This window comes from Leucopleurus acutus, assembly GCF_964270905.1.
Source record: "Leucopleurus acutus genome assembly, chromosome: 7".
Taxonomy (NCBI): Eukaryota; Metazoa; Chordata; class Mammalia; order Artiodactyla; family Delphinidae; genus Leucopleurus; species Leucopleurus acutus.
The window spans coordinates 30,732-279,888 of NC_139150.1; the positions used below are offsets into that span (position 1 = coordinate 30,732).

At 51.9% G+C, this 249,157-nt stretch overlaps 1 protein-coding gene and 1 pseudogene across 4 annotated transcripts; both read right to left on the minus strand.

The window, feature by feature from the left end:
* Nucleotides 1–25,718: 25,718 nt before the first annotated feature.
* On the minus strand, nt 25,719–27,389 carry LOC309964603 (phosphoethanolamine/phosphocholine phosphatase-like; annotated as a pseudogene). The gene is made up of 2 exons: nt 26,657–27,389; nt 25,719–25,775 (listed from the first exon to the last, which is right to left on the minus strand). The product of its transcript is annotated as a phosphoethanolamine/phosphocholine phosphatase-like (transcript).
* A 5,330-nt stretch (nt 27,390–32,719) lies between these two features.
* CACNA1B (calcium voltage-gated channel subunit alpha1 B) lies at nt 32,720–226,445 on the minus strand (the record flags this gene model as incomplete). 3 transcript variants are annotated; one of them, XM_082842375.1, is made up of 47 exons in its annotated part: nt 32,720–33,256; nt 33,658–33,899; nt 34,141–34,348; nt 35,583–35,699; nt 35,852–35,987; nt 38,416–38,543; nt 39,321–39,433; nt 39,928–40,035; nt 44,466–44,574; nt 47,420–47,516; nt 53,142–53,269; nt 58,590–58,734; nt 60,772–60,863; nt 69,349–69,414; nt 69,930–70,046; nt 80,294–80,377; nt 80,736–80,846; nt 81,162–81,326; nt 81,531–81,732; nt 82,466–82,603; nt 84,112–84,272; nt 85,461–85,557; nt 89,309–89,320; nt 89,930–90,036; nt 92,009–92,068; nt 92,288–92,417; nt 95,159–95,285; nt 118,778–118,995; nt 119,943–120,761; nt 127,530–127,636; nt 130,537–130,604; nt 132,595–132,712; nt 142,545–142,617; nt 142,782–142,913; nt 144,971–145,083; nt 150,971–151,083; nt 155,276–155,485; nt 164,050–164,139; nt 165,234–165,290; nt 165,631–165,746; nt 168,651–168,754; nt 181,881–182,071; nt 184,673–184,825; nt 186,471–186,562; nt 221,919–222,058; nt 225,081–225,202; nt 226,160–226,445. In XM_082842375.1, the coding sequence occupies 47 exons, from the start codon at nt 226,443–226,445 to the stop codon at nt 32,720–32,722; spliced, it is 7,059 nt and encodes a 2,352-aa protein (XP_082698501.1). The 3 variants fall into 3 exon arrangements, with proteins under 3 accessions (XP_082698501.1, XP_082698502.1, XP_082698503.1); XM_082842376.1 differs by lacking the exon at nt 89,309–89,320; XM_082842377.1 differs by lacking the exon at nt 89,309–89,320 and having other exon boundaries at nt 32,845–33,089; nt 33,654–33,899.
* Nucleotides 226,446–249,157: the final 22,712 nt, after the last annotated feature.

Here is a 249,157-nt window from a genome sequence, read left to right on the forward strand (position 1 = left end):
CACCCTTCCCCTAATCCTAACACGTACGCTCACACTAACCCGCGCCCTCACACGTACGCTCCCCCTAAACCGTTGTCGTACCCTCACCTGGACCCTAAACCGTCCCCGTCCCCTAACCTAACCCTAGCCCGAACCCTAACCCTAAAACTTCCCCGAAGCCTTCCCCTCACCCGAGCCCTAATCCAAACGTGTACGCTCACACTAAACGGCGCCCTCACTCGTAGGCTCCCCCTAAACCATTGTCGTACCCTCACCTGGACCCTAAACCTTCCCCATCCCCTAACCCTATCCGTAGCCCGAACCCTAACCCTAACCCTTCCCCGAAGCCTTACCCTCAACCGTCCCCTAATCCTAACCCGTACGCTCACACTATCCTGCGCCCTCACAAGTACACTCCCCCTAAACCGTTGTCGTACCCTCACCTGGACCCTAAATCGTCCCCGTCCCCTAACCCTAACCCTAGACCGAACACTAACCCTAACCCTTCCCCGAAGCCTCCCCTCACCCGTCCCCTAATCCTAAACTGTACGCTCACACTAACCCACGGCCTCACATGTACGCTCCCCCTAAACCGTTGTCGTACCCTCACCTTGACCCTAAACCGTCCTCGTCCCGTAATCCTAACCCTAGCCCGAACCGTAATCCTAACCCTTCCCCGAAGCCTTACCCTCACCCGTCCCCTAATCCTAACCCGTACGCTCACACTAACCCGCGCCCTCACACGTACACTCCCCCTAAACCGTTGTCGTACCCTCACCTGGACCCTAAATCGTCCCCATCCGCTAACCCTAACCCTAGCCCGAACACTAACACTAACCCTTCCCCGAAGCCTTCCCCTCACCCGTCCCTTAATCCTAACACGTAGGCTCACACTAACCCGCGCCCTCACACGTACACTCCCCCTAAACCGTTGTCGTACCCTCACCTGGACCCTAAATCGTCCCCATCCGCTAACCCTAACCCTAGCCCGAACACTAACACTAACCCTTCCCCGAAGCCTTCCCCTCACCCGTCCCTTAATCCTAACACGTAGGCTCACACTAACCCGCGCCCTCACACGTACACTCCCCCTAAACCGTTGTCGTACCCTCACCTGGACCCTAAACCGTCCCCTTCCCCTATCCCTAACCCTAGCCCGAACCCTAACCCTAACACTTCCCCGAAACCTTCCCCTCACCCGTCCCCTAATCCTAACCCATACGCTCACACTAACCCACGCCCTCACACGTACGCTCCCCCTACACCGTTGTCGTACCCTCACCTGGACCCTAAACCGTCCCCGTCCCCTAACCCTAACCCTAGCCCGAACCCTAACCCTAACCCTTCCCAGAAGCCTTCCACTCACCCGTCCCCTAATCCTCACCCGTACGCTCACACTAACCCGCGCCCTCACACGTACGCTCCCCCTAAACCGTTGTCGGACCCTCACCTGGACCCTAAACCTTCCGCGTCCCCTAACCCTAACCCTAGCCCCAACCCTAACCCTAACCCTTCCCCGAAGCCTTCCCCTCACCCGTCCCCTAATCCAGCCCGTACGCTCACACTAACCCGCGCCCTCACACGTACGCTCCCCCTAAAGCATTGTCGTACCCTCACCTGGACCCTAAACCGTCCCCGTCCCCTAACCCTAACCATAGCCCGAACCCTAACCCTAACACTTCCCAGAAGCCTTCCCCTCACTCGTCCCCTAATCCTAACCTGTACGCTCACACTAACCCGCTCTCACGTACGCTCCCCCTAAACCGTTGTCGTACCCTCACCTGGACCCTAAACCTTCCCCGTCCCCTACGCTACACCTAGCCCGAACCCTAACCCTAACCCTTCCCCGAAGCCTTCCCCTCACCCGTCCCCTAATCCTAACCCGTACATTCACAATAAGCCGCGCCCTCACACGTATGATCCCCCTAAACCGTTGTCGTACCCTCAACTGGACCCTAAACCGTCCCTGTCCCCTAACCCTAACCCTAGTCCGAACCCTAACCCTAACCCTTCCCCGAAGCCTTCCCCTCACCCGTCCCGTAATCCTAACCCGAACGCTCACACTAAGCCGCGCCCTCACACGTACGCTCCCCCTAAAACGTTGTCGTACCCTTACCTGGACCCTATACCGTCCCCGTCCCCTAACCCTACACCTAGCCCGAACCCTAACCCTAACCCTTCCCCGAAGCCTTCCCCTCACCCATCCCCTAATCCTAACCCGTACTCTCACACTAACCCGTGCACTCACACGTACGCTCCCCTAAACCTTTGTCGTACCCTCACCTGGACCCTAAACCGTCCCCGTCCCCTAACCCTAACTCTAGTCCGAACCCTAACCCTAACCCTTCCCCGAAGCCTTCCCCTCACGCGTCCCCTAATCCTAACCCGTACGCTCACACTAACCCGCGCCCTCACACGTACGCTCCCCCTAAACCGTTGTCGTACCCTCACCTGGACCCTAAACCGTCCCCGTCCCCTAACCCTAACCCTAGTCCGAATCCTAACCCTAACACTTCCCCGAAGCCTTCCCCTCACCCGTCCCGTAATCCTAACCCGTACGCTCACACTAAGCCGCGCCCTCACACGTACGCTCCCCCTAAACCGTTGTCGTACCCTTACCTGAACCGTATACCTCCCCCGTCCCCTAACCCTACACCTAGCCCGAACCGTAACCCTAACCCTTCCCCGAAGCCTTCCCCTCACCCCTCCCCTAATCCTAACCCGTACGCTCACACTAACCCGCGCCCTCACACGTACGCTCCCCCTAAACCGTTGTCGTACCCTCACCTGGACCCTAAACTGTCCCCGTGTCCTAACCCTAACCCTAGCACGAACCCTAACCCTAACCCTTCCCCGAAGCCTTCCCCTCACCCGTCCCCTAATCCTAACGCGTACGCTCACACTAACCCGCTCTCACGTATACTCCCCTTAAACCGTTGTCGTACCCTCACCTGGACCCTAAACCGTCCCCGTCCCCTAACCCTAACCCTAGCCCGAACCCTAACCCTAAACCTTCCCCGAAGCCTTCCCCTCACCCGTCCCCTAATTCTAACCCGTACGCTCACACTAACCCACGCTCTCACACTTAGGCTCCCCCTAAACCGTTGTCGTACCCTTACCTGGACCCTATACCGTCCCCGTCCCCTAACCCTACACCTAGCCCGAACCCTAACCCTAACCCTTCCACGAAGCCTTCCCCTCACCCGTCCCATAATCCTAACCCATACGCTCATACTAACCCGCGCCCTCACACGTACGCTCCCCCTAAACCGTTGTCGTACCCTCACCTGGACCCTAAACCGTCCCCGTCCCCTAAACCTAACCCTAGCCCGAACCCTAACCCTAAGCCTTCCCCGAAGCCTTCCCCTCACCCGTCCCCTAATCCTAACCCGTACACTCACACAAACCCGCGCCCTCACACGTACGCTCCCCCTAAACCGTTGTCGTACCCTCACCTGGACCCTAAACCGTCCCCGTCCCCTAACCATAACCCTAGCCCGAACCTTAACCCGAACCCTTCCCCGAAGCCTTCCCCTCACCCGTCCCCTAATCCTAACCCGTACGCTCACACTAACCCGTGCACTCACACGTACGCTCCCCTAAATCTTTGTCGTACCCTCACCTGGACCCTAAACCGTCCCCGTCCCCTAACCCTAACTCTAGTCCGAACCCTAACCCTAACCCTTCCCCGAAGCCTTCCCCTCACCCGTCCCCTAATCCTAACCCGTACGCTCACACTAACCCGCGCCCTCACACGTACGCTCCCCCTAAAGCGTTGTCGTACCCTCACCTGGACTCTAAACCGTCCCCGTCCCATAACACTAACCCTAGCCCGAACCTTAACCCTAACCCTTCCCCGTAACCTTCCCCTCACCCGTCCCCTAATCCTAACCCGTACGCTCACAGTAACCCGCGCCCTCACACGTACGCTACCCCTAAACCGTTGTCGAACCCTCACCTGGACCTTAAACCGTCCCCGTCCCCTAACCCTAACCCTAGCCCGAACCCTAACCCTAACCCTTCCCCGAAGCCTTCCCCTCACCCGTCTCCTAATCCTAACCCGTACTCTCACACTAACCCGCGCCCTCACACGTACGCTCCCCCTAAACCATTGTTGTACCCTCACTTGGACCCTAAACCGTCCCCGTCCCCTAACCCTAACCCTATGCCGAACCCTAACCCGAACCCTACCCCGAAGCCTTCTCCTCACCCGTCCCCTAATTCTAACCCGTACGCTCACACTAACACGCGCCCTCACACGTACGCTCCCCCTAAACCGTTGTCGTACCCTCAGCTGGACCCTAAACCGTCCCCGTCCCCTAACCCTAACCCTAGCCCGAACCCTAACCCTAACCCTTCCCCGTAACCTTCCCCTCACCCGTCCCCTAATCCTAACCCATACACTCACACTAACGCGCGCCCTCACACGTACGCTCCCCCTAAACCGTTGTCGTACCCTCACCTGGACCCTAAACCGTCCCCGTCCCCTAACCCTAACCCTAGTCCGAACCCTAAACCTAACCCTTCGCCAAAGCCTTCCCCTCACCCGTCCCGTAATCCTAACCCGAACGCTCACACTAAGCCGCGCCCTCACACGTACGCTCCCCCTAAACCATTGTCGTACACTTACCTGGACCCTATACCGTCCCCGTACCCTAATCCTACACCTAGCCCGAACCCTAACCCTAACCCTTCCCCGAAGCCTTCCCCTCACCCGTCCCCTAATCCTAATCCGTACGCTCACACTAACCTGCGCCCTCACATGTACGCTCCCCCTAAACCATTGTCGTACCCTCACCTGGACCCTAAAGCCTCCCCATCCCCTAACCAAAACCCTAACCCGCACCCTAATCTAACACTTCCCCGAAGCCTTCCCCTCACCCTTCCCCTAATCCTAACCCGTACGCTCACACTAACCCGCGCCCTCACACGTACGCTCCCCTTAAACCGTTGTCGTACCCTCACCTGGACCCTAAAGCGTCCCTGTCCCCTAAGCCTAACACTAGCCCGAACACTAACCCTAACACTTCCCCGAAGCCTTCCCCTCACCCGTCCACTAATCCAACCCGTACGCTCACACTAACCCGCGCCCTCACACGTACGCTCCCCCTAAAGCATTGTCGTACCCTCACCTGGACCCTAAACCGTCCCCGTCCCCTAACCCTAACCATAGCCCGAACCCTAACCCTAACCCTTCCCCGAAGCCTTCCCCTCACTCGTCCCCTAATCCTAACCTGTACGCTCACACTAACCCGCTCTCACGTACGCTCCCCCTAAACCGTTGTCGTACCCTCACCTGGAACCTAAACCTTCCCCGTCCCCTACGCTACACCTAGCCCGAACCCTAACCCTAACCCTTCCCCGAAGCCTTCCCCTCACCCGTCCCCTAATCCTAACCCGTACATTTACAATAAGCCGCGCCCTCACACGTATGATCCCCCTAAACCGTTGTCGTACCCTCACCTGGACCCTAAACCGTCCCTGTCCCCTAACCCTAACCCTAGTCCGAACCCTAACCCTAACCCTTCCCCGAAGCCTTCCCCTCATCCGTCCCGTAATCCTAACCCGAACGCTCACACTAAGCCGCGCCCTCACACGTACGCTCCCCCTAAACCGTTGTCGTACACTTACCTGGACCCTATACCGTCCCCGTCCCCTAACCCTACACCTAGCCCGAACCCTAACCCTAACCCTTCCCCGAAGCCTTCCCCTCACCCCTCCCCTAATCCTAACCCGTACGCTCACACTAACCCGCGCCCTCACACGTACGCTCCCCCTACACCGTTGTCGTACCCTCACCTGGACCCTAAACCGTCCCCGTCCCCTAACCCTAACCCTAGCCCGAACCCTAACCCTAACCCTTCCAGGAAGCCTTCCCCTCACCCGTCCCCTAATCCTAACCCGTACGCTCACACAAACCCGCGCCCTCACACGTACGCTCCCCCTAAACCGTTGTCGTACCCTCACCTGGACCCTAAACCGTACCCGTCCCCTAACCATAACCCTAGCCCGAACCCTAACCCTAACCCCTCCCCGAAGCCTTCCCCTCACCCGTCCCCTAATCCTAACCCGTACGCTCACACTAACCCGTGCACTCACACGTACGCTCCCCTAAACCTTTGTCGTACCCTCACCTGGACCCTAAACCGTCCCCGTCCCCTAACCCTAACTCTAGTCCGAACCCTAACCCTAACCCTTCCCCGAAGCCTTCCCCTCACGCGTCCCCTAATCCTAACCCGTACGCTCACACTAACCCGCGCCCTCACACGTACGCTCCCCCTAAACCGTTGTCGTACCCTCACCTGGACCCTAAACCGTCCCCGTCCCCTAACCCTAACCCTAGTACGAATCCTAACCCTAACACTTCCCCGAAGCCTTCCCCTCACCCGTCCCGTAATCCTAACCCGTACGCTCACACTAAGCCGCGCCCTCACACGTACGCTCCCCCTAAACCGTTGTCATACCCTTACCTGGACCGTATACCTTCCCCGTCCCCTAACCCTACACCTAGCCCAAACCGTAACCCTAACCCTTCCCCGAAGCCTTCCCCTCACCCCTCCCCTAATCCTAACCCGTACGCTCACACTAACCCGCGCCCTCACACGTACGCTCCCCCTAAACCGTTGTCCTACCCTCACCTGGACCCTAAACCGTCCCCGTGTCCTAACCCTAACCCTAGCACGAACCCTAACCCTAACCCTTCCCCGAAGCCTTCCCCTCACCCGTCCCCTAATCCTAACGCGTACGCTCACACTAACCCGCTCTCACGTATACTCCCCTTAAACCATTGTCGTACCCTCACCTGGACCCTAAACCGTCCCCGTCCCCTAACCCTAACCCTAGCCCGAACCCTAACCCTAAACCTTCCCCGAAGCCTTCCCCTCACCCGTCCCCTAATTCTAACCCGTACGCTCACACTAACCCACGCTCTCACACTTAGGCTCCCCCTAAACCGTTGTTGTACCCTCACCTGGACCCTAAACCGTCCCCATCCCCTAACCCTAACCCTAACCGTCCCCATCCCCTAACCCTAACCCTAGCCCGAACCCTAACCCTAACCCTTCCCCGAAGCCTTCCCCTCACACTTCTCCTAATCCTAACCCGTACGCTCACAGTAACCCACGCCCTCACAGGTACGCTCCCCCTAAACCGTTGTCGTACCCTCACCTGGACCCTAAACCGTCCCCGTCCCCTAACCCTAACCCTAGCCCGAACCCTAACCCTAACCATTCCCCGAAGCCTTCCCCTCACCCGTCCCCTAATCCTAACAGGTACGCTCACACTAACCCGCGCCCTCACACGTACGCTCCCCCTAAACCGTTGTACCCTCACCTGGACCCTAAACCGTCCCCGTCCCCTAACCCTAACCCTAGCCCGAACACTAACCCTAACCCTTCCCCGAAGCCTTCCCCTCACCCGTCCCCTAATCCGAACCCGTACGCTCACACTAATCCGCTCCCTCACACGTACGCTCCCCCTAAACCGTTGTCGTACCCTCACCTGGACCCTAAACAGTCCCCGTCCCCTAACCCTAGCCCGGACCCTAACCCTAACCCTTCCCCGAAGCCTTCCCCTCACCCGTCCCCTAATCCTAACCCGTACGATCACACTAACCCGCACCCTCACACGTACGTTCCCCCTAAACCGTTGTGGTACCCTCACCTGGACCCTAAACCGTCCGCGTCCCCTAACCCTAACCCTAGCCCAAACCCTAACCCTAACCCTTCCCCGAAGCCTTCCCCTCACCCGTCCCCTAATCCTAACACGTACGCTCACACTAACCCGCGCCCTCACACGTACGCTCCCCGTAAACCATTGTCATACCCTCACCTGGACCCTAAAAGTCCCCATCCCCTAACCCTAACCCTAGCCCGAACCCTAACCCTAACACTTCCCCGAAACCTTCCCCTCACCCGTCCCCTAATCATAACCCGTACGCTCACACTAACCCACGCCCTCACACGTACGCTCCCGCTAAACCGTTGTCGTACCCTCACCTGGACCCTAAACCGTCCCCGTCCCCTAACCCTAACCCTATCCCGAACCCTAACCCGAACCCTACCCCGAAACCTTCTCCTCACCCGTCCCCTAATCCTAACCCGTACGCTCACACTAACACGCGCCCTCACACGTACGCTCCCCCTAAACCGTTGTCGTACCCTCACCTGGACCCTAAACCGTCCCCGTCCCCTAACCCTAACCCTAGCCCGAACCCTAACCCTAACCCTTCCCCGTAACCTTCCCCTCACCCGTCCCCTAATCCTAACCCGTACGCTCACACTAACCCGCGCCCTCACACGTATGATCCCCCTAAACCGTTGTCGTACCCTCACCTGGACCCTAAACCGTCCCCGTCCCCTAACCCTAACCCTAGTCCGAACCCTAAACCTAACCCTTCGCCGAAGCCTTCCCCTCACCCGTCCCGTAATCCTAACCTGAACGCTCACACTAAGCCGCGCCCTCACACGTACGCTCCCCCTAAACCGTTGTCGTACACTTACCTGGACCCTATACCGTCCCCGTACCCTAATCCTACACCTAGCCCGAACCCTAACCCTAACCCTTCCCCGAAGCCTTCCCCTCACCCGTCCCCTAATCCTAATCCGTACGCTCACACTAACCCGCGCCCTCACACGTACGCTCCCCCTAAACCGTTGTCGTACCCTCACCTGGACCCTAAACCGTCCCCGTCCCCTAACCCTAACCCTAGCCCGAACCCTAACCCTAACCCTTCCCCGAATCCTTCCCCTCACACGTCACCTAATGCTAACCAGTACACTCACACTAACCCGTGCCCTCACACGTACGCTCCCCCTAAACCTTTGTCGTACCCTCACCTGGACCCTAAACCGTCCCGATCCCCTAACCCTAACCCTAGCCCGAACGGTAACCCTAACCCTTCCCCGAAGCCTTCCCCTCACCCGTCCCCTAATCCTAACCCGTACGCTCTCACTAAGCCGCGCCCTCACACGTACGCTCCCCCTAAACCGTTGTCGTACCCTCACCTGGACCCTATACCGTCCCCGTCCCCTACTCTATACCTAGCCCGAACCCTAACCCTAACCCTTCCCCGAAGCCTTCCCCTCACCCGTCCCCTAATTCTAACCCGTACGCTCACACTAACCCACGCGCTCACACTTAGGCTCCCCCTAAACCGTTGTGGTACCCTCACCTGGACCCTAAGCCGTCCCCAACCCCTAACCCTAAACGTAGCCCGTACCCTAACCCTAACCCTTCCCCGAAGCCTTCCCCTCACCCGTCCCCTAATCCTAACCCGTACGCTCACACTAACCCACGCCCTCACACGTACGCTCCCCCTAAACCGTTGTCGTACCCTCACCTGGACCCTAAACCGTCCCCGTCCCCTAACCCTAACCCTAGACCGAACCCTAACCCTAACCCTTCTCCGAAGCCTTCCCCTCAACCGTCCCCTAATCCTAACCCGTACGCTCACACTATCCTGCGCCCTCACAAGTACACTCCCCCTAAACCGTTGTCGTACCCTCACCTGGACCCTAAATCGTCCCCGTCCCCTAACCCTAACCCTAGACCGAACACTAACCCTAACCCTTCCCCGAAGCCTCCCCTCACCCGTCCCCTAATCCTAAACTGTACGCTCACACTAACCCACGCCTTCACATGTACGCTCCCCCTAAACCGTTGTCGTACCCTCACCTTGACCCTAAACCGTCCCCGTCCCCTAACCCTATCCCTAGCCCGAACCCTAACCCTAACCCTTCCACGAAGCCTTCCCCTCACCCGTCCCCTAATCCTAACCCGTACGCTCACACTAACCCGCGCCCTCACACGTACACTCCCCCTAAACCGTTGTCGTACCCTCACCTGGACCCTAAATCGTCCCCATCCGCTAACCTTAACCCTAGCCCGAACACTAACACTAACCCTTCCCCGAAGCCTTACCCTCACACGTCCCTTAATCCTAACCCGTACGCTAACATTACCCTGTGCCCTCACACGTACGCTCACCCTTAACCATTGACGTACCCTCACCTGGACCCTAAACCGTCCCCGTCCCCTAACCCTAACCCTATCCCGAACCCTAACCCTAACCCTTCCCCGAACCCTTACCCTCACCCGTCCCCTAATCCTAACCCGTATGCTAACACTAACCCTTCCTCTCACACGTACGCTCACCCTAAATCTTTGTCGTACCCTCACCTGGACCCTAAACCGTCCCCGTCCCCTAACGCTAATCCTAGCGAGAACCCTAACCCCAACTCTTCCCCGAAGCCTTACCTCACACGTCCCCTAATCCTAACCCGTATGGTAACACTAACCAGTGCTCTCACACGGACGCTCACCCTAAAGCGTTGTCGTACCCTCACCTGGACCCTAATCCGTCCCCGTCCCCAACCCTAACCCTAGCCCAAACCGTAAACCTAACCGTTCCCCGAATCCTTACCGTCACCCATCCCCTAATCCTAACCCGGTCACTAACACTAGTCGGTGCCCTCACTCGTACGCTCACCCTAAAGCGTTGTCGTACACTCACCTGGACCTTAAACCGTCCCCGTCCCCTATCCCTAACCCTAGCCCAAACCCTAACCCTAACCCTTCCCCGAAGCCTTACCCTCACCTGTCCCCTAATCCTAAACGGTACGCTAACACTAAGCCATGCCCTCACACGTACGCTCACCCTAAAGCATTGTCGTACCCTCACCTGGACCCTAAACCGTCCCCGTCGCCTAACCCTAACCCTAGGCCGAACCCTAACCCTAACCCTTCCCCGAAGCCTTACCCTCATCCGTTCCCTAATCCTAAACCGTACGCTATCATTAATCTGTGCCCTCACACGTACACTCACCCTAAACCATTGTCGTACCCTCACCTGGACCCTAAACCGTCCCCGTCCCCTAACACTAACCCTAGCCTGAACCCTAACCCTAACCCTTCCCCGAAGCCTTCCCCTCACCCGTCCCCTAATCCTAACCCGTACGCTCACACTAACCCTCGCCCTCACACGTACGCTCCCCCTAAACCGTTGTCGTACCCTCACCTGGACCCTAAACCGTCCCCGTCCCCTAACCCTAACCCTAGCCCGAACCCTAACCCTAACCCTTCCCCAAAGCCTTCCCCTCACCCGTCCCCTAATCCTAACCCGTACGCTCACACTAACCCGCGCCCTCACACATACGCTCTCCCTAAACCGTTGTCGTACCCACACCTGGACCCTAAACCGTCCCCGTCCCCTAACCCTAACCCTAGCCCGAACCGTAACCCTAACACTTCCCCGAAGCCTTCCCCTCACCCGTCCCCTAATCCTAACAAGTACGCTCAAACTAACCCGCGCCCTCACACGTACGCTTCCCCTAAACCGTTGTCGTACCCTCACTTGGACCCTAAACCGTCCCCGTCCCCTAACCCTAACACGAGCCCGAACCCTAACCCTAACCGTTCCCCGAAGCCTTCCCCTCACACCTCCCCTAATCCTAACCCGTACGCTCACACTAACCGACGCCCTCACACGTACGCTCCCCCTAAACCGTTGTCGTACCCTCACCTGGACCCTAAACCGTCCCCGTCCCCTAACCCTAACCCTAGCCCGAACTCTAACCCTAACCCTTCCCCGAAGCCTTCCCCTCAACCGTCCCCTAATCCTAACCCGTACGCTCACACTAACCCGCGCCCTCACACGTACGCTCCCCCTAAACCGTTGTCGTACCCTCACCTGGAACCTAAACCGTCCCCGTCCCCTAACCCTAACCCTAGCCCGAACCCTAACCCTAACCCTTCCCCGAAGCCTTTCCCTCACCCGTCCCCTAATCCTAACCCGTATGCTCACACTAACCAGCGCCCTCACATGTACGCTCCCCCTAAACAGTTGTCGTACCCTCACCTGGACCCTAAACCGTCCCCGTCCCCTAACCCTAACCATAGCCCGAACCCTAACCCTAACCCTTCCCCGAAGCCTTCCCCTCACCCGTCCCCTAATCCTAACCCGAACGCTCACACTAACCCACGCCCTCACATGTACGCTCCCCTTAAACCGTTGTCGTACCCTCACATGGACCCTAAACCGTCCCCGTCCCCTAACCCTAACCCTAGCCCGAACCCTAACCCTAACCCTTCCCCGAAGCCTTCCCCTCACCCGTCCCCTAATCCTAACCCGTACGCTCACACTAACCCGCGCCCTCACACGTACGCTCCCCCTAAACCGTTGTCGTACCCTCACCTGGACCCTAAACCGTCCCCGTCCCCTAACCCTAACCCTACCCCGAACCCTAACACTAACCTTTCCCAGAAGCCTTCCCCTCACCCGTCCCCTAATGCTAACCCGTACGCTCACACTAACCCGCGCCCTCATACGTACGCTCCCCCTAAAGTGTTGTCGTACCCTCACCTGGACCCTTAACCGTCCCCGTCCCCTAACCCTAACCCTAGCCCGAACCCTAACCCTAAACCTAACCCTAACCCTAACCCTAACCCTAACCCTAACCCTAACCCTAAACCGTCCCCGTCCTCTAACCTTAACCCTAACCCGAACCCTAACCCTAACACTTCCCCGAAACCGAACCCTCAACTGTTCCCTACTCCTACCCCATACGCTAACACTAACCCGTGCCCTCACACGTATGCTCACCCTAAAGCGTTGTTCGTACCCTCACCAGGATTCCAAACCGTCCTCTTCCCCTAAACCTAACCCTAGCCCGAACCCTAACCCTAACCCTTCCCCGAAGCCTTACCTTCACCCGTCCCCAATCCTAAAGCGTACGCTAACACTAACCCGTGCCCTCACACGTATGCTCACCCTAAACCGTTGTCGTACCCTCACCTGGACCCTAAACCGCCCCCGTCCCCTAACCCTAACCCTAGCCCGAAGCCTAACCCTAACCCTTCCCTGAAGCCTTACCCTCACACGTCCCCTAATACTAATCCGTATGCTAACACTAAACCATGCCCTCACATGTACGCTCACCCTAAAGCGTTGTCGTACCCTCACCTGGACCCTAAACCGTCCCCGTCCCCTAACCATAACCCTAGCCTGAACCCTAACCCTAACTCTTCCCCGAAGCCTTACCCTCACCCGTCCCCTAATCCTAACCCGTAGGCTAACACTCACCCGTGCCCTCACACGTACCATCACCCTAAAGCGTTGCTGTACCCTCACCTGGACTCCAAACCATCCCCGTCCCCTAACCCTAACCCTAGCCCGAACCCTAACCGTAATCCTTCCCCGAAGCCTGACCCTCACCCGTCACCTAATCCTAACCCATACGCTAACACTAACCCGTGCCCTCACACGTACGCTCACCCTAAACCATTGTGCAACCGTCACCTGGACCCTCAACCGTCCCCGTTCCCTAACCCTAACCCTAGCCCGAACCCTAACCCTAAACCTTCCCCGAAGCCTTACCCTCACCCGTCCCCTAATCCTAACCCGTACGCTAACACTAACCCATGCCCTCACACGTACGCTCACCCTAAAGCGTTGTCATACCGTCACCTGGACCCTAAACCGTCCCCGTTCCCAACCCTAACCCTAGCCCGAACCCCAACCCTAACCCTTCCCTGAAGCCTTACCCTCACCCGTCCCCTAATCCTAACCCGTACACTAACACTAACCCGTGCCCTCACACGTACGCTCACCCTAAAACGTTGTCATATACTAACCTGGACACTAAACCGTCCCCGTCCCCTAAACCTAACCCTAGCCCGAACCCTAACCCTAAACCTTCCCCGAAGCCTTATCCTCACCTGTCCCCTAATCCTAAGCGGTACGCTAACACTAACCCGTGCCCTCACACGTAAGCTCACACTAAAGCGTTGCTGTACACTCACCTGGACTCCAAACCTTCCCATTCCCCTAACCCTAACCCTAGCCCGAACCCTAAACCTAACCCTTCCCCGAAGCCTTACCCTCACACGTCCCCTAATCCTAACCCGTACGCTAAAACTAAACCGTGCCTTCACACGTACGCTCACCCTAAATCGTTGTCGTACCCTCACCTGGACCCTAAACCGTCTCCGTCCCCTAACCCTAACCCTAGCCCGAACCCTAACCCTTACCATTCTGCGAAGCCTTACCCTCACCCGTCCCCTAATCCTAACCCGTACGCTAACACTAACCCGTGCTCTCACACATACGCTCACCCTAAAGCGTTGTCGTACCCTCACCTGGACTCCAAACCGTTCCCGTCCCCTAACCCTAACCCTAGCCCGAACTCTAACCCTAAACCTAACCCTAAACCTTCCCCAAAGCCTTACCCTCACCCGTCCCCTAATCCTAACCTGTACGCTAACATTAACCCGTGCCCTCACACGTACGCTCACCCTGTACCTTTGTCGTACCGTCACCTGTACCCTAAACCGTCCCCGTTCCCGAACCCTAACCCTAGCCCGAACCCTCAACCTAACCCTTCCCCGAAGCCTTACCCTCACACGTCCCCTAATCCTAACCCGTACGCTAACACTAACCCGTGCGCTCACACGTACCCTCACCCTAAACCGTTGTCATACCCTCACCTGGATCCTAAACCGTCCCTGTCCCCTAACCCTAACCCTAGCCCGAACCCTAACCCTAACCCTTCCCCGAAGCCTTACCCTCACCCATCCCCTAATCCTAACCCGTATTCTAACACTAACCCGTGCCCTCACACGTACGCACACCCTAAACCGTTGTCGTAACCTAACCTGGACCCTAAACCATCCCCGTCCCTAACGCTAACCCTAGCCTGAACCCTAACCCTAACCCTTCCCCGAAGCCTTACCCTCACCCGTCCCCTAATCCTAACCCGTACACGAACACTAACCCGTGCCCGCACACGTACACTCACCCTAAACCGTTGTCGTACCCTCACCTGGACGCTAAACTGTCCCCATCCCCTAGCCCTAAACCTAGCCCGAACCCTAAAACTAACCCTTCCCCGAAGCCTTACCCTCAACCGTAACCTAATCCTAACCCGTACGCTAACACTAACCCGTGCCCTCACACGTACACTCACCCTAAACCGTTTTCGTACCCTCACCTGGACCCTAAATCGTCCCCGTCCCCTAACCCTAACCCTAGCCCGAACCCTAACCCTAACCCTTCCCCGAAGCCTTACCCTTACCCGTCCACTAATCCTAACCCGTACGCTAACACTAACCCGTGCCCTCACACGTACTCTCACCCTAAACCGTTCTCGTACACTCACCTGGACCTGAAACCGTCCCCGTCCCCTAACCCTAACCCTAACCCCTAATCCTAAGCGGTACGCTAACACCAACCCGTGCCCTCACACGTACGCTCACCCTAAAGCGTTGTCGTACCCTCACCTGGAACTTAAACCGTCCCCGTCCCCTATCCCTAACCCTAGCCCGAACCCTAACCCTAACTCTCCCCGAAGCATTACCCTCACCCGTCCCCTAATCCTAACCCGTACGCTAACACTAACCTGTGACCTCTCACGTACGCTCACCCTAAAGCGTTGTCGTACCCTCACCTGGACCCTAAACCGTCCCCGTCCCCTAACCCTAACCCTAGCCCGAACCCTAACCCTAAACCTTCCCCGAAACCTTACCCTCACCCGTCCCCTAATCCTAACCCGTACACTAACAATAACCCGTGCCTTCACAGGTACGCTCACCCTGACGCATTGTCATACCCTCACCTGGACCCTAAACCGTCCCCGTCCCCTAACACTAACCATAGCCCGAAACCTAAACCTAACCCTTCCCCGAAGCCTAACCCTCACCCGTCCCCTAATCCTAACCGGTACGCTAACAGTAACCCGTGCCCTCACGCATACGCTCACCCTAAAGCATTGTCATACCCTCACCTGGACCCTAAACCGTCCCCGTCCCCTAACCCTAACCCTAGCCCGAACCCTAAACCTAACCCTTCCCCGAAGCCTTACCCTCACACGTCCCTTAATCCTAACCCGTACGCTAACATTACCCCGTGCCCTCACACGTACGCTCACACTTAACCATTGACGTACCCTCACCTGGACCCTAAACCGTCCCCGTCCCCTAACCCTAACCCTATCCCGAACCCTAACCCTAACCCTTCCCCGAAGCCTTACCCTCACCCGTCCCCTAATCCTAACCCGTATGCTAACACTAACCCTTCCTCTCACACGTACGCTCACCCTAAATCTTTGTCGTACCCTCACCTGGACCCTAAACCGTCCCCGTCCCCTAACGCTAATCCTAGCGAGAACCCTAACCCCAACTCTTCCCCGAAGCCTTACCTCACACGTCCCCTAATCCTAACCCGTATGCTAACACTAACCAGTGCCCTCACACGTACGCTCACCCGAAAGCGTTGTCGTACCCTCACCTGGACCCTAATCTGTCCCCGTCCCCAACCCTAACCCTAGCCCAAACCGTAAACCTAACCGTTCCCCGAATCCTTACCGTCACCCGTCCCCTAATCCTAACCCGGTCACTAACACTAGTCCGTGCCCTCACTCGTACGCTCACCCTAAAGCGTTGTCGTACACTCACCTGGACCTTAAACCGTCCCCGTCCCCTAACCCTAACCCTAGGCAGAACCCTAACCCTAACCCTTCCCCGAAGCCTTACCCTCATCCGTTCCCTAATCCTAAACCGTACGCTATCACTAATCTGTGCCCTCACACGTACACTCACGCTAAACCATTGTCGTACCCTCACCTGGACCCTAAACCGTCCCCGTCCCCTAACACTAACCCTAGCCTGAACCCTAACCCTAACCCTTCCCCGAAGCCTTACCCTCACACGTCCCCTAATCCTAACCCGTACGCTAACACTAACCCGTGTTCTCACACGTACGCTCACATTAAACCGTTGTCGTACCCTCACCTGGACCCTAAACCGTCCCCATCCCCTAACCCTAACCCTAGCCCGAACCCTAACCCTAACCCTTCCCCGAAGCCTTACCCTCACCCATCCCCTAATCCTAACCCGTACGCTAACACTAAATCTTGCCCTCACACTTACGCTAACCCTAAACCGTTGTCATACCCTCACATGGACCCTAAACCGTCCCCGTCGCCTAACCCTAACCCTAGGCAGAACCCTAACCCTAACCCTTCCCCGAAGTCTTACCCTTACCCGTCCCCTAATCCTAACCCGTACGCTTACACTAACCCGTGCCCTCACACGTACGCTCACCCTAAATCGTTTTCGTTCCCTCACCTGGACCCTAACCCGTCCCTGTCCCCTAACCCTAACACTAGCCTGAACCCTAACCCTAACCCTTCCCCGAAGCCTTACCCTCACTCGTGCCCTAATCCTAACCCGTACGCTAACACTAACCTGTGCCCTCACACGTACGCTCACCCTAAAGCTTTGTTGTACCCTCACCTGGACCATAAACCGTCCCAGACCCCTAACCCTAACCTAGCCCGAACCCTAACCCTAACCCTTCACGGAAGCCTTACACTCACCTGTCCCCTAATCCTAACCGGTATGCTAACATGAACCCGTCCCCTCACAAGTACGCTCAACCTAAACCATTGTCGAACCCTCACCTGGACCCGAAACCGTCCCCGTCCCCTAACCCTAAACCTAGCCCGAACCCTAACCCTAACCCTTCCTGAATCCTTACCCTCACCCGTCCCCTAATCCTAACCGGTACGGTAACACTAACCCATGCCTTCACACGTACGCTCACCCGAAAGCGTTGTCGTACCCTCACCTGGACCCTAAACCGTCCCCGTCCCCTAACCCTAACCATAGCCCGAAGCCTAACCCTAACCCTTCCCCGAAGCCTTACCCTCACCCGTCCCCTAATCTTAACCCTTATGCTAACACTAACCCATGCCCTCACACGTACGCTCACCATAAACCGTTGTCGTACCGTCACCTGGACCCTAAACCGTCCCCGTCCCCTAACCCTAACCCTAGCCCGAACCCTAACCCTAACCCTTCCCCGAAGCCTTATCCTCACCCGTCCCCTAATCCTAACCCGTACGCTAACACTAACCCGTGCCCTCACACGTACGATCTCCCTAAAGCGTTGTCGTACACTCACCTGGACCCTAAACAGTCCCCGTCCCCTAACCCTAACCCTAGCCCAAACCCTAAACCTAACCCTTCCCCGAAGCCTTACCCTCACCCGTCCCCTAATCCTAACCCGTACGCTCACACTAACCCGCGCCTTCACACGTACGCTACCCCTAAACCGTTGTCGTATGCTCACCTGGACCCTAAACCGTCCCCGTCCCCAACCCTAACCCTAGACCAAACCGTAAACCTAACCCTTCCCCGAATCCTTACCGTCACCTGTCCCCTAATCCTAACCCGTACGCTAACACTAGTCCGTGCCCTCACTCGTACGCTCACCCTAAAGCGTTGTCGTACACTCACCTGGACCTTAAACCATCCCCGTCCCCTAACCCTAACCCTACCCCAAACCCTAACCCTAACCCTTCCCCGAAGCCTTACCCTCACCCGTCCCCTACTCCTAAACGGTACGCTAACACTAACCCATGCCCTCACACGTACGCTCTCCCTAAAGCGTTGTCGTACTCTCACCTGGACCCTAAACCGTCCCCGTCGCCTAACCCTAACCCTAGCCCGAACCCTAACCCTAACCCTTTCCCGAAGCCTTACCGTCATCCGTTCCCTAATCCTAAACCGTACGCTATCACTAATCTGTGCCCTCACACGTACACTCACCCTAGACCGTTGTCGTACCCTCACCTGGACCCTAAACCGTCCCGGTCCCCTAACACTAACCCTAGCCTGAACCCTAACCCTAACCCTTCCCCGAAGCCTTACCCTCACCCGTCCCCTAATCCTAACCCGTACGCTAACACTAACCCGTGTTCTCACACGTACACTCACACTAAACCGTTGTCGTACCCTCACCTGGACCCTAAACTGTCCCCATCCCCTAACCCTAACCCTAGCCCGAACCCTAACCCTAACCCTTCCCCGAAGCCTTACCCTCACCCGTCCCCTAATCCTAACCCGTACGCTAACACTAACCCGTGTTCTCACACGTACGCTCACACTAAACCGTTGTCGTACCCTCACCTGGACCCTAAAGTGTCCCCGTCCCCTAACCCTAACCCTATCCCGAACCCTAAAACTAACCCTTCCCCGAAGTCTTACCCTTACCCGTCCCCTAATCCTAAGCCGTACGCTAACACTAAACCTTGCCCTCACACTTACGCTTACCCTAAACCGTTGTCGTACCCTCACCTGGACCCTAAACCGTCCCCGTCCCCTAACCCTAACCCTAGCCCAAACCCTAAAACTAACCCTTCCCCGAAGTCTTACCCTTAACCGTCCCCTAATCCTAACCCGTACGCTAACACTAACCCGTGCCCTCACACGTTCGCTCACCCTAAACCGTTTTCGTTCCCTCACCTGGACCCTAAACCGTCCCCGTCCCCTAACCCTAACCCTAGCCTGAACCCTAACCCTAACCCTTCCCCGAAGCCTTACCCTCACTCTTGCCCTAATCCTAACCCGTACGCTAACACTAACCTGTGCCCTCACACGTACGCTCACCCAAAAGCTTTCTCGTACCCTCACCTGGACCATAAACCGTCCCCGACCCCTAACCCTAACCTAGCCCGAACCCTAACCCTAACCCTTCACGGAAGCCTTACACTCACCTGTCCCCTAATCCTAACCGGTACGCTAACATGAACCCGTCCCCTCACAAGTACGCTCAACCTAAACCGTTGTTGTACCCTCACCTGGAGCCTAAACCGTCCCCTTCCCCTAACCCTAACCCTAGCCTGAACCCTAACCCTAACCCTTCCCCGAAGCCTTCCCCTCACCCGTCCCCTAATCCTAACCTGTACACTAACACTAACCTGTGCCCACACACGTACGCTCACCCTAAACCGTTGTCGTACCCTCACCTGGACCCTAAACCGTCCCCGTCCCCTAACCATAACCCTAGCCCGAACCCTAACCCTAACCCTTACCCGAAGCCTTACCCTAACCTTTCCCCTAATCCTAACCCGTACTCTAACACTAACCCGTGCCCTCACACGTACGCTCACCTTAAGCCGTTGTCGTACCCTAACCTGTAACCTAAACCGTCCCCATCCCCTAACCCTAACGCTAACTCTAACCCCAATAGCGTACCCTAACCCTAACCCGTACCCTAACCCTAACCCGTACCCTAATACTAGCCCGTACCCTAACCCGTACCCTAACTCTATCCTGTGGCCATACCCTGAACTGTACCCGAAACCTAACCCTAACCCATACCCTAATCCGTACGCTAATCCTCCACCGGACCCTAACACTAACCCGTACCCTAACCCTAACCCTTTGCCATACCCTAGCCTGTACCCTAAACCGTGCCCTTTCCCTAACCCTAACCCTAATCCTCACGCTAACCTGTATCCTAATCCTAACCTGTACACTAACACTAACGTGTACCCTAAAACGTACCCTAACCCTAACCCATACCCTTACCCTAAACTGTACCATAACCCTAACCCGTACCCTAACCCTAACCCTAAAGCGTACCCTAACCCGTACCCTAACCCTTACCCTAACCCTAAACCGTAGTCATACCCTAAACTGTACCCTAACCTGTACCCTATCCCTAACCCCTACCCTTATCCATACCCTAACCCTAACACATAGCCATACCCTAACCTGTACCCTAACCCGTACCCTAACCCTAACCCGTACCATAAACCTAAACATAACCTGTACCCTAATCCTAACCGGTACCCTCGCACTAACCTATACCCTAATCCGTATCCTAAGCCTAACCTGTAGCCATACCCGAACCAGTACCCTAAACTCTACCCTAACCCTAACCCTAACCCTATCATTAACCCATACCCTAATCCTAACCCGTGCCTAACACTAACACGTACCCTAACCTTAAACCATAACCATACCCTAAACTATACCCTAACCCTAAACCATACCCTAACCCGTACCCTAACCCTAACCCATCCCCTAACCCTAACCCGTAGCCTTATCCTAACCTGTACCCTAACCCGTACCCTAACCCTAACCCATACCCTAAACCTAACCTGTACCCTAATTCTAACCTGTACCCTAACCCTAACCTGTACCCTAACCCATACCCTAAACCCTTATCCTCACCCCTAACTTAATTTTGATTTTTATATTTTAAAATATATTTTTCTGTTGTTAAAACAACTTATCAGAACAACAAAATAAATCAGAAAGTAATCTGAGTGTCCCTCAAAAAGTTAAGTCTGAAATACTTGGTACTTCTGTTCTACGGACTGTTATGTAGCCTATAAAATGTGTGAGAGCTAAATCTGTTTTTCTACAGTGAGAAACATGATGTTCCACATGTAAGGAGCACCTGGATAAAATGAGAAAGCTACACATTACGTTGGTCGTTTCAGGGAGTGGGAAAGGATGGCAAGTGGTAAAATATTATCTTTCCCTTTAATCTTTTTAAATTTCACTTGTTACAAAGCATTGAATTATAATTGTACTTTTAAAAGTAACAATGGAAATTTAAAAGAAAAAATATATATTGTTTTTAATTGCATTTCATAGAATTATTATCCCTGAATCATAATTCTGTTAGTACACCAGTATAGAGATTATTTCTTAATATTTAGGTGAGAACCATTTCCTTCCGTTTTTGAGAATAATTCTGTAAACTCATTTCCAGGAATGGCACTCTTCCCCAAATCAAAGGTTTAACAAGGGAGATGCAAGCAGAATAATCATGAACACACAAAGCAATACAACAGGAACAAACAATTTCTAACTTCCAATAACAGTTCAATTTAGAAGAGGGTTTATATCTTCAGAACAAAAGCATTCCTCCTTGACTTTCTAACCAGTCAAAATCTGTGTATTCCACAGAAAACTGTGATGTTATTCCCATAAAACTACCCTTTACTGCTTCTGCCTCCATTAAATTTCCTAGGCACTAGTGTTTTAATGTACAGGTTAAAAACAAAATCCTAATGTGATTTATTTATAATGCGTGTGTTCTTTGTCTTATCCTAGTGTCTAAAGTCTTCTCCATGGCTGGACCCCAAATAATATTCCTTTACGTGCTAAGTGACATCTGGAGAGTGGGAGAGGTTTAATAAATACCTTAACCCTAAAGCATACCCTAACCCGTACCCTAACCCTAATCCTAACCCGTACCCCAACCCATACCCTATCCGGTACCCTAACCCGTACCCTAAACCCTAACCCTAACCCTAACCCCTAACCCCTAACCCCCAACCCTAACCCTAACGCTAAACTCTAACCCTAACCCTTACCCCCTAACCCCAGCCCCGACCCCCGACCCCTGACCCCTGACCCTGACCCTGACCCTGACCCTCACCCTCACCCTCGCCTGTAAAAACAAGGTCATATGACTATAATTCATTCCAGGAACACAACTATATTGAGGGAGAAAGGAAATAGCTACTCTAAGCTCTGGATGATAGACCAAAAACCATATTTAAAGAAAACTACGTCATTGCTGTTTTCTACTCCAACAGACGGGTATAATGAAGCAAGGAATCCCCCTGGCCCTCCAGGATCTGCCTGGGGACCTAATCTGGGAAATTCTTATACATCAAGAGATGGCTCTGAGCTGAATTTCTGCAAAACAAGACTATCCCGTGCAAAGAACAACCCAGTAGAGCTTTGTATCCCATCAGCTACAGGAAGAGAATGGCTGCAGGCTACTGAAAGCCAGCAGCATTTACAACTTAACTCCCATGGCCTCTGCAGTGGTACGTCTGAGTTTTCTGTTTGCTTCCCTTTTCTGACTCTCTTCTCAATAAATGCACATTTCTTAATATAATGTCATAGTGGAAGCAAAACAGACCTTCAATTTTTAGATCTCAATTTATAAAACACTTAGAGTTTCTAGGGGTTTTGCTTTTAAATTCAAGTACCACATAATTTGAAAATTGTACAAGTTCTAATTATTCAGTTCCAATACACCAAACACTGGAGAGGTCCCTCTCAGCGGGAGCACCACCGATTCCACAATGAAAGGGTAACAAGGCGCCCTCCTCCCTTCTCTTCTGCCAGAGTGACCACTATGTGTTTAAATCCACGCCCCCTGGCAAGTTTCTAAGGTGAAATTCTGACACCCTTCCCTTTCCCATCCCAGCAGGTGGCCAAGGGCCGGCTGGGGCTGGAGAAGTGCAGTAACCAAGGCTGGGCCAGCTGGCCAGAGTGGGGGTTGGCGGGGCGGGGGGGCGGGGGGTCCCAGCACGTGAAATCACCATGCAGGATAAATCCCTTGGGCTTCCCATGGGCCAAGGGTGAGTCTCTCAAGGCACCGGCCCCTCTCAGGTTCTGCTTGCAGAGACATCGCGGGGGAGGGGCACTTGGCTGCTTAGGAAAACCGCGCACGAGTGAGCTTTACACCTGCAGATGTTCTGTAAAACGGGAGTGAGTAGGCTCGGGCTCGTCCTCAAAGCCTTTACTCCAAAGGCGAGCCCTTCCTGCTGCCGCCAGGTTAGGTAGCTCCGCGACTGTACCAAACAGCTCTGGTGTAATTCGTCGTTCCTTCCTCCACCCACCCCACCGAGCCCCTGTCCCCTTACCTGCGGTCCGCGGCCCTCCGCTCCGCGCTCGGATGCCGCTGGGGTGCCAGGGACCCACGGGACGGGTCGTTCCCAGCCGCCGCGCGCTGGCTCCTTAGACCCCCGCCGGCTCGCGCGGCGCCGACGGCAAGGAGCCCCGAGGACGCCCCGCGCCAGGTGCGCTCTGGCCGGGACGCCCGCTTCCGGGAGAGGCGCGCAGACCGCCGCAGCCAATGCCGAACAAAACCCGCCCCGGCAGCGCCGCGTCCGCGCGGCACAGCACGATCTCGGCGCTCTGGGCACGGGCGCCGCGGGCCGAGCGTCTCCTCTCCTGAGAGGCCGCTACGGAGGCCCCGGCGCGTGGGCCCCTGCGGCGCGGAGACCGCTCCAGGCCGGACTCACCGACACCAAAACCGCCAGGAGGAGCGCTTGGCGGGACTCGGCAAACAACCCAATGTTTTAAATGGAAAAAGGACTTGAAAAGACCCTTCTCCAAATAAGACATACAAATGGTCAACAAGCACATGAAGAGACGTTAATCATCATGAGCCGTGATGAAATGCAAGTTAACGCCACAGCGCCATACACCCCTCCACACACTAGAAGGCCTACAATCAAGAAAGCTAAAAATAACGGGTGCTGGCAAAAATTCAGAGACACTGACACAGAATTTCCCACAGGGAGAATGAATGAGTTCTGGAGGGGATGCTGAGAATATTTGTACAACAACGCGAATGTAGTTAATGCCATGGACTGTATGCTCAAAACGATTTAAATGGCAAATGTTATGTTATGTGGGGGGTGGGTAACATAATTTAGCCCCTGCTTTATACCAGACCCCAGAGTCAAAGCTTCTCATCCATTTCCTCGCTTTTACGCAACCTCCTAGGACCTTCACACTCGCATTTAGCAGACGGAGCTGAGCCTGAGAGGTTAAGCTAAGTGACTTGCCCAAGGCTCACTCGGCCAAGTCTACACCGTTCAATGTCACTGTATTTACTGAGCACCTACTAGAGCACCTACTGAGCAATACCTCCAGCACCTGCTAGAGACATTGCGGGAGGACCAGGGTGAACGGGGGCTGAAAGCAGGTTACAAAACGTGGGCAGATCCTGGGGCCCTGCTCTCAGACCCTGAAGTTTCTTGGAGTGGAGGGTGGCCTGTGTCACACTTGTGGAGCCCTTTATTCCACCCCACCGCACCCCCACAGAGGAGGGAAGCAGCTGGCCTGATACTGAATATTAGCTCAGCTGGGGAGGAGCCCTGGGGCTCTGGAGAAGGCATCTCCTGCCCCACTCCCCACATTGCCCCCTAGAGGCCAGTACATGGGCACAAGCATCCCTGTGGCGGGGCAGGAGGCACATCTCACGGCACCCCTCTCCTCCCGCCCTGCAGTGGTGACACTGAACCCATACACGCGCCAGAAGGACGACGAACTCTCCTTCTCTGAGGGCACCATTATCTGCATCACCCGCCGCTACTCCGATGGCTGGTGTGAGGGCATCGGCTCAGAGGGGTCTGGATTCCTCCCCGGGAACTATGTGCAGGCCAGCTGCTGACGCCTGGGATCTCTGGGATGCTGACCCAGGCACCGCCTTCAGTGAGCCTCTTGAGTCCCACTCCAAAGCCTGCTCCAGTCAAGACTGGACCAGTCCTGCACGCCTCCTGGGCTGTGAGCTGTGTCTGTTCCTTCCCCCCAGTGCAGTGGGAAGGGGTCCTGGTAAAGACAGAGGAGGCACCCAGAGGCCTGCTGGAGACAGGAAAGAACTGGAAGCCAGGGAGTTTGGTGCCCTTATCCACAGGGGACCCTTACGCCATGAAGACAGGGTCTGCAGCTGCAAGTGCCGACTTTGAATACAATCCTGACGACCTCCTGATGGTTGCCCTGCAGGGCTAGCGGCCGAGGGACTGAAAGGCAGCCCACTTGCACGGCTCCTGCTAATTGAGCCTCCTCTGCCTGCCCTAAGCAGCAGAATCTCCCATGTCCTCGGTGCTCACGGAGCCCTCCACACTAGACCCCTGTGCCCCTCCGCTCTCCCATCTCCTCGGTGCTCACGGAGCCCTCCACACTAGACCCCTGTGCCCCTCCGATCTCCCATCTCCTCGGTGCTCACGGAGCCCTCCACACTAGACCCCTGTGCCCCTCTGCGGAGGTGGGCTGCACCCTGCTCTTCTGCCTGCTGCCTGCTTTGTTGTGTATTCAGGCTTGGTTCCCCAAGCTGGGCACTACTCCAGAGTGGGGACAAACTCCCTCACTTAAGTGGGGCTCTCTGAGAGCAGAGATCACCTCGCCCTCATCCCTCAGACTGCAGCGTGAGAGATCTCGCTCACCTCTGCCCCCTCACCTCCTTTACAGCTCTGAAACACCAAAAGACGGAGGTGGGCCTTGGGTTTCCACTGGCTCTGCTTTAGAGCATCATGGCTTTCTGTTCCATACGGGAGGAGGGGGACTCAGAGGGCCCCGTCAGTGGGGCGACTTTGCTTAAGTCCCTGGTTTCTTGCTGCATAGACGAGGCTGGGGTGCGAGGAGACATCTTCGGGCTCTGTGAGGTCCCTGGCTGGCCAGACCCGAGCCCCGGGACAGTGTGCTACCTCTTTCCACCAACAGGAGGGGACTATTCCCTCTAGCTTTTTTTCCTGTGGGGATGCTGACAGGGTGGGGGCGGGGAGGGAGGCAAGGAGTGTAGTGTAGGGTCACAGTAGGTAAAGCGAGATCTAGGCCTGGGACCGTCGGCAGGGAGCGCCACCTCTCTCCGCAGGGAGTCCGGTGCAGGGGAGGTCGGGGTGGGGGGAACATTTCGGGGCCTGGGTCCCCTGGACAGAAGACTGGAGGACGGAGGCCATGCAGCCCAAGGCAACAGTTAACCGTGACGCGGCGGGACATGTTCCTTCTCTACCCTGACAGGGAACCCCGTCCTCCCAGCTGGGAGGACAAGGTTTTTGGAAACACTGCTGCCTGCTCAGATATGCGCGCCACCCTGGTGCGGCCAGACTCCGGAATTCGCTTGCAGTGGAACTGGGGGAGGCAGCCGAGCTGGGTTAACTGCACAGATGGGGACAGCTCCCAGCTCCCTCTTCCAGTCCCCAAATGGACCACCCTGGGATTCCAGGAAATCCCGGAGGGATATACCAAAACGAAAGGGAGAGGGAGTAATAAAACTAGCTTTCTCTTTCCCGACCCCCCCCGCTCCCCCCCCCCCCCCCGCCCGGGTGCCCTCTGCAGGCCACGTCCTCAGCACCTGTTGCAGGTGTAGGCACACTTCGGTGGAGGTTTCCCAGGGCACCACCCTGGCGCGGAAGGAGCTGGACTCGGCCTTCTGCGCCTCCTGCGTAAGGCGGTGCATGCGTAGCGGTGGCGCAGGAAGGCCACGTCGCCGCCTGCCAGCAGCCCCATGGGGCAGAAGTCGTTGGCGCCGCCGCTCACGTAGAAAAGGCGCTCGAAGTGCACGCCGTCGTGGGCCCGCTCGCGCAGGTAGTCGCTGAGCACCTTGTGCTTGCACATGTTGGCGGGGTAGCGAGCGCAGCTGTGCGCGTGGAAGGGCCGCAGCGCCAGCAGCCCCCAAGGGTCGCGCCCCGACGGGTTGCTGAAGATGCGCCGGAACAGGCCGTGGTGGCCGGCGGCGCGCAGCGCACTCTCCACGCCAAAGGTGTTGGCGTCTGAGATGAGAATAACCTCAAAGCAGGCGCCCTGCTTGGCCACAAACTGCAGCAGCTCGCCCATGCCGGGCGACAGGGGGATGGCCTCGTAGATGGCGCGCAGGTCCCGCGGCCGCACGCCCTACTCGCCCAGGTACTGGAAGACGCGCTGCATGTACTCGTTGTAGAAGCCCTCGCGCTAGGTGGCACGCAGGCTCTCAGGCAGCCGCTGGCCCGCCGCGGCCCGCGCACGACAGACTCGTCGCTGTTTTCGTCCACGATAGTCTCGTCAAAGTCGAAGGTCAGGAGGAAGCACGGCGCGCCCGGCGCAGCCATCCCGCTGTCCTCTACCAGCTTTGTCCTGAGCGATCGAATCCTTTTGTGGTCACCAAAAAGAGTCCCTCCGAGGAAAGGGGGACAGGACCTCTGAGCTTCACCTTCAGGGTGGGGAGCGGCGGCTGCAGAGGTCTGTCCTGGCTGAGTTTGGAGTGTAAAGAGTGGGGAGAGCGCCTAGCTGAGGTATTTGGGCGCAGGATGGAGCAAGGGGTGCTTACGGGGATTGGAGGGGACGCTGTGTCTTATCCATCCCCGGATTTCTGGGCTCCGGCTCTCACGAGTCCCTTCAGTCCAGAGGGTCCGTGAATGATGTGCATGTGGGCCGTTCCCTCCACTTGCCCCCCATCCCCATGTTATGTATTTTTAACCACAATAAAAAAAATGAATGAAGCACTGATAATACATGTTACAACATGGATAAACATTGAAAACATTCTAAGTCAAAGAAGTCATACTGAAAAGGCCACTCATATCACAATCATCTTGTGTGCTTTAAATCCATAGCAGTTTTGAAAATGAGGGGATGGGACTTCCCTGGTGGTCCAGTGGTTAAGACTCTGCACTCCCAATGTAGGGGGCACAGGTTCGATCCTTGGTCGGGGAACTAAAATCCCGTGTGCACAGCATGGCCAAAAAATAAAATAAAATAAACGTCATTGGCCTGGTTTTGGGTCATAGCATCGTCCTTGAACCGTCAGAGCACCCATAAGGTGTACCATGGGATTGGCTAGATGTGGATCATACGCCCATCTTCAAGGTGGGTGGAACGTAGCATCAGCCCTCTGGAACTGTTTGGACTGGAAACAGGTAAGAAGTGCCCAGAGGAAAGCTGAGGTTCTGGACTTTGGCATGAGAACAGATGCTGGCTTGGGGAAAGCGGCAGATTCAATTGCCCAGCAGCATGGTCAGCTCAGTAATTGGCCACAGAGGCTTGACGGGGACCAGACTGGCCTGAGCTGGAGGACCACAGATGCCTGCCTGTGTGGTCAGAGGTCAAGGGCTGTCCTGAGACTTGATGTCTGTTGATGCCCACTCAGATGGGACAAAGGATGCCTGCAGTCCCAGGAGGGCCCCACCAGCCCTCAGGAGGCAGCATCTGGGGGCTGGTAGGTCGCTGCACCAAGTTCTGTATAAATTCATAGCATGACCATGGAGTGACCTCAGCCAGGCCTGTGCTGGACCGGGGCTGCCCAGGCCAAGTGGGGCCAGCACTACTCTTTCCAGTTCAGGTGGGAGGAGGAAACCCTGTGGACTTCTGAGGCCCTAAGAACCGCTGACTGAGGTTGAGTTGGATTTGAAACAGTCAGTGACCGGAGCAGACATTTCATTCTTCTGCTATCAGGTTCCAGGACGGGGGGTGATAACCAGCGGTCCAGGTGAACCTCACTCATGAGTGACCCAGGGCAAGTCCTGTCCATCCTAGAGGACTCAGAGGTGTGGGGTTAGGGGGGTCGTGGGCCAGTTATGCTTAACACTAACCCACTAACCCTAATGCCCAAATCTCTACTGTTAACTCCCTAACCCTAACCTCCTAATCTCTAAACCTAAACCCTAATACTCCTAACCCCTAGCCCCTATATACTCGACCTTGCCCTGTAAACTCCTAACCCTTACCCTGACCCTGACTCAGACAATCTAACCTAACCCTCTAACCCTGACCCTCTAGCCTGCATCCTTTAACTCTAATCCCTCCAAACCTCATCCTCTTTTTTGGTTGTTTTTTTGTTGCACCTGGTCTTTAGTTGCAGCAGGCAGGCTCCTTAGTCGTGGCTCGTGGGCTCCTTAGTTACAGCTTGCCAACTCCTTAGTTGTGGCATGCGGTCTCCCTAGTTGTGGCATGCAAACTCTTAGTTGTGGCATGAATGTGGGATCTAGGGCCCTGACCAGGGATTTGACCCAGGCCCCCTGCACTGGAAGCACGGATTCCTATCCACTGCGCCACCAGGGAAGCCCCTCATCCTCTTAATGTACCCTCTAATTCTGCCCCTGAGCCTCTAACCCTGACCCTGACCCTACATTCTAACCCTGAGCCCTGAGCCTGAATTTCTATCCTTACTCCTGACCCTCTAACTCTGAACCTTACTCTACTCCTAACCCTAACCTCTGAGCCTGACCATGACCCTACACCACCCTTAACCCTAATCCGAATATAGGTCCATATTAGAACAGATTGAAAATTTGAACCCTACTCCAATCCCTTTTCCCTGTGTAATCAGAACCATAATTTTCATTTTGGTCTGAAACCTAAGCCTGTTCAATTACGCCTTTTCTAAATGAACTCTAATATACAGTAAACTGAACAAAACCTTAGTTCTTGTACCCACATAACCCTACACTGTTAGTGGTTATATAGACAAACCCTTTGCCTGTAACCTAACCCTAACCTCTAATTCCTAACCCCAACTCTAACTTACATCCCAACCTCAACCCCAAACCTAACTCTAACCTCTAACCGTTAACCCACCCAACACAGCCACCCCAAACCTCAGCCAATGCCTGCTCAACTCCCAAACTGTATTCCTAACCCTAAAACAACCACATCCCCCGTGAGTCCTTATCCTGGCTCCTCCAGCCACAAGCCTACCCTGATCCTCACCATGACGCTGGGCCTAATCCACCCTTGCATCCTATCAGCCCCAGAGCAAGTTGAAGAGGTTCTCACCTTCTTCTGAGCCCTGTGCCCTCCGCCCCCGTGCCCCGTACCCACGGAGATGGCTCATCCGCCTGGCTCCGCACCCCTTGCATATATCACCCAGCAGCATGGTGGTGTTTTGTTTTTGATTTTTTGCTAAGTTTTATTTTAATCCAAGGACTTTGCTTCATACAAAATGTCATTGTAGAAACAATAGCAGAATCCAAAGTTTGGCTGATAAATATTACTCAGGCAGCAAACTAGTCAATCACAGAATTTTTTTTAAAGCAAGTCCCAGTTGTGTTGCATGGTTGGGACTTCTCTTTTTGTTTTTGTTTTTTTTAAACACTGTTCTTAAATATAAAGTTTTGCAACAAACCCTTGATTTATATCAAATATAATTAAAAATTAACAAATGAATACATTTTATCAAAAAGTACGAAGATATACATGTCATGCACATACTTGAATATATGTATATATGTATATATTTTACATGCACACAGAACTTATTCAAACTACAGCCACTGCTTGACTGGTTCCAGATGCAGACAACTGGTTGATGCTCTTCAAATTTGGCAACTCACTATGAGATTTGGGGGGAAACGTGACAGCTGAGAAGAGACAGTACAGAAACAAAACGCAGAGTCGGGAAAACAAGACAATATATCCCCCGCGCTCTGTAATTTTCACCAATTCCAGTGTCGAGAAGAATCCAGACAAGCCAGCATGGCTGGGTGGGTCCGGAAAAGTGGATTCTCTGCCCAGCATGGCCTGGGGAAGCAGCTGTGGTTCTGCACAGAATGAATACACTCAAAATAATGTGGGCGGGGGGACCAGAGACAAAACATCTACCAAAATACACAAGCTTCTGCTCTGCAGCAGGAGCCAGGGATGACATGCACAGCCCGAGATTCCGATTTTAATTGTATCCTACTTGAGTAAAATACTCTGTTCTTTTAAAGTTTCAGAGTGTTGTGCCTTCAAGTAAGGAAATTCTATAAAATGGTTTGGTCACAATCATGCTCAAACCCTAGAACAGGTGGCGGTCTTGTGTGTTTTATTTCTAATATTAAACGTGTGTCTTTCGTTGCATAGCCCTATGGGTTAACGGCATCCACTCACGGGGACACACAGACGCGCACACACACACATCGCACTCCAAGTCTCTTTAGGGGAATCACAGGGTGAAAGCCAATGGGAACACTCAAATGGTCCAGCAAAGAGATCGCCTCACATTTCAAACTGCGGAGGACGCACCCGAATCTACTCATCTAAATGCTCCTTTTGTTCACAAAACAGAGGCTCTCCAGTGCTTTATGCACCACGTCCTAACAGTGGCCTTTTCTGAATGTGGCCCTGAAGCGGGGCTTCGTCTGGCTGCCTGCTTTCCCACCTCTTGTGCCAGAAAGAGTGTGGGCTCAGACGCCCAGCTCAGCAGCTGCAGCTGAGCTGCTCCTTCCTCCGAGCTCCGGCCTCATTTCCGTTTGGCTCCCGGCTGCCCTCATCTGCTCAGACGCGGGCACTCCTCCTGCCCCCACCCCATCCAATCTCCCCCGCTTCCCACCAGCCTCTCCCCGATGAGACTTCTGTGAAAAGAAATTTGCACAACTACAGAGATTGCGCCCTGCCTGTCAGGCACCCCGTCCCTGAGAATCGGGTGTAGAAAGACTGACCGGCCCGCGCGGGCCATGCTACACATGCCCTGCAGCCTCTACTGGTTCGAGGAAAAAGGGCAAACGGCCGCTGCATTCCAACTACGACGGACCTACTGGATGTTTTCTGCACGTTCTCCATTACATCCGCTTTCTACTCAGTTGCTGTTTGCAACAGTTTCCACAAAGCCCACTCGCAGTCCACACAGGCCTCCCGTCCCGCCCCCGGGAGCCTGCGCGAGGGGCTAGGAGGTCAGGCACTTGGTCGAGAGCCGCGGGAGCCGGGGTGGTCTGGTCGGCCGCCTGGACTGGACACAGAGCATGTCCTCCAGCAAGCCGAGAACACACATCCTGAGAGGCTGAGGTCCTCCTATAGGTTTCATGTTTTACAGTCATGTTAACATTCCCTTCCCCATTATTCTGGTTTTTTATTTTTATTTTCTGATCAAGTATATAGAGTCAACAAACGAGTGAAGGGTGTCGTGACTAAAAATCAAAACCGACAGCAAGAACGTTGTCCAGATTTGGTCCCTGTCAGGGCTGACTGTGTCTGGGAGAGGACAGAGCATCTGCGTGTGTTTCTAGTGCCTATTTGCCATTTTAGGTACGAAGGGCGCCACCGGACTGTTGGTGTGCGGGGGCTGACGAGACCTGCTCGGTTTACCACCGACTCTGTCCTGAGGTCTCGCCCGCCCCTCTGCACCACACGTTTGGATGAAGGATGATCCGCACAAGATTCAGACCTCCTGCAAAACGTTCCCAGCACACACCTCGGATGCTGGGTCCTCCACCCAGTGCCGCTCAGCACACACAGCCGCGTCCTGTGTAGGCTCTGAGCTGTGAGACCCAGGGAGGCAGCGTGGGAGGGGTAGGGGGGAGCCACATCCCTCTACAAACCGCTCCACCCAGCGCGAGGGAGGAGACGCAGGGGCGAGGCGGTCCTCCCGGGGCTGCGGCCCCCGCCTCAGCGCCCGAGCACCCCCGGAGCCCAGCGCGGATGATAAAACTCATCACCTGGGACGCGCCCGCCGGTCGCGGTGCGGCTAGCACCAGTGGTCTTGGTCGGGGTGGTGGTAGCTGCGCCGCCCCCGGCCGCCCCCGCCAGAGCTGAGCCCCAGAGTGCAGTGGTAGCCGTTGGGCACCCGGCGGAGGGGGTGCGACTGGGAGGTCAGGGAGGACACGTAGGAAGTCCGGGACGAGCGGCCCGAGTTGGTGGCCACGGCCTCCTCGAAGGTGAGCGTGTCCTCAGGTTGGGTGCGGGCAGCAGCCTCGCTGTCCAGACGCCGCCCCAGGTACGGGTCGGAGCCGATCCGAGAGCTGGCGGCCAGGGGCTGGCTGAGGGGGTCTCTCTGGAGCAGGGCGTTGTGTTCTGAAAGGCCACGGCTAAGCCGGCCGGGGGAGAAGGCAGGGAGGCTGGTCTGAGCCCCAGCAAAGTGGACGGGCGAGGAGTTGGCCGTCTTATAGGCGATGCTGGGACGGGGGGTCAGCGGGGTCTGGGGCAGCTGCCTCCGCCCGCCGCGGCCAGGGGTGCTAGCACCAGATGTTGGCAGCAGGGGGCTCCCGTTCGCTGAAGCACTGCCCTGCAGGAAACGGGAACACAGCAACCCCCAGTCAAAGGACAGGGCGAACAGAGCACAGCGCAGCGGAGAGCCATGGCGGGGGGGGCGGGGGGGGGGGCGGGGTCGGGCAGCTGGGATGGACCCGGGGCGGCCCCAGGAGGGTCGGATGGCAGTCTGGGGATGGTGGTGACAGCAAGGGATAGGCACAGGGCCAGGGACCAGGAGACCACAGCCCAGCCCACCTCAGTCAGAAGGAAAGCAAAGAAGGGACTGGACAGCGGGAGGGCCAGGGCTCCGCCCGGCAGGATGGACGGGCCTGGGAAGCAAGGAGCGCAGGCTTGGGCCTAGGAACCAGGACGGGAAGGGGCTCCCTCCCGGACCCCAGGGAGCGCGGGCGAGGTGGGGTCCTGAGGCCCACGTACCTGTCTCGGGGGTCCTGGCTCCTGCCCAGCGGTTGGCGACGCGGGGTGACTGCTGAGGGAGGGCTGGGGCTGTGGCGGCTCACGACCCCCAAAGCGGTCGCAGGAGTAGAAGCGCTGCTTCTCGGAGGAGGCGGAGGGCTGCCTTCGCTCCTGGGACCGGCCCCGCTCCTGCCTGCGCTCCCGCCGGCAGCCTGCTGGCCCGTCCCCCGGGGGCGGCCCTGGCCCCGCGGCGCTGTTGGGTGCTGGCGGGGGGAGAGGAGAAGTCAGCAGAGCCAAGCCGGCGGCGAGACAGACCCCCACCCCGGCCTGGCCCCCCAGGGCCAGCAGAGGGTCCCAGGGCAGAGCAGGGGTGGGGGCGCTTCTGCCTGGTCTCAGGCTCAGGGCTGGCTGTGGGGTTGTGAGGTGCAGAAAGGAAGACGGTTCCCATGTGCTCTTGAACCCCCAACTCGAGCCACCGCCCCTAGAGAGACCCCTCGCACGCACCGCCATCTGTGTCTGCGGACGGGCTGGGCCCCTTCTCCAGGGACCTCGGCTTCCTCTCCCGGCGGCGATGGCAGCGGTGGTGATGGTGGGGGGCGGCCTGGCTGGCCGGAGCGCGGTCCAGGGCGGCGTTGCAGAGACGAGCCACGGGGGGGCGCTGGGGCGCCAGAGTGGAGATGGAGCGCTTCATGGGGCTGGCGTCTGGGGCCGGCTGCGGGCGGGGACACGGGTGGGCGCACGGCCTGAGAGTGGGGTCCAGGGAGGCCCAGGGCGGCGGGGAAGCCGCCATGACACGGGGGCTGGGCAGACCACAGGACACGTCCCATCGGGAGGAATGGGCCTGGGACTCTATCCCTGAAGTTGGGGCGTCTCCCCAGACAAGGGAGGCTGTGCCCCAGAGTGCTGGGGGGGGGGGAGGAGGGGGGAGCATGGCGCCACGGAGGGCCAGGCCTGCGGTCTGGCAGGGTCCCTGGGGAGGCCCACTGCGGGGCTGGGGGTCAGGGACCGCCAAGCCCCGCCCTCTCCCTGGACTGGTCTTGCCCACCCGAGACCCACCGCTTCTTCAGAAGCGCTCTTTGCACAAAATGCTGTTTGTGTGCCTGTCTGTCTCTCCCAGGCCGGGCGGGGCCCAGGAGCCCTCTTGGCCTCAGCGTCCCTACAGGACAGGGAGGTGCAAGGAAGAGGGAGCCTATTGGCCTGGCTGGAAGGATCCCGGGGGCGGGGCGGGCAGAGCTGCCTCAGCGGCCACGGTGAGACCACTGTGCCAGCCCTTCCGTCCATCCAGCACCGTGAGGCTGCTCCCCCAGGGCTGAAAGCACATGGAAACCCACGGAAACGGGCTCACCCAGAGCCACTGCTCGGGCTCAAGCAGCAAGGAGGGAGAAGAGGCGCCAGCTTGGCACCGAAGGGACGTGGCCAGGCCAGGAGGGCACCAGGCGCAGTGGGCAGAGACGGCGGAGTGAGGGCTTGGAAGAGGAATGCTCAACCCAGGGGCTGAGCCCGGGAAACAGTGCTGCAGCCCCCTGGCCAGGGGCTTCCTGCCAGGTGGTCAAGCGAGTCCCAGAGAAAGAACGTCCAGTGTCCAGAGAGGGAGCAGGCTCACCCCCAGGGCTCCGAGAGGACATGAGGGAAAAGGGTGGCTTGAGGAGGCCCTGTGTGTGATTTCTGGGGGAGTGAAGAGCTGGAGTGGGAGAGGCGTGTCCCAGAGACAGGGAAGGGCTGGGTCAGTGACACGTGGCAGTGGGGACTCTTGCTGGCCTGGCCACACCTCTCGAGGCCAGCATCGTGTTCTGAGGGTTCCAAACAGGGCCGGTGGTGTCCAGGCTACAGTGCATTCGGGGAGGCTCCACCCCAGCAAAGCCCGCATGTGGGACACAAGCTCCTCCACGCCAAGTCTCCTCACCCCCAACCCCCTCCCATGACCCCAACCCTCCCAGGCCACCCACCTGAGTCTCTGCTGCCAGGCGGGGCATGGAGGCCGCTCGGCCCTGGCTCTCCAGCCCGGGTTGGGGCTCCCCGTCAGGGCCTCTCAGGGGCATGCTCTGCATCTGGACATCCACAGCCTGGGGGGACAGCAGCCCCCCAGTCACACCCACCCCCATCACACTCTCACCTTCTCCCCCATGCCAGCCTCCCCCATCCTGCTCTCGCCCTCACCCTCCCACTCACACCCCACCCCACCCCCAACTCGGCCCCCAGCCCTGGGAGCCCTCACCGGTTTTCCTGTCTGCACTACCGGGATCTCCGCGGAGTGGCCACGCTCCAGGGGCGTCGTCACCTCGCAGGGCACCTCCTGGGTCCTCTGAGTGGCCCAGGAGACAGACTCCTTTATGCCACCCTCTTGGGTATGTCTGTGGAGGAGAGAGGATTGTCCTGTGGGCCTGGAGGTCCATGGGCCACAGAACCTGGCTCCCACCCGCCAGAAACCTCCACCCCGACCCTGTTCTGGGCTAGAAGGAGCCCAGAGGAAGGAGGCCCCTTGAGTGTGGCCACTCTCCAGTGGAGGTACAGCAATGGTCGTGCCCGCTCAGAGTTGATGGGCAGAGAGGGGACCCTAGTCTGGGGACATCTGGCCTAGACAGGGGCTCACATGTGCGGTGGGACAAGGCCACAAACGTGCACACAGGTGAGGCATCCAGCCTGTGCGGCTGCTCCGTCAGCCCTGATGGCCCACGGCTACTCACAACTCCCCTGACCCCAGCCACGGAGGCCTTCCTGCCCTGGGTCTAGGCACAAGTGTCACCTTTGGTGAGACCACTTTTGGAGGCCTTCCCCACCACACACAACCTAACCGCCTGCCCTCTCCTTGTCAGCGTCTGTCTTTCTTATCGTGTCTCCCAAGTGGCACCACAACAGCCCAGCATTTGCCTGGGTTTCTGCTCGTTCTTGTGTACAGTGAGGCATCACATACATTCTCCGTCACCCAGGTTGAGGGGCAACAGTCACACTCTGAGCTCAGAGGTGAAGCCGGATGGCCTAAGCTGGCCACGCTGATGACCAGACGCACCATCACTGGGGTTTCTGAGAACATCCTTCATCTTCTCAAGTTGCAAGCATCTCCCCTGCACGGTGCTGTCTGGAGCTGCTCTAGCCTCAGGCAAGGCTGACCTTGAGAGGAACCACGGCCAGGAGGACGGACGCTGGCCCCAGGGTCTGGTCACCTCTGAGGTCACACCATGCTGAGGCCGGGTGGGCACTTACACCAGCCATCAGAAGGCTCAGTAAATGCCCCCACTGCCTGGCCTTGGTAGACTGGGCCCTCTCTCACGTGCAACAAAAAGGGGTGGTAACTGATTTGTGTAGAAATTATAACCATGGAAATCAGCGACGTTCATTTTCCTGAACCGAAAGCCCAGCTCAGATCAGTCCACAAAGACACCTCCCCACCCCATCCCCTCCGACACACACACGGACACTCAGAATCCACTGTTTAACTTTAAATGCACAAATGGGATCGTAATCAGCATGGAGAAAGGAGAGTGCGGGAACACGGGGGCTCCCAGGGGCCGGGAGGCCAGCCCTCAGGGCCTGCATGCACTCAAGAGTGCGGTTTTCGCACGGGAGCTTTACCAGTTGTGCTTAGGTTCTCCCAGTGTCCCGTGGCCTCTCCACCTCTGGACTTGTGCCGCCGCAGTGTCAACCCCTGTCCCATGAGCTCGGGCTAGGGAGGTGACTTGCTGTGGCCAATGGGGCACAAGGAGAGGCCTGAACGCCTGCACCCTAACCCTTCCCCTCGGGCTGTTCTCCGGCCTCCCCACACCGATAAGCCCAGACACAGGAGGTGAGAATATGCTGTCCTGGGCCCGCTGGCCCCACAGGAGCGGGCCCGGGCCCAGAGCACTTAGGCCTGGCTTCCTAAGTACAGCAGTTTGTTACTCAGCAAAAGCCACCTGACCCACAGTCCATGACCCAAAATCAGGCTTCAAAAAGAGTGTCCGGAACAGGCACAGGAGAGGAAGAAACCGGGAGCCCTAGCCATGCTTGCTGCCCGGCCTTGTGGTTCTCCAGAACGGCAAGTGGGTGTGAGGCCTGCCCTCAGCCCCTGCCGGTGAGACAGAGCGCACGTTCCTGCTTTGGGTTCAACCAATGAGCTGCTCTGGTCAACGGGACGTTAGCAGATGTGGGACACCCGCTCTGACTGGGGGCGGTGGCTGAGAGGGTCCTGCCCTCCAGTGCGGCTCAGCCTGGCACCAGCTACCACCCCTCACAGTGCCGCAGGGATGCCTATTCTGGACCACTTGGTTTTTGGGTCGTTACCAAGAGTTACGTGATAGGGAAAGACCTTGCCAACTTGTCTACAAAACAGACATCAATATCAAAATGGAGATCTGAGACGGAAAGTGTCTTAAAGGAAGATGAGAACATGAACAGGCCATTAACAAAAAGCGGTGAGAAGCTGAGGTGGAAACAGGTACCTTCTTAATGGTCTGCAGGCACCGAAGGCCAGCGAGGAAGCAGAGGGGAGCCCTCACCTGAGAAAGAGGTTCCCGCAGTGGGAGGTGTGGGCTGGAATAGCAGACTGTCTAAATCAGGTGACCCCGGTGCCGTCAGAGCACCTGTCTACTGTTACAGGAATTAGCCTCAGACGCACCACAGAACCGGCTCCGGCGGCAGACTGGACCAGCTGGACCCACCGCGAAGCATCTGGGTGGAGGTGGGTGTGGCTGGGTGGAGGTGAGACCCAAGGGCTCCCTGTCCTGGGGCACTGCCCACGGGAGCCCCGGGGGGACCCCTGCCCTCCTCCCGCCAAGGCCCCACGCTCTGCCCGGTGGTACTCACACTGCCCCGCCATTGCTGAGGGAGGCCGAGCTCTTCTGCCGAAGGAAAACCCGGGCTCCGCGGAGCACGGCCGGCTGCGTCTGCTCCAGCGTGGCCTTCAGAGGGTGGAACAGGGACACGGGGCCCATCTGCAGAAGGGGTGCCAGGAGGAGGGTCTCTGAGGCCGGGGACGCCCCATGGACCCCAGGCACCAAGGTGCTCGGCCACCTGTCCGGAACCCCCAGGGCAGGATGGGGATCCCTGGGTCTGCCCTTCGCCCATCAGAAGCCCATTCCCAATCTGGCCTGTAAGTGACTTCAGGACAGTCATTTCATTTCTTGGAGCCTCAGTTTCCCTTCCTACACAATTTGGGGACTGGATCTGATTACAAATGGCAAAAAGATTTCATCTCATCATCAACTTGGATTGACTGGTAGAGGCTGCCAGAGTCCCAGGTTGAGCAGAATTCGGAGGAGATTTCAGGGCTGGGGTGTGGGCACCAGACACTTCGCACCCTGGGGGTGAATGTCCTGAGTGCTGGACACAGGACAACTTTATCGATGAGAGTCTACACACAGTCACCAAAGGTTTTGGCTGTGTGGTGAAGTCGTCATCTTTGAAGGATGACCTCTGGAAGGAAGTCCTCCAAACTATCCCAGCCAGAGGCATGAGTGGGACACATCATGACCCTGGGCAGTAGGTTTGAACCTCTTTGGGCCCCGCCTGTGTGCACCTCCCACTAACGGAAGCACAGGATATATGGGGTTTCTGACTCTGTGGGCCAGAGAGGCGGCCGCAAGAACCTCTCATCTTCCTTTTTTTCCCGCTGCACTTTCTTCAAGAAGGGGCTGGGTCCCCTCTGCTGCCAAACAGTGGAAGGTGGCAGAGTCTCGGGGTTACTTCCTGGAACTCCTGGAACCTGGTACCTGGGACAGGCCTCCGGGAGCTTGGTGAATCTGGTCTCTGGTGGTTTTGTTCTGTTTGTAGAAGTCGAATATCATCAGAGCTGCGTACACTTTCCCCACTGTCATCTCATCGGCTGCAGAGCACGGCAGGCAAGGGAGGGAATACGAGAGAAGCGGGACATGCGGGGTGGGCTGGGGTGAGGAGCCAGCAGCCACCACGAGGACTCCTGGACCCGCGGGCGGGACCGTGGGGCTTGGCCCACCTGGAGCTGCACTGACTCTTCCCCAGGCCCCACTGGGCTCCACCCAACACAGCACAGCTCAGCTTAACCCCAGACACCTCATCCTTCCGCCAGCTCCAACTGTGGGCGTCTCCCTACCTTTTCTCTGCATTTTCTGAAGGGAATCCCCCACACTAGGAGTGTGGGTGACTCTGCCCAATGGAATATGGCCCAGACATCTCCTCCCACAGCCCCTGGCACCCACCTTGGAGACGAGTGCTCTGGGCTACCAAGGACGTGAGCCCTCCTCTCCAAGGTGACTCAATTGCCCTCACCCAGGACTCCCTGCTCTGCCTCTGGGTGCGACAGAAGAGGGGTGGGCAGGGGGAGTTTCTCACCCTACTTACGTTTATGGGGTGGCACCAGTAAATCCAGGGTCTTCTGGGGCAGATTGGCCCACACAGAGGAAATCTCCTTCCTCAACTCTGCGTCACACTGATGCTGCTTTGTGCCAGCTGGGGCAGGATAAGGGTGGGAAGGGAGGAGAGATGTTAGGAGCCATCCCACAGCCCCCTTGGGGGAACAGGCAGAGCTGGGGTGGGCGGGGAGAGACCCCATGCTGGAGGAAAGGTGCAGGGGGGAGAAACACTGCCTTGGAGGCTGGTCAAAGCGCTCCCCGCCAGAACCTGTCTAAAGAGGTGTGGGAGCTGAGCCGCCCAGTGGCGAGGGTGAGAGGGCGTGTAGGCGTGGGTGGCGATGGGATTGGGAAGGGACACCGCAGTGTTCCAGCCATTCATCAATCATTCCATAAAAGTTACTGAGCGCCCACCGAACACCAGGTGTTGTTCTAGGTGAGGGAACAAATCCAAAGGAAGCTGCCCTTGTGGAGGCACATGATTTTAGTCTACGATAAAGTAGCAGTAAGTTAAAAATCCAGTCTGTTGGATACAGGAAAAACCAAGAGGGGAGGGACAGGAACTATCAGGAGGGCTGCAGTTTGGACAGAACGGTCAGGAAAGGGCTCACGGGACCCTGAAGGGGGCCAGGGAGCCAGGAGGGCGAGGCTGGAGCAGAGGGAGAGGACGTGCAGGTGGGGGCCGCTGAGACAGGAAGCAGCAGAGGGTCCAAGCAGAGGAATAAAGTACTCTGATCCATCTTTTTGTAAACATCGTGTTTATTAAAGTGTGATTTACGTACATAAACATTCACCCTGTTAGTTCTCCCACTCTGTGAACTTTGGTAAATGCATATGACCGTGGACCCACCATCACAATCCAGGCAGGAGCTCGGCACCCCTCCCCAGCTCCCTCCGTACCCTTTGTGGCCCACCCCTTCGCCCTCTCCCAGGGCCCTGGCATCAGCGATGTGTTTTCTGTCTCAACTGTTTCATCTTCTCAGAATGTCATACAAATGGCTTCACACAACATGCTGTCGAGTCTGACTTTTCACCCAGCACGATGCATCTGAGCCCCACCCACGCACATCGGTAGCCTGTTTCTCTGTTGCTGAGTGAGAACCGTCTCGTCGCACAGACACACCACAGTTTGATTATCCGTCACCATTTGGCTGATGGTTGAGTTGTTTACAGTTTGGCGCGATTATGAATAAAGCCACAAACTTTAGCGTATAGGTTTTTGTGTGCGTGTATACTTTCATGTCATCTCCCTTAGGAGTGGGATGCCTGGGCCACACGATCAAGAACGGTGAAGCTGTTTTCCAAAGCGGCGGCACCACTGTATCCACACTAGGAACACGAGAACTCGAGTTTTCTGCGTTCTCATCAGTACTTACCGTTGTCATTCTTTAAACGGCTGAAACACTTTATTCTTTTTGCAAAATTGTTTTTGTTCCTCAAGTTTGTGTGCTTTTCTACGTATATTTTAGAATCAGTTTATAAATTCCAACCCAGAAAGCCTGTTGGGGTTTTGCCTGGCGTAACACTGAGCCTACCGATCCATATGAGAACTGTCAATACTGAGTCTCCCAATGAACACGATGCCGTGCTTGGCTTATTTATTAAAGAAGATTCCTTTGGTCAATATTCTGAAATTTGCAGCATACACTCTAGCATATATATTTTTAGAGTTAGCCAGTTATTTGATGTTTTTGGTGCAATTTTAATGGAACTTTTTCAATTTCAGTTGTTAATTGCTAATCTATAGAAATACATTTGCTTTTCATATACTGACCTTGCTATACTCAGGTATTAGTTTTAGTAACTTCTTCTCACAGCTTTAAACAACAGAAATATATTGGCTCAGTTCTGGAGGCCAGAAGCTCAAAATCAAGGTATCGACAAGGCTGTGATCCCTTGGAAGGCTCTAATGAAGAACGCTTCTTGTCTCTTCCTAGCTTCTGGTGGTTCCCAGCAATCCTTGGTATTCCTAGGCTCGTAGATGCTTTGGTTTTATTAACTTTTTATTTGACTCTTTAAGATTCTCTGTATAGATAATCATGTCAGTCATGAATAGAGACAATTTTATTTAGTTATTTCCAAATGGTACACCTCTTATTTCTTTTTCTTGACTTGTTACAATGGCTAGAGCCTCAAGTATGATATTGAACAAAAATGGTGACAGGAGACATCCTTGCCTTGTTACTGATCTTAGGGGGAAAGGAGCCAGGCTTTCTCTGTTAAGCATGTCATTAGCTGTAGGTTTATCATAGATATCCTTGATCAGATTGAGGAAGTTTGCTTTAATTTCTAGTTTATGTAGAATTTATGTATCATAAATGGATGTTGAATTTTGTCAAAGCTTTTTCTGCATCTATTGAGATGATCATATAGTTTTTCCTCCTTGATATATTAAGTTATACTGATTGATTTTTAAACTTGAACCCACCTTGCATTTTTCATTCCTGGGATAAACCCTACTTTAATCAACATGTTCAATTTGCTAAAGTTGTGTTGAAAATTTTATTGTTCATATTCATGAGGAATGTTGGTCTGTAATTTTTTTGCTTGTAATGTCTCTGTCAGTTTTGGTATCAGAGTAATGCTGGCCTCGTAAAATAAATTGGGAAATACCTTCTCTTTTTCTACTGTCTAGAGGACTTTGTATAGAATTATTTCCTCCTTAAACGTCTGGTTGACTTCATCAATGAAACAAATTGGGCCCGTGATTTTCTTTGTTGGAAGATTTTTAACTATGAATTTAATTTATTTAATATATACAGCATTACTAAGGTTACCTATTTCCTTTTATTTTTCCAGGTTATCTATTTTTGAGTGAGCCTCATAGTTTGTGTCAAGGAATTTTTCCATTTCATTTAAGTTACTGAAGTTATTGACATAAAGTTGTTTACAAAATTTCCCTGTTATCCATTTAATGTCAGCAGGATCTACAGTGATATTCCCTCTTTCGTTCCTTATATTGGTTATTTTTATCTATTTTTCGTGATCAGGCTAGCTAGAGGTTTGATAATTTTACTGGTTTGATTTTTAACATGATCATTCTGGCTGTTGTGTTGAAGGTAGACTGAAAGAGGCAAGGGCAGAAGCAGACCAGTTAGAAGGTTACTGCAACAACCCAGTCAAGAAGAACAAGAGTGACTTGGACCAGGAGGTGGCAGTAGGAAAGGCTGGACAAGTGATCATATTCTAAGTGTATTTTGAAGGTGGAGTCAGAAGATACTATACGGGTTCAGATATGGATCAGAAGTAGGGTAAGAAAAGAAAGTAGGACATAAAAACGACTGCAAAAGTTTTGGCTTGAGCAACTCTAACAGCAGTTTCCACTGATGGAGACAGGGAGGAATCTGGGGAGTATCTGGAACTCGAGGGTCAGCACGTGAACTCTGGATGCTCACTGGGCCTCCAAGTACAGACGGTGAATAATTTGTCGGGTATATAAGCCTGGGGTGTAGGAGCAGACCTGGACTAAAAATACAAAATTGGAATTCACAACGTTGGAAGCCATGGGAAAAGGTGAGAATGTATGCCTGAGGCACACAGTGACCTTCAGAGGTTGGGAGAAGACAGAAAAAGAGACACAAAGGGGTTTCACACAGAAGGGAGTCACAACTGCGGAAAGGCTGTGGACAGGTCCGTAAGGCAAGGGCTGAGAAGGGGAGGTCCCTGCGGAGCTTGACAAGAGCAGTTCCAACAAAGCTTTGCACTGAAAGATGGACTGCAGACTAGGAAAGGAGAAATCAGAGACAATGCAGACCTGTGTCTCCTGTGGCTAAGAAGGAGAGAAGAAAAAGAGAGAAGTCGATGGAAGGGGAAGAGAAAAACTTCAAAAATAGGAAAAATAACAGCACATTTACATATTGATAGAAATAATCCAGCAGAGAGAGAAAGCTGACCGGGCAAGAAATAGAATACAGAATTTCTGTCATGACATCCTTGGGTAGATGATGAAAACAGGGCAGAGTGTGCGAGCGGGAGGACTGGCCTCTGCTCATCTGCTACACGAGAGAGGGCGGAGCTCAAGGGCACGGGTGCAGGGAGGAAGGCCATGCGGGGGGAGGGCCCCTCTGGTGACTCATGTTCTCTGCGAAGGGGAAGCTGTCATCACATGCGGTGGGGCGGGGAGGTTCATTTCCTCCTTGGTGTGGCTCAGGCTGTGTCGTTCTACCAGTAACTCCGGAGAGGGCCTGATGGGGGAATTGGGCTCACTATGGGGAAGGGGCAGACTATTCACCCCATGAGGGGTACTGGCTCATGTGACGCTGGCTCCAACACTGCAGAACTCTGGGAAATCTGGAGTCATTCCATTTCACTCCACCTCAGCTTCCTCACGTGAAAATGGGATCACTGCAGCACTAACGTGCAGGATGGTTTCGGGGGACAAGATCGGTCTGACAGAGGTACCAGGGGCAGTCGTCCTCCATCCAGTCCAGACAGGCCCCTCCTCCCGCCCCTGCACAGCTGCCTGGGGCGGCTCCCAGGGGCGCTCGCGCAGCCCTGGCTTTGTGCCTCCCTCAAGGCTGGCTTGCTCACCTGGAGCCAGCTTGATCTCCAGTGCGGTCCGGATGAGGGCCATCAGCGTGGACGTGAAGTGGACGGTCATGTCCTCGTTGGAGATGGGCATGTTCATACGAACGAGGCGCTGGGGACAAGGGGGCAGGTCAGGGCCAGGCCTCCCAGGGTGCCCCCGCCACAGGGCTACACGGTGCTCAAGGGCCCTGGAGGCTGGGCTTGGCCTCCCAGAGGTGGTCCCTGCAGGTGCCCAGGACCAAGAGAGGTTGGATGCATGGGAGTTTTGCCAGCATTTACACTACCCCTGGACCCCCACCCTCATCTGAGCTGAGGGTTCCCTTGGCTGCACAAAAGTAGAAGTCCAGGTACATCTTGTACAACGGGGCCAGGCCATAAGTCTGGAGCCCTCTGAAAGAACAGGCATGTCTCAGCCAGAGGGGCCCTTGCCCACTGCCCATGACAGAACAAGTGTGTGGCCTAGGCTGAAGAGGGGTGTGGGCCGGCTGCAGGACCCCTGAGGCAGCCCACAGACAGGAGCACTGGACGACGGGTGGGGCAGCCAAGACCACAGGCTCAGAGGTCAGCTCCCAGTGAGGAGACCCACAGCCCCGGGAAGCCTCTGCCTCTCACCACCCAGCTACGGGGCCAGGAAGAGATGCTTGATGCCGCCAGCCCAAGGCAGCAAGGGAAGCCTTAGAGAGCAGCTCCTTCCAGGGGGAAGGACCCAAACAGATGTGACTGAACAGGGCCTCAGGCTCAGCAGGCTGCCTGGGGACCCAGGGCCATCCCACAGGAACACAAGTGCTCGGACCAGACTGGGAGCCCTGCAAGCTTGCTTCCTGTTTCCCCATCAGGTGAACAGCCCCCTTTCCTCTCTTCCATTTTCCAGGACAGAACAGCTGGAGACAGGTGTGTCTCTGAGGCTCTGAGAACTTATGCGATCTCCAGGAGGAAAAGGGTCTCAGGTGTGTCTGGAACGTCCTGAGCATTGGGGGGGCAACCTCGCCTGCCAAGTAGAGCCCTCAGGGCACCGTGAGCCCCCTGACCTCTCCCATCCAGGATGGGAGCTAGAGGTGGGGGCACAGGGCCCCTCCCTGGGGTCTGCCTGCCCTCTGCCAAGCCTGCACCCTATGACAGGGCAGCCTCTCTGTCCCTTCTCTGGTTAGGGCCACTCTGCCCCCAGGCCTGCCCCCAGCATCCTGGCACCAAATCCAGTCTTCAGCCTGATGGAGGGCAGGTGGCTAGAGACACAAGCCCAGACTCCTTCCCCTAATGCTGGCAAAGCCCCACTTGGCACCTCCAATCATGGTCCTAGGACCTTGCTGGCCACCTGTGTGACACACACGGCTTCCCAGAGCACGGTGTCCCTGGAGAACAGCACCGATGGCAGTGGGAGAGGCAGAGGGGTTCCACGCCAGGGGAGAGTCAGGGAGTCAGGGGCCAGCGGGAAGGAGGGGCAAGCAGGTGTTTTCCAAGAGAGGAGAGCTCCGTCCGGGGCACCTTTACCAGAGTCCCTTCTGCCTGCCCAGGCCCGGGAGAGCCAGGAATCTCAGGGAGCAGCAAAGGGGCGAGACCAGGGCAAACAGACAGGAGCCTCTGCCTGGGCCTAGACCCTCTTGGACATGGCGCTCTGTGCATCTCCTGACCCTCCCCAGCTCACCAAGCCCATCCACTTCCACCCACCACGAGGCCTCACCTGGTCTCTTCACTGCCAGAACCTGGAGTTGGCCAGCACACCCGGGGAGGAACTCCAAAGGCTATCCTGTCACGGCCCTGGCTGCCCACCCTGGCCCCAGGTGTCAGTGTGGACACAGCTCTCCTTCTTGGGGACAAAGCTACAGCCTTTCATGCACGGCCTCCAGGCAGGCTCGACTCACATGCCGGGCAGGGGAGGACCAAGGAAGACACTAGAGGCGTCTGCATATGGCCTGGAGGAGCCACTTAGCTCCCAGAGGCTGTGCTGAGCCAGGGGAGAGATGCAAGCCCAGAATCGAGCACAGAGACAGACAGTGTGGACAGAATCAGAAAGATGAAAGCTCTGGTGGGAAGCCTGCTCAGAGAGGGAGACAGCAGTCAGGCCCCAGACACTTGCTGGCTGAGTCTCGGGAGCACTGAGGGCTCTTGAGGGGGCGGAGCGCTGGAGGGATGGGAGGTGCTTACTCACCAAGGGGGTGACGGAGGATGCAGGGGCAGGTGGGAGCAGGCTTGGGGATGGGGCCATGTGGCCTGCTCGCCCACCCGGGAGGGAGGCCTGGCGGTGTCCTCAGTTTACCTCCCTCCTTGCAGCTCAGCCGCTGGGCCCTCAGCAGCAGGGTGGGAGGGACAGGGGACCACCCAGGCCCCAGAGGCTGTTCTCACTCCACAGGGCCCTCTGGAGCACCAGGAATGAAGGCAGGATGCCTCTCTCCAGCACCCTTCCTTCTTAAGGCTCCGTGAACCCACGAAGCCCTAGAGACAACGCTCCCTCCCCAGCCCGGGAAGTTCTGCACATGCGGGGCTGGGGGCGGGCTCCTCAGGTGCACCCTGCAGAGACCTTGCAGGCCGCTGCTCCCCCAGGGTCGGACCCTCAGGGCTAGACAACTCCACCCACATCAGGGGCTTAGGGGACAGAGGAGCAGAGTGTGGTCCTGAGCTCGGAACAAAAACAGGCTCTGTCAAAAAAGCTGGTCTGTCCCCGCCTTTCTAGGGAAGAGAAGGGAAGGAGAAGAGGCAGCTGGTGGGCTCCAGCTCCATGTTCCCGAGCCTCCCCGGGGGCTCTCAGAGGGGCAGCCCTGGGGGACAAGGGGCCAGTGCAGGGACACCTCGTGGTGTCTGCTTCCCTCTGTTTGGGAAGGAAGCAGAGATGTTCGGGGCAGAGAAGAGAAAGAAACAGTGAGACAGCACAGCAGCAGACAAACAGATGGACAAGCCCCAGAAGAGACACGGGAGCCCGGCCACAGCACAGACAGCCTGCGGGGTGTGGGCGTGGGGTCTACCTTGTATGCAACTCGAGCAGGGCATTTCTTCCCCAGCCCCAGGGGCGGGGACATGTGTTTCAGCATCTCAAACATATCATTGTAACTGATGCGCCCACTGGAGGCCCGGCCCACAGGACAGAGGCAGAGTGGGGTCCACGATGGGGGGCGCAGCAGGAGGGAAGGGGGAGGAAGCAGACAAGAAAACAGAGCCAGTTAACCAGCGTCGGATTAAACGAAAAAACAGGTCAAATGAGGGATTTCTCTGCTGGGCTCGATCCCCTCCTTGCCCCAGCCTCACCTCCGCACTCTGGTCCCACGCAGGGAGCGGGCAGGGGGGCATCTGAGCTAATGAACATGGAGGGCATGACAGGCTGCATCGGGGCGGCTTTGGGTTGTCAACTCTGATTTTACACTTTCAGAAGCCATGGGCAATGCCAAATTGGAAAAGAGCTGTTTCACCATGCCAGGGCAGCTGGTAGAGTTAACTGACCAGCAAGGCCGGCTGGAGATCCACAGCAGAAACATCAGCTTGCCTGATGAGCAAATTCACGCTCAATTTGCTTCCAAGTTAGCCGAGAGGCTTAAGAAGTGGAGAAAAGTCTAAAGCAGGCCAGAAAACGAGAGCGAGAGCCACGCTGTTCTGCAGGGAGCCCCGAGGCTCTAGAGACGAAGTCCACGGGGCCAAGGCCAGCTCCAGGCCCAGAGACACCCGAGGCCGGCCCGGGGCAGGGCTGCTGCTGTGTCACGGCTGGGTGGGAAATGGGAGACTGCAGAGGGGGCGCGGGGGGCAGCTGGGGTGAGATGTGGCTTGGTGCCACTCTTGTATCCTCCTGACAGCACGCCAGGAAGGGCTGGGACCAACATAAGGGATAAGGCTCCAGACTCAGGGAGGTGTCCAGGGGTTGTTGACTGTGTCTCCTCCGAGGCAGACGGGCCACCAGTCCTGAAGCCTCACCTCCACCCCTGGGATGGCTGCCTACGGGACCTGCTTGGGCTCCCAGAGACACAGGCGGGTTCAGGCCACTGAAGAGAGAAGGCGGACAGCCTTCTCCTGGCAGGTGGATCCACCCCAGGGTCTGGCCCTCCTCCCAGGGCTCCTGGGCTCAGCTGAGTGGCCCCATCCAGAGGTGAAGCAGGACCTGTCTTTGGGCCCCACGGCCTCCGCCCTCTCCTCCCCCCAGCAACCAGAAAGCCCTGGGCTGTTGGACTCTCCTGGCAGACGGGCAGCTGCTCCTGGTCCACCTGCGCCCACACCCCCTCCTCGGGGGCCCTTGGCCTCTGGACTGTCTGACCTTCAGTCCACCTTCAAGAGCCCGGAGGCAAATCCGGGTGAGACGCCTGCTTCCTTGGCACAGGTGGGACCCGGTCCCCATCCTCACGGCCCGGCCAGAAAGCTCTGTGCGCACCGTCTCGTGAGGCTGCCTGTCCCCAGCCAGCTGGAGGGGTCGGGAGTCAGATGGGGAACCGAAGTGTCCAGGAGGTTGGAGTGCAGGCAGGACAGGGCAGGAGGGGCGAGAGGTGAGGTGTCATCATTCCCAAACCAGGCAGGGAGTGTGTGCTGTGTCTGCATTTCGGGCAGGGAAGGGTATGTCGGTTGGAGTAGCACACCTGGCTGGCCAACCTACGAGGGCAGTTCTTCCCTAAGCCAACAGGTGGCGCAAGACAACGCAACAAACTGTACATATCCTTATAATGAATCCGGCGACTGGAAAGGAAACGTCACAGGTCATGGCAACCGAGGCACGAGGAGCCCGTCCCGCCCGTCCAGCCTTGCGCAGTCCGGAGGTGGAGCCGGGGCAGGCTGGACAGGCGGCTCCCGGCTGGGGCCTGGGCCAGAGAGCCCCAGGAGGCACGGCGGCCCTCAGACAGTTTCCAGAGCCCACTGCAGCCGGGAGACGTTCCTTACAGAACAGCCTCGGGCCCTGTGTGTCCACCTGCACACAGCACCCCTGGGCCTCGTTCACGGCTGTCTGGCCGCCCCTCCCCTCACTCCCTGAGTGCCTGAGCCCCCAGGGCCTTCTCGGCACACCTGGCTCTCCTGACTATCCCTGCCTCTCTGAGCACACCGTGTCCTTCCCTGGGGTCTGCGGGTCTGGCTAAGGGTCCCTCTTGTCCCCGGGTGGGCACCCCAGCCCACGCTGACGCTTGCCTTTCCTGCAAGATGGCCCCCTCAGTCTCACCAACTCCAAACTGTGTTGCGCTCACTTCTGGGAAAGAGGGAGTGAAGAGGAAGCCCCATTCCGGCCTCACGCAAGGTGCTTGCTAACCTTGTGGACCCAAGGGACCAGCACAAAGAAGTCTGGCGGAAGTCTGGCGGAGGCACAGCCCCTACTGTCACCCCTGTTCCTCGGCCCATCTTCTCTCTTCTGCCATCAAACCCCTCAGCCGCCACCAGAGGAAAAGTGGGGGCCTGATCCTGTCACGCTGGTTCCAAAGCTGTTCTCTCTGTCTATAAAACGAAGTCAAAGCTAGCTGTCTGGCCACCTTGCAGCCCCTCTGCGATGCACCCTCCCCGCGAGCCAGGCACCCAGCCCCTTCCCGTGCCCCCGCCCCCACCCTACTCTAGAGCGAGCTCCGTCCACCCCACTCCTTCAGTTCAGCTCAGCTGCCACCTCCGCTGACCCACCAGCCAGAGGTAAGCTCTCCCTCCGCAGACACGCCTGGCCTGCAGCTCCTCTGCCCCACGCCCAGCTGGGCCGAGCAGAGCTGAGAGCACACACCTGCTCCCCTGTGGGCCCCAGGCCCCAGCACATGGCACAGGCTCAGAGACATTTACTGGACAGATGGGTGACCATGAGGGTGAGCAGACAGATCGCTCACAGTAGCGGGTAGTGACCCTCCTGCTGAGTCTCCACACTTCACCACGAAGCGCTGAGGCAACAACAAAAGGGAGGGTGGGGGAAGGCGGCGCCGGAAAGCAACAACTCCACGCCTTCCTCATCCCCCCACAGCATGCATGTGTACACACACATGTGCACGTACACGCCCAAGCACACCTGCATTCACACACACGTACACACACACACGCAAAGATGCACTGCAGTCACATGCACACAATCACACGTGCTGCTGCACATGCAAAAACACGTGCATACACACATATGTGCCTGCCTGCACGTAAACACACTCACATGCACTCGGGTGTACACAGACCTGTGCACAGACAGCACACACATGCACATGCTTGTGCACACTCACGTAATACACACACATACACACAAAAGCTCAGGAAATTTCATAAAGTTCGTTTTTGTTTCAGCCTCCCCAAGAATGAGGAGACGGCAGATGGTCCCTGGGAAATAAAGATGGTCACGGCCCTGCAGCTGTCACAGAGGCTAGTTGAAGGCTCAAGCACGCTCTGCCCTGCCAGTCGTGGGGTACAGACCCAGCCTGCTCAGCTGCCTCAGCCGAGCCTTCCGCCGCCCCAGCCTCTCGTGGGAGAAGCACATCTGAGTGTCAGTTGCAGGTCATGCCTGTGCTACTTCCGGACTGGGGGTCTTGTGTTATCCTGCTGGTATCTTGCTCTGGGCTGAGGCTTACATTTTGCTATCTACTCTTCCATAAGCACTTCACCATATTCCTGAATGCCTATGCCTTCCAGAGGCCCCAGTTCTAGAACCCTGGATTTGGGAAACAGTCAGCCGTCTCTGTGCACAATCACAAAGCTGCCGTCTGACCCAAGTCCACTTCTTGTATGTCTTAATTCTGCTCCACCTGGGGCTGATTGGGGAGGTGCTGGGTCTACAGTCCATAGAGATCTGGGAGATATGATCCCCCTCTCGCAGGCCTGCACTGACTTGCCTTTGCCTGTTAGTCCAAGTCATGCTCTATACAACATCTGTGTTTTTCTCCTCTAGAAAAACATAAGCCCAGAAGCAGCAGCATCTCTTCAGACCACAGTCAGGATGGCCCTCCTGGAATGAGCCTCAATCCTGCCTCACTGGACTCTCTCCCGCCCTCTGCCTGACAAGGACCAGGCCTTGGGTGTGGTCAGTCTCCCCTCCGGTCTGACTGGGCCTTCCTGACCAGAGAACCCAGGAATACCCCTGAGCCTGTGGACTCAAGCATGTGCTGTGGGCAAATGTGCTGATGCATCAGAAAAATGCTGGGACTCTCCAAGACCATGAAAAATCACATACAACACGAACCATAAATAACAGCCAGGCTTGTTCTACGCTGTGTGAAAACTGTCAATTTTTCACTACACTGGAACACACTCAGAGATGCTCTGGGCCTGGAAGAGCCCCAGGGCCCTGGTGCTGCCCAGACCGGAAAGGGCCTCACATAACGCCTTCTGGATCTTCACTGTGATGGGATGGGGGCTCCAGGGAGACTGCATAAGAAGTGGGTACGGGAGCCCAGCCAAGCTCCCAGGATTTTGGGGCCTGGAGGGTCAGAAAGCTCCAGAGTATTCCCCTTGCTGAACGTGGATTCAGAGTCCCAGGTGCTCTGTGGGTAGCAGGATCCTCCCATGAGGACGCTGACCCTCTCCTAAAGGCCTCTGCCACACAAAGGGTGACCAAACACAGAGCTGCGCCACAGGGACGCGGGCAGGCCAGGGAGCCTGAGGGAGAGGAGGCGGGAAGCGGTGGCACCCCAGTTCCAGGGTCTTCTCGTCCCCCTGGAGCCCCCGCCCTGGGGCACAGTTCACTCCCAGGCTCACCGTGAGTGACGCGCTGAGCAGGCCTGAGTCTTACCGACGGCCAGATCTCTCGGGCCCTCAGCGTCCTGTGTTTTGCTGCAGAGAGTACACCCTTAGTAACTCCTCAAGCCATGGATCGAGAGGGTGAATGAATGAATGAGCAAGGGAATGAGTGAGCGATGAAGGAACAGACAAATCGGCAGATGGTGGATCCGTGCTGCCGTGCTGACCCCCAGGACGAAATGTCAGAGGTGTGCAAGCATCTCCCATGAAACACAGTCTCCACCGCCTCCTGACCCCAAGCCACTCCCTTCAGGACACCCCTGCTCCGTCTGGAAGCGAATCGCCCCTCACTTACGCAACAGCAGCGCAGTAACCCTTTTTTACCAAGACCAAAGGGCCTCAATCACACTAGACCCTTCCTGGCAGCTCATCTGATTTCAATAAAACTTTACTGAGAACCCTCTATTCGCGGCCTGGGCTGGTGACACAGAGGTGCACTTGGCTCCTGACGTCAAGGAGATGGCAGGGAGGGAGAGCCCCGAGTCCACAGAGGAGAATGTCCTGAGGCCCCACATTATTTCTGCCCACAGAGGTCTCAGAGCTTCACAAGAACGGTGAGGCCCTGAGAGAAGGTCCTTCTCTGTTTCCACACGCTCTCCACGACCCCAGATGTGAGAAGACGGTGAGCTCCCGTTCAATAGGAACCCTGAGTCTCACAACCCCCTGAAAACCTTCCATGACCCCCAGGTAACATCCGAAGGGCTGGACGGAGGGTCTGAGAAGAGGATTTCTCAGCCCAGGGAGCTGTATACAAGAACACCGAGAGTGGGAATGAGCACACCCCCTGGGAGGCGGGCTCAGCAGTACCCCACGGGGAGCAGGATGGACCCTAACTTACCCCAGCCAAAATCCACAGGGGGAACACTCACTTGAAACATGTCTGCAGCCACCAGCCCTGTGCTGAGATCCGTGGGTGGCAGGGACCACCCCTGAGGACCACGCAGCATGGGGCTCACTCACCACGCAGCCCTGTGCTGAGATCCGTGGGTGGCAGGGACCACCCCTGAGGACCACGCAGCATGGGGGCTCACTCACCACGCAGCCGGGTCGTACTCAGCCCAGACCCGGATGAACTCGTCCAGGTGGTGAGGCCCTAGGATGGAAGAGTCCCGCGTAAGGTACTCAAAATTGTCCATGATCACCGCCACAAAGAGGTTCAACATCTGCAGGACAGGAAGGAAAAGAGGTGATATCCAGAGACCTCAGCCTGCCCCCTCCCCCACCTCTCCACCTGCAGCCAAAGTCTCCGTGTGAGGCGGACAGGGCAGCAGACGTCACTGACTCAGGCAGAGCCTGCCCAACCTGCTCCCTCCACAGCCTTGCAGAGGGCTTCCCAGGCCCCCTTTACACTGCCACCACCACCAGCAGCATCCTTCCCCGGGTTCTAGGTCCCACAGGCTAACCCCAGCCCAGTGTTTGTCCTCTGAAGGCTTCTGTTCTCTACTTCTCCCACCCCGTCCTCATTCAGGCCCAGCTTCTCCTGTCCATGATCTGTCCTGCCGTCTAGGTTAATCTTCTCCACTGTGTGGTCCCCACCCTCTCCCCTTCTCAGGTAAACCTTCAAGGAAAGTAGCAACTTTGGACTTAATAGTTTGGGCTCTAGAGAACTACAGCTCAGGTATTTTGTTTTGTTTGTTTTTTTTAACTGAGTTGAAATTCACTTAACATACAGTTAAGTCTACAATTCAGTGGCATTTAGTGTACGCACAGTACTGTGCAACCACCACTTCCCTAGTTTCAAAATTTTTTCATCACTCCTAAAGAATACCTTGCACCCCTAAGTAATCACTCCCTATTCCTCCATCCTCCCATTCCCTAGAAACCACCAATCTCCTTTCTGTACCTGTAGATTTGTCTATTTTGGATATTTCGAATAAAAAATTCCATACAGGGCTTCCCTGGTGGCACAGTGGTTGAGAGTCCGCCTGCCAATGCAGGGGACGCAGGTTCGTGCCCCGGTCCGGGAGGATCCCACATGCCACGGAGCGGTTGGGCCCATGAGCCATGGCTGCTGGGCCTGCGCGTCCGGAGCCTGTGCTCCGCGGTGGGAGAGGCCACAGTGGTGAGAGGCCCGCATACCGCAAAAAAAAAAAAACTCCATACAATGTATGACCTTTTGTGTCTGGCTTCTTTCACTTAGTGTGATGTTTTCAAAGTTCATCCATGTTGCAGCATTTGGCAGAACTTCCTTCCTGTTTATGGCTGAATAATATTCCTTTGTAGGTATGTACTACAATTTGTTTATCCATTCATCCACTGATGGACATTTGGGTTGTTTCCACCTTTGGCTGTTAATGGTTAATGCTGCTATAAATATTCACGGACAAATTTCTGTGTAGACATAAAATTTCATTTCTCTCGTGTACATACCTAGGAAGGGGATTTCTGGGTCATATGGTAATATTACGATTAAGTTTTTGAGGAACTTCCAAACTGCTTTCCACAGAAGCTACTGGTTTTTACATTTCCATCAGCAATGCACAAAAGTCCCTATTTCTCCATGTCCTCACCAACACCTGGTATCTTCTGTTTAAAAAAAAAAAAATTATTCTAGCCATCCTCGTGATGCAAAATGGTATCTCATTGTGGTTTTTATTTGCATTTCCTTAACGACCAAGGATGTTGAATGTCTTTATGTGCTTGTTGGCTGGCCAGTTGAATATCTTCTTTGGAAAAATGACTATTCTGATTCTTTGTCCCTTTTTATATGGTTGTTTCTCTTTTTGTTGTTGAGTTGTAGGAGTTCTTTATATATTTTGCATATTAACCCCTTATAAAATATTTTCTCCCATTCCTTCTATTGTATTTTCATATTTTTATAATATCCTTTAATGCACAAAGTATTGCATTTTGATAGTTCAATTTATCTATTTTTTTTCTTTTCTTGCTTGTGATTATGATGTCAAATCTAAGAATTCTTTGCCAAATCTGAGGTCATGAAGATTGGTTCCCTATGTTTTCTTCTAAAAGTTTTACAGTTTTAGTTCTCACACTTAGGTCTCTGATCAATTTTGAGTTAATATTTTTACATGGAGTGAGGTAAGGGTCCAACTTCATTTTTTTGCATGTGGATAACCAGTTAGCTCCTCCCCATTTGTTAGAGAAACTGTTCTTTCCATATTGAATGGTCTTGGCATCCTTGTCAAAAATCAATTGGCCATAGACGTTTGGGTTTACTTCTAGACTCTCAATCCTATTCCATTGCTCTCTATATTTATCCTTATGCCAGCACCACATTGTCCCCCACCCCCAGGCTTTATTAAGGTGGAATTAACAAAATTGTAAGATTCTTAAGGTGTACATTGTGGTGATTTGATATACATATACGTTGTGAAAGGGTTCCCGCCATCTATTAACTAACACATCTATCACCTCACATGTTTATCTTTTAGTGATAGAACATTTAAGTTCTACTCTCTTAGCAAATTTCACTTATATAATACAGTCTTAAAAACTATACTCACCATGTTTTACATCAGATACTCAGACTTTGTTTATATAGCTGAAAGTTTGTACCCTTTTATCAACCTCTCCTTATTTCCCCAATCCCCAGGCCCTGGCAACAACTTTTCTACTCTGTTTCTATGATTCTGACTTCTTTAAAAAAAGATTCCACACATAAGTGATACTATGCACTATTTGTCTTTCTCTATCTGGCTTATTTCATTTAGCATAATGCCCTCAAGGTCCATCCATGTTGTCACAAATTGCAGGATCTCCTTCTCATGGCTGAATACTATTCAATTGTGTGTGTGCGTGTGCGTGTGTGTCACATCCTCTATATTCATTCATCTGTTGATGGACACTTAGGCTGTTTCCTATCTTTGCTACTGTGAATAATGGCTGCAATGAATATGGGAGTGTGGATATTGCTTCAATATCCTGTTTTCATTTCTTTTGAATATATACTCAGAAGTGGAGTTGCTGGATGAATGGAACCAACAGAATAATGTCATGCCTCGGCTCACCCTTGACATGTCCAGGGAGTGTTGGTCCTGTGGATGGTGTGGCATCATGAATGTGGCTTTCTATGGAACCGTATGTCTGCAGCCAGAGCACAGTGAAGCCAACCTGGTGGGCTCAACCTTGCGCCCATGGATTGGCTGGCTCTTGCAGCACCAGATAGATGTCTTTGAACTTCATAGAGACCACTGTCCCCCCTACCTACAAGACGGGTGACTCTCCAGAAATCTTTCCTTCCCCACTGCCCACAGTGGGTCTTCTGATGTATCAGGGAATGACCCCAACATGCAAATCCTCTCCTTGGTTCCTGGCAACTAGTGAAAGACTAGTTTCATAGATTTTTCTGTATTTTTCTATCAATATGCAAGCTCATCGGTCTCAAATGCACACCTTTCCCAACTACCCCAACCTTCTACTGTACCTTCCAAAATTCTCAGTTCACCATCAATAGAAATTCTTTTATCTTCATCTTACCCGAACGTTCTTCATTTCCCATTGCTCTAGGTGAAACAGTGGTGCCCCCTCCATCCTCTTAAGAAAAAAGCCTGCCGTTTAAGGTTTCTGGTCTACCAACCTCCCCCTGCTTCCTGGGAAATGTGCACCTGACTTGCTGTATTTGTCCCCACACCTACTCTTAATTCTTGTTGCTGTTAATATCCACAGAGATGGGTCAACTATTGCCTGGCCTCTCTGATCCCTGACCTCCCCCCAGCCTCCCGCCATCATCTCAGCCCCTTACTCGTATGACTGCAAAACAACTCATTACCAGTGACTACCAATGAACATTACCATTACCACCTCCAAAGTCTTAACCACAGATGTCTCACTCTCTGCCCACAGTTCCTATCCTTCTGGCTCACTTCATCTAATACTTGTGTCCCATGGGGACCTCTGATCCAGTGGTCCTGCCCCTCCCCTCCCTCCTGTCCCCAGGCCTGATCCCACATCCAGTACTAAGATGATGCTTTTCCACACATCGTTTTCTCCCTCCTTACACTTGTCTGGTAAATCCCAAATCTGAATAATGCACTTTGCTACCCATGGTGCCAAGTAGAGAATATGGCCCGAGAAAAGCACAAACTGTGCTGGCTGGTCCTGCATGAAAGTTATGACTGTAAATCTGAAGTGTCTGCTCAGCACTGCTCACTGTGGAAAGCAGCTGTCCACTCTTGCTATGCTCTTTGCTTCTTATTATCTCTTGAACCTGCTGCAGTAAGGCTTTGATCCTAACACTCCAAAGAAACTGTTCCTGTGAAGGGCACCCATGGTCTCTACCTTTCCACACCCCATGAGCAATTCTCAGTCATCATTTTACTTTACCTCCCAACAATATTTCACATGGTTGATGATTCCCTCCCACTAGGGACACCTTCTTCCCTTGGTTTTTAGGGGACTGCCTTCTCCTGGCTCTCTCCTGCCTCACTGCTCCGAATCAACTTCTGGATCCCATGCTCCCTTCTGTCTCCTAAATGCCCCCAGGGCTGAGTCTTCAGCCCTCTTCTCCATAGGTCAGTGCTCCTCGAACTTAGCACACAAGGAATCACCCAGGAAGTTCACTAAAACTGATTCCTGGGTCCCTCTCCCAGAGATCCTGATACAGCAAGTCTTGGAAGGGACCCAGGAATCTGCATTTCTAACCAGTGCTCAGGCAATGTTTAAGCCGTGGGTCTCTGGACCACACAGGGACCTAGAGGGTATCACCAAGCCTGATGGATACACCAAATACTAACGACGACGAATCCACATCTCCAGCCCAGAGGCCCCCACGTGTCTCTAACCACCCCCTCCTTATCCCCACGCCCATGGCTCCCCAACCTTTCCATCTCGGGGCAAGAACCACTCACTCCATCACCCCAGCAAACCCCAGAAGGCAGCGTTTTTCCCTCCTTTACTCTCATGCTCGTGTTCAATCAATTGTGTCAGCTCTACCTTTACAATGCAGCCCAAGTCCACACAACTTCTTTCACACCCACCCTCTCCAACTGTCACCTCTAATTATCTCCTGCTCACTTACAGCCTCTCCTGACCAGAAGCCAGAAGCCAGAGTGAGGTTTAAAGATGTCAAGCAGAGGATGCCACTGCTCACAGTGTCCCAGAGCCTTCTGCTGACTTGTAATAAAATCCACACCCTGCGACCTGGCCCGCTGACACCTCCAACCTGACCCCATGAGTTTCCATAGCTCATGGGTCACAGGCAGGCTGCCTGGAATTCTGTTGCTTCGTATCTTATCACCACGGTGCAAGTCCTTCTAGAAGCTGAGAACTGAGGGACAATTGCCCTACAGAAACTTAAAACCCCTTCCACAGAAGTAAAGGCAGGCCCACAGGAGCTCATTACCCAGTGGGTCCTTTCAGGATTAACGAGGTCCTCATCTCTGGGGAAACGAGGACCATCGATGTGGAATCAGCTTTCATGTGACATGGATCAGAATCAGGGACCAGCAAGAGACTAGGGGGGCCCAAGGCGGTCTGAGACCAGCAGACACAGGCGACGGGATGGGCACAGCGTCCGGGACTCACCAGAAAGGAGCAGAGGAAGATGAAGGAGACAAAGTAGAAGTAGGCGAAGTCGCTCCCACACTCAGCAGCATTGGCGAGCGCGTCGCAGGCCCGGCTGCCGAGGCAGGACAGCATGATCTCGTGCCAGGCCTCCCCAGTGGCGCTCCTGAGAAAAGGGCAGAGCATGAGGCCCAGGAAGGAAGGCCCAGGACCGGCCCTGGGAGGGAGCCTGGGAATTCAGGAGAGCTGGGTTCCTTCCCACAGGGATCCTGCACATGTGTGAGGTCTGGTTATCAGACGTTGCTTCTTAAAAAGAAGCCTCTGGCATTAGCTTTTCAAGCTGATCATGACTGGGAAAGCACTAGCTACGGGAAAGAATCCACCGCACCAGAAGTCAGCACCATGGCGAGCTCCCCTCTGTGGGCTCCGATCTCCTCCCCGGCAGCCGCCCAGTCTTCCTGGATTCAGGACACAGGGACTCCACCCTTCCCTCTGCTCAGGCCAAACACGCGGGCGTCACCCTCGCCTCCTCTCTCACCGTGTCCTGATCATCAGCTCATCGGCCTCCAAACCAGCCAGACACGTGCTACCGCCCCCCGGGCTGCTGCAGCAGCTTCTTAACTGGATGCTCACTCCCCACCAGCAGCCCAGGCATAAGATCAATGACCCCTCAGTGACCCCTCACTCCCTGCAAAAGGTGAAATCCACATGACTACCCACAGCCTGCCCTTTCCCTGACCTCACCCCTCACCAGCCACCCCAGCTTCTACTGCTTCTCGGACACATCAAGAATACCCCCACCCCGAGCAGCTACCACAGAGGCCCCTCCTGCGTGGACGTTTGCTTCTGTGTGTGAGGCCCGCACCAGGGGCCAGATGTGCACCAGACCTGCAGGTGGGCCAGAGGCCTGGGTCCCCCCTGTGCCCCTATGTGGTCAGCCCTGGGCAGAAGCTGGGCCCACTCCCTATGGACAACAGCTGGTTCAGCCCGTGCCAGGCCTGAATGACGAGGGTGCCCACATGTGACACCAAGATGAGGAAGGAAGAGAGATCTTTGAGATCAAAGGCTTAAAACCAAGGCTCACTTCATATCTTTTGTGGCACAAGGCAGGCTATTAATAAACAAAGAAATAAAGTTAATGTAATAGCTAAAGTCCAGAGAAACGACACTATTTGGGGAAAGTGTAAAAAGCCTAAGGATGCTTGTTCATCTGCTGCAAAGAACAAGTCGAAAACTCTGTCCAGGCAGCGCAGTGAAGCAGGCCTGATCTGAGCTCACCCTCCATATAAAGAAGAACTCCCACGGTGCCCAAAACGCATCTGCATAGGGCCAGATGTGCTGGGGGTCCCCAAGGGTGGGCCTGGCAGCAGCCCGCCCGATGCATTTACATAAGTGAACACAGATGGTGAAACCTCAGGAAAGGGCCCAAGGCAGGGTGTGCTGTCAGGACTCCTCTACCATAAGTCACTACAAAGAGCTCTTTTCTCCCCTCCTAGGGTCATGGGGAATGAGGGAGACACGTTCCACTCTCTGGCCTCCGCCCACAAGTGCATTCTCAAGCCAGGCGGGTGGACAGCCCCAGCCCACGGGTGTCCACGCCTGACAGCCATGGCGGGGGAGCCGTCCCACACACATCCGCGCAGGGAGGCCTCTGAGCGGACACCAGCCTGTGCTCCTCCAGGCCCCGCCCTGGTGCTGCCCTTGGCCACGCCCCCGAGCCTCAGGAACTGCAGCTCCCATCAGAACGGCACTGCTGGCCGGCTGGGTGCCCTGGGCCACTGAGCGGGTGCAAGCTGCTGGCAGCAGCGCCCCACTGCCCTGCCTCTCCTGATAGCGCAGCCCCCCGATCACTAAGGTGAGCACGCGGGAAGCCCGGGCCTGGCACACCAAGAAAAGCCCTTTGGACACCTTCTGTCCTCCCAGCCCTCTAGGGCTGCAGCCCCACTGGAGGCCTTGCAGCTGCCGCCGGGGAGCAGAGACAAGGTGGAGGAGGCGGGCCCGGCCTGGCGCTCTCAGGCTGACCTCCTCAGGGCCTCCTCTTCGGGCTGTCTTGAAGCCCAGGAGCCCTTAGGGAAGAACAAGCAGGGAAAGAAGAGAAACTGGAAAGGTCCGCTGCGGAGAAGCCAGTGTGACCAGGGCTGGGGGGTGGTCCCATCCTGAGTGAAGAAGCCAGTGAGCCTGGACCCACCTCCCCACAACGCACCTGAACAGCAGCATCAAGGCTTGTAGAAACGTCCGAAAGTTGTTGTGCCGGTTGATGCTGGTGTCGTCATCCAGGGCGATGTTTCCAAACACCTGAAGTGGAGAAGAAGGCTGCAGACCACTGCTGCTGGGTCTTCAGGAGCTGCAGCCGGGCAGGAGACGGTGTGTGTGCACGTGTGCACCCACATGGGACAGGACGCTGCCCTGAGCCAGATAAGCCCGACAGAAGCCGCCACCACTGCTGCCAGGGCTGGTGGCTTCCAGCTCCAGCAGCGTCTGTGCATTTCCAGGGTAGAGAAAACCTCTGGAGAGGCAAACGTATCCCTGTCCCACGGCCCAGCGTGCGCTGGCTCTGGCTCTGAGCCTGTCCAGGGATCTCCCAGAGTGACTAGTAAAAGGGGGGGACCCAGAGCTAAGTCTTGGTGGGCTCTGCCAGACAGAAGAAGGGAAGCGTTTTAAAATTCACTCTCTCATCAATGACTCCAAACCAGTAATTATACTGATATTACGATACGTCACTTGAACCTTTCTCTTTACACTTCTGTGCAAACATCACAATGGGTTTTCTATCCATTTTAATTTCTTTCTTTCAAGGTTAGAAATGCAAATGAGTCCCTAACTCTAAGCAGCTTAAACTCGAATCCAGATGAAAATGTACGAATCATCATCTATCCGTCAAAAATACAGACCAGGCTTTGGGACGAGGGGAAGATGGCAGAAGAGTAAGACGCGGAGATCACCTTCCTCCCCACAGATACACCAGAAATACATCTACACGTGGACCAACTCCTACAGAACACCTACTGAACGCTGGCAGAAGACCTCAGCCCTCCCAAAAGGCAAGAAACCCCCCACGTACCTGGGTAGGGCAAAAGAAAAAAGAATAAACCGAGACAAAAGAATAGGGACGGGACCTGCACCAGTGGGAGGGAGCTGTGAAGGAGGAAAGGTTTCCACACACTAGAAGCCCCATCGTGGGTGGAGACTGTGGGTGGCGGAGGGGGAAGCTTCGGCGCCGCGGAGGAGAGCGCAGCAACAGGGGTGCAGAGAGCAAAGCGGAGAGATTCCCGTACAGAGGATCGGTGCCGACCGGCACTCACCAGCCCGAGAGGCTTGTCTGCTCCCCCGCCAGGGCGGGCGGGGCTGGGAGCTGAGGCTCGGGCTTCGGTTGGAGCGCAGGGAGAGGACTGGGGTTGGCGGCGTGAACTCAGCCTGAAGGGGTTAGTGCACCACGGCTGGCCGGGAGGGAGTCCGGGGAAAAGTCTGGACCTGCCGAAGAGGCAAGAGACTTTTTCTTCCCTCTTTGTTTCCTGGTGCGCGAGGAGAGGGGATTAAGAGCGCTGCTTAAAGGAGCTCCAGAGACGGACGTGAGCCACGGCTAACAGCGCGGACCCCAGAGACGGGCGGGAGACGCTAAGGCCGCTGCTGCCGCCACCAAGAAGCCTGTGTGCGAGCACAGGTCACTTTCCACACCCCCCTTCCGGGGAGCCTGTGCAGCCCGCCACTGCCAGGGTCCCGGGATCCAGGGACAACTTCCCCAGAAGAACGCACCGCGCGCCTCAGGCTGGTGCAACGTCACGCCGGCCTCTGCCGCCGCAGGCCCGCCCCACACTCCGTGACCCTCCCTCCCCCGGCCTGAGTGCGCCAGAGCCCCCGAATCAGCGGCTCCTTTAACCCCGTCCTGTCTGAGCGAAGAACAGACGCCCTCCGGCGACCTACACGCAGAGGCGGGGCCAAATCCAAAGCTGAGCCCCGGGAGCTGTGAGAACAAAGAAGAGAAAGGGAAATCTCTCCCAGCAGCCTCAGGAGCAGCGGATTAAAGCTCCACAGTCAACTTGATGTACCTGCATCTGTGGAATACATGAATAGACAACGAGTCATCCCAAATTGAGGAGGTGGACTTGGAGAGCAAGATTTATGATTTTTTCCCCTTTTCCGCTTTTTGTGAGTGTGTATGTGTGTGCTTCTGTGTGCGATTTTGTCTGTATAGCTTTGCTTCCACCATTTGTCCTAGGGTTCTATCCGTTTCTTTTCTTAAAAAAATTTTTTTTCTTAATATTTTTTATTTTAATAACTTTATTTTATTTTATGTTACTTTATTTTATTTTATCTTCTTTCTTTCTTTCTTTCTTTTTCTTTCTTTCTTTCTTCTTTCTTTCTACTTTTTCTCCCTTTTATCCTGAGCCGTGTGGATGAAAGGCTCTTGGTGCAGGAGTCAGTGCTGTGCCTCTGAGGTGGGAGAGCCAACTTCAGGACACTGGTCCACAAGAGACCTCCCAGCTCCACATAATATCAAATGGCGAAAATCTCCCAGAGATCGCCATCTCAACACCAGCACCCAGCTTCACTCAACGACCAGCAAGCTACACTGCTGGACAGTCTATGCCAAACAACTAGCAAGACAGGAACACAACCCCACCCATTAGCAGAGAGGCTGCCTAAAATCATAATAAGTCCACAAACACCCCCAAAACACACCACCAGACGTGGACCTGCCCACCAGAAAGACAAGATCCAGCCTCATCTACCAAAACACAGGCACTAGTCCCCTCCACCAGGAAGCCTACACAACCCACTGAACCAACCTTAGCCACTGGGGACAGACACCAAAAACAACGGGAACTATGAACCTGCAGGCTGCAAAAAGGAGACCCCAAACACAGTAAGATAAGCAAAATGAGAAGACAGAAAAACACACAGCAGATGAAGGAGCAAGATAAAAACCCACCAGACCTAACAAATGAAGAGGAAATAGGCAGTCTACCTGAAAAAGAATTCAGAATAATGATAGTAAAGATGATCCAAAATCTTGGAAATAGAATAGAGAAAATGCAAGAAACATTTAACAAGGACCTAGAAGAACTAAAGATGAAACAAACAACAATGAACAACACAATAAATGAAATTAAAAATACTCTAGATGGGATCAATAGCAGAATAACTGAGGCAGAAGAACGGATAAGTGACCTGGAAGATAAAATAGTGGAAATAACTACTGCAGAGCAGAATAAAGAAAACAGAATGAAAAGAACTGAGGACAGTCTCAGAGACCTCTGGGACAACATTAAACGCACAAACATTCGAATTATAGGGGGTCCAGAAGAAGAAGAGAAAAAGAAAGGGACTGAGAAAATATTTGAAGAGATTATAGTTGAAAAGTCCCCTAATATGGGAAAGGAAATAGTTAATCAAGTCCAGGAAGCACAGAGAGTCCCATACAGGATAAATCCAAGGAGAAATACGCCAAGACACATATTAATCAAACTGTCAAAAGTTAAATACAAAGAAAGCATATTAAAAGCAGCAAGGGAAAAACAACAAGTAACACACAAGGGAATCCCCATAAGGTTAACAGCTGATCTCTCAGCAGAAACTCTGCAAGCCAGAAGGGAGTGGCAGGACATATTTAAAGTGATGAAGGAGAAAAACCTGCAACCAAGATTACTCTACCCAGCAAGGATCTCATTCAAATTTGATTAAAACCTTTACAGACAAGCAAAAGCTGAGAGAGTTCAGCACCACCAAACCAGCTTTACAACAAATGCTAAAGGAACTTCTCTAGGCAAGAAACACAAGAGAAGGAAAAGACCTACAATAATGAACCCCAAACAACTAAGAAAATGTGAATAGGAACATACATATCAATAATTACCTTAAATGTAAATGGACTAAATGCTCCCACCAAAAGACACAGATTGGCTGAATGGATACAAAAACAAAATCCATATATATGCTGTCTACAAGAGACCCATTTCAGACCTAGAGACACATACAGATTGAAAGTAAGGGGATGGAAAAAGATATTCCATGCAAATGGAAACCAAAAGAAAGCTGGCGTAGCAATTCTCATATCAGACAAAATAGACTTTAAAATAAAGACTATTACTAGAGACAAACAAGGACACTACATAATGATCAAAGGATCGATCCAAGAAGAAGATATAACAATTGTAAATATTTATGCACCCAACACAGGAGCACCTCAATACATAAGGGAAATACTAACAGCCATAAAAGGGGATATCGACAGTAACACATTCATAGTAGGGGACTTTAACACCCCACTTTCACCAATGGACAGATCATCTAAAATGAAAATAAATAAGGAAACACAAACTTTAAATGATACATTAAACAAGATGGACTTAATTGATATTTATAGGACATTCCATCCAAAAACAACAGAATACACATTTTTCTCAAGTGCTCATGGAACATTCTCCAGGATAGATCATATCTTGGGTCACAAATCAAGCCTTGGTAAATTTAAGAAAATTGAAATTGTATCAAGTATCTTTTCTGACCACAATGCTATGAGACTAGATATCAATTACAGGAAAAGATCTGTAAAAAATACAAACACATGGAGGCTAAACAATACACTACTTAATAACGAAGTGATCACTGAAGAAATCAAAAAGGAAATCAAAAAATACCTAGAAACAAATGACAATGGAGACACGACGACCCAAAACCTATGGGATGCAGCAAAAACAGTTCTAAGAGGGAAGTTTATAGCAATACAATCCTACCTTAAGAAACAGGAAACATCTCGAACAAACAACCTAACCTTGCACCTAAAGCAATTAGAGAAAGAAGAACAGAAAAACCCCAAAGTTAGCAGAAGGAAAGAAATCATAAAAATCAGGTCAGAAATAAATGAAAAAGAAATGAAGGAAATGAGAGCAAAGATCCATAAAACTAAAAGCTGGTTTTTGAGAAGATAAACAAAATTGATAAACCATTAGCCAGACTCACCAAGAAAAAAAGGGAGAAGACTCAAATCAATAGAATTAGAAATGAAAAAGGAGAAGTAGCAACTGACACTGCAGAAATACAAAAGATCATGAGAGATTACTACAAGCAACTCTAGGCCAATAAAATGGACAACCTGGAAGAAATGGACAAATTCTTAGAAATGCACAACCTGCCAAGACTGAATCAGGAAGAAATAGAAAATATGAACAGACCAATCACAAGCACTGAAATTGAAACTGTGATTAAATATCTTCCAACAAAGAAAAGCCCAGGACCAGATGGCTTTACAGGCAAATTCTACCAAACATTTAGAGAAGAGCTAACACCTATCCTTCTCAAACTCTTCCAAAATATAGCAGAGGGAGGAACACTCCCAAATTCATTCTATGAGGCCACACTTAATTCTAAAACCAGACAAGGATGTCACAAAGAAAGAAAACTATAGGCCAATATCACTGATGAACATAGATGCAAAAATCCTCAACAAAATACTAGCAAACAGCATCCAACAGCACATTAAAAGGATCATACACCATGATTAAGTTGGGTTGATTCCAGGAATGCAAGGATTCTTCAATATACGCAAATCAATCAACGTGATACACCATATTAACAAATTGAAGGAGAAAAACCATATGATCATCTCAATAGATGCAGAGAAAGCTTTCGACAAAATTCAACGCCCATTTATAATAAAAACCCTGTAGAAAGTAGCCATAGAGGGAACTCTCCTCAACATAATAAAGGCCATATATGACAGACCCACAGCCAACATCGTCCTCAATGGTGAAAAACTGAAAGCATTTCCACTAAGATCAGGAACAAGACAAGGTTGCCCACTCTCGCCACTCTTATTCAACATACTTTTGGAAGTTTTAGCCATAGCAATCACAGAAGAAAAGGAAATAAAAGGAATCCAAATCAGAAAAGAAGAAGTAAAGCTGTCACTGTTTGCAGATGACATGATACTACACATAGAGAATCCTAAAGATGCTACCAGAAAACTACTAGAGCTAATCAATGAATTTGGTAAAGTAGCAGGATACAAAATTAATGCACAGAAATCTCTGGCATTCCTATACACTAATGATGAAAAATCTGAAAGTGAAATCAAGAAAACACTCCCATTTACCACTGCAACAAAAAGAATAAAATATCTAGGAATAAACCTACCAAAGGAGACAAAAGACCTGTATGTAGAAAATTATAAGACACTGATGAAAGAAATTAAAGATGATACAAATAGATGGAGAGATATACCATGTTCTTGGATTGGAAGAATCAACATTGTGAAAATGACTCTACTACCCAAAGCAATCTACAGATTCAATGCAATCCCTATCAAACTACCACTGGCATTTTTCACAGAACTAGAACAAAAAATTTCACAATTTGTATGGAAACACAAAAGACCCCGAATTGCCAAAGCAATCTTGAGAACGAAAAACGGAGCTGGAGGAATCAGGCTCCCTGACTTCAGACTATACTACAAAAATACAGTAATCAAGACAGTATGGTACTGGCACAAAAACAGAAAGATAGATCAATGGAACAGGATAGAAAGCCCAGAGATAAACTCATGCACATATGGTCACCTTATCTTTGATAAAGGAGTCAGGAATGTACAGTGGAGAAAGGACAGCCTCTTCAATAAGTGGTGCTGGGAAAACTGGACAGGTACATGTAAAAGTATGAGATTAGATCACTCCCTAACACCATACACAAAAATAAGCTCAAAATGGGTTAAAGACCTAAATGTAAGGCCAGAAACTCTCAAACTCTTAGAGGAAAACATAGGCAGAACACTCTATGACATAAATCCCAGCAAAATCCTTTTTGACCCACCTCCTAGAGAAATGGAAATAAAAACAAAAATAAACAAATGGGACCTAATGAAACTTCAAAGCTTTTGCACAGCAAAGGAAACCATAAACAAGACCAAAAGACAACCCTCAGAATGGGAGAAAATATTTGCAAATGAAGCAACCGACAAAGGATTAATCTCCAAAATTTATAAGCAGCTCATGCAGCTCAATAACAAAAAACCAAACAACCCAATCCAAAAATGGGCAGAAGACCTAAATAGACATTTCTCCGAAGAAGATATACAGACTGCCAACAAACACATGAAAGAATGCTCAACATCATTAATCATTAGAGAAATGCAAATCAAAACTACAATGAGATATCATCTCACACCGGTCAGAATGGCCATCATCAAAAAAATCTAGAAACAATAAATGCTGGAGATGGTGTGGAGAAAAGGGAATACTCTTGCACTGCTGGTGGGAATGTGAATTGGTACAGCCACTATGGAGAACAGTATGGAGGTTCCTTAAAAAACTACCAATAGAACTACCATATGACCCAGCAATCCCAATACTGGGCATATACCCTGAGAAAACCATAATTCAAAAAGAGTCATGTACCAAAATGTTCATTGCAGCTCTATTTACAATAGCCCGGAGATGGAAACAACCTAAGTGTCCATCACTGGATGAATGGATAAAGAAGATGTGGCACATATATACAATGGAATATTACTCAACCATAAAAAGAAACGAAATTGAGCTATTTGTAATGAGGTAGATAGACCTAGAGTCTGTCATACAGAGTGAAGTAAGTCAGAAAGAGAAAGATAAATACCGTATCCTAACACATATATATGGAATGTAAGAAAAAAAAATGTCATGAAGAACCTAGGGGTAAGACAGGAATAAAGACACAAACCTACTAGAGAATGGACTTGAGGGCACGGGGAGGGGAAAGGGTAAGCTGTGACTAAGCGAGAGAGAGGCATGGACATATATACACTACCAAATGTAAGGTAGATAGCTACTGGGAAGCAGCCGCATAGCACAGGGAGATCAGCTTGGTGCTTTGTGACCGCCTGGAGGGGTGGAATAGGGAGGGTGGGAGGGAGGGAGACGCAAGAGGGAAGAGATATGGGAACATATGTATATGTATAACTGATTCACTTTGTTATAAAGCAGAAACTAACACACCATTGTAAAGCAATTATACTCTAATAAAGATGTAAAAAATAAATAAAAAATAAAATAAAATAAAGATCAGTGACATATGTCTTTGTATGCCCACATACCAAAGCAAGAAAAAATATATGTTTGTTTTAAACAGCATCAGATCTCAGCAAATTTTAAGCAAGACAACTTTTCAACCCCTGGAAATTGAGTTTAAAAATCAGTTTTCAGCTAACCTTTAGACACTGTCTCCTTCCACTACAAATTAACATTTGAGTCCGTCTCCCATCCTTACTACTGGAAAGTGGCCAGATGCCAAAAGTATCAACTGGGACACTGCTTTGTGTATTTTAAACATTTTCCCAAATAGCTGACAAAGCGTTCTTTGACAAAATAAAGGTAAGTTACGCAAAAGCTAATTTTGACCAGGACAGTGACCTGGTATGATCCTGTTGACTTTTTCCTTCAACAGCATATAATCTCCGGTACAGGATCAGGACGCTTGTCCTTCAGAAGTGCTGCTGGGCCAAAAGAATGACCAGCTGCTGCGCCGCAGGCCACTCGGCATCCTGCAGATGTGCTCAAACACTCCACCGCCGTGGGTGCCCAGCACCCAAGCAATCGTGCCCACCAGCGCCCTAGCACACCCCAGCAGGATTCCACTAGACAGCAGGGCCGGGCATCTGCCCACAAAGGGTGGCACTGCCTGGCCTCAGCCACAGAAGAGTCTTTCTGAGGATTAAGTTCATAAAGCGCTTAGAACGGCACCTGGCTCATAGAAACGTTGCCGAAGTGCGAACGTGCCATCGTTATCGTGCGATGGCCCCGCGCACACCCACCTGCATGCCGACGATGGCGTAGATGAAGAACAGCATGGCGATGAGCAGGCACACGTAGGGCAGCGCCTGTAGAGACACGGGAGGGCAGGTCAGCTCCAGGAGGGAGGACAGGTCAGCTCCAGGAGAGAGGCCTGCCCCCTGGCCTGAGCCTCATCGGCAGAGCGGATGGTGGCTGGGTCTCTGGGGCCACACTGGCCTCAGTTGACTGCAGACCCACCCCCCTGACCACCAAGCTACTGTCAACTCCTTCATCTACAAATCAAGCCATAAGAGCCACCTCAGCCCTTGGTGAGCATAAACAAGATACTCTCCATAAACCTGAAAGCGTCCTTACAAACCATCACGGGACAACGGGGGCCACGGGAGGTGTGAAAGCGTCCTTTCAAACCATCACGGGACAACGGGCGCCACGGGGGGTGTGAAAGCGTCCTTTCAAACCATCACGGGACAACGGGGGCCACGGGAGGTGTGGGCCCCGCCCCGGCCTTCCCGAGGAGGGCGCTCGGGCGGTGGCGGCAGAAGCCCCCCAGCCTGCGCGACAAGGGAGGGGTCAGGCCGCGCCTGGCCACGCCCAGCCTCACCTTGAAGGACTGGACGAAGGTCCAGAGCAGGATGCGGATGGTGTAGCCTTGGCGGAGCAGCTTGATGAGTCGGGCGGCGCGGAAGAGGCGGAGGAAGCTGAGGTTGATGAAGTTGTTCTGCAGGGAAGAGAGGTTATGCTCTGACCTTCGGGGACCAGCCTCCCACAGGCGCAGGGCGGCCACGCCCCACCCCACCTCCCCAAGTCACTGTGCCCCAAAGAAAAGCGGGTGAAGAGAGAGAACGGAACAAAAAGTCACCGCTTCACAGTCTAAGCAGCAATCAGCCACCAGGAAACCTTCCAAGAGTGAAGCTTGTCTTTGCAAACCGCTTCCCATGCAGCAAATCAGAGAAACGCCCTCCACAGGGAGGGGCAGAGGAAAGTCCCATGAAGCAGCCCCCCCGCTGCCACGTGGAAGGGGAGGATGCCTGAAGCCAGGCCTCCAACACTGACGGCCTCTCACAGGGCACGGCCCAGCCGCCCAGGGGCAGGGCTACCACACGGCCAGCAAAGCCCCGGCCTGCCTGGGGCCCAGCCGAGAGGCAGGCCCTTCCTCCGGGCCTGGGCAGTTGCCCGCACGCAGGTCACCGCAGGAGGCGTAGGTGGTGTCGGTCCTGCTGCCCACGCCAGGGAAGACACCTCTGCAGCCCACTACCCGGTGTCTGCCCCAGAGAGCCCAAGCCATCTCGCACGGCCCCCTCATCCAAAGGGTCGAAGTCAGGCACAAACGAACCCAACCGTCTCTGGACTGCACGGATGACCCGGGAGCGAGGCTTCCACCTTGGCCCAGGGGCGCCTGAATTCCTGGCCATCCCTTCCGGGGGCACGGCCCTGCTCGGCGTCCGTGAGTAGGCAGGGGTGCTCGCGGGCCCGGGCGGCTTCCTGCCCTGTCTGCTTGGAGACCAGGTGCCCACGCGCAGCCTGAGGTCAGCTTCCCCACACTTGGCTGCTTTGAAATATGCAAGCAGCTCAGGCTAGACACATTGTGCTGCCAGATGCAGTGGTCAAATACAGAGAAAAGAGAGCACAGGTGCAGCGGCAGAGCTCACGCAGGAGGCGGCGGGGCCTGGGCAGAGCCGCGTCCTCCCTCCAGGGCTGCCCATCTGGCCTTGGCTGGGACGAGGCATTGGTGGAGAGACGGGCCTCACTCCGCCCCTCCACTGCCTGTCTCAGGGGCTGGCTTCTTTGCTTCCCACCAGGGACTCTGGACTGTCTCTGCTGGCGAGGGGCTTACAGCTACCCTGGGGGATGGCTCCCGGGTTTTGGACAGTGCCACAGGGAGAGGGGGCAGTTGGCAGGCACGAGGAGGGCCAGCTGTGGCCCAGATCAGCACGCAGGCAGAGGTGGACCTCGGGGTGTGACCCTGGAGGGTGTACTCGTTTCCCTGCAGCTCCCTCACCGGCTCGCGCTGGGGCAAGAGGACCTCAGGGTGGATGAGACATATCCACACTCTCTGAGCCCCGTGGGCCTGAGGACTCTCAGGTGAGCCAGTCGCCTCGGGAGGACAGGCACAGGGATGCAAGGGGGGACTGCCTACGGTGCCAGGGTACCCTTTGTACAAGACAGTAAAGCACAGAAAGGGGGAGCTGCCACCTCAGGGGTGTCTGCTTTCAAACCACCTGCGCAGGTGGGTCTGGAGGGGCCGAGACCAAAGCAATTTGCTCAGACGGTTGGGACAGACAAGATTTCCTGAAAATACTGGGGGGAAATATAAGCTTCTGGGTAAGAAGGAAGAGACGGAGGCCACAGCGGGCAGCGGAAGGCACTGTTCGTTCCAGTTACTGGATGCGTGAACGCAGCCCCTTCCTACTTTCTGTTGAGACCCAGGTCCCAACCCTCCTCCCCAGCTTCTCTCTCGGGGCTCCACGGGCACGTAGGAGAAGGTGCACGTGCCAACAGACAGACAGCCCTAGAGAGCCGTGAGGGCGGAGGTGACAGCGCCCCCAGATGCCGCAACCACAGTGTGACAGGCTGAGTGCACCATGGCTGCACCCGCGCGCGAGCCGCCAGACACCACCATGCAGACTGCATGCGGGACAGCGGGGCAGCAAGCACACAGCGGCCTCCCCCTGGCTGCGCACCGCCACCCCTGGCCTCCGCCAACCCCCTGGAGGTGGACGCAACATGCCCCGCCCCCCAAGTCCATGGCTTCTGCTGTGCCCACGAGCAACCCCACCTACTTCCAAGCCAGGCCCCTCCTTATGGCCCCTGCCTCTGAGCCAGGAAAGGCCAGCTTTACAGCCCTCAACACGGAGCTGATTTACGCTGAGGGGACACTGGTCCCCAGCTCCACTGAGCGCCAGCTTCCACCTCTACACGATGGAGGTGTTAGGACATCATGCCCGGGGGCGAGGAATCCCTGAGAAAAGGAACTTACGGTGCATTGAGCACTGAAACGCCGCCACAGAGGCAAACGGAGCCCAGGCCGAGGCCCACGTCTCCTACATCCAAGCGCATCACTGCCTCTGGTCAGAGTCACAGCACAATGAGGTGCCCCCCCCACACCGTGCACGTGTCGGGGACCACACACGTGCCAGGGATGAGGTGCAGCAGAGCGTGGGACAAGCTGCTCTCCTACTCAGCTTCATTCTCAAGGGGACCGATGATGGGAGAGAGAGAGAAAGGAGAGAAAGCCTGTGGAGAAAGCCCACACACGCACAGTACCCTGGACATTGACATGAAGGCAGAGGAGGGCACAGAGCGGGTGCACAGGAAGGGCTGAGCAGAGGCCTGGTGCCACGAGCAGAGCCTGTGCGAAAGATGTGGCCTGGTATTTCGGCAGCATCAAACAGCCTTTTCTCAAAACTCCAGCTTTTCTGCTCCGATTGTGAAACCCTTTATCACAAGCGTTCACTTTCTGTAGCAGGAATCTCAGAATCTGCTCCTTTGCACGAACTTGCAGGCATGGCCTCAGCTCACTCTGCTCCCAGCATCTTCTCTCTCCCCTCACCCGGAAGGAGGCTCCGTCCACACCTCCTGCACGGGCTCCACACAAGCTCGCTGACCAGGGCACACAAGAATCAGCGACGCTGGATGAGGGCCCAGCCCTCTGCTCCCTCCTGGGGCAGTGCCCCTCTTTCTACTCAGGCCAACCCCCCAGCCTGGTGCCCCCAGCCAGGCCCCCACGGAAGATACGTCCAGGAAGGACCCTACAGGAGACCTTGTCAGAGGCCACTGGGCAGAGCCGAGTCCGCTCGGTCTGCCAGTGGAGACAGAGCAGAAGGGACATGACTGTGCAGCAGAAACCATGGACTTTTCGGGGATCAGGTCCAAACTCACATCCTGCAAAACCTCCCCAATTCTGAGCCAGTCTCGTCACTTACCTGCCTCTCACTCAGAAGCCCCTACCTCCTCGCTCAGCCCAAGGCCAGTTCCTGTGATCAGGTGGTCCCTGGGGGGCCCTCATAAGCCCCGGCTGGACCCCAGGAGCCAGGACAGTGCGTGAGAGGCCAGAGGGGCGGGTGCAGCTGGGCTCTGAGCACAGGAGGGCAGCGGCGAGGGGTGACAGGAAGCAGAAGGGAGGAGGACCGGAGCAAGCAAAGCGAGGAGTTTTAAGAACTATTTAAAGTCATGAAACCAACCGTTTCCTATATGTGATGTTTTCATGGATGGACATTTGCGTATTATTTACAAATTGGGATGTTTGAGCGGCAGGAGCACAACATACAGACGGAGACATGGTTTTCGCATTGTATGTTGGTTGGGTGACGTGAGTCAGCAGGTAGGTGAGGGTAAATCAAGAACAGAAACAAAACAAAAGAGAAAATGAGTCACCAACACAAGCAAAACTCAAACTCTGAACACTTCACTGGAAATTTTTAGGATTTGGGTAAACTTGGCATATTTTGCTTAAAATGTACCGAATCAAAACACATTTTTGAAATCTGTAGGTTATGCAGACAGGGGCATCATTTGCATTTCTGTTTGTAATGCAAATCCAAAGATGACTCACAGACACTTATTTTTTTATTTCCAGGCAAAGAAATCAATGTCAGTTTTATACTTGCTTAGAGTGCGTTCTCTACGTGACCCTGGTTAAGACTGTTGCTCTATGGTGATTTTTAAGTCCGGGGTGGGAACTGACACTCATATTTTTGCCTAAGGAAAAAAAAGTGCATCCACAAAGTAACACATGAAGTGACTACAATGGAGAAAGAAAAAAAGACACCGAAATCCACAAGACGGCTTCCTTTCACCTTTCCTCCTCCAGGCAGGAGAGGGTGAAGACCGCCCTCTGAAACCACTAGTGGCCGGGGCAGCTGAGCTTTCAGACCAAGCAGCTTCTCAGCCCTCCTGCCAGCCCTGCTGGGCGTCCAGGATTGGTGGTGGCTACCCTGGAGGTCTTGCTGGGATTAAGTTCTCGAACATCTGCAAGCCGCCCTCCCTTGAGTTTCCAGCAGCTGAGGGGCCTCTCTGTGGGGAGGTGCCCCTGGGAGACAGCGCCTCTGCGACATCAGCCGGGCACCCCTGCCTGCCCCACCTGTGGGTGCCCTCCCAGCCGTCACCCCTCTGCCGAGGGGGCACACACACGCCCAAACCCCCAGGGCTGTGTCCTTGCAGTTGGGAGCCCAGTGTCAGGATGCCTTTGTCTGGGGCATAAGGACTCCTGTGCCCAAGGAGGCGGAGCGCCTAGGCAGAAACCACGCTGGGGAACTACTTCTGGGTGAGAAGAGGTGCACAGCGAAGGGGCAGCGCCCGGGCAATGCTGCAAGGCCAGCAGCCAGGGGAACAAATCACCATGTTTTGTTGTTAAGATGGCAGCTTTCAGCTTTTTGCCTGGATTATTCAGATCACTGACTTTTCAAAACCATGAAACAACTCACATAAACAAAGGAATACGTGCAAGTCTATGTACACACATGTATTTTAAATAAAGGTAATACAAGATCCATATATTCGTCATCCAGCCTAAAACACGGAACGTCACCGTTACTTTGGAAGCCCTGCGTGTCTCTCTCTTCCCCAGATGTAGTGACTATCCTTAATTCTTGTTAATAATTGCTTTTCTTCACTGTTTTACCTCTAACTCTTAAAACACGTTTATACTTGCCTGTTCTTAACTCTGTGACGGGATTAGACTACACGTGGCCCTCTTGGGCTCAGGCAAACCTGTGCTCTCACTCTGAGCAAACACCGCTTTGGGGAAGCATCCTCTCGATAAGGGTGCCATTCACTGTGTCAATAAACCACTTCTGCCGCTGCTGCTGCGAACAACGCTGCCATGAACATCCGTGTGAAAACATCTCCAGGTTCCTCCGCCAGGCACCCTGGGCAGGCACACACGCCCGCCCCTCCAGCGAGGCCGAGCTGACCGACACCCAGCAGCAGTGTCCACATCCTCGCCTACAGCCGGCAGCCTCAGGGTTTCTGTTTGACAAACGCTGGGTGTGGAATGGCATCTCAGTGCCGTTTCACTTTGTACTTCTTTGATTACAAGTAAGGTTGAGTATCTTTCTGTGGCCACTTGTGTTTTCTATTTTGGAAGATGCCCCACCGTACCTTCTGCTCCCAGAAGAGCCTTGCACGTTCTGGACGCTAACCTCCACCGCGAGCCTGGAAGGCCTCCGCCCTCCAGCCTTTTGCTCACTACATGCTGGCCTCACGCTCTTTTCCCCCATGGATCTCATCCCATCTCATCTTACAGGCTCACGATTCCTAGCCGTACGTCACTGGCCTGCGTCTCCTCCGGCTGCCCGCTGGACGACTCCTGGGAGGACAGCAGGACTGAACTCTAACATGGACAAAGTGCAGCCGGACCGTCCTCGGCAAACCTGTTCCTCACAATTCCCTCCCTTTTCAGTGAATGACAACCCACTTCTCCAAGCGCACAGACGACAAAGTATGATGCCATCCTTGCCTCATCTTTCACCCCCACGTCCGACCCATCTGCAGCTCTACCTGGAAATTACACCCAGAACTTGACGATGTCTGACCACATCCCAGCTCCCAGCTCCTCTCCTGGCTCACAGCAGTAACGCTCGGCCGCACACACATCCTCCAAGGCCCACTACCCAGTTGTCAGCACTTACATCTTTGTTTCTGAGAGCTTTCCCAGGCCAGGACACAATACCCAGGCCCTAACATTAATGAAGGGTGAACTGCTGAAAAAATAATTCTCTGGCCCCCTCCCCCCAGCAGCCTTCAACCCGCGGCAGACAGCGGCTGCTGGGAGAGCCCTGGGGTAGTAACGGTAGCTGACTTGATAGCGCCTTTCCTGGGCTGCCTGCCTCTCTGCTGGCTTCCAGGTGAACGACATGCACCACATTCTTGTCTCAGGGTCTGTTTCTGGGGGAACCCAGCTAAGACAGCCCTGACTGGTCTCACTGCCTCTGCCTGTGCCCTGCACAATATTCTCAACAAAGCTGCCAGGGCTGTGCTCTTAAATGCCAGGTCGTGTCACTCCTCTCCAAAAAACCCTCCAAATCCTCCCATCTCACTCAAAAGAAAAGCCAAGGTTTACCGACTGCAAGGTCTTCACTGTGCAGCCACAGCGCCCACTCTTTCTTCACCCCTGGTGGGGTCTCTGCACTCCCTGCCCCCCAGCTGGCACCTGCTCAGGTTCCTTGCGAGTCCAGACTTCCTGACCTGGGGTCGCCGTCTCAGTGGCACACAATCACGGCTCCCCAGTGTCTCACACCCCCTCTGCTTTGCCTTCTCCCTGGTCACTGTCTGACACCATGTGTCTTTCCCATTAGAATAAGCGGGGATTTTCATCTTTTGTCCCAGCACTTAGAATAGTGCTTAGCACATGACAGGCACTGCATAAACATTTTAACGCGTATACATGAAGGAATGTGATGCAAATATCCTTCCCCTTTCGTGGATTGGCCTTTCTCCTTTTGATACACAGAAATTTTATATTATACAATTTTTTTTCCAGTTATGGTTGGTGCTTTATATATATTTTTTGCTTAACAAATCAGTCCTTATCTCAAGGTCTTAAAAATAATCTCTTGTATTTTCTTCTAAGAGCTTTAAAGTTTCTGTCTCTTATATTTAAGTCTTTTCCTCCATTTGCAGTACTTTTGTGAATGGTGCAAGCCAAGACCCAATTCCTCTTTCTCCTGTACTGATCATTAGCTACGCCCACAGACGGTCACACGCAAGTGGGCCTGATTCCAGGCTCCTGGGCTACCCCACGCGGTCTAAACTGCTACCGCTCTGCAGGAAGCCGCCGCCCTGGCGCGGCCCCAGGGGCACCTTCTTACTATTAGGCATCTTGGCTACTTGGGAGGCTTTGCTCTTCCTTATAAATTTTAGAAGCAGCTTTTGTCAAATTCCAAAACAAAGAGACAAACAAACAAAAAGAAAAACAAAATCATTGGTGTTTTTATTGAAATTGCATTGAATCTACAGATCAGTTGGGAGGAACTGTCATCTCTATGGCACTGGCACTACTTACTAATTAACATCATGTATAACTCCATCTATTCAAGTCTCGTTTAGCATCTTCCAATAAAGCTTAGTAATTTTCCACAAAGAGGTCCTGCACGCGTACCTTGTCAGGTCTATTGTCAGGACTGCTGGCGCCGTAATGAAACGCAGCAAACTTACTTGAGCAATCTCACATTTAATCCATTTTAGATTACTCTGGATTTCATCCACAGACGGCTCGTCTTCATGGGCCATGTGCCACCAGCCCAGCAACAGCCCAGTGCACTGTGGAAGTGCTACATCCGGGGCCACACCTGGGCAAGCCTAGAGGGCACCGTCACACAACGGCTGGCCTGGCCCCCACACCGCTCACCTCTGCGGCACCACTGTCTCCTCCTCAGCTCACCCTCCCCAGCACATCATGGGATGATCACTAAATGTCGAGGAAAGCTCCAACCTGGTTATGGAGGACTGGCTTAATGCACTGGTGCAGGCCTCACCAGAGCCCCAGGCGGCGTCGGCCTGAAAGACAGTGGTGAGGCAGAGCTCTGGCGATGTGCCCAATCCGCCACAGTACGTGTGTGTGCGTGTGTGTGTGTGTGTGCGTGAAGTTGCTGGTGGTAAGGACCACAGGGTCCTAGGCAAAGGCTACAGCTTGGTCAGGCCTCTGGAGGGAACAAAGTTTGTGGCAGAGGCCACCTCTGGATGTGGGAATGGGCACCATGTGCAGGTCTAGGCATCACATGTTAACGTCCACCCCAGACACCTACAGCCGTAGGGACACGAAAACCCCATGCGCCTTAGGCTGTGTGGACAACAGATGTCAGCAAGCCTCTGTCTTCCCAGCCCCCACTCACACGGCAGACCCACAAAGGCAGTGACTGTGACGGCTGGGATAAAGGCTGCGCCTGGCAAGGCTGATCCAGCCACGGCCACGACTGAACACCAGCTCGTAGTGAGCAGAGACCACCTTTAGGCCTCTACAGGGAACCACGTCTGAGCTGTCACTCAGCCACTTGGTGGTAAGTTGCCTACCTGAGAACCCTTCACCCAGAAGCAACAGTGATTTGTCTCAACGAGGATCACTCATATCTTGGGTGCGGGCCTGCCTCTGCTGATGCCCTAGCGTCAGAGATTTACCAACAGGGGACGCCACATGCCATCAACTCAGAGCAAGCGGAGGGCGGGCAAAGGAACAGGAGACCCAGGACCCACCGGCGTGTCACACTCCACATGACTCAGGAGGTGTCGCTCTGATAAAATGCTGACATGGCCTCTTACAGGCACAGAAAAGAGCTGGCCTGATGGGGCACCTCAGGGGGTTCAGGGTGCTGCACTTCAAGATGAACTGACGGCCAACAGACATACTGGGTGCCTGACCTGTAAACCGCATGGATCCAGGAAGCAGGGGCCAAAGCGGAGGTGGCCCCTGTCACCATGACTCCAGCAGCCCGCTGGGACTTTGTGTCACCATCCCCACAAATTCAGGCTAGGCGCATCTCGGGGTCCTGACTCAAAGGGGCTGGAGACCACTTCCACTGTGGGACACAGGAAGGCCGTGGTGGCTCCTGTCGCTCTGGGTTCCCCAGAGTTTCCACGCTGGCCAGGGTGTGAAGGGCAGAGCTGCCCCTGCACAGGGGCAGGGAGAAGTCTGTCTGGAAATCAGGGGCTCCCGGGGCCTTTCTAGAGGTTCCTGGGTCCAGTCTGAACTGTGCCTGGACCATCACAGCAGCCAGAGCCACACAGGGAATGGCAAGCAGGGCCCGGGCCGCACAGCACAGAGGGCTGGGTCACCTGGAGAGACCAGCAACCAGAGCAGCAGAGGGCTGGCCAGAGGTGAGGGGACCCTGGCGATGACGTGAATCCCCAGCACAGCAGCAGGTGCCCTGCTCCTCCTATCAACCCTCTCCTCCCAGAAGTCGTGAGCAGCACCACCCTGAAGACAGCAACGGGACCCGACATGAGGCGTGGGCAGAGCCAGGTTGAGCCAGGGCTGCGAGCAGATGCCCCCACCCTGCACGTGGCCCTTCACCTGCAGCAGCGCAGGCGGCCAGAGCTTGCTTCGCCTGCCCTCGGGGCGCTCGGGTGTCTGGGAATCGACACCCCGGGCACGGCCTTTAGCCGAGGACTGGTGGGCACAGAGGTAAGAACTCTGCAGCTCTGAGGTGTGACCCACCCTGTCTCCAGAGCCCCTGGGGGATGACGCAATTCACCGGCACCTCTGGTCCTTCTCTCCCCATCCACCTCCCCAAACCTCTCTCCACGGGTTCTGCCTCAGAACACGTCCTAAGACATAACTTCTATAAGAACCTTCGCCTTGGTGTCTGTTCCTAGAGAATTCAACCTAAGAAAAATAAATGTGGTTTTTGCCATTTAGTTCTAACTTAACATGTGCTGAAAGAATACCGCTTTATGACTCAGACTCTTTCAAATTTGTTGAGACAAGTTCATGTTCTAGCCCTCAGTCAGTTTTTAGATATAATCCATGTATTTTAGTAAGAATAAGAATCTCCAGCATGTGTACACACACACACACACACACACACACACACACACACACACACACCACGTATATGTAAAACAAACTTAATACTTTAAAATATTCTAAATTCTTACTGGTTTTAGTTTGTATCTTTTTGGCACCAGTTGTTAGATGTGCATGTATTAGATAAACACAAATTTAGGAGATCCTTATCTTCCTGGTCACTTGTTACCATGGAGCTCCCTGGTGATTCTCAGGCCACCAGCCTGGAAGACCTCCTGGGAACCAATTTCTTATCCAAGAAAAAGCATTTGCCGAGAGGACACCCACCCTCCCCCCTCCAAACTCATCCCCACACTCGCCTCTGGAGAGGAGCTTCCATCTCCAGAGCTCGTGGGGAATTCTGCTCCGAGGAGGCGCTAACGCCACCAGGGCCTGGAGGCTCAGTGAGGGAACACCTCTGGAAGGAAACCACTTGGGGCCCTGCAGGGGCAGGAGATGCTACTTACCGCAATCTCTGTTACTAAAACATCAGTAATACTTCCCAACACGGTGACGAAGTCAAAGACGTTCCAGGCGTCTCTGAAATAGTTCTGGAGAGAAGGAAGGGCAGTTAGTGTGGGGCCGGTGAGGGCTCTGCCACACAAGGAGCTGCAGGAGGTGGCCTCTCGTCAAGAAGGCGGCGAGTGGACAGACGCACCGCCTCGGGTGGGAGTGCACGAGGCCACGCATCAGAGGGAAGGAGCCCGGCCCCACCCGCTCCCAGGAGCAGGGCGGGGGCAGAGGTGCGGGCAGCCCCCGGCAGCCCCCTCCCTGGGGCCCCTCCAGGGTCACTTGTCTTGTGGGGGTTCAGGGAATCCCCAGCTCCAAACGGTGGGCCCCCGAAGGTCCCCTGAAGAGGGGGAGCCAGCATGCAGACACCTAAAGGCCAGGAGGGGCCAAGGCACGTACCAGCACCCCGAAGGCGATGATCTTGAGCGCGCACTCCATGGAGAACATGGACGTGAACACGATGTTCAGACACTTCAACATCAGCTCGTACTCGTAGGGCGCGTCATAGAACTGCCCGGGGAAGGGGCACCGTTGGCCCCAGGCCTGGCTGCCCTGAGACACCCCACGGGGCTCACGATGACCTCCTGTCACACATGCCTGCTGCACGAGGACCCCCTCCCGGTTCCCCTCGTCTCCCAGAACCTTCTCACGATCTCAGCCCACGGACGACTGGGGGCCCAGGGTTGCGCAGGCACCCTGAGCTGACCAGCACTCGGGGCGACGCCCACTCCTGCACATACCCCAGAAGGAAGCCAACCCTCCGCCAGGCTGGAGTCGGGTTCCCGCCCCACAGGCACCGGGATCCACCACGCAGGCCCCACGCACCTTCATCATCAGCACCACAGTGTTCAGGGCTATCATGGCCATGATGAAATACTCGAAGGGTGGCGAGACCACGAACGTCCACGTCTTGTACTGGAACGACTGCTTGTTCTGGGGCATGTACCGCGTCAGGGGTCTGGCGCTGATGGCGAAGTCGATGCAAGCCCTCTGCACAGGAAGGAAGGGGCAGGGGGAGCTGGGACCCTGCGGAGCCCCTGCACACCCCCCGCCCTCATCCAGAAGGCCTCCTCTGGGCAGCCCTCCCTGCCCTGTGCTGGCCAGTGGCTCCCACGCAGAGGGGAGCCCAGGGGCCCTGCCTACACTGCCCAAGGAGAGCCCGCGAGGAGATGAAGTGGGAGGGGAGTCGCCTACCTCATTCTTCTCCAGGCTGCATTCAGACATGACCTTGTCCCCCTGCTCCTGGAAGGTGATGATGATCAAGGCCACAAAGATGTTGACGAAAAAGAAGGGGAAGACCACGAAGTAGACCACGTAGAAGATGGACAGCTCCATGCGGTACCCAGGGCTCGGGCCCTGCTCCTCATAGGTGGCGTCCACCGAGTGTTTCAGCACCCTGGGCCAAGAACCAGTGCCAAGCATCAGGGGAGCCCAGGAGGATACAACCCCGGGAAAGACGAGACCCGTGTCACAGGTGAGGCTTCTGTGGCTGAGCCCAGAGACGGTGCCATGTGCGGGCCAGGCCTGCTCCTCAGGAGGGCCATGGCTCCCGGCGGGGGCCTGTCTCGCCAGTAGGGCTTATACTCAGGGCTACTGGGGGAACCTCCTAGAGGATGCCTCAGTGTGCCTGAGGTCCTATCCCCTGGAGGAGAGGTGGGAGAGGTCCAGCAGTCCTGTGCTGCCTGGCTCTCTCCCACCTCACACCAGGTAATCTGCTCACACCCAGCTTTACCTGTCGCCAGAAAGCCTTGGGCTGAGCAGGGTCACCTGGAAGAACATCGATCCTGCCTTCTGAAGGGTGGTCTTCTCAGCCCCAAAGGAAGCCCCTGGAACCCACGCATCCCTTGGACTCCCCTTAACTGCGGCCAGAGGCTAGCACAGGGAGACGCCAAGGGGCCCATCTTCCCTCCGGCCCCCAGCCACTAAACAAGGGTTTTCAGGAGGTCACGGTGCTGTGCTCTTGGCTAATCTCCTGCTTCCCAGGCTGCCCACCCTCGAAGGGCAGGGCCATGTCTCACCCGGTAAGTACAAGAGCCCGGGGGGTGTTTGCTTAGTGACGGACGCAGAGTCTACGCTCCCCACTCTGGCTGCCCCTCTGCTCTAGCCTGACCAGCCAGGGGGGCACTCACATGGGCCACCCTTCCCCCGTGGACACTGTGAACAGGGTCAGCAGGGCCCAGAGCACGTTGTCGTAGTGGAAGTCGTATTTCTTCCACTGCCGCGGCTGAGCCTCCACCTCCTCCTTCTCATAATCCAAGTACTGGCCCCTGGGAGCGGGAACACAGAGGAAGTCAGAGGTTAGAGACGAAGGGTCCAAATAAACCCCTGTGTCTGCGGTCTACTGAACTTTGAAAAGGGTCATCCATTCAGTGGAGAAAGAACCGTCTTTTCAACAGGTGGTGCTGAAAGCACTGGGTATCTACAGGTAAGAAAATGAATGTGGACCCCGCCTCACTCCATGTATACAAATTAGCTCAAAATGGATCAAAGACCTAAATGTAAGAGCTAATACTATAAGACTCTTAGAAGAAAGCACAGGGGGGCTCAGAACAGATAAATTGGACTTCATCAAAACTGAAAGCTCTTTTTGTGCTTCAAAGGACATCATCCACACACAGAATGGGACAAAATATTGAAAATCATCTATCTGACAAGGGACTCGTATCAGGGCTATATTAAGAACAATTACAATCGGTTATAAAAAGGACGGGGCTTCCCTGCTGGCGCAGTGGTTGAGAGCCCGCCTGCCGATGCAGGGGACATGGGTTCGTGCCCCGGTCCGGGAGGATCCCACATGCCGCGGAGCAGCTGGGCCCGTGAGCCGTGGCCGCTGAGCCTGCGCGTCCGGAGCCTGTGCTCCGCAACGGGAGAGGCCACAGCAGTGAGAGGCCCGCGTACCGCAAAAAAAAAAAAAAAAAAAAAAAAAAATGGGTAAAAGATCTGAATAGACATTTTTGTAAAGAAGACCCACAAATGGTCAATATGCACATGAAAAGAGGCTCCATGTCGTGAATCATCAGGGAAACGCAAATCAAACCACAATGAGATACCACTTTATACCCACTAGCACGGCTATAATTACATTTTTAAAAAGGAAAATAACAAGTATTGGCAAGGACGTGGAGAAATCGCAACTCCCAGACACTGCTGGTGGGAACACAAAATCGTTCAGCCACTTTGGAAAACAGTCTGGCAGTTCCTGAAACTGATAAAGAGAATCATCATGTGACCCAGCAACCTCACTTCTGCGTTCATACTCGAGAGAAATGAAAACACGTATCCACAGAAAAAGCTGTACACATGTTCAAAGCAGCAGTAATCACAACGGCCAAAATGTCCACCAACAGATAACTGGCTCAGTACAATGAGGTGTAACTTAAGAAGGAATAAACATCTGGCCATTAAAGGGGACGAAGTACTGCACAGGCCACAGCACTAGTGGTAGAAGCTGGACACACAAGACCCCAGATCACAGGACTCCGTTATGTGACGTGTCCAGGACGGCATCCACACGGCACCACCCTCCCCCTCGCTCCTCCCGGAGGGCGCCTCTCCTGTCTGCTGCTCTGCTGGGGCCCAAGGCCTCAGGGGGGACGGGGAGGTGGCTCCAACCCCGGGGCGGCCCTCTGACCTCAGGGCCCAGCCTGGATCGCGAGGGCCGACGGGACGCCCGGCAGTGGCCACGCGGAGCTCCCTGAGGTGTGCGGGCAGCAAGGGCCCATCCTGCCGGGGAGGCGCGGCGCTGGGGACAGAGGAGCCGCCCTGCCCGGTTTACCTGCAGTCCCGCTCCAGCTCCTTGGACTCGTCGGTGCAGTAGAAAAACTTCCCCTTGAAGAGCTGCACCGCGATGACGGCAAATATGAACATGAAGAGCATGTAGACAATCAAGATGTTGAGGACGTTCTTCAGGGAGTTCACCACACAGTCAAACACAGCCTGCGGGAGGGCGGAGCCGTGAGGGGCGGGGCCCAGGGGCGGGGCCACCGCAAGGGTCTGGACCGGGACCGGAGGCCTTGTGTGAGAAGCTGCCTGTGCCGTCCTGCTCCAGAAGGATGATCCTGGACTGGACGGGGTGCGCAGGAGGGGCTAAAAAAGGTGCTGCGGGCAGGGGGGCCAGATGCCGAGGGGAACCTGGGGCTGGGGTCAGGCCTCTCTGCCAGGCCACGGGCTGGCGCGGAGGGGAGGAGCAGGGCCGGGCTGAGGACCATGCCTGGCCCCTGCCTATTGGTGGGAAGTGGGATGGGGGAGTGGTGATGCGGAGGCCAGCTCAGGACAGGGACTTGGGGCATGTCCATGAACCAGAGGAGACTCCCGTCTGTTAGCACTGCCCGGGCCGCCTGTCAGGGGCTCTCACTGTTCTCCAGTGAGCCTTTCCCTGCTGCCCTGGCCCCGGTTCCGGCTGGCTGTGCACAAAGGCAGATCCACGACCATCTCCCGAGACCCCATCTGGCACACTCCAGACACAAGCAGCTGCCTTGGCAGCGCAGACCCTGCCCACCCCCCCCGGAGCCTCCATCACCCCCAGAGCCACTCCTTCACACGCGGCTCTAAGCAAACTGCCTGCCGTAGCCCCCATCGCTTAGGGTCTCCACGGCCCGCCTGTCCAAGCTGCTCCGAACGCTACTGCACACAGTCTTGGAGGATTAAGTGAGTTTAAATACAAGCTCAGCAACTATTAGATTGTAGCACAATTCTAAAGCCACACCCACGCTTCCGGGAACCCCCGCCCTCCCCGCATCTCCCTGTGAGCCCACCTCCCTCTCTCCGCAGCCCCTCCCCCTGCACTACAGCTGCTGATGAAACCCGCTGTCCCATCGGGCACCCCTGGGTTGAGGAAGAGGAGCCTTACAGGACACTGCGGAGAATGAGCCCCTCGGGGAGGGTCACAGAGCCGAGAGCCCGCCCCACGCACGCGACACAGGGCCTCCCCTCAGCCCTGCTCATCTTCACCCCACGCGGGAAGCTGCAGGGGACCAGGCCAGTTACACATGTGCACCCCACAACGCACACCTACATGTACACGTGTGCACATGCATGCACACACGCACAATCTACACGTGCATGTGTGCCCACACGCACACATGAGCGCACACACACACCCACGGCCCCGCTCCAGACTCGCACCTTGAGCTTGGGCAGCCGCTTGATGGTCTTGAGCGGCCGCAGCACACGCAGGACCCTCAGGGACTTGATGGTGTTGATGTCTTTCCCTTTGGAGCCTCTAGAAGGAGAAGCCACCCATGTAGACAGGCAGGCTGCACACCTGTGCCCAGAGGACCTGGGGACAGGGCAGCCTCGGCCCTGCAGGCACCACAAGCCAGTGCATCTCCCCCTACGGGCTGCCTGCCAAGGTGTCCTCAGAGTGGACAAGGGCCGGGGCCAGGTCAGCAGCACCTGGTGTCCAGGGAGAGCTGAGCTTCTGGATGGGAAGAGCCCCTCCCCGCCGGGCCATGTCGTTCAGCACTCCCACCCACAGTGGGAACACCAGCTTCCTCCAGACACCATGCTGAGACCCCCAGTGGGAATAAAGTGGAGAGGCCACGCCAGGACTGCAGCCCCAGCCGGGGCTGGGCTTTGATGGAAAAGGCGTCACAGGTCAGATCTGATGGCCGTGTCCTTGGTGTGGTTTCCTGGCTTTGAAGGCTTTTGAGAGTTCAGTCTGAGACTCCCTATGGAAATTTGTAACAGAGCAGCCTTAAGAAGAACTCAAATGATCAGTCACTCTTCTTGCTGCACTTATACAAATAATCAGGCCAAGCTGGGTACAAACGAATTAGTTTACTGTGATTATCTTTGGTAAAAGAGTGGGGGTATTGTAGAGAGAAAAAAATATGCTTGTCCCTTTAGAGATATTAGATTCTAATCCTAATAATTATCTTTAAGGTTTTGCTATGTACCTGTAAACTGGGCTGGATCCTGAATTCTTCCAGTTTCCTCAAATATCTGGCTATGACTTACCAAACTAACGTTTCCAATCTTCTCCCACCTCTCTGATTTGAAATCAGTCAGAACAAAGATTGCCCTGAGATCTCCTTGGAAGGGATGGCACCAGGTCCTTCTCACTACCCAGACGGCAGTAAACTTCAGGGACTTGCACCTTGGATAAACATTTCACAGCTGAGGAAGCCCCAGCATTCCCTTCTCTGGTCGGATCCCCTACACTGGTCTCTCAAGTCCTGGAGCAGAGAGGGGCAGCGGGCCACAGAGGGCCCCTGGCAGAGCCTCCTGCAGGCCAAGCCCCCACTGGTTTCAGCAGGCTCCGTGCTGGACAGCTCCCAGGTCCCCAGCACCGGGAAGCTGGGGCGGCCTCAGTTCTGCTGCCCTGCCCCGGGCTCCGCACGGCCAGCTGGCTGAGGCGAGGACCAGCTCCCTCCGTGCTGCCCCCCACTCACCTCACCTCACCTGCCACCCACGTGTCACAGAGAAAATCCATTTCCGAGCCTCCCTCAGGGATGAGGCCACCTCCCCCCTGCCTTTCCCCTCCCCCTCCCTCTGTGGGAACCCAGAGCCTCAGCCATCCTTCACAACAAAACCAGAACACCGCATCTCATCCTGTACAAACGCTGGAGAGCTCCGAATCAAACTGAGAGGAAGAAAAGTAGCCGACATGGACACAGACTGCTTCGGCCCAAGACGACAGATCATGATTTACACTTCAATCGTGAAACTCTCCTTTTCCAATGGGGTTGGCCTTTCAGACTGCTGGATTCGCCACCAAGGATTCCGACCTAGCCCGACTATCTACCTCAGATTTGTCTCCACTCACTAGGAGGCCCCACCAGCAGCACCCATCTCTGCAAGGCATTTAGGAAGGCTCTTTATTTCAGGGGAGGGGATTCTAGTCCCACACACACTAAAAACCTGACTGACCCCTGGCTTAAATGGGTAAACGCAGCAAACGCTGTGAATAAATCCATCACTCGGTTTCAAGTAAATATGCACAAGGAGTTAGGTTAGGAGTAAATATGCACAAGATATGATCAGAAAGCTCTCCATGACTCTTGAAGACACTGCAGATTCCCCTGCAAAAATCCTTAGACTCTCTGGCCAAAGTTGGTCCTAATAATAGGATAGCCCTTGGCTATCTAACTAAGCAAGTTGTCTATGCTGTGGCTAACACCACCTACAGTACCGGGACTGGCACTTCCGGGGAGGCTGAAAATCAGTTACGTAAGATCACTGAGCCAGCTACTAGGCTCAAATGTGTGACTGCTTCATGGGGTTTTTCTTTGATTGGTTTGGGTCTTGGGGACCATGGCTCCAAAGTACACTTCAAACATTAGGAATTATCCTGCTTATAATGCCCTTGATGTGTTTGTGTTTGTCATATTCTTTCAAAAACTTTAAATACACGTTTGTAGCTGATAACCACTAAGTAAACGGTCTCCATTCTGACTGGAATGTCAGAAAAGCAGCAAAGGAAATGACCACCATAAGGGTTATGAACCTGGAACTACGATCTGTGAATGTCACAGGGGTTAAGCAAACACATCATGATCTATGGATCCCACATCAAAGGTCAAAGCTGCAAAACATTACACAGCAGGAGCTAAGAGTGGTGCCAATGCCTGTGAATAAAAAATATTGCTGCCACATCAGTAAACAAAGGATGTTGCAGCCATCAAGCCACCACATTACAGCCACAGATGGTGAGCCGTGTGGGAGCTCAGGATGGAGGCAGGATGCCCCCCCACCTAGCTGTCAGCCACCCCCCTCCCCACGGGGCACCTCAGGAGACTCAGGATGAGAAGCCCAGGATACTGGCCCAGGTAGCTGAGGTACATATCAAAGGAATGATTCAATGAGCCCAGACTCTTGCATTTCCCATATAAAGAAAAGCACTAAATCCCTTAACTTGAGATGCCTGGTTTTCTATAGTTAACAGTAATCTTTTGATATTACGACTACCTGGGCTCTGTTGCAAAAACTCCTGTATATCCTGGCTCCCCCCTGCCTCTTGGGAGCCGTCCCTCAGAGTTGTCTGAGATGCTGTGTCCCGGGCTTAAGTCCTCAGTTTTGTCCGCCAAATAAAATGTAACTCTCAATTTCTAGGTTGTGAATGTTTTTTTAGTCAACACACCTAAAATTTTGATCACATCTCTCAGTTGGGCTGACACTTTGACAAGAAGGGGAGAATTGTTAAAAAAAAAAAAAAAAAAAAGAGGAGGGGGAGAGGGAGGGAGAGGAGAAAGAGGAAAAGGAAGAAAAAGGAGAAGAAGGAAAAATGAAAAGAAACAACAGGCCCAAAGTGGAGCCACTTGTCCCCAGGACAGCGAACCAGGACTGAATTGCAGTTTCAGCCTCTCCCAGGAATGGAATTTCTGGACTTTCCTGGTCAGCACCAGTGAGGTAACCTTGCCTGAAACAATCCTTTCTTTTCTTCTGTTAATAACCTTGTCTGGCTCCCTTTCTATAAAGGCCTTCAATTTTGTACAGGCTCCATCGCGTACAGCCTTTCTACTTACGGGATGGGATACTGCCTGTTTCATGAATCACTGAATAAACCCAATTAGACCTTCAGATTTACTCAGCTGAATTTTGTTTTATAACAATAGAGGGTCGGAGATGCTGGGCATTTCAGGGAGGCGTTGTGGAAAGGAAAGAGCAAGAAAGCCCTGTTTCCAGGGGAGACACGTGGGAAAGTGTCTCAGGATAGCCAACATCCTGGCCGCCAAGGTCACACAGCTCCCACCCCGAGCGGGCACTGCCCTCAGGCCCAGGCGCCCCGCCCCCAGCCCTCAGTCAGGGTTCCCTGCTCACCAAAGGGGGGGCCACGCCCAGCTCCAGCCCCCAACCCGGCCCCCAGAGGCGAGGCGGGGACGTGTGGCCCTGGGGACATGGCTCCGGGCAGCATGCAGCCCAGACGGTGGCGGGAAATGAGCGGAGGTGAGGCATGGTGATGAAGCGGCCCACGAGGGGCCGCAGCGTGCTGTGATGTGCGGCAGTGTGAGGGGACAGAGGGAAGGCATTACCCCATGAAGCTCCTAGCGAGAGTCCAGCAACAGGAGACAAAGAGAAGAGAGTCAGTGAGGAGGCCTCCCTGTGGGCTCAGGGATGAGCCCATCCCTCCGTATCTGTGTCCATCGAGGGTCTTACTTATCTCTGGATCTCCCCCCACCACCTCCGCCAGGTCTCCCCCCTGCTCCACCCGAGCACCCAACGCCTGCCTCACGCCCGCCACTGCGTAGGGTCTGCGGGAGCCAATCCAGGCCCGGCCACAACAGGGCTGAGTGTCGCTCACTAGGGAGCCACAGAAAATGGCGGAGCACCCCGACGGCGGAGACCCCCAGCTGCACCCACCCACTGGCTGACCAAGCAGGGCAGCCGCGTCCGGGCACGGAAAGGTTCCTGAAGGACCCAAGAGGCAGACACCATAAGCAGAGGCCTGCCTATCCAACTTCAGAGCCATGGGGTGCGTCAGGCACAGACGAGCCTTGAGGTCCTCCCAGCCCCACAGCCCAGCCCCAGGCACAGAGGGACTGACTAGAGACGGCCATGGAGGCCAATGGACCCCTTCCTCCTTCACCCCCCACACTCATCACGGCTCTGGGGACTGCAGCCCAGCAAGAGTCAGAGCAGACCTGGGTACTTACGAGAAGGCAAATGCCACCAGGGCCCCACTGACCACAACGAAGTCCAGAATATTCCAGAGGTCCCGGAAGTACGCACCAGGGTGCAGCAGCAGTCCCAAATCGATCATCTTTAGGGGAACAACACACTTTAATGAACAGAATATTTCAGAAAAGAAAGGCAGAGCCAGAGCCCAGAGACGTGGTTAGGGGAAGGGTGCCACTTCATGTCACGTACCATCGGGGGAGGGGACACAGCCCTGATTATGCCTATCATGAAAGGGGACCCGGCTATGGTGACATCCTGTCAGGGGAAGGGGTCACGGCTCAGGTCATGCCGGTCAGGGAAGGGGTCACATCTCAGGTCAATTCCTGTCAGGGGAGGGGACACGGCTCAGGTCACATCTTGTCAGGGAAGGGGTCACGGGTCAGGTCAGTTCCTGTCAGGGAAGGGGTCAGAGCTCAGGTCAATTCCTGTCAGGGGAGGGGACACGGCTCAGGTCACACCTGTCAGGGGAGGGGTCACAGCTCAGGTCAATTCCTGTCAGGGAAGGGGTCACGGCTCAGGTCAATTCCTGTCAGGGGAGGGGACACGGCTCAGGTCACACCTGTCAGGGGAAGGGGACACAGCTCAGGTCACGTCCTGTCAGGGGAAGGGGTCACGGCTCAGGTCACGTCCTGTCAGGGGAAGGGGTCACGGCTCAGGTCAGTTCCTGTCAGGGAAGTGGTCAGAGCTCAGGTCAATTCCTGTCAGGGGAGGGGACACGGCTCAGGTCACGCCTGTCAGGAAAAGGGGTCACGGCTCAGGTCACATCCTGTCAGGGGAAGGGGTCATGGCTCAGGTCACGCCTGTCAGGGAAGGGGTCACATCTCAGGTCAATTCCTGTCAGGGAAGGGGTCACGGCTCAGGTCAATTCCTGTCAGGGGAGGGGTCACGGCTCAGGTCAATTCCTGTCAGGGAAGGGGTCACGGCTCAGGTCAATTCCTGTCAGGGAAAGGGTCACGGCTCAGGTCAATTCCTGTCAGGGGAAGGGGTCACGGCTCAGGTCAATTCCTGTCAGGGGAAGGGGTCACGGCTCAGGTCAATTCCTGTCAGGGAAGGGGTCACGGTTCAGGTCACGTCTGTCAGGGGAGGGGTCACAGCTCAGGTAATGGCCTCTTAGAGCCTCAACGGTTGTTTGGATCTCCATGCCTTTTACCCAACGGCCCTGCATGGTCATGACTGGCTGAGATCCTCCCTGGCCACCACCACCACCACCCCCCCCCCGCTCCTGTGGAGCCTGAGTGAGTCTCTCCTCTGTCGCTGGGCTGCAGGCACATGCCGCCCGGAGCACGCCGCCTGCCAGACCCTCGGAGTGTCAGCCCCAGGCGGCAAGAGGAGGAGCTGTGGGATTCTGCCCCTCCTGCAGCGGCACCTTAACGTCTCTGGGCCTCCGTGTCCTCGTTCGTAAAATGAAACGACAACGCCTCCCCCAGGAATTTGGGAGAGAATTGAAGCGAGGGCTCGCGTACACAGAAGCCACCCTGAGTCAGCACGTGGCACCCCCCCCCCCCCCCCCCGGCCCCAGCAGCGGCGCCGCCCGCGCACCTGTGTGGAAAGCACAGGCCACTTGGCAACCCCTAGAGGAGGAACGAGGGTCACAACAACAACACGGCCGTTCTCCACCTAGGATCAAACACTAGGGAGTCCTCTACACCCACCTGCCGCGACCTTTGGGCCTTGAGGCCACCGCCCTGTCCCTGCTCTCCTTCCTCCAGCCGAGGCCCCAGCCTCCCACTCTGCTGAGACGCCCTGCACAGGCTGGGCTCACACTGCACAGTAAGGGAAGCCTGTCCCCCTCAGCGAGAAGGGTCTCCGTTAGCAGGCAGTGGAGACCACGGCCAGCGCCTGCGGGCTCTCCTAAGGCTGACGTGATGCTGTGGCGAGTCCTTAACAAACGTGGCCCTGTGTCTCCACGAGACACAACCTCTACCTGCGGGCTCATGTGCCCTCATGTCACCACACGTGTGTGCACGCCCAGGGCACACTGCCACGTGCCTCCATCTCAGTCACGAGGGGGACGAGCAGAGCCCCGCGGTCACCAGGGCAACCACACATCTCACCTTTATCACCATCTCAAAGGTGAAGACGCCTGTGAAGATGTAGTCCATGTACTTCAGCACCTGGAACCAAAAGGAAAGGCTTTTCTCAAAGGCGAGGCCGGAAGCTCGAGCGGGGGCAGGAGCCTGAACGACAACGCATCAGCCTGGGGCCTGTGGGCAAGGGTCTGGGGAGGAGAGGGCAGGCCAGCGACCCCTGAAGCGGCAGCCCTCCCTCCCATGCCGGGTACGCCCCGCTCCTCTGTGTCCCCAGCCCCCCCGCGGCCCGACGGCAGCACTCACGTTGTTCCTGGGCGAGTCTGTCTGCACAGGGTCTTCAGCGGCCAGGGCGATGCTGCTCAGGGCAATGACCACGAGGATGCTCATCTCGAAGTACCGCATGGTCACGATGTAATGGCAGAAGCGGCGGAGCCTGAAAGGCAAAGCACGGGTCACCTAAGGCCCACGGAGGGCTGGGCTGGGCCCTCCCCGTAGGAAGAGCTGAGCTCTGGGAAGTGTCCCTGTGGTCAGGAGATAGCAGCCAGGTGACTGATGGGGACCAGATTCCTGGGAAGGTAGGTGGCGGGAAGGCTGCAGAAACCCTGGGCAGGGCCAGCCCACCACGGCTTGCAGGCCAAGTTGGTCCGTTCGCTACATGAAGTTCCACTGGGGCCCAGCCAGGCCTGCTCGTCTACCTGCTGTGGGGCTGCCGTGCCCTGGACGGGCTTCCAGCTCTGCTGTGGGTGGGGGAAGAGGCCGAGTACCAACAGTCCCGTGGAGAGCAGGTGCCTCTCGAGCCCCAGTGCTGGGTGCGGTGCCCCCGTCGGAGCCGCCAGAGCTGCGTGTGTGCACCTGCCCGCCTCCACTCACCACTATTCTACTCCGTTCAGGCACATTCTGGGCTGGGACACAGTGGCGAACAAGACACCAGTAAACATAAAGCAACAGGAGATGCTCAGGTGTTGACACACACCACGACTCAGCAGGAGACGGTGACCAGGAGGCCAGCAAAGGCCCAGCAGGGGGAGAGTGAAGCCGATCCTGGGGGACGAGTGCACGAGGCAGACGTCGCTCCTGCCACCCCGAGGCACGTGCTCACGGGGGCCCCCCTCCTGCCTCTGCTGGCTCAACCGCTGCCCACCAGCCCGTCCAACCTGCTCCTCTCGCCAACGCGGAGTGTTCCCAAGGGCACCCACGTCTCTCTGTCCCTGGAAGGGACTGGACTTTATGCCTGTCTCCTCCTCACCCCGACCACCGGTGTCCAGCTCCAGCCCACACACTCCCCGGAGCTGCCCTTCCCAGGCCCCCGAGGGACCTGCTGGCACTCCTCCCTCCTAATTGAGACGCTTTTCCTTCCACTTCCCCGACGCTCCCTCTCGGGCCCTCTTCCATCCCAGCCCCCTTCCTTCTAATCAGCAGCTGCCGCTCCATCTTGTGGCTGAGTTTCCACCCTCGCTCAGACCCCCAAGTCCCCCGGCCATGTGCCACCTGCCAGATGCCCCGGGCTCCACAGGGTCTGTGCTCACCACCCCCAGCTTGGCCGGGCCCCCAGCCATCAAGCAGAAACCCTGGCTGCCATCCTTCACATCTCCATCCCCTTCCACATCGAATTTGCCATCAAATCCTGCAGATCCTGCCTCCAAAAGTTCTCCCCAAGCATTTCGCTCCCAAACCTCTCCGCTCCGGCTGCCCTCAGCAAATCACCAGCAACTCTTCCTGAAAACCGCGGCCACCTACTAACCGGTCTCCCTGTCTCGTCTCCAGTCCTCCAACCAAAGCGCTCTGCTGAAGTGCAGTCTAACCAAGTCACCACTCACCCCCAACTGTTTACAACCTCTCAAGCTTCTCAGGGCTCTCGGTGTCACCTCTGCTTCTCCACAGAACACACAACAGCGCTGTCTGCCTCTGTGCTTTTCCATGCAACTGTCGTTTGCTGTTCCGAGCCTGATGTCTTTCACTTCTGGACCACTCTAAGTTCTCTCCGCCCTCCAAGAATACTGGTTCCTCCCTCTTCATCTTAACTCTTCACCCTTCAGGTTTCACCTGAGATCTCTCACCTCCTCCAGGAAGGCTCCCCTGACTCTCCCCACCTGCTCCAAGACACCAGACCTCCCTGCTTTACCGTCCACATTGTACTCATTTGACGGACACCACCCGGTCGGTGCTGGAGGCTGAGGCCTCAACTGCCTCTACCGCCATCTTACTCCAAGCCCCTAGCAGGGCAAGCTCCCCACAGACGTATGCTGAAAGGAGGAACGTGGGGAGGACGGACGACGGGGGCTGGTGGAAAGACTGCTGGATGCCCAGGGCAGAAGGGCTGGCTGGACACGTGGGTAAAGGACGGAGCACGAGCTCCTCAGACCCTGCTGTGCTGCCCCTCTGGGCGGTGTGGTTCCGCCTTTGCTCTGCCTGCATCTCTGCCTGGTGGGCTCTCACGACCCCCCGCCACGTCTCTGTTCCAATCCCACTTCATGTCAGCAGCCCCCACCGTCTGCATCTCCAGTCCCCACTTTGTGCTTCCTCTTAGCCCTTCCGTCCATGAACCATCTCATGTCCCCTCCCTAACGTCCTGTCTGCTGTCTGCCTCTCCACTCGCTTGTAAGCTTAAGAACAGACGGGGCCCTTGTCCGTTCTGCTCATGACCGTGTATTCCCAGCACCTAGCACGCTGTCTGGCACGTGAACATTGGCTGAGCTAATGAAGGCAGGTGGACTGATGCGTGGATGAGACTCACGGTGTAAACAGAGGGGAGAAACTGTGCACAGACACGAGTGACTGTGACGCACACCTGCGGGCTCTGCTGGAAGGCGGGCGGAGGGCAGCACATATGCACGATGGATGTAAACTGGGTGCGTGTGTGCAGAGGTAAACTAAGGCTGCAGTGGGGGTTAAGAACAAGGCCCTGGGACCAACTGCCTGGGTTCAAATCCCAGCTCCGCCACCGAGACGGACGGGCTGTGTGTCTGGACACCGGCCTTCCCTGTGGCTTCGTGTCCTCATCTGCAAAGTGAGCTGACAGTAGTGTGTGCTTTGTGGGATGCTGTGGTGATCAATCAGGATATTAATACATGTAAGGGTGCAGCTCACGTCTAGCACACACTGGTAGGGTGTACACGTGCATCATGGGCCATGGACAAGAGGACGGCACAGGACACAGCTGGTGACGAGACTCACAGGTTGGTGGGGCTTAAGCAGAACATGGAGCTGTAAGGGACGATGGGTCGGGGGCCGTTCCTCATCACATCATCAGCTTCCACCTCCTTCTTCCCTTCTGCTTGGCTTTCCAGGTCCACGTTACCACCTGCAAGGACACGAGGCCACCAAGTTAGGGGTGTGGCTCATAAACCCACATCACGCAGGTCTCGCCCTGGGGCGACGGACACTCTCCCAGCTCCAACCTCACAGGTCTTCGTGGACCCACCCCAGGGAAGGGCGTGCAGCTAAGAACACAGCTTCACATGAGACCCCTCCGATCACAGTCAGGCCACCACTGAGGTGAACAAAGGCAGGGCCGTGCCAGCGCTGAGGATCTGGGCCGTCCGCCGCAGAGATCCAGAGACCCTTCCTCACCTCTCCCTTCCCCAGGGTCACTGGGGAAGCAGTACCAAGCCTAGCGGGCGTCCCTGGCTGCGGACTTCTCTGCTTCCCTAGGGGCCATAAATCTAGATGTTCTAAGAACACCAAAGCCGCCTTCAGCCCCAGAGACCAGGGCCAGTAGGTTCCCCCATCCCAGTGCAGGGCTCACCGCTCGAGAGAAGGCATCCCGGGCTGCATGGTGAGAGCTCCCACTGTCGCTGCAGGGGGTTGGGGCAGGGCCAACAGGGCAGCAAGGAGAGGGGCTGGCCTGGCCTGAGCCGCTCTCCTGAACCTGCTGGTCAGGCCTGACCCGCCGCACAGGGCCCGCAGAGGACTCTGACCCAGGGAGGACGCGGGCACTGCCGTCGCCCACACAGCCACTTGGCCCTTCCTCCTCGCTCTTCATCGCCCCCCTTCCCTAAGGCCCATCCTCTGCGCTATCAGCACCCCCTCCTCCACTTGGCACCCACAAATCAAAGCCTCCAGGGTTATTTTGGCTGTGGCCACTGTTTTTACGTAGATTTTGCTGTTCTGCATAGTATGTTTCTCACAACAGTGTTTCATTTTTAACTATCCTAATGTATGTTTCCATTCTTGCGGGTAATAGTTCCTGAGACCCAGGGATGCCAGGGAGGACAGTGCAGTGACTTGGAGCCAATGCCCACCTGTCCACCTCACTTTTACTTCTTGGAAGAAGCATAAAGGCAGAAATGAGGGAGGTTCCCTCCAGCATGTGTGAAGACGAAGGCTCTAAGCTTCTTCCCTGGCTGCTGGCCACTCTGAAGTCCTGCAGAGAACCGCCGGGCCAGAGAAAACAGCCTTGACCCGAACGTGAAACCACGTGCTGTGGCTTAAGCCACAGCAGCTACGATGCTTCCTAGACTTTCAGCTGCCACCACCTGGCACCATTTAACTCCCGGCTGAAGGCATAAATTATAGCATCTTCTAAGAAAGCAACTAGGCAATACTTATTTAAAGTAAAAAATTCTGTCTATTGATTTAATTTGTACAAAATTATCTCCTAAGGACATCAAGCATGCACACAAACATCTGTACTCACAAAGGTGTTTGCTGTATGCTCTGTTACAGTAACAACAACTATGAAAAGTATAACCATAGGAGATAGACGAAGTGTGCAGCACTTACAGGAAGCATCATACTATGAATATTAAAAATGCATACAAATAGTTTAAATGACTTATCATTAGCTTTAAAGAAGAAGCTTATGATAAGGTAAGTTAAAAAAAAAAAAGACTACACACTTGTATATCCCAGATGGGCTCAACTATGAAAAATAACATATACAGGGAGAGAAATAACACCAAAGTAACAGTAACTGTGGTGATCTCCGAAAGGCTTTCTGATAATAATCTTAATTCTCTTCACTATACTTTTAACACTAACATTTTTTTTTCTGTGATGAGCATGTGTAACTTTTAAATGAAGAAACATTTATTATTTTAAAACCACAGCTTTTCAGACTCTTCCACAATAACAATTAAGCAAACCCAAGGACAAGTAAACTGGGAAAAAGGAACCAATATACACTGAATGAAGTATTTTTCTGCTCAAAAGAAGTGGAACAAAGATGCCAGAGCCTGGATGAAAATGTTTCTCCTGAAATAGATTTACTACTACAACAACAGCAGAAATCATCGATTAAGTCAAAACAGACCAGGAATAAAAGGAGAGGATCAAAACGAGAACTACAACAGACTGAGGAAATATCCTGTTGGAAGCTGTTTAAAAAAAACACTAGACAGTAACAAAAATTAATTCATTGAAACAAGACAATCAAGCCAGATGGCCAGATATGGGGGAGGGGGGCGGATAAAGAAAGGAACAGAACGTTCACTGAAAACAACATGTGCCGGGCTGGTCCAGGTGCTTTATTCTCACAATGGCACTTACTGGCACGTATTATTACCTCCAGTTTGCAGATTAAGAAACTGAGGCTGAACGGAGGAATTACACGGTGGGGCCATGATCGACCAAAGCTGGGGTGAGGCGGGAAAGCTGAGTGAGGCACCACGCTAAACTGCTCCCTCCAGAGGACCGAAGGGAGACCAGGCGGGTGGTGCGCTGGGCTTCCAGGAAAGCACAGGTAAGTCCTCTCTGACGAGAACATCCCTCATCTGGCCCACAGAATCCCCACCGACCAAGGCAATCATTTCCAACTTGAAGAGAACTTAAGCCTAACGTCCCAAGGCATCCAGCATGTACAAAGAATTTCTCTCCTACAGCTATGTTCCATCCGTGGGAGAACTGAAAAAGCAACCAAACAATTCTTTTTCTGTAGGGCTTGATTATCAAACAAAGCCCACTTCAGAAAGGGTGGATTACGGCCAGTCATATATGAACCCCAGCAAAAATCATCAGCAAACATACAAGGACCAGAAAACAAACATCACCCCCATATGAGGTGCGCGAAAGACAACAGGAACAGGTAATATACATATAACCCCCAATGGACTTCAGCTGTAAGTGCCTTTAGATGAGGACTATGAAAGAACTAAACATAAATATGTAAAGAAATAAAAAAAATGAACAAGCAATAGAAGTCTATAAAATTGACCTATGAGAGAGGCTTAAAAAGGACGCATCCTCCTACTAAAAACAACTATAAAAGCTGGAAAAAATACATAACTGTTTAAAGGCACAGGGAACCAGCTGACACGGACAGAACCTGAGAAGCCACAATCCTTGGGAGAAAGGAGGCACGAGGCGACCCCTGTGCACATGGGGCCATTTTCCCATCTTTAGAAGCAGAAAGCAACCTGCCTACTGGGAGGAGGAGGAAAGACTGGAGTTTGAGGATGACAAAGTATCTGGGAATGAGGGGCGAAATCCCAGAGAGGAGAGAAGGGCAGAGAAGTGAGCCCGTCTGTCGGTCCCAATTAATTCCCCTCCAGTCACTGCTGCACAAGAGCAAGACAAGGCTGGTCTCTGCCAGAAGCAAAGGGCCCCGAGGAGGATGCAGGGCTGAAGACGTGATGGTGCAAATGCAAACGGAGATTTAACTTCGCTATCATTTGGCACTCAGAGCGTTCTTGTTTTTGTTAGTGTTCTGGTTAAAGAGTTGCATATCTTGAATAATTTGCTCTTAACCTAACTTTTTCTACAAGGCCTATTATTTTCAATGCATGGCATTTTCAGAAATGCACACATAATGTTATAGCAGGAAGGTCTGTACTTCAGGAAGACAGAAAATGATATTAAAGGAAGGTCTACAATGTAAGAAATTGGTAAATCTATCAATAAATAAACACAGTCTCTATAAAGTTGTTGGGAAGGAAGAAATTTTCCTCTACGTTCCTACGTTCTTCTGACTGGTCTAAGAATTAAACTGGCGTGAGGTTAACAGGAGAAAATCAAATTTAACTTCGTACATACGGGAACCACACATACGTGAGAGGTTCAGACAGAAGGGTAAAATGAGGTATATACACCACCTTAAGCTAAGGAATGGGATAGGAGCCTGGGGCTTCCAAGGACAGGAGGGTCATTCATTGGACAATATAAAAAAGGGCAGGTTTTTGGTAATTAGACGCTTGCCCTGCCATACAGATGGGGCCACTTAGATAACATTTATCTCTGGTAATAACTCTTCCCTGGGAAAAGTCCCCAATTTAAATTCTTCTAGGTAGTTAAGGGAGGGGCAGTTGCTTCTCTTGAACCCACAGGGACTCGACTGCCCTTAGCTCAAAATAATCCTCATGCAAAAGTGACACATTCTGGGGAGGGTTCATCCTGAATGCCTACAAAGGCAGAACAATATCTGTTTTGTGGGGAGAAAAGGACTGAAACGCTGGATGCTACCAAGGAAGCTGGGGGAAATGTGATCGCAGCTGCTGTTCTAAGGTCTTACTTAATAAAATAACTATAGATTTTGTTATGCATGCATGATAGAATTATAGGATAACCACTTTAAAAAAACAGAAAAATAATTAATAGTTTATAAACTAATATAGAGGGGAAAATGTGACACGAAAGCAAATAAACAACCAATTATTCAATACTAAAAAGCAAGGAAAGGAGGAAAAAACATAGGAAAAATGGAACAAATGTCACAAGTCCAAGTAAACTAATAATCACAATACATAAAAGCCGACGGAACCTGGTTACTGACTGACACAGATCACCCAGATGGCATTTTTAAAAATACAGTTATATGTAGTTTCCAAGAGACAAGCCTAAAATCAAGGCCACATAAAGGCTGGAAGTCAAAAGACGGGAAAAGATACACTTGGCAAACGTTCATTAAAAAAACAAAATAAAACAAAACTCAGGTATATATTCACATCAGAAAAATACAATATACGAAAAAATCATTATTAGAGTTAAAGTGGGTCAGCAGAAGATGACAAAAAGTTCAGCTCCAGTAAGACACAGCAATTTTAAATATACATAAAGTGGCTTAAAATATAGAAAGCAAACATATATTTTAACATAAGCTTTTTTTTTGAAAAAAGGAATAAATAAAAGAAAAAGCCTAACAAAAGAGATTCAGAAACACATAGTTCTATTTTAGAAACACACACAATAGTACTTGGTCATCTGTTAGCATGTTTCCTATACTGAACTGCATGTTTCAAACTATTCAAAATAACTGCATTAAATATAGAAACTTAAACACACACACACACACACACATACACACACACAGACACAGCAAGAGCTGACAGATCTACAGAAAGAGATTTCAATGCACAATGTCTTAATTATCGATGGGTCCATGTGGCAAATATTAGTGAATATATAGAATATTTAGCAACACAACTAACACACTCGATTTAGCAGACAAATATAACAAGCCAAGTGTTCCCCAAATTAGAGGAAACATATTCCTCTTAAGCATACATAAAACATTTACAAAAAAAAAAACATTTACAAAAGTCGACCATATGCTAAGCCATAAAGCAGTCGTAAATCTCTCGTCTCAAAGAAGACCCTCATGCAGGTCATGTCCTCTAATTACAGTACAATTAAGCTGTAATTTAAGGCAATAATCAGAAACCAAAAGATTAATTAAGATTTAAATTTTACAATTGGAAATTGAAAAACAGATGTTAAATAGTTCATGGGTCAAAACATTTTATATCACAGGCAGTATAAATGTGTCTACATAGAAAACAGCAGAAAAATTATTTAGAATAAGAGAGTCTGTTTGGCAACTCTGGCTGGACACAAAACTGAAGGACAAAAATTGCTTGCATTTCTACATGGTAGGGGCAAAACATTTTAAAATACAATTTTTTTAAACAATACTTTTAAAAAAACAGAATAAGTAAAAAGACAAAAGAAGGAATTTGGGGCAGTGAAACTACTCTGTATGATACTATAATGACACAGGTCATTATACATTTGCCCAAACCTTTAGAAGGTACAGCACCAAGAGTGAGCCCTACTGTAAACCTTGGACTTTGGGTGAGAACGGTGGTTCACGGAGGCTCACTGACCGTAACAAATGTACCACTGGGTGGGGGAGGCCGACGGTGCAGGCGCAGGGAGTGTACAGCAAGTCTCTGTGCTTTCCATTTAATTTTACTTTGCAACTAAAACTGCTCTAAAAAAAAAAAAAAAGACAAAAATACAAATGTTTCAGGATAACAGAAAAGAGATATAAATATAAAACTTAAGTAGTTAGGTAAAAATCCTATAATCTTACATTTGAATTACAAATGCCAAAAGAATACATGGTATATTCTTCTTTTTTAAAAAGAAAAAAAAAGTCCTAAAAAGCCTGAAAGCAGTAAAAATCTAGTAGCAATGACCACATCGGTAAATAATACCGTTTCTCACCAAAGGAACCAGAGCCTCTCAGATCAGGCTCTACAGAAGCAGACCATGAGATGAGGGTCCAAGTGACTGATTAAGGACGGACTCCCAGAAGGAACTGGAAGGGAGAAAGAAGGCAGACCAGGGCAGCGAAGGAGGCCCAAGCAGGGCGCAGCTTCAGATAAAGTCCTGCAACAGCGTCAGCTGCTCCTTCGGGGGACCCTGGGGTCTGAACTAAGCCTCAAAGTTGTCAGACCTGAAGCCAGAGGGTCGGGTTTTCACCTCCCGCACTCCTTTGCCTGGTGAGGGTCACCTGGGGGCGTCAACCCTCAGGGACTTCCACCTTCCATCCCCCACGTGTTGGGAAGCACCTCTAGTGGTCAAGGGCAGCTCTCCAAGGAGGAGCTGAGGTGAGGCCACTGGAGGCAAAAGGACCCTGAAGGAAGCAAAGGGAGATCTGGAAAAACAGCAGGTGTCCAGGACACAGGTCTCCTTGGAGAAATGGCCGATTCTAGGTCTGGGCAGGAAAGGTACACAATGATCCTGGAATGTTTTGTCACAGATGAAAGCAGACAGCTGTCGAGACAACAGGCTGTGAGAAGGTAAAAAGGCCAACTGTAAGGGGCTCCCACTATCCAGAGACAGGACAATTTGAGCATCAGAGCTAACAGTGAGTCCAAAGGACTGAAACACACCAAACACGTTAAAATCCGAAGATTCATGACAATAATTTTGTTAAAGCTCTCGATGACTGGATTTGGAGTTCCTAGTGTACCAACTCACTCTTTTGAAAGCTCATATGTAAAGGGACGGAATTAAGCATGTATCTTGCTAATACAAATACAAACTGTATTTCAGGGTAACCAAAGAGTTGATGAGGGAAGTTCTTCCGTATAGAAAATGTCAGAATAACTAATGCAGAGAACATGATAGAATTATAAATTCACAACTGTGCAATGCCAAATAAAATCACAGATCTGGGCGACCATCATCGGTGCCCACTAGATCATTAGGGGAAAGGCTGGTGGAGAACCTTCCAGTGGGTGGATCGGGCTCTACCCACCGATCCATCTTAACACTGCCCAAAGGAAAACACTAGATGGTATGTGGCTCCGGATGGAACGTGAGACGAAGCACACAGCCAGCCACCTATGAAGCTTCCCCAAAGAGTTTAACCTGATCACAGTCAAGCTCTGCAGTTCACAGACAAGGGCGATTTTGCCTCCTAGGGATACCTGGCAATGCCTGGAGACTTTTTCTTTTTTTTTTTGGCTGTCACAACTACAGGGTACTGCTGGCATCTAGAGGGGAAAGGTCAGGGATGCTGCTAAACATCTTAAAACGCACAAGACAGCCACCACCAACGAAATGTCAATAGTGCCAAGGTTCAGACGGCCTGTTTTAGGATCTAAATATCGGTTAGCAGGAGATACTGAGGACAGAGAAATGTGTTAAATGACACCACGATGCAATCAACCCAATCCAGAATGGTTTACAGTTTCTTCAACAAATAAATGGCAGGCAGAAAACAGTCACAGAGTAAAACAGACATAAACAGATGAGCTAAGTCAAATGAGCAAACCTTGTTTGGATCCTGATTCAAACAGATCAATCGTAAAGTTATTTTTGAGATAACTGGTAAAACTTGAACTTGGGATAGGTATTAGATAACACTAAGAAATTATTATAAACTTTGCTAGGTGTAATAATGCTATTGTAGTTGTTAAATCCTTAATTGTTAGAGATGCTTACAGACACAGTTATACCTAAAGTGATTAAAAGGAAAAAAAAGTGAAACATGATTGGCAAAATGTGGATAATTCCTTTGAGGGTGAGTGGCAGCAAATAGGGGTTCATTATACTTGTGTCTCTATTTAACACTGTTTCGATTTTCCATAATAAAAAGGTTTTTATGTAAGCAGCCATAGAGAGAAGAGAGAGCCACACAATGGAAGCATTTGGACTAATGATTAGCTTCTCTACAGAAACAACAGGAGGGAGAAGACAGTGGAATAGTCTCAAAACACAGAGAGGAAATAACTAACCAACTAGAATTCCATACAAATTGAAACTACTTTCACAAACAATGGCAAAAAGATTTTTCAGGCAAATTGAGAGAATTTACCACCATCAAACCTCAGTAAAAGAAATTAGAAAAGATGTTCTTCATGCAGAAGGGAAAAAAAGCCAAATGGATGATCTGAAATACAAGGGGTGATAAAATACAAGAAAAAAAAGTGGAATGAACAGGAAAAAAATTTTTAAACCAATAAAGAAACCTTTGCCATTTGGAAATTCAAAATTGTACTTACGAATAACTAATGGATCAAATAAGAAATCATAATGAAACCTGGAAAAGATTTAGAACTAAAAAATATGACATTTCATAACTTGCAACATAAAACTAAAATAATTCTTAGAGTCAAAGTTAAAGCCTTCAACACCCTAGCAAAGTAGAAAGGCTTGTGTCAGAGCTGAGTATTCAACTAATAAATGGGGAAAGAGATTACAATAAGAAAGCAGAAGAAAAGAAACAATAAATAAGAACATGAGGACTTCCCTGGTGTCACAGTGGTTAAGACTCTGCCTGCTAACGCAGGGGACATGGGTTTGATCCCTGGTCTGGGAAGACCCCATATGCCGTGGAGCAACTAAGCCTGTGCGCCACATCTACTGAGCCTGTACTCTAGAGCCCTTGAGCCACAACTACTGTGCCTGCGTGCCACAACTACTGAAGCCCACCTGCCCTAGAGCCCGCACGCCACAACTACTGAACCCACGTGCTGCAACTACTGAGCCAGTGTGCTGCAACTACTGAAGCCCGCGCACCCAGGGCCCGTGCTCCGCAACAAGAGAAGCCACTGCAATGGGAAGCCCACGCACCGCAACAAAGAGTAGCCCGCACTTGCCGCAACTAGAGAAAGCCCGTCTGCAGCATCGAAGACCCAATGCAGCCAAAGAAGAAAAGAACTAATGAAACAGAAAACGATATGATAGAGAAGCTCAAGAAGGCCAAAGTTGAGACTTTAGTAGCCTATTAAAATGGACAGAACTTTAGGGGGAAAAAAGGGGTTTATCAAGGGAAGGAAGAAGGGAGGGAGGGAGGAAGGGAAGGACGGAAAGAAGAAAAAGAGGAAAGAAGGAAATTAAAAATGTAATGTGGCCATAACTACAAATCCAGCAGAAACTAAAAAGATGCGAGGCTGGCTCCCATAGACAACAGCAGTCGCCCACACTCAGGTTTCTCCCCACGTGCTCCATAACCCATGCGGTCGTAAGGAGAGGTGACAGAATCAACCACAGCCCATGCCCACAGCATCTGGGAGACAAGAGAACTACACACTTGAATTACCATGCAAACCCTCAGACCTGCAGGATCAGGCAGGGATTGTATGCAGAAGGGAGAGTGAGGAGGTCCTAGTAATGCTGGAACACAGACAACATCAACGCATTCATCCACAGGAGAGAAGCTCCCCACCCCCGCCATCCCCCGCCAAGCAGGGAAACACTGAGAACAGGTTTGAGGCCTGCTAGGTCAGGGCGTTGCTTCTGGGGGCTTGAAAGCAGAGGCTTGGAAAGTACAAGGCACTGGAGATGGCAACTTGGAGGAGACAGTGAGAGACGCGACTTCAGCGGCTCAGTGATGCAGGGAAGGAAGAAACAAGTGTCTGAGGTCCAGGGTCCTCCAGAGGTAGGATTTTATCACAGAATTAGAACTAGACAAACACTCCCCACTAGGGACCACTGAAAAAGAAACTGGGTTTCACTGTACTAAATAAGAGGGTGTTCTTGAACTAGAAACCAAGTAAGCTGCCCAAACCCCTCCCCTACTCTTCACAAAATCACATGTAATTTTTGGTCCAGGAGACTGTAACATACGTCCTCATGATCAGAGAAATGAACCCAACAACCATACAGCTTCTACATAAGAACACAGAAAGTAAGGATGAAAACCTTTCAGGTAATAAAAATTCTCCACAAAAAAACAACTGCAAAGGAGGAAAACTGTCACATAACTTTCCAACATGAATTAAATATAATTAAACAAACAGTTGTTGATAAGGAAAAAACACCACAAAATCAGATTCAAAATAAAAATGTATGGACAACTAGGTGATGTGAGATGAGAGCTGACCAAACTTAGGAGAGAAATTGAAGAAAAAGACAAAAATATCTGAGAAATAAAGTTAAAGAGAAAAAATCATCTTGGAAATCACAAGACAACAGATAAGTCCAAGGGAAAGTAGATACGACTGAAATTATAGTAAGGGAAAAAGAATTTAGGAGTGAAATGAAGAATGAGTTTTCAGAAGGGTAACAGAGAAATCCATACAGAAGATAGGCAAAGGAGATTTAACACGTGTATAACTGGAATGTCTGAAAAACAAAAATTAAACAATGTAATAGAACTAACATTTAAAACTGTAATCCCAGAAATTTTTCCTGAAATGACATAACACCTATCAACTGATTTTTGACAAAAGAACCAAAGTAATTCCATGGAAAAAGACAGCGTTTTCAACAAACAGTAATGGAACAAATGGACATCAATGGTGGTAGGGGAGTGGATAATGAGAACCTCAACCCTTACCTCATGCCATATATAAAAATTAACTCAAGACTTCAGCTTCTGAAAAGATGGAATAGAGGTACTTTCTTCCATTCATCCTTCTAAGCACAACTAAAAACCCTGGACATCATACATAAGGCCAACCTAAGAAGATTCCGAAAGGTGGAGAAAAGAAGGCAGATTTGCTGGTATCTTGGAAACTGAGGAACAACACAACAACAGGTTTTGTTTCTGGGTTTTTTTTTTTTTATGCCTCATATATCCTTGGTGCTGGAGAAGCCAGCAACCCAGAATGCCAACAGGAAAGATTTTTAAAGGCCAGCTCTCCCTAGTGACAGGACCAGGAAAGGTAGAGCCTAACCAGATGGGAAATTTAGAGCCAATAACCACTCTACTAACACCTCAGAAAAAAACCACAGCCCTACTTCCACTCATATGAGCAGAGGCCAAGTGGGGAGCCTAGACCTCCACCCTCACCAGTCTGTAATGAGGTACCCAAAGCCCCTGCTGAGGTGGTATCAGAGAGAGCCAAGTGAGTGCAGGAACTTTCATACCCACCCTGTGGTAATAACAAGACTCCCAACCCATACAATATCAGAAAAGATTACATGGGTAGCCTGGACTCCGACTCTTACCCAGAGGTAAGGAGGCAGCCCCTTCCCTTTATCTGCTGGAGTGAACCTTAGTCCTGGACTCCGACTCTTACCCAGAGGTAAGGAGGCAGCCCCTTCCCTTTATCTGCTGGAGTGAACCTTAGTCCTGGACTCCGACTCTTACCCAGAGGTAAGGAGGCAGCCCCTTCCCTTTATCTGCTGGAGTGAACCTCAGTGGAAAGGCGGGACTTTTACCGCCACCCAGAGGTAATGAGGGCAACCCTTACCGCGTCAATGCAGGCATGTAGGGAACAGTAACAAGGATTCCCCTCTCTCCCAGACAAGACGGTATCAGTGGAGGCCCAGCGGGGAGCTAGAATTCCCAGCTCAGCCCAGCAGGGACAAGGAACCCACTCCCACTGGGTGTCAATGGAGGGCAAGTGAGGAACCTGTATTTCACCCCGATTTGTCAATAATGAGGCAGCTCCCCAACCCTCCTCCTGTTGGTGTGTTGTCACAGCAGACCAGCAAAAACAGAAGACTTAAATAAGTCTCAGAGGCGCATAACATAACATCAAAATGTTTAGGTTTCAATCAAAAATCACTTGTCATACCAAGAACCAGGAAAAACTCAATTTGAATGAGAAAAGACACCAAGATAATACAGATGTTAGAATTATCTGACAATGATTTTAAAGTGCCCATCATAAAAATGCTTCAACAGATGATTAAAAACACATTTGAAACAAATGAGAAAAAAATCTCAGCAAAGAAAAAGAAGATATAAAGAACCAAACATAAATTTTAGAACTGAAAAATACAATAACTGAAATTAAAAACTTAATAGATGGGCTCAACAGCAGAATGGAGGGCACAGAGGAAAGAATTAGTGAACTGGAAGACAGAACAATAGAAATTACTCGATCTGAACAACAGAGAGAAAATAGACTGAAAAAAGTAAACAGAGCCTCAGGGACCTTTGGGACTATAACGAAAGATCTACCATTCATGTCAACAGAGTCCTGGAAAGAAAAGAGAAAGAGGGCAGAGCTGAAGACGCAGTCAAAGACATAATGGATGAAAATTTTCCAAAATTGGCAAAAAGACATAAACCTACAAATTCAAGAAGCTGAGTGAACCCCAAACAGGATAAACCTAAAGAAACTCATGCCAAAATACATCATAATCAAACTTCTGAAATATAAAGACAAAGAAAAAATCTTGAAAGCAGCGAGAGAGAAACAACATCTTACCTATAGGAAGAAAACAATTCGAATGACAGTGGATTTCTCATCAGAAACCATGGAGGTCAGAAGGATGAGGCACACGTTTTTTCAAGTGCTGAAAAAAAAAGAACTGTCAACCCAGAATTCTATACCCAGTGAAAATATCCTTCAGGAATGAAAGGAAAATCAAGACATTCTCAGATGAAGGAAAACTAAGAGAATTTGTCACCTTCAGACCTACCCTAAAAGAATGGCTAAGGAAGGTCCTCCAAACAGAAAGTTATGGAAGAAGAAATATTAGAATATCAGGAAGGAAGAAACAAAGAACAATAGAAAGAGTAAAAATACAACACACTTTCCTTCTCCTCTTGAGTTTTCTGAATTACATTTTACAGTTGAAGCAAAAATTATAACACACAATGATGTGCTTCTAAATATATGTAGAGGAAACGTTTAATTATTTTATACATGCGGAGGAAAAAGAGAGGTAAAGTTTCTATACTTTACTCCAACTGGTAAAATGACAACCCTAGTAGACTGAGACAAGTTATATATATGTAATACCTAGAGGAGCCATTAAAAAACCAATACAAAGAGATACACTCAAAAATACTATAGATAAATCAAAGTGGAATTCTAAAATATAAACAAGTAACCCACAGGAATGCAGGAAAAAGAAACCAGAAAAATAAAAAATAGAAAGAATAGGGGGACTTCCCTGGCAGTCCAGTGGTTAAGACTCCACGCTTCCAACGCAGAGGGCGTGGGTCTGATCCCTGGCTGGGGAACTAAGATCCCATATGCTGTGCGGTGCAGCCAAAAAATAAAAAATAGAAAAAACAGACAATAGGAAAAATAAAACAGAATATGTAAGCCATAATATATAATTACATTAAACATAAATTGTCTAAATATGCAAAAAATATGCAAAAAAAAAAGAACTGACAGAATGGATGAAAAACATGACCCAAAGATATGCTGTCTACAAGAAACTAGCTTAAAATTTACCTATATAGCTAGTTTAAAAGTAAAAAGATATACATCTTATAGGCAAATATTAATTTAAAAAATTAAAAAAAACAAGGGTGGGTATATTTATATCAGATAAAGTAAACATCAAAGCACAGAAATTTATCAGGTATAAGGGACACATTACACAATGATAAAAGGGTCAATCTTTCAAGAAGACAGAATTCTAAATGTGTATGTACTCAGCAACAGAGCTGAAAAATATGTAAAGCAAAAACAGATGAAACTGAAAGAAATAGGTCTGGATAGGGGTTTAAGAAGCACATTTATAGTTGGATACTGGAACATCTCTTTCCCGACAATTGATAGATCTAGACAGAAAATCAGCATGCGCACAGAACTCCACAGGATCCAACAGGATCTAACTTATACTTACAGAATACTCCACCCAGCAACAGCAGTATACACATTCCTTTCAAGCACACCCAGAACACATACCGAGAAATGCCCTCTCCTGGGCTAGTAAACAAACCTTAACAAATTTAAAAGAACTGAAATCATACAGAGTGTGTTCACTGACCACAAAATAATCAAACTAGACACCAAACAGAAAGATGACAGCAAAATCTCCAAACACTTGGAAACTAAATAACCCATGAGTCAAAGAGCAAGTCTCAAGGGAAATTTTTAAAACAAAACTGAATGAAAATGATAAGATAACATGTCAAAATCTGTGGGACGCAGCTAAAGCAGTACTAAGAAGAAAATTTATAGCACTAAATGTTTACCTTAGAAAAGAGGAAAAGACTTAATCTAAGCTCCCATCTCAGGAAACTAAAAAAGAGCAAAATAAACCCGAAGCAAACAGCGAGAAGAAAATAATAAGGAGCAGAAATCAAACGCAATTGGAAACAGAAAAACAATAGAGAAAATCAATGAAACAAGAATGCGTTTCTTTGAAAAGATCAACGAGAGTAACAAATTTCTAGTAAGACTGACAAAAAAGAGACAAGACACAAAGCACCAATATCAAGAATGAGACAGGGGCAGTCACTACAGATCACGAAGACATCAAAAGATAATAAGGGAATACTACAAACAACTATACACACATAAATTTGACAAAGGAAACAGGCCAATTCCTTCAAAAGCACAAACTAATGCAACTCACCCAGTATGATTACATAACATAGCCCTATTAAGGCTAATTTTTAAATTCCAAAAAAGAAATGTTTCATTGGCAAATTCTGTCCAACATTTAAAGAATTAACACCAATTCTACACAGTCTCCTCCAAAAAACATAATAAGAAACACTATCCAATTCATTTTATGAATTTAGTATTATTCTGATACCAAAACCAGACAAAGAGTACAAAAAAGAAAACAGTAGCGCAATATCCCTCATGAATACAGAGGCAAAACTCTCTAACAAAATATTATCAAACAGAATTCAGGGCTTCCCTGCTGGCGCAGTGGTTGAGAGTCCGCCTGCCGATGCAGGGGAGGTGGGTTCGTGCCCCGGTCCGGGAGGATCCCACATGCCGCGGAGCGGCTGGGCCCATGAGCCATGGCCGCTGAGCCTGCGCGTCCAGAGCCTGTGCTCCGCGACGGGAGAGGCCACAAAAGTGAGAGGCCCGCATACCGCAAAAAACAAACAAACAAACAACAACAAAAAAAAAAAAACAAAAAAAAAACAGAATTCAGCAATATATAAAGATAATTATACACAATGACCAGCAGAGTTTATCCCAGGGATGCAAGGCAGGTCAATATTTGAAAATCACTCAATGTGTAAACTACCATGTTACAGAAGAAAAACCACATAATCATATCAATTGAGGCAGAAAATCTGATAAAATTCAACACTCATTTAATATAAAAACTTAGAAAAAAAAGTGACAGAGGGGAATTTCCTCAACTTGATAAAGAACATCTTAAAAAAAACCCAAACAAACCCCAAAACAACAGCTAACATCATACTTAATGGTGAAAGACTGAGTGCTCCCTCCTCCCACAAGATGGGAACAAGGGAAGAACGTGAGTTCTCACCGCTGGACACTGTACTGGAAGTCACAGCACCACAAGGGAAGAAGGGAAATAGAAGGCATACATATCAGAAAGTAAAAAATAAAACTGTTCACTTGCAGAGTACTTGATTCTCTATATACTAAATCCCAAGGAATCTAAAAACACTGAGGGAAAATACAAACCAAAATTGCGTAATTCCTTTAAAATCTGGTGAAAATGAAAACACCAAATATCAGAATCTATAGGCTACAATTAAATTAGCAATCAGAGGAAAATTCAGAGCCTTAAATAATCATATAATAAAGACTAAAATAAACTTAAGTCTCCAACTAAAGAAGCTAGAAAAGGAATGACAAAGTAAAACAAAAAAAGGCAGAAGGAGGTACATAAGGAAAATAAAATTGGAAAAAAAATGATTTTTAAAGAAAACCATAGTAGAACTAACAAAGATGCTGGTTCTTTTTATAAAAATCCACAAATTGTATAAACTTCTAACTAATTTAATCAAGAACATAAGGGGGAAACACAAAATATACAGGATAAAAAATAAGAAGGGGGAAAAAACAGTGAGCAAATTGTTTTAAAAACTTAAGCCACTTCTTTGCATAGCTCTTATGTACATAAATTGGAAAACCTAGATCAAATGGATCATTACAGTTTACCAAACTGATCTTAGGAGATAAGAAAGTTTAAACAGACCAATATCCATACAGAAACAGATAAATTATCAAAGAACTATCCTAACAACAACAACAAAAACCAAACCCAGATGATTTATTTCACAACGGAACTGTATCAAATCTTTAAAGACCAAGTAATCCTAATGCTACTTAAACTACCCCAGAAAAGGAAAAGAAGCAAACGTCCTAATTCTTTTTATGGATCAATAATAGGTACACCCTACAGAACATCTCCTCAGGTAAAATTTCTCAACAGAGCACCTCCTAGTTTTATAATAAATACTCAACAGAGCACCTCTTAGTTTTATAATAAATACTCAACAGAGCACCTCTTAGTTTTATAATACTCACACTTCAGGAGAATACATGTATCTCTCATTACAACGTTGTTGAGGCTTTCTTGACTGTTGTTTATGCAGGAAAAATGTATACATCCCCAAAACTCAAAACACTGAAAACTGTCAGGCAAGATTCCAAAGTCAGTTGGTTAGCTATCAGAATCATGTGTCGATGTTTTTGAAAAGTGCAAGTTTCACTGAAGGAGGTGTCCAAAGCAATTGCTTGTTAACAGCTATTTTAACTGCGGTGATCAGGAAACAATGTATTAAGTGTTTTCTGTGACTAACTGTGCTTTAGTTCTGTTTTAAGAAATTGGTTGGGGATTTTGAGTACAACTAATTATAATACATTATAATTTGTATAGTACATTACAATTTTTCCCATCTAAAATAATGGGAAATGGGACTCCCACTACAACATGTGATTTTCAGAAATGGATTAATGAAGTTAAGCAAGAGGTAACTATATAACATTAATATCTAAACCTTATGACACTTGAACATAATATAAGAAAGCTACAGAACACATCTCAATATCCTAAAATACATCTCAATCCAAAAATCCTCCATAAAGTATCAATATTATCAAACAGAATCCAGCATCACATTAAAAAATAAATATGATAACCTAGTGGGGTTTATTCTAAGATTGCAAAGATAGTTCAAGATCTGAAAACTTATTAGTATAAATCCCCATATTTCAGGGGAAAATATATGATCTCTATGGATGCCGAAAAGACCTTCAACAAAATTCAGCATCTATTCCAGATAAAAAAATACTTACTGAAAAAGAAATTAATGAACACTATAACATGATCTTATACACACACAGACACACAGACGTAGACACACACAGACACACACCTCTCAAGCCCCAAACCAGAATCTTACTTAGTGTAGGCAGAAGCAAGGTAAGGGTACCTAGTAACTCCAATGTTAGTATATTAGCTGGTGAAATCAGGCAAAAGAAAGAAAGAAAGGAAGAAAGGACGAAAGAAGGAAGGAAGGAGGGAGGGAAGGAAGGAAGGAGAGAGAGACGAAGGAAGGAAGGAAAGAAGACCTAATATTTGGAAAGGAATAGTTACAACTGTATTTGCAAAATTTTGCATAATGTACTTGGGAAAAAACAAAGAGAATCAATGCTAAAACTAAAGAACAATCTGAAGATACAGAAAAGTAGTAGGATACAAAATTAACATATAAAAGTCAATAGCCTAGATTTCTGCTCCTAGCAGAAGTCATACCAGGGACCAAATTAACCCTCCCACCAGTAACAATCAAAAACACCAGACATTAAGAAAATGAAAAGACAAGCCACCAACTGGGAGAAAATATTTGCAAATCACATATCTGATAAAAGTTTTATCAAAATTATACAAAGGACTCTAAAAATTCAACAATTAGAAAACAACAACCCAATTTACAAGTGGGCAAAATGTCTGTTTCCAGACCACAATGAACTAAACTAAATAACAGAAAGATAAATCTCAAAATATGTAAAGATCAAACCACACACTTCTAGATACATACGGGTCAAAGAAGAAATTTCAAGAGAAATTTTTAAATATTTTTAACTAAATGAAAATGAAAACACAACTTATCCAAGTTTGTTGGATGCAGCAAAAGCAACACTTAGAAGGAAATTTATAGCATTGAATGCATAAATTAGAAAAGAAGAAAGACCCAAAATCAATAATCTAAGCTTCCACCTTAGGAAGAGGAAAAAGAGCAACTTAAATCCAAAGTAAGCAGAAGAAAAGAAACCGTGAGAATTAAAGCAGAAATCAATGAAACTGAAAAAGCACATCAACAGAGAAGATCAATGAAACCAAACGTTGGTTCCCTGAAAAGATTAGTAAAATTGATAAGTCTCTAGCCAGGCTAACTAAGATAAATGAGGGGAAACACAGATTCCTAATATCAGAAATAAAAAAGGAGACATCACTACTGATCCCATGGACATTAAAAGGATAATAAATTAATACTATGAACAACTCTATGCCCACAAATGTGATAAACTACTTGAAATGGACCAATTCCTTGGAAGGACACAATCTGCTGATATTCAAGAAGAAACAGATAATCTAAATAGGTTTATATCTATTCCTTCTAAATAGGTTTATACCTATTAAAGAGATTGAATCAATAATCGACTACCTTCTAAAACAGAAAACACCAGGCCCAGATGGGTTCACTGGTGAATGCTACCATATATTTAAGAAAGAAATCATACCCATTCTCTACAATCTCTTTCAGAAGATAGAAGCAAAGGGAATACTTTTACCTTTTACCAAATTCCCTTTTACCAAAGAGAATACCATTACCCTGATACTAAAACCAAACAAGCCATCACAAGAAAACTATAGACCAATATCTCCCATGAATATAGATATAAAAATTCTCAACGAAACATTAGCAAATCGAACCCAAAAAAGTATAAAAGAATTATATACCACAACCAAGTGGGATTAATCCCAGACATGTGAGGCTGGTCCAACATTCAAAAATCAATTAACACAGGGCTTCCCTGGTGGTGCAGTGGTTAATAATCTGTCTGCCAATGCAGGGGACACAGGTTCTATCCCTAATCCAGGAAGATCCCACATGCCGCAGAGCAACGAAGCCCGTGCACCACAACTACTGAGCCCGTGCTCTAGAGCCCGTGCACCATGATTACGGAGCCCACATGCCACAACTACTGAAGCCCATGCCCCTAGAGCCCGTGCTGTGCAACAAGAGAAGCCACCACAATAAGAAGCCCGTGCACCGCAACAAAGAGTAGCGCCCCGCTCGCTGCAACTAGAGAAAGCCCGTGCGCAGCAATGAAGACCCAACACAGACAAATAAATAAATAAATAAAATTATTTTTAAAAATCAATTAATGTAATCCATAATAACATCAACAAACTAAAAAAAGAAAAATCATATGATCATATGAACAGGTGCAGAAAAAGCATTTGACAAATCCAAAACCCATTCACCATAAAAACTCTCAGTAAATTGGAATAGAGGGAATATTTCCTCAACTTTATAAAGAATATGTACCAAAAAAAACCTACAGCTAACATCATACTTAATGGTGAGAAACTCAAAGCTTTCCTACTAAGATCACGTACAAGGAAAAGATGCGCCTCTCACCACTCCTTTTCAATACCATAGTGGAAGTCCTTGCTAATGCAATAAGGCAAACAACAACAACAAAAACTATACAGATTGGGAAGTAAGACTAAAAAATTGTATTTGTTTGCAGATGACTTGATCACCTATAGAGAATATCTGATAGAATCAACAAAAAAACTCCTGGAACTAATAACTGATTTTATCAAGGTTGGGTTAACACACAAAAAGTAAACTGTTTTCCTATATACTAACAATGAACAAGTGAAATTTAAAATTAAAACACAACACTATTTACATTAGCACCCCACCAAAATGAAATACTTAAGCATAAATCTAACAAAATATGTACAAGATCCCTATGAGGAAAACTACAAACTCTGATGCATGAAATAAAGGAACTAAATAAATGGAGAGATGTTCCATGTTCACGGATGGGAGGACTCAACATTGTCAGTTCTTCCCAACTTGATCTATAGATTCAATGCAGTCTCAATCAAAATCCCAGCAATTTATTTTATGGATATCAGCAACATGATTCTAAAGTTTACATGGAGATGGAAAAGACTCAGAATAGCCAAAACTTCAATATTAAAGAAGACCGAAGTTAGAGGATTGGCACCACCCAACTTCAAGACTGACTATATAGCTACGGTAATCAAGACAGTGTGGTACTGGGGAAAGAATGAACAAACAGGTCAACAGAACAGAACAGAGAGTCCAGAAACGGGCCCCCACAAATAACAGTCAACTGATCTTTGACACGAGAGCAAAGGCAATACAGTGGAACAAAGATAGTCTCTTCGACAAATGGTGTTGGAACAACTGGACAACCACATGCCAAAAAAATTAATCTGGAGAGACTTTACACCCTTCACAAAAATTAACCCAAAATGGCTCATAGGCCTAAATGTGAAATGTGAAACTATAACACTCCTAGGAGATAATGAACAACTTTTGCTCTGTGAAAGACATCAAGAGAATGAGAACACAAGCAAGAAACCGGGAGAAAATGTTTGCAGAAGACACATCTGATAAAAGACTGTTACCCAAAGTATACAAAGAACTCTTACAACTCAAAACTAAAAGCAACAACCTGATTAAACAATGGGCAAAAGACCTTAACAGACACCTCACCAAAGAAGACATACGGAGGGTAAATAAGCACGTGAAGATGTTTCCCAGCAAACGTCATCAGGGAAACGCAAACTGAAACAACCTGACACCATGACACACCTATTAGAATGGCCAAAATCTGAACAGGGACACCACCAAATGCTGGCAAAGATGTGCAGCAACAGCAATTCTCATTTATTGCTGGTGGGAACATAAGGTGGTACAGCCAGCTTGGCGGTTTCTTACAAAACTAAACATATTCTTGCCACATGATCCAGCCATCACTCTCTTTAGGATTCAGCCAAAGGAGCTGAAACCTTATGTCCACACAAAAACGTGCACACAAATGTTTACAGCAGCTTTATTCATAATTGCCAAAATTTGGAGGCAACCAAGATGTTCTCCAGCAGTTGAATGCGTAAATAAACTAAGGTACATCCAGACAATGGAATATTATTCAGCACTAAAAAGAAATGAGCTACTAAGCCATGAAAAAACATGGAGGAACCTTAAATGCATATTGGTGAGTGAAAGAAGCCAATTTGAAGAGGCTACACACTGTATGATTCCAACTATATGACACTCTGGAAAAGGCAAAAGAACAAAGACAATGAAAAGATCAGTGGTTGCCAGACGTTGATGGGAGGTGAGGAGGGATGAACAGGCAGAGCACAGAGAATTTTTAGGGCAATGAAAATATTGTGTGTCATGTCACAATGATGGATATATGTCATTACACATTTGTCCAAACCCACAGAATGTACAACATCGAGAGTGAACTCTAATGTACCCTGTGCACTTTGGGTGATTATGACGTGTCAATGTAGTTTTATCCTTGGTTTTAAAAAAAAAAAAAAAAGCCCCATTCTAATGAGAGATGCTGATAATAGGGAAGGCGACGCATGTGTGCAGGCAGAGAGTACATGGAAATCTCTCTACCTTCCTCTCAATTTTGTTCTGAACCTTAAACTGCTCTTTAAAACTTTGTCTCTAAATTTTTTTTCAAATAAAAAAATTAAAAAGTGGGCAAAAGATATGAACAGGCACCTCACCAAAGAACATATACAGATGTCAAATCAGCGTATGAAAAGACGCTCAAGATCATATATCATTAAGGAATTGCAAATTAAAACAATGAGATATCAATACACACGTATTAGAATGGCGAAAATCCGAAACACTGACAATACCAAATGTTGGAGAGGATGCGAAGCAACAGGAATTCTCATTTACTGCTGGTGGGAATGTAAAAATGATATAGCCAGTTGGTTAGACCAGTTTCTTACAAAGCTAAATGTAGTTTTACCACACAATCCAAAAACCATGCTCTTAGGTATTTACCCAAATGAGTTGGAAATGTATGTCTACACAAAAACCTGAACATGAATGCTTATAATAGCTTTATTCATAACTGACAAAATTTGTAAGCAACAAACGTGTCTTTCAATAGGTGCATGGATAAATAAAGCGTGGTCCATCCAGACAACGGAATATTATTCAGCACTAAAAAGAAATGAGCTACCAAACCACGAAAAGACACGAAGTAACCTTAAATGCACACGGGTAAGTGAAAGAAGACAATCTAAAGAGGCTACGTACTAGGTGACTCCAACTATAAGACGTTCTGGAAAAGGCAAACTACAGAGACAGTAAAAAGATCAGTGGTTGCCAGGGTTGGGGAGGAGGGGCCACACCTCGACTCCCGTGGACAAAAACCAGGTGGGGACCCTCAAGCTAGTCCAGAAAGAATGAGACCCGGGGGCTGATTTCGGGAGTCTGGGAAGACAGACACACTACTGCCATGGGAGGTGAAACGACAGAATGGACCAGGGAAAGCCTTCTTCCAAGGAAGCAACGAGGAAGGGGGAGGCTCAGCGGGCAGAGCCAGCCACCCCCACTGTTACACCTGGCGCTGTGCACTATCCATCGGCCCCAGGCGAGAGCCCCTGGGTAAGAGGGAGCGCCCGTTCTGTGCGTGGACACGTCTGCAGACAGGCAAGCGTGTGGCAGCACCTGGGCCTGCCTGAGGCTGAATCTTCATCTGGAATTCCAAGTCACCTCTGCCCCTGGGAATGTTTTTTTCTATCCTTGGTGTTCACAAAACGCCCGTGCACCTGCGCATAATGTGAAGGGCCTGTCTTTGTCACCTGCAGGTTGGCATTTTATTTACACTGTGCCCTCAGTGCCCGCACACAAGTCAGTTGTGGAGCGGCTGCTCCGTCACGACCTCACACACAGTATGAGGGAGGGAGGGGAAGAAAAAGGGAAGCTCAGGCAAAGGCCTGGGAGGAACTGCAGAGCCAGGACCATAAGTAGGTGGGTGGAATACCACCACCCTGAGACCCCCCTCCTCTCGCCCGCCAGCTCCCGACCTTAGTCAGGTCTGTGGCCACAGTCCTTAGCAGCGTTTGTGTGACTGTGAAGAGCCGTGACCGCGCTGTGGTCTGTCTTCCCGACGAGACTCTGAGCCCCGCAAGGGCAGCCAGTCCCACTCCCCCCTGCTGTGCCCCCTGCACTCTAACACCATGCCTGGCACTTACCTGGTAACTTGCAAATACCGTTGGAAGGAAGCAGACTAGAGCTTAAGTGACATGTAATAGCAAGAGGGCTCCTCTGGGGCACTGGAAAGCAAAGGGATAGCAAGGCACAAATGCTGACAGCAAAGACTTTCCAGTTGGGGAACAATTCACAGAGGCAAGCTCTGTCCCCGGGTGGCTGTCATGGAGCAGGAGGGAAGGGGGGAGAGCAAACCGAGCCTGCACAAGGTGGGCCCTGCCCTGATGTTATGGGGAGATACTCACTGGAAACGACCGTGGTCTCCCCAGGAAGGCCAGTCAGCATCACTGGGATGTGCACAGTGGTGCTCAGATCTGAGGGTTGACTGCCCATTCGAGTAACGTTCCGCTGATTATCTGCATCCTCGGGCTGTTCTTCCACCTTCTCTAGACAGGTGCTGGGCAGGGCATGCACAGGGCCCACACCCATTACCCCACTGGCCTCCAGATCACAGTGTGGCTCCCTGCAACCAAGAATGCACATCAGAGTCTGACGGAGAGCCAAACTCCTATTCAGTCTGCAAAACCCAGCTTCTTAAACCCCTATACAGATCAAATAAATCCCTGATCACCTCCTCTGTCATGGTTTTTATCACCCTATACATTTCTGTTTTTAGGTCTGAAAGGTAGGGACAGGGCTGACTCACCTGTTTGTCCCTGGCACAAGGCCAGGCATGGCTGATATCACGTTATGTGTATATAACAGAACTGTTTGCAGAACGAAGAAGCCTGTAAGAGGATGTTACCCTAAGCCACCCCACCTGGGGCCCCACCAGGGCAAAGGCTCAGCACAGAGCTCTGCACACAAAGACCGTGCCCAGGTCGGGCTGATCCTGAGCTGTGGCCTCTGGCTGCACGAGTTCTGGGTGGTCTGTGACTCATTGGCAAGCATGGAGACTGCTGGCCTCAGCCTAACAGCTCCTGTTACCCCAGGGTTCTCACAAAGTCACCGTCAGATCCTGTCCCAGCCAGGGACCGGGCTGGGCTGGCCTGGGATGGGGGTCCTTTCCGTCATGGCCGCATAGCCCAGCCCCCTCCCATTCCACCATTTAGTCCTGTGGCCTCCTCAGGCTTCCCTCAGGCTCTCCTGACTCGCCTTGCTTCACGGGGTTACACATCTTTCTCTTCTCCCCGGGGTACCTTTTCCAAGTCTCAGTGTCCCAAGCCAGTCCCAACACTTTCACCCATAGCCTCCCTTCCTCCCGGGCGCCTTAGAGCTACGCTCCCCACCACGCCGGCCCAACAAGGCAGGACTGTCACCACTGCAGAAAGGGGCTGAGACAGAGGGCTGGTCCGCGCACCCCTGACCTGTGTAACCCTACCAGCCTGCCCCTCACGGGCTGGTTGGCACGTCCGGCCCAGTCACCACTGCCCCCGCGCCCCCGCGCCCCCCCCCCCCGCGCTGACTCGCCTAGGCTGGTGGTTGCGGAGCTCCTTGTCTTCGTCCCTGTCCCCCACCTCGCCCTCCTTCTCCGCGGCGGCCTCCTTCTCCGCCTCCTCGTGCGCGGACGGCGCCTTGTGCCGCGTGCGGTGCCTCCGCGCCGGCTCCTCTCCGCTCTCCGCCTCCCGGGGGCCGGCCCGGGGGCCGCCGCGGTGCCGCGCTCGCCGCTCGCCCTTAGCCCCGGGCGCCGCGCCCTCCCTGCCCGGCTCGGGCACGTGCCGGTGCGCGCGGTGGCGCCGGGGCTCCCGCTCTGCCGCCTCCTCCGGGGAGCCGCGCCGGTGGTGGCGCCGGCCGCCGTTGGGTCCCGGGCCGCGGCCACGCTCGCTCCGGGCCTCCCGGGGGCCCGCGGCCTCCTTGCTGCGGCTGCGGCGCGGCCGCGCCCGCTCCTCCCGGGCCCCCGGCTCCCCGCCCTCCGCCTTCGGGGCGTCCGCCGTGTCCTGCTCCCCCGCCGGCGCCGGGGCCGCGGCCGCGGCCTTGTCCCTGTCTCTGTCTCGGTGCCGGTGATGCCTGCGCGGCGGGTCCGCGCCCTCGGCAGCCTCCGCGCCCTCGGGCCGGGCCTTGCCCCCCGCGGGCCCCCGCGCGCCGTCCCGGCCCGGCTCCACCACGAGCGGCCGGTCCAGGTGCGTCTTCATGTCGGGCCGCAGGTGCCGGGAGGTGGCGAAGCGCAGCCGCTCCTCGGCGTCCATCTCGCTGTACAGCGCCTCGCAGCTGGCTCGTAGGTTCTGCAGCCGCAGTTGGCTGGCCCGCTGCTCCCACACCGAGCGCGCCTTGGCCGAGTTCTGATGCCTGCTGTGGGGAGACCCGCGTGAGCCGCGCCCCCAAGCCGCCCCCCACCTCTCTGCCTCGCAGGGGAAGCCACGGATGGACACACAGCGATGGAGAGATGGCAGAGGGCGCAGTGTGGGGGGGCGGGGGGGGCGGCAGGAGCCCTGGCAACCCCAGCAGAGTCCAGGGGCAGAGTTGGCGGCCGATACCCAGGGAAACAGACCTCATCCCTGCGCCCTCCGGGGGCGCCCACAGATGGTGAGAGCCTCACCTGGGGGTGGGGGCTCAAGGCCGGGGGGCCAGGGGTGCAGAGCAGTGGGAATGACAGGCACCAGCATGAGGTGGCAGACAGGCTTCCCGGGCAGGTGGGCTGCCCGCCAGGAAGGCCAGAATGGGGCGAGGAGGGAGGCAACGTCCAAATGGAGCAGGACTGAGGAGGCAGGAAGCAGGCTGCCCGAGGAGGGGCTTCTCCATCTCCACCTCCAGGAGGGGAGCCACTGGCCAGAGGAAGACGGGGTGTCTGAGAGGGAACCCGAGAAGAGGCGGGTCGTCAAGAGCGGAAGGGACAGTTACCCAGGGAGCGAGGGGCCCCGGGGGCGGCTGGCCCTCGCGGGAGTCAGGCGGGGACTCTCCCTGCGGTGGTCGGCCCCATCTGGGCAGCTGCCACTCAGCTCAGTGACCATTTGCTGAATGCCCAGGAGCCCAGCAGGCAGGTCTGCGGCTGGACACTACGTCCTGTGTTCAGCAGTGCCCTCCTCTCTCCTGGCTCCACTGGGGCTGACAGCCTTCCGGCGCCAGGAGTGGCCTGTAGTCCAGGCTCAGCCCTCACTAGACAGGCTTCTAAAGGCCTTGACCGCCCCCCAAGCTCACCCACACGGTCACAGGTGGATTCCACAGCGCAGGGTGCGTGGAAGCCCTTTGCATTCTGGGATATTTGCTGAACAAGACCCCAAAGTTGGCGAGCCGGCACCACCTCCTCAGAGGCCAGTCTCGTCCTGCAGCCCCTGGAGGTCTCGGGACCACTGTGGGGGGGCAGCAGTGGCAGCACGAGGACAAGGGTGGCTGTGACATCTGGGCCAGCGGCCACCTCCTCCAGCCCTCACAACCACCTCAGGGACTGGGTGCTGCTCTTGTCCCCATGTCACACTGAGCACGGAGGACGTGACTCACACAGGGTCCACAGCGAGTCACTGACGGAGCCACGATCGGACGCATGCAAGGGCAAGAGGAAAAAAGTGTCTAAAGGAGACGCGAGGCCTCCGCCAGACTCCAGCTGCACTGACCGCACAGCCTAGAGCCACAACCTGGGGGCCTTGGGGGCCCAGGTGGGACAGGTCTCCACCCCCCGGCTCTGAGCCCCAGCCACTGAGCACCACGCTGAGTCCTGCCCCCAGGGTGGGGAGCCATTTCCAGGGAAGCACCTTGAAAGTATGAGAGCAGGAGAGCCTGATGCCTGTCCTTGGGGGCCCAGACGGGGGGCAGGCAGGGCAACGTATGGGGGACAGCGGTCAGCCTCTCTGACCACCTGCTGACTGGTGGTCAGCACACCTTCGGGTGCTGCCCCGTTCCCAAGGTCACCTGGCAACAGACCCACCTTCTCTCCTTGGCTTCAACCCAGAGCCACGGGGGACCTACCCATCCCCAGCTGACACCAAAACAAAGGGCCCAACTCTGAACTATGCCGAACCCTGTGAAGTGGACAGCAGCCACCAGGGGCGCTCCCCAATGGTGCAGGAACCCGTGAGGGCTGACGGCCGGACACTGGTCAGGTTTCCCCATCAGCCCAGCAGGCCGAGATGGGCCTGGACTCGGAGCCATTGGGTGGCAGGTGGTGGCCTGCTCAGACCCAGCCATGAGCCCTGGGGACCCGCCTGTCAGAACAGAAACAGGCAGGCAGTAAAGACGATGGGGACGTGGTAGCTGGTAGCTCAGGAGGAACGGGCTCTGCCCTCAGCCTCACCCTCAGACGCAGCTCTGTCTCACCCAGGAACCAGCTCAAGTCCACGGAGAGGCGGGGTGCCTGCTGGACTAGAGGCTGCGTGGGGCTGGCAGGCTCCCCTCATAACTTCCCAGGGGCGGCTCTACCAGCCCCGCTCCTGCTGGGTGGCTGCCTCTCTGGGCCTCACGCCACCCGAGACTGTCTGTGCCTGCCCAGCACGCGGCAGTGCTGCTGGCTGCCTCTCTGGACGTGTCTCTGCCTCTGTGCCTTGCTGGGGGGCGGCAGCCTGCCCCCACCTGCTTGCTGCTCTGTCCCTGCCCTGCCTGGCATGTGGCGCAGCGTGGCCAGTGCTCGCCTCTCACTCTCTGTGTCTCCACCGAGCTCCAAGAATGTGCGGGGGCGGGTCAGGCTCTGACCCACAGTGCAGTGTGGCAGAGGACTCTGACCGAGGCGAAAGCCTCGTCTAGAAGCACTCCCGAAGGGGGCACAGGGAAGGGCCCCCCCCGCCCCACCGCGTCCAGCCCGGCTTGCAGGCAGAGCCCGGCTCAGCCGCCCTGACCCAGATGTGCCGACAGGATTCAGAAGGAGCCTCTGTGGCGAGGCCCTGCTTTGAGGTGTCCGTGCTGAGAAAGTCAGTCTTCCCTCAGTCACCCCCAGCTGTGACGATGTGGAGCAGCCCAGGTACAGCAGCGCTGGCACCTACGCCCGCATCTCAGGCCACCCGGGAGTCAGTCGTTCAGGATCCAGCCTTCTTACCCCGTGGACGTCGGGGGCCCAACAGCCAGCAGGTCCGCGTGCTCGTGAGAGCACCGAGCCCAGCTCTGTGCTGGCCAAGTAACAGGGGCCAGGGGTTCAGGGACGGCAGGAGTGCCCGTCACCACCAGGACACGGAGAGGGCACCTGGCCATCTCCAGGGACTTCTCACCTGCAGAAAGAAGGCCCTGGGGCAGACTGGTGTCACCCCCAGCAGGGCCACCCTGGGGTGCCTACGGCTCTACCTCAGGCTTTGGCTGGTCTCCGGAAGCCTCACGAGCAGGCAGAAGCTCTGCTCTCGCGAGAACAAGACTTCCTAAGGGTCCCAGAGACACCCCCTCCCCAGCAAGGCAGGGTGGGGCAGGAGGACCCCACGGATGTCCTGAGCCCCTGAGCAATCCTCTACCTCATGGGAGCCACAAGGAGACAGCCCCAGTGGCACCCAGTGGTGGTCACCTCAGGAGAAGCAGATCTGCTCAAGACACCAGAGTGACAGCACAGGGACAGACAGGCAGGAGGACAGAGACCAGGAGGGAGAGGAGGAGGGGCTGAGCCCAGAGAGCCTGATCCCACGAGCAGGACGTGAGGGCGTCAGGAAGTGTGCCCGCCGTCCCCGGCCAGGCTGCAGGATGTGGGCCTGGAGCTGCCCCCTGAAGCGAATGACTTGAAGTGGGAAGCAGAGTTAGGGGCGGACAGAAGGCGTTGGCGTGTAGTTATCACGAAGCCATAGATGGAAATTGCAGCAGAGAGACTCACGGTGAGGTTACGCTGGAGACAGATGAGCTGCGAGATACAGTACCTCGAGTTTGCTTTACAAAACTGCACATGCAAAAAACAAAACAGAACAAAAGTGAGAACACCAGAGAGTTCTACGAGAGGCTAGAACGGTGTGAGCCGCGCCGGGTCAGGGCAGAGGCTGCAGTGTGCATCCAGGCAGGAGGCCAGGGACGCTTCTATCAGAGTGAGGCCGGCCGAGACCTCGGGGTAAAAGAGAAGATGAGAGAGAAGGAGCGCCCACGGAGCAGTGGCCCCCACGGCCGAGGGCAAGAGCGCCATCTTGGGCCGTCCAGCACAGCTCTGCGCACACTGCCCTGGAAGGGCAGTGGGGCTGGAAGGAGCGGGTACCACTCGTCCGCCATTGTGATCAGCCCCCTCGCCCCCGCCGGACCTGGCGCCCCACTCCCCGGGCGCCAGGGAGGGCTCACCCCTGTGGTCCCCTGGCCTTCGAGGCGGAGCAGAGCCGGCTGACACAGGGGCCTACCTGCCTCCGGCCTCACCTGGGCCCTGCTTCCTGAACACCGCCCTGGCCCCTCAGCTCCCCAGGCTCTAAGGCACTGCCACCAGGTCACCACCAGCCTCCCCAGGGGCAAACAGGTTCTACCACCAGCCCACCTTCCCTTGAGTGTCCTTCTGGAAGTGTCTTTCTGGAAGCTTTTCCAAAATCAATAGAGAGAAACCATAGGTCTCTTTACAGTCATTTCCCTCCCAGGGGAGGACCAGGTGGGTCCCCAGCGCTGCCTTCTCAAGGTAGAGTCGACAAGCATTTGTGAGGAGCTCAAAGCAGTTCACCTGCCTGGCTGCCCTGCGTGCATACAGGCATGTGTGTACAAGAGAGTGAGCAAAGCGGTGTGCATGGCTGAGTGTGTGAGCTTGTGAATGAGCATGTGAGCTGGTGTGAGTGTGACTGAGACTGTGAACATTAAGAGAACAAGGATCAGAGCAAGCGTGTGTGAGTGTGAACCCGCGTGTGGGAGCGGCCGTGGGCACCGGCACTTGTGAGTCCCAGTGACGTCGAGGCCGACACCACCGAGAGCCAGAAGGGCCGCATCAGCCTGAGTGTCCTTCCCTCCCAGGAGGCTGAGGGGACTGTCCCCTGAGGCCAAGGACACTGGAGCCCCAGTGGCTCTAGGGGACTCGGGCGCCCCTCTGAGGAGGGTCCGTCACAGAGCCTCCGTCCGCTCGGGCACGGCCCATGGAGCCGCTCAAACACCACGGACACGAAAGGCGCCCTGAGCATCAGAGGCTCACAGCGCACGTCTCGACCAGGCCCCCGTCTCACAGACCACACAGCACCGCTGCGGGAGCAGGTCAGAGCGGGGTCCCTCGGAGCCTCTCCCGCCACCTCAGAGGCTCGGGCAGAGAAGTGAACACGGAGAGGCTGCTGCTGCCAGCAGAGCAGGGAACCCTTGGGGCAGACGGGACAGACGCGCTGGAGCACAGCTCCTGCCCGCAGATGCCTCAGCTCGACGGAGGAGAGCAAACAAGCACGCCCAGTGGCCCCCACGCCCCCACCCTCCGCACCTGGAGTCACGTCAGACCCACTGTGCGTGCAGCGGGGATGGGCCGAGGGCAAGGCCAAAGCCGCGTCCCGGGGGAGGCCGCGGGACCCACAGCTGGCCCAAGAGGGGGACGCAAGGGCCAATGCCTGGACATACCCCAGGGATGGGCCAGCACCGAGCTCGGGGCCTGCTGTGAGGGAGAGCGCCAAGTGTCCCCCAGGCCCCGGGGATGCAGGTCTACAGCCTGCTTCCTGCACAGCAGCGTCCCAAACGGGGACGGGGGCGGAGGGAGAGGAAGGACATCCAGACTTCCCTCTCGGGTGTCCTGACAAGCTCCCCGTGGCTGTGCTGAGGGCCCCTCCCCGCTTAGGTCCCAGCTCAGGTGGGAGTGGACACTCTGCCGCACATCCCCAACGAATGGGCAGCCCTGGGCAGCAGCAGGGGACACAGGACACCACGCTCCCCTCCGGAACAGCAGGAAGGCAAAAGTTACACAGAAACTCCACAGGGCCCACGTGAATAAATGGGTCAGTCACCAACCACGTCCTCTACACAGACCGCCAGCAGCTTATGCAGCTCAGGAAGTAACCGGGTCACAGCAAGCCCAGGACCAAGCAGACCGAGCAGGTGCATTGGCCAGACAACAGAACTCCAGAACAACTGGGCACTGAGCCCCCAGCAGCTGTGGAATGATGGCGGCTGTGTCCTGCCTGGCTCCTTGCAGGCCCCCTGCACCCCTGCGTGGACTCCCAGGGCCTGGGACCTCCCTTTACTTCTTCTCCCCCAAAGGCCAGCACTTTCTGCTCACCTTAGAGACAGGTCCTCTGCAAACATCCTCCTAGAAAACAGGCCATGGCCCTGTGGCGTCCAGGCGAGAATGGGGCTGCTAAGATGCACCCTCACCCGTGCGTGTACACACTCCCACTCCCACAAACGCATCCACGTGCCAGCGCACTCTCGGCACCAGTGCCTGTGTCACCACAGACGGGCCTGAGGTGCTCCGACCACGCAGCACAGTGTGCACGGGAGAGGGAAGCAGGTGCAGAGCGGGGGCCCGTGGAGCAGCGTGGGGAGTGGGAGCCGTGGCGGGGGCTGGCAAGCGGGGCAGAAGGCAGGGGCAGCAGCTCCAGGGTGGGCTCAGCCTGGCCCCGTGTCCCTCTGTGCTCTCTCACGGCCACCCAGTGACCGGGATTGGGCCGGACTTTCCTGCCTCCTTCCCCGGGGGCCAACGCCCCCCAGCCCACCGTGGCTTTTGGCCCTGCGCTGGGGCGTTCTGTCCCAACTCGGAAATCCATAACGCCCCCAGCAGCACTCTCAGCTGGCTCTGGGTGACCAGAGTCCCCGACGGAAGTCTCAGCCCCGCCTGCACCTCTGCTCATCAGAGAGGCCTCCTCTCGACCCCTGTCCCAACACCAGAACTCGATACTATTGGAAACTGCATTAAGTCTCTTGGGCTGCTGAAGTAACCCCTTGAATCTTCCGGCTCACAAAACACACTTCTGAAAGGCGGTGTGTAAGTCAGACACACCAAGTCCCTGGCGCTGCCCAAGACTGTCCAGAGGGCCGCCTTCCGTGGTCAGTCCCACCCACGGCGTTGCCACACCGCGCTCTCACCCCGGCGGGGAGAAGCGGGGAGGCTTTACTTGGTGGTCTCTTTGCTCAAAAGTCCCCGCAGGGGAGGAGTGCCATTCCCCCGCATCTCAGCTCCTGGGAAGGGGCTGTATCCTAACAGCTCCAGCCAAGGCGAGGGCCCCTGAGGAGGCCCCGGGGGAGCTGGACTCTGCTCCCGCCACCGCCCACAACCCACTCCGAGAGCCTTACGCGGCGATGGAGATGTTGGCGGCAGACATGGGGCTGACTTCAGCCACTTCTTTGGCCTTTTGCAGAGCAAGCTTCTGGTTGGCTGCTTCTTCCATCTCCTCTTCGTCCTGTTTGGACAGACAGAAATGTGTAGCTAGCCTGAGAGTGCTGTGTCCACTCCGATGCCACCAGCTCTTCCGCCTGGAGCCTCTGAGTCCTTCCTGCCTCCTGAGCCAGTGGGGCCAGGAAGCCAGCTCCTGCCTTAGCACGACCCACCCACGCTCCAGACCGCCCTGCTACGCCCACCTCTGCAGGCAAGAGTCCCCAGGGTTTCTGTGTCAGCACCCCTTCCCAGGGCGCTCACAGCTGACAGCCCCACTCCAGAGCTCCAGCCCCAGGGACCCATTTCCACGTGTTAGTCTTTATTCCATCAAAATGCAAACCCACCCCTCCTTTATTCCCACCTGCTCCCCCGCCACCCAGAGCACTTGTCACACTGGAACGAAGTCACCTCTTCCCCAGGGTGCTGAGCCAGGGCGAGGGGCAGGCGCCCCACCCTGAGCCTGGGTCCCTGCCCTGCACCACCCACACGAACCATCACCAGCAATGTGCCTAGCAGGGCCACCTTGCAGCCTTTGAGCTTTTCCACCTGCACTCATCGGGTCACATCTGTCTACCTGTGACCATGCCTGGCCCTGTGTTCCCTTCCCCACTGAGTTCCTGGAGAGGAGCCCCACGGCTCTCTGCCACCCGGGATAGCATGTGCTCATGTGTGCGCACCTGCGCAGACACCCCGCCCTGCCTCTGCCCTCTCCATGGGAAGAGAGTGGACATCCAGACAGACCCTCCAGCCCTGACCCCATGTCACTAGGCAAAACCAACATGATCTGCTCCTCAGATCTAGATAAACAGCTCTAGGCTGAGTCTACCAGCCCTGGGAGGGAAACCAGCCGCTGCGCCATCCAGCTAGATCACTGGGCCCACCCTTATATCCCCCATTACCCCAATCCCGGGCCCACCTGGCTCCCCTGGGAGCTGGCATTCCCAACATGTCCCCAAATGTCCTTGAATCTGCTTTTAGAGGCATAGCAATGGCAACTAAGCCCCCTATTAGCTGTCTGAAGATTTCCCACCATAGAGAAGAGACATTCAAACTTCAGGCCTCAGAGGGGAGGCAGAGCTAGACCCACCAGAACACCCTAGAGACGTCGTTCCTCCAGCTATGGGCTCCATCCTGGTTTACGGCCCTCAAATCACTCCAACTGGTGTTCTACAAACAAACTCGATGTGAGTTTATTTCCACTTCAAAATAAATGATGCTACCATATATTTGTGGGACTGTAAAGGAGAGAGTGTCCGCCCTTGGTCTCTTGGCCAGCCCAGGAATGCCCCATAGCCTGACACAGACAGGCGTCCACTGCCCCAACTCCCAAAGCAAGGAAATTCCTGAATTAGGGCAGTTTGCCCAAAGGGGCCACCACCTATGGTCTGTGCATGGATACAGGGCCCCAAGGACATGGCCTGTCAGTATGTCCTCACCCACTGACAGCCTTGAAGGGGCAGTGAGAGCTTTGAACTCAAGCTCACCCAGCCCAGGACGATGCTGCTGGGCACCCCTAGCTCACGTGGTCCTGTAAATCCTGACCCCAAGAAGTGCTCTGTGCTTGCACGGGTCCCCCCAGCCAGAGCCTTGGGCCATTCTCCAGCCCCTCCTGAATGGCAAGGTTCAGTCTAGGAACTGGCTAACAACAGAAATGGGCACGCCAGTGGGATTCCCAATCCTCAGAAGCCAGCACCCAGAAGAAGGGAGGAGTCCAGACCCACAGGCACTGCCCCAGCCCAGCTAGGGGGTGGGGGGAGGCACACTGCACGGGCCGCCCCCGTGGAGCACTCCTCGCAGGGAGCCGGGTGGGGCAGCAGGGCACCTGTACAGCACGTGCTGTCAGGACCACTGTGGCACACCTGCATCTCTGTCGCCTGCCTTCCTCAGGGAAGGCCCGAGGCAAGCCCCAGAACGGGGACAGTGTTAAGAGTCGTAGGATGTGCTAGACCGGAGTGGGTGCTACACAAGTGGGAGGCTGTCAGGGACGGCGGGCGCGAGCGCAGACACCCACACACACAGGTGCGCGCACAGGCATAGGCCCGGCGTACAGAGCAAGTATGCGCATGCCTGCAAGGAGCAGCGCCTGCTCAGAGCCCCTGACCAGCAGGAGTGCCCTCTGCACCGGGAGCCGGGCTTGTCAAAGCGCCAGCCTGAGGCTGAAACAGCGGGCTGCCTGCACTGCCCAGGGCAGAGAGGGTGACGGTAAGCAGGCAGGGGGTTGTGCCATCTGGAGGGAAACCACAGGGGAGACACGTGTAATCACGTCCCCCACCAGGCTCAAGGATGAGACATGACTGTTAGACGACTCCCACTGGGCACAGCCTGGAAAGAAAGCTGTCCTGCTGGGGCACGGGCTTGCTGAGAACAGGCACCGACTGCTCCCCCAGCGCCAGCCTGGCCCGACTCAGGACCGCGCTGCCCAGCACCAGCCTGAGCTCAGCCAGCCACACCGGGAATGACCACAAGGGTCCCTCAGTGCCCTCTGGGGTCTTCAGACTGGATGGCCCCTAGGCCCACCTCCTGATGCGTCTCGCTCCTGAGAGGACACAGCCCACTCCACACAGAGACCAGGGCAGCCCGGCCCCCATCTTCCAGGCCCCTCTCTGGTCTGCGCCATGTCATCCACCACCAGCTCCCACACCTCCTCCTGCCTTTCCGGTCATCCTTCCCAGGTCTCGGCTTCCCAGGAGCTGCCCTCGTGCCCATCTGCCTTCCCAGCATGCTCTTTCTGCCTACCTCCTCGGTGCCGTTCCCCACAGCCCTGCCTGTCCAGGGCCTGGAGGAAACACCCCTGGACAGCAGTCACATGGCCCTTAACCCAGGTCCTGGCCCTCCTCATGGCTCTGCAGCAGCATCCAGAGCGACACGGATTGACCCCCCCACCCCACCCATACCTAGGCTGCAGGTGGGTCCCTACCTACACACCTTGGTCAGTTCCTGCGCGTTGGCAAGGTTGTCCACGGCGATGGCGAGGAAGACGTTCAGCAGAGTGTCTGGTCGGCTCCAGCTAAGGAAGGGAAGCCCTCCGACGCACAGCCTCTCCCAGGCTCAGACCACGGCTCCCTCTGACAACACAGGGGCCCATCTCCCCAGGGCCTGAGCAGCCTCGGCCTCCTTCCTTGGTGTCCACATGCCCCCACCCCCGGCCCTCCAGCCCTGTCAGCCCGTCAGCCCCAGACGCAGCCCAGCCCAGCCGCTGGGTCCTGCAGGCCCCTGGCCTCCACCCGGCCTCCTTCATGCAATGTCACATCGCCCGGCCTCCTCGAAGGCCCACACCACCCCTTCCCCCCGCCCCCTCTTCAGGGCTGACGCTCCAGGCCGGAAGCTCGCGCTGTGTTGGATTGATCTGCCTTTGCCTCCTAGGAGGGCACAAGGGCTGCCCGCTCTGCCCCCACCTCTCCCAACAAGCACCCAGGCTGCATGTGGGCTCTGGCACCTTTGGGTCCCACGAGCAGAGACCGACGGACCAGCTTCCTGGCAAGGCTCACGGACACATGCCTGGCTTCGTTCCCACCTTCCTTTACCAAAGCCGAGTCCTGGGACCCCTCCCTCGAGGTGCCCCTCCTCCAGAGCAGCAGGGGCGACGTGCGGATGGCAGATGCCACGGGAGTGCCCAGCAGGAGGCCGCCGCCTCCAAAGCGTCCTCCCACTGTGCCCCCTGGGAGCCGCGACAAGGTGCTCCTATGGCCCCCAGTCAGAAATGAGGAAACAAAGGCCACAGAGGGCAGGTAACTCCCCAGGGTCCCAGGGTCAGGGTGCCCAACGGCCCTGCCCCGCCCATCTGAACTCTGCAGGCTCAGGCCCTCGCGCTGCCGCTGACCTGAACCCCCTCAGGTTTCCCGTCAATGGAGCCGCCTCTCCCAGCCTCAGCGCCAGGCAGCACTGTCCTCCCTGCACTGCCCCCCCCCCCGCCCCAGCCCCAGCCCTCGGTGCCTCACCCCTGTGCCGCCCCCGCAGACCCAGGCCCACCCCTGGCCCCCGCGGGTGGGTGCCCTCCCGGTCACCTAGTGCCCTGCACACTGACGATGGGCAGGCAGTCCTTTGCCATAGGGTGTCTGCTGCCCGCTCAATGCCAGCTGCCCCTTCCCCTCAGCTGTGACAGCCGAACCGTCTCAGACCCTTCTGGTCCTGGGACAGACGCCCAGGGACAGCCCTGGGCCCCATGTTATCCCAGCGGCTCTGGGCCAGTGCCACGCTCAAGCAGCCGTCGGCTCTGCGTGACCCCTGTGCGTCAGGCCCCCTGTCTGGCAAGGAGGTGCCCTGGGACTCAGGGGGGACCCACATCCCAGGGCAGTGCCTCATAGACAGGCCTGCTCAGGGCCCCAGTGGGGCCCACGGGACAGGACGCCAAGGTCGGCTGCTGCCTCCTGGCACTGCCCACAGCTGTGGGCACCCTCAGAGGCCTCGTTACGCTGAGAGCAGGACGAAGGCCATGCCCCTCGGGGCCCAGCCACAGGGACACACTCCAACCGGGCGGCGCGGTCAGGGCGCCTGAGGCACAGCCTCCCTGGCTGGGCTTGCCCTGACGCCCCAGAGTCCCACAGCCCAGACCCTGAAACACAAGCCTGAGGAGTATCCTCCGCACAAGACCTTCCTTTGCGCTTCTCTGCAGGTGGGCGTTTCCATGGGCGAAGGTTTTTTCAAAAGCCCAGTGCCACAACTTAATTACTGAATTAAATTAAAGTGAAAACAAAACAGATGGCTGCCCTCAGGCTCAAAGCCCACGTCTTCCCGCCGCTGACCTCGCTACTTGCCTCGGGACACCCCACGCGCTGCTCACGCTTTCCTCGGCCCCCGGGGCCGACCTCAGGCTGCATCTGTAACTCAAGCTGCTCCTGGGCAGGGGTGCATCACGGCCCACCCTCCATGGGAAAGCCGCCCACACGTTCATTCGTGCCGACCACCGGCTCCGTCCTCCTGGGGAGGGAGGGGAGAGCAGGCCCGGGAAGCACCGACCCCCTTGCCCAGACGGCAGAAGGATACAGTTTCCAAACAGCGTCAGGATAATGAAGTAAACCGAGGAGAACATGCCTTTGCTGACTCCACCTTGCGATTCGATCCCATGATACATCACCGCGTTCCAGTCCTCCCCAGTCAGGATCTGCAGAGGGCGGGAGAGCAGCCGGGGCATGTCCCCACAGCCACCCGCGTTCACACGCACGCCCGCACCCACAAGCCCATGGGCACACGAGTGCGCACACACAGGTCCTTGGATGATGGTTAAGGTGGCCCAGGAGCCTCCAGAGAAACTTCCAGAAGGACATGGCTGCTGGGCTGGGTCAGGCCTTATAAGATGAATATGCTCTGGGTTTCTGCCAAGAATGGAAAGGGAGCTCCCAGCAGGACAGAAAGGTGAGCAAAGGCAAGGAGACCATGGCAGAGCTTCCCACGCCCCAGAGCTGCCTGGTCACTGCCGCACCAGTGAGGAAACTGAGGCCCACAGAGGGGCACAAGCTGCTCACGGCCAGACAGCAGCTACAGGGCCTCTGACCCTCCAGGTTCCTGCCTCCCCTGGCCCAGGGGGTCCAGGCCACGAGGGCGGCTAAATGCCGTCCTTGCCCCAGCGGGAAACACGTGCCTCTTTTTCACTTGTATTTGGGGGAAAGTACAAGGGGATAAGGTAACAGACACTCGTGTGTCTGCCACTCAGAATGGAAATTGCTAACATTTTGTCATATTCGCATCAGGTCCCACTGCCCACGATCACCCTCGACAGGCAACCCCAACCGTGAACCTGGGGGGCCTCCAGTCTTTGTGGTCCTACACCACACAACACACACACACGCCTATAAATGAAATACACCACGTGTGTTTTAAACATGCACGGGCAGGTGTCAGACTACATCATCATTCCGTTCATTCACTCTTTTATCTTTGAAGTTTACCCGGGTGGACACGTATAAACCCACTGTTCGTGGAAGGTGCTGCATAGATCCCTTCCATGTACTCACCCATCTTCCCCAACAGGCACTTCCGAGGTTTTTGCCGGTGTGTCCCACTGTGAACATGAAGTTTGTCTAGAACTGGTTCTGCTGGATCGTAGGTTCTGCACGCCTTTGACTTCACTAGACATTTCCAAAGTGTTTATCCCAAATTACAGTCCCACCAGCAACGCAGGCTGTGTCTTCCTCACACCCTCGTCCCAAACTGAGCGCAGTCACACCCTTTGATAGCTCCCGGCCGGAGCGGTGAACGGAAGAGCCAGGCAGGCGGGACATCTTCTCTTGTATCCAGTGGCTGCTCAGATCTCCTTTCTGTGGCCTTTTCAACACTTTGGCTTGGATTTCTGGTAACTCACCTTTTCTTACTGACTTCCTTAAGTATTCTTGTATATGCTAGCTCTCTATCTGCAATGTCTACTGGAGAAACCTTCTGCTGGTCTCCTTTCTGCCTCTAACTAATTGTTTGTGTTGTAAAGAGGTTGAATGAAGTCAAATGTGTCCGTCTTTTCCTTCATGGTTTCTGCTTTTTGCCCCTTAAGAAATCTCTCTCCGTCCCAAGGTCATAAATAATTTTCCTCTATTTCTTCAAATCATTTTAAAGTTTGGCTTTTAGGTCTCTAATCCAACTAGGGCTTGTGGTTACTGCTCTGTGCACACCTGAGGATGAAGACCTCCTTTCTTCCACACAGAAGGCTCGTTTTTTGACCATCCCATCCCGCTCCCATTGATTTAAAATGCCATCTTTTTCATATGACCAACTTCCTACATAGGCTTGGGCATGTTTCTGGGCTTTCTAGTCTGTTCTTTGATACTTTGTCTTTATACCTCACAATCTTCATTACTGTAGCTTTATAATAAGTCTTGATATATGGAGGGGCACATCACTCCTTCTTGAACTGTCCTGGCTATCCTTGGCCATTTACTCTGCCACAGAATCAATATGCTGAATTCCAAGAGCAGTTCTGTTGGGATTTGGATCCCAAATTAAATTAGGGAGAACGGATCCCTTTACCACAGTAAGGCGTCCCATTTATAAACACAGGTATTCAGTTCTTTCGGTCTTTTAATAACAATTTATAATTTCACCTGTAAAAGTCTTGCATACTTTTTGTGGATTTATTTCTGGATAACATAGCTTTTGTTACTACTGTAAATGAAGTCTTTCATTTTAATTGAATATTCTAATTGAATGATACTGTTATATAGAAAAGCTTTATTTTTCCTATGTTGACCTTGTGTTCAGCAACAATGAATTCTCTTATTATTTCTAATTGATTCTCTTGAGTTTTCTATGTAAATAATCACACCATTTGTAAATAATAACTATTTTGTCTATTCCTTTCCAGTTCTTCTGCCTCTTTCTTTTTCTTATTACATTGACTTCAACTGCCTGAATACTAGATATCCTTAGTTATGCTTTCAATCTGTATTAGTCTGGGTTCTCCAGCGAAACAGAACCAAGGGGAGATGTCTGGGTATATCTTGTGGTCATGGAGAATAAGTCCCAAGACCCACAGCTGACAAGGAGAGACAATGGTGTAAGTTTCAGCCCAACTCTGAGTCCAAAGACAAGAGAAGACGGATGTCCCAGCTCAAAGATGGTCGGGCAGCGAGAGTGGACTCTCCCTTAACTCAGCCCTTTTATTCTACTCAGGCCTTCAGTGGACTGGGTGAGGCTTCCACATCTGCTTTCTCAGTCCACCAATTCAAATGCTCGTCTCATCCAGAAACACCTTCATAGACACACGCAGAAATAATGCTTAATCTAGACACCCCATGGTCCAGTCAAGTTGACATAAAATTAACCACCAACAATCTTTTATCTGTGATGTTTGCAACGGTCTTTGTAAAATAATAGCTTTATTGAGATATAATTAACATACCATATAATTCAGTCACTTAAAGTGTATAATTCAATGGTTTTTAGTATATTCACAAATATGTGCAACCATTACCACAGTCAATTTTAGAACTGAATTCTAAATTCACAATTTAGAATTCTGAATTTAGAATTTTATTTCCATCTCTTCAGAAAAGAAACCTGGGCTTCCCTGGTGGCACAGTGGTTGAGAGTCTGCCTGCCGATGCAGGGGACACGGGTTCGTGCCCCGGTCCGGGAAGATCCCACATGCCATGGAGCGGCTGGGCCCGGGAGCCATGGCCGCTGAGCCTGTGCTCCGCAACGGGAGAGGCCACAACAGTGAGAGGCCCGCGTACCGCAAAAAAAAGAAACCCATCCATATTAGCTATCACCCAACTAGCTGTGGGTTTGTTTTCGGTTTTTTTTTTTTTTGAGTCCTCAGTATTTTAAGTTCTTTGTATAACATGTTTTTCATCATCATATCAATATTCTATCTTTCTAAATCTATTGATATGCTTATTTTTCTCTTTTAAACTGTAGAGATCAGGAAATTACATTGACAAATTATTGTATTACTGAGTTAAGCACAGTTTAGCCATGAGGTTCTATTTTATACACAATTGGATTTGATTTTTGAGTATTCTATTTCAGACTATTTGCATCTACCTTCACTGAGCGAACACTTAGAGTGCCTGCCTGCTGTGCGTCAGGCAGTCTTCAGGCACTTGACATCCTCAGTAGACAAAACAAAGCCCCCGCCTCACAGATCTGTGGAAGGAGAGAGCTCTCTGAAGTGGAGCCAGGAGGCCTGGATGGAATCTGACCTTTGACCACTTCATGTCCTAATGCAGGCCTCCAGAACATCTGTCAGAAACTCAAGACACTTATCAGACACCTACCCTACAATGCCTGGTGACAGCCATCCTTGAAGGACACACAGTTCCCTTCTTGTGCCAGAGCACAGCCTCGTGGCTTTTGTCTTACAAGCCCCTGACTCTTTCTCTTCCCCAGGACACTCTTTATTTTAGCCAAATCTGTGTCTCTTGAATTGCAGTTCTTAAGACCCCAAAACACTTCTTATTTGCAGCCTCCTGCAGTTTTTTTGGTTGACAGAGCTCACGCTCTGTCTGCATTTTGCTTTCCTTACACTGTCTTTGCCGGGCTGTGGGGTCAAGGTTGTCCTAGCCCCGTGAAATGGTTTCTTCCCTTCTCTGGAAGTGTCTGAGTCCATTATCATCTGTTCCTTAAAGGCGTGGCAAAACTCACCTTCTAACTCCCCGAGCCCTGCGCAGGAGGCAGGAAGGCAGGAAGAGAGCTTTGACTAGGGATTCCATTTCTCTAATGGTTATAAAATTATCCAGTTCTTTTTTCTTCTTGAGCTGATTTAAGTAACTGATGTTTTCCTATAGAAGTGCACATTTCATCGAAGTTTTCAAACCTATTGGCATAAAGTTGCCATAATATTCTTTTGGGATTTTAAAAATATCTCCCTTTTCTGTAGTTATACCTCCCTTTTAGGCTATACTTTCAAAAAAAATATTTTTTTATTGAAGCATAGTTGATGTACAATATTATATAAGTTACAGGTGTACAATACAGTGATTCACAATTTTTAAAGGTTATATGCCATTTATAGTTATTATAAAATATGTCTATATTCCCTATATTGTACAATATATCCTTGTAGCTTATTTTATACGTAATAGTTTGTACCTCTTACCCCTATATTGCCCCTCCCCTCTCCCCTTTCCCCACTGGTAACCACTCTGTTATTCTCTTTATCGGTGAGTCTGCTTCTTTTTCATTATATTCACTAGTTTGTTGCATTGGGCTATACTTTTTATTTGTGCTTTTTTTCTTGATCAGTCTTGCTATAAAGTTATCTACTTTATTAGCCTTATTGAGAACGAGCTTTTTAGGATTTTGTTATCTTGGTATTTTAGTTTTATGTTTCATTAATGTCTGCTCTTAGCATCATTTTTTCCTGCTTTCAATTTCTCTTTGGTTTACTCTATTATTCTTTTTTCTAGATTTTTAAGATGAGCACTTAACTTATTTATTTTTAGTCATTCTCTTATCTTGATAATTGCTTTTAAGACTCTAAGTTTTCCTCTAAGTATTGCTTCAGACTCATCCTATGAGCTTTGCTAATTATTGTTCAGTCCTAAATACTCTGTACTGCCCACTGTGCTGTCTTCTTCAACCCAAACCCTCAGCTTTCAAATATGGGGAAGATCTTAAGTGACTGTTTACTAGTGCTTTCTATTTATTTAAGTAATATCAAGAATGTGCTGGACTTCCCTGGTGGTTCAGTGGTTCGGAATTTGCCTGCCAGTGCAGGGGACACGGGTTCAATCCCTGGTCCCGGAAGATCCCACATGCTGCGGAGCAACTAAGCCCGTGTGCCACAATTACTGAGCCTGTGCTCTAGAGCCTGCAAGCCACAACTACTGAAGCCCACGTGCCTAGAGCCTGTGCTCTGCAATGAGAAGCCTGCGCACCTTAACGAAGAGTAGCCCTGCTTGCTGCAACTAGAGAAAGCCTGCGCAAAGCAACAAAGACCCAACGCAGCCAAAGAAAAATAAACAACATAAATAAATTAAAAAAAAAAAGAATGTGCGCTGTAGGACTGTGATTCTTTAATGCGTGTAGAAATTTCCGGAGCGACTTAACAAGTGATCGGTTTCTGTGAATGCTCCTTGTGCCCCAAATAATGGCTATTTTATTCACTATCAATCGGCAAGTTCTGTGCGCACCAGCCGATTTGTGACTGCTGTGCTCGTGAGTTCTTTTACATCCTGTCTAATCCCTGATCAGCTTCATCCTTCAGATGACATCCTGATGACATCAGATGACATCCTGATAGAAGTATAAGTCTCTTAAAGGAGGGTGGACTGTTGATTTCTCCCTGTAATTCTGTCGGGTTTTGCTTGGTATGCTTTTTGAGCCGTGCCGTTAGGCTGCATCTTCCTTTTATTGTTACGTAATGTACTTCCTGATTTTTACAACAGCTTTTTTCTCACCTTCTTTTTCACTTCTATTTTGGCTGATGTTAACATTACACCAGCTTTCTTTTGGTTAAGGTCTACTTAGTTTATCTTTTTGTACCCATTTAATTTTAAATTATGTACTATTTCAAACATTCAGAAAGGTACAATGAATAATATTTAAAGCTCTGTGTACCCATTACCCAGCTTAAGAAATAAAACTTTAAAATGTAGCTGCAGTTCCCTCAATAGAAATCTCCAGTCTCATTCCTCCTCTCCCCAAGCCCACCTCACCCTGAATTTGGTGTTAAACATTCCCATGCAAGCTTTTACACCTGTACTTCCATATATACCATAAACTTGTTATGCAATGTGTTTTGAAACAAGATGTTTCCATCCTTATTAAATATTTAGTATCATATGCTAAACCATAATGGAAAATAATGGAAAAAGAATGTATATATGTATAACTGAATCACTTTGTTGTACAGCAGAAATTAACACAACATTGTAAATCAACTATACTTCAATTTAAAAAACTAGTTAAATAGTATCATATGCCTTGTATTATTTCAAATCTTGCTTTTCTTTTTTTTTTAGCTTAACATTGCTTGTGATCCATGTTAATATAGTTAATTCTAGGTCATTCACGGTCCTGCTGCACAGACGGAACACACCCTCCTTATCCACTCTCCTGATGATGAACAATCAAGAGGTTTCCAGCGTTTTGCCATCATACACGATGCTGCTGTGATGGTCTCGCAGGTCTCTCTCCGTGCATTAGGCCAGGGACCTTCCAGAGCACATACCCACAACAGCAACTGCTGTTGTGTGAGTTCCGGTGGGTTAGATACTGTGACATTACTTTCCAAAGTGGTTCTACCAACCCACCAACAGCATAAAGGAATCCTCATTTCTCCACATCTTCTCTAAAACTTGAGACTGTTAGATTTCTTAATTTCAACTAAACTGACAGGTGGGTTTACTTTGCATTTCCTGACTATGCGTAAACAGATGACGGTTTTTACAGGTCTACTCATCAGCCCGAGTTCCTTGCTTGTACACTTTGCCCTTCCTGCTGCATTATTTGTCTTTCCTTTTTGATTTGTGGAAGTCTTCGATTTATTCTGGTTATTGGTTATTTATTCTGGCTGTTGGTTATTAGCTAATGCTGTGGAAACATCTACTCCCAGCCTATGACTTGTTCGTTTGACCTTTTTATGGTGTCTTTTGATGCATAGAAATTTGTATTTCAATAGCCAAATCTGTCAAAGCTTTCCTTTATGATCTGTGCTTTTCTACATCTTCTTTAAGAAGGCTTTCCCTGCTTTCAGTCAGTAACATTACTCTCCTGTATGTTCTAAAGTTTCAGAGTTGCTCTTCACGTTTACGTCTTAATTCATCTGAACTGATATTCAAATCTGCTACAGGGTAGAAATCCAACTCCACGTTTTTGTCTATGGATAACCAAACTGTCCATCTGCAGTGACAACATGAGTGTTCTGTGTATATAAGTATTTCATCTGTAAATAATGACATTTTTCTTCCTTCCTTGGCAATCCTGAGAAATGTTATTTCATTTTTTTCTTATTCTACTGCACTAAGACCACTGATACTAGCATAATCTGCTAAGGGTTTTTATTTGCAAGGAGTGTTGGGTTTTATCATGGGATTTTCTTTTAGAAAAAAAAATTCACGATGGACAGTTTCAAACATACAAAGTGGAGAGTGTAATATATCCCTACGTACTCATCACCCAGCTTCAACAATCAACACAATTTGTCAGTCTTGTTTCATCTGCCTCTCTCTCTGGTGCTTGGCTGTGCTTTTGCTAGAGTTCAAATATTTTCTCTGATCATATGTGTTTTTTTTCCTTCTTTAATCTGTTAAGATGAATTACATTAATAGACCTTCTAATGTTAAATCATCTTGCGTTTCTAGGATAAATTCAAGTTGATCATAAAGATGATCTTTAAGTACATCCAGTACTTCCCTCAGGACGTTTTGTCTCTCTGTGTGTGACAGTAATCTATATGTTCGTTCTCTTATATTGCCCTTGTCTAGTGTTTTCATATCAAGGTTATTCCAGTCTCATAAAAGGGTGGGTGTTTCCTCTTTAACTTCCCTGGAGTCGTCTGTATAAAATTGGAGTAACCTTTCTGAAATATGCAGCAGAATTCACTTGTAAATCTGTCAGCGTGTCTCCAGGGCAGGTAGATTTTTCAATTATTCAATTAGTATTCAGAAATTATTCAGTTTCTGAAATAGCCCAGCTTTTCTGCTTCTCCTTGGGTTAATGCACCTTTTCTCCCCATTTATCCTCTTTCCTAGACGTATCCATATCCGTGTCTGCAGCGCTTTCAGCAGTTGGCTGTGACTCTCAGAATCTGTGTCTGGGTGTGTCTTTCTTCCACCTCGAATTGCGGCTCTCTGAGTGGGAATTCCAGGCCAACAGGGACCGTCCTCCAATATTTTAAAGTTGCTTTTCCCAGACCTTCTGGCATCATTGCCACGAGAGGCCTGCCATCAGACTGGCATTCTTTTGCAGGAGCTCTGTCTTTCTAGAACAGATTTCAAGATTTTCTCTGCATCAGGCTGTGTCCAGGTCTCAGCTCTTTCTGGAACATCGCTGGCGCCCTCTCTCTCCACCTCTGAGCCACAGCTGGCTCAGGTCCTCCGCGTTCTTGAGAGGATCACGTCAGTGTGCGGTTCAGCCTCCACTTTTTATTTAAGCAGCTGTGTCTTTTACTTCCAGGAATGTTACTTAGTTATCTTTCGCATTAACCGGAGATCCTCAGGTCCGAGGTGGCTTTCTTCCGTAATTTTGTGCTGAGTTCTTCCTTCAGCCCTCTGAGGGTTAACGGCGCCTGCATTAGTGTGCTGCTTCAGTTTCTTAGGAGCGGCTCACCCTCCACCTGTGGGCGTGGTCAGGCAGCTTCACCAGGAGCAGAGTTCAAGCTGTTCTCCCCCTGGTCACATGCCTCCCTGTGCCCTCTCCAACCCCATTCAGAAGCAGGGGCTCCGGCCTGGGTCTCAGGCCCTCGACCCAGCATCATCCTGTGGGCGTCACAGGCCCGGCTGGGCCAACAGTCTGTCCTGGCCATCCTCTCAGCCTCCTCCAGCCTCGACCACTCTCTCGGCCTCCTTAAAGGGCTGGACGCTTCCCCAGCTCTGAGTCAGTCAAGCCATTGGCGATGCTTCTGATGGAGAAGGTGCGAAGGGTAGTACGCTGACGGGCAACCCAATCCTTAAAGCTCAGAGGACGGCGAAGCCACAGGACCCGAAAGTGGGGTCGGACAGGAAACAGAACGATGACAGCCCGGGGTCTGGAGTCCTGCCAGGCCGGGAGCAGACGAGCCTCTGGGAAAAGAGCTACTCTGCTCCACCCAGGTCGGGAGGGGGGCTTGCGGGTGACATCACGAGACTGAGTCACTCTGTCAGCAAGCGTCTAGTGTGGTTCAAACGGTCGGCTGGAAAGACGCCTTCCTTTGAGAGAGGAGCCCCAAAGGTCCCCTCTCCATACACTCATTGTGGCTCCAGCGCTGGCTGGGGGGCAGCGCCAGCGGCCCCAGAGGCCAGGAGCCAGGCAGGGCCCCGGCCAGAGCACCTGCAGCCTGTGGGCTTCCCTAAGTGCCATTGTGGGCACCCCCGCCGCCCCCGCCTGTCCTGCTTGGCCTCAGGCGTGGCGGAGGGTGCTCATTGGTGAGGCCAGTTGTGGGGCACCCAGGGGCCACAACTCTGTGAGGGGGACAGCGCTGAACCGGGAGAGTCCTCAAGAGGGAACCAAGGCTCAGCGTCCCCAGGGGCTGCGGGCGGCATGTTTCCAGACACAAAGGGAAACAGGGGCCGCTGGGGCCAAGCCATTGGAGGGAGAAGCCTGGGGAGTGCTTTCCACTTGACTCTCAATGGACGACGGCTGTGATCGGTTCCAGGTCTCGGGGGCAGAGAGGTAAGTGGCGACCTGAAGCCAGGGCCTCCCAAGGTGTCCACCTGTTCCTCGGGCAGCTCCTTTCCGACCTGGTCCCAGCGCGGGGGGCGCACGTCAGAGGCGGGAGGGGCTGACGGGGAAGGCAGGCTGCGTGCCCTGCACACCCGGCAGGGGGGCCCCACACGCCAGAAGTGAGCCAGGAGCGGGAGCCTTACCTGGAAGACCGTGAGGATGGCGGCGGGGAAGGTGTCGAAGTTGGTCGTCGGCGTCTCGTCCTGAAAGTTGAACCTGAGAGGAACAAGGGTCTTGGACAGAGGCAGCTCCATCGGGCTGGACGGGCTGCGTCTGGTGCCAGCGGCCCCCCTCAGGACCCTCAGGGAGGGGAGCGGAGGACGCGCCCGGGGCGGCACCATCCCCTCTGAGCGCTGCGTCCGGGGCCCGGCCTCACTTACTGTCCCCCGAAGAGCTGCATGCCCAGCAGGGCGAAGACCACGATGAAGAGGAAGAGCAGGAAGAGCAGGCTGATGATCGACTTCATGGAGTTGAGCAGCGACACCACCAGGTTCCGCAGGGAGCTCCAGTACCTGCGGGGAGAGGCCTGGTCCGAGCGCCTGGACGCCCGGACACGGACGCACGTGCCTGCGGCTTCCGGCGCCTGCTGGCCACGGTGTGTGGAGAGTACTTTCTCAGGGGTCCAGACCACCCGTCTGGGCCGCGCCCGCCCCCTGCCCACGGGGACAGCAGACGCCAAGGGTCCAGCGTTAGGCTCACGGTCGCCTCCTACACCTGCTCCCCAGTCTCCCCACGACCACGCTGCCTTCGCCCCTCAACCCCCTCAGGCCAACTCGCGGGAAGCGAGGGCCACGGCCACACAGGAGAAGGGGCTGCACTGGAGCATCCATCAGCATCGCCACCCTCAGCACGCGGGTCCCCGCGCAAAGAGCCTCCACTGAGCAGGCCGGGCACGGGGTGCAGACGCTGACCCCAGCGGCCCTTCCCAGAGGTCCAGGGCCACACAGTGCGGAGCAGCCCTCCAGCCTCGACTCCCTTCCACCCCACCCCTCCAACGCTCCTGGGGGTCCGAGACTCTGTCCCTCTCATTCAGCTGGCCCCCCCTGGCTCACAGGCCCCCTGAGGTCTGCCCACGGTCTAGCTGCTGCTGGCTCGCTGGGTGATGAGTCCCCTCCAGCTGCGACCCCCAGGAGAGCCCAGGCAGACGTATCACATGCCTCTGTGCCTTTGCACTTGCTGTCCTCTGCCCTGGACTAGGGCATCTGCCTGGGGCATCCCTGGGCCCTTGTCCCCAAGGCTGCTTCACAGAGGCCCACCATCCTCCTCAGGCTCTCTGACTAGGTAGGTGAGAGTTAACGGGAGATGGGCTGGAAGACTCCAAACAGCCTTGTCGTGGGATGGGCGGGGTGTAGGTCAGCCCACGTCAGGACAGGGGCCACCCGCTTTTCAGGAGGAAATGGAGCTGCTAAGATGCCAGGCCCACGACCAAGGAGAGGGCAGCACCGGCCGTCACCTCCTGAAGCCCCTTCTCCCGCAGAAGCAGCAGAGCACGGAGGGCAGGCGGCGCAGGGCACCCAGCAGCCTTTGTGGGCCAAGCCGGCCGAACTCCTGTCAAAGCTCCTCCACGGTTAAACTGTCCTGACCTCGAATGGCCTCAGGTTTGGATTTAAAACAGAATAGAAAGACCGGGAGGCTGTGTCGGTCACTGCAGCGGGGGCCTGGAGCCCAAGCCACCTGCGCAGGCTCGGTCTGGACCGTCCCACAGTCGTCGTGACCCGGGCCACCAGGGACACTGCGCGGAGGCCGGTGCCAGGCACGTGCGGGCCACGCGCTCCAGCCGCTCGCGGGGTGGGAGCCTCAGAGCCTCGGGGTGGCTCGGGTACCACTGTGGAGTCCTACGGCCATGGCCGTTGGGGTGAGGGCAGCTCTGCTGCTGCCGAGACAGCTGTGGACAAGGGCGGCCCCCCTTCCCAGCACTGCTGATCTGGCAGAGAGGGGGGAGGTTTGGCCTGCGTCGCATTCTGGCCTGGGCCTCAGCCTCCTTGTGGGCAAAAGGGAGAGACCTGCTTCCAGGCTGTGAAGAGCCAAGTGGGATGAAACTGAATACACGGTCAGGGCCCCGTCCTGCCACCGAGGACAGGCCAGGCAGCGTCGGCCCCGAGTGGAAAAGGCAGGCCTGGGAGTTCAGGTCAGAAGGTCAGAGTCCCGTCGGGCCAGGACGGGAGCAGGGCTGCAGGGTAGGTGAGCAGACTTAGGGGCGGGACGATGGGAAAACATCCATCTGATAACCTCTGTTTTCTCCATCAACTATGGAGCAGAGTCATCCTTTGAGGTTGAAAGGTGGGCTTGCTGATTTCAAGAGAGGAGACAGGGTGAAACCATGGGGAATGAGCTAACGAAAGAACCAGAAGTGCTGGGGCAGTGCTGAGGCTGGACATGGCGCTGCAGGTAGACGGGCTCCCAGGGCCGACACGAAGTCCTGCGGGCTGTGGCCCTCGCTCGCGTGGGCTGCTTTGTGACTGTCTTCTGTTTTTAACCAGTTAAAACCCACAGAAAGAGATTCCAGGCCGCTGAGGGCAAGACCCATGCCGCCTGCGCCCCCGCCCCCCAAAGCGCACGGATGACATACTTCGTGACTTTGAAGATTCTCAGCAGCCGGAGTGCCCGCAGCACACTGATCCCAAAGGAGGTTCCTGGCTTGATGGCCGCCCAGACCACTTCGAAGATGCTCCCCACGATGACCTGCAACGGAGATGAGTCAGCCTGGGGCGCGCGTGCGGCTGCTTCTCTCCGTAAGCATCTGCCCCGCCCACCCTGTCTGCAGCTCAAGCCACAGAAGGCGACAGGAGGCACAGGCCTCACACTGAGCCCCCGCCGCCTCCGGGAGCTGCAGATGGTGTCCGCCCTTCCCCCACCCAGACACACCAGGAGGACACAGAACAGGGGCTAGTGGGGCTGCAGCTTTCCCGGCAGATCCTAAAGCCTCCTCGTCTGATGCCTCCCCTGTGCTCCATCACAGCCCGGTGACCCTCTGGGGCCGGCAAACCGCCTGCGACAGCTTTGACTGTTACGCTGCTCTCACACAGACCAGCAGACTCTGCTTCCTTGTAACATCCCCTTTCTGGTCCTGCCACCTCTGAGATGCTCCAGTTCATAACTGCATCTTGTCTTCTTCCGAACAGCGGGAGCCAGCAAGTACCACCAAGGATAGATGGGCGCAAGCCTGCCCCTTGTTTCACCAACAGTCGTCCCGGGCGCCGTCCACGTTGGTGGACCGGGACTTGCGGGCAAGAGGCCTGCCCCTCCTTCCAGCCACTCCTCAGCATCAGTGTCTCACGTGAGGGACTCAGAAAGGACAGAGCAGCAGGGCTGAAGCACAGCGGACCCCTCACCCAACGGCAGCCAAACAGAATTCCCTCCCTGGCCACTGCACCTCAGGGGGCACACCCGGGCTTGCAGTCAGCGTGAGCGCTCGTGTGCTCTTCGTGCGTGTGGCTAATCCTCACTCCCTCTAAGCTGGCTTCTGCAGCTGGTGTGGAGAACTCCACTGCCGAACGTCGATCTCTTAAATTCCCTTTCGCTTCGCTGGGCTCACACATCACCCAAGGTTTCAGTCACTTCCACCCCCTTCATACCAGCTGCAAACAGGATCAGCTCGACATCAACACCTCACCAAGCCTGACCAACAGTGACTATGCCAGGGCAGCGGTCCCTGCGGGTTAGCGCTGGTCCACGACCCTGCGTGTCTGGTCTGCTGGCTGCACCAGCTCCGCATCGCCCCAAATGCACAGCCTTCCGCTGCACGTTTCCCCCCCTGGACGCAAGCACACCATTCAGGGGAGTTCAGACCTGCTCACAGCTGCTGCACCCACTACGACCCTAGCAGGGCAGCAAATGGAGCGAGCTTGCCGCGTCTGTCCTTGGTCCCCCGAAAGTCACCACCAGTTCGTCTCAGCGTCACGCAGCACCCAGATCGTGCCCGGGGCTGAGGCCTGCTGTTTTCGGAATCTGCTTTCTTCTCACTGTCACGCTTCCAACATGTCTCCTATTTCCCAGTAAGCCTCAGAATTTGCTCGCATTGGTTCACAATGTAGGTGGCCTCTCAGGACGGCCCCCATGATCCCCACTGCTTCGGGTTCACCCCCTTGTACACCCCCGTCCCCTGGAGGGTGGGCTGGACCTAGTGACCCACTTCCAGCAAACAGAACACAACAAGCGTGACGGGCTGGCGCCTCTGAGAACAGTTACAAGAAGCCTGAGGCTTTGGCCTTCGTGCTCTCGGCCCTCTCTTGGGCCACGGCTGCCGTGTTGTGAGGACACTGGGGCAGCCTGTGCAGAGGCCCACGTGACCAGGCCCGAGCCTGCCAGCAGCCGCCAGAGTGAGGCCGGAGGATGACTCTCTGAGATCTGTCAACAGTCACGAGCACAAGCTTGGAAGGGAGCTCTCCAGCCCAGCGGGGGCTGCGAGGACTGAACCTCAGGAGGGACCCGAGAGTCACAGCCTGACTGCTCCCCCACCAGAATGAGAGGACAACATGTGCTGCCTTAAGCCACTAAGCCCTGGAGTAACTTGTTACCCAGAAGGAAAGACCAATACCGACTTTGGAAGCAGGAGTGCCGCGCTGCTGAACTAAGGTGCCCAGGCGCGGGGCGGCTCTGGAGTCGGGGGGCGGCCCCAAGCAGCACAGCGGCGACGGCCTGAGGCGCCCTGAACACACTCTTCCGAGGACTCTGGACGCTGAAGGTGCCGCCCGTGAGGCCTGCAGGAGAGTGAGGGGGCACAGGAAACTAAGGAGGGGAGCGGGCAGAGAGCCACGCTGCAGCCGCAGGGGCAGCGGAGACGTGCCTCCTGCGCTGGGGCGCTGGCGGAGGCGCCGTCCAAGCAGAGTGCACGCGGCGCTGCTGCCTGGCGTCTCCTGCTGCTCGTGGCCCAAGGCGGGAGGAGGGCGGGAACTGAGGAAGCGCTGCTAAGTGAAGAGAAGCCACAACTCGCTAGTTTGGGAGATGCTCAGCCTCTCCAGAGACCAAATAAGGCCAACGTTAAGAAATGGCACGGTCAAAAAAAAAAAAGAAATGGCACGGTCTAAAAATGAAGCCAAGGGCACAATGGGGGCTGGTATGGAAGATCCCAAAAGATCAAAGGCGGGGCCTCAGAGCATATTCAGCTGCTTTCCGGCCCTTCAAGGGATGTAGGGTGAGCCTCGCAAATGGGCCTCTCGAAGCAGTAAGTCCTCCAGGACGTGGGAGGGTGTTGACCTTGGTCATCTCAGCAGCAGCTCAGTCCGAGAAGGGCTCATCTCTAAGAGAGCTGTGGGCACGGCTTCCGTCCAATGGACTGAACTCTGGGAAGACTCACAACACACCCACAACGCTCTTAAAAGGCTTATATGCACAAAAATATCACCAGCTTGGGTTGAAATGCAAAAACCAAAATGAGGCCTTTGGATCCCACAATTCTACTAAGCAGGAAGCAGGCCAAGAAGACCTCAGCTGGAAACGTTCCCTACCTTCCACGGAAAGGAGAGGGGACTCGAACGTTCACTACCTTCCACGGAAAGGGGAGGGGACTCGAATGTTCACTACCTTCCACGAAAAGGAAAGGGGACTCGAACGTTCCCTACCTTCCACGGAAAGGGGAGGGGACTCGAACGTTCCCTACCTTCCACGGAAAGGAGAGGGGACTCGAACGTTCACTACCTTCCACGGAAAGGGAAGGGGACTCGAACGTTCCCTACCTTCCACAGAAAGGAGAGGGGGCTCGAACGTTCACTACCTTCCACGGAAAGGAGAGGGGACTCGAACGTTCACTACCTTCCACGGAAAGGGGAGGGGACTCGAATGTTCCCTACCTTCCACGGAAAGGGGAGGGGACTCGAACGTTCACTACCTTCCACGGAAAGGGGAGGGGACTCGAACGTTCACTACCTTCCACGGAAAGGGGAGGGGACTCGAACGTTCACTACCTTCCACGGAAAGGGGAGGGGACTCGAACGTTCCCTACCTTCCACGGAAAGGGGAGGGGACTCGAACGTTCCCTACCTTCCACGGAAAGGGGAGGGGACTCGAACGTTCCCTACCTTCCACGGAAAGGGGAGGGGACTCGAACGTTCACTACCTTCCACGGAAAGGGGAGGGGACTCGAACGTTCCCTACCTTCCACGGAAAGGGGAGGGGACTCGAACGTTCACTACCTTCCACGGAAAGGGAAGGGGGCTCGAACGTTCCCTACCTTCCACGGAAAGGAGAGGGGGCTCGAACGTTCACTACCTTCCACGGAAAGGAGAGGGGGCTCGAACGTTCACTACCTTCCACGGAAAGGGGAGGGGACTCGAACGTTCACTACCTTCCACGGAAAGGGGAGGGGACTCGAACGTTCACTACCTTCCACGGAAAGGAGAGGGGACCCGAACGTTCACTACCTTCCACGGAAAGGGGAGGGGACTCGAACGTTCCCTACCTTCCACGGAAAGGGAAGGGGACTCGAACGTTCACTACCTTCCACGGAAAGGGGAGGGGACTCGAACGTTCACTACCTTCCACGGAAAGGGGAGGGGACTCGAACATTCACTACCTTCCACGGAAAGGGGAGGGGACTCGGGTAAAGCCAAGAGCCCAAGGGCTCCCAGGCCCCAGAACGAGTCAGGGCTTTCCCAACACGTGCTGGCTGTAGTCCAGCCGGCCCTCCTGTGCATCCCACTGGCCCCGTTTTGAACGGGAAGGTCTAAAGCAGCTACCCCTGCCCGTCCCACTGCTGTATGCTGGGTGTGGGCATGGATAGCTCGTCTCTCTCAGTTCACGGCTCTAAGATTGAAAGAAACTGTAGGAGCCTCAACCAGACCTGGGTCCCATTTGGATGATGAGATTCGGGGCGCTGAGCTGATGCTGTGATGGGATGCGTCTGGGGAACTGGGAGTGGAGGTGAGTGTATCTTACACTGGATCAGCGGACTGTGGTAGTCAGCCTCCGGGACGGCCCCCAAGGACCCCTGCCTCCTGGTGTTCGCATCCCTGGGTAGCATTCTCCCCATGAAAAGCGGGCGGGCCCGGCGACTCCTTCCTGACAAATGTTAATACAACAGCAAGGCTGACGGCTGTCTCTCCTGAGACTGGTTTCTGTAGCCTCTGTCAGGTACTCACATCACGAGCTGCCACACAGTGAGGGCACGCAAGCAGCCTGTGGAGAGGCCACGGGACCGGGAAGCGGGGCCAGTCACCAACCACGAGCGAGTCCGATCAACAGCCTGTGAGGAGCCTGAACGCAACCCTCCAGTCCTGATCAAGCCTTGGGATGACTGCGTCCCCGGCCTCAGCTGGGCTGTAAACGTGTGAGAGATCCCGGGCCACAGGCACCCTGTAAAGCCACGCCTGGATTCCTGACCCTTAGAAACTGAGATAATAGATGCTTGTTTTAAGCTGCTACGTTTTGGAAAACTTTGTTGGCTTGTGTGCAAATTATTCCCCTGCCCTGGGGCCTAGCTGGTTCCCACACACCGTCACTCTGAAGTCTCCTCCCCTCTTTGGGTCCCCTCTGCCTATGCGCACCACAGCTTTCTTTGTAACCAAGAAGGCAAAGGAGTAGAAGAGTTGGCTTCCCCACAACCATCTATGAAAATCGCAGGTGCCCACGTGTCCCAGAGAGCACCTGGGCAGCCACCGCCTTCCCCCGCCCAGAGCTCAGGCAGCATGGCGGGTGTACGACGCCCACCCCGGGCTCCAGCACTGACTCCCCTGCACACTAGCTGGGCAGTCCTGGGCCCATCACACAACGTCTCCAGTTATTCATGCATGAAGTGAGTCGTCGTGAAAATCTGACAAAGTCGTAGACACTGTCTGTCAGCTGCACTGCAGCGCAGAGAGGAAAAGGTAATGTTAAACTGCATCCCAAGTCGAAGCTTTCCTTCGACCTAGGTCCAGCCTCCTCCCTGGCTTCTGAGAAGTCTGCAGAGGTGCAAGGCCTCCTCGGGCTGTGGCACGGCCGCTTCTCACTCAGAGCCTCCACCAGGTCAGAACTCAGCCTCTGGACAGATGTCAACAGCACCCCATGCCCAGGCCCTGGGCTCAACACAGGGAGGAGCCCAGGGAAGGGGACTCTTCGCTGCCCGGCCCTGTGCTCATCCACAGTGAGCCTCAGAAACACCTGCCTTCCAGGCCTCCCTCACCTGCAGAGGCTGGTGAAGGGACCCAGGCCCACTGCTCCCCTCCGGCCTCCCCAGGAAGCGCTGCTGCATGTGCCCAGGACCAGACCCACAGGAATGAAGGGGTCAGGACCACAGCCGCCTTGAGCCTCCACGGGACAGCAGACATTTAGAAGATCGCATACCAGGTGCGGAAGAGGCCACAGAGCCTTAAGCTGATCTTGAGACTCTGCAGACAGGGCCAGGGAGGGAAGGAGGCTGCCCATGGCCAGCACCCGCACCAGTCAGGGCCCGACCAGGACACGCCTCCCCTGCCTGCCTGCAGCCTCTCTGACCCACAGGGGATCACAGTCCCCCAGCCCCCGGGCTCTGCTCCACAGGCCCCAGCTCACACTGGGTACGGCATCGTGGGAGGGGTGCGTGCGCTCTCCGGCCAGGACACCGCGGACCCGTCTGGACCCCCAGCAGGCGTCCCTGACGAGGTGGCTCACTCACCCCAAAATCGAAGCAGTTGAAGGAGGACCGGAAGTAGCTCCTGGGCCCCAGGCCGTACATCTTCAGGGACATCTCTGTGAGGAAGAGACCCAGGAAAACAAACTCTGCAAAGTCTAGGAGAAGCCGGAGAAGAGGGGGATTAGCTCGCGTCTCCTCCCACCTGGCTCCAGCCCAGACAGGAGGACACCAGACCTCTGGGCCGACCCAGGGTGGGGCTTCCAGGCCTGGCCGGTGGCCCCTGAGCTCCAACCTCAGCCCAGGACAGAACAGCCCGCGAACAGACAGGGAGTGTCGCAGAGAGGTGCTCCTTCCAGCTTGAAAGCTGAGTGCCCAGTGCCTCGGGACACAGAGGCAGCCTCCCAGGACTGGGCTCAAGAGTGAGTTCTGGGTCAAGGGCCCAAATCTCCCAGGGGAGGACCCAGGCGTCAGGCAGAGGGCGCCCAACCCCCGTGAGTGAGACTTCTGCCGTCAGTCTCATCCCGCGCTCCGTGCACTGACGGCAGCTGGAATCCCTCAGCCACCCGGCCAGAAGCCCCGTCCCTCTGCGAGGCCCTCCTGACCCCCCTGGACGCACAGCAGCACCGTGTTGGGTTTTAACCATGTTTGCAGGCTCGCCCCCCTAAAGGCGAGTGTCCCTGCCACCTGACACCCCCAGGCCCCCGCAGTACGAGTCTCCCAGGAGGCACCCATGCTTGCTGGGGGCCTTGGGGAGTCATACAGAGACCCCTGTGGGTGGGGTGCCTTGCGCTTCCCGCAGGCTGGGCCGGGCAGGCAGCAGTGGTGAGCAGGGCCTGCCTCAGCCCAGGGATCCCACCACGGCAGTGCTGACCCGGCTGGCAGGACTGAAGGGAGGCTGCACTGGACCTGCTGCGAATCCAGGGCACACAGACACTACCCCTAACCCAGCCTGAGCATAAGGCAGGGTCAGAGCAAGAGGAAAACAGTCCAAAAGCGGTACGAGGCCACAGACCGCAGGAGACGCAGCCGAGCTCGGCCACTGACGGGCCGCCAAACAGGAATGCCAGACGTCAGAACAAGGCCACTGGCTTTGACCCTCATCCCAAAGCTGGAATCCACCTATCATTTCAGACAGTGAGCCTCTGACCCCAGGGCACGGGAGCCAGGGAAGCAGCTCAGCACCAAGGGCAGAGCCCACCATGCAGGGCCAGGGACCGAGGGGTCCAGTCACCAGGCAGTTGCCCACCCAGCCTCCCCAGGGCCTCTGGCATCCAGGCTGGTTGGGAGACTGGACCTCAAGCAGCTCATGCTAAAACAGATGGTAGAAGAGGGGGCCACACACTTCCTGCCCTCCCTGCACACCCCGAAATCTACTCTCCCCCACAGCTCTCCACCAAGTGCTGCACAGAGGCAGCGGCCTCACTGGGCAGGTCTGTGGCAGCCGAGGCCCTGTACAAGCAGAGACATCAGTTCCACTGCCCACTGGGCACCGTGCCTCACAGACACACACGTGATGGTCCATACGGCCCTGGAAGGTCTCGGGCAGGGGACCGGAGTACGTGGACAACCAGCTCCTGCCTGGCCTCTGAAACCAGTCAAAACCACCACCAGGGCACCCGAGCCGAGCACGGGACGGGTAATGAAACGGCAAAGCAGCCCTCCTGGAGGAACCGCAGGAAAGCCGTGCCCGAGTGCAGTCGGAACACAAGCCCCGGGGCCCCTGCCCCTCAGGGCCCCACGAGAGGAGCTCAGGTCCTGGGAGGAGAGACCACGGAGATGGCACCCCAGCCACACACACGGCAGACCTTGGAGCTGACACTGCCTGGGTGTCCACCTTGCTCCCGGGAGACCGAAGCGGGAGCCCTGTGCATGAACGAGCACAGGAACCGCCGAAGGGGAGGCTTTCAGAGACAGGGGACACCCGGAGCGGAGCCCCCGGCACCCTGCCTGCTCCTTCTCTCTCCCAAGGAGGAGACCCTCAGCTTCACGTGCTCAGCCTCCCCTCAGAGGCCGAGAAAGGGTGCTCACGCATTCATCCCTAAAGCATTCATTCAACTAGCAGGCCCTGGCGCTACTCTGAGCTGGCCCGGGAGACAGCTGACCCCTCTCCCCAGAAGATTACAGGCTAGGGGAGCAGAGCAGGTAGGTTAAACAGTGTGTGCATTATAACAAGAGGACAGCGTGCTGTGGGGGGACAGAGGGACAGAGGGGAGGGTGGTCAGGTCCATCCCGTGAGGCCTGGGGGTTCACGGGATGACAGCACCCGCTCCCATCCCTCCTTCACCATCCAAGCCTCAGTCGCAGGGTCCTTGGTGCACTGGGAGCGGTGAGCTTGGTGGGCAGACAGTGAGGTGCACAGTGCCCGCTCTCTGCGGGGCGGCCAGCCTCAGGCCAGAGTCCCATGGCGAGCTCTGAGGAAGCTGGTCCAGAAGGGGAGTCCCTACCTCCACGTCTGCCTCCTGCAAGGTCTGCCCTCCCTTGCTGGGTCAGCCTGTCTCAGCCCAGCTGTCAAGGGCACTGAGCAGAGGTGTCCAGAGGCAGCACAGACCCACCCCTCCCTCCAGCCACTTTCCCTGGGGAATATGCTGATGAGCTCAGGGGTCTCCAGAAAACCACAGAGAAGGCAAGGCAGTGAGGGGGCAGATTCCCCGCCAGGGATACCTACGGCCTGGCCCAGCACCTGGACACTTCCAGCCTCGCGCTCCTGCATGTCAGACAAGCGACCAGGCCACGCGGCTCACCCCCAGCCCGCTCAGCTGGTGAATGCCCAGGAAACAAGGAGAAACCACAAGACTGACTGGGCGCCACCGGCTTCTTCCGAGGGAAGAAAAGGCCTGGTTAGGAGGCCCCAGGGAGCAGGCGCACCATTCGCCGAGGTAGGAGGAAGCCCTGTCTCCCCAGGCCCTACCCAGCCCCCAAGGGCGGTGAGACAGCAGGCTGAGGACTCAAGGCAGACACTGAATTCGGTCCCAAACCACGTCCCAAGCCACCAAACCACGGGTCCAGGACACATGATTCAGGGGCCAGGACACCAGTTCCACATGCACCCTCTGTGCCGTAACCCGCCCTCTCCCGGGGAGCCAGCCTGGCTGCTAGAAGCTCCCTGGGCTCCTCTTGCTTCCGCTTTCTCTTTGCCCTTTCCCATTATACCAGCAAAGATTTCAATCGAAGTTTGGGAAACAGTAGCCTGGAGTCCCACCCCCAACACAGGCCTCCCCACCCACACTTTCAAGCAGCCCGTGGAGCCGTCTGTCCACCGCCCACAAGAACCCTTCAGCAGCTTCCCAGGCTCCCAGTTGGAGCTGCCCAGGCTCAGTGTGGCTGGCCCGTCAGGGGCCAGAACTGGGAACCAGGACGGTTCTTCTCTGGAGAATGGCTCTCTTGGCCACCTAGGTGACTGCAGGCGCGCAGGGTTCCGAGCAGAGAGGGAGGCGCTTGTGGGGACCCAGAACAGGCTGTTTCCAGATCAGCCGCAGGCACGAGCAGGGTGAAGGTGGCTGACCCGGGGAAGGGGAAGGAGGGAGCACTGGCCGCAGGACAGAAGTCCTTCGTGCTGGCTGACCCGGGGAAGGGGAAGGAGGGAGCACTGGCCGCAGGACAGAAGTCCTTCGTGCTGGCTGACCCGGGGAAGGGGAAGGAGGGAGCACTGACCGCAGGACAGAAGTCCTTCGTGCAGTGTCTTCGGAGCTCTTGTGAGGCAAGGCAACAAAGCAAGCCCTTCAGTTGCACGTGCCCTGCAGGGCCCTTGGGTGTGAAGGGTCAGCCTGGTCCCTGGGGAGGGACCTCAGCTCTTTGCCTCCTTGGAACTGTAGCCAGGGCCGGACAGGTCATGACCCAGAGCCCCTGGCCTGGCCTGAGGCTCATGGACACAGGCTTGCAAGGCATCCCTGGTCATGGCCACACCCAGATTCAACCAACCAAGAAGACAAGCAGAAACAAGCAGAAGAGCCCGGGGAGGCCCCTGGGAGCCAGGACTCTCTCTCCTCAGGGGTCCAGGGCAGATGGCTCCCTCGTTCCCTGGGTCTAAAGCCCTTGTGGCGGAGGACACATGACCCTGGTGCCCCAGACCCCTCACTCATTTCCCACTACCCCGATGGATGGGGGTCTAACCCATCCATCCTGGAAGCAGGGCCCAGGTTGCTGGGGAGCCCTGGGATGGGGAGCCCAGGCCTGGGGCACAGCCAGGCCCCCAGCAGAGGCCCCTGGAGCACTTTAGTCAGCACAGGGGTCCTGCCCAGGGCATCCCAAAGCAACAGGTTGTGGACCGGAAGCGGTTCAGAAGAGGTTGGCGGAGGCGGGGCGGGGGCAGGGGTGGGGGCAGGGGCGGGTCCGGGCCCGGCTACGTACACAGCGCCGTGGTGAGCCGCTGGGGCTGGTTGTAGTGCACCATGGCCACGCACAGCGTGTTCAGGGCCACCACGCACAGCACCACCCAGTAGAAGCTCTGCGCCTTCACCAGACGCCGGATGAAGAACCGGAACATCTTCTCCTTCCTGCGGAAGTACGACGAGCTCTCCGTCTTCCCGCTCTTGAGGCTGGCTCGGGCAAAGGGGGACCCTGCGGGAACAGGGGCTCGCTGAGGACGTGGGGGACAGGTGGGCCCCAGGACACGCTCGCCCTCCGCCGCTGTGAGCCCCGCGGATGCGTCCTCGAGGACGTGCATCCCCCACGCCACAAGGACGCTTGCCCCCAGCCCTGGCCCAGCTCGAGGCCCCAGTTTCCATCACAGGCACCAAGTGTGTCAGACCCGTTACCGACATTGTGCTAATGACCCGTGTCCCCTGCAGTGGGTCCTGCCCCCACCCCCGCTTCACAAACGAGGGAACCCAGGGCCTCGGCGGTCTCCATGGCTGCGGGCTCTGGGTGCGAGATCTGGATTGGAACCGGCCTCTCGTCCCCAGCGCCCCCGGCCACCGTCCAGGAGGGCAGCCCCGATGCTCCCAGGCCATTCCCACTCCTCTGTGCGGCCTGGGGAGCCCAGCTGCTTCTGGCCCTCCCTCCCTCTGTAGCTCAGGGGTCAGCAGCCAGTGACCACCTGCTTTTCAAGGAGTTTTACTGGAACACAGCCAAGCTCCTTTGCATCTGGCCCAGCTGCAGAGCTAAGTGTGGTCCACAGAGCCCCCAAAGCTCAGTCTCCAGAAAGTTTGCCAAGGAAGCTGCTCCTCTGCCCCGACTCACCAGCCAAACCCACTGCCCCCACCGTCACTTCCATGCCTGCGGCACCTCTGCTCTGCCCCCACCGAGAAGCGCTGCGCTCACTGGCTCCTTCTCGGCTCCACGTCCCGGCGTCAATACCACCCTTCTTTAGGCTCCAGCTAACAGGTCTCCAGCCCCCCAACGATCGCACCCTTATACAGCTGCACTGTGTCGGCTTGTCGGCCTGTTTCGTGCCCAACCCCCAGGCCACACTGAGCTCTGGGGGGACAGGGCCACCCTCTGCACCACCCAACCCCTCGCGCCACTTGACAAACGAGCGAGCAGACTTTGTGGGTGCTTGGAAGGTCTGAGTGCCTCCGAGTGCTCAAACCCAGCTGGCTCTGAACCCCTGGCCTGGCCGTCAGTCCCTGGGGAAGGAGCGTGTGGTGTGTGTTCGGTGGTGGAGGGCGCATTCGCACAGGTTCGTGTGCGTGTCCACACCCAGACTCAACAGCACAGAGAGCATTATCAGGCTGGTGTTCTCTTGGATTCACTAAGTGAAGACGGGCCGAGGCCTCTGGAGAGACCTGTCTACAAGCTGAGCAGCTGCGTCGGGCAGGGAGACGCTGTGCCCCAGACACAGGAGGGGCGGCCCCGAGGAGCATCCGCCAGTCCGCCCTGTGGCGGGGTGGGGGGGGCGTGCAGGGCCCTAACAGGGAATTCCTGGCTCTAGACGCCACGCCCCACCCACACCCACAGAAGACACTGCTCCGTCACAGCCTCTGGCTACGCCGGGACACAGCCTCCCAATCCACGGCCAGACACCAGCCAGTGCCGATTATTCGGGGCTGGCTCATTCAATGAAACCTCTTGGCCAGCCTTGCCAAGGGTTGCAAAATGCCAAGGCCACGGCCAGCTCCCTCCTCAAAGGCAGCCCTGGGGCACAGAAGAAAGACAGGCACCCAGTACAGACAAGACGAGGAGAAACCTCCACACAGGCAGAGCCATCACGGACCCACCCTGTGAACCCACAGGCTCAGAAACCCCAGACACAGCCATTTAGAAACAGAGTCGCACACACGTGCTACACAGCATACCCGGACGCTGACCACGCCCCCAAAGACACTCAGATTCACACAGGCACACACCTGTGAACACACACAGGCCCGCTCTGGGGAGGGAGGTCAAGAGAACACTTGACTCAAGCAAACCACCTTGTGCATACCCATGGCCAGTGAGACAAGAAGCACATTCTCCAGACACTCCCTGCTGGACAAGCCCCGTGAGGCCAGCCAAGCCCGGCCACGAGAAGGGCCTCAGGGCTGCTGCCCTCGCATAGCTGCCTGGCCACCTCCGCCAGGGCCTCGGGGCCCCAGGGCGTTCCGGGCCTGGGTCCCAGCAAGCAGCTCGTGTGTGCTCACGTCAGCTCTCTTTTACGGTGCTCAAGGCAGTTCACAGTAAAAGTGAACACACGTCACACCCAGAATCGTAGCTTTGGGGGAACAGGAGGCACCGGGACTCCTTCTGGCTTTGTGCAGTTTTCAGGGTTAACTTAATCGGCATATATTCTTTATGACGAAAAGGCTTATTTCAAGAAAAATACGTATCTTCAAGCTCAAGCTAGGGGGCAATCGAGAATGAAATGACTGTGGACGACAACAGAATTGAGCACTGGCTAGGACAACGCGGGTGCCCACAAACACCTGGGTGTCTTTGTGCTGGGCCCAGACGGGGGCTCGTTAGTCAATATAACGCCTACGCCCGTCCTGCTTAGTGCCCACCCTTCAAGAACCGCCCTGAGCGGGGCACAGAAACGCAGGGTGGCCGCGACCTGCCCCTGCCCCCACAACCCTGCCAGGTCACAGGTCAGAGATCACAGGTGACAGGCAGGAAGTGCAAGTCCCCTTCCGGCTTAGTGGCTGCCTCTGCGGGCCTGGGGGGGGGGGGGGGGCCGCGGCGGAGGTGACGTGGGCTGAACACCAGGCATGTGGACGTGAGCCCCGTCTGCCCACCAGGCACGTGGCTGGTACACCCTCGCGGCTAGAGAGTCCCTACTGGAGACAGGTCCAGGGTCACATGCGCCCCACAGGGTCTCGGGGTTAAAGGAAACCATGCAGGCCAGCCCACTGGGCCCCGACCCGCAGCCAGCAGGGGGCGGGGAGCGGGGGGGCACCCCGGAGGTGCCAGGGCCCACGTCCAGACCCGTGGGAACCAGCAGGTGCCAAGCCTGAGGGCCCCCGAGTGCAAGGAGACCCCTGGGCTCCGCCGGGGCCACGGGGGAAAGTCTACAGGGTCCCAGGATATGGCACAGCACGAAACCAACGCAAATAAAACTGAGAGAGAAAATAAAATTCCCTCCCAAAATCATTCAGCAGCTGAAAGGAAAGAAGTTCACTCTTAAAACCCCCAAACTAGTAGCCTCAAAAATGCATGCAGCAAAGCAATCTTAAATAAACACAGGCAATGTAAGGAGAAAGGAATCATGAGGAAAAGGACGAGAGACACAAAGGAGCAAAGTAAGATACACATGAAGTAACAGGGACTCCAGGACTAAAAGCAACAAGGAAAGGGGGCTGAGTAACTGAACAACGGGAGAAAACACCCCTCACGTAGGAAGACCTGAGCCTGCAGCTGAGGCCCACTGGGTTCCTGACCCCAGGCAAAGGGAGTTACAGGCGATACCTTGTCTGTGCCAGGAAACGAGAGGACAGGGCAGTGACACCCACAGAACAAGAGACAATGACCACAGCAGCAAAAGCTCCCTCGTCCTGAGAACCATGGAGGACACCTGAGTGTGACCGGAAGCAGCCAGTCCCCCACCCACACACCCGTCTAAGGGGGCAATAAGGAATGACACAGCAGGCCTGAGACAAAGCAAACAGCTGTGTGGCGCGCAGCGACCGCAAGGTGAGAACCTCTACGTGACCGTGCGTGTGATGGAGAGGCTAAGTCAGGATTTCTGCGCCCAGGGCAAACACAGGGACTAACAACAGCCGAGAACTAAATCCCCCAAACAACTCAAACCAGGAGTGGGGAGCGAGGAGGGCAAATACTGCAAAGGTCACATCTTATGGGTTGTGGGTAAGGGCAGAGAGATGGGAAATAGGGCGATCTCGTTATGGAAATAATGCATCTTGGTGGTAAAGAGGGTAGAGGAATACACTAAAATAGCAAAGAAAATGTTTCTAATTCTGGGAGCAGGGAAGGGAAGGTAACCATTTGTGGAACAGAAATGGGAGGGATCAGAAATGAGCAAAGGAGGAGAGGGTGATAAACGGCAACCTGATCAAAGCAGCAAAGCTGGGGAAAACAGAGACCACAGTATGAAATATCGACACCAGATGTGAAGGAATGAGGAAGGAGAAAGTCACGGATGTCAACCCTTACACTGAACGGAGACAGACTGGATCCCTCCGTCAGGGACAGAGACCGTAAGACTGGGTTAAAAAAAAGAAAAAGCAAACCCCAGCTAAATCCTGCATGAAGAAGAACACTTAAAATGCTTAAAATGATGAAGAAGAGCTGGAAATGAAAGGGAAAGCAAAGGCACCAAGCAATGCAAGCTAAAAACCAAAACCAATGGTAGTAACAGAAAGTATGACATTTGCTGTCAGACAAGGAATTGTCCAGTGGAGGAACTAAACGGATAAAGAAGGCATTGTGTGATGATGAAAAGCATAATTTACAAAGAAGATGTAACCGTCATAAACTCCACATCTACCAAAGCATATAGTGGCTAAATACATAAACAAAAGCCGTGAGAAACACAGGAGGAAGCGTCAAGGAAATGCAGATCAAAACCGTAAGGACTTATCACCTCACACTTGTCGGGATGGCGATTTCCAAAAAAGACAAAAGACAAGTGCTGGCGAGGATGTGGAGCAACTGGAACCCTCGTGCACTGTTGGTGGGAATGCAAACTGGTGTAGCCGCTGTGGAGAACAGTATGGAGGGTCCTCAAAAAAGTTAAAAATAAAACTACCTGATGATCCAGCAATCCTACTACTGGAAAGAGAGACAGAAAGAGAGAGATCTCCAAAATAATTGAAATCAGAATCTTGACGAGATCTGAGCTCTCCATGTTCGCTGCAGCACTATTCAGAATAGGTAAGATGTGGAAGCAACCTAAATGTCCACTGACAGATGAATGGATAGAGAAAATGTGGTCTATACACACCACAGAATACTACTCAGCCTTAAAAAAGGAGATTCTGCAACATGCACCAGCACGGACGGACCTTGAGGATGTCACGCTAAGTGAAACAAGCTACCTTCAGAAAGACAAATACTTCATGACTGATTACACGCACATGAGGTATCTAAAATAATGAAATTCATAAAGCCAAAGACCGGGACGGTGGTGACCAGGGGCTGCTGGGCGGGGATGGCGAGCTGTGATGAACAGGAACAGAGTTTCAGTGACGCAGGATGAACAAGCCCCGGAGACCTGCTGCCCAGCAGCACAGCACCTGCGATCAACAGTGATCCATTGCACACTTGGAATTGGAGAGGATGGATCTCATGATGTCATGATGTGTTCCTACCACACACACACAGAATTTTAAGGAAAATAAATACAAGAGAAACTTATTGATAAAAAAATAAAATGAAGTGGGAACGTTCAAAACACGTCTCTCAGGACTGAACAGACCTAGTGATAAAACACAAAGACCTAAAGAACTGGAGAACACAGTCAATAAACTTGACTTTAAGAGATACCCATACAACCAGACAACTCTCCAAAACAGAGCACATGCTTTCCGTCAGTGAACTTTTTAAAATCAGCCGTGAACTTAGAGTTTGAAAATTTCTAAACTTAGAGATTTACTGGCCACATTTCCCAATCAGTATCTGATAAAATTAGATATAATAAAAACATACTTATAAATTAAGAAGCACACTCGCAGATAACCTTTGCCTCAAGAGGAAAGTAAAGAAATTGTTATCTGGAAACAGTACAGAGGGGGACTTCACAGCAAAGCTTTGTGCAGAGGAAAATATACAGCCGTAAGTGCTTTTGCTGTTAAAGAAGAAAAAAGAACAAGTGACACATTTTCAGAAGTTAGAAAAATAATAATAAAATAAATCAAAATAATGTTAAAAGATAAACCTAATAAAGGTTAAAAATAAAAATAATAAAATTGAAAACAAAAAATAGAAGAAAGGAAATCTACAATCTGGTTATTTTAAATGATCAGTAATACAGACTAACCTCATATGATCCTAATTCAGAAAATAGAAAGCAAAGGTCAACATACTAACAACTGGAAAAGAGCAAAACCAAACTCAACACACTGTAGTCAGTCTCAGAGCTTTAAATAGCTTCTGCAGTCTGAATGGCAGAGCCCAACATGTAAAGCGCCCACCTGACACCCCACTGCATCTCCAACATGCGTCCGGACATCGTTCCCCAGAACGCACGTGTCCCAGGTCCCGTCCTCCCAGGGAGGGCTACTCTGTGGACACTTCCTGCAGAGCTGTCCTTGATGTCTCTCTCTTTCTCTCACACCCACGTCCGACCGGTCAGCAAATCCTGTGGGCTTGTCCTCAAAATAGATCTAGAATCCAACCACTTACCACCCCCGTGGCTGCCACCAGCCGCGGGGTCTTCATAGCGGCCTCCGACCTGGTCCTGCTCCTGCCCTCTCTGCACGGCAGTCTGTCCCCAGCGCCCCGCAGGAGCCAGAGGCTGCCTCCCCTCTGAAGACCACCCTGGCACCCAGAGTCCCCTGACCCGGTCATTTCCTCTCCTGCTGCCCCACCCCGCCCAGCCCCCTCCACCTGGCCCCAGCCACACCGGCCTCCTGGACTCTCCTGCCTCAGGGTCCTCTCACCTGTCATGGGGATGCTCCGTCTCCAGCTGAGCTGACTTGTTCACTTCCTTCAGCTTTTTACTCAAAGGCGACCTTTCCCGAGGCCATCTGCGGCCACTCTACTTAAAATTCCAACACGCCCCAGACCCTTCAAGCCCCCTCCTTCTCTACTTTTTTTTCTTTTTCACACCTAGCACTGGAATGGAAACTCCAAAAAATGAAAGGCTTCTGCATCTTGCTTAGTGCCGTAGCCCAATGCCGCAGGCACTTCCCAGCGCATCTGGGCACTTAGTAAATATCTGTTGAGTGAATGGACCAGCAAATGACTGAATACAGAAGAGATGAAAAGAATATAAGAGAACTCTACATGCAGCTCTATAGAAACAAGTTAGAAAAGGCAACAAAATGGAAGATTTCCTAACAAAATATAATTTATAAAACTGGTCCAAGTTCTTTTCCTTTTTTAACTAGACGGGTTCACATTTTTATCTCACCTTTAAAGAACAGAAAATCTAGGTGTTATTTAAATTATTCCAAGCTATAGAAAAAGATTTTTTTAACTCTCCAATTCAGTTTACAAAATCAGAAGACAAACTCTAGGTAAAATAGGAACGGAGGGAACTCACATGATAAACTTGAAAAAAATTGAACAAAATTCAGATCCACACATACATGGGTCTCTTATGGACAAACACAAACGACCCAATAGAAGATGTGCAGAGTATACGAAGAGTCACCAACAGCTACATTTTAATGGGAAACAAACATTTAAAAAGAGGTTCAAAATCACCAGTAGTGAGTGAAGTGAGAATTAAAGTCCCCGTGAAATACCACTCTGTAATCATTCAATTACCCTCCAACTGGTAACAGTCAAAGTAGCTGCAACATCCAGGCGGGACGAGGGCCGACGTCTTCCCGCCCTGTTGGTGGGTGTGAATTCACAGCCCTTCGGGAGAGCAGTGTGGCGGCAGCCCTGAAGGTGCCAACACACCCCTCACCTCAGCAGCCCAGCTCCTGGGAACCCATCCCGCGAGGGACATAAAGCACTGGTGAGGAAGGACAGATGTTTATAGGATTTGGGGGGCGGCTGATTACCTGACAGTGAATCCACACCACGGAACACCACACAGCTACTTACAAGAGCGAACTCAAATCAGACCAACTGATGGGGAGGGGTTTCCAAGAGGCACTGATGAAAAACATTTGTATGAAACTATTTCTGTAACATGAAAAGACCCCAAAACTCTACAACGTGTATATGTGCCTGTGTGTGCGCGCGCATGCGCGCGCACACATGTGTGAGTGTTATCGAGAGACAAGGAAGGGTAAACCCCAAGCTATTAACATGGGTTTACTGGGGACAAAGAAGGGGAAAGTGTAAACAAACAGATAAACAAATACACACATGACTTATTGGAGAGGTCTGTATATAAACGTAACAATATAATGGGAAGCAGCTCTTCCAACTCGAGTCCACTCAGGATCGCTGGAGAGCAAGGAGGTCTGTGCATGAAAAGCTGTCATTGCCAAGCGCTGGCCCCCCTCCCACACTGCCGAAGGTGGAGACCCAGGGCTGAGCCCCCCTTTGCCGCAGAATGCACAATGACAGGGCATTTAGCGCAAAGAGGCCTGGCACTTCTGGTGCCAGACTTCTGGTACCAAGCTGAGAGGAGGTACTAAAACGATAAAAGATAAAAGAACCAGGTTCCCCTTTTACTGTCTGAGAAGCAGGGGATGAAGCCAAGGCCTCAGAGGCAGCAGACCCAAGGAACATGGGAGAGACACAGGGTTTAGAAGAGAGGTGGCAAGAAACTTTCCATCCCTACAGAGTCAGTGACACACGCAGCCTCCGGCCTTGGGATGTGCCCAAGGGCTCCACGTCCACACAGGACGGCAGAGCCAAGAGCAGGCAGCAGCCAGCAGTGTGCTGAAACGCATGAGCGTGAGGCCGGAGCAAAAAGGGGCTTCCAGGAGCTGTGCACGCAGCCCACCCCAAGGGCTGGCCCCAGGCAGAAATCCCAGTACCAGGGCGCTGTACTTCCTACTGTCGGGTGGACACACACGGGGCTGGCCTACTTGGGGGTGTGGGCGGTAGGGAAGGAGGGAAGCCGCGGCGACAGGGAGGGAGGGGGCGCGCATTCCGCACGCAGTCACAGGCCCACCGAGACTCACCCACAGCACAGAGGTCTGCAAAACGGTCCTCGCCCTCCTCCGCGTGGATCAGGTCATTCCGGCTCTTCTTGGTGGCTGCTCTCTTCAACACTGCTTTAAACAAAGGGTGGGAGGGGGCGGCATGAGTCCGGGCCTCCAGATGACCTGCCTCGGGGCTGGGTGGTGCCCTTGTGGGCGGTGCCAGGAACCGGCACCCTTTCCAGATCTCTCCTGAAGCTGAGGCTAAGGGAAGGCAGGACGATGCCTGGCCCCCATGGGCCCCTCTCGGTCTTCAGAGCAAAAGGGACAAAGGGATTTTGAGGTTGGGTCCTGCCTGTCCTTCTCTCCACGATGATGCCCACAGGGAAGGCCTGGCTACCATGGAGACCAGGAAACCTCCATGTGGGACAGGGACAGGGCTGCAGCCGGCTTCCCCAACGGCCCACACTCCAAGGCCAGGTGAGACCAGAGAGGTCAGGTCAAGGCCGCAGAGGGGCCAGCACAGACTGCTCAAGGCCCCAGGTGTGGGCCCAGGTGTGGCCCCAGGTGTGGGCCCAGGTGAGACCGCAACATGCGTGGCCATGCTGTCTGGCCCCGTCCTGAGCAGCAGGTGTGAAGAGAGAGCAGCCTTCCTGCCACCGGGGCTGTGCTGGCCCCCGTCCCTGCCCCCGTGGCCCCAGAATGTGCTAGGGGTCTTTCTACAGCAATCTGGGGGCATCTCCCTGAGCCCTGCGGACAGATAGAGCTTGGATTAAACCAGCACTTTTCAAGCTTGTAGAAGCAGCGCTGTCCAACAGAACTTTCTATGATGACTTGAAACGGGCCGAGACTGAGGATCTGGATTTTCACTTTTGTTTCACTGTAACATACGCACCTGCAAGCTCACACACTCACGTGCCAGCTGTCAGCGGCCACGCTGGAAAACCCAGCTCTCAGCACAGGCTCCCGTGGCCCCCAGGCTGAGCCCACTGCCCGCGATGCCCACTCTGGTCCATGGCACGCAGCCCCCCAGGAGCGTGCAGCTGACCCTCCCAGCGCCTGCCTCCAGAAAGGCCCCGCCCAGGACCATGTTAAGCGACCAACGTGCAGGCACCTGGCTGAGCAGAGGGCATCACGCCTCACATGCAAGCGTGCACACGTGTCACTGCCCGCCCAGCCACCAAAGCCCCGTGGCCAGGCAAGGAGTGCGGACAGCGGTCACCTACCATCGAGAGGGGACTTCTCCTCTGCGTTCTTGTCCTCCTCGGCCAGCATAACTTCCTCTGTGAGAGAGACACAGCCTCAGGCCAGAGCCCTCCTGTCCCCACCCCTGACCAGGGCTCGTCCCCCAGGAACACAGCAGGAAGGAGGTGAGACCCTGCCTTCTCGGCCCTCACGCTTCCCGAAGCCGGCAGGGCCCGTGGCTGCGCTTGTCCCACCGACACACACCCCCTGACGGGGCCCGCAGACAGCGCCCTGGGGAGAGGGCCTGGCTTGCGCTCCACCTCGCAAGTCGCCCTCCCGAGGGCAGCCCCCGCCCCAGGTGAGCCCGGCCCTGGGAGGGTCCGGGGAGGAGGAGCCAGCAAAGGCCAGGCCAGGAGCACCACGCAGCCCTGTCCTCACCGGCCTTGAAGATCCACTCCAGGTACCCGTTGAGCTCCCGCTCGATCTGCTGCTGCCGGCGGAGCTTCAGGAAGGCCCGGCGGTTCTCCACCCGCTCGCGCTCCTTGGCGAACTCCCTGTGATGGGCGAGGCCGCAGCAGGAAGCAGAGCAGGTGGGTGTGAGCATGCCCCCAGGCCCCCCGTGTGCGGCCAGAGGCACAGGGGCTCAGGAGGAGGCCAGGACGGGGGAAGCAGGCCATGGGCCACCCCTCCGGGTACCTCCATCACCCGGCCCTTCCCCGCCTCCCCAGCACGTAACAGGCCCAGGTGAGCCCTCCCTCCTCAGGCTCCTGCAGCTCGTAGGGACAGCGCCTCCGCGCCCAGAGAGGGGCTCCAGAGGGCAGGGACACTTCCACCTCCCCCTGGCCTAGAGCAGGCCTGGGCATGCACCCTCCGAGTGCCGGGCCCTGTCATCTGGACAGAGACGCTACAGAGAGCTTCTGGACAACAATCCCCCAGAGCAGAGCTTCCACTCTGTTTCTTCTGCTGGTTCAGACCCAGAGCCTTTGCTAGAAGGAGGGACGGGCAGGCACTGGATCGGCTCAGGGCAGCCAGAGATGACAGGGAGACATTCTAGACTCACCCAGCTCCTCAGCAAACCACTGAGGCTCTCCTGCCCTCCTGGGCCCCCAGCACCACAGCCCGTCTCCCAGCCAAGCTTAGAAGTCAGGAGGCCCAAAAGGCCAGAAGGAAGCCATTCACACACACGGGCACAGGAGCGCGTGCCCGCGCACAGACCTTAGCTCAGGTCCCCAGAGGGCAGGCAGGCACACCCTCAGGGCAAAACAGCTATGCCTGTTCTCTGCCGGGCGAGCGAGCGAGCGAGCGGCTGTCTCTCCCCCAGGAGAAGCAGCTTCTGGGCTTGGCAGAGGGGGCGGGCCCGGCAGGCCTGGCTCCTGTCACGCAGCCACGGTGAGAGGGAGAGCTTGGCTCCGACCAGGATGGACCCCAAGCCTGAGACTGGTGTCCACCAGGGCCTGAGCTGCTGCAACCCTGGCAATGAGAGGAGACGGCTCCCACCTGGACCTCTCACCAAGTCCGGAATCTGCAGGAACGCGGGGCCCCTCGCGGTCTCCCCACCAGACCAGCGCCATCAACCACACCGGAGGGCAGGAGGGCCTGGGGGTGGCAGTGGGGCGTGACCATACTGCCCGGTTGGCCGAGAGCTGCCAGCAGAAACTCGCTGCAGTGACCAAGGCCTGGCCGCCGGGCAGCCACTGCTCAGGAGGCGGCTGGCTGTGGCCCGCCCTCCCCAGGCTTTGGCCCCACGGGGAGGAAGAGCTGCGAGAGGAACCACCGATTCTGCTTCTCTGGGCACTGGGAGGGTGAGAGCCCGGCGCGTGGCGGGGAGTAAGGCTGAACCAGCTCCAGGCTGGCCCGTCCGCAGCCCTCCTCCAGAGGTGGCAGAGCCACGTGTCGTGTGCTGACCACTGGCCTGAGGGGCTGCGCAGTCTCCAGCCTCCCCAAGGCTGGCAGAGAACCCTGGGGCCCCGCTGCTGGAGCTGGAGGCCAGAGGGAGGGCTCAGCTGAGCTCGTTAGGAACATCGGCCCGTATCGGCTGGTCCCCAGAGGCAAGGATGCCGCAGCTTGGGGCAGGGCTGGGTAACACCAAGTTCGGGGCCCCTCAGCCAGTCCCCGCTGCTGCCCCTGCTTCTTTCTCACGTTCTCCGGAGTAAGCTTGAGCAGGACCCACTCGTGTCCCGCCAGCCTCCCCGCCACAGGGCCCAGCACGGGGCCCACCCTCCTCAGGAGTCTGGCCCCCGGCCAAGCTCCCATACCTGGCAGCCGCAGCTCTGAGCATCGCAGACACCACACCCTCTGTGCCTCCGCCCCAACAATTCTCTGCCTGGGAGACGCTCCCCTCTCCCTTGCCAAGCTCATTCCTGGTCCCCTCTGGGCCTCAGCTGAGCTGCCCCTTCCCCAGGAGGCTTCTCTGAGCCCCAGGCCTCCCTTGGCTTCCCCATCCCAGCTCGGACCACAGCTCCCCCCGCCGCCCCGACTAGGAGTTCTCATCGGCCCCCTGTGCTGTGGGCCTGCCTGCTCCCGGCGGAGGTGCTTAGAAAGACACACTACTAACAGTCAGAGTCTTACAGGAGGGGCCGAGGCAGGAACACGTGCCAGAGCCAGGGCACAGAGCCCTTGGGCCCAGCCACTGTCCTCTCTGCGGCTGTTCCTTTCCAGACCAATATGATAGCTGCCCCCTGAGTCACGACCTCAGGAGCCTTGGGCCTGAGCAGGAATCTTCAAGGCGGGTGGAATGGAAACTTTCCCCTCCAGCCCTACAGGGAATCTGATGCTCAGGTGGGGGCAGGGAGGCAGGCCAGCCCAATGCCCTCTCCCTCTGTCTACACAGCTTCCTCGGCCCCAGACAAGGGCAGGAGCCCCAAATACCAGCCCTGGTTGTTCCCTGAAGCCAACAGCACTTCCTTGGTCCTCGGCCCGATGCGGGACAGGAGGGCACTATGGGCCACAGGTGTGCTATACCTCACTACCCATGTAGGTAGGAAGCAACTTTCTCCAGGAGGGACCCCAGCGCTGCATCCTCCCTTGTCTTCTGCTGGAGGTCAGCAGGGACAGGTGACCAGAGAGGCGAGGCAAGCCAGGGGTCAGGGCTGAGCTGGAGACCCAAGGCCGCTCCATTCCTTCTCCAGTGTCACACAGAAGGGCTCTCTCGTCCCCAGGGCTGCTCAGAAACCGCACCACGAACCCAGATAAGGGGCAGCAGCAGCCCCTCCCCTGACTCAGAGGCCGGGGTGAAGGCCAAGAGCGAGGGGTAAGGAGGCCAGGGCCAGGGACCACCAAGGGAGAGGTCAGAATGGTAGCACCAAGGACAGGCTGGCTAGAGCTCAGGACGCTGGGAGTGACCGTCCCGGGGCCAGGCCGAGCCTCGCCTCCCCCACCACACAGGCCGTGTCCAGTCCCATCTGCCCCCTCCCCGGCCTGCGAACACAGAGGTAGCACACAACCGCATGGCCTCTTACCCCGAGAGCACGCCCAGCACCAGGTTGAGCATGAAGAAGGAGCCGATGATGATGAGGGGCAGGAAGTAGAGCCAGTTCCAGGTGTTGCCAGCCGCATCGTTGGTCTGGAAGCAAGAGGAGATGTGCAGGACGGTGGGCAGGACAGAGCCCTGGCCACAGAAGCTCCCCGGCCCTTCTCACACACCGGCAGAGTCCGAGTGCAGGCGGGTCCAGACAGGTAATCCAGGCAGGACCCACCATCACGCCTGCCTGCCCTTGCCCCACAGAGCCCCCCTCTGGGGCTGGGGCCCCCAAAGGACCCAGGAGCTTCATGCTCCTTGAAAAGGAGCCCAGGAGTAGCCCCAGGGGGCCAAGGGCTGCCCCAGGTATCCCGCCTGGACACCTCCCCTCTGCTTCCCAGGCTGCTGGACACACCAGGCAGCTCCAAAGACATTCCTCCTTTGTGAAGCCCACGGACCCCAAGGCCCAAGTCTGATCTTCTTTCTGTCTCCTGCAGTTTCCACAGCTCAGAGCAGTAAGCCCTGTGCCGCATTCCCCCGTCAACGGCAAGCCCACAGGTCCCCAGGGAAGAGCTGGGCCTAAGACAGAACCCAGCACCAGGGCCTGGTCTAAATAACCAAATGCAAAAGGTCTTCCCAGACCTTTTGATTTTTAGAGCACAGCCCACAGAAGGGTGAGGCCCTCTGAGTCCAATTCATTTCCACTGTTGTTTTGTTTTCAGGGGCCCCCCGTCGACCCAGCTGAGAGGGATGGCGAGCCTCTTTCTCCCCGCGAGTCTGGCGCTAGAAGTGAACCAAGAGGGGTGGGTGTTGTGGGCAGGTGACCACCCGGCCCCTCTGCTCCTCTCTTCAGAGGCGGCTCACAAGCCAAGGGCCAGGGCCCTGAGCAGGAGAGAGGCAGGAAGACGGCCTGGCACTGCCCTGAGGCTGGGGCTGATCTCCAGTGCTGCTGTCGGAATTCCTGCCCTCCAGCGTCTGCTGGCCTAGGCAGATTTGCGGACTGCACCCCTGCAAGTCCTGAGTCCCCTGGACTGCCTGCCACTTGTGGCTTCTGATTCCCGGACACTGATTCCAGGCTGGCTGCTGAGACCCCCGGGCCTTGACCAGAATAGACACTCAGACCCCCAGCTCTACGTCTGCCAGTGTTCCCAGACCACACCTCTGCCAGCCCCACATGCAACTCCGACCAACGGGCTAAGATGGCCACCAAAGCCGCCAGTCTCCCCGAAGGGCACCCTCAAAACCTGCCTCCTTCTGGGAAAAAGGAGAGATGTGCTGCCGCGGCCCCAGCTCCCCTCACCTACTCGAGGACTTGGCTCCTGCAGTCTCCCTCTGATGGACCGTTCCCATCAGTAGCCAAAGCAAAAACAAACAAGGACTTGCACTTCTGGGAAGATGGAGTGGACATACTCTTCCCTATTTCTCCCATTGAGTACAATTAACAGCCTGGACATTACATCTAGAGCAAATATATATTTCACAGAAGACTCTGAAGAGTGGAGAAAAGAAAGCAGATGAGCTGGGACCTCTGGACCCATGGTGAGCTCCCTGTGTTTTTGTTTTGTTTTTGCCTCATATATCCCAGACCTGGGGCTTTTAAAGCCTACAACCTGGAAATGCCAAGAGACACAGACAAAAAATACACCAACAAAAGCCAGCACTCTCTCTCTCTAACCAAAGGGCCAGGAAGGGGGGCACGGCAGACAGTAACTGCACTACTCCAGCCAAACAGGGCGGAAAAAAACTGTGGTGAAACTTCCATCCCTGCCAGCAAAGACCCAGGAGGGAGCCTAGGCGACCACCCTCCCCAGACTGTAATGAGGTAACCAACCTCCCCACACTCCCAAACCACAGAGACGTCAGAGAACGACAAGCAGGGAGGTGGGACGTCCTCCTCGACAGATGGTTGATGAGGCCCCCATCCCACCCCACCTCTGTGGTATCAGTGGAGACACACGGGGAGCCGGGACTTCCACCCCCACGTGACAGTAATAAGACACACCACCCCCTCCCCACTGAGGTGCTGCCAGAAAGTCAGACTTTCACCACCACCCAGAACCGAGGCCACAACCCCACCCACCCACATAGTGGGCAGAGACCACGTGGAGAGCAGAAACGAGGTACACAAAACCTTCCCAACCAGGTAAGTATCCTAGAGGCAAGTGGGGAGCCAGAACTACCATCCCACTCAGCAGTACGGAGAAGACCCCCACAGTGTGTCAACAGAGGCCAGGTGGGGAAACTTTCCAGCCTTCTACTCCCACCTTGCAGAAGCAAGGAAGCAACCCCTGCTTCCAGTGACAGAATGGTCAGAGGAAGCCAGCTGAAACAGAGGGCTTAAGTCAGATCCAGGGTCCCAGGACACAATGCCCAAAATGTCCAGTTTTCAACTGACATTCACTTGCCATACCAAGAACCAAGACTGAACAAAAACAGACAATTGACAGATGCTGTGATGGTTAATTCAATGTGTCAACTTGACTGGGCCATGCGGTGCCCAGATATCTAGCCAAACATTATTCAGGGTGGTTCTGCAAGTGTGTTTTTGGATGATAAAGTAAAGCAGATTGCCCTCCATAATGTGGTGGACCACGTACAATCAGTTGAAGGCCTGAACAGAACAACAAACTGACCCTCTTCCAAGTAAGAGAAAATTCTCTATAAGAGAATTCAGACTTCATCTGTACCACTGGCACTATTGGGTCTCCAACTACTGGCTTTCAGACTAAAACTGCACCATAGCATCTCCTGGGTCTTGAGCCTGCCAGCCCAAGTTTACTGCAGATTTGCACTTGCCAGCCTCCATAATCACATGAGCCAATTCCTAATAATAAATCTCTTTTTTTTTTAATCTCTCTCTGTCTCTCACACACACACATCACACACACATGCTATTGGTTTTATTTCTCTGGAGAACCCTGCCTGATATAGATTGCCAACACCAAGATGACAGAGATGATAGAAGTATCTGACAAAGATTTTAAAGCAGCCACCATAAAAATGTTTCAGAGGGTAATTGTATACACACTTGAAACACATGAAAAAATAGAAAGTCTCAACAAAGAAATAGTATCATCAAATAAATAAAAGATACAAAGAAGAACAAAATGGAAAATTTAGAACTGAAAAATACAATAATCAAAATTAAAATCTCAATGGAAGGGCACAACAACAGAATAAAGACAACAAAGGAATGAATCAGTAAGTGGTAAAAGAGAATAATAGAAATTATCCAATCTAAAAGAGAGAGAGAAAATAGACTTAAAAAACAAAAATCAAACAAGGAAGAAAAAACAGAGCAGAGCCTCAAGAACCTAGGGAACTATGAGAGAATATTTGACATTCCTGTTTCAGAGTAGCAGAGTACAGGAGAAAGAAGAGAAGGCTGAACAGTATTCAAAGAAATGATAGCTGAAAAACTCCCAAATTTGGCAAGAGACATAAACCTACAGATGCAAGAAGCTGAGTGACTACCATACAGAATAAACTCAAAGAAATCCACACGACATTTCATTGTCAAACCACGGGGAACTAAAGATAAATTAAAACTCTTGAAAGTGGCAAGAGAAAAAGGGCACCTTACTTACAAAGGGAAACAATTCAAAAGATTTCTCATCATAAAGTATGGAGGTCAGAATGAAGTGGCACAATACTTTTTAGGTTCTGAGAGAAAAAAAAACTGTCAACAGACACCTACACCCATCAAAAATATCCTTCAGGGATGAAGGGAACATCAAGACATTCTCATAATAAAAACAGGGAAACTGGGAGAATCTGTCACCCGCAGATCTACCCTAAGAGAATGACTAACGAAAGTCTCTAAGCAGAAAGGAAATGATTAAAAAAGGAATTGTTAACCATTAGGAAGGAAGAAAGAACAATGAAAAGAGTAAAAATAGGGGTAAATAGATTTTATTTGTCCTTTTGATTTTCCTAAATCATGTTTGACAGTGGAAGCAAAACTTATAACACGCTATGATGTGGTTATAGACATATGTAGAGGAAATGTTTAAGATAATTGTATTATAAATGGGGGAGGGTAAAGAGATATAAAGAAGGTAAGGTGTATATACTTCACTTGAGCTGGTACAATTATGACACCAGTAGACTGGAATAAGATATAGAGCAACCACTAAAAGACCAAACAGAGATATACTCAAAAACAACTAGATAAATCAAAATGGAATTTTTTCAAAAGTTCAAGTAATACACAAGAAGGTAGGAAAAAGAAAACAAAGAAACAAAAAAACAGAACAAACAGTAAACAAAAGATAAATAAATAAAATGGCAGATGTGAGCTCTAACATATCAATAATTACATTACATGTAAATGGTCTGAATACACCAATTAAAAGACAAAGATTGGCTAGTGACTTTAAAAACATGACCCACCTATGTTTTATCTATAAGAAATTCACTTCAAATATAACAATTTAGGTAGGTTGAAAGTGAAATATGGAAAAAGAAGTATCATATAAACATAAATCAAATTAAAGCTGTAGTGGCTATATTAATATCAGAAAATAAATATCAGACAAAGTAGACATCAGAACAAAAAAAATTTCACTAGAGACACAGAGGAACATATACAGGTTTCCCCCACTATTTGAAAGCAGTGCGTTCCTGTGAAACCTTTCCTAAGCCACAAAGGCATAAAGCAAAGAAACGATCACCATAGGACACATCAGCTAACACATACAGAAAATAAGATAAAACACAGATGCTCACAGATACAATAGAGCTATGGCAATATGATGCTGAGACGCTGAGTGTAGTTCCCAGGGAAGGAGCTTGGCAGTGCCACTCTTGCTGCTTGGGGTGCACACTGCCTTTATAATGGCTCACCGTAAAGCAAATGTTGAACACTACTTTCTCTTTTCACCTTTTTTCATAAAAGCATAAATCTTCCACGGATTTCTTTTGGTTAGTGGAAGCAGGTATTAATGTAGGTCTTTCATAAAAGTGAAGTGGCATTAAGAGAACTTTTGAAAAGTGGGGGATACATTATAACGATAAAAGGGTAAATTCATCAAGAAGACATAGCAATTCTAAATGTGTACATGCCTAACAAATGAGCTATAACATATGTGAAGCAAAAACTGAGAGAACTGAAAGGAGAGACAGACAGATGCACAATTATAGCTGGAAACTTCAACACCTCTCTCTCAAAAATTGATAAGACAACTAGACAGAAAATCAGCAAGGATATAAAAGGGCTCACCATCATCCAACAGGATGTATAATTGACATTTATACACATAATACACAACAACACATTACATACACATTCTTTTCAAGTGTCCACAAGACATATATGAAAACAGGCCGTATCCTGAGCCATAAAACAAGTCTCAATCAATTTAAAGGAACCGAACTGGTTTCAAATTTAGTGCATCCTCTGGCGTAATAGAGCCAAACCAGAGACACACAGCACAGACACAACAGCAAACTCTCCAAACGCGAAGTAGGCAGACGCTTCCAAATAATCCACGGGCCAAGGAGGAAGTCCCAAGGGAAATTTAGAAATACACTGAACTGAATGAAAACGAAAATACAAGGTATCAAATTTGAAAGACACAGCTAAAGCAGTTCTGAAAAGGAAATTTATAGCACTAAGTACATACACTCCAAAGAGGGAAAGTCTCAAACCAATAATCTAAACTCCCACCGCAAGCAGAGGGGGAGCAAAGCAAACCCAAGTGAAGCAGAGGAAAGTGGGCAGCAGAGACAAAGCAGGAGCCGGCAAAGCGGAAACGCAAACAGTGGGAACCAACGTTTGAAAAAGTTTGTTCTTTGAAAAACGTTAAATTGACGTGCCTCTGGCAATACCGACTACGAAAGGAAGAGAGAAGACACAACTTACCAATGCCAGTAATGAAACAGGGGATTTCACTACAGGACCAACAGACATCAAAAGGACAATGAAGGAGTACTGCACACAGCTCTCTATACATTTGACAACATGGATGAAATGGATCAATTTCTCCAAAAGCACAAACTACTACAACTCACCCAATACAAGACAGGTAAATAGTCCAATAACTATTGAGGAAAGTGATATTGTGATTTTAAAACTTCCCCTACAAAAGGACAGACACATTGGTCAATGAAATAGAATTGATGAGCTATAAATACACCCTTACATTTATGATGAGTTGATTTTTTTAACAAGGGTGCCAAGCCAATTCAATGGGGACAGGATAGTCTTTTCAACAAATGGTGCTGGGACAAGTGGATACCCACAGGCCAAAGAATGAAATTGGACCCCTACCTCACGCCATATACAAAAATTAAATCAAAATGGATCATAGACCTAAATATTACCAGCCAAAATGAGAAAACATAGGAGTAAATTTTCATGACTTTGATTAGGTAATGGACCCTTAGATACTACACCAAAAGTACAAAGTGAAAACAAAAACAGAAAAAAATGGACTTCATCAAAATAAAAATCTTTTTTACTTCAAATGATACCATCAAGAAAGTGAAATGATAACACACATAATGTGAGAAAATATTTGCAAATAATCTGAAATATCTGGTAAGAGTCTAGTGTCCATAATATATAAAGAAACCTTATAGGTCAATAATAAAATGACAAATAACCCAATTTTTAAATGGGCAAAGGATATGAATACATATTTCTCCAAAGAAGATATATAAATGGTGCAATAAGCATATAAAAGATGCTCTACATCATAAGTCATTAGGGAAATGCAAATCAAAGGTAAAATTAAATACCACTTCACTCTATGGTTGGTTGGTTAAAATTAAATTGTAATTTTACTAGGATGATTAAAATTAAAAAGATAGACAACAAGTGTTGGTGACGATGTGGACAATTTGGAACACTTGTGCATTCCTGGTGGGGATGTAAAGTGTTGCAACCACTTTGGAAACCAGTTTGGCAGTTCTTCAAAAGGTTAAATATGGAGTTACCATATGACCCAGAAATTCCACTCCTAGGTGTACACCTAAGAGAAATGAAAACATATTCCACACAAAAATTTGTACACAAATGTTTATAGCAGGATTATTCATAATGTAAAAAATGGAAACAACCCAAATGTCCATCAACCAATGAAATACAAACAAAAGATGGTATATCCACACAATGGAATCATCTTTGATAATAAAAGCAATGAAATACTGATACTTGCTACAACATGGATGGACCTTAGAAACACAAATCCCACATATTGTATGAGTCCATTTGTATGAAATGTCTGGAATAGGCGAATATAAAGAGACAGAAATATATTAGTGGTTCCAGAGGCTGGGGATGGAGGAATGGGAAGTGACTACTAATGGGTACAGGGTTTCTTTTTTGGTTGCTGAAAATCTTCAAAGATGAGTAATGGTAATGGTTGCACAGTCCTGTGCACATACAAAAAGCACTGAGCCATTCACCACTTTGTGAATTTCATGGTAGGTGAATAAAAAAAGTGCGATATGAAAAAATAAAAATAAAAGAAATCTCTAGGCCCAGCTTATAGAATTCTACCAAACATTTAAAAAATAATTAACGCCACTTATGCACAATCTCTTCTAGAAAAATAGAAGAGGAGTAATTACTTCTCAATTCATTTTATAAAGCTTGTGTTACCCTGAAAACAAAACCAGGCAAAGACAGTAAAAAGAAAGAAAGAAAGAAAGAAAGAGAGAAAAGAAAGAAAGAAAGAAAGAAAGAAAGAAAGAAAGAAAGAAAGAAGGAAAGAAAGAAAGAAAGAAAGAAGGAAGGAAGGAAAGAAAGAAGGAAAGAAAGAAAGAAAGGAGAGAGGGAGGGAGGAAGGAAGGGAGGAAGCAGGGAGGGGAAGGGGAGGGAGGGAGGGCGGAGAGAGAGCATATGCACCTCAACCTAAACCTCACACTTTATACAAAAATTAACTCAAGATGGATCACAGACTTACATGTAAAATAACAAAACTTTTAGAAAAAAATATAGGAGAAAATATTTAAGATTTAGGACTAGGCAAAGAGTTCTTAGATTTGATGCCAAAAGCCCAATCCACAAAAGGAACAATTGATAAACTGGACTTTATTAACATTAAAAACGCTGGTTCTTTCACAGACCAGGTGAGGAGTATGAAAAGACAAGCTACTGACTAGGAGAAAACATTTGCAAACCACACATCTGACAAAGAACTAGAATGTATCTAGAATATATAAAAACTCTACAGTAAAAAAAAAAAAAAAAACTCTACAGTGAAAGAACAATCCAGGGCTTCCCTGGTGGCGCAGTGGTTGAGAGTCCGCCTGCCGATGCAGGGGACGCAGGTTCGTGCCCCGGTCCGGGAAGATCCCACATGCCGCGGAGCGGCTGGGCCCGTGACCCATGGCCGCTGAGCCTGGGCGTCCGGAGCCTGTGCTCCGCAACGGGAGAGGCCACAACAGTGAGAGGCCCGCGTACCGCAAAAAAAAAAAAAAAAAAAAGAACAATCCAGACCATGAGCAAAAGATATGAAGAGATATTTCACTGAAGAAGACCCACAAACGGCAAATACGTCTGAAAAGATGCTTAACATCATCAGCCATTAGGACGTGCACTGAGATGCATCTCTACACACTGTCAGAATGGCTGAAGTTAAAAACACCAAATACCAGTGAGGATGCAGAAAAACTAGATTATTCATACACTGCAGGTGGGGATGCAAAAGAATACAGGCCTCTGGAAAAGCGTTAATTTCTTAAAGAACTAAATACACAACTACTATACAACGCAGAAATTGCACCCTTGAGCATTTAACCCAGAGAAATGAAAACTTACATCTGCACAAAACCTGCCCACAAATGTGCAGAGCAACTTTCCTCCTGATAACCCTGAACAGAGACAACACAGATGTCCGTTAACAGGTGAGTATTAAACACTGCAGTCCACCCACACCTGGAGCACCATTCAGCAACAGAAAGGAAGAAACTGCTGGCACACAGAATAATCCGGATGCAGCTCCAGAGTATTACGCGGAGTGAAAAATAGCCACTACACGAAGGTCACATAGGGAACGGTTTCATCTGCATAACATTCTCGAAACGGCAAAATTATCAACGCGGCACAAAGATCAGTGGCTACCAGGCGCGAAGGCAGGAGAGAAGTGGGCGTGGCTATAAAAGAGCGGCACAGCATCCCTTGTGATGGAACGTCCTGTGCCTTGACTGTAGCAGTGTCGCTGCCCTGGTTCCGGCAGCTACTAGTTCTGCAGGTTGTTACCGTTACAGGAAAAGGGCAAAGCATACAAGGACTCTCTCTGCATTATTTCTTACAACTGCATTTGAACCTACAATTCATTAAAAAAAAAAAAAAGCCAATTCCCACATCTCCCTGCACTTTCCTCCTCTTGTCCTCCTCCACTTCACAGGGAAACCCCCTGAACGAGATGACTATACTTGCCGTCCTCACTTCCATACCTCCTGCCTTTAACCTATACATTCCAAGGTTTTATCCCCACTGCCGAAACGCTCTTGTCTAGTTTACCAACAGCGCCTGCGACCTCTCAGCAACAGCTGATCTGGTCGGTCACTTTCTGGAAACTCTCTTTGCTCTGCTCCCAAGACGTAGCACACTTGCAGTGCTGTCCCTACTCCCCGCAAGTCCCCGCCTCGCTCTCTTTTGCTGGCTCCTTCTTTCCTACTTGATTTCTGAATGTTAGAATTCTCCTGACAGCCAAAGGTTCAGACAAGGCTCCGTCTGTAGCCTTCTTTGCTTCTCCATCCATACATCCACACCCAAGCGATCTCATCCTCTCCCATAATTTTAAGCATCATCCATGACTTCAAACCCTCAGCCCTGCTGTCCCCCCTGAACCCCCTCTCATACACCCAACTGTACACTCAGCATCTCCACTTGGATGAAACAGTTGCCCAAGGCTTTCCAGGGCCAAAGCAGGGTTCTCAGTTTCCACCATGACGCTCCGCTAAAACAAAAATCCGCAGTTACCTTGCTCCCCATTCTCCCCTTCTCAATACAAGGCACCACCTTTCCCAATGGCTCCAGTCACACTATCTTTGATTCTTCTTTCTTTCACATTAAACATCACATCCAACCAATGAGCAGGTTGTGTCTGCACTAACTTCAAAACGGAGCCTTTGCACCTACGTATCTGAACGCGCCTTCCTCGGATCTTTACGAAACTAGTGCAATGAACAGATGCAGAACCACATGTATGTAACCACAAGCCCACATTATTTACCTCCTACGGTTCCTCTTGTCAGCTACAAATTGGCGCTCGCCATTGTCACTTGCCAGCTGCCTCTACAAGGCGTAAATCATGTGCTGCTGCGGCTGCTGCCTTGCAACAGCCCCTGAAACGCTGAACTGAGGCGCTCTGGGCTCTGGGTGACACTGGCAGAACAGGTCTTCCGATAGATGGATATTTTCAGGAGACAATTTTATGAGCCCAGTTCTTGTATCTCCTCGTATCTAGACAAGCACTCAAATCCTTCACGGCGACGTCTGCTCCTCATGACTGGCAGTGACATGCACGAGACGAGCAGAAACCTTCTACAAAAAATAATGCTTGACTGAATGTACTCCCCCTTCACCCAGATCACATCTATACTGACCTTCCTCCCTGCCTCTGTGGAGCCGTTTCTCAGAGCGATCTGGGATGCTGTCTCCCGGGTTGCAGCCCTCATTTTGCCCCAAATAAAACTTAACTCGCAGCTCTCACGTTGTGCATTTTTTTAAGTCGACACTGAACGTGGACATAGCCCGGGATGAGAATGGGGATCGGTCCTGTGACTGTTCTGATGACTCTGGGTAACAGAAAATTCTACAGCCACCTCAAGTATAAAACACAATTAAGGGTCCCGGCCCCGCTGACGTGCTTCACACTGAGAATATCTTCTCTCCTCAGCCGGCCTGCACAGCTGGCTGTTCTCAAAGGGAGAGGACGGTGTGGCCCCTCTCTGCTCCCGACGCCACACACTCTTCCTCCTTCCTGGGTCACTGACCTCAACGCTATCGAAGCCAGGCGGCACTGCTGTGTGCTCAGACCTCTCAGACCAGGCGGCACTGCTGTGTGTTCTTCCAGGACCCCATCTGACCACACTTTTCAAAACCCAGACAGACCACTTCTCCTCCAGGCTGAGGACCCACCCGCCCACTACCGCCAGTGTTTTAGCAGTCGGTCTCTGGGTCTCTCTCGAGACCCCCCCTCATTCCCTCCAGCCAGGACTTAAAAGGGCCCTGGCTTCTCCCCAGACTGCAGATGTGCTCACCTGCCCCACCAGCCCCGCTGCGGCAGGCCTATGGCTCCAGCCCTTGAAGGCACGTCGCTCGGGCTCCATCAAGGAGCATATGTCTGAGGGGACCACGAACGTCCCTCTCACTGGGTGGGGGGAGTGGCAGGCTCGCCCTCCAAAGAATCCTCTTCCAAAGTCCTGTCTGATCTCCTGCAACCAACCCTGTTATCCCTCAGTGTGGAGGTTGGATCCAACAGTTCTTGGCCAGCGGCTCTGGGCACCAGCCTCACGACCCACGCCCGTCACTGCGTCGCCCGTCACTGCGTCCCGGTGCCCCGCCGCCAGACTCTGCGGCACCGTGCCATCGCGTCTGCCCGTCTGGCTTCCAGACCCCACCAGGCCTTGCTTTCCCAGTGCCCCCTGACCTGTCGCCCTGCCCCTCGTCCGCCTTTGTTCTCTTCACAGCAGCTTTGCCATTACCAGGCCCTTACTTATTGAAGGCCTCCTGCCACCACTGTGCCTGCAGCACCTGCACCCAGTGGGGCCCCTGGAAATATGTGTCGGGTGAGCCTCTGTGGCCCTTCCTGACCGGCACCTCCTGCCCCGAGGTCTGGCTCCTGCCCACCCCTCCCCTGGGGGCACAGGCCTACCAGGCTGAGTCACCTGGCCAAGCCCCACGGCACGAAGGGCTGTGGAGACCTGCTCACGCGGCGCCCCGCTCGGGCGCCCTGGCAGGGACGTGGCCCACTCCAGCTGTGCTGAGGGCTCGTCTTTGTGGAGGTTGCTCCTGGATCGGCTGTAGGGAGAGAACAGCCAAGCTCCTCGTCACCGCCCTTGTCTCCATTCCTCTTTTCCTCGATCAAACGAGACCGTCACCAGACGCAACTCCTGCTCCAAGGAGGGCTCTGGCTTAGTGGACCTCAGGCTGGCTCCTCCTGAACTCGCCCTCTGCCATCCGCCTGCTCAGCCAGCACTTACCGAGCGCCTGCTGGATTTCCAGCCCTGAGACCCACAGGGGCGGAGAGCAGAGGGCCCCAGGCTGTCCCTTTCCTCCTGCCCACCTTCAAGCCAGAAGCGTGTGGTTGCTCTGGGGGCTGGTGGCCCAAGCCCCACCCTCAGCGCACAAGTGACAGGTTCAAAGTGAAGTAGCTCACACTCTAGGACACCCCCTCCACAGCCCCCCGAGCACAACACACCCTCTGGCTACCAAAACACAGCAGTCCACCAGCCAGACCTTCCAAACTTCCTGTTTCAAGTGCACCTTCTTTCTCTACTTCCACTAACTTAATTATTTTCATGCCCACAGCTCACAGGACTCTAGGGGGTAGAAGGTAGCTCTGTAGGAGTGAGGGGGTCATCATATAAAAAGAAGAGAGAGAGGTCTGCCCAGGAGTCGATGGCAGGTCCCCCAAGAAGAGCCGCAGGTGGAGGGGAGGCGGGAGTGAGATGGGTCACCAGGAAGCCCCCGAGGGCCTTACACCCAACTTCTGTCACAGGCACCAACCCCCAGACTGCCCTACACTGCTGGGACGGGCTGGCATCCTAACGACAGGGAACACTGGAGGAAAGAGAACCAGGTAGACTTAGTGGGAAGGAAACAAAGGTACACGACGCCTGTTCCCACCACCAGGACCCTGGCGCAGTCAGGGAAGCTTCCCTGCGCTCAGCCCTGCTCCTCCCCTGTTCGCCAGGCAGCCACCTGCTGCCTCGGGCCGGGCCGAGGGCCAGCTGGCTAGCTTCTCCGAGCCTCTCTCCCATCGTCTACGAGCTCACAGGGACAAAGCTCTTCACGCAGTGGGCCATCGTCAGCAGCGGCGGCAGGAGCACCTTCTCTGGAACTTTCTTTTCTGACCTCCACCACCTGGCCCTCAGCTTTACTCTCATAAGAAAAGCTGTCCCGGAGACTCCAGGACCCGGGTCAGTGGCCCCGAGGCGGAGCTGCCTGAAGGAGCCTGTGTTCCATCCTGTGGGGCGAGGAGGGAGCCTGGGGCTGAACAGAAGCTCCGCGTCAGCGGGGCCCCAGCAGCTTTAGGGCCAAGACAGAACTCACGTTGTAGAGGATGTCGGTCCAGCCCTCCATAGTGATGCACTGGAACACCGTCAGGACGGCGAACAGGATGTTGTCAAAGTTGGTGATGCCGAAGTTGGGTCCCGGCCAGTACTCCCGGCACTCAGTGTCACCCTCGCACAGCCGGGCTGGGGCCTCCTTGCCACAGGGGAAGTCGCCCACCGGCTCTGCGTCTGCGAGGAGAAGAAGGGAGCAAAGCTGAGCTCAGAGGCACCGCGTTCTCCACCCCCTGCTGGGACTGTGGGCCCCAGAGACCTCATCACAGTGGGACAGGAATCAGGCACCGAGGGAAACTCTCCCTGCCGCTCCTGCACCTGCGCCGGCTCTGTCCCCGTGCCTACGGTCTGCCCCCCGCCACCCTCAGGCCCACCCTCTCAGAAACTGCTGGTCGACCTCTCCTTCCCCACTAGAACCTGCCCATCACTATGTGAACATGCTGAGGACTCATTCGTCTTAAAACCAAAAACAACGGACTCCTAGCCTCCGACTCTCCCTACCAGCAACACCCTGATTCTCCCTCACAGCCTGACCTCCACCCAGACTCCCCCGACGGCAGATCTGTCTGTCACGCTGGAGCCAGAGCCAAGCAGGACTCAGCACTGCGGTCTCGGTGCTCATCAGGCAGGTCGACCCAACACGGGCCCAGAGCGTGGCCGGGCTTCAGGGCCCAGTCCTCACGGCACTGGCCCCAGCAAAGGGGACGAGCTCCTGCTGGCCTGCAGTCTAGCCGGCAGCCAGGGACCGCACAGAGAGACGTTAAAGAAATCGCAGAAAACCGGGCTAATCTCTGGGATAAGGGGGCAGGCAGCACATGTTAATCCCTCCACTCCCAAAATCCTGACGAAAGGACAGAAAACACTATTTAAAAAAACAAATGTATGACCACACGTGGAAAATCCCTCCTATCAACCCAGGAGAAGTTTTGAGGAATTGCTAGGATGGAAAGCAAATGCTCCCAGGCTTAGAAGGCAAAACTGAGGATCACACAAGTTTATTCCTTTCCCTCCAAATACCTTAACAAATGCTCATAAAGAAGACCAGGAAGCCATTGTCTGTCTAGGTGTAAATAATCACATTCTCTGTAAATAATGACAGTTTTCTTTCCTCCTTTCACATTCTTGACAGGGTGCTTTTTCTTGCCTCACGTTACTGGCCGCGACCACCAAGGCTACGTGGACCAGAAGTGACCATGTGTGTCTTTATCTTGTTCTTGACCTTAAAGGGAAAGCTCACAAAACTTATGACAAAGTATGATGTTTGCAGGGAATTTTAGGGAGTTTAAGAAAATTCCCCTTTATTTCCACTTTGATAAGAGGTTTTTTTTAATTATGAATGATGTAAACTTCAATAAAAACTTTTTCTGCATTTATTGAGATGATCACACAGGTTTTCTCCTTTAACGTGTTTGTAGCTCAAGACACAAACCTTGGACTTCCCTGGCGGCGCAGTGGTGAAGAATCTGCCTGCCAGTTCAGGGGACAAGGGTTCGAGCCCTGGTCCGAGAAGATCCCACATGCCGTGGAGCAACTAAGCCCGTGCGCCACAGCTACTGAGCCTGCGCTCTAGAGCCTGTGAGCCACAACTACGGAGCCTGCATGCTGCAACTAATGAAGCCCGCACGCCTAGAGCCCGTGCTCCACAATAAGAGAAGCCACCTCAATGAGAAGCCCGCGCACCGCAACGAAGCGTAGCCCCTGCTCGCTGCAACTAGAGAAAGCCCGCATGCAGCAACAAAGACCCAATGCGGGCAAAAAAAAAAAAAAAAGACACAAACCTTAGTGTCACCCTTAACTCTTCCCTTTCTCTTACTCCACGTACAATTGCCCAGAAAACCCAGTTGGCGCAGCAGGCCTCAATGCAAAACAGACCCAGAACCTGACCCTTTCTAACTGCCAAACAGCCTGGCCCCAGCCACCATCTCTCCTGGGCTCAGAGTCCTCGCACGGCCTGAGCCCACTGCTTTACCACAGGTAAAGCTGAGCTGTCCAGAGTTCTCAGCTTATGGGATCTCACTTCCTGATCTTACGTTAACTTCTGAAGGTCAGAAATGTCATCTCCAAAAAACGTTAAGGGGTTTGTGAAAAATAATCATTTTATTCAATATTATAGTTGTAGAAATGAAGTATATTTTCTTTAAGGAATTAAAAAAAAGAAAATGCCACTTAACGTCGTCGGTGCGTCAGTAACAGGCCAGCAGGAAAACATACTGATAAGCTTGTCTCTGATACCAGGAAAGCATTCTAGTCCAAGCTACAATACGCGTCCTACGTTTTCACTAGATGTTTCTTTTCTGCTGCTTTTCATCCTATCAGAGGACTGGTACAGCCTTTAAGTCTTCGCCAACAGGAGCAGATTCAGTATCCGCCGATCTCCTCTCGCCCCCTCTGCACCCAGCGCTCCTCACGCCAGCCTTTCACACTTACTGCTCCTCGTAACTGGACCGTCTGGCAGGCGACCGCACAGGCCCCCCCTCACGGCACTCAGATGGCTGTCCAGTTGTCACCTTGGCAGAGAGGCCTCCCCAGGCCACGCTCTGTGAAGCAGGCCCCCAAATGACTCTACTGCAAGTACCTTTCTTGTTTCCCTCCTAGAAGTTACTACAATCTGACATTATTTTATGTGTTTGTGTTTATCTTGTCTGGGTCCACCTCCTTCGTCTGGCATCTAGAGGGCACCCCCACCCCCCGCCCGCCAGGGCCCAGAACACTGCATCTCTCCAGGATGAATGAGTCTGTGGTCCTCATCCGGGTCTGAGGAGCGCTGCTAGGCCTCACCTGTACTGTTGGGGAAACAGGCCTTGTGGAATTTGCCCATGTAGAACTCGAGGCCAATGATGGCAAACATGAGGATGGCGAAGAAGAGAAGCAGCCCGATCTGTAGGAGCGGAACCATGGCCTTCATGATGGACTTGAGCACCACCTGCAGACCTGGGGCCAGAGCAGGCAAAGCAGGCAGGTCAGAGAGCACAGTGGGCAGAGCGGGCAGTGGGCTGGGGCGTGGACAGAACAGCAAGAGCCTGGGCGGGCAGGGCTGAGCGTCCTGGGCAAGGTGTTGAGCAATGAGTATCCACGAGGCCAAAGGACAGAGCTGGGCCCTCAAAGCGGGGGGCAGAGCAGGGAGTGGTGGGGAAGCAAGAAGTCTTGAGGGAAGGAGGACAGAGCAGTGAGTGCCTGCGTGGGGCAGAGCTGAGAGTCCTGGGGGGGGGCACACAGCACAGGGTCTCGGGGCAGGGGGGAGTGGACTGAGCGCTGTCCCAGTTCAAGGGAGGAGCAGCGTATGGCGGCGTCAGCATGAAGTTCTGGTGAGATCTTGAGTCTATGCAGGTCTCAGGGTGGAGCAACAGCAGAGAGTCCTGAGAGGAAAGATGAGGGAATCCTCGGAGCTGAGAGCAGGGGATCATGGGAGGGAAAAGCAGGGGATCCTGGGAACTGAGAGCAGGGGATGCTGGGAGGGAAGAGCAGGGGATCCTGACAGAGCAAAGCAAGGGATTCTGGGAGAGAAAAGCAAGAGATCCTGGGAACTAAGAGCGGGGGATCAAGGGAGGGAAGAACAGGGAATGCTGGGAACTAAGCAGGGGATGCTGGGAGAGAAGAACAGGAAATCCTGGGAATTAAGACCAGGAGATACTGAGAGGGAAGAACAGGGGATCCTGGGAGGGAAAAGCAGGGGATACTGGGAGGGAAGAGCAGGGGATCCTGGGAGGGACAAGCAAGGGATCCTGGGAGGGAAAAGCAGGGGATCCTGGGAACTAAGAGCAGGGGTTCCTGACAGACCCACCCCTCAGGGAAAGTAAAGCAGGGGGCCTACTCCTAGGGAGTGTTTTACCACTGACTGTGGGGCATGAGTATGTCCAGACCAGAGCAACTGGGCAGAAGAGGCTGAACCCCACTGTCCCCACTTCCAGCTTCACCCCAGCTCCTGGGTACAGGCCTGAGCCTTTGCCTGGCAGGGTCTTAGGGCAGAACACGGAGCCAGCCAGCGGTCTTCCCTGCAGTGGGCTCGGGCGACACAGCCTCAGGGCCCTGCCACCCAGGCTCTGAGGGAAACCGAAACTTCCACTGGCTTGGAGGAACACGGGCACAGGCGGTGCCCGGCTCTCGAGGTAGCCTGGCCACCCCCTGCCCTCGCGTGGCCTCTTGAGCAGCCCAGTCCCGGAGCATGTCTTAACCAGGTCACAGGTCCCAACAGCCCTGCCCAGCCTGAGCCAAGACAGGTGGTCCTTTGCAGCCTCTGCATGTGTTCTCAGGCATCCTGCCCCACCACCTTGGTCGATCTCTCACCTGCCCTTTAACCACAGAAAAAGCAGCAAAGAGCTGGAAATACAGCAGAGTGTGTGAGGAGGATCAAAGCTTCCACGTAGGGAAGCCAAGTTACCCTCTGGGTTTTCACGGAGTTGGGAGAGACTGGAGAAGGGCCGCTCCTCCCTTCTTCGTGCCTGGTTCCCCGGGGTCAAGGGCAGCGAGCTCAGAGTCACCAAAGGGCCCACTGTTAGGGCCTAACTGGCCGTGACAGGGGTTGGGAGAGAGGTCAGTGTCCAGGTAGGCTGGGCCTGATTGCTTTTGCCAGACTCACTTGGAATCCCAGACACCAGCTTCAGGGGCCTCAGCACACGCACAGCCCGCAGGGTTCGCAGGTCAAAGTCAGTGCCAGCTGTGGCGAGGATCCTGGCAGGAACAAAGACAAGGGGGAAGTGAGGGCTTCCGCATGGAGTTGAGAAGAGGGCACGCCCCTCCCACCACCCATGTCCTGTCTTCCAAGAGCAGTGACACCTTCGTGCCTGTGTCCCCCGCTGTCCAAGCACGGGGGTGGGGGTCGGGGGCGGCGTACTAGGCAGGGAAGGCCAGGAACTGAATTCAGACGTCCTCGCCAGCCATGTTAGGAATGGCTTTTACCAGCATAACCAACCCTCCAGGCATCACCCCGAGAGGACACTTGGTCTCTGGTCCCTGGCCAGGCCTTGAATCTGTCCTTGAATTGAGTCCAAGCCTGAACCATGTCCCCAAGCAACCCCAACTGCACTCCAAGCTGCCTCATGACAGGCGGTGATAGCAGGAGCGGGAGTAGAATGGAACTTGAGGGACTTCTGAACAGATGCCACATGACCTATTCCTCACTTTACCACAGGAGAACACAGGAACAAACAGTGGGGAAAGTGAATAGAGGGCTCAGAGGACTCCCTTAGCATAAGAACATACCCCAACGTCTCCCATCTTAAAACAAAACGGAAAATTCCATATCTGCCTCCAACCCCAGCACATTTCTCTGCTCCCTTCACTCCAAAGCTCATTGAAAGTGTCAATCCTTGGTATCCCCACTGCCTTACCTTTCTGCCTCTCTTTAGCTTTGTCCAACCATGTTCTCACCCGCACCATTCCACTGAAATGTTTTGTCAAGGCTTCTCACCAATTGCAATGGTTAAGTCTCCTTCTATAAATGGTTTCTTCTCTTGCCCATTGGTCAATTCTCTCATTTTCCTCTTAACATCCTGGGAGTCTCTTCTAGGTCTTCCTTGCAAGCTTTGCCTCCTCTACCAGACTGAAAAATTAGATGCCTCAAGGCTCACACCATATAGGATCTGCCCAACAGCTTTGAACACCACGGTATGCTTATTACTCCCGATTTACACCTTTAACTCAAGTCTGGGACTTTGGGCTCATATATCCATCCAACTGCCTTTTTTACCATTTCCACTTGGATAGCAAAAAAAGCATATCAAACATTAATAAAACTAAAGAATTCTTTTTACAACTTTAATGTAAATATTAAAACACGTACTTTTTTAAGTTCAGAGTTTTTACACGATGGTGACTAGAGAACTTTTTATTCTTTCTCTCAATCTTGCTCCTTCCCCAGTATTCCCCCCTCTCTGTGAACAGCACTAGTCACGTGTTTCATAAGCCAAAACCAAGACTTCATACCTGACTCCTCTCTCTCTTGCACTCCACATCCAATTCACTAACAATCCTGTTGGCTCTACCTTTAAAATGCACCCTGGATGCTTGGTGAAAAAGGATTGTTGTTCCCCTACTCTAAATACATAGCAGCAAGGAATAAAATTTGAGATGCAGCTGGGGTAAAAAATAAGATAAAATGGTCAGGGGAGAAGAAAAGAAGGGCAACGAGGAAATCTATGCAAACCAAAATTCCACAGCATGTGAGCAAATCCAATACTAAGAGTGACATTCAACTACTAAAATCAACTATTGAAAGATTAAGTTTGTTCAGATGAAATCAAAAAGTTATGAAACAAAAATAGGCAGAAACAGGTAGATATTCTAAAAACTGGCTAGAAGTTTTGGAAATAAACAAATAGTTATTAAAATATTATCAATAATAATAATCACACTCTAGGCTGGAGACATAGTTGGAGTGTGTTAATGGTTTAGGAAATAGTACTAAGGAATCACTCACAGACATTGGAGAGACGAAGAAAAAAATGAAAGACAAATTAAGCGATATGGAGGTTAGATCATACATCTAACACACATCAAACGTACGTTCCAGAAAAAGAGAATAGAGGGAACGCGGTGAAGACAACAGGTGAGAAATTCCAGAATTAAAGATTTGCTTTCTCAAATTTAAAGTGCATTACAAGGCGCCAAGCACGTAAATAAAATACATCCAACTAGAAATGGTGCGAGGGACTGCAGAATACCAAGCATAAAAAGGAAGTATTAAAGGCTACGAAAGAGAAAAGATAAAATATCTAGGGGGAAAAAGAGTAGTTAAAAGGAGAGAAAACTTAACCTCAGCCAAAAAAAAATATGCTAGAAGACAATTAAGTAATACCTCCAAAAAGCAGCAGGAAAATAACTGACATCTTAGAACTTTATATCCAGCTAAACTGTCAATAAAGAGTGAGGGCAAAATAAACATTTTCAGAGATAAAATAAGTCATCACCCCAGATCTTCAGGAAAACATGGGAACTGAACCTAAAGGGAAAGCACAGTATACAAGAGCAATGGTAGGCACAGAAATTTTTTAAATAGTTAAATTTAATTAATCGTTGATTTTTAAAACTATGGTGTCCAGTTTTTCATTATTTTCTACATGCAAAACTAACAGCCTAGGCAATAATAAAAATATTTACAGAAGGGGTTGTTCCATGTGCAGTTGCACCAAATTATGTTATAGAGGCTAAATCACTCTTCACTGTATTAGGTCAGAGGACGGCAAGCATTTTCTGAAAAAGGCCATTAGTAAATATTTAGGCTTTGTGAGTCATAGAATCTCTGTCACAACCACTCAACTCCATCATTGTAGCATAAAAGCAGATACTATGTCAATGAATGGGCAAGGCTGTGTTCCAGCCTTTATAAGCACAGGTTGCCAGACAGATGAGCTATAATTTTCTGTCCTCTGTGTTAGACAAATGTATAGTTATGAATATATATTTAAAATGTTAAGGATATCCAGTAAATGGATAGAAATACAGTCTATTTCAAAACCATCAGAGGTGGGCTTCCCTGGTGGCGCAGTGGTTGAAGAGTCCGCCTGCCGATGCAGGGGACGCGGGTTCGTGCCCTGGTCCGGGAAGATCCCACATGCTGCGGAGCGGCTGGGCCCGTGAGCCATGGCTACTGAGCCTGCGCGTCTGGAGCCTGTGCTCCGCAACAGGAGAGGCCACAATAGTGAGAGGCCCGCGTACCGCAAAAAAAAAAAAAAAACCATCAGAGGTGAAAAAGGTATGTAGGGAACAGGTAATATAGAATATTTTGTCACGCTACAAAAGTCAGGAAAAGACTCCCCCAAAACAAAGAAATAATATAAAGAGGAAAAAAAATAAGATATTAGGCGTAAGTCCAAACACACAAGTAATAATAAGAAATATAAATGAATTTTCATTTCCTATTAAATCATACATGATTAGATTGGAGCTTTTGAAAGTCCAACTTTCAAAAAGTTGCCACCTACAAAAGCCATACCTGAAAAAAAAAACAGAAATGTTGAAAATAAACAGATTTTTTAAAAGAATATACTAAGTAAATGCTACAGAAAAGGAAGTTGGTATATAACACTAAAGACAAAATATAATTTAAAGCAAAAAAACAATCCTAAGGCTAAAGAGAGATATAATGCATAATACTGAAAGCAAAATTACACCAAGGAATATGATCATCATTAATTTTTATGCACCCAAACCTCATAAATTCAAAACAGATAAAGAAAAAGAATGAGAACTCCTCCAACATAGTGGAAGGTCCTCACAAAGCTCTCATCAGAACCTGAAAGACTAAACACCAAAATTTAGTAAGGCTGAACAAGATCAAGACAGAATTAGCACCTTGATCCATCTTATTGTTCTAATCTTCTATATCTTTCATATATTACCTTTATCTACCTACCTATCTATCATCTATCTATCTATCATATATAATCTATTTTCCTAACAAAACGTGTTCCTAACAAATAGAAAATATATACTTTTAGGAGTACATGGGAATAGCTTTGAAAATATCCTTCATCACAAAAGAAGCCTCAGCAAATTTCAAAAACTTAGTAACATATATTATCGTACTTCTCCAATTAAATAAGAATACTACTATAAAACCACATTTAAAAAAACTTGCATTATAGAAACCTTCAAAATGCACAACTAAATAACTCATTAATTAAAGACATTACCAAATATTTAGAACTCATCAACAACAAAAATACTACATATTATATGTGTGAGGTTCAGTCCAAGTGATGCCTTAGGGGAAATTTATAAACTTAACTGATTTTATTCTTTTAAAGATCAAAAATAAATAAACCAAGTATTGCTGTGTCTCAAGGATCTTAAAAAAGAATAGCAGGGTAAATTTAGAGAAAGTAGAAAAATGGAAATAATAAAGAGTAGACATGGTGAAAATAGAAAATAGAGAAATAATAGAAAGCTGAATCTTTGAAAGTTTAATCAAATGAACAAGCTTCTGCCAAGAATAATCAAGAAAAAGAGAGTGTACAATGCATACAAAAGATACATATACAAATAAACATAGTATATGCATGCATGCACACATGTACACTTATACATTTGTGTGTGCATACATGTGTACACACATGCACAGGAAAGTATAAAAATACAGGGAACACAACTACAGACAGGAGAGATTTTTAGAATCACAAGAGAATATTATTAACAATTTTATGCCAATAGATGCTAGAACTTTGAGGAAATGGATATATCCTCTTGAAAAGCAAGTTACCAAAAGTGACAGAAGTAGAAAACCTGAATAAATCATGAACAATTGTATTAGTTTTCTATTCTGTAAAAACCTACCACAAATGTAGTGACTTGAAATCGCACCCGTTTATTAGCTCACTGTTCTGTGGGCACATCGTGGCTAAATTCTCTGCTGCAGGTCTCGGGAACAGCCAGCTGCATCCTCGTCTGGAAGCTAAACTAGGGAAAGTGATGCTTTCCAGCCCCTTCAGGTTGTCTGCAGAGTTCACTTCCTTGCAGTAGGAATGGAGTCCCTTTGCCTTGCTGTCAGCCGGGGACTTCTCTTAGCCCCTGGAGGCCACTCTCAGACCCTGGCCCCTCAACAGTCCCTCTCACACTTCTAAACTCTCTGACTATAGGAAGAGCCCAGTCCCTTTAAAGGGATCACCTGATGAGATCAGTCCCACCCAAATAATCTCCCTTTTGGTTAACTCAGAGTCAACTGATTCATAACCTAACCACAGGAGTGATATCTCGTCATACCCAGAGGATCTGCCTGCACTCAAGGGGATATGGCTGTACAGGTGGGCAGGCAGGGGACCAGAATCTTGGACCATTTACAAGAATTAATTTGGATTCAGTTTTCCTCTGCCAGAAGATCAGATCCAGACAATTTTACAAGTATGTTCTTACAAACATTCAGAGAACAGAAAATTCTGTGTTATACAAACTGTTTTAGAGAATAAAAATACAAGAAAAGCTCCCAACTCATTTTATGATGCTGGTATAATCTTGACATCAAGACTGCAACCATCCAATAAAGATGTTTAAAAAAAAAAAGACTGGAACCATAATTCAAAAAGATACATGCACCCCAGTGTTCATAGCAGCATTATTTACGATAGCCAAGACATGAAGGCAACCACGGACAGATGAGTGGATAAAGAAGATGTGGTATATTTATACAATGGAATATTACTCAGCTATAAAAAAAGAATGAAATAATTCCATTTGCAGCAACATGGATGGACCTAGAGATAATCATACTAAGTGAAGTAAACCAGACAGAGAAATACAAATATCATATGATACTGCTTATATGTGGAATCTAAAAAAATGATACAAATGAACTTACATACAAAACAGAAATAGACCCACAGACATAGAAAACAAACCTATGGTTACCAAAGGGGAAAGGTGGGGGAAGGATAAATTAGAAGTTTGAGATTAACATATACGCACTACTATATATAAAACAGATAGCCAACAAAGACCTACGGTTTAGCACAGGGAACTATACTCAGTATTTTGCAATAACCTATAAGGGAAAAGATTCTGATAAAAATAGATATATATGTATGTATAACTGAATCACTTTGCTGTACACCTGAAACTAACACAACATTGTAAATCAACTATACTTCAATTAAAAAAATTTTTTTGAAGACTGGAAAAGGGGGCTTCCCTGGTGGCGCAGTTGAGAGTCCACCTGCCGATGCGGGGGACGTGGGTTCGTGCCCCGGTCCGGGAGGATCCCACATGCCGCGGAGCCGCTGGGCCCATGAGCCATGGCCGCTGGGCCTGCGCGCCCGGAGCCTGTGTTCCGCAACGGGAGAGGTCACGGCAGTGAGAGGCCCGCGTACCACAAAAAAAAAAAAAAAAAAGACTGGAAAAGGGCAAGAAAAATTTATACACATCTCAATTATGAACACAAATTTTAAATAAAATATTAGAGTAAATCGAATTCAAAGGTACATATGTTAAGAGTTTATAATGGCCAACTGAGTTGTCATAGGAACATAAGAATAATTCAATAGTAGAATAACTATTAATGTAATCCACCACATGGAAAATCAATATAAAAACCATATAATCATGTTAAAATTTTCAGAAAAATTATTTGATAAAATTTCAGTATCATTCATGATAAAGAGAATTAGGAACAGGAAATTCCTTAAAGTGACAATAGGTATCTACTAAAAACCATTAGGAGCATTTCTCTTTAAATTCAGGGATAACACAAATATACCATTTATATCATATGGAGGCCCTAGCCAAGGCAAAAAGACAAGAAAAAGAAAAAAAAAGTTTAGAAAGGAGGAAACAAACTGTCTTATTCACAGATAATGTGATTTCTACATAGAAAATCCAAAAGCATATACAGTACAGCAAAACTAGTAGAATTAGAAAGTTCAGCAAGGTTATGAAATACCAAACACATAGACAAAAATAAATTGTTTTCATTTACTATTAGAAAATGCAAATTTTAAAAGCTCTTATTCTAATGGGTATGGGATTCCTTCCTGGGGTAATGAAAACGTTCTAAAATTAGTGGTGATGGTTGTACAACTCTATGACTACACTGAAAATCACTGAATTGTATACTTTAAAAGTATGAATTTTATAGTATGTGAATTACATCTCGATAAAGCTGACATAAAATATTGTTTATAATAGCAACAAAATCTATAAAGTACCTAGGAATAAGCTCAATAAAACAAGTGCAATATCTTGATAATAAAAGTCATAAAACATTCATGAAGAGCAAAGAGACAATAGAGATGAACCGTATTAATAGATGAGACAATTCAACATTTTTATATGTCCCTTTCCCCAAATTAGCCCACAAATTCAATGAAATTCCAATAAAAATCTCAACAGATCTTATATGTAGAAAATCCTAAATTTGTAGAAAATCCACCAAAAATTACCAGAACTAATGAATTCAGTAAAGTTTCAGGATATAAAGTCAACACAAAAAAATAGGTCGTATTCTATATACTTAAAATGAACAACCAACAAAGGATATTTTTTAAAAATCCATTTATAATAGCATCAAAAAGAATAAAATATTTAAGAATAAAATTAAGGAGGTGACAGACTTGTACCCTGAAAACTACAAAACACTGGTGAAGGAAATTAAAGAACACTAAACAAACAGGAAGGCATCCCATGTTCATGGATTGGAAAACAATATTGTTAAGATGTCAATACCCAAAGCAATCTACAGATTCAATGCAATACCGACCAAAATTCCGAAGAGATTTTTTGCAGAAATAGCAAAACTCATCCTAGAATTCATACGGACTCTCAAGGGACTCTGGATAGTCAGAACGATAGAATAATAATCCAGAAACGAAGCCTTACATACACAGTCAATTGATTTTCAACAAGAATGCCAAAACCATTCAAAGAGGAAAAGACAGTCTTTTCACCAAATTGTGCTGGAAAAACTAGATGTTCACATGCAAAAATATTAAGTTGGACCCGTATCTCATGCAATATACAAAAAGCAACTCAAAATGGATCAAAGTTCTAAACGTAAGACCTTAAACTCTAATGCTCAAAAGAAAATACAAGAGAAAATCTTCATGACCTTGGATTTGGCAATGATTTCTTGGAAATGACACCAAAAGCCTGAGCAATAAAAGAAAAACTACAAACACTGGACTCCAGCAAAAGCTTGCAAAACTTTTGTGCATCAAAGGGCGCTATGAACAGCGAAAGGACAAGCCACAGAATATGGGATAAAGCGCTCACAAGCCGCATACCTAATAAGGGATTAATATCCAGAATATACTAAGAACTCCTACAACTCAACAACAATAAAAACCCAACTTAAAAACAGGCAAAGGACTTGAATGTATATTTCTTCAAAAAAGATATACAAATGGCCATTAAGCACATGAAAAGATGCTCAACATCACTAATTATTAGGGAAATGCAAATCAAAACTATAATAAGAAAAAAAAAAAAAACTATAATAAGAGGGCTTCCCTGGTGGCGCAGCGGTTGGGAGTCCGCCTGCCGATGCAGGGGACGCGGGTTCGTGCCCCGGTCCGGGAGGATCCCACGTGCCGCGGAGCGGCTGGGCCCGTGAGCCGTGGCCGCTGAGCCTGCGCGTCTGGAGCCTGTGCTCCGCAACGGGAGAGGCCACAGCGGTGAGAGGCCCGCGTACAGCAAAAACAAAGCAACAACAACAACAAAAAACTATAATAAGATACCAATCACACCCATTAGGATGATTATTATTATAAAAAAAAAAGGAAAATAACAGTGTTGGCAAGGATGTGAAGAAAGAAAAACCCTTGTGCATTGTTGATGGGAATGTAAAATGGTGCAGCTGCTGTGGAAAACAGTACAGTGATTCCTCAAAAAGTTGAACATAAAATTACCATACGATCCAGCAATTCCACTCTTGGGTATATATCCAGAAGAAATGAAACAAGGTCTCAAAGAGATTTATTTGTTACACCCAGGATCACAACAGCAGTATTCACAACAGCTAAAACATAGAAGGAACACAAGTGTCCATCAGTGGATGAACGAAGAAGCAAATTATGGTATATACAAACACTGGAATATTATTCAGCCTTAAAAAGGAAGGAAATTCTAATACATACTGCAACTTAGATGAACCCTGAAGACAGTACGCTAAATGAAATAGGCCAGTCACAAAAAAAGGCACATACTGTAGGATTCTACTTGTATGAGATACTTAGAGTAGTCAAAATCGTAGAGACAGAAAGCAGAATGGTGGTTCTCAGGGTCTGAGGGGAGGGAGAGATGGGGGTTGTTGTTTAATGAGGACAGAGTTTCATATGTGAAAGATGAAAAGAGCTGTGGAGATGGACGGAGCTGATAGCTACCCAACATTATGAATGTATTTAATACCGCTGAACTGCACACTTAAAAGTGGTTAAGATGCTCAATTTTATGTTATGTGTATTTTGCCACAATTTTTAAAGTTGGAAAATAAAAGTAGGCCTCAGTGCAGAAAGCAAACTTCAAAACTTTGGAAAAACAAAACAAAAAGACATGAGAACAGTTCTATGACTAGGAGTTAAGGAAGGGTTTCTGAAGAACACATAAAAATGGCAAACCATAAAGTGGTACACTGATAAATCTGACTACAATAAAATTGAAACTATACTACAAAAGCTATAGAGAAAGTGAAAAGAAAATGACACTTGCAATGCAAAAAGCTGACAGAACTGGTTTCCGGAATACATAAAGAATTCCTATACATTCAGATGAAAAGTACACATAACCTATACGAAAAATAAGCAAATTACAAAAGAGAAGAGATGTTCAAAACCACCGGCAATCAGGGAAATTCAAATTAAACTAACAAAGAGAGACCATTCCACATCCTGTTTAGCAAACAGTGTTACAGCTGGTGATGCCGAACAGCGGCTCTGCTGGTGGAAGAGAAAACTGTAGAATCGTTCCGGAGAGCGTTTGGCCACCTCTAGGAAATTTTTAAATGAACATATGGACTAGACTGGCCTCCCAAACGTTTGCAGAAATGTACACAGGCATGTTAGTTGTGGCACTGTCTTTAATAGTGAAAGACAGGAATCACCTACTGCTCATCGCACAGAGAGAGAAAACATGAATGTGGTCCATGCATACAATGGAACATCACTGCAGTAAAATATGATGAGCACGTGAAATTAAATAAACTACACGTATTAACATGGAAATGCTTAAAGCAATGTGAAGGGGTAAAAAGGCAAGTTGTGAAACAATTATGTATCTAGGTTTAAATGCACATACACACTCAAACAATTAAAACCATGCAAACAAGACTGCATATTATTTATCAATATTTATTTAGGACATATTTAGGACATATTTAGGACATATTTAGTACAAGTTGGAAGCCCTCCCCCCAACACACACGCACTGGATAATGAACACAAATCAGGATAGTTGTTGCCACCAAAAGGTGAAAGAGAAGGACAGATAAAGAAAGGAGAATTTGGTTGAGGGATTGTAATCAGAAGACTTCAACTGTATCTAATGTTTTATTTCTCTAAGACAAATCTCCAAAGCTAAGAGCCCATTTACAGGGAGGTGTGAGGGAGGGGAACACACATTTTAAAACAACACACGGGCATGCTGCCCGCAAAAGACAGAAACAATCCGGACGGTGAAGGGCACTGGAGAAGCTCCACGGCCACTCCCAGGAGGAGACAAATCACACAGAAAGAAAAGCCATCCCTCCCTCCGCCTATGACTTCCTGTCTCCCAGGCATCATGACATTCACAGGGTTGTCACAACCCTGACATGTCAGTAAAATGACCTGAGAGGTCACGCCATTGGCAGACACGCGCGATACAGAAACTCGTTTTGCCATGGCATTGTTGTCACGGGCCTGTGGGACAGGAAAACAACTTTTTGTTTTTTAATGAAGAATACAGAAGTTTTCAGACCCAGGCAGGAATGTCTACAGTCGTAAGAACCATAAAAACACAAGATTTACCCAACTGATGAAAGCAGCCCCATGGAGTAAATCACAACCTAACTACAGCCACTGGGGCGAGACGCTGTGAGTGAGGTCCTGCCACAACCTAACTACAGCCACTGGGGCTGGAGACCCTGTGAGTGAGAGGTCCTGCCACGACACCAGTGCTCAGGGAAGGGGCCGTCCTCATTCTGCCTGGGAAAGCTTTCCGAGGAGGCCACCCGGGAGCCACCAGGGAAGGAAATTCAGTTTCATTTGTTCTAAGATGACAGTTTCCTTAGTGGATCAGCAATATTAAACTCCTAGGAAGAATCAGAATTAAATACAGAAATGTTTATGAAAATCAAACCTTCTGTGTTAACAGTACAGTGTTAGGATTAAAAGAATTTATCAGAACACATTAACACGCTAAACAGGGCTGCGTTTAGCATCACATTAGCCCTGTGATTCTAATTTTTAAATGTAATGGAAGAATTGATTTAGACGTGTGATTTTTTTTTTTTTTTTTTTTGCGGTACGCGGGCCTCTCACTGTTGTGGCCTCTCCCGTTGCGGAGCACAGGCTCAGCAGCCATGGCTCATGGGCCCAGCCGCTCCGCGGCATGTGGGATCTTCCCGGACCGGGGCACGAACCCGTGTCCCCTGCATCAACCACTGTGCCACCAGGGAAGCCCTAGACGTGTGATTTTAAGTTGAAAACTTCATAAGTTTGTAAACAGTATTGCAACATTTAAGCAAATGTATGAATCACCATGTTTACACTCTAATTAGCTGGATATACAGAACTTAAGTACTTAGGAAAGTCCAGTTACAATAAATTTATAAATGAAATATTAAATGTTTTACATTAAGCTTATGAAATGGAATAAAAACCCTACTTAGAGTCTCCTTTAAAGTGATTGTTAAAAATTGCAAAATGTATAAATATAATTTTTCATAAGCTGAATCTAAAAACAGTTAATATTTTTTCCAGTTTTATTGAGAAACAACTGACATGCGTCACTATAAATGTTGCGGCATACAGCATGGTGGTTTGATTTACATATATTGCGAAATTATTACCGCAACAGGCTTAGTTAACATCCATTATCTCATGTAGATACAATGAAAAAAAAAGAAAAAACATCTCCTCCTTGTGATGAGAACTCTTCGGATCTACTGTCTCCGCAGCTTTCTTGTAGATCATATACAGTGTGAGCCACGGTCACCACGCCGCATATCACATCCCCGGGGCTTATGTATCTTGTAAATTGTATGTTTGTACCTTCTGACCATTTTCCTCCAGTTCCCCCTCCCCGACCCCATATCCCCACTCTGGGAACCACAAATCTGACCTCCTTTCCTATGAGTTTGGTGGGTTGTGTTTCTTTTAGATTCCACATATAAGTACAGTATTTGTCTATCTCTGTCTGACTCATTTCACTTAGCATAATGCCTTCAACATCCATCCATGTTGTCACAAACTGAATCTAAAGTTTCTTTAAAGGAATTACATTTTTGGATTTGTCATGTTAATAAACTGAATGATGATTTTTAGAAATTAAAAATTTTCTATGCACAAAATCCACTCTCAAGAGTACCAACAAACCCACATGTATCATGAAGGATTTCCTTTTAAATCATAAATCTCATTTAATCTTATATCAAGAGTTCTGGCTAACATAACAGAATATGAATAAGACATAAGGGAAGGAATAGATAAAATAAGTATTTCTGGAAGATAATGATAAAACTCCCAGGAACTTGGTCGAGAGCAGAGTTTCTCAAAGCACCATCCCAGGACCAGCAGCGGGTGTGAACTCTGGGCCCCACCCACCGGCCCTCGGAGGGTGGGCCCAGCACCAGGACTGAGGGAAGCCCTGCAGGTGATTCTGACACCCACTCAAGTTGTGCGGGCCGCTGGTCAGGAACATCACCCTGAACCCCTTCCTGCAGGTTTGCAAGTCTCACCCTCCCCCTGCCGACTTCCACAGAGGACAGAAAGCAGAGAAAAGTACAGCACAAGAGCAATTATAGAAAAACAACAACCTTTAGATATTGTCATCACAGTGCTGAGAAATCGGGGCTGGAAAAAAACAAAACTTGGCTGCAAGCTCACCATCAATCAGCAAACAGAGACCAGCGCAAGTCGCCTCAGAGTGGCCTGCAGGGGCCAAGCCCAGGAGCACGACGAGAGCGCAAATTCCCCAAAGCCGAAGTGGGACCAAACGTGGCCAGTCGGAAATCTAATGAAACAAAACTGCTCAACCACAATGGCCTCACACACAAACCACTGAGGAATAACTTTAAAATGTGAGTGACCGGGACTTCCCTGGTGGCTCAGTGGTTAAGAATCCACCTGCCAATGCAGGGGACACGGGTTCGAGCCCTGGTCCAGGAAGATCCCACATGCCGCAGAGCAAATAAGCCCGTGCACCACAACTACTGAGCCTGCACTCTAGAGCCCGCGAGCCACAACTACTGAGCCTGCGTGCCGCAACTACTGAAGCCCGCACGCCTAGAGCCCGTGCTCTGCAACAAGAGAAGCCACCGCAATGAGAAGCCGAGTAGCCCCCGCCCAAAGCCTGCGAACCGCAACGAAGAGTAGCTCCCGCTCGCCGCACCTAGAGAAAGCCCACAAGCAGCAACAAAGACCCAACGCAGCCAATAAATAAATAAATAATTAACTAACTAATTTTTTAAAAAAAAATGTGAGTGACCTACACCAAGAAAACTACGAGACTTTATTTACCTAGAGGGGAGCGTCGAACACATGTTAAGATACATGCTACTCCTGGATGGGCAGAAAAACATGGATTTTGATTCTCCACAAATTGACTTAGAGATTCTCAATAACTGAAACAACCTCCCAAAAGGAATTCTTTGGACTACAGCAACATGATTTCAGAGTTACCTGGAAAACTAAATAGGCAAAAAAATTAAAGAAATATTCAGAAAAGAAGAGCAAAGAGAGAAGGTTTTGTTTCATGAGATACTGAAATGCCACTTTGAGCTCAACAGCTAGACCACAGGCCAGATGGGTTCAAATCAAAGCAGAAGCAGCACGTGTCACACACAAAAGCACTTAAATATGTGATAAAGGAAGCATAACCAAGTGACAGGAGAGTGAAGAACTTTTTAGTATGATTTATTGTCGTCCAACTTCTAGGCATCTCTCCCAAGGAAATAATCAGAGGTGTGGCACAGGTGTATGTGTGTATTTTGGTCTTTTCTATAAAAGCAAAATTGGAGATAACTTAAATGCTCAACAACAAGGGGGTGACTGGGGTCAGTCCACACGGCAGAAGAACCGTGTCTTCAGCACATGCTCAGTCGTGGAGGATGCTCAGACACCAGGCCCCTGTGTGCAGGGTGCCCGCTGGGGACCCCTCGCATGGCATCGTGGGCAACCCTGCCCAGCTGACAAGGCAGCCTGCTCCTACGCCCCTGGTGTATGATACCAACTGTGTATTTTAAAAACTTACACGTAGAAAAGGCTCGGAAGGAAGTAGCTCAAAATATTAATAGTGGTTATCTAAGGATGGTGGGATTGTGGGTCACTGTTTTTACTCTTTCCAATATGAGCATTTTAAAGTGAGAAAATCAATATATTTTATTTATACAGAAAAGGAAAACGTGTACCCTCCATTGACATTTTTAAAAATAATAAAATAACTTGGAGGTACTTTAATTAAAGATGTTATATTAACAACAATAACGAAAGGGTAATTATAGCATACATCCTACTACTTCCTAGACCTAAGACTTTGGTGACTACTATTCCCAAAGTCTTAGGCTCTAGGAAATCCTGGAAAGCGAGGCAGGAGGTCAGCCTTGCAGGGAGGGCAGGGCTGGCTTAGGGCTGGGGGCCTTCCTTCTCAGCCCACACCCAGCAAGGCTCCTGGTAGGAAGTACGTGCTCAATAAATGTTAGTGAAGAAGCCCTGACGTTTCCAAAACTAAACGGCAAAGACTCCACACAAATAACTCATAAAAGTAAACACAATTCAGTAACGTGCAAACACATCCAAACCATCAGTCACCGAAACGAAAGATGAAACAGCAACAATTGTAAGTGGACTTTACACCCGATACATTAGCGAGAGCTTTAGAAACGTAACCCCCAGTGGTAGTGAAGTTGATATTGAACTAATGATTTAAATAGAACTAGTGGGAATGTAAACTAATGCGTCCCACTTGTAACACAACTTGGCAAAATAAAATGCCATAAAACGTCTAAACACTTTCAGTCAGTCTGCTCTAGGAATCTGCCCCATCAAAATAATGAAAAATTCAGAAACCAGGGTTACAAAGATAGACATCACACTATTGAGATCAAAACCCCATGTAGAGGGACTTCCCTGGTGCCGCAGTGGTTAAGAATCCGCCTGCCAATGCAGGGGACATGGGTTCGAGCTCTGGTCCAGGAGGGTCCCACATGCCGCGGAGCAACTAAGCCCGCGTGCCACAGCTATTGAGCCTGCGCTCTAGAGCCCGCGAGCCACAACTACTGAGCCCGCATGCCACAGCTACTGAAGCCCACGCACCTAGAGCTCGTGCTCCGCAACAAGAGAAGCCACTGCAATGAGAAGCCCCCGCACTGCAACGGAGCAGCCCCCGCTCACCGCCAACTAGAGAAAGCCTGTGTGCAGCAACGAAGACCCAACACAGCCAAAAATAAATAAATGAATGAATAAATAAATTAACTAATTAATTAAAAAATAATTTTAAAAACTCATGTAGAACCATCTTCGTGTGCAATGACAGTGGAACCCTGGGTGCTCATTACACATAATAACACATCGCATCGGACCTAATGTGTTTGTGAAATAACGTTAAAAGAAACAGATGAACCGATTCATGGATGAACCTTAGAAACACTGTACTAAGTGAAAGGTGCCAGACACAAAGGGCCACACATTGCATGATGGCATCACATTCAGTGTCCAGACAGACTCGTTTACAGGGACAAACAGGAGATGAGTGATTACTGGGGCCGGTGGGGAGGGGCATCGGGGCGTGACTACGAATGGGAAGGCGTTTCTTTCTCGGGGAGATGGAAATGCTCTAAAATTAGGTTGTAGTGATGGTTGCACAACTCTGAGATCATACTAAAAATCACCGAATTGTACGCTATAAAAGGATGAATATTATGGTACGTGAATTCTACCTCAATACGCTGTTATATAAAAAAAAGGGTAAAATGCAAGTTTTATGCAAATTATGGTAACAACTACTTAAAATATGCAGGGACTCAGGCCCCAGAGCACACACTCACCCAGCTAGTGACTACTGTAGCCCAACCCCCAGGCCCAGGTCACCCCGGCACATGGAGCAACACGGCGTAAAGACATGGCTGGGACTTGGGGACACACAGGCGCATGGCACGTGCTCAGACACACAGCCCCACGGGTACCCAAGCGCCCAGTGTGGACAGCAGGAGCCACGGACACACTGCCTGGACCACAGATACCAGGCCCACACAGCGCAGACACATCAGCCAGTCCCTGTGTGGAGTCCCACCCGCACGGGCACCTGAGTTTGGGGGTGCTCCCAGCCACGTGGGGTGGGGAGAGGTGGCAACACCCGCTGCAGTGCTGGCCTGGGGCCCTGACCCTGACCCGGGCACCCCCCACCCGCCCAGAGTCTGGGGTCTCGGCTGGGTCTTTGTAGCCGCATATGGAACATACTGGCTAGAAGGTCACCCTGCCTTTCAACATCTGTTTTACGATGGGGGTGGGGGTCGTCCTCTGCCCTTCCCCCGGCCAAGCCGGGAGCTCCCCCTGAGGCTCCCAGTCCATCAAGTCAGCAAAGGAGCGAGACACCCAGGACACCCTTAGTCTGGGCTGCTGGCCCCGCACAACTGCTACTGGTGGCCCTCTGACTCTCAAAAACACCTCAGCTTGGGCAACAAATCAGCGAGAAGCGCCTGGGGTGCAGGGGCCACCCGACCCCTTGAGATGCTGTGGCCCCCGCAGTGGTGGCTCTGGCTCCAAGCTGGCTGAGCTGAGCAGGGTCCCGACCCTGCTGGGGCCCCAGGAGGGACGCGTTTCAGGGGTGTCGCTCAGCCCCTTTCAGGGAGCTTGCCCTGCCGAGCAGGGGGCTGGGGTGCCATGTCCTCTCCACCCAGACGTGAGCACCCCGGGCTCCACAGGGCTTGCCTGGGAGGACCTCAGCCCTGGAACACCAGACCCAGGACCCTGGAGCAGGTGGCCGGGGTTTAAGTCCAAGCCTGGGTCTTCCTGGTCACAGGGAAGGCACGGCCTGTCCGGTCCCTCACCTGAGACATGGAAGCGCCAGCGTGAGGGTCCCGTGGCTACGGCGACGCTGCTACGAGATGACACTCAGGAGATGCGCCCGGCAGCATCGGGACCCACCAGCACTCAGTAGCAGGGACAGCAGCAGCAGCGTCCCCGGGGACTGTTACTATCGTCATGGAGGGGGGCCAGGGGGGCGCTCCACGGGAAGCCAGCAGCACCTGCTCGCCCCAGTCCTGGCTCCCGCTGGGCAGGTGCCGAGTCCCCCGGTCAGGCCCAGGGGGACACGGGAGCTGAGGGCAGACTCATGGCAGGGGAAGCACCATCTCCAGGAACTGCTTTGTCACTGACTTTCCAGGTGCTGGCTCTTGCCCAGGAGGCTGCTGGCTGTTGCCATGGCGACAGCCTGTGGGTCTCAGCCAAAGATGCCTCAGCCTCCTCCATCCTCCCCACCCCACCCCCCAGCCTGGGCTGAGCATGAAGCGCAGGCCCCCTGCACTAGAGGCCCTGAGGCTGCTCCAAACCCCAGAGACCCCAGGCAGGGTTGAAGGGCCAGGCCTGGCATGTGCGGGCCGCCGTGCCAGAGAACATGACATTCACATCTCATTCAAATAACAACATCATGGGCTGTCTACCACGTGCCGGGGACTCTCGGAGGTCAGCACCATTAGCCCCACCATACAGAGGAAGAAACTGAGGTTCAGACAGCACATCCACGGGTCCAGGCTCACAACCCAAGAGGTGGAGCTGGGACGTGGCCCAGTGCCTCGTGCCCCACATGGTTACACACAGTGACACACACTGACTCACGCTGAGGTCAGCCTCACACGCAACAGACGTTGTCATAGTCACTGCCCAAAGCACAGGGAAGTCCAGCCACATGTGATCACCCTCCCCAGCCTAAACAGGGCTACAGGACAGGTGGGGACCACACAGAGTGGACAGAAAGGGTTCCAGGCCACCAGCTTCTCTGGGGCACAGTGGGTGACCATCGTAGGGATGCTCTACAGCCCCTCCCTGACCATCACCACCCCCAATCTGTGCTGGGAAAAGATGTCCCCCAGGTGGATACTGTGCCCTTAGACTGCCTGAAGTGCTCTGTCCAGCTGGAAACAGGCCTACTACTTTGGTCAAGTGCAGCAAAGCTCCGACCAGCGAGGTCACTGTGACCCAGGACACTCACTCGCCGCAGCCATGGAAACCAAAGGAGGAGATGCCTCCAGGTCACTGCCATCAGACCCCTCTTTTTTTTTTTTTTTTGCTGTATGCGGGCCTCTCACTGTTGTGGCCTCTCCCGTTGCGGAGCACAGGCTCCGGACGCGCAGGCTCAGCGGCCATGGCTCACGGGCCCAGCCGCCCCGCGGCATGTGGGATCCTCCCGGACCGGGGCACGAACCCGCGTCCCCTGCATCGGCACGTGGACTCTCAACCACTGTGCCACCAGGGAAGCCCCAGACCCCTCTTTTTAGGGTCAATTTTACTCCTCCTGCATATCCTTAGGGTCAGGGTAGCTAGTGGTTAGGAGCTTGGACTTCGGCTCAGTCTAGCTGGAATCCTTACTGGTTCCTGCAGAACAAATTTCTGAGCTTCCTCAGGCTCCAGTCTGTAAAGTGGGAGTGTTACCCCCTCCCTGCAGTAATGAGGGGTCCTGCCAATGAAGGTCAAGTAGGGAACTGGGACTTCCACCCCATGTAGAAGTCACAAGGCAGAAGACCCCTGCCTCTTATGGGTCAGGATCAGAGACTCAGCTAACACAGGGTTAAATAAGATCCACAGTCTCAGGAAAACATGTGGAAACGTCCAGGTTTCAATCAAAACTCATGCATCAAAAAGCCAGGAAGATCTCAAACTGAACGAAAAAGACAATCAGTAGATTCCAACACTAAGATAATGGAGATATTAAAATTATCTGACAAAGATTCTGCAGCAGTGATAAAATTGCTTCCACAAACAATTGCAAACATGTTTGAAACAAACCAAAAAAATAGAAAGTATCATGAACGATGTAAAGAATCAAATGACACTTTTATAACTGAAACTACAATCACCAATATAAAAAGCTAAGAGGATGGGCTCGACAGCAGAAGAGAGGGAACAGAGGAAAGAGTCAATGAACTGAATAACAGTACAGTGTGAACGTGAACGACAGAGAGAAATTAGGCTGAAAGATGGAGGAGGAGCAGCGGGGGGAGGGGAAGTAGAAGAAGAGAAGGGGGGGAGGAGGGAGCCTCAAGGACCTATTGAGTGACTCCCAAACAAAATAAACTCAAAGATATCCACAAAATACCTCATAGTCAAACTTCTGAAAACTAAAAACAAAATCTTTTTTGTTTGTTTGTTTTTGTTTTTGCGGTACACGGGCCTCTCACTGTTGTGGCCTCTCCCGTTGCGGAGCACAGGCTCCGGACGCACAGGCTCAGCGGCCATGGCTCACGGGCCCAGCCGCTCCGCGGCATGTGGGATCTTCCCAGACCGGGGCACGAACCCGTGTCCCCTGCATCGGCAGGCAGACTCTCAACCACTGCGTCACCAGGGAAGCCCAGAAAAAAATCTTGATTGTGACAATTAGAAATTTTTAAATGGAATAAATTAGGTGATAATGGAATTATTTTCTTAGGTATGATAATGTTATTATAGCTACATAGGCCAGTACCCTTATTCTTAGAACACTAGGGATGATACTTCATAATACCTACAACTTTTAAATGGCACAGCAAAATATATAATACAGGAAGGAAAAAGATTGCAAAAGTAAAATTTATTGAATTTAGGTGGAACATATACGGTGTTCATTGTACTACCCAACTATCCTCTGAAAACTTTCGTAATAGAAGTGGATATATATATATATATATATATATGAATATATATATGAACATATATATGACTATATATATATATATTCAGAAGAGCCAGAGAAACACATCCCTATAAGGGAAAATAATTCAAAGGACAGTGAATTTCTCATCATAAATCATGGAGTTCAGAAGGAAGTAGCACAATATTTTCAAATGCTGAAAGACAAGAAGTGTGAACCTAGACACCAGTACCCAGCAAAAATATCTTTCGGGAATGAAGGAGAAATCAGGATATTCTCAGATGAAGAAATACTAAGAGAATTTGTCCCAGCAAACCTATTTTCAAAGAGTGACTTTAAAAAGTTCTCTAAATAAAAAGAATATGATGAAAAAAAGGAATCATTGACCATAAGGAAGGAAGGAGAATGGAACGAATAAAAATAAGGGTAAATATCAATACAATACAGTTTCCTAAATTATGTTTTCTAAACTATGCTTCTGGTTGAAACAAAAATTATAGCACACTCTGATGCAGTTCTAAATACACGTAGAGGGGCTCCCCTGGTGGCGCAGTGGATAAGAATCCACCTGCCAATGCAGGGTACACGGGTTCAAGCCCTGGTCCGGGAAGATCCCACATGCTGCAGAGCAACTAAGCCCGTGCGCCACAACTACTGAGCCTGAGCTCTAGAGCCTGCGAGCCACAACTACTGAGCCTGCGTGCCACAACTGCTGAAGCCCGTGTGCCTAGAGCCCATGCTCCGCAACAAGAGAAGCCACCACAATGAGAAGCCCACACACCGCAACCAAGAGTAGCCCCTGCTCGCCACAACTAGAGAAAGCCCGCGTGCAGCAACAAAAACCCAACGCAGCCAAAATTATAAAATAATAAATTTTAAAAATAAATAAATACATGTAGAGGAAATACTTAAGATAATCACACTATAAATTGGAGAGGATAATGGGACATAAGTTGCATAAGATTTCTATACTTCACTCAAACTGGTAAAACTATACCAATAGACTGGGATAAATTATGTATATATAATGCAATACCCAGAGCAACCACTAAAAATCCTCTGCAAGGATACACTTACAAATACTGTAGATAAATCAAAATGGAGTTCTAAAGTACGTTCAAATAACCCACAGGAAGGCAGGAAAAAGAAATCAAAGAAATAAGAAACAGAGAGCTCAAACAGAAACAAAAAATAAAATAGTGGACTTAAGCCCTAACAGAGCAATAACTATATACACGGAAATGGTCTAAATAAACCAAATAAAAGACAGAATTGGCATAATGGATGAACAAATATGACCCAACTCTATGCTGTCTATAAGAAACTCGCTTCTAATATGATGATGCAGGCAAGTTGAAAGTAAAAAGATAAAAAAAGATACATCATGCACGTATTAATCAAACAAAAGCTGGAGTGACTACAGTAACATCGATAAAGTAGACTTCATAGCAAATAAGACTACTAGAGACACAGAGGAACATATAATAATAAAGTCTACCCAGAAGACACAGCAACACTAAACACGCACAGGCACACCTGGGATATATTTTGGGTTTCATTCCAGACCCCCACAATAAAATGGGCATCACAATAAAGGAAGTCACATGGATATTCTGGTTTCCCAGTGCATACAAAAGTTATGTTTATACCATACTGCAGTCTACTAATTGTGCTATAATAGGGTTATGCCTAAAAAAATGTACATACATTAATTTTAAAATAGTTTACTGCTAAAATATGCTAACCATCATCTGAGCCTTCAACAAGCCATAATCTTTTAGGAGTGTTTGAAATATTCCAAGAATTAACGAAATGTGACACAGAGACAAAAAGTGAGCCAATGCTTTTGGAAAAAATGGCGCCAATAGATTTGCTCTATGCAGGGTTGCCACAAGCCTTCAATTGGTGAAAAAACGCATTATCTACAATAAAGTGAAGCTCAATAAGTGAGGTGTGCCTCTATGTGCTCAACAACAGAGCCAAAAAATATGTGAAGCAAAACCCAATAGAACTGTAAGGAAGAAGAGACAAATGCACAACTGTAAATGGAGACCTCAGCACCCACCTCGACAACTGACAGAACAACCAGACAGAAAGTCAGCAAGGATTCAGAAGACTTAGTAACACCAACAAGCAGGATCTAAGCCACATTTATAGAACACGCCACACAAAAACAGCAGTGTACATATTCTTGCCAAGTGCCCATGAAACATAAACAAAGATAGACCATATCTTGAGCCTAAAATAAACCTTACCAAATTTGAAATAATCAAAATCATACAGTGTGTTCTCTGACCACATGGAATCAAGCTAGAAATTAATAACAGAAAGATACTGGAACATCTCCAAACATTTGGAAACTAAACAGCACATTTCTAAACAATCTACAGATCAAAGAAAAGTCTACAGGAAAATTTAAGAACACATGGTACTGAATTAAACTGAAAATACAACATATTAAAATGTGTGAGACACAGCTAAAGTGTGCTGAGGCAAATTTAATATGCCACGTGCATACACTAGAAAAGAAGAAACGTCTCAAATCACGCATCTAAGCTCTCACCACAAGAACTGAGAAAAAAAAGAGTAAAATACACCCAAAGCAAACAGAATGCAGAAAATAATAAAAATAACGGCAGAAATAAGTAAAACTGAAAAAAAGAAAGAAAAAAATCATTGAAACTAAGAGCTGGTTCTTTGAAAAGATCAATAAAATTGACAAACTTCTAGTACGACTAACCTAAACCTCCCAAAAGAGATCAAGAGAGAAGACACAAATTACCAGTATAAGAAATGAGACAAGGGCTATCGCTACAGACCCTGCAGACATCAAAAGGATAATAATGAGTGACTACTGTGAACAACTCTACACACATAAATTTGACAATTTAGACTAAATGGACTACATTCTCAAAAAACACACACTACCACAACTCACTCAACAGGAAATAGATCATTTGAAGATCCCTATAACTATTAAAGAAATTGAATCCATAAGTTTAAAGCTCCCTAAAAAGAACTCTCCTGGCCCAGCTGGATTCACTGCAGAATTCTACCAAATGTTTAAAGAAGAATTCACAGCATTTTTACACAATGGCTTCCAGAAAATAGAACGGAGAAGGGAACACTTCCAAATCCATTTTTGGAAGCTTGTATTATCCTGATATCAAAACCATACAAAGACAGTACCAAAAAAACAAAAACAAAACAAAACAAAGGGAACAAATGACAGACCAATAGCCCTCATGAATACAGATGCAAAAATCCTTAACAAAATATTAGCAAATACAATTCAGCAATATATAAAAGGAATTATATACCATGACCATGTTTGTTCCAGGAAGTAAGTCTGGTTCAATACTCAAAAATGAATCATTGTAATCCACCACATTAACAGGCAAAGGAAGAAAAAGTCACAAGATCATACCAAAGCAGAAAGGGCACTGGATGAAATCTGATACTAACAAGAAGAAATCTGATTCATGACAAAAAAACTCAGAAAAAACGGAATAGAGGGGAACTGCCTCAATGTAATAAAAAGCATCTACAAAAACCTACAGCAAACATTATACTTAATGGGGAGAGTCTGAATGTTTTCCTCCTAAAACTGGGAACAAGGCAAAGGTGTCCACTCTCATTCAATTTAGTACTAGAAGTCCTGGTCAGTGTAATAAGACAAGAAAAGGAATGAGAAGGGAGACAGATTGGAAAGAAAGAGATAAAACTGTCCCTATTTGCAAATGACATACTTGTCAACATAGACAATTCCAAAGAATCTTAAAACAAAAAAAAGAAAAATCTCCTGGAACTAACAAGTGCATTCAGCAGGGTTGCAGGATTAGAGATAAATATACAAAAATGTACTGTTTTTCTATATACTAGCAGTGAACATGTGGACACTGAAATTTTAAATATAATACCATTTGTACTCATGCAAAAATAAAAGAAAAACTTAGATGTAAATCTAACAAAACATGCACAGCTCTTGAATCCTGAAAACTACAAAATACTGATGAAAGAAATCACATAAGATACTGTAAAACTCTTAGAGGAAAACATAGGAATGACACTCTTTGACATAAGTCATAGCAAGATCTTTTTTGACTCACCTCCCAGAGTAATGTAAAGAAAACCAAAAATAAACAAATGGGACCTAATGAAACTTAAAAGCTTTTGCACGGTGAAGGAAACTATAAACAAGACGAAAAGACAACCCTCAGAATGGGAGGAAATATTTGCAAACGAATCAACGGACAAAGGATTAATCTCCAAATATATAAATAGTCATGCAGCTCAATATTAAAAAAACAAACAACCCAATCAAAAAAGGGGCAGAAGACCTAAACAGACATTTCTCCAAAGAAAACATACAGGTGGCCAAGAAGCATATGAAAGGCTGCTCAATATCACTAATCATTAGAGAAATGCAAATCAAAACTACAATGAGGTATCACCTCACAGCAGTTAGAATGGGCATCATCAGAACATCATCTACAAACAACAAATGCTGGAGAGGGTGTGGAGAAAATGGAACCCTCTTGCACTGTTGGTAGGAATGTAAATCGATACAGTCACTATGGAGAACAGTATGGAGGTTCCTTAAAAAACTAAAAATAGAATTACCATACGACCCAGCAATCCCACTACTGGGCATATACCCAGAGAAAACTATAATTCAAAAAGACACATGCACCCCAATGTTCATTACAGCACTATTCACAATAGCCAGGACATGGAAGCAACCTAAATGTCCATCGACAGATGAATGGATAAAGAAGATGTGACACACATATACAATGGAATATTACTCAGCCATAAAAAGGAATGAAATTGGTTCATTTGTAGAGACGTAGATGGACCTAGAGACTGTCATACAGAGTGAAGTAAGTCAGAAAGAGAAAAACAAATATCGTATATTAACGCATAGATGTGGAACCTAGAAAAATGGTACAGATGAACTGGTTGCAAGACAGAAATAGAGACATAGATGTAGAGAACAAACGTATGGACACCAAGGGGGGAAAGGAGGGGGGTGGGACGAATTGGGCGATTGGGATTAACATATATACACTAATATGTATAAAATGGATGAGTAATAAGAACCTGCTGTATAAAAAATAAATAAATAAAATTCAAAAAAAAAAAGAAATCAAATAAGGTCTACATAAATGGAGAGACATACCATGTCCACAGATTGGAAGACTCAACATAGTAAAGATAACAATTCTCTGCAAATTAACACAGAGGTTTTATACAATTCCTGTGAAGATTTTGCATATACATTGACAAGATTATTCCCAAATTTATATGGAAGCAAAGAAATTAGAATAGCTAAAACAGTTTTTTTAAAATTTACTCTTAAACACTTTTTTTAAAAAAAGAATAAAGTGGGAGGAATGAGTCTGCCCAATTTTGAGACTTAAACAGTTACAGTAATCAATACAGTGTGAAACTGGTGGCGGGATGGACACACGGATCTACAGAACAGCAGCAGACCCACACAGACATGCTCAGCTGACTGCTGGCAGAGACACAGAACGCTTCAGCGGGGGAAATACACTGTACAGGCTTTCCAGCAAGTGCTGGAGCAACCGGGTGGCCACGCACAGGAAGAAAACAAACAAAAGAGAATCTCACCTTCAGCCTCACTCCTGACACAAAACTAACTCAAAATGGATCCCAGACTTACACATAAAATATAGAATGATAAAACTTGCAGAAAAAAAAATAGGAGAAAATCATCATGACCTAGGGCTGAAAAGAGTTCTTAGACTCAAAACCACAAGCCTTATCCATAAAAGGAAAAACTGATAAATTGGACTTCATTAGGATTCAAAATTTTGCTCTGCAAAAGTCCCTGTTACGAGGATGAAAAAATAAGCTACAGATTGGGAGAAAACTGACTAGTATCTAACAATCCAAGTAGAATCTGAGCAGAATACATGAACTGACACTTCCCCAAAATGGAGACACAGATGGCAAATAAGTCCATGAAAAGATGTCCAACATCGTTGGCCATTAAGGGAATTCAAATCGAAACCACCATGATGTGTCACCGCACACCTATCAAAATAGCTAAAATAAACAACAGTGACAACACCAAACTCTTGTGAGGATATGGAGAAACCAGAGCACTCATACATTCCTGGTGGGAATTTTAAAAAATGTAAAATGGTACTGCCACTCTGGGTAACACTTTGGTAATTTGTTAAAAAACTAAATATGCAACTGCAATACGGCCCCGTAATTGCACTCCTGGGCGTTCATCCCAGAGGAATGGAAACTTATGTTCACACAAAACCTGTGCATGGATGTGCAGAACAGCCTTGTGGGTGATATTTCAAAAACTGGAAACAATCCACACGTCCCTCAACAGGTGAACAGTTAAAGAGACAACGGGCAGTAAAGAGAAACAAAGTATAGACACATGCAACAGTGTGATTCAGTCATCCTCAGAGAATCATCCTGAGTGAACAAAGCCAACCCCAAAAGGCACGATGCCATTTACATAATGTTCTTAAAATGCCAAAATGATGGACCTGGAGACTGGATTGTGGTTGTCAGGGACTGAGAAGCAGTGAGATCAGAGTGAAGTGGGAGCAGATACAAAAGGGCAGCAGGAGGGGTCCCGGTGGCGATGGAGTTTCTGCGTCTTGACTGTGCCATTGTCGACATCTTAGCTGTGAAACGCTGCTACAGCTTCACAGGACATTACCCTCAGAGCCCTCTCTGCATATTGTGAATCTACCATCAGCTCACAATAAGATATTTAGTTTTTAAAAGGGGATGTTAATAACAGCATCTAGCCCAGGATGGTTGTAGGATGATTACATTAGCTGACCAGCCAGCACACAGGAAACTTCATGGAAGAGTCAGCGTCTATCTTTCATTCTCCCTTCCATGTCTCAGGAGCTCACGCTGCCCACCTCCCTCTGCCCACCTGCTCTGGTGCTTTCACCAGAGGGCTCTGCACCCCCACTGCCCACCTCCCAGGCTGGGGACCCAGAGAAGCACAAGTAAGTGCACCACCCCAGGGGTCGTACCCCCTGGAAAGAGCCCCTCATGGAGACCAAGTCCAGGCCATGCGGGCAGGGACGGGGCTGGAGGGGTCTCGCACGTGCCTCTGCTGTGTCCTTGCATCAGTGCGTGTTGCGGGGCTGGCCGGCCTTAGACTGTACCCCAGTGGAAACACTGGGTCCCAGAATTGATTAGGTGATGGGAAGAAGGAAGCTCTTGCTTCACGCCCATCCCCTCCCCATCGCTGGACCCTCAGAACCCAGGCCCGAGAGGGCAGGTGCAGGGCCCACAGGCAGAGGGGGTGGCAGTGCTGGCGGCTCCCTAGGGATTCCCACCCTCACACCGGAGGCTTCACCATGCCCAGGACACGCCCGGACCTCCCACGGGCTCAGCAGTGTCCCCCGACCCCTGCCCCAGTCCAGGCTGGAGAGGGTCCTGGGGCGGGCGAGCAGCCCTGCCTGCAGCACGTCCTCAGTGTCTAGTGCTGCTGTGTGTTGTCAGGCCCGGGAGGCTGACAACAGACGTGGAGGAGTGAGAAAGGGCCCACGGTCAGCGGAAGGTGAGGCGGGGAGGAAGACACTGGCCCTACAGACGTCTCACCCGGGCCCACAACACGGCAGCCACAGCAGAGCCGGGCCTGGAGCCACACGATCGCCCAGGGTCAGTCACATGGCACCCTGTGCGCATGGGGGCCGGGGCAGGCTCCCTGCTCTCCCAGCTGGATTCCAATCCCACAGTATTTGCTGCACACTGGGAACGGGGGCACCGAGGCAATGGGGCCAACGGACGCTCATCAGAGGAGCCTGGGGTCTGAGCACAGCCTGTTATGGACGATACTGTGTCCACCCCCACCCCCCAAATTCCGGTGTGAAGCTCTAACCCCCAGAGGGACTGTATTTGGAGATGGGGCTCTTAGGAGGTAAATGCTTAAACGAGGTCATAAGGATGGGCTTTAATTTAATAGGATGAATCTAACAGAACACGAAGAGAAGCCAGAGACCTCTGCACACACGGAGAAGCAGTCCCGTGAAGACACAGTGGGAACGCCACCGCCTGCAGGCAGGAAGAGGGCCTCGCCTAAAGCAACCCTGTGGGCGCCTTGATCTCGGGCGTCCAGCCTCCAGACGGTGAGACGGTGAACGTCTGCTGTCTCAGCCCCCGACCCCCGTCTGTGGCCTCTGTTACAGCGCCTGAACTAACAGTTCTCGGGGGGAATGTCCATCAGCAGGGATGGGTTGTCACGGAGCCAGCCAGTAGGGAAGCCCCTTGGGGCGAGAAAAGGGCAGAGAGGCCCGCCAGGTGGGGAAGGTGGGGTAAGCTGAGAGAAGACAGACGCACAGCCCATCCCGCAGGAAGCAGGGGCCCAGCTGCGCACACGGGCTCCTTCTCTCCGGGAGGGGCTGTAGTGTCGGCGGCTCTGAGAGTGGCCCCCCTGGGGGGAGGCTGAGACCCAGAGAAAGAGGGGCACAGTGGGGCAGCAGCGAGGCGCTGGCTGCGTGAGCAACAGGACACCCAGGGGCCTGTGACAGGTGACCAGCGGGACCTGCGAGTTCCAGGTCAGTGTGAGTGCAGATGGGCTGCAGGCGGTGGGGAGGCCCTGGATGGAGATGAGGCCTGGCCTGCCCATCCCGAGAAGGACCTGCTCTCCCGTCCGCTTCCCCAGGCCAGGGACTGGCTTTGGCTCCAGGCCTAGTAACCCAAGGAGACATTAGCAACCATTCTCACCTCCAGGTGAGTCTGCAGCTCTGGGCTCAGCAGTGTGAAGTGGGGGTGAGGGGAGCCGCCTGGAGCTAAGCACGAAGACAGCGCCCAGGCAGCTGCAGGTGTACCCACCACCCAGGGGCGAACGCTCCCGCCCTCCCCAGGCATGGACTTGACCTCCTGTGACCTCTGCAGGTGCACCAGGCACAGGATGCGTGGATAGGTGAGCAGTTGCCCCGGGCCGCCTCTCAGAGGCACTCGGGGCTTGGCATCCTGTGGGCACCAGGTGGCGGCAGCCCCAGGGGGCCCAGCACCCGGGACCAGAGCCGGCAGCGCGGCACAGCTCAGCTGAGCTCCGGGTCCGAGGCCGGAGAGCCTGCACTCCCTGTCCTGCCAGGATCCCCAGGCCCTTGGAGCTGGGCGGAGGGGGCCTCTCCCTCAACACCTGGGGTGGGGTCTGCAGGCAGCGGCCAGGAGGGGCCTGGCTCCGGCTCCCCACGCCCCCCAGGAGAGTGACAAGAGCCCTAAATCAGAGGAAGATGGGGGGACAGGAGGGCAGAGGCACAGGCAGGGGGTAAAAGCGGCGAGCGTGAGGGCGGATCCCACCCGACCCAGCACGGGGCTCCAGGCCTGTCCCCAGGGACTACAGGCCCCGTGGGCGGCCAGTGTCAGGAGGCAGGCGCCTGGGGGCCGGGCACAGGGTGCCTTCACCCAGCTCCGACCCGGCCACACAGCACAGGAGGCCTGCGGAGCCCTGGGGCCAGGCCTGCTCTGAATCGTCAGTGATGCCTCGGGGATGCTGCCTGGAGCGTAATAATGGGGACCAGACAGCCTCCTTCTGCTGCTCCGGGGGCCACTTGTCAGAACTCAGGCCCCTCCTGTGTCCCAACCATTCCCAGCCTCAGGTGGGGATGGAAGAGAAAGTCCAGCAAACCCCCGACCTGACCAGGCATCACAGACCCCGCCTGCAGGACTGCAGTCACAGGACGCAGGAGGGGCCCACGTGCGGCGGCCCCAGCTCTGAACGTGAGCTCTGGTGCCCACGCTCGGACACGCACTGGGGTCAGCCCACATCCAGACCCACTGCCGCTGGTCACTCAGACACGGTGTCCCTAGTCACCTCAAACCTGGACACAGCGTCACCCATGGCGAGGCACAGCGTCCCTGGCTGCCACACGTGGACACAGGGTCACTGCGCACCTTGGCCCATACCTGCTGGCCCCTCCTCACCCAGGGCGGTGTCCTCCGTGGCCTGGCCTCCCCAGAGCGCTCTCCTGCGCCCTCTGACCAACTTCGCGTCCACGCCCAGTACAAACTCCTCTCCCTAGGCGGCGCCAGCCTGCTGGCCTTCCACCTTCCACTTCCCACAGGACGCCCAGGCCAGGGAGGGAGGACCCTGAGCTCTAATTACATGTCCTGGAAAGAAATTCACTCCTGTAATTGGAGTGAAATGAGCGGCTGTGGTTGGAAATGTCCCCTTGGGGAGTCACCTGTCTGAGCTGGGACACGTTTCTCTGCTGTCCCCAAGGAAAGCTCCGGGCTGGGGCTGGGGCTGTGACGGGGGCAGGAACACCCACGGCCTCGGGATTCTGGGGCCCTCTGCCAGCACAGAGAGGCCCCCGGGGTCTGAGGGGACCCTGCTGCTGCCCCTACTCCCAGCTGCCATCAACCTCTCAGGACCGTAGGGTGGGCTGGGGGCTGCTGATGGGACGGGGAGGGCGGAGGTGGTGACGTGGGGACACACCAGCCTCAGACAGGCTGGGGACGCGGCTGCCACACTCGGGGGTGCCAGCGGGTTTCCTGAGGACAGTCAACCAGACCAGTGCTTCCTGCAGCTCCACCCCAGTCCGAGCCCCATGGCCCCCCTGGGGCACTGCTTCCCCCCCCAGGACTGGCCCCTGCACCCGGAGCCCCCCAGCAGGCCCCGCGGCCTCCCCACATCCTCACCCTCTGCCCCACCCCCAGCTCAGGACACCTCTGCTCAAGGTCCTTCTTAGGGACCTTCCCGGACCCCCGTGAAGGGGAACTTCACCCCCACCCCGCCCCGGCCTCCTGCTTCACTGCCCTGCGTGGCAAGAGCTGTGCGTCGCCTGTGTCCCCAGGAGACACAAGCTCCACATCCACTGCCGTGTCCCCAGCAACCAGAGCATTTGACAAATACCTTCCACACGAACGAACAAGTGGATGGACGGCCAGCCAGATGGTCAACGGGCGGAGGAGGGAAGGTGACTAGAGACGGGGCCGAGGAGAAGGTGAGAGGCCGAGGCGGGTGAAGGTGCTCCGCGCTCACTCTCTCCCCCCGTCGCCCCATCTCACTCCACCTGCTTCCCACTCCAGCCTCAGATGACAGCCAGCTTCCGGGTTCAGTGGAAATGCAGAGTCAGGGGACGGCTCCGGCCCCAGCCCTTCCTGCTCATCCGACAGCCCAGCGCGCACACTCAGCTCACCCTCCGGTTTCCCGCTGTTACAGAGAGATGAGCGTGGACTCCGGGACGCTGGACCCTAGCTTCCCTCATCCACCTAGGACATCACTCCAGCGCTCCGGCCGCATCGCCGCCAGCCCCTGCCTCCCGGACCTGGCCCGTCTGCACAAGGGCTCCGGCCCCCACCTAATACAACCCTCTGCCCCTCCCCTCCCTCCTGCCACTGCCCAGTCCTCTGCCGGCTTTGCTGTAAAACTCCCTCAAAGGTGGAAGAGCTGCCCCAGGTGCTCACCACAGACCCTGCCCATTCCCGCAGGGCCTTCCCCTGCAAGCCCTCGGGAGAACCCGTCACCTGCACGGCGCCCACCGCCGCACTCAGCCATCCATCCTCCCCTTGCTCCTGCCCGAGGAGAGCATGCTCCCCTTCCTCAACACCGTCCCCGCCCACCTCACTGGCCAGTCCCAACGTGTCAACTCTGGGGTCCCGGGGCTCAGTCATGGGCAGCTTCTCCTCCAAACTCCCCATTCCGTGGGGATCCTGTCTGGTCTCAGGCACTAAAGGCCACGGATACACCTGTGTCCTGGTGTTGACACCACCAGCCAAGACCTCTCCCCAAGTATCTAGATGGCTCATCCCCTCACATCCTTCAAAAGTCACCTCACTACGGAGTCTTCTCTGACCACCCGACACCGAGCAACAGCCTCCCAGTCCACACTGTGTTCTCCTTAACCCCCTTCCTACATGGGAAGATGAAGCATAGTACTGTCACCGAAGGAGCGGTCTCCACGGCACACCTGCCCCCAGGCACCGTGATGTGGCCGTGACCTGCCCTTGCCGACCCTCTGTGCACCGAGAGGACACAGAGCGGGGCAGGGAGACTGGGTCCCCCAGAAACACAGCCCACAGGGCAGGGGCCTGGGGGTCCTGTTCACTGCTGCCTCCTCAGCACCGGGCAAAGGCTCACTGAATCTGAATAAATGAGTGATCAAGGGCTGGTGAGTGGGCGGGGCAGTGCCAGGCGAGGGCAGCTCGAGGAGCTGGAAACGCGTGGACAGGACGGAGGGCAGAGGGCGGCAGGCAGGACAGCCCCTCACCTGGCTCCGTGGCCGGGACTAGATGCTGTGCCCCCTGCAACGCCAAGAGTGCACCCAGGCACAGTCTACAGGTGAGTATATGAGGTTAAGAGGCTTCCCTGATGCAGGGAGGGGCCCTCGTTCCATCGGGGCCCTCCCACAGCCTGCGTGGCAGCCTCAGAAGTCGAAGGGAGCCCAGCTGGCCTCTGGGGACAAGTCAGCGCCAGGGCCTCCCCGGCCAGAGCCCTTCCGCTCCCCACCATGGGCCTCCGGCCCTCTGAGCACCAAGTAAGTCAACCCTAGTTAAAAACAACAAAGTAGGGAACTTCCCTGGTGGCGCAGTGGCTAAGAATCCACCTGCCAATGCAGGGGACCCTGGTTCGAGCCCTGGTCCGGGAAGATCCCACATGCCGCGGAGCAACCAAGCCCGTGCACCACAACTACTGAGCCCGGGCGCCACAACTACTGAGCCCGGGCGCCACAACTACTGAAGCCCGGACACCTAGAGCCCGTGCTCCGCAACAAGAGAAGCCACTGCAATGAGAAGCCCGCGCAGTGCAAGGACGAGTAGCCCCCGCTCGCCGCAACTACAGAAAGCCCACGTGCAGCAACGAAGACCCAACGCAGCCAAAAATAAACAAATAAATTAATTAATTTTTTAAAAAGGGACCAAGAAATAATGTCCCCACCCCCCGCCATGGCTACCCACAGGGACCTCAGCTCAGGAGGGCTTAGAGTTAGGCATTCTTCCCCGGGTTCCCTGGGGCAAGTACTCACCCCAAAATGGACGAGGGCCTCCCTCCATCACGCACCACACACACATACACGTGCACGCGTGCACATACATACAGGTGCACACACATGCACAGACGCACATGCGCACGCATACACGAGTACACACACAGGTCACGAGTCCCTGGGTGCTGCAACCAGGGGCAACAGAGCAGCTCCCGCACGTGACTCTGGGACATAGATCACCCCCCCATCTGGGGGCTCCCCTCCCAACCCAGCGCCACCCCTGGGGACAAGGTGCAGAGAGAGGGAGCCTGGAAACCATTGGTGCCAACTCCCAGCAAAAGCGGAGACTCCAGGACCCGGATGAGAGACACAGAACAGGCAGAAAGAGAAATAGACAGAGGAAGAATGGGAGCAAAAAAGCAAAAAGACACAGAGATACAGAGACGTCGAGAGGCAAAGAAATACCGAGATGGCAAAGAAGAGATAAAGGGTCAGTGAGGCAGAGAAGATCAGAAACGGGCAGACAAAGGCCAAGAGAACAAGACAAGGGGACAGGGAGGGAGGGAAAGAGAGACAGAAACAGGTTGGCGGGGTAGGAGAGGGGCCCACGTGAAGAAAAGGCAGAAGCGAGGAGAGGTAGGAAAGACGAGGTGGAGAAACAGACGGACTGAGGTCAGGGTCTCCAAGTCCGGGCTGGGGGCAGAGTTAAGGTCTCGGGACCCTTGGGATCCCCCTGCTGGGGCTCCCAGGAAAGTGAGCCCATCCTATTCTCTCTTGTGCCCTGGAGAGTGTGGTCAATGGCAAGAGAGAGCAGCCAGCCTTGGAGGTCTCTCCTAGCCCTCACAGGAGGACGGGGCTCCCTGGACCTGGAATCAGGACATGCTTGTTGGAAGGCCCAGGGGTCCTGCCTCCCCGGCTTGCTCCCAGCAGTCCAAACACTCAGCACCACGGACAGCACCCCCAGAGGCAGGGTCCCGCCGACCCGCCCAGCTCCCAGCTGGCCCAAGCACAGAGCACCCTAGCTTCAATAGCCCATTAATTCAGCAGATGCTCCCTGACCCTCCTGGGGGCCCTCCCAGAGCTAGGCTCTGGGGACACCCTGAAAAATAAGATGCTCTTCTTATCCTCAGGGACTCACATCTAGAGGGAGAGAGATGTAAACAGCCAGCGACTCTCCTCGACAGCCCACGCAGTGCCCACCGGGCTGTGGGAGCACCCTGCCCTCCGAGGGGCCACACCCACCAGCAGATCCCCACCAGCAACATCGGTGGGACCCCAGAGGGCTTTCTGTAAAAGCCCCTGCTGCCACCGCCACCGAGGGCAGCAGGCGGGTGTGGACGGCGCACACCGTACCACAGAACCGCACGGCTCCCAGCAGAAGGCTCCCCGCTCCCTTCCCTACTCGGTCATTAGGAAAAATGAAAGGAAAACAGCAAGTTTCCCAGAAAGCTTATTATATCCGATTTCAGTGGCACCCATCCCGTCAGAGCCGGTGACAGGCTGGTGCAAAGACAGAAAGGGAGGCTGAGGCACAAGGCCCACCGGCCCCTCCGTCACCTCCAGGGAGAGACCCTCTGAAGGCGAGGCCACCTCGACTCTGGCCCATGTCGGGCATGCTGCAGGCACCTCTGGGGCCAGGCCACCGGCAGCTCGAGCAGACAGCGGGGCAGGCCCCCCAGGACGGGGCGGGTGAGGGGGCCTCTTGCGGGAGCCCAGAGGCCATTTAGCCAAGTCTGTGTGTCCTCACATGCAGCACAGGACAGAGACCTGGCCACAGCCTCCTGTCCCTTGGAAGGAGTGTTCTGGGCCACAGTGGGGCTCCGAGCCTCCCTGGGACCACAAGGTCCCAGAAAGCGCGGCTGCAGTCCGCCGGGGCGGGGCCTCTGGGACCTGGGCTGTGCAAACAGGTCCTGTGGAGCGAACACCCAGGCGCTCAGCCCCAACCCCAGCCCAGAGCCGGAGCAACAGCAGCTCAGCCCCCGCCTCAGCCTCTACTGGCCAGAGGAGCAACGCAGAGGCCTGAATACCCATCAGGCTGACGGAAACACCCTGGCCCAAAGGCTGGGGCCTCCACGACGAGGAGCAGAGCATTCCGCCTGCTCTCAAAGCAGCCCAGCCCACGGCGACTTTCTGGATCTCCTGGGTTGTTTGGAAACCACAAGCTGGCACTTGTCAGGGTCCGTCTGAGAAGGAAAGTGGGCGGCAGGACACACTGATTAAGCTCCTTCCTGGAACCAGACACTGTGACAACACACCGGCGCGGCCTCACCCAAGCACAGCTCCAGGAAGCCGCGTCCGAGAACCCTTCAGGCAGGAGCCCCCAAGATCACGGGGCGACAGAGGCAAGGCTGGAGCCCAGGATTTACAGAATAAGGCCCAGAGCCCTCCCCTGCCCTGGTGACCTGCCCACGGCACCAGCAGCTCTGTAAGCAAGCTTCGCCCGAGGACAGAGCACCGTCGACGGCCCCTCGGCCACGATCACAGCCCAGGCGCCTCCTGGGGAGAAACAATGCCCGTCCCACCAGCACCCACCCCGTGAGGACCAGCACGAAGCCGGGGCCTCCAGCGTGCCCAAGCCCGCCCCTCGCAGAGGGCAGCCCGGGCCCAGCACCCACCCCGTGAGGACCACCACGAAGTCCATGACGTTCCAGCCATTCCGCAGGTAGGAGCCCTTGTGCAGGACGAAGCCCAGTGCAACGATCTTCATCCCGGCCTCGAGGCAGAAGATGCCGATGAAGTACGGCTCCGTGTCGTCCTGAGGAGAAGCGCAGAGCAAGGTCACCCCCGCCGGGGGTGTGGCAGGCGAGGAAACCCCCCACCACCCACAGACTCGGCTCTTCCATCACGGGCCTGTTTGCCCTCTGCCGAGCTTCCCTACCAGGGCAGGTGGCCCTGTCCCCATGGCCAGTGACACCCGATCACAATAGCAAGGGGGGGCTCCCACCCCCGGAAGCCCTGCAGCAGGGGAAGCAATAAGAAAATTGGGGGGGTTTCCCACTATCACTAGGACAATCCTCGTTATAACACTCCACATGCATTAAGCACTATTATCATCCCCATCCTAGAAGAAACTGAGGCACAGAGAGGTCAGGAACTGGGCCGGAGACTCACAGCTTGCTAGAGGCAGAGACAAATCCTAGCCCAGAGGCGACTTGGGTCTGATCCTGAGCTCGAACCGCTATGGGGACAATGGCCCAACTCCCTAGAGGACAGCCCAGGACCCACGCATTCCTTCAACACACACCTTCTGGATAATCAAAACATACACATCTTGGTGGAAGCGAGCATGGCCGCGCCTCAGGGAGCCTCTGGAGGGCGAGGCATCCAGCTGGGCGAAAAGGAAAGGAATTCCAGGCGGAGGGAACAGTGTGAGAAAAGAATGGGGATGGGAGAGGGCAGGGCCGACACGGGCCGGGCCCTGGTGGCGAGCACAGTGGGGATGAGCTGCGTGGACTCAGGGAGAAGACACACAGGCGGCGTGGAGAGTGACCAGGGGCATCACACACTTGGGAAGGGTGGCAGACAGAGCCTCTGTGCAGGTGACCCCACAAGCTGGACAACGGGGACACAGGGGGAGGGTCAGCATGGGAAACAGCCTGAGTGCAGACCACAGACACAGGAGTGGACAAAGGGGCAGCGGGAAGGTCCTGCCCCCAGGACTGTGGGAGCCACAGGAGGACTTGTCCTCCGAAGGCTGCTCCGCCAGGGAGGGGTCGAGCCTCCGGGGCCAGGGACCAGCCTCCCGGGGCTGCAGGGGAGGGGAGGGGAGGGCCAGACTGGCTCCCTGTGGGTGTTGCCAGCTCCCACTCAGGACCAGCGGCCTGAGCCTTCCTCCCCAGAGAAGCCTGGCCCCCCAGGGCTCTCCCATCTGACCTGGGGCACCCTCAGCCTGGCGTCCACGGTGGCCCAGTTCTCCTGTCCTACCACCCTGATGCTGACTCACGAAGGATCGTTCCCCGGAGGCTTCTGGTCTGGTTTAGTTGCAGGGTCCCCTCTCCCCGAGAGAAGAGGCTGCGGACCACCTGCCCTGGGTTAACAGCTGGGTCCCAGCAAACAGATGTTCACAGAAGAAGAGTAAGCCAGCACCAGGAGACGGGGCGGGGCCCCTCCCCAGACCCCTCCCCAGACCCCTCCCCAGACCTTCCCTCACAGCTCTTCCCCCAGCCCCATCCTTCATCACACTTGGCTCAGGGCTGGCTCAGGGCAGGGCTCCAGCTGAAGGCCACTCAGGAAGTTGATGGGTGTGTGGGAAGCGGAGCCCCCAGAGACAGGAAGCTGTGGAGGCCCCACCCCGGGCCAGGCCGCCCCTGTGCCACACGGCCCCCTCCCAGCCTCTGGCAGCAGCAGCCTCCAGACCTAAGCCCTGGGCCGCAGGGCGCCTGCTCTCCAGGCCCGCTGTGTCCGGCCTCCCATCCATCTCAGCAGCCTCCGGGGGGCACACTCTGCTTACTCTCCCAACAGCTCAGCCCCCAACTCCGACAAGTGTACCGAAGCCCATCACCACAAAGCAAACCCTCCCTCACCTGTGAGGCAGGAGCTCAGACGTGGCTGGACACACGGCTGGCCCACTCAGGCCTGCTGCCAGAGCCTGGCCTCCCTGCCCCCCGCACCCACCCCTCCCCCGGCCTGCTTCCCTCTGGCCCCACCCCTGCTGGACTCCCTTAGGGATGTGACCACGCCTTGCCTGGAGTTCAAGGCCTACGCAGAGCGCTGAACAGGCCCTATTTCATCAACGCTTTTCTCCACTGAAGTTAGGGAAGGAGCTTGGACAGAAGTGGTCACTTGCCAGGGTGTGGAGAAGAGGCATCGGCCTCTGGCCGCCCGCGCCCCCAGAAGTGTCTCCTCCTCGGGACCTCAGGACCTCCGGCGGCTCTCCAGCCAGGCCCCAGGCTCCCTCTCCAATCCCCACAGCTACTCTTCCTTCTCTCTGCTCTGAAGCTCAGTCTCTCAGGCCCCTGGGAGCCCACACCGAGCCCAGGCAAAGGGGCCAGGGCAGCAGGGGTGGCTGGGGCTAGGGGACATAACCTCACCCTTGAAATGGGGCTCACCTCCTCAAGCAGCACCCTTCCCTCTGCCCCAGCACCTCCAGACACCCTGACCTGGCATCCTGGCTCCTGTGGGTTCTGTACTCCAAAAGGGGAAACCACAGGGGTCTGGGGAGCTCCGGGCAAGAGTGGGTGGAAGCGATATTCGGGACGTTTGGGAAGAAAGGCTGGGAAGGAGTGCTTCCCACGGGAAGTGGCGGGACCACAGGGAAGGGATTCCAAGCAGAGCCAGGGAAGACAGCTCTGAAGGAGAGGCTGACGGTCCCCAGACCAAGGGCTGCACCCCGGGGGCCGAAGACTATCACAGCCCTGCAGGGAAGGGTGGGCAGCTAGCCCCCACCCCACTCACGGAGCCTGACCCTCCTTAACCTGGGCCATTATGAACGCCCTTCCCACACCCCAGCTTTAGCTCTTAGTTTCTTAGTCCGTGTGGACTGGACAGGTGTACGGGTGGCGGCGGCACGCTGGGCAGAGCAGCTGCGGGCTAAAATGGCCCCTCTCAAGCCACCCTTCCCCAGCAGGGGCTGAGCTGGCTATCCCGCTCTCCCGGCCCTTCAGGCAAGCGCCAGCTGCCCGGGTCCTATCCTTTTCCTACCCTGAAAGAGGGGGAGCTGCCCAGACTACCCTGCCCGAGGAAGCTGCGCCCAGTCACGGATCCTTAGAGGGTCGTGGAATCAGACAAGCTGCCGCCACCCCACGCCCCGCCCTCAGGCCGGCCGCCACCGCACTCACCAGCCGCTCAGACATGGGCGTCTTGTCTCCGTCGGGGAGGTGCTGCTCCAGTGCCAGCACGATACAGTTGGCGATGATGGTGGCCAGAATCATGTACTCAAACGGAGTGCGTGGGTTAAGGACTGGCCGGGAGGCGCCAAAGAGGAGAGGCGAGGAGGCCAAGGCCGACAGCGCGCAGTGCAGCAGCCGGGGCCAGGCCGCCTCCGGAGGGGCTGAGAATGACCGGGTCCGGAGTCCACCCCGCCCTTCCCGCCCTCATCCTCGGGGCCGCCGCGAGGGACGCCTCCGCAGTCGCGGCCACCAGCCCCTCAGCACGTCCCCGCGGCCGTCAGCACCGCGGACAGCGTCTCCGCCGCGGCTCCGCCCGGCTCCCGCGCCCCGAGGGAGGGGGCTGTGGGCCCCCAGCGCGCGGCTGGAGGAAGGACCCCGCGCAGGCGCACACTCCCCCCTAAAGACACACGCAGCCACATGTACCTACACAGGCACGTGAGCATACATGTACCGAGAGTCCCGAACGCACGCACGCGCAGCACCAGGTTCATGCTATGCCCGCACACACACAGGCACCTGCAGCCAGGCGCGCGCACCGGCTCGCGTCCCCCGGGTGCTCACACCTACACAGACACCGATTCGCCCTCGGGTGCCCTCCAGGCTGGCCGCGCGCTCTGCGCCCGGACCGTGGAAGCGAAGGGACGAGCCCAGGGGCAGGGGGCTCCGCCCAGCGTCCACCCCGCTCCCGCGGCCGCTGCCACCACGACCCCCCCCCCCCCACACACACACACACACAGAGAAACACACAAACACGCACGCACACGCTGCGCGCGGAGGGGGCCCGGAATCCGCCCCGCCCCCTCCTCGCCGAGCCGACCCGATGCACCTCTCCCCAGGGCGCACCCTCCTCCAGCCCCGGGAAAGATGGCCACTGGGCGCCGCACGCGACCGGCCCCCGCCCCGAGGCCCCGCGCCCAGCCCGCCCCTCCCAGACCCGGCGAGGCGCGGACGCCCGACGCCGCACCCGTGGCCGTCCCCGCGACCTCGGGCGGCCCCCGGTCCCCGCCCGGCCCGGCCCCCGGCAGGATATGGCCACTCGGTGATGCGCTTGGCGTATTTGCGGACGACGTTGTCCTCGCTGAAAACGAAGAGCGAGCGGTTGACGGTGAAGCAGTTCTGCTTGACCGGGATGGGGTTGTACAGCGCCATGGTCCGCGCGCGCTGGGCGATCGACTGCTTGTAGAGGACCCGCTGGCCCGGCTGCAGACCCCCAGGGCCCGGGCCGCCCGCCCCGCCGGCCCCGCCGCCCCGGGCCCGCTCCCCGCCGCCGGCGCCCCCATAGCGGCCACCCAGCTCGTCCCCGAAACGGACCATGGCTCCCGGGCGCTGCGCGCATCCCCCGGCCCGGCGGCCCCGCGGAGATGGGAGGGCGCGGGGCGCGCCTGGCGCTCGTAGTGGAGCAGCCGCGGAGCCGCCGGACCCACAAGGGACCTCGCCCGGCCGACCGCCGCCGCACCCGACACTGCCGCCCGCACCACGCCCTATAAGGGGCCGGTCACGTGGCAGCGCCCGACCAATCCGCGTCCGCCCCGCCCCCAGCTGGCCGCCCCCGCCCTGTCCCCCTGCCGGGTCCGGCAGCCGGCCCTGGGGGCTGCGCCTCGGCCCTCAGGTCCTCCTGGGCTGCGCCCGGGCTGGGCGGCAGCGGTGCGCGTGCGCCCTCCCGCCTCACGCCCGGCCGGCCGCTGGCCAGATGCTGAACTGGGAGGCTCAGGCCAGGAGCTGGGCGGGGCTGGGAGTCCTCGACGGCTTGTTGAGCGGCACAAACGAACCCTTCCTTCCCCCCAGGAGGCATCACCAGCTGCGAGACGCTGTAGCCCAAAGTGGGGAGGGGGAGGCCCCTAGTTCCCCACGTTTCTTTCCACACCTCGCTCCTCCCAGCGGCCACATCGCCTACTCCCCTCCCCCTCGCTGCGGACACCGGCCTCTTCCAAGAAGATGTTGGCTCCTGGCCCTCTCCTGCCATCCTTTCGGGGTCTTCGACATCAGTATAGAGGATGCTTTCAACTCCCTGGTCTTGGGTTTTCAGGATGCACAGCTCTGTCCTGGGGCCCCTCCGCCCTCAATCGTATCCTGGACTTTGCCATCACCACACACCGAATCAGCTCCAAAACCTCAATTCAGAGATTCCTGCGTTCCACCATTCCTTCAATAAAAATTTAAAGAGAGCCTGTTGTATGCTATTCATCCAGCCAGCCAACCAGCCTCTCCACTAAGCCCCTATTAGGTGCCAGGCGCTAGGCTCCCAGCTCTGCCTTCACGGAGAAGACATCCTCATACAAGGAACGGCAATGTTCACACTGGGCTTACTTTGCGCCAGGCACTGTTCTACTCGATTCACACATGATTTGCTCATCTGGTCCTCACAACGTTCAAACAAGAAGCCTTTCCTGAGTCAGTGGCAGAGGAGGTAAGGCGAGTGTCCCTTCCACCAGCACGCGGACAGCAAATCAATACTGCCGGCAGCACCAGGTAGCAGCGCTGTGAAAACAGAACAAGGAGATAAGGATGCGGGGGGGGGGGGGGGGGGTGGGGGAGGAGCGGCTTTTCTACCACCCAGTCAGGGAAGACAACTTTCAGGAAATGATCCTTGAGTGGACCTGAATGTTGTAGAGTGAGACAGGACACTGAGTGCAGAGACCCTGGGGTGGCCATGCAGGCCAAGATCTGGGCTCCAGCTTCTGTCTTCAGTGTGATGGGAAGTCAGAGCAGAGTTCTGAGCAGACAGGTGGTCATCTGACTCCTGTTCCAAAAGGATCCCTCTGGCTGCTGGGGAACAGATTGCAGGGGTACAGTGTGTGCATCACCTAGGATGTATTCAGAGGTAAGCAACCCAATTCCCACGTGTCGGTGACTATACAATAGTTTTAACCTCACTTACTAAGTTATAAAGTATGCTATTTCAGGAACACAGACTCTTCCTATGCCTCTTCCCTCCTGTGGTCACCACCTGCACGTTTTGTCCTCATGCTTGTCGCCTCACGGCCCAAGGTGGCTGCCACAGCATGAGACATCATGTCTTTACACCACCATCTCAGATAGGAAGGAACAGGCAGGTGTAAAAAGGACATCTATTTTTTAAATTTTATTTTATTGAAGTATAGTTGATTTACAATGTTGTATTGGTTTCTGCTATAGAGAAAAGTGGCTCATTTATACATATATATATAAAATAGTTTGCACCTGCTAATCCCAAACTCCTAGTCCATCCTTCCCCCAACCCCCTCCCCCTTGGCAACCACAAGTCTATTCTCTTTGTCTGTGAGTTTGTTTCTGTTTCATAGGTAAGTTCATTTGTGTCATATCTTAGATTCCACATATAAGTGATATTATATGATATTTGTCTTTCTCTGTCTGACTTACTTCACTTAGTATGATAATCTCTAGGTCCATCCATGTTGCTGCAAGCGGCACTATTTTATTCTTTTTTATGACAGAGTAGTATTCCATTGTATATATGTACCACATCTTCTTTATCCATTCATCTGTGGATGGACATCTAGGTTGTGTCCATGTCTTGGCTATTGTAAATAATGCTGCTATGAACATAGGGGTGCATGTCTCTTTTCTAATTATGGTTTTCTCTGGATATATGCCCGGGAGTGGGACTGCTGGCAGTCCCACTGCTGAATGGCAACTCTATTCTCTGTTTTTTGAGGAAGCTCCATACTGTTTTCCATAGTGGCTGCACCAATCTGCACTCCCACCAACAGTGTAGAAGGGTTCCCTTTTCTCCACACCCTCTCCAGCATTTGTTACTTGTGGACTTTTTAATCATGGCCATTCTGACCGGTGTGAGGTGGTATCTCATTGTAGTTTTGATTTGTATTTCTCTAATAATTAGCAATGCTAAGCATCTCTTCATGTGCCTATTGGCCATCTGTAAGGACATCCATTAAAAAAAAATAAACATACAACATCATTTTATAACAAAGGAAAGGTTTCTCAGAGGCTCCCCAGCAAATTTCTCTTTAAACTCCACTGGGCAGACCTGGGCCATGTACCACTCCTGGCTTCACGAGGATGGGGAAGTGAATGTATGGCAAAGAGGAGTAGGACTGCCGTCGTCCACGGAGGTGGGCAAACAGTAGCTCCAAACAAAATCAGGGCTCACTCAGCTGGGAGTGGAAGGGCAGGCTGCAGGGGAGGCTGCCGACAGGCCTGTCACAGGGAGAAACGGGGAGGCCAGTTAGGAGATTTTAACAGAAGCCCAAGAGAGAGGTGCTGCGGTTTGGACCAGGGGCACGATGCACAGGGGCCCTATTGTAGAGCTGACCGAAGTGCTGATGTGTCCGCTGTGAGATGTGAAAGAGGAAATGGAGGCTCTTAGTTTTCTACCTAAGCAACTGTGGACTGATGCTCCTTACTGAGACAGGAGATGAGGGAAGAGCTTGTTGGTCACAGGATTCTGCATTTAACATAGAAGTGGAGATGTTGAGTAGGCAGTTGGATATCACAACGGAAGCTCAGAGGAGAGGTCACAGCTGAAGACGTGAATCTGGAAGCTGGGTGAATACTTCCTGTCTGACCGTCCCACCCTCTCCACCCTGCCCACCTTGTGCGGTGTGCGGACCTGCTACCGAACCAAACTTGGGTCTGCCTGGCTGCACGCAGTAAAGTCAATCTACTGACACTGGGTTGTGGTGAAGGAAAGTGCGGCATTTATTCCAAGGCATCCAACATGGGGCCAAGCAAGGAGAGTGGGCAGCTTATGCTCAGAAGGCCCAAACTCCCCAAAGGCTTTCTGGGAAGGGGTTTTAAACGCAAGGCAAAGGGAGAGGGTGGCGGGTGCGTGATCAGCTTGTCCTTCTGATGGCTTGGTGGTGAGGTAACCAGATGGTATTTTGAGAATCAGCACCATAACCCTTCTGGTTCTGGCGGATCTGGGGTCTTTGTGCTGGTGGGCAGCATGCAGTTAGCCTCTCCCACCTGGTGGGGGTTTTAGTAGCTGCAAAACAGCCCAAGGGTATGGCTCAGGATGTTATCTATAGCCCTTGAGGAGAAATTAAGGTCCTGGACTTTGTTCTATGATTAAGCTATTATTGTCTGTTTTCCTTTGTTTCTGCATTTTCTCACTTCTCTGATTACATCTGCTCTTTGGATATGGGAAAGGCCTAGGAGGCTAAAGCTTTTCTACAAACAAGAGGCGGGAGACACAGGGTGGTCTGTCCCTGGGAAAGCCCGCAGGGTCCTGCCCAGTTACATGTAGACCACACAGCTCATTCCCTCGACCTCTGGCTCCCGCTTCTGCTGGGCCAACGGTGAGCACGTGGAGGGAGGAAAGGCTGAAGTCAGGGTCTTCATCCCCCAGCCCCTCCCACTGACCACCTGGGGTGGGCTGCAAGCCCTAAATGAAGGTCCCAGCTCCTGTCAGGCGCCCTCTCCACCCTCCTTTATCTCCTTCCAGGTCCAGGGTTCTGTCCCCTCCCCTTGTTTCTGCAATGTCCTCTCCCTCGAGGTTTCACTGCGCCCTGCACAATTTATGGTAGATAGTCCCTTCAAACGTGCCAGACCCCCGCCTGAAGCAGCAGTCATCATCACTGAGGGAGTAAGTGTAGACAGAGAGAAGAGGCCCCTGGGATGCTCGGCAAGGCCGAGTAGATGACTGAGACAGAGGAGCGGCCTGAGCCCTCAGAGGGGAGGACAGCAGAGTCCAGTGCTCCAGGGCCATGGGAGGGGCGTGTGTCCAGAGAGAAATCAGTCATCTGCCAAACGCTGTGGAGAGATCCAGAGAGATAAGGACCGACATTCAATCACTGGCATGAAAGACAGACGTGCCTGTTCCCTTGAGAAAAGCAGTTTCCATAGAGGAGTGGGAAACAGGCTGAGGGGAGTGGATTAAAGAGAATGGCTCATGAGGAAGTACATACAGCAGGTGGACAGAGCCTGTTGGGTGAGTTTTCCTGCAAAGAAGCAGAGACGTGGAACAATAGCTGGAGACACAGGCCATGAAGGGAGTTTTGTGGGTTATTTAAGGAAGTGGATGTTACTGGACCTTGTGTGCCGATTGGAATGACTCAATAGAAAGACAGGTTCCAGATGCAAGAGAAAGGATGTGCTGCCCCGTCTGGGTCAGAGGCCATCGGACATGAGACAGCCTGTTCGCTGACAGGAAGGGCAGTCGGAGGACGTGACCGCAGACACAGGCAGGCTGGCGGGTTAACGGGGGAGGAGGACCACCTCTGGACTGTGACTCTCACTGAAATCAGAGGCAAGATCAGAGCTGAGAGTGAGCGGGGCGTTGAGGCTGGCAGAAGGCGGAGCAGGTGTGAAGGCTCATCCAGGGGAGGAAGGAGCTGCGGGGGATGCAGGGCACGGACCTGGGCTGAGCTGGTAGCCCCAGCGACAATTCTCTTCCTCCCGGGGCTCCAGCGGGCTTGCTCCCCACCCATGACCTCAGCACCTCCTGCGCCCCCCACCCCTCCTGGCAGGGGTCTGTGGTCCCTCCCCCTCTGTCCTACTCACCTCGAACCCCCAGGGACGCCCCCACGAGGCTCCAGCCACTGCAGAAGTTCACGAGCCAGGCAGACGGCTGTCACCCACTGTGCCCCAGAAGTCCTCCGGGGGCCTGAGTTGGTCCTGTTGCGTGCTGGCAATGGCATTGCAGCCAGGCTCCACTATCCTAGAAGCTCGGCCCCTGGCCCGTTCCCAGAGGGTGGGAGGCCCCTTGCCCACCTTCCCCTCCAGCACCTCTTCAGCTCCTCCCCCTTTTTCCCCAGCTTTACTGAGATGCAGTTGACATACAACATTGTGTGAGCTGAAAGTGCACAATGTGATGATCTGATACATGTACACATTGTGAAAGGAAGACTCAATAAGGTCATCCAACACACCCATCATCCTTCACCTCGCAGAGTTTACCTTTTGTTTTTTTTTTTGGAGAAGGCTCAAGATCTACTGTCTTAACTTTCAAGTACATGATACAGTATTACTAACTATAGTCACCCCACACAGGACATAAGATCCTCAGAACCTATAACTGCAAGTTAGTACCCTTTGACCAGCATCTCCCCAGTTCCCCCACCCCCAGCCCCTGACAACCGCCATTCTGCTCTGTTTCTGAGTTCAGCTTTCTTTTAGATTTGACATATAGGTGAGATCATAGAGCGTTTGTTTTTCTCTGTCTTACTTCACTTAGCACGATGCCCTCAAGCTTCATCCATGTTGTCACGAATGGCAGGATTGCCTTCTTTTTTTTTTTTTTTTTTTTTTTTTTTTTGCGATACGCGGGCCTCTCACTGCTGTGGCCTCTCCCGTTGCGGAGCACAGGCTCCGGACGCGCAGGCTCAGCGGCCACGGCTCACGGGCCCAGCCGCTCCACGGCATGTGGGATCCTCCCGGACCGGGGCACGAACCCGCGTCCCCTGCATCGGCAGGCGGACTCTCAACCACTGCACCACCAGGGAAGCCCTGCCTTCTTTTTTTATGGCTGAACGTACTTCGCATATTTCAGTGTATACATATCTCACTTCTTCTTTGTCTATTTATCCGTCAGTGGACACTTAGGTTCTTCGATGATAGCTATTCTAGCAGATACTGCACGGTGGTTTTGATGTGCATTTCTCTGATGATTAGAGATGCTGAGCATCTTTTGATGTACTAGTTGGCTATTTGTATATCATCTCTGGAAAAATGTCTGCCAGGTCTTTTGCCCATTTTTTAATTAGATTACTTGGGGTTTTTTTTTTTTTTTTTTTTTGGCTACCAAGTTGTGAGTCCCTTATATATTTTAGATATTAACCCCTAATTAGATATGTGGTTTGCAAATACTTTCTGCCACTCTATAGACTGTCTTTTCATTTTGTTGATGGTTTCCCTTGCTGTACAGAAGCTTTTTAGTTTGATGTAATCCCACTTGTTGACTTTTGCCTTTGTTGCTTGTGCTTTTGGTGTCATGTCCAAAAAACCTTTGCCAAGACCAGTGTCAATGAACTTTTCCCCTATGTTTTCTTCTAGGAGTTTTATGGTTTCAGGTCTTACATTTAAATCTTTAATTCATTTCAAGTTAACGTTTGTGAGTGGTATAAAATAGGGACCCACTTTCATTCTTTTGCATGTGAATATCCAGTTTTTCCAGCACCATTTATTGAAGAGACTAACCTTTCCCCACTGAGTACTCAAGTATCCTTTCCCCTTGTCAAATATTAGCTGACCATATACGCATGGGTTTATTTCTGGGTTCTTGATTCGGTTCCATTGGTCTTTGTGTCTGCTTGTATGCCAGAGTCATACTGTTTTGATTATTGTAGCTTTATAGTATAGCTTGAAATCAGGAAGTGTGATGCCTCCAGCTTTATTCTTCCTCAAGGCTGCTTTAGCTATTTAAGGTCTTTTGTGGCTCCATATGAATTTTAGGACTGTTTTTTCCATTTCTACCAAAAATGCCACTGGAATTTTTTATAGGGATTACACTGAATTTATAGATGGCTTTGGGTAGTTGACATTTTGACAATATTAACTCTTCCAGTCCATGAACAGGAGGTCGGTGGGGGGTGGGGGGTGGGGGGTGCAGTGTCTTTCCATTTATTTACGTCTTCTTCAATTTCTTTCATTAATGTCATAGTTTTCAGGGTACGGTTCTTTCACCTGGGTTGAATTTATTCCTAAATGTTTTATTGTTTTTGATGCTATTGTAAATGGGATATACCTCCCTTTCTAAGTCCCACCTCTGCCACTAGGTGTTGGGTTCCCACATGGAGAATTGGGGAGGGAAAACTTGGAGTAATTTTTCATTTTCATATAGAATTGACACTTAATTTTTAAAACAATAAGGGTAAGTAGTACCTGAGGCCAGGAATGGCTCCATGAAGGAGAGGGACCCCTGTACTTCCAACTTATCTGCATCCCCACAGCGTTCAAACACCGGGCAGCCCCTCCCTTCTGAATTAGGGCCCCACACACCTCTCCAGCCTGCCACCTGTTTCTGACACCCTACCTAATGGCCCCCACCTCCGTATTTACTTTTTAAAATCAAACAATAAGTACATGCATATGATAAAATGTGTATAAGGCTTAAGGAATAACAATACCACAAACTCCTGTGCACCCACCAACCAGCCCAGGAAACAGACCCAGGAGATCCTGCAAAGCCCCCGTGTGCCCCTCCCAGATCCCCACTTCCCACAGAGGCCTCCCCAGTCCTGAATCCTGTACTTATGATCCTCTCTCTATTGTACCCCTGCACAATACCTATACAGTTTTACACACTTTTACCTTCACATACACAGAAAGAACCGAGTTGTAGATATTCTTCTGCAACTTGCTTTTCCTTAACAGTGTGCCCACCATTGCACATACATGAATCATTTGTTGTCACCACACATATTAGTCTTTGGTGTGACAATTAATTTGTCCATTCTTCTTTGATGGAAGTTTGTGCTGCTTTACATTTTCTGCTATTTCAAACAGTCCTGCGGTGAACATCTAATTTAGTTCTCCTAGTATCTGGGCCACAGGTGAGACTGATGCTGCCCCATCAGTGCCAGTGGGCCGATCACACTCCCCAACAGCTCACAGGTCCCAGTGGCTTCACTCCCCCAACACTCTGGTGTGATCGGTATTTTTGTCAACCTGGTGGATACTTAAAGCATCTCACTATGGCTTTTAATCTGCATTCCCCTGATCACTAAGGAAGCTGAGCAACTTCTCATGTATTTATTACTTATCTAATCTTCCTCTTGGTCAAAGTGCCTGTTCAAATCTTACGTCCACTTTCCAACTGGATCATTTTTTTCTTATTCATTTGTACCAGTTCTTATATGTTCTGGTGTGAACCTTTGTCAGATATGTGTTGCAAAATCTTCTTTGATATGCAGAAGTTCTTAATTATAATGTATCTAAATATATTCAAATTTTCCTTTATGTTTTGTGCTTTTTGAATCATAGAAAATTCTTCCTTCATTTATCATTATGAAGATATCCTTTTGTGTATTGTTGGAATGTTGAGAATATAGTCTCCTATCTTCTCTTCTAAAATTTGCACTTTTGGCTTTTTGCACTTTAAACCAGATGCAACTAATTTTTCTGTATGAAGTGAGGCAGGCAGGAGTCCACTTTGTTTTTTTATGTAATTAAATTGTCAGAACATCATTTTTGAAAGGTATCCTTTCCCCAGTGCAAAGTCAGCCCTGTCACATATCAAAACTCTGTAAACATATGGGTCTGTTTCTGGGCTCTCAATTCTGCTCAGGTGATCTATTTGTCTGTCTCTGTGCCAATACTACACTGTGTTAATTACTAAAGCCTTACAATAAGGTAATATTCCTACCTGGTTTTCTTCTTGAGAATTTTTGCTATTCTTTACCTTTTGTCTGTATAGTTTTTATTTATTTATTTGTTTGTTTGGCCCCGCTGTGTGGCTTGCCTGATCTTAGTTCCCTGACCAAGGGATCAAACCTGGGCCAAGGCAGTGAAAGTACCAAGTCCTAACCACTGGACTGCCAGGGAATCCCGTCTGCACAATTTTTACAATCAACTTGTCGCATTATACAAACACATACAGTGGGCTTTCGACAAGAGTTGCATGGAATCAACAGGTCAATTTGGGGCAAATTACACCTTTGTGATACTGAGACTTCCAGCCCATGAGCAAAATATGTATCTTCATTTAGTTTATTTCAGTAAAGTTTTATAATTTTCTCCATAAAGGTCCTGCATATTTATATGAGATTTATTCCTAGGGGTTTCATGCTTTCACACTATAACGAAGGGATCCACCTGGGTACATTTTCTGTTGCCCGCATTTTGTGCAGTTCTCTGCACAGAGCAATACTGCTACATTTTCTGGTTAATAATTCACTGTTAGATTTCTTTGTTTTCTATGTAGCTAACATTGAAAAATGCTTCATCTCTTCTTTTTCAATTCTTAGATGTTTTGTTTCTTTTTCGTGTATTCCTGTGCTAGCTGGTACCATGAAGTCCAGAAATGGGACAGTGGGCACCCTGTCCTGTTCCTCGTCTTAAATAAAATACTTCCAACCTTTCACCATTATGAGGTTTGCTATGTTCTTTTAAAAAAAATAGATACCCCCTAACCAGGTTAAGAAATCCTCCTCTAGTCTTAACGTCTAGGAGCTTTTATCATGAATAGGTGAAGAATTCAATCAAATCATTTTTCTGCACTGGAGATGATCATATTTTTCTCCTTTATGTTAGGGTAGTGGCTTATGCTAATTGATTTCCTAAAGTTAAACCAACCTCTCATTCCTGTGGTAAATCAAATGTGGTCATGACTGATTATTGTCGTTATACACTATTGAAACCTGGTTGACTAATAATCTGTCGAGTTGTTGCAGGTTGGTCTCTGAATGACATCGCCCTGTGGTTTTCCTCTGTTGCATTATTTTTATCAGATTTTGGCATCAAGTTATGGCGGCCTTGGGGAGCATTTCTATAGCGAATCTGTATTTTGAACGTTCAGCTGAACTCACTAACTGGGCCTGATGTTTTCTTTGTGATTTTAATTGATGGCTATTTAAGAGTCATAAGACTATTCAGGTTTTCTATTTCCTCTTGGGTCAGTGTTTGTTCCGTTATACTTTTTTTTTCTTTCCATTATACTTTTCTAGAAATGTATTGGCCTAAAGTTGTTCATGCTATCTTTTTAATCTATGTTGTACTGTGGCTGTATGCCCTTTGTATTCTCCCTCTCTCTCTTCCCTTCCCTCTCTCTCTCTCTCTCTCTCCCCGCCCCCCCCCCCCCGCACCTTCCTCCCTCTCTCCCCCTCCCCCTCTCTCAATCTTGCCGAGGTTTGCCATTTTGTTAATCTTCTCAAAGAACCAATTTTTTGCTTCACTGATTGTCTCTATCATATGTTTGTTTTCTTTTTTTAAAAATAAATTTATTTATTTTTGGTTGCATTAGGTCTTTCTTGCTGCACGGGCTCTCTCTAGTTGCGGTGAGTGGGGGCTACTCTTTGCTGTGGTGTGCGGGCTTCTCATTGCAGTGGCTTCTCTTGTTATGGAGCACAGGCTCTAGGTGCATGGCCTTCGGTTATGGCTCGCGGGCTCAGTAGTTGTGGCTCGCGGGCTCTAGAGCGCAGGCTCAGCAGTTGTGGTACACGGACTTAGTTGCTCCGCGGCACGTGGGATCTTACTGGACCAGGGCTTGAACCCGTGTCCCCTGCACTGGCAGGCGGATTCTTATCCACTGTGCCACCAGGGAAGTCCCCATATGTTTGTTTTCTATTCATTAGTATCTGCTCCTTATATTCCCTCTCTTCTCCTTTGTTTTAGGTTTATTTGCTCTCTCAGTTGGATGATTAATTAATTTTCAGCTTTTCTTTAAAAACACACACGCGCGCACGCGTGCGCGCTACACTACTGTTATTTTAGACAGTGGTTGCTGTCTAAACCACTGTGGTTGCTGTGAAAGTGTGCCCCGCAGCACGACTGGCAAAGGGCCTGTTGCTGTGCTGAGCCCACCGCCGCTCCTGTGCTGAGGGTCCTGGACTCTGCAGCGGCTTCACCAAGTCAGAGCAGATGCTCAGCGATCAGGGTGTTCCCACCGGCCTTCTGTCCCTTCTCGTCACTAGAAGTTAGAGCTGCATCATAGTCTGCCAGCTCTGCCAGCCTCTCCTCACTCCTTCCCAATTTATTTCTAATAATAATAATGTATATTCATCGTCATGTAATAAAATCTAAGAAAATCCTGGTACATTTAATCCCATCTGTATCTTGGATGAACCATGAAAACACCATGCTAAGTAAAAGAAGCCAGACGTAGAAGGCCACCTAATACATGATTCTGCTTCATGAAATGTTTCCAGAATAGGGAAATCCAAAGACAAAAGGAGATTAGTGGTACCAGTGGAGGAGGTGAGAGTGGGGAGTGACTGGTAATAGGTACGGGGTTTCTTTTTGGGGTGAAGATTTTCTGAAATTAGATAGTGGAGATGGTTGAACAACACTGTGAGTGTATTAAAAGCCACTGAAGGGCTTCTCTGGTGGCACAGTGGTTGAGAGTCCGTCTGCCGATGCAGGGGACACGGGTTCGTGCCCCGGTCCGGGAAGATCCCACATGCCATGGAGCGGCTGGGCCCGTGAGCCGTGGCCGCTGAGCCTGCGCGTCCGGAGCCTGTGCTCCGCAACGGGAGAGGCCACAACAGTGAGAGGCCCGCGTACCACACACACACACACAAAAAGCCACTGAATTGTACATTTTTAAATGACTAAAATGGTAGATTTTATGTTATGTGAATTTTACCTCAATAAAACAACTTAAATAAAAAGTGTAAATAATTTTTAAAAATAAAGATATTTGGGCCCCTCTAACTCTCCATCACCGCGGTCACCTTCCAAGTCGTTCAGCCAGTGGTGGCGGCCACCTTGTGAACACAGGGCCTTGTCCCACTCCCACACCTGTCCTCCTCTGCAGCCCTGACCACATCACAGTCCACCTGGGGCCCTTCGTGGTTTTCTCACGGCTGCCGAACCTGCCTGCCGCTCTGGCCTCATTGCTCACTCAGCGCCAGCCAGCCCCGCTGGCCCACAGGTCCCTCAAAGGTGCCACCTGCTGTCCCTGTGCCCGGACAACTGGGTCCACCCCTCAGATGTCAGCCAGACGCCGCCTCACTGGTGACTCCCTGCCGGCCAGGATGCTCCCACTGCCCTGACCCTTCAGAGCAACCTTGCCCCTCCCCGTTTCAATTATTTCTCCATCCCAGGGTTGGAGACAGGGCATTCCTCTTGGGGTGCTGCCCTGTGCACTGTGGGCTGTGCAGCATCCCTGCTAGACACCTCTGACTTCAATATCATCCTCAGCTGTGACACCAAATCTGTCCCCAGATCTTGCAAGTGTCCCCTGGGGGCAGAGTCATCCCCAGGTGAGGGCCCTGCTCTATACTGGTAGTTCCCAAATCTTTATCTCCAGTACAGATTTCTCTCCTGAGCTTCAGACCTGGGGATCCATCTGTTTCTAGACATTTTCCCCGGGAGAACGGGGATTTTTAAAAAGATGAGTGGAAGGAAATTGACAAATTTGTAACAAAAGCTAATCTGGAAGTACGAACAAATAAAACGATGAGGACAAATAGAGAAGAATAAAAGAACAGTCCCAACAACATAAAAATGGACAAAAATCAAATTGTGTAGTCTATACAACCCTGAAAAGAATAGACATACTGATGGGAATACAAAGTCAAATTACAGGACAGCAAACAGGGTTTTTAATCTTAAAGTGTAGGGACAGCAAGGCCAGAAGCTCCGTGCGGTTGACAGTGAAGTCACCTGGGCCGCCTTGCCGACAACACCACACGGCCACAAGCTGAAAACGACCAGCTTAACGGAAAAGGTTGCCAAAGTGGATTACAGAAGAATTTGAAATTCTAGAAAGGCAGAAGTAAAAAAGAACCCAGAAGCCGATATATATTTTTAATAACCCATCATAAACAACGTAAATAAACAGATTTAGAAAATACTGTCAATGCATAAGGCAAGGGATGAATTTTCTTTATTTCCAAAGAGCCCTTTCTGATCAATAATAAAAAGATTAATATTTCCACTGAAACTAAGCAAAGGACATGTAAAGTTGCCTCACAGAGAAAGACACAGATAATCATGAACGAACTTGCAATAAGACAGGATTTTAGGTGGGCAAACAAAGGCTTAGAAGCTTTATGGACCCAATGGGATTATTTATGAGAATGAGGAAACAGCACTGGGGGGTATGGACTCTGAATCGCGCTGCCTGGGGTCCCAACCATGGCTCTGCCACTCGGAGCTGTGTGACCTTGGGCAAGGTCCTTAGTGTCCTTTTTATCATCCATTAAGGTGGGGAAAGCCCCCACCATATAGAATTTTCATGAGAATTAAATGATCATGTACGTGAAGCACTTTAGAACAGTACCTGGACGTGGTAAGCACTATGTTTGTTAAAAAACAGTAAGAGCTTTAAAAATATTACGTATTATTCTTTTATCGATATATATTTTTACATAAAATGTTTGTGAGAATATTCATGGAACAGTGATTAATCTAAGGAAGACACTGAAAGTGAGTGGAGTTTTAACTTTTTTCCTTTCTGTATTGTATTTACAATTGACTTTTTAAATTTAAAAACATAAAATCATAAGGAAATAGAATACACAGAGGAACAGAATAAAGCAATAGAATAGTATAACAGAATAAAACGGAGTGTGTGTGTGTACCTAAATGTAGTGGATGAGATTTAAGATTTGTGGGAAAGGAAAGATTTGTCAATAAATGGTATTAGAATAATTGGCTTTCAAGTTGGAAGAAAATAAAGTTCTATTATTCTTTTGCTTCTGGCCACAATGAAGTAGCAGGTACTAGATAACCAGCCCGTCATAAAAACTGTAAAACTGGGCAAATATATATATGAAACCATTTTCAGACATTAGACAACGGGAAGTGCAGGAAAAAGATTCCTGGAAAAAGAAAAGCACAAAGCACACTAGTTCACACTCACCCTGGCCTGTCCGAAGGGGACAATGTTCCAATCGTAGCACAAAGGTGAGGGCACCAAGCAGAGCAAAGTCCTCCTGTCGAGATTACAAGACAGAGGCCAGAGTTCAGGGAAGCAAAGGTGGTGGAATTTGAGGGGCAGACACCAGAGATGAAGGACCGAACAGAGAAAGAGCTCCAGAAATCCACACAGGAGTGCCCTGGAGTCTCTGGCCGAACAGGACCCGTGCGTGTGCACAGTAAGAGCCACAAAATGGGGGTGGGAGGGGTGCCGAGCTGCTGCGACCTGGACAAATGCCACACTCACGCAGGACAAGGGGTCACCCGAGTCCTAACAAGTAGAGTAGAACACCTTGCTGAACACTCTGGCAACTCAGCAGAGGCCCAGAAAGGCCACACCGTAAGACGGTGTAGAGTCAAACTTGTCCTAGAATAAAGGCTACTTTACACCTTCCCCCAAAAAAGCTTCAAAAGAAAAGACTTGAGATGATCAGCTTGATCTAAAACTAAAGTAATTATTTGCCAGAACAAAACCCAATACTCTCCAGAGACAGAAAACAAAATCCAGACACTTAACGCAAGATTCATACTGTCCAGCATCCAATTAAAACTGATCAGACATGAAAAGAAGTGTAGAAAGGTGACATAACTAGGAGAAAGGTCAGTCAACAGAAACAAAACCAGCTATGACAGAATCAACATACAGAGATTAAAAGCAGCCGGTATAAGTGTGTTCAAAGAGCTAAGGGAAAACATGAATATAATGAGATAACAGATAGTGAATCTCAAAAGAGATACTGAAGCTATAAAAGAACCAAATGGCACGTCTACAACGGAAAATCATGATATCTAAAATGAAAATTTCACTGGATGGGCTTAATAGAAGATGTGACACTGCAGAACAACCACTGATTTTTCATCAGAAAGAAAGCAGTCCAGAAGACAATGGGATTGCATCTTGAAAGTGCTGAAACGAAGGTGAAAGGTGAAACGAAGATACTTTTGAACAAAAGATGAGACAATTCTTTGCTAGAAAGATCTGTGCTTAAAATGTTTATTTAAGTTCTTTCAGGCTAAAGAAAATGACAGTAGTTGGAAATTTCGATCTACAAAAAGGAAGGAAGAGCACCAGAAATTGTAAATGTATATAAATGTAAAATACCTTTTCTCTCATTCTTTAACTTCTTTAAAAGACAACTGAACTTCTTGATTTTACAGCATAAAAATGAATCTAAATGCATGCCGATAAAAAAAAAAGTCACTTATGAGGCCATAAGACCCCAGGAAGGAATGCAGACAGTGACAAGATCATCTATTACAATGTAGGAGACAACCTCACTGAAGGGGTGGGGGAAGGGGCTAACCTAAGTAACCTTGGAAATGAGTGGGTCCATAAGAGTAAAGCAAATGGAGCTGCACATGAGCACTGTCTCTGGTCAATAAGGTTGTTTCCCATAGGGAACTGGTTACTGGTTACTCTGATACAGCTATGCATGTATCCTGGAACTGAACAACTACGTAAATAGACGGTGGAGAGAGCTGGGTTTCTCACGGCTGGAGCAAAAGCTTACAGATAAGCAAGGACAGGAGGCTATGATGATCCACGTTGTAAGGAATTACATTTGGAGACATCAGTGTGAACTTACATTTATCCTAATGTAGACACAGATAGGTACATACAGAAACATTTGTGGATTTGTGTATAGGTACACACATATATTTCTTTCCCCTGTCAACTGAGAGGGCCTTTCAGAAAAGACACCCCAGGGCTTCCCTGGTGGCACAGTGATGGAGAGTCCGCCTGCCGATGCAGGGGACACGGGTTCGTGCCCTCGTCCGGGAAGATCCCACATGCCGCGGAGTGGCCGGGCCTGTGAGCCATGGCCACTGAGCCTGCGCTCTGCAACGGGAGAGGCCGCAACAGTGAGAGGCCCGCGTACCGCAAGAAAAAAAGAAAGAAAAAAGAAAAGACACCCCAGTAGCAACAAGCACCCCAGCACCCAGATCTTGGTTTCTAACACCATCTCCCAATGAAAGAAATCAGGGCTCCATGGAGAAGTGGCTAAGTCTAGGACTCAGGCAGAAAATAAACAAAATGAGCCTGGCGCACCTCACAGTGCCACAAAGTAAGGAAGTGCTTGGAGGCACACACAAACACAACCCACACTGATGAGGGTGTCAGTGGTAAACAGGAGCCACACGAAGGGCTCCTAATGGCCAAAGCTGCAACAATTTGAGCAGATAATACGTAAATAAACACCCACCCGTGAGCCCGTACTGACAAAAATGACTGAAACAAATTCATAGATGAGCCAGAAGAGACAAATCTCAAGTGCAGAGGAATTCCAAGTAATTCATGTAGATACTCTAGCCCAAAGGAGAGGGGACCTAACCCCAGACCTCAGGCGTGGCAGGGCCTAGAGCCCTCCTTCTAGGAAGCAGGATGGAAAGGGAGGAAAGAGCGCCAGAAATCTGACAAGCACACCTCAGTGAGGTGATCAAGGCCCACATCAAGTCATAAATCATGTTGATAGGATTATTTTTATGTGACAGGACAAAAATGGCTCCTTATCTCTGTGGTCTTCCTCCCAAAGCCCATAACGTCAGTCCTATCATAAGAAAAACATTAGACAGATTCCAATAGTGGGACATCCTAAGAAACACTTGACCGGTACTCCTCTAGACTGTCAAGATCATCAGGAATAAGTAAAACTGCCACAACCAAGAGGAGCCTAAGGAGACCTGACAGCTAAACACAATGAGATATCATGGAAGGAATCCTGGAAATAGAAAAGACCTTAGGTAAAATTTAAGGAAATCTGAATAAGCTATGGACGTTAGTCAATAACAATGTATCAATATTAAATAATTAATTAATTATAACAAATATACCATATGCTAATAAGATGTATTTGGAAATCTGCACTATCTTCTCGATTTTTCTGTAAATCTAAAAATATTCTTTAAAAAGTCTATTTTTTAAAAGATAATTGGCCAGATTAAACACAATCCCTGTCAGAATCACAGTTGGCTTCTTTGTAGAAACTGATAAACTGGTCCTAAAGTTCATATGGACACTCAAAGGACCTAGAATAGCCAAAAAAATCTTTCAGAAGAAGAAAAAAACTGGAGTACTCACACTTCTCCATTTCAAAGCTCACTACAAAACTACACTCATTAAACCAGTATGATATTGGCACAAGAAAAGACATATAGATCAATGGGATAGAATTTAGAGTCCAGGAATTAACCCAATATCTACGGCCAATTGATCCTTGACAAGGGTGCCAAGACCATTCCACGGGGGAAGAATAGCTTCTTTAACAAACGGTGCTGGGGGCTTCCCTGGTGGCACAGTGGTTGAGAATCTGCCTGCCAATGCAGGGGACACGGGTTCGAGCCCTGATCTGGGAAGATCCCACATGCGGCGGAGCAACTAAGCCCATGCGCCACAACTACTGAGCCTGCACTCTAGAGCCCGTGGGCCACAACTACTAAAGCCAGCGCACCAGCCCGTGCTCTGCAACAAGAGAAGCCACCACAATGAGACGCCCATGCACCACAACAAAGAGTAGCCCCTGCCTGCCACAACTAAAGAAAGCCCGAGCCAAGCAACGAAGACCCAACGCAGCCAAAAATAAATATATAAATAAATTTATTTTTAAAAAAGCAAAAAAAAAACAATGCTGGAAAAACTGAATGTCCACCTGCAAAACGATGAGGTGGGACCCCTACCTCACACCTATACAAAAATTAACTCAAAATGTGTCAAAGACTAAATAGTAGCTAAGACATAAATTGTAAGAGCTAAAACTATGAAACTCTTAGAAGGGAACCAAGGTATAAATCTTTGTGATCTTGGATTAGGCAACAGTTTCTTAAATATGGCACCAAAAGAACAAGTAACAAAAGAAAAAAATGGGTAAATTATACATCAAAATTAAAATCTTTTGTGCTTCAAAAGACACCATCAAAAAAGTGGAAAGACAACCTACTGAATGGGAGAAAATATTTGCAAATCACATATCTGACAAGTAATCGCTATCTGGGATATATTTAAAAAAAAAAGAACTCTTCCCACTCAATAATAAAAAGAGAACTCTACTTAAAACTGGGCAAAGGATATGAATACGTGTTTCTCCAAAGAAGACACACAAATGATCAATAATAAGAACATTGAAAAATGCTTGACATCACTAGTCATCAGGGAAATGCAAACCAAAACCACAGTGAGGTGCCACTTCACACCCACTGGGACGGTTCAAGTAAAAACTACAGATAACAAGTGTTGGCGAGGGTGTGGAAAAATCAATACCCTCATACGCTACTGGTGAGACTGCAAGACGGTTTTGCATACAGCTTGGCAGTTCTTTTAAAGGCTAAATGAGAGTTTCCACACGGCCCAGCAGTTTCAATCCTAGGTATATATCCAAAGACATCTACACAAAAACAAACACGTGAATGCGTATAGCAGCTTTACTCATAAGAGCCAAAGAGTGGAAACAATCCACATGAACTGACAACCCATCCACATAACAGAATATTTATCATTTGGCCAGAAAAAGGAAGGACCGGCACATGGTACAACACGGATGAACCTCAAAGACATGATGCTCAGTGGAAGGAGCCACAGAAGACTGCAGTATTATATGAAATGTCCAGAATAGGCAAATCTGCATAGACAGAAAGTAGATTAGAGGTTGTCTGGGGCTGGGGGGAGGGGGGACTAGGGGAGAAACAGCTGCTAATGGGCCCAGGTTTCTTCCTGGGGTCGCAACAACGTTAAATTTGATTGTGATGGTGGTTGCACGTAATTGTGAACATGCTAAGAAACCACCGAATGGTAAGCTGTAAAAGGATATGGGATCGTATGGTATGTGCTTATATTTCAATAAGGCTGTTACTGAATACAGAAAAAGAAACGAGTGAGAAAATGAGTAGACAAGGTACAAATTATGATTAATAACAGTAATTGGCTAAATAAAGCAAAAACAGTAACGACGACTTGGGGTATAAACTATAGGGACTAAAATGTATGACAGTTAGGGAAACGGGATTGTTCTGCTGTGCAGTTCTTACATCAGCTGTAATATGGTTAGCACCTCGGGAGAGCAGACTGGCCAGCTGAAGATGCAGAATGTAAGTCCTACAGCAGTTACTAAAAAACGAAAACAAAAAGGGTAGAGCTAATAAGCCAACGCAGTAGGAACGATGGATTATACAAACACACTCAATACAAAAGACGGCAGAAGAAGGGGGAAAAGGAACAAAGAACAAACAAGATAGGCAGAAAATAGCAAAATGGTGGATTTAGATTTTAGAAAACCCAGCTGTTCCAGGACGGGGGCAGGCAAGGTACCAACAAGCCCGGGACGCCTTGTGCCATAAAGTAAGACGTGCTCAGTGAGCAAACGAGGCAATCTCAAGAAGGTGCCACCAGTCCAACCTTTGACATCTTTAGCACCTGAATAATGAGAGTAACAGACTATAGCCCGCTGGATGAAGTATAAAGTCATGAGTCCGTACGCCCACAAGTAACCGGAAAGTATGAAAAGGGTGGGATCTGCTTCCTGCAATGAGAAAAGCAAAGCTGGCGGGAGGCGGCTGAATCTCAATCAAATGATTCAAGTTTGCACTATCAATAAACGGACCAAACCCAACTTGTGGGCCACCTGATAGGACGCAGGAGGACACAGCACCACTTCTGCGATGTTCCTGCCGAAGATGCAGCCCTGGACCTGATCCTGAGGAAACACAAACTGAGGACGTTCTACAAGAAAACCGACCGTCATCTTCACGCGCCGAGGCCATGAAAACCAGGCAGACAGGCTTGTTCCGGACAGAAATAACGAAAGACACGATAACCACACAGAACAGCAGGCTGAACCGGGCCCGCCTGCTCCGAGGGCGGGAGCTGCCTGGGACTTGATGGTCAGTGCCCGGTCAGAGCAACGTTGTCCCGGAGCTGGTGGTGCGTCCAGTCACGCAGCAGAGCAGCCTCGTTTGCAGGGATGAAGGAGCATCAAGGCGGCAATTTGTTCCCCAATGATTTAAAGAGAAAAGTTGCCTGTACTGTGCTTGCAGTTTTCTGTAAATTTGAGATTGTTTCAAAATTTAAAACCTTTATGTTAAGCCAAAGAAGCCAGATACAATGGAGTATGCTGTGTGATTCCAATTATAGAAAATTCTAGAACAGGAGATGTTCATCTATAGTGTCAAGGGTAGATAAGTATCTCCCGGGGCAGGCAGGGTGGACCACAAAGGGGCACCAGAGGATTCTGGGGTAATGAAGACGGCCATTATGTCTTGATTGTGGCAGTGACTACACGAGTACAGACATTTGCCAAAACACATGAAACAAAATGGGTGCATTTCACGATACATAAATGTTATCTCGATAAAGATGATTTTTAAAGCTTAAAAAACCCCATCAGTCTTTTTTGTAGGAATTGATATGTCGATTCTAAATTTCCCCCCCCCCCCCCCGGTACGCGGGCCTCTCACTACCGTGGCCCCTCCCGTTGCGGAGCACAGGCTCCGGATGCGCAGGCCCAGCCGCTCCGCGGCATGTGGGATCCTCCCGGACCGTGGCATGAACCCGTGTCCCCTGCATCGGCAGGCGGACTCTCAACTACTGCGCCACCAGGGAAGCCCGATTCTAAAATTTATATAAAAATAGAAAGAGCCAAAAGAGTGAAATACAGTCAGCCCTCGTGCACGCGGGTTCCACATCCGTAGATATGAGGGCCGTGAGGGACCTGAGCGTCTGTGGATTTTTGGTATCCACAGGGGGTCCTGCAACCAGGGCCCCAAGGGCACTGAGGGACAACTGTCACCATCTTCAGGAATAAGAACAAAGTCGGAGGCCTTACACTACACGTGACTCTAATACTTAAAATGAAGCGACAGTAATAAAGACAGTATGATGCTGGCGTAAAGACAGGCAACCAGATCTATGGAAAAGAACAGCCCGGAAATAAAGATGCACACAGCAGGTGATGGTCTACAGAGGAGCCAACACAACTCAACGGGAGAAGGCAATCTTCTCAGAAAATTACAGCTGAAGCTGAAACAACTAGATACCCACATCAGAAAAAAAAAAGTGTTATCTCTATCTACCTCAGTCTACTGATGAAAATTAGTTTAAGATGGGTCACATGCCAAAATATTAAACCTAAAACTATCATGCTTTAGAAGAAAGCAAGAGGATACCTTCTCAGCGTTGGGGCAGCAAAGACACTGACAGACAAAATACTAACCAAGGAGGAAAAAAGGTAAATTGGACGTGCTCAAAATTTTCAACTGTTCCTAAGATAATGAACGAAAGGTTACAGATGAGAGAAAATATTTAACTACTTCTATGTGACAAAGGACGTACGTGCACTAGAACATGTAAAGAACTCCTACACTCAGTAATGGAAAGATAGGCCAATTAAAAAATGCACAAAAGACTTAACAGGCACTGGGCAAAAGAAGACACACAGGTGGACAACAAGTTTCTAAAAGGTGCCCAGCACGAGTCACCAAGGGATGCAAATCAAAACCACAGTGAGGTGCCACCAGGACAGGCAGATTAAAAAGATCAACACTCAGCCTGACCCAGCAAGTCCACTTCTAGGAAGTTACCTGAGACAAACAGACTGGTACAAGGATGCTCGCGGCAGCTTTGTTAATAATAGCCCCAAACGGGAAACAACACAGATGTGCACGCCCAGGAGAATGGGTAAACAAATTTGGTACATTCCTACTGTGGAATGCTCCTCAGCAATAGAAAGGATGCATGAACCAGTGTTTTATGAAATGTGAACCAAAAAACAGCTAAGCAAGAGATGCTGGACAGAAAGAGTAACCTACATGTCCCGCATACATGAGGTACAGAACACGGAATGAATGCGTCTCGGAGGCAGGGACCAGCTCGGAAGGACGGGAAGAGATTTCCCGGGGGATGGGAAGAGTCTTGTGTCTTGATAAGGAATGGGTTACACAGGCAAAGGCATTGGTCAAAACTTACTGAGTTGTACGCAAAAGAGCCATGCATCTCACGGTATATAAATTATTCCTCAATTTAAAAATCTTATATTTATTATTTTAAACTATATACCAAATAAATTCCACCTGGATTCAAGAGCTAAAGTTGCAAATAAAATACTAGGAAATTGTACTGGAGAATATTTTTATAATTTGGAGGTGGAGGTCTTTCTAAATACAGTACAAAATCAGAAATCACAAGACAGATTTTACCACATAAAAATTTAGGTTCAGCATGGGTAAAAGGCTACAATATATAAAGAGCCCATACAAATCAGTAAGAGAAATATAAACAACACAGTAAAATTTTACAAGGCAATTCACACAGGAGGAAAGCCCCACCTGTAATAAATAAGACAGACATTCGCGTTTATCAGTAACCAAACAAGTGTGAAGTAGCACACTGATCATTTTTCCTCTAGACATTAGAAAAAGAAGTCCGACAGTGCTCAGTGCTGGACGTGGGGAAATTCACCCTCTTCGAGGAGGCAGAAATCAGCGCACGTCTTAGGAATGGGGTTTTGGCGACAGATTCCAAAATGTGGCTCTGCAGTGCCCTTTGGTCTCTTCTCTAAGAG